Here is a 211,433-nt window from a genome sequence, read left to right as displayed (position 1 = left end):
GGCTCTGAGAGCTCAAGCAACACTGCCTTCCTGTCACCCTTAGAAGACAGTAGCACCATGATGCCAGGTTAGTGTTAGTATTTATTTTAAAAATACACAAAATACAAATTTTTTACATCAAAGGGTGATAACCTCACTTATACATTGTTCCATACTTACCTGGTTTGGTTTGCTTCCTTACGCAAACATTAATAGATGGACTTCATTCTGACTTTTTGCTAGGGTTCATGTAAGCAGCTGAGACTGACTGCTACATAAAGTTGTCTTAAAAGGGAAGTTGGCCACAGACACCCAGCAGTGCAACAATTCGATTTGGTTTAATGAAATGGGCAGAAGTCTTAGCAGATAGGTAATCGAAGACTAAATATTGGCTTCTAGGCATTTTAATTACTTAAAACCTTAAGGTTTTCTTCATCCTGTAAACAAATGTGACTTAGTCCCTTGTTGGCATTAAATCTGAAAAGTAAAATATTAAACCATGATTTTCATCAGCCTGCCTGTAGTCAGGATGCACTCTCTTTATTATGAGAATGAAACCAAATAATAACCAAAATACATCAGGAATTTCAAACTATACTGTAATGAAGGTCCCGGCTGCCCTCTCTCCTAGGAGCGATCTCGGTTCAGTGCCCCTGCCCCCGGCCGCGGATGCCCCCCGCTGTCCGCCAGACAGCACAAGGCTCCGGCCGTGACACGGTCGGGTCCTCTTGCTCCGTGTCTTCCGAAGCCGGGAGACCGCTGCCGCCTCTGCTGGCTCTGCCGGCCTGCCCTGGGCTGGGGTTCACCGGGTCAGCGGTTTGGGACTATTGTCAAGACTGTACTGTCCCTTTAAGGTACCACATGCCGCCACAGCTCACACAGCAGTCCTGGGAAGGGAGACAGAGAGGGGTGTTAAGGGCGGACCTGAGCAGGAAAGGTGGCGACTCTGTCCCATACAGAACCCACAGGTCCGTCCACGACGCACGGATGGAACACAAACGGGACGTCCAGAGCTGCCTCCTCACAGCGCTGCGCGAGCAGCATTTGGGCCTCAGGGCCGCGGCCTCTCAGGGGGCCCAGAAAGTAGGGAAGCATACATAAACGTGCTTGGCAAGCACACGCTTAAAAACAAAAAACGGTCCCTAAGCAGACCCAGAACGAAGGTGCCTCAGCAGTCGCTCTAGCTTACGGCCCGGACGGCTGAGGTCAGCACGACGGGACGAAACGGGGAGCAGCTCTCCAGGCGGGGGGCTGCAGGGCGGTGCGCGTGCCGGCTGCTCCCGGGTCTAACGGGGAGACCAGTCAGGACTCACAGGCCCCGTTATCTGCGCGAAGGTGGCGTCCACACCGCCCTCAGCTCACTGCTTTGCCCGCACCCTCCAGCAGCAGGAGCAGAGGCCCCCCTGGCTGGGGAAGAGGCCGGATGTACGAAGCACCCGAGGCCGGGAGGAGCCAGCCCTGGGCGCCCCAGCCAGGGGCTGACGGCGCGGAGCACGGATACCTTTAGCACTTTATCCACCTCCTGCTTGCTCAGGTCCTCTCCGCACTCCTGGGTCAGCCGAGACTGGATCATGTTCCGGCGGACCCGGTAATTTTTGGAAAAGATTTCAAGCAAAACCTGTCGGTGCTTTAGTAGCAAAAATAAGTTAGTGCGGAAAACAGTCACCTAAAAGAGAATCCTCTCCAAACAAGAAAGGCAAAGCTATGGCCCTAACCGCACACCGCAGTCCGTGTATGCCCAGGACTTCTGTTTAAAGATGAACACACCTGACCCACCGGTCATCCCGTGACCCCCAGGACGAGGAAGAAAAGCCAGGGAAGTGCCCGCAGAGGGCAAGCAGTTTGGACTTGGTGTTTCCTGATAACTAAGCAGGGAGAGACCCCAACTAAGTCAGCTGTGTGAAGACCGGGCAGGAAAGCTCTGTCGCGTGTATTTTAAAAAATAAGCCTTTCTTTGAATCTGATTAGGAGAAAAAAATGGTCAAATTCTTTGAATTTCTGACTCTGCGAGAACTAGAAAACTCCGAGGCCTCTCCTGGCAAAGAGCACAGAGGCTGGCTCAAAGAGCCCCTGCACTGCCGTAGTGTGAGGGCCCCTGCTGAGGCCATAGGGGGATGCTCCCCGCTTGCTCCCCACACCTTAAGGATAGAACCTGGAAAAGGGCAGACGTGTGTTTGAGCAGTTTAATCTTCATCCGTAAACTTGAGGCAAGTTCATGATTTAAGGACAATTTCTGGACCTCAGGGTCCATGAGTATAACCAAATAGACACTGCTGCTGGTTTGACTCCTACTGTGCTCACTGGACCCTCGGGACCCTAACTGCTGGGGTGACAGGAGGCAAAATGGACCACTTTCTACCTTATAAACCAGCACCTGAGCTCTAATAAATCCTTCTGATTCTCACTGCCAGAGGCCACCTGACAAACCTGGACGGTCACTGGTTCATGAGCCCAGCTGGATGGCCGAATCCTCAGGAAAGATCTGTAGACATGTTGGGGTGCCGGGGTGGCTCAGTCGGTTAAGTACCTGCCTTCTGCCGGCATCCTGGGATCAAGTCCCACATCGGGCTCCCTGTTCCGTGGGGAGTCTGCTTCTCCCTCTGTCTACCGCTCCCCTGCTTGTGCTCTCTCAAATAAAATCTCTTTAAAAATCTGAACAGGTAGGGGCGCCTGGGTGGCTCAGTGGGTTAAGCCTCTGCCTAATTATGATCTCTGTCAAATAAATAAATAAAATCTTTAGAAAAATCTGAACAGGTAAATACCTAGCTCCTACAGAACTGAACTAAATCTCTGGCGTCAGTGCTAAGAGCCTACATGTATTTTTAAAAAGAGGATTCCAGGGACGCCTTGGTGGATCAGTGGGCTAAAGCCTCTGCCTTTGGCTCAGGTCATGATCCCAGGGTCCTGGGATCGAGCCTCGCATCGAGCTCTCTGCTCAGCGGGAGCCTGCTTCCCCCCCCATCCCCCGCCTGCCTCTCTGCCTACTTGTGATCTCTGTCTGTCAAATAAATTAAAAAAAAAAAAAAAAGATTCTAATGCAGATTCTAATTCGACTGGCAATCGGGAACCACTCGTTTCAACTCAAAGGACAGGCAGGTCCAGCCTGTCTTAACAACACACAAGAGACACAGAGCCAAAATGTGTAAAATGGGCAGGGGCCAGAAAATCTTAAGTGTACATTCTGTGATCTGGGTCTCCCTAGAGGCCTCCTGCCCCCAATCCCTGCTCTTGGGGAGAAAGCCCAGAAGTCACCTTACCTGGTCGCTCATGTCTCCAGACTCCCAGAGGGCGAACACCTTCTGCTCGTCGGGGGACGCAGCAGTCTGGGGGGGAAACTAACCAAGGCCCAGGTGTGAGCTGTTCGTCCTTATCGGCTGGTGCAGCCGCCCTGCCCCTCCCCCTCCCATTCTGCGTCGGCCCCGTCCAGGGAACGAGCCCACGTGAGACCAGGGGTTCCAATTCCGGCTCTTGCCACTCACTAGGGCTGCAGTAGGATGGTGCAGGAACCCCCAGATTCAATGGACAAGGAGGGGAATCTGGTTTCTGCTTCACAATGCCTGGCATTAGCTCACCTCCAGCATCCAGTATCGGGGGCCTACCCTAAACATAAGCCCTGAGACGTGTCCTGAGCAGCACTCCCGCCCCCACCCACCCTAGGAGTATCCTAGAGATTCCTTCCAGCCCCTTCCCTCAAGGGCGATGGTGGTACAGGTGAGAGGCCCTGCCCGACTCGCAAGCAAACCACACCACTTGGGTCAGCAGGGTCCGAAGGCAGACCAAGGAAAGGGGGGCCTGGCTCGGGCACGTGGTAGCGTGGTTTCCAGCCCTGACCCCACGACACAAGCAACAGTGGTCGCTCCTACCGCATAAAGCCCCAGAGGGACCGAACTGCACAACGTCATTCGATCATCAGAAACCAGAGAGGCGGAGCAAGGTGTTGCAGCCTCCCCCTCTCCAGGGGAGAATCCAGCTCAGCGCTGACTTCGTGTCCGCTCACACATCTAACACGCGGCAGGACCGTGAGTCGACTCACTCTCCCTGGACCTCAGCACCCCGAGGCTGGACACATCGGAGGGCTTTTCCTCCTCGGAGGGGACCATCCTCTAGGGTCCCCACATCAGGATCATGGGGAGGGAGGTCAACGTGAGCAGCAGAGAGAGGCCACGGTCTCCTGGGGACACCAGTCCCACCAAGAGGAAGGAGCAGGGCAGGGGTACCTAAGAGCAGCCTACCTCATGTCCCTCTCCCATAGGACCCCAGACCCCAAGTGGCTTAGCTAACCCTGGGCAGGCGCCCTTCCCCTGCCTGGCCAAGCTCCAACAAAGGGATCCTGGAGCTAACTAGACCCATTTGCTGGGTGGGCAAGGGTGGCTCCAAATAGGACAGGGCCCCCATACCCTGGTACCTTCCCTAGGAAACTGCACCAACAAGGCTCCCGCCACGAGGGCAAGATGTCCCGGGACAGCCTAGGCAGCATGGGGTCCAGGGCCTCTCGTCCTAGTCTGTGAGTCTCACACAAGGATGGCCTTCGCCTCAGATCACCGGAGGCTACAGGTTGCTTCTGACCTTGAACTGCAAACGTCCATGTTCCCTTAACCGGCAGCCACAGTCCCACAGCAGACCTGCCTGCTGCCAGGTCTGAGCAGAGCCTGGGGGACAGAATGACCAGCACCACATCCTGAAGCCACAGCCTGGCCCTCTCCACCCTCGGCTAAAGGAAATGGTCTGCGACACGCCGTCCGCGCCTGCGCTTCTCCCACTGCAAGGCCGGTGCCCACAGCGGGCGAGAAGCCCGGGCTGTGGCTGGCTCACGCTGCCGCCTCAGGCCCGGCGGCAGAAACACGGAGCACACCGGCCTGCCGGAGCCCGGGCGGCACGAGCCGTGGGCTCGGGTCAAAGGGTCTGAGCATCAGTTAAAGCAGGAAAGATTTCAGCCCGGCTGCCGCTACACTCGGCTTCCAGCTCCGGCACCTCCTGGGTATACGACCTTCACACAATCTCATTTCGCGTCTCTGAAAATCAGTTTCTACACCTTCAAATTGCAAAGATCAAATGACAGGAGTGAACTCATCCTGAAAAATGGGAGGGCGGACATGGACCCCCATGGACCAAGGCCCTCCTGTAGGCCAAGCAAGGGGTTAGCGCCTTCGGACACCGCAGTGGACCCTCACCCAAGGCCCAGGGTACCAAAGCCCACATGTGCCCACATCAGAGGCGGGTGCAGAGCCTAAGGGGCGCAAGCTCCCACGAAGCCAACCCGTGAGAACCAATTCAGACCAAGGCCAACGCTCCTCCCGAGTTCCCAGGCAGCCTCCAAACAACTGGTTCCCCCAAAGCAAGCGGGGCGCAGGCTGCTCCAGAGGGTGCCCCACTTGCCTTCCTGCGGGGAAAGGTGCCGCGTGCCCGGAGCCCTCCCGAGGGGCAGAGGGCGGCCGGGCGCGTCCGCCCACCCGGAGGCGCCGCGCTCTACTTACAGGCACCAGTATCTGCTTGCAGCCGGCGGCCAGCACCGTGTCCTGCAGCATGCGGTCCGAGATGCCGCTGAACAGCGTGTGGCCAGGCGGCAGGCTGGCCAAATGCAGGTTGAAGAGGCGCTTGAGTTCACTCAGCGTGAGCACGAACTGTCTCTGGAAGGTGGCCTCCACGAAGGCCCTCAGTTCCTGGGCCACCGGGGCGCTGGCGCAGCCCGGCGGCGGGTGCCCGTTGAAGCTGTCCCCGCCCGCCGCCCGCCCGCTCGGCAGCCCGTTGGCCAGCCTGTTGTGGAGGCTGCCACCGAGAGAGGTGAGAGAGGTGTCCATGGGCTCCTGGTCTTCCTCTGCCTCTCGATCTTCCTCGTCCTCGCCCTCCTCACTCACGGGCTCCTCCTTGATGCGCACGCCGGGCAGGCCCGCGGGCGCCCGCAGCTGCTCCTTCCTCCGCTGCAGCTCCCGCTCCAGCAGGGCGTGCTTCTGCTGGGCCTTGCTTTTGGCCACTTGGACCCGCTGGTCCCCGGACAGCAGCGCAGCAGGTCCTGTGGGGGGACGCAGTGCTGCTGTGGGGGCTCCGGGACAGCGCAGAGAAGGGCCCTTCGCCCAGCCCGACGGGGCTGGAGCAGGTGCCGTGCTCCCGCCTTCCGCCCCCGCCTGAGCCCGGAGGGATGGAGCGCCCACCGCCGTGAGGAAAGAAACCAGCGGGAAAACCAGAATCCCACGCGGGGAGGTTCGAACCGGGACGGGCGACTGCCGAGTCCCTCCCTGCCAGCTCCTCCTGTCCCATCGCCGCCTTCTGCTGACCCAGGAAGGCCTGCACCCCAGCACAGCCCCCGAGGACAGAAGCCCTCTGTCCCCGAGGCCAAGCCCCAAGCTGAGGTCTGTGGGGACGGGGAGGACGGCACCGAAGGACCCCCAGGGGGAAGAGCCACACACCCCTCTGCGGCCCGCGCCCGGACAAGCCCCTGCAGAGCAGGCCTCCCGCAGCCAGGGCTGGCTTAGGGGCCCCGTGCCCACCTGATTGTCCATCTGACTTCTTTGGCAAGCTTTCCTTCACAAGATTATACACTTTTTCTAATCTGAAAAGAAAAATAAACTCTCTTAACTTTACACCGCGACCCCAGGCACCTGCCCCGCTATAGCAAGCCCCGCCGTCGAGGCAGGGACATCCTGGTGGCTGCAGATGCTGGCGCGCGGAGCCCTGCCGGCCCTCCCGACAGTGCACAGGCCCCACGGCCCCTGGGAGCCTCCGGGCTGGGGCGGGCGGCGGTGCCCCTCCCGGCTCCTCAGAACGGACAGGCCGGCTCTGATCGGGAGGGTGGCTGTGCCAGGCCGCTGCTGGGGGGCTCTGGGATCGAGGGCAGCGTCCGTCCGGAGTGGAGGAAGGGGCATGCAGGGCCCCGGAGTGCCTTCCCCGGCCCACACTTGGCCTGGGCGGCCAGGCTGCTGTGGACTGCCCAGCAAGCCCTTACTTGGCCTGGATGCCCGTCCACAGCATGTGCTGCCGCTGGACCACATCTGGATGTTTCCTGATGAACTCCCCGTCGTAAGGCAGTAGGAACTCCCAGCCTTTGTTGATCCTCACCACGGCCATGTGCTCCAGGAAGTCCTTCACGTCCTCCGTGCAGAGCTGCGGGACACAACGAAGGTGGGGCCTGCAGGCCAGGAGCCGCCGGAGCCCGCCCCCTGCGGCCGCGGGGCCAGGCCTCCGACCGAGAGCACTTACCTTAGTCACTGCTGCCACCTCCTTCCTCACCACCCACCGGCTCTGCGTGAACTTCCACATCTGAGAGAGAAAAAGCAGCCTGTTTCCAGGAGGCAGAGACAGATGGCTCCGAAGACCATCCCCCAGAGCCCTGTAGCTGTCCTGAGGGAAGACCGTCCCCGACAAGAAGTCAGACTGGAGCAGCCTCCGCCCAGGCCCGACTCTGACGGCGTCCGCGCGCAGGGCCACGGGCTGGCAGGCAGTGGCAACCGGCACGCGGGCTCCGGTGGGTGAGCCCAGGAGTGGATATCCGCTGCACCTGGGCGCCGAGACAAAAAGTGCAGGGGCACCTAGCCTCTAACCGTCCGGAGAAGCTGGGACATCGAGTCAGGCAAAGAGAAAACACAGCCACTCTCTCGGACAGCTTAGGGGCTGCCCTACCCACATCACAGTCACCGCGGACAGCTTAGGAGACGGATTTCCCCAAACTCGGAGCACAAAGCTGAGGTCAAGGGAGGCAGTGCAGATCTCAGCTGCTGGGGTCCAAGCCCCTGAGAGGAATGCCTGGGCCAGAACTTACCAGATGAGGGCAGGGCAACGGAGTGGGGAATGAGCTGGCTCAGGAGTTGCCAAGACCCACGGCAGTAAGGGGGGAAACACATACAAGAGAAGCAGGCCTGCCCGGGACCGTGGGGGATGCTGGCACTGTCGGGCCCACCTAAAGTCGGTGCCACTCAGGGGTTTGGGCCCCGCGGTACTCAACTGCCCAATTATTCATAATGAGCTAAAAATCTGGTTTGTACCAGAATTTTGAGTTGTAAACAATTAATTCAAGTGAATTTTTTTTTTTTTTTTTAAAGATTTTACTTATTTGACAGAGAAAAAAAAGCACAAGAAAGGGGAGTGGCAGGCAGAGGGAGAGGGAGAAGCAGGTTCCCACCCAGCAGGTGGAGCCTGATGTGGGGCTCGATCCCAGGTCATGGCCTGAGCCTAAGGCAGATGCTTAACCCACTGAGCCACCCAGGTGCCCTCAAGTGAACAGTTAAAAAAACCTGCTCAGGCCAAAAGAAATATGTTCCTTAGCCAGAGTCCACCTAAGGGCCTCTGGTTTGTAATCCCCAGGCCAAAGGAACTCTAACGCTCATGTGAAGCCCAAGACTCCAGGATTCCGAATCAAAGGAGAAAGAACCATCCAGAGCCACCCCCTGCCCTCGCCCTGGCCACAGAGACCTGCCCTTCCCCTGTTGCCCAAACTGAGGTCCTGACAGCCCTGCCCTGCCCGTGGAGCCCCTGCCACAATCCCGGATGACCGGAGGCCAGAGAGCCTGGGCACTTACAACAAAGTCGCGACCGCGGCAGAGCACCTCAGCAGGCACACCACTGTGAGGGCTGGAGGAGTCCTTGGGGTACAGGATGTCGCTGCCAATGAGAGCAGAAGCGGGGGGTCAGTCCCATTCCTCAGCCCCTCTGCCGCCTGCCGCCCCCCACCCCCTGCTCCAAGCACTGGCCCAGCCCCTGCCTCTCCAACATGGGCTGGGACAGCTGCCCCCGGGGCTGCCCTTTCAACCGTGGAGCCTGGCTCTGGGAACACATGTAGAAAAGAAAGAGTTCTTCCTCCCGCCCTTCCCGACCTTCCGTGCACACACTGGCCCAGCCCAGGCCCAGGGCAATCAGAGAGGGCAAGGGCTCAGAAACAGGCCTGGCACTGTGGGAGGAGAGCGAGCCCCACGCGCAAGGCAGGTGTGAGGCCTAGGGAGACTGACTGGGAAGCAGGACACAAGGTCTTCACCACGTGCCCAAAAGGACAGGCAGGCGGTGTGAGTGGGAGCAAGCCGGGTCAGTGGCCGGACCTGGAGGGACCCTGAGGCACGAGTGGGGCTGAAGCCTCCGGAGCGAATGGGACCGGGAGTGCAGCTCGGAGACCTTGAGGGCCCAAGGGCAAACGACCAGGTTGCTGAGGCTTACAGGTATAGCCTTGACCGAGTTCAACCACAGGCCCTGTCATACACCCCACCCCACCCCCAACCACGCGGTGCCCGAGGAGCCCCCGCTCTCCGGCGCCGCTCCTGCGGGGGCTCTCTCCTCCCTGGCAACCGGCTAATAGTCTTCCTTCCAGGTCGAGCTGTGTCCGCTCCCTTCCGAGGAACACGCTACGGGGACAGGAACCGCCACTGCCGCACGGACGGAAGGGAGGCCTAGGAAGGGACTGAACGGGCGGCGGATGTGGTGCGCACCCCGGGTCTCTGCACTCGGGGAGCTCCTCTGAAACGGTGCCCCTGTCCGCCCCACACATCTGAGGACGGGGACAGCGCGTGAATGACAGCAGAGCACGGGGCGCAGAGCACACCATGGAGACAGATTTAGTGAACGATGCGTGAATTCTGCATCTCCTCAAGGAACCCACAGCAGGACCAACAAGCAAGCAGCACCACCCCCAGGCCGCAGCGTGGCAGTGAGGGCTCGTGGCAGGACCTGACAGACAGGTCGCAGGGACAGACCCCAGGCTGAAAGGGCAGAAGCACCAGGGCCACACGCAGTGCTGGGCAAAGAGCTCAAACCCCATCTCGGTGGCTGCCTTGCTGCCAGAGGTTTGGCCAGTCTCTGCATCTCAGGGTCAGTGTCGTCGGGAGTGATGGGATGCCCCCCCCGGCTCTCGCTCATTCGTAGCATAAATATACCCAGGTGGTCCCATTTAACAAGTGACGCACCACCCAAAGGCCTTCCACAACGGACACTTAACGTGGCTGGAGAGGACAGCCGCGACCTCCGGACAGACCCTGGCCCTGTTTCCCAGTGCAAGGGCGCCACCAGGTGGCAGCAACGTGAATAGCCTTTGCAAGCACTTGGCCAACTAACCGAAATGATGGACTTTCCGCAATGAGGTACTCGAGAATTTTGAAAAATTCCTATTTTGACAGATTGTTCACCTTACACACTTTCTAAAAAGTGAGGCTTTATTAGCGTATTTTATGTTACACTATTTTAAATTAACATAATATAGATACATGTATATTCAGCCACACTTAGAAGCCGGGGTCTGAGACGTGCCAGGCATTACACTGAGTGCCAGGGACAGGAGGGAGGGTCCACACAGAAGTCCCTCCCCACCTCGCAAGTGACAGTCTGGTGGAGGGATCACAGGAGAGAAACTCCTGAAAGATATCAAGCCACATGCTCCGAACCCCACAGCACGTGGGAAAGGAAACTCGCGCTCAGACGCATCTTAATGAACTGTGGAAAGCCACAAGAGCAAATCTCAAAAAGAGCCAGAGGGGACCAAGGGTAAAGAGAGGAGACTCGTCACTATAAACAACGAGAATGAGAATGCAGGGAATTAAGTCAGCGTGTGGAAGGAAAACAATCAACCTCGAATTCTACACTCAGGAAAAATAACCTTTAACAACAAAGGAATAGACGTCTCTGACCATACGAAACCCAAGGGAGCTCCTCCCCTGCAGACCTTCGTTAAAGGAAACAGCCTAGCGGTTTTTGGCAGAAGGAAATTATCCCAGATAGAAACTCGGGCACAGAGGCTCATGATGAGCAAAATAAACAGAATGTGAGCAGATCTGAAGAATATTGACTGGATAGGATACTGTTCTGTGGGTTGTAAGATACAATTAAAAACTATATAAATACAATGGCATGTGAGTTGGGAGGAAGAGAATTAACATCCTAAGGTCTCTGAATTGTCCTGGGTGAATCCAACACGATCAGTTATGAATGCACCACTGCACCCTGAAATCTACAGGGTGCTCCCTACAGGAACCCAGAAAGGATAATTTCCAAATTGGCAGGGAGAAATGGAATAATAAAACAAGAATCCAGTAGCATGTAAGAATGGATATAAAATGCAGGACAAACAAGACAGCACTAAGGTAGACTTAAACCCAAAACATCAGTCATCATGTTGAATTTCAATGGGTCAGATACTCCCACACAGAGAACTTACCTCTTCACAACCCAGTTTCCTTGGACTAACATCGCCACCTTCTGGATGCCACGCAGAACAGCCACAGAGTCGATGGAGGGGCCGAGGAGGCTCATCAAGTTGGCAAAAGGCATGACCTTCACTGAGGACGCAGGAGACATGAGACAAGGGAAGAGAGCCTGGGCACGCCCCCCACCCCCAAGTCTATGCAGCCTCAGGCTCCCATAGCCCCCCCCCAGCGTGGGACAAACGCTGGTGACACAGATAATAAGCGCTGACTCCACTGGCTGCTCCTGCAGGCACCCCGCGCTCACAGAATCCTGGAGCGAACATTACAGGATGCCCGGCTGGCTAGTTGGTATAGTAGACCAACGGGTAGAGTAGACTCTAGATCTCAGGGTCATGAGTTCAAGCCCGACATTAAGTGTCAAGCCTACTCCGGGTGGGGGGAAAAAAAAAAGGTAAAATCATTACTACTGGGGCCCAGAGAGGGCCTGGAGTAGGCCCCATGTCCTCTGCAGCAAGACCAGTGGCCTGGCACCCTGGCGGCCGCAGGGGGAGCTGGGCTCTCCCTTCTGCTCAGGCTCCTGAAGATCCTAAAAGTGGTAGCTCCGGAGGGGAGCCCAGGCCCGGGACTCAGCTCTGAGACTCAGGGCTCATGTCTGCCCTACAGGTTCCGGCTTTCCGAGTCCTCTGAGAAAGGAGACCATCCCCGCTGTGTGCAGGGGCGCCACCAAGTCATGCGAGCAAATGTATGGAGCTCATGTTCACATCCAAGACTCGGTGTAAGCCGTTAAGCTACAGGTCAGCCCTCTGGAGCTCTCCTAGTTCCTTAGACGCAGCGGGGTCAGCCACCTGCCCAGGCTCACCCAGCAGGGGAGTGCTAGGTGGGGGGGAGAGCAGGAGCCCGAGCCCAGCTGAGGGAGCCGCCGCACTGCTGCGGTGCGATCCTTCCGGACGAGGCCCCAGCTGTAAAGCAGGAGCCTCTGGCCTTGCCTCTCAGTCCTCAGTCCGTCCCACACTCCGTTCCTCCAGGAGGTGGTAGGCCTAGGGCCCCCTGGGACACGCGGGTGTCCACCCACCATTCTTCATCAGGATCTTGATCTGGTCAGCCAGGGGCAAGGTGCGCAGCTGGGCCATGGACAGGACGTTGCTGGGGGCCACGGGTTTGTCTCTGTTGAAAACAGAGACGGTGGGTTAGAGGAGGGGGTGGGAGGGGAGGTTTGGGGCGGGGAGGGGAGGTTTGGGGCGGGGAGGGGAGGTTTGGGGCGGGGAGGGGAGGGGAGGTTTGGGGGCGGGGAGGGGAGGTTTGGGGCGGGGAGGGGAGGTTTGGGGCGGGGAGGGGAGGTTTGGGGCGGGGAGGGTGGCGGCCAGCCCGGCTCGACTCACTTCTCCTCCTCCGGGCTGGGGGGCATCAGCATCATGAGGTATTCGCTGCAGGAGAGAGGGTAAGTCAGCAGCTCCGGGCTCTGTCCCTGTCCCACCCCCGCCCGCAAATCCAGGCTGCACCTAGGCTGAAGCCTCCCCAGGGGAGGGCTGGGGGCTGAGACCATGCCCACCCTCCCCTAGCGTCCCCCAAACCTGCGGAGAGCGGACGACCATCTCTCCCCACCCCCACCCCCCACTGGCCCTCTCCAGAGGAGGACGGGCCCCTCCCATGTCCATCTCCCTTGCTTCAGAAGGGACCACGTCCCCAGGAAGGCCCCACACCAAAGGGACCCTACTGGGGCCAGTGGTAGGCTCAGGAGCCCACAGGACTAAGCACCCTGGCCCGGCTGGTCCCACCTGGGTGACTTGACGAGCTCTGTGTTCTCGACCCCGCTGGAACCCTGGCACAGCAGGTACTGGCGCTCGTGCTCAGAGCGGCTGTCCTGTTGGGGAAGCAGCAGGGGGGGAGGACCCTCGGCCACCACCCTGGGGCCTGCGCCACCCCCCCCGAGCCCCTCTGCCATCCCGTTTTCACCCCTGCATCACCCTCCACTCCAGCTGCCCACTGCCCTGCCCCAAGGCCCGCCACACAACCACATCTAACCACCAGCGCATGGCATCCAAGCCTCTGTGAGGTGCCCTTCACCGCTTCCAGCCCCAACACCCATGTCCCGGGTGCCCTGCCTGGGACACAGGGCCAGTAACCACCAACAGTAAGAGGATCAGCTAACAGTCACTCAGCACCTACTACGGGCCTGGCTCTGGTCTAATGGCTGCAAATGTACATCAAATTCTCTCATTAGGTAATTTGCATAAAGTCACACACCAGGAAAAAGCAGAATTTCTGGAGGTCTGACTCTAAGGCTCTGTCCAAATGGACCTCTTTCAGGAAAGTTCCAGAGAAATCAGGAGTTGCTCCTCCCCCAGAAAGAAGTTGGGGAGCCTTATGGCATCTTTGACTTCGATTCAATCACTTCCCTTACTCCAATACAGTTTCAAGGTCTGGGTTTTAAGCACATGAGATGAAAACCAAGCATCGTCAAAGCGCCCAGCGGTGAAGCTGGCCCGCGACAGCCGGCCGGTTCTCCGTCGAGGGCCCACATTCAGGACCCACGATGCATGAGACCTGCGGCCAGCAAGAAGCTCACAGGAGGAGAGCCTGCGGATGCCCACGCTGCTGCCCCAGGAAACGGTGGGCTCCTTTCTCGGTCTCCTGCTCCCCGGGGGACACACGCGAAGTAGACCGGCTGGAACAAAGGACAAACTGTCCCCAGGACTTCACCCTCTCTCCTCGGGCTCCCCACCACCAAGTGGCTCTCACTTATTCTGAAACCAGTTCCAGGTGAGACTGGGCTCCTCTCCCAGGATCCTGGCCCAGGGCCAGCGTCAGCCGCCGGCCGGGACGCCAGCTCACCCTCAGGCCGTAGTAGTGCAGATGCACCCACGGCTCCTCAGCGTGCTTCTTCTGCAGGAACTCGTAGGACTGCACGCGGCGCTGGCGGGCCTGCTCCGACTCCGGACGGGAGAACCGCACCTGGGGGGGTGGTCGTGGCCTCAGGCCTGGACCCATCCTGGGCTGCCAGGCCCGCGCACGCCAGACTGGAGCGCCCAGCACCACTCCCACCTCCCCTGGTTTCCCGACACACATCTCTTAAATTCAGCTCCAACCGTGTCCCTCTGTCCCTGACTTGCCGACGCAGGCCAGGGAGCAGCTTTCTCTTGCTTCTGCCTGCCCGGCACCCAATCCATTTCCACTCCCACTGGTAAGAGCCGCCCCCACTTTGCTTGGGAAATGCCCAGTTCCCCCTCAGCTCAGGGGAGCAAGTATCCCTCCCCCAGCCCCCACCCCCACACACGTTCCCAGCCACAGGAGTGGGCACGTGACTCAGACCTGGACAATCCGAGCACCAAATCCTCTTAGCCACAGGGGCTGGTTCAGGGTTGGCCAAGCCAATGAGTCCAGTCTGGGACTTTAGTTAGAAGTAATGAGAAAGAAGTTTCTTTTCCCCTGGGGTCTTGGAAGCTGGGAGGATGAGAGCCTGGAGCTGGGACAACTCTGTACCACTGGGGACAGACACCCTGCCTGAGAAAGAGGCCAAAAGAGGAAGGCAGAACCTGGAGATGGGAGGGAGAAACCAGGTCTCGATGACAGAGTCTGAGCACCTGAATCCAGCCATACCTGAAGCTACCCCCTCAACTTTTCAGGAACAAGGGCCAGTACATTCCATTTGGGGCTCATGCCAGGTAGATCCGGGCTTCTGATGCTTAGTGTCCCGACCCAACAGGGCCCTCACACCTCTCTTATCAAGGGGACCCATGCAGGGGCGTTGGAGGATTACAGAACCCTGGGATTCTTTTTTTTTTTTTTTTTTTAAAGTAGGCTCCATGCCGAACATGGGCCTTGAACTCATGACCCGGAGATCAAGAGTTGCATAATCTACTGCCTGAGCCGGCCAGGCGGCACAGAATCCTGGGATTCTACATGGGTCCTTTGAAGTTCATGGGCCTAAGAATGACTTGTTTGACGAGTCAGGCTCCTCGCCAACTGAGTCCCCAAGAAGGGAAGGAGGGTGATCATTCAACAGGCCACTGAGAGAACAGGGTGAGCACCCACCACCACACACGGTCATATCGGTATCGCCCCATCTTCAAGGATGCGCAAAGGCTCACAACTTAAGCCGTGTCTGAATGCCGCCCATGTCACTATTTATGCCTTCTTCCTTAAACACTCATTTTACCCTTTCTGTGCTTACACAGAGGGAACGCTACAGGCCATTAATGGAAGGTCAATATTCTTCTCGCAGTGTATGAAATACAGGAATAAATATTAAAATAGGAATGTTGCATCTGTGCACCACTGAAAAGACAGAATTACATGGTTAAGTAACATGGGATTCTGGCTCCGCTGGGACACAGGCTTCATGGCGCAGACGGGGGGGGGGGGGTCCCCTGGACTCCCTAGGCCCCGGTTTCCTCCTCCCACCCAATTCCAGTTCCAGCCACGCCCCAGGGTCCCTGCTCTCCAGAAGGCCCGGGCAGCTATCCTGTACTCGGCTGGGGCAGGTCTGGGGCGGGTGGAGACAGGTTAGCCCCCAGGCTGCCCAGCAGGAAGGCCCGGAAGGATGGGCCCCTGTTTGGGTGCCGGTTTCGCCCCCGGAGCCCGGGTTCCGCAGAGCCCCCCCCCACACCCTATGCGGCCTCCAGACAGCTGAGCTACCGAGCCGGCGCCGCGGCCCCCTCCAGCGGCACCCCCTCTCCTCGGGGCCAGAGTTCACTCACCGTGATCTGCTTCACGTCTTCTTCCGCCTCATCCTGCGAAGAGTCTCCTGCTGCAAGAGAAAGCGGGCGCTGCTTGCAGCCTCTGGTGTTGCCCCCAATTCCCCAGGCTTCAGGCAGGGGTATCTGGGAATTCTTCTAGACAGAGGTCAGTGGACAAGTCAGCGCTTTTCAGCTGGCAGCAATTTTGCCCACCAGGGGCCACTGGGGAATGCAGGAAGACGCCTGGTTGTCCAGCGGCGCGGGAGGCTGCTCCGGCATCCCGTGGGGGGAGTGGGGACGCTGCGAAGCATCCTGGAATCCGGCCCCCTGCAGTTTTTCCCACAGCCAACCCATCCCAAGATGCAGCCAGAATGAAGGCTAGGGGTCCAGGGCTCACCCTCATTGGCCGCCTCCCTCTCCCGGTGCTTGGCGTCCGCCTTATCCAGGTAGGAGAAGCTTGGCCGCAGCTGCAGAATGCCATGGAGAGGCGTCAGGTGCAGCTCACCTGGCAGAGGAAGAAGACCTTGGACTTGACTCTGGGAGCTGGGGCCAAACCACCCAGCTGGGCTCACAGCAGTCACAAAGGGCGCTGTGCTCCCCCAAAGGCCTCTGCCCACCTGCCCCCTCTGCTCTAGCCCCCAGTCCCAGGGCCTTGGGACCACCAGGCCTGCGGCCCTTCCCAACCCCACCTGGCCCAGTAGGCACACAGTTGCAGCAGAGCACGAACAGACTCTTCTGCTCCAAAACAGTTCGTTTTTGGGTTTTTTTTACGATTTTATTTATTTGACAGAGAGATCACAAGTAGGCAGAGAGGCAGGCAGAGGGGGGGGGGAACAGGCTCCCCGCTGAGCAGAGATCCTGAAGCGGGGCTCGATCCCAGGACCCTGGGATCATGACCTGAGCTGAAGGCAGGCCCACTGAGCCACCCAGGCCACCCTCCAAGCCAGTTCTTTAAGCCGGCCTGCACTCCCTCCACCATGAGCATCAAAGGCCCTTATGACCCTGGTCACCACCCCTTCCCCCCGCAGTGGCTTGCTCTGGCACACGGCAATTTTTCCACTCTGAACATGGCCTGCTCTTCCCCACCAGGCCACTCAAGGACATCCTCAACGCCCCCCGTCCTCTCCCCGCAGACTGCCTCTCGTCCTCATCCTCCAGCGTGGCTTGTCAAAACCCCATCCAGGAGCGCCTGGGGGGCTCAGTGGGTTAAAGCCTCTGCCTTCGGCTCGGGTCATGATCCCAGGGTCCTGGGATCGAGCCCCGCATCAGGCTCTCTGCTCAGCGGGGAGTCTGCTTCCTCGTTTCTCTCTGCCTGCCTCTCTGCGTACTTGTGATTTCTGTCTGCCAAATAAATGAATAAAATCTTAAAAAAAAACAAAAACAAAAACAACCATCCAACCTGCTCAGAAGTCTGCTAGCACAAATGTGGCTCCCTACAGCCTGGCCAGCTAGGGGAGCATCTACACGGTCCTAGACGCAGCCAGGACTTTTCCTTGTGAATGAGACCCAAGCACTGGCAGGCAGCGCGAAGACCATCAATTTCTCTCAAGTCAATGTGGGCTTGAAAGAGAAGAAATGACACACTAAGGCTCAAGTAAGGGGCTCTCTGGACTCCAGAGGGAGCGGCATGCTCACAGTCAGGAGTACAGAAGCAAATGGTCCTACAAATACCATCTGATTTCACTCGTATGTGGAATTTAAGAAACAAAAGAACGGGGGGGGGGGGCAGGGGGGAAGAAGTGCGCGCGCACGCACATACACACACACACACACACACACACACACAGAACAGATTTGGGGCTCCTGGCTGGCTCAGTTGGTAGAACACGAGACTCTCAATCTCTAAGTTACGAGTTTGAGCCCAAGCTGGGTGGGCATGGAGCCTACTTAAAAAACAAAACAAAAACACAGAAACACAGAACCCACAGACTGGTCACTCAGCAAACACACTGATGGCAACCACAGGGAAGATGGTGGGGGGAACGGGGGAATGAGGTGACAGGGACTCAGGGTACACTTGTCGTGAGGACCAGAGTCGGGTACAGAATCACCGAACCACTCTACTGCACACCTGACACTAACAGAACACAGTTCGTTAATAGAATTTACAAAATTAAAATGGAATCTTCTTACTACCCTACATGCGAGAATAATTTTCAGAAATGTTAAAAATTTTGGTATAGGGGCACCTGGGTGGCTCAGTGGTTTGGGCTGCTGCCTTCAGCTCGGGTCTTGATCTCAGGGTCTGGGATCAAGCCCCGCATCAGGCTCCCTGCTCCGCAGGAAGCCTGCTTCCCTCTCTCTCTCTCTCTGCCTGCCTCTCTGCCTACTTGTGATCTCTGTCAGTCAAATAAATAAATAAAATCTTTAAAAAAAAAAAAAATTTTTTTTGGTATAAAATACTATAAATACCAGAAAAAACTTTAGGGGCGCCTGGACAGCTCAGTGGTTAAGCGTCTGCCTCGGGCTCAGGTCATGATCCCAGGGTCCTGGGACGGAGCCCCGCATGCGGCTCCCTGCTCAGCGGGGAGTCCGCGTCTCTCTCTGCCCCTCCTCCTGCTTGTGTTCACTTGCTCTCTCTCAAATAAAATTTAAAAAAAAATTTTTTTTTTTTAGGAGAACCTTTGTATGAACCTAGGATGGGAGAAAGAATCCTAAAAAAACAACACAAGAGACTCAGAAGAAAAAGGACAGGACAGGTCCATCTGGCTACACGGCACAAGTGCTGGAGACGGACGCGGGTGACAACCGCACAGCGACGCAGATGCCCTCAATGTTACTGAACTGCGCACCGAACACTGGTTACAATGGGGGTGCCTGGGTGGTGCAGTCAGTCAGACGCCCGACCAGGTTTCGGTTCGGGTCATGATCTCAGGGTCGTGAGATCAGGCCCCGCACTCGGCCCCCGCGCTCGGCAGAGTCAGTTTACGAGTCTCTTCTTCCTCGGCCTACTCCCCGCCCCTACCCCCTAACCCCAGAAGCACGTTTTGTCTACATCTTTCCCAAAAATGGTTAAAATGGTAAATTTCATGTTATGTACACTTTACCATAATAAAAACGAATAAAAAGAAGCGAACAGCCCAGGTGCAACGCTTGAGACCTGGGTTCAAAAAAGAAGGCTCCAGTTATTTGGTGCCACTTTGAGCCCAATCTAGTTGTTTCCTTAGTGCTCAAATTAGTTTCACTTACTGCTTTCTGATTTCTAAATACTTACTTTTCAGTGGCTCTACTGAGCTACGATTCACATGCCATACAGAACTCCCCATTTAAAGCACACTGGTCAGGGTATTTTACTGTATCCCTGGAGTTGTACATCCAGCACCACAATCAATTTAAGAACATTTTCAGAGGAACCTGCGTCGCTCAGTCCGTTCAGCGTCCAACTCCTGATTTCAGCTAAGGTCATGATCGCAGAGGAGGGAGACTGTGAAGCCTGCTTGGGAGCCTCCCCCACTCCCCACGGAGAACATCTTCATCTCCCCAGAAAGAAACCCCAAACCATCCTCAGTCACTCCCCATCCCACACTGCCCTCAGCCACAGGCAACTACTACCTGCTTTCTGTCTCTCCATCTGCCTCCCCGGGACACCTCCTGACCTGGGCGCCTATGGCGCGCGGCCTCCCGCGAGCGGCTGCTCTCACTGCGCATCACGTTCCCAGGCTCACGCGCACCGGGGGACGGTCAGCACCTCACTCCTGACGCAGCCAAACACATGCACGGCCTAGTGCACCTCGCCATCCAGGCGTCCGCTCGCAGACTTAGGGACTGTCCCTACCTTGTCACTACTATGAATGATGCTGCTACGAACATCCGCGTACAAGTTTTGTGTGGGTGGACGTTTCGCTTCTCTTGGGTAGAGGCTGTCTAAGAGTAAAATTGCTCATGCAGAAATATCTTGTATTTTTTTCCTTTTTGAGAGGGACGGAGAGACAGCGTGAGTGAGTGAGTAAGGGGAGGGGCAGAGGGGGAGAGAGAACCCCAAGCAGACGCCCTGTTGAGCGTGGAGCCTGGCGCGGGGCTCCAGTCTAGCACCCTGAGATCACAACCTGAGCAGAAATCAAGAGTCGGAGGCTCCACCAGAAGCCCCGCAAGTACCTTGTGTTTAAAACAAAATTCTCGAACCGGTCTCAAAAGTCATGCTGTATGTCTGTGTCCCAGGAGGACAGTGACCTTGGAAGCACTGGCTCTATTGGGTCAGGCAGCATCAAGAGCCAGAAGTCCTTAGAGGTGGCCTCTTCCAGCCCCTGACAGTGTCATTTCTATAATCTGCCTGGCCCCTATGGGCATCCAGCATTCGGGGAGCAGCAGGCTGGGTCCCCCCACCCCCTATCCCGCTTCCCTCCCAGATAGCGGCCTCCCAGAGCCATGGCAGCCTGGCTGCCCAGCGCGGGTACCTTGCCTGTAGAGTGCGGCAGCGTATCGGGCTGTGTTACTGGTGCTCTGGGAGGAGCAGAACGTCTGCTTGTCCATCAGCTTCCTGGGAGCACAGGGAGGACAGACTTCAGGGGGAGGAAGCTCCAGGCCCAGGGCATGGCAGGCACAGCCTCCTCCACCCCAGACACCTCCTGAATTCAACGTCCAGGGACAGAGATCAAGGCCCCAAGTTAGCATGTGTGAGCCTCAGGAGGGAGGCTGGGGAAGAGAAAACCCAAAGCCTGGTTTGTGGTCCAAGGACAGGACAAGCCCCCACTCCCATCACGGGGCCTCTCGGGAGGAAAAACATTTGCCAAAAAGCCAGGAGGCTGGGCGCAAGGGACTCACGAGGAGTAAGTGCTGCTCTCGTCTGCACAGGCGCCGTCCACGTTGAGCGCAATCTGCTCCCCTTTGCTGCGGCAATAGTTGGGGTTCAGGGTGTCGATGGCCATCTCAAGCTCTACCTGCAGGCATCAAGCACCCCCAGCAGCTAGGAGGAACTCAAGGACACACCCAACCCGGCCACAGCCATGTCCCGACCCCAGTCCCTGCCAATCCCAGCCCTGCCCAGGCGCAGGCCAGGCACGCATGCCTCCTAAAGGACCCCAGGGTTCAGTCTGCATCAAAGGTCACAAAGCCTAATTCCAACAGAAAGGCCACAGAGCCTTTATTTGGGGGGCGGAGGGGTGCGGTCACAGTGTTCCCTCTGTCCTCCCATTCTACCCTCCAAAATCTAAATTAGGGACCAACATTTAAAGCTCAAGAGATTTTTCTCATAAAAATTCTCATTTCCAACTTCTCTTGAAAAGTCAGTGCAAGTGGCAACGGGGCGCCGGTGCTGCAGCCACCCTGGACAAGACACGTGTCCAGAGCTCCCGGCCTGTCACCCCATCCCTTCGAGGCACTTCGAGCTTACCAGAGCTGCCCCATGGCAGCCCGTGCCTTACCCCTGTGAACACGAGCCCCCGTTCCCAGTCTCTAACTCACACCCGGCCGTGCTCTCCCCCGGCCTCTCTGGAGCTGCCTACCCCCTTTCTTTCTGGGAACTTTCCTTCCTCAGCTTTCCAGGCTCAAGTGACTGTTCTCTTCCCAACCCTCCAAGTGCTCTTTCTCTGGGCTTCTAGTCCCCAGAGGGCCTGCCTCCTGCCTCACCGGCACCAGCCCCCACCGGTGTCCCCCTCCCTCGGCCCCCTCCGTCAGAGGGCAGACCCACCTTCTGCTGCTTGGGCTTGATCTTGGCTGAAAGGTGTGGAATGTCATCGTAGGTCATCGAGGCCGGACGCACAGGGTACTGGGGAGGGGAAAGGAGCCGTCAGTCCACCCTGCCCAGGCTGGCCTCGCCTAGCCCAGAGCTGGGCTCCCAAGCTCCAGCCCAGAGTCGACACCAAGCAGAGACCTCCTGGTCTCCACCCGTGTCCCCTTCATATCGGCTCAATCCAGCTTCCTTCCAAAAGGCAATTTTCGAAGGCCTCTGACCTCCAAGGAACAGCCCTAAGCGTCAGGAACCCAAACAGGCCCCTCTCTGGTAATCCACAGAGCGCTGCCGGGCAGGCAAGAGTGAGGAGGCGGCAGGGGACATCCCGCCAAGGGCAGGGGACACGAGGCCACGGGCAGCACAGACGGAAGACCCGAGCAGTGCCGTGCTGCCGGCGGAGGACGGGGTGTGAAGACGTTGGTCCGCTCTCTCGCCGCCGCCTTGTACACTTTTCCATAACAAAAAGCTGCCGCTGACCCACTCAGCCCCATCTGGGCCCCCATGTCACCATGCCAAAAGCCGTTTTTATGTCACACTTAAATATACTGCTCTGGTCACTTGTTTGTTCTGAGCATGCTGGGCACATCTTCCCACAACAGCCCTCCCAGAGGCACCTTCCCTTTGTCTGGCGCCGGACGGACACCAGTGGACGGATGAGTCACGGTTTGGACCCGCCCTCGAGAAGCTGTGCCCAGCGGAGCCCGTACCCCAACACGCTCTGGAAGGAGCCTGCTGGAGGCGTGGCAGCGCATCCAGTGAACCCTCTGTGTGGGGGCCCTTTGGCTCTGCTACGTTCCAGCCCAAGGCAAAGGTGACTTCCTAAAAGCTTGCTCAGACAGCAACTCCTTGCTTCCTGGGCCAAGCTTATAGCAGCAGCAGGAAGAACAGTCTGGAGCCCCACTGGTCTGGCCTGAGCCCTCGCGGCTCTGCCACCTCCTGATCTCAGGCTGGGATGGGGCCGGGAAAGGGCAGGTGCTGGAATCAGGCCTGGGTTCTGGTCCCAACTCTGCCTCTTGCAATGTACGGGCCGGGGCCAGCTCCTCACCACCGCCAGCGTGAACGTCCTCACCTCACTGGGCTGCTGGGGGCGGGGACACTGCCACACGGTCTGGGCCACCGCGAACACACACGGGGTCAGCTCCCCGCCAGCTCCCCGCCATTTGCAGGCAGCCAAGGACTCCAGTTCGGAAGGCCTGAAGGACAGGCTCCCAGCCCCAGAGCCTGTAAAGGGAGACCCTGGGGCAGGGACAGGGGCCAGCCGGGCCTCTCTTCCCGGCTCGCATTTTGAGCAGCCCCACTGCTGCCCCGTCCTGGGCGGCGTGTGCAGCGGCTGGCCCCCTGCGCCTCACCTTCTCATACGCAACATGGAAACCAAACACTTCAAACCATAACCTTCCTGTTGAAAATGCAAACAGTCTGCCTGCTCCTTTAAAGAAGAAACAATGTTTCCTTCGGATCTAGCAATTCCACTCCTAGGGATGTGCCCAACACCACCACCTGTCCACAGGGAAAACTTGCGAGAGATGCTCACCGCAGCACTGTTCGTAACAGCCCAGCCGGAACCGACCCAGCCAGCCACCAGGGTGTGGGTAAACTCATCGTCCGCAAAAAGGAGCGCGGTACTGACACGTGCTAGAACATGAGTGAGCCTTTGAGACCATGCCACTAAGTAAGAGAAGCCACCTATGCCACGATTCCGTGTACATGAAATGTCCAGGACGGGCCGATCACAGCGCGAGAGAACAGGTTAACAGCTGCCGCGGGATGCAGGCAGGAATGAGGGACACGGGACAGAACTGTCCTAAAACAGACTGTAGAGCTGAGCTCTGGGCTGGGCTGGGCTCCGAGCACTTTGCACGGATTCATCCAACCTGCACGGTGACACCTCCGCGTGGGTAGTGTAACTGCCACCATTTTGCAAATGAGCAAACAGACACAGAGAGCTTAAGGACGTTGCCCGGGGCTCACAGCTAAGTCACGATGGCACTGGGCCTCAACGCGCCTGCCGCTCTCCAGAGCCTGAACCACGACACTGTTCTGCCTCACGGCAGCCTTGGATTCCCCGTCTTCGGTATCAGAGACTACTGACCTGCCTGCCCACAGAAGCCAAAAGAACACCCCCCCCTACCCCCGCCACCCACTCCACATTCTGGTGTCCGGAACCCTAAGCAAAGCTGAGGTTTCCCGGTACCCCCCACTCCCCACGCCCATGCCCTAGGAGGCCCCTTCACCCTCTGGTCTCACCATTACCTGAAACAGATAGAGCTTCTCTGCCAGACTTTTGGCCAAGTACACATCGATCTGGGAAAAAGGGAAGAATATTTCAACAGGAGACAGACAGGTGCCTGGCCAGAGTGGCCCTGCCCCTGCTCCCTGGATGTTAGGGTTCATGGTTCCTAGAGGCAGTGTGGGGGAGAAGGCTCAGCCACCACTAGAAACAGAGGGAACCGAGGCTCCAGCCTCCCGCTCTGCAGCTAGTGTTCCTGGCCCCGCTAGGTCTGCTGCAACCCAATAAAAATGGGCTTTCCGGGATGCCTGGGTGGCTCAGTTGGTTGGGCGACTGCCTTCGGCTCAGGTCATGATCCTGGATTCCCGGGATCGAGTCCCGCATCGGGCTCCCAGCTCCATGGGGAGTCTGCTTCTCTCTCTGACCTTCTCCTCGCTCATGCTCTCACTGTCTCTCTCTCAAATAAATAAATAAAATATTAAAAAAAAAAAAATGGGCTTTCCACGGGGGCTGCTCAGATCACGATGCATCCTAGAGCCAGAGCAAATGCTTTTCTGATGAGGCCGGGGCAGGGGAGAGCTTACGCACTTGCTGCACTTCCTCCCCGTGTCCTCCGCCACCTCCCCTGGACTGACCTGTCACCCACCTCAAGGTGGTCTGTAAGCCCATCTGAGAACGACCCGGCCCAACTCCTCCTCCTCGGCACCAACCGGCCTGCGCCGCCGTGCGGCACTTTGCCTCCTGGCTTCCTGGCTCTTCGCGCTAACCATGTTCTCTCCCACCACGGCTCTTCGCGCTAACCATGTTCTCTCCCACCGCCAGGCCTTAAGGAGGAGTGAAGGGCATCAGCGCAGGCGAAGCCTGTGTGAAGGGCATTCTAGGTGGAGGGAGCAGCATGTGCAAAGGCCCAGAGGCTCTAGGATGTGTCTGGATCTGGGCTGACTCTGGAACCTACCTCCCCACCATCTGCATCTTGGGTCTCCTTCTTTGTCAGATCCCAAGTTTCCCGAGGGCAGGACACTGCCTTGCTCACGGCTGTCATAGCCCCCAGCACATAGTGGATCCAGCAAACAACTGCTGAATGACTTCTGGGTAGGCCCAGGAAGAAGGGGGAGTTGTTGAGCCCATTCATTCATTCAACAAATCATCACTGGGTATCTACTGAGTGGCAGGCACTGAACTTGGCTTTGTGGACACCGTGGTCAAAGAAGAAAATCCCTCCCTCGTGAAGCTTACATTCTAGGGAAAGGAGATTCTGTCTAGGGGACAGGGAGTGCTGTGACCAAGCACAGGGTGTAGCCAAGGGGGGCCGGGGAGGGCCAGGGAGGGTGTTCACGAGGCGGGTTGGGGGCCAGGGGTGGGATCAGGGAATCCTCTTTGACAAGGAAATGCTGGATCAGAGAATGGGAGGAAGCGAAAGTCTCAGCGAGGCAGTTATCTGGAGGAAGAGGGTTCCAGACAGAGGGAACAGACTGAGTTAGGGATCCCTAGAATACCAGCTGATGCCCGGCCAGCGCGATGGAAGAGCCCCAGCCCCGCTTCCTGCAGCGCTGCACCCGGGCACTGCTCCCTGGTAGCCCCGGCAGAGCGCGGGCAACAGCAGTTACCTCCTGTACGACTGGGTCATCCTCTTCATTGGCCATACTAGGGGGGACCAGCCGCACGATCCTCGGACTCGATCTGCAAGGGAGAGTAAGAGGCCTGAGTCAGTCAGCCATCCCGCCAACACCCCTGGGTGTCTCTGCTGCCACAGGCCTGCTCTGAGAGGGAGGAGCCGGAGACAAACAGGCACTGATCTCCTTTCTACAGCCTTCCTGGAATCAACAAGAGACGGCCCATTCTATACCCCAGTGGCCAGAACCGAACAGGAAGGTGAAACCACCAAGGCAGCACCTGGCGGCTACACCCGCGGGAAAGAATAAATGACCAGCTTTAAGGTTTCTTTGACCACTCACAGGAAAGAGGTCACTATCAGGCAGCAGATGGAGGCTGGCTGGTCCACAGCTGTGGTACAAGCACTGGAGCACTAACCGTGGGCCACGGGGAACCAGTAGGGGAGTCTGGCGTCCAGCAGGAAGAGCAGGCAGTCCCAAGGTTTTCCAGGGGGCTCGGTCTCTGGTATTTGACTTTCGAGCAGACTTCAAGCCCAACCCCCACGAGAGGATTCTGTTTGGTGTGTGTGACACAAAATGACCTTCTTCACAGACTTTAACGTATTCAACACACCAACCCTGCAAGGTGGCCCGACTGTCCCCATTTTCTAAGGGGGCACTGGACCTCGGGGATGCCGTGCACACGCGAGCCAGAGCCGCAGGGCACGCAGACGACGCACTGGGCTTCAAAGCCAGGCCAGCCAGGCTATCTGACTTCGGGTAACAGCCAGCAGTCGGGGAGCTCCAAGGGATGGGAAGGGCCTTCTGCCGGGAAGGAGGAGGGGGCACCTGGGCTGGACCCTGAAGGAGAGAAGGATCTGGACAAGCCACGACACCAGACGGTAAGGGATCCCAGGGGACTGGCCACACATCAAGCACCTGCAGCGGAGAAGGCTGCAGGTCTCCCCAGCAGAGGGAAGTCATTCCACGGGACTGACTCTTCCTAGTCCCAAAGGGACGGGCTGGTTACTCAGATACCTTCAGAAGCCCAGCAGCCCCCAGGGCCCTAGTTCTGGGTTAGAACATCATGATTTTTGTTTTATCTACTTAACATCTGAGTTATTCAATATTTAAAAGGTGCAATACCTTCACCACAGGTGGGGTTCAAGGTCCTCTAAGCCCTCCGCCTGAGCTGTATGACCCGAAATCCGTTCATGCGTTCCAGATCCACGTTCCCAACTCAGGCTGCTCAGTCCCAATGCCAGCCTCATCCCCGAGCCCCTGCTCCCCTCACCGCACACAACTCCTGTCAGGCCCACCCTGAAGGCAGTCTGGGGTCCGGCCACCCCACGGCAGCCTCCCCCGTCCAGCCAGCTCCGCTGCCGGCCTGCATGACAGCGACGCCCTAAATGATCTCCCTGCCCCACTTGCAACCTTACGATCTTCACCCAACCCCACAGCCAGCACCAGTGATGGCTCTGAAAACCCCATCAGCGCTCGCCACGCCTCTGCCTTCAAGGGCCTCCCGTCTGGTCCCCCTCAGGACAGACGCTGGAGTCCTTCTGGCCGACGCGCGGCTGCCTGCGCCCCTTCACCTCTCAGACCTCACCTCCCACAGCCCCGCCCTTCCTCGCCCCCCACCTCGGGCCTTGGTCACCACTGTACCCCCAGAGCCTCCCGGCTCCTGCCCTCACCTCTTCCAGGTTTTTGGCCACACCTCGCCTCCTCACGGAGACCCACCCCGTCTAACCTACCCCAAATGGCAACACCCGCCGACAGTGCCCTTCCCTGCTCTGGTTTCCCCCAAAGCACGGATCACCACAGGACAGTTAACACCTCCGTTACTATTTTGTCCCCAGCCCCACTGCCACTAAACTGTAAGTGACACGGAGACTGAGATGCTGGTCTGTTCTGTCCCTTGCCATTCCCCGGAGCCCGCAGCAGACACTGCACACAGACCTGCTGTCTGAAGAAAGGAACCACAGAACGGCTATTTAACAGGGAGCTACCAGAGACTTTTGAGTGGAGGAAGATGTGGAGGACGCAAGACGGCAAACCCGAGGGAAGCCGACTGCCCCAGCAGTTACAGCCTGACGACAGGAGGAGGATCAGAAGGCCTAGACGGACAGTCCGAGGTGTGCGCTCCTGCCAGAAAGAGGCGCACGGATGGCAGAGCCCCAGGCCCTTCCCCATCCGCACTGGCTGCCAAGGGTCACAGGTGCACAGGGAGCGCAGCCTCTCTGCAGGGCTCTCTCTGCAGGCTGGGGGTCTTCCACGTGAGTCCGGGAACAGCTCATATGTACAAAGACGTGTGGCCTGGGAGGTTCCCCAGACGCAATCATTCCTGAGAAACTGGCTCTCTCAGCTGTTACTGGGCTCTGCTGACCTCTCGCCCAGCCACCGAGGAACTCGAGGAGGAAGAGGTACCTGGAGTTGGGGCTCCTCCTCCACGGTGCAGACTAGGGTGATGGAGGGCTCTCACTTCCCCTCATCCTCCCGACCAACATCATCCAACTCCGAGGCTTCCCAAGTTCTCCGCCCAAGACCTACAGCCAGAAATCCACGGCACGCCGGAGCAGCAAGATGGCGAGGAGTAAGAGACCGAAATGCCATCAGGTCCCAGGAGCTGAGCCAGATAGTTACCAAACCATTCTGAACACCTACAAAGGCAACAGGAGATAGAAGAGCAGCAACTGTAGGAAAAGAAAATCAACCACTTTCCGGAAGGTGGGACTTGTGGGAACGGGAGTCCCAAGCGATGAGAAGGCAGACCGCGGGGGAGGGGCGGCTCCCCGAGGCGGCGGCAGCCAGTCAGGACTTGTGGCATCACGTCGCTCCAGAGGCTAAGCGGGGCATGGAGCCCTCCCGGGGACAGTGTGGTCTCAGGACCCACAGGGTCACAGACCAACCGGGGTGTCTGGCTTTGGCAGAGCTGCCAGCTGTCGGAGCGGGGAAGCCAGACGCAGAGACGGGGCCGAGGAGTGCGCTCTGGGCTTGGGGTTACCGGAAACTGTGATCCAAGGCACAGCCGGACCACGGCTCTTCAAGCAGGGACCCCACAAGCGGCAGGTGCGGGGAGACTCCCTTCTTCCTCCTCTGGGAGGAGCGGGGCAGGAGCACCGTGCAGGAATCTGCTGGATTTGGAGACTCCAAACAGGGCCGGGCGCCAGAGACAGAAACGCGGGGTCACAGGCCAAGCGAGCCCGGAGCACGGTGGGAGCCCAGGGAGAGGGGAGGGGCTGACCCCCCTTCTCTGAGGGCGCCCTGAGGAGCGGGGCCCGGAGTTCTAGGCAACCCGGGGCAGAGACTGGGAGGCCGCCGTCTTCACTCCCTACCTCGGAGCTCTACGGACAGCGGACAGCGGTCGGGAACCACTGCTCCCAAGAGCGAAGGCGCGCAGATTACACCGCCTGGCCCGGGCAAGGGCCGAACAACACCGCCTCGGGCAAAGACATCAGAGAATCACTGCAACAGGGCCCTCCCCGAGAAGATCGGCGAGAACGGCCAGCCAAGGGGCGCCTGGGTGGCTCAGTGGGTTAAGCCTCTGCCTTTTGGCTCAGGTCATGATCTCAGGGTCCTGGGACTGAGCCCTGCACTGGGCTCTATGCCCGGTGGGAAGCCTGCTCCCCACCACCCCCCCCCAACCTGCCTCTCTGCCTACTTGTATCTCTGTCAAATAAATAAATAAAATCTTAAAAAAAAAAAAAAACTTTAAAAATTAAAAAAAATTTTTTTTCTCATTATATTTTTAAAAATTTTTCCACTTCCCTATTTTAATATATATATATTTTTTTTTTTTTTAAAGATTTTATTTATTTGACAGGCAGAGATCACAAGTAGGCAGAGAGGCAGGCAGAGAGAGAGAGAGAGAGGAGGAAGCAGGCTCCCTGCTGAGCAGAGAGCCCGATGCGGGACTCGATCCCAGGACCCTGAGATCATGACCTGAGCCGAAGGCAGCGGCTTAACCCACTGAGCCACCCAGGCGCCCCCCCTATTTTAATATATTTTAAACTATTTTATCTTATCAATACCTTTTAAAAATATTTTTAAATTCTCATTATTATAGTCATATTTTATACTGTAATTGTATTTAACCCTTTTTTTAAAAGATTTTATTTATTCATTTGACAGACAGAGATCACAAGTAGGCAGAGAGGCAGGCAGAGAGAGAGAGAGAGGGGGAAGCAGGCTCCCTGCTGAGCAGAGAGCCCCATGCGAGGCTCGATTCCATGACCTCGGGATCATGACCTGAGCAGAAGGCAGAGACTTTAACCCACTGAGCCACCCAAGCGCCCCTTTAACCTCATTTTTAATATACATATAAAGTTTTTTTTTCTTTAAATTTTGGGATACAATTTCTTCTAATAGATCAAAATATACCCTAAATCTAGCACATGGCTTTGTTCTAATCTCCGGCCTGATCACACTGGTTCCTTTTCTTTTCTCTTTTTTCAACCAACATATTACCTTACCAATTCCTTTTTTAGAATCTTTTTAAATTTTCATCTTTACAGTCATATTCCACCCCTTCATCATGTTTACCCTTATTTTTGTAATATATAAGTTTTTCTCTAAAATTTTGGGAGGTAGTTTCTTCTAACAGACCAAAAAAAATCCAGAATCAAGCGTGTGGCTTTGTTTGACTCACCAGTCTAATATCTATAGATTTTTCCCCCCCTCCATTCTCCCCCCAGCCTCGGGTCTCCTCTGATTTGGTTAGTGTATATTTTTCTGGGGTCGTTGCTACCCTTTTAGTATTTCGTTCTCTCATTCATCTGTTCTTACCTGGATAAAATGACAAGGCGGAAAAACTCACCACAAAAGAAAGAATGAGAGGCAGTACCGACGGCTAAGGATCTAACCAATACGGACATTAGTAATACGTCAGAACTAGAGTTCAGAATGAGGATTATCAAGGTGCTAGCTGGGCTCAAAAAAGACACGGAAGATATTAGAGAATCCCTCTCTGAAGAAATAAAATCCCTTTCTGGAGAAAGAAAAGAACTAAAATCTAACCAAGTTGAAATTTTAAAAAAGCTATTAATGAGATGCAATAAAAAATGGAGCCTCTTACTGCTAGGATAAATGAGGCAGAAGAGAGAATTAGTGATATGGAAGACCAAATCATGGAGAATAAAGAAGCTGAGTAAAAGAGAGACAAACAACTAGTGGACCACGAGGGGAGAATTCGAGAGATAAGTGATACCATAAGACAAAACAGTATTAGAGTAATTGGGATCCCAGAAGAAGAAGGGGGGGGGGGCAGAAGGTATACTGGAGCAAATTATAGCAGAGAATTTCCCTGAAGGAAAAAAGCATCAAAATCCAGGAAACACAGAGAAACCCCGCAAAATCAGTAAGAACAGGTCCACAATCTGTCATCAAATAGTAAAACTCACAAGTCTCAGTGACAAAGAGAAAATCCTGAAAGCAGCTCAGGACAAGAGGACTGAACATACAATGGTAGAAATATTAGATTGACAGCAGACTTATCCACAGAGACCTGGTAGGCCAGAAAGTACTGGCATGATATATTCAGAGCACTAAACTAGAAACATATGCAGCCAAGAATACTACATCCAGCTAGGCTGTCACTGAAAATAGGAGGAGAGATAAAAAGCATCCAGGACAAACAAAATCTAAAAGAATTTGCAAACACCAAACTAGCACTACTGGAAATACTGAAAGGGGTTCTCTAAGCAAAGAAGTAACAGACCAGAAAGGAACAGATACAATATACAGTAACAATCACCTTACAGGCAATACAATAGCACTAAATTTGTACCTTTCAATAGTTACCCTGAATGTAAAAGGGCTAAATGCCCCAATCAAAAGACACAAGGTATCAGAATGGGGGGGGGGGGGACAAACAGACAAACAAAAAAACACACAGACCCATCAATATGCTGTCTACAAAAAACTCATTTTAGACCCAAAGACACCTCCAGATTTAAAGTGAGGGGGTGGAAAACAATTTACCATGCTAATGGACATCAAAAGAAAGCTGGGGTGGCAATCCTTATATTAGATAAATTAGATTTTAAGCCAAAAACTATAATAAGAGATGAGGAAGGACACTATATCATACTTAAAGCGTCTGCCCAACAAAAAGATCTAACCATTTTAAATATCTATGTCCCTAACACGGGAGCAGCCAATTATATAAACAAATTAATAACAAAATCAAAGAACCACATTGACAGTAATACAATAATAATAGCGGATTTTAACACTCCCTCTTACTGAAATGGACACATCATCTAAGCAAAAGATCAACAAGGAAATAAAGGCTTTACATGACACACTGGACCAGACGGACATCACAGATATATTTAGAACATTCCATCCCAAAACAGAATACACATTCTTCTCTAACATGGAACATTCTCCAGAATAGATCACATCCTGGGTCACAAATCAGCTCTCAACCAGTACCAAAAGACTGGGATCATTCCCTGAATATTTTCAGACCACAATGCTCTGAGCTAGAACTCAATCACAAGAGGAAATCTGGAAAGAACTTAATACATGCAGGCTGAAGAGCATCCTGCTAAGGAATGAATGGTCCACCAGGATATTAAAAGAATTTTAAAAATTCATGGAAACAAAGGAAAATGAAAACACAACTGTTCAAAATCTTTGGGACACAGTAAAGGTGGTCCTGAGAGGAAAGTGTATACCAATACAAGCCTTTTTCAAGAAACAAGAAAGATCTCAAGTACACAACCTAACCCCAAACCTAAAGGAGTTGGAGAAAGAATAGCAATGAACGCCTAAACCAAGCAGGAGAAGAGAAATAATAAAGATCAGAGCAGAAAGCAATGAAATAGAAACCAAAAGAACAGTAGAAAAGAGCAACGAAACTAGGAGCTGGTTCTCTGAAAGGATTAGTAAGATTGATAAACCCCTGGCCAGACTTATCAAAAAGAAAAGAGAAGGGGCGCCTGGGTGGCTCAGTGGGTTAAAGCCTCGGTCTTCGGCTCAGGTCATGATCCCAGGGTCCTGGGATTGAGCCCCACATTGGGCTCTCTGCTCGGCAGGGAGCCTGCTTCCCTTCCTCTCTCTGCCTGCCTCTCTGCCTCCTTGTGATCGATCTCTCTCTCTCTGTCAAATAAATAAAGAAAGAAAATCTTAAAAAAAAAAAAAAAAAAAAAAAGAAAGAAAGAAAAGAAAAGAGGAAGGACCCAAATTATAAAATCATGAATGAAAGAGAAGAATTCACAACCAACACCAAAGAAATACAAACAATTACAAAAACATATTATGAGCAACTATACACCAGCAAATTTGACAATCTGGAAGAAATGGATGCATTCCTAGAGACTATAAACTACCACGAAGAAATGGATGCATTCCTAGAGACTATAAACTACCACAACTGAACCAGGAAGAAATAGAAAACCTGAACAGACCCATAACCAGTAAGGAGATTGAAACAGTCTTTAAAAACCTCCCCAAAAACAAGAGCCCAGGGCCAGATGGCCTCCCAGGGGAATTCTACCAAATGTTTACAGAATTAATATCTGTTCTCCTGAAACTGTTCCAAAAAACAGAAATGGAAGGAAAATTTCCAAACTCATTGTATGAGGCATTACCTTGATCCCAAAACCAGACAAAGACCCCATCAAAAAGAATTACAGACCAATATCCTTGATGGACACAGATGCAAAAATTCTCACCAAAATATTAGCCAATAGGATCCAACAGTACATTAAAAGGATTATTCGCCATGACCAAGTGGGATTTATTCCTGGGCCGCAAGGTTGGTTCAACATCCACAAATCCATGTGATAGAACACATTAATAAAAGAAAGAACAAGAACCATATGATATCACAACGGACACTGAAAAAGCATTTGACAAAGTACAGCATTCTTCTTGATCAAAAGTCTTCACAGTGTAGACACAGAAGGTTCATACCTCACTATCATTAAAGCCATCTATGAAAAACCCACATCGAATATCATTGTCAATGGGGATAAACTGAGAGCTCTTCCCCTAAGGTCAGGAACACAGCAGGGATGTCCACTAACACTGCTATGTCAACATAGCACTAGAAGTCCTAGCCTCAGCAATCAGACAACGAAAACAAATAAAAGGCATCCAAATCGGCAAAGAAATCAAACTCTCACTCTTTGCAGACGATATGATACTTTATGTGGAAAACCCGAAAGACTCCACTCCAAAACTGCAAGAACTCATATAGGAATTCAATAAAGTGTCAGGATATAAAAATCATTGCACAGAAATCAGTTGCATTTCTGTACACCAACAGCAAGACAGAAGAGAAAAAAAAGGGAGTCGATCTCATTTGCAATTGCACCCAAAACCGTAAGATACCTAGGAATAAACCTAACCAAAGAGGCAAAGAAACTGTACTCAGAAAACTATAAAGTACTCATGAAAGAAATTGAGGAAGACACAAAGAAATGGAAAAATGTTCCATGCTCACGGATTGGAAGAACAACTATTGTGAAAATGTCTATGCTACAGCGAGATCCCTATCAAAATACCATCCATTTTCTTCAAAGAAATGGAACAAATAATCCTAAAATATATATGGAATGAGAAAAGACTGAATAGTCAGAGGAATTTTGAAAAAGAAAGCCAAAGTTGGCGGCATCACAACTCCAGATCTCAAGCTCTATTACAAAGCTGTCATCATCAAGACAGCATGGTACTGGCACAAAAACAGACACACAGACCAATGGAACAAAATAGAGAGCCCAGAAAATGGACCCTCAACTCTATGGTTAACTAATCTTCAACAAAACAGGAAAAAATGTCCAATGGAAAAAAGAGAGCCTCTTTAACAAATGGTGTTGGGAAAACTGGACAGCCACGTGCAGAAGAATGAAACTGGACTATTTCCTTACACTACACACAAAAATAGACTCAAAATGGATGAAAGACCTCAATGTAAGACAAGAATCCATCAAAATCCTTGAGAAGAACACAGGCAGCAACCTCTCTGACTTCAGCCCCTGCAACTTCTTCCTAGAAACATCACCAAAGGCAAGGGAAACAAGGGCGAAAATGAACTATTGGGACTTCATCAAGATCAAAAGCTTTAAAAAAATAATAAAATAAAAATAAATTTTAAAAAATCAAAAGCTTTTGCACAGCAAAGGAAACAGTCAATAAAACCAAAAGACAACTGACAGAATGTGAGAAGATATTTGCAAATGACATATCAGATAAAGGTCTAGTATCCAAAATCTATAAAGAACTTATCAAACTCAACACCCAAAGAACAAATAATCCAATCAAGAATTGGGCAGAAGGGGCGCCTGGGTGGCTCAGTGGGTTAAAGCCTTTGCCTTCAGCTCAGGTCATGGTCCTGGGATGGTTCTGGGATCGAGCCCCACATTGGGCTCTCTGCTGGGCAGGGAGCCTGCTTCCTCCTCTCTCTCTGCCTGCTTCTCTGCCTACTTGTGATCTCTGTCTGTCAAATAAATAAATAAAATCTTAAAAAAAAAAAAAAAAAGAATTGGGCAGAGGACATGAACAGACATTTCTGCAAAAAAAACATCCAGATGGCCAACAGACACATGAAAAAGTGCTCAACATCACTCAGCATCAGGGAAATACAAATCAAAATCACAATGAGATACCACCTCACACCAGTCAGAATGGCTAAAATTAACACATGAGGAAATGACAGATGCTGGCGAGGATGCGGAGAAAGAGGAACCCTCCTACGCTGTTGGTGGGAAGGCAAGCTGGTGCAGCCACTCTGGAAAACAGCATGGAGGTTCCTCAAAAAGTTGAAAATAGAATTACCCTATGACCCAGCAATGGCACTACTGGGTATTTACCCGAAAGATACAAATGTAGCGATCTGAAGGGGCACGCACCCCAATGTTTATAGCAGCAATGTCCACAATAGTCAAGCTGTGGAAAGAACCTAGATGTCCATCAACAGATGAATGGACAAAGAAGATGTGATATATATATATATATATATATAAACATACACACACAATTGAATACTATGCAGCCATCAAAAGAAATGAAATCTGGCCATTTGCAATGACATGGATGAAACTAAAGGGTATTATGTAATCGAAGTAAGTCAATCTGAGAAAGACAATTATCATATGATCTCTCTGATATGAGGAATTTGAAAGCAGGGCAGGGGGTCCTAAGGGGGAAGGGAAAAATGAAACAAGATGGGATCAGGAGGGAGACAAACCATAAGAGACTCTTAATCTCACAAAACAGAGGGTCGCTGGGGGGTGAGGGGAGAGGGTGGCTGGGTGATGGACACTGGGAAGGGTATGTGCTATGGTGAGTGCTGTGAAACGTTGAGCCTAGCGATTCACAGACATGTACCCCTGGGACAAATAATACATTATATGTTAATTAAAAAATAAAGAGAAAAAAAAACCCACCGCAGATCAGCGACCCTGAACATGCACGCAATTACAAAACTAAATCAAGGTTTCACATAAGCGTAAGTGCCCCTGTTGGATGTGATGCAGGTTTCACATAAGCGTAAGTGCCCCTGTTGGATGTGATGCAGTGAGATTCTTTGAAATTAAACATGCTGGTTACAATCCTCCAAAGTGGTTTCACATCCCACTAATAAAAAAAAAAAACTTAAGTAATCTCTATGCCGAACGTGGGGCCTGAACTCAACACCCCGCCGTGCTCTACAACTGAGCCAGCCGGCACCACTCACGAATCAATCTTGACCCGTGACTGACAAGCGCCGCTCCAACAAGCCTCCCCGAGGTTCTCTCGGCTACCTCCAGTCCGCCCCGAAACAGCCACAGCTGTCCTTGCAAACGAGTAAATCACATCATTCTCCCGCTCAAAACCCTTCACCTGCCACATAGAATAAAATCTAAAGTCCATTCCATGGCCTCAAGGCCTTATGTGATCTTGCCCCTGCCTTTCCCTCACCATCCACAAGGCCAGGTGGCCATCTGCCGGGCCTCCAAAAGTTGAGTCCCCCCCACAGTCTGTCTCAGGACCTTTGCATGACAACTGCTTTTCCCAGGTCTTTTCAAAGCGGGCTGCTTTTCGGTAGATATTCCCCTGCCAGCCCCTCCTAGAGGCAAGTTCCCTGGCGCCCACCGGAAAGAGCCCTCCCAACCAGCTCAGAGTCAGGACCACCCCTCCCTGTTTCCTTTCCTTCACGGTTCTCACCGTCTGGAACTATCTAGTCTGTCTGCCTTTGTGCTGCCTGCCTCCTGCACTGGAATGGAAGCTCCACGGGGCCTGGCAGTTACCTCAACCATAAAGTAGAGATCATTATACTCACTTCATCAAGTTGTTATAAGGATTATTATCTCTTTTCAAAATCCATGCTGTTCTCCCAATACCTAGAACAGTGCCTGGCATGAAGTGGACGCTCAATACAGTACAAAGAACAAATAAATGCACGCGTGAAATCAGGCGGTTACAGACCGTTCACCAGCCGCATCCAGACACTGGCGGACTCATGGTTTGGGTCTCACAGACATTTGCAGACAGACAGGGGCTGTGGCCCAGGCAGAAGCAGACCTTCCAGCCGCAAGCCAAGCTTCTCCAACTGAAGCGACCACCTGTGACCAACCTGGGTGTCCTGTGGCCATCATGGTACTCTGGGGGCAGTGGCTGTGCCCTTCAGCACTCGAAATTTCCCCCAGGAGGGAGCTGCCAACTAAGGGAAAGGAGACAAGGACCCCAGGTGGAGGGAAGGAGGGGTTCCCAGCTAAGGAAATACCCCAGTGCCACCCCTGGGGGCATCCCGGTGCACCTGGGAATGGAACCGGTCAGACAATCGGAAATGCGGAGGCATCTCCAAGGTCTCTCTAGCTACTGGAGGGAGAAGACCAAGTACGATGCAGTTAAGAGGAAAGGACCCGGGCGCCTGGGTGGCTCAGTGGGTTAAGCTGCTGCCTTCGGCTCAGGTCATGATCTCAGGGTCCTGGGATCAAGTCCCACATCGGGCTCTCTGCTCAGCAGGGAGCCTGCTTCCTCCTCTCTCTCTGCCTGCCTCTCTGCCTACTTGTGATCTCTGTCTGTCAAATAAATAAATAAAATCTTTAAAAAAAAAAAAAAAAAAAAAGAGGAAAGGACCCCAAGGACAAACCGTCTCAAGGCCTGGATTCTAAATGCCCGTGTGTCTCTCTGGCAAGACATCTCCCCGCTCTGGGTCACCTCAGCTTCCACCTGTGTGAATGCATTAACCCTTAACCAGCATCAGCCCCTTCTCCGAGGACTTCACACATGTTCTCATCCTCTCAACGGTCCTCTACGTCAAGACTCATCCTTGCCAGTTAAGAAACCAGGGAACTCGGATCCAGAGAGTAGGGAATTCTGCCCAGGGTCGCTGTGCCGGAGAACCGCAGAGCCAGAGCGGAAGCCCAGGTCCGGCTGATGTCAACCACCCGGATTCTTAACCACGAGGCTGCACCCCTCGTCCAGGAAAGGCACTATGGGATAGTGGGGAAGAGCCTGGCTGCTCAGCACCAGACGCCACCGGTTCAAATCCCACCTCCGCTACTTCCGATCCGGGGCCGGCTGCGAACGGTCTGGACGGGGCCAAGTCTCCAAGTCTCGCTCTTTTCATCCCTTTCAAAGGGGGGATAAGAAAAGGACTCAACCTCCCCAGGGGCTGCGGTGAGGCTTAACGAAGGGTCATAAATGGAACCTGCGGAGAGCTTTGTTATTACTTGGCAACATGTTTGTTTTTTGGTTTTGGGGTTTTTTGGGGTTTTTTCCCCCCCCCAGGTCGGAGAGCACACCGCGGCCACAAATCAAACCCCGCAGAGCCGGGGCTGCTGGCGTCTCCCCCGAGTCGGCCGGCCCACCGCAACCCGACCAAGGCCGCGGGATTTTCCTGATCCCCGTTTCACAGGGGACGAAACGCTGGCGATGGAGACGACCTCCTCGTCGCCCTCCGACTCTAAAGCGGCGCAGAACCCGACCCACGACCTTGCTCGCGTACGGGCCGCCCGGCCGTGCGTCCCGGCCGACTCGTCCCCCGAGCCCACGGTCGCGGCCGTCCCCGCGGCGCCACGCTGGCTGTCCGCGAACGCTGCATGGCGGCCCGAAGACGTGAAGGAGACGCGTCGGGCCCGGCCCGGCCCGGCCCGGCCGCGCGGAGGCTGCTCGGGCTCAGGGCGAGCAGGGGGGCCGGGGCACGCTTGGGTAGCGCCCGCCCTGTCCGGCGGGGACGGGCCGCCAGCGCCGGGCCACCCTGTCCAATGGGTCCCGCCTCCCTCGCAGGCGGTCGGGCCCCCTCTCACGCCCACCGCCCGGCCATCGCCACGAGCCGCCGCGCGGGCGGGACACCGGCCGCCTTCGGACAGGCGCTCCCGCAGGAGGCCGGCCGGGGCCGGGCGGAGCACCGCGGCGGGACCCTGAGTCAGCGCCGGCAGCCTCGGCCGCGACATCCCCGACTGCCGGGCCGGGCCGGGCCGAGGTCGGAGCCTGCGGCCGGCCCGGGGCCACGGTAGCGGGCTGCCCGTCCCTCCCGCCGCCCGAGGCCCGGGAGGCTCCCCAGACCCCGAGCTCCACGCGGCGCGGGCCTCCCGGCCTACTCGGCAGCCCGGCCCAGGCCCACCTCGCGAGTGCGGCCCCGCTCCAGAGCCGGCGTGCGCTGCCTTCTGGCCACTCACCTCTCCGCGGGGGCCGCGCGCGGGCGGCGGCAACGGCCCAGGGACCCGCGGGCTGCAGAGGCGGCGGCGGCCCGGCTCTTCTCTTAGGCGGCGGCCATGTTGCTGGCGGAGAAACTCCAGCGGACACGTGGGGGGAGCGGGGCCGGGCCTCACGCTTCCTTTTACCCACAATGCCCCGCCCCGACGCGCACAGGCCCGCCTCCTCGCCGCTCCATTCATGCCGGCCGCGGGCCGGGTCGGGCAGCAGGGGGCGCTGACGATCCGGCAAAAGAACAGCAAAACGGACACTCCCCCGCCCAGGCGGCGAGGACAAAAGTGAGACATCCTGGCAGCGGTGGGATTCGAACCCACGCCCCCGAAGAGACTGGAGCCTTAATCCAGCGCCTTAGACCGCTCGGCCACGCTACCCAGCTGGTAAAATGCTCTTCCAGGAAGCTACTTAATACTTTACTGAGCAAATTTCACGGACGTTTCTAGTCCTTTGCCTGATTTTGATGGACTTAATTTTGAATGTGTCATGTATTTTAAAAGAAATCATTTGCTCCAATAATTGCACCCAGATTCGTTTCAAATAGATTTTAGAGCGAAAAGCAGCTTAAGAATCTGTGTTCTGGGTCGGCTGTTTAACCCGGAGATCTCAGAAGGAGCCACGTATCTCCGTGGAAATGACGGATTCCAGCAGTGATTCTCCCTAGGGGCTACGAAAACCAAATCGGGGGAGCTGGTGTAAGCAGTTTACTCTGAAACGCTATGAGTTTTAATGTTTAGTTACTCAAAAAGTAAGTGAATTATTGCAAAATATTTACACTTTGCAGATAAGTTACAATGCTCTTTTATCTTTGACCCTAAGTCCCAGCCACAGAGGTAACCAACTTAGTAACTATCTTTCTGGATTTTCTGCTGTGAATGTATGTGGATTTTTTGGGATATATTCATATGCATACATAGATACCCATAGAGAATTGATGTTTCGTTTTTATTGTGTATGGGTTTTTACATAAATATTATCATACGATTACTCTTAATCTGCAACTGTTTTTTCACCCAAATATACTTTTAAAATATCTATCCATGTTAATGGAAATAGATATTTAAAAATATAGAAAAAGTACAAAGAAAAAATAATCACCCACATTCTCACCGCCTAATATTGTGGCATTTCACTTCCAGTTCTTTTCCTACGTACATACTTTTCATTAAAAGTTATTCAGGAAACAATATAAATATGCTGTCCTTTTAAAAATCCATTTGAAAATATACTAGAGCATTAAACATTTTTTTTTAAATAAAAATATACTAGACCTTTACAAATTAAAAATAAATCCTCCTTCCCAAACATCCTCCCTTGGCTATGACTATTATTATGACTTGATGTGTATTCAATCCATTTTTTATCCCTTCATATCTATATATATTTATATCTATAGATACAGATATTTGTGTATTTATACATATATTCTCATGAACAATATATAGAATGGTTTTCTGTATTTTTTCCATTTTTGTAAATATTATTGTGCCAAGATCATTCTGAAACATATTCCTCTACTCCAACATTATGAGTTCTATTACCAATGCATAGAGATTTTATTCCACGATGTGAATATGGACCTTTTAGTTGTTTATATTATTGTTATATTCAAGTTTCTGGTTAATATCTAACTAGCACACACCCTAACATCTGGGCATTCCATATCTCTCCTTATCTTCAATTCCTCCTCAACTGAGTTTTTCCCCATCTACTTTTAACATAAGTATTGATAGGCAACGATTTCATTGCATCAGGAGAGTTTGTTGCTTTTAAAGGAATTTTTAAAGAAATACAGTAGCAGCCATCTATTGAGGACACACACTAGCCATTGTGGGGGATTCAGAGCTAAATGAGGAATAGTTCTTAAGATCAAAAGAGGCATTCATCTAGTCGCAGTGTTTTAGTACTAGGAGGGACTTTGTGAGTTGTGTGCCGAGTTTTCCAAAAGGAAATATCCTCATGGTAAAGGCTAATTGCTGGAAGATCTGCCTAATCTCACTCTTCTAAGAATTGCCTGCACTGCCCAGAGAGCGGATCCCTGGCAGTCCCCTCAGTGCTGTGCCCCCATCCCTGCCCATGGTGTGCATGGGCAGGGGTGTCTGTGGTAGATACAGCACTCGGGTCAGACCAATCAGAGCCTCTTTTGAGATTCTGAACTGAGACATGGTGGTTTCCCGATTTGTTAATTTTAATGTGTTCAGTGTTAGAGTGTCAAGGGTTAGGGTCTAAGACTGACAGGAGCATGGGAGAAAGGGAGATTTGGGATGGCCATATTCTGGGAAATAGATTGGAGAAGTAGAGAAGGCCCGTGCGTGGGGGGAGAAGAGAATGATACAAGCAGAAGAACAGAGTCACAGAGAAATCCTGAAGGTTTTCCGGCTCCCACCTCAAGACCCTTCCTAGGACCCAGTGGGATTCACATTTGCGGAGATATCCTTTTATCATTACAATAAATGCCCCTCATCGGCTCAAGCTAGTGCTACCTTGTAGCTGGCCATCATAAGAAATAAACTCCGCTTGTATGGTAGGGGCTCAGATGAAGCTAGAGGTATTTCTGACAGAAGATTCTGGAGCAATTCAGGTCTGTCCCTACTAATATTATACTGAACGGGGTACTTAACAGGCATCCTGCACAGATGCAGGCTGATTCTGAAAGGCAGAGCCCCAGGCCTCCCTTGGGGAGTTTCTTGTAGGGTCGAAGCGCCCTTACACAGCTCTCTGTGACAATCAGATGCAAACCTAAAAAGCAGGAGAAGCAGAATGTTGTATCAGAACTCCCGGACCTGCATCCCAGCAGCTTTAAACCGGGGAGACGGAAGGAAGGGCTGAAATCCTCACCATCCCTTGGTGGCCCTGCTTCTCTGCCCCCGGTTAATGGGGCAGGTGGAAAGAGGAAACGCCACAGAGCAAACACTGTTCATTTGTCCCCCCCCCCCCCAACCTGGGGACTTTCAGGTGAAGGCTGGCACCCTCCATATCACAAGCCCTCAGCGTATGGGGACTCAGTCCTGGATGCTCTCCCTTCTTCACTCTCTTGCTTCCATCAAAGGAAGATTATCTGAAACCTGGGCAGAGACCAAACCTTTCTGCACGAAATCTCTTTTTGGGAAGACATGAACATTCCTGATAAAATGCTTAAGCTTCTTCTTAAGAAATATAATGGCACTGAGATTTGTACTTCGAAGCTAATTTTCTACTCACCCTGTTGATGGTTATCTGTCAATCTTTTTAATCATTCTTGTCCTATAGAGGGTCTACCAGGATAAAGGTAAAAAAGTGGTCACCTTGGGGCGCCTGGGTGGCTCAGTGGGTTAAAGCCTCTGCCTTCGGCTCAGGGTCCTGGGATGGAGCCCTGCATCGGGCTCTCTGCTCAGCAAGGAGCCAGCTCCTCTCTCTCTGCCTGCCTCTCCCCCTACTTGTGATCTCTCACTGTCAAATAAATAAATAAAATCTTAAAAAAAAAAAAAAAATAAAGTGGTCACCTTGTGCTGGGTTTGGCTGGGTGGGTGGAGTCGTATTGCCTAGAAAGGCTCAAGGGAGCTTTCTGGGTGCTGAAAATGTTCAGAAGTTCATCAAGTTGTACACTAAAGATTGTGTGCTTTACTCGATAGAGGAGGAAAAGTATTAAAAAGCGATTTTTTTTTTTTTCCTAATGTGAATCTTTGAATTAGCCTCCCAGGGGATCCACACTGGCAGCCAGATTGCAACACAATTTTGACATAGGCTTGCAACAAAACCATCCAAAAAATTTAACACTCTCTTCTAAACTTCAGAGCCTCTTCCTCTTCCTCCCCAAAGGGAATACTCTGTCTGGGTGAGAACCTGTTGTTTTGCCCTTTCCCCGTCTTCTGGTTCCAATACTCATTTTTCCTTTGGGAAATACTCACTGCGGGGTGTAAAAGGAACCGTCAATCAAAAGCGCTCAGGGGGCGGGCACAAGACCCAATTAGGCCAATCAGAGGCTTTAGCCTGGGAATTGGGCTCTGAATCTGGCCCTCCATAACCCTCAGTAAGGCGGGAAACCGAACTTCCAGCCCCTCTGTCACCTTCTGCTTCCTGGATCTACACAGTTGGCCTCGTACCTCTCTTTCTGAGGCCTGATTCTTTCCCTTTTACCTGCCATACTCTAAGTTGCTTCCTTCCCCCCAAGTTGCTTCTTTGCTAAAAGTTAACCAGCACTGAGTTACCTACAGCCAAGGCAACCCTATGATCACTGTGGGCTTCCCAAAAAGGAACTTTGCTCTTGCAGGACACAGGCTTCAGTTGCATGCAGAGCGTACACCCTCAGCTCGGTGCTCAGAGCACTTTTCTTTCTTTCTTTTCTGGAACAAATGCTTAATTGGAAGAAAAACTAGGGCACCAGGGTGAACTAGGGCTCTCCCTGGCAAACTGGGACATGCGGTCACCCTACACCTTGGTCACTCAAAGATCCATCTAAGTTGACTGCCCTGAGTGGGATGTCCTATGTTGAGTCACACATCCAGCTGTGAGGCCCGTTGCTGGTGGGGGCCCCCCTCAATTCCTCTGCTTCTCAGCTTTGTAAACAAGCACCTGGTGTCCCGGGAAGGTGCTGGTGGCCCATGAGAGTAATATGGGAGCCTCAGTTGTCACCATTTATGTCGGAACATTGACCACACCTGATCTTAGAACCTTCCAACTTTCCTTCTTGACTAATGAAAACGTTCTTCGCAAATGGTTTTGCCATAGGAGCACAGTAAGCCTCCTCTTTCTCATCTGTGAAAAGGTCACGATAATACGCATGTTTGTTGCAAGGTTACAGATAACTGTATGCGCCCAGCCCAGTGACTGACATACTGTATCTCGTCACTCAGAATTGTGTTTCATATTTTAATATCTCTACAATTGACCTGTATCCTGTGATCAATGGCAAGTGGTTTATTTTCAGTATTTTTTGTTTTGTTTTTTTTACTTACTTGCTTCATAAAATAATGGTACATCTTAAAATCGATGCTTAGATTCGATAAAACATAGTAGATGCTTGATACATTAGTTATTATCATGAATTTTTAACTTACCAGACTTAATATTCTTAACTATTGTTAAAATTGTTAAATATTATAGTATTGTTAACTGTAACTATATTGTGACTATCTTAAATTCTTACTTTAAAAAAAAAAGATTACTTACTTATTTATTTGAGACTGAGCAGGGAGCCCTTGAGCCATCCCAAGACCCTGGGATCATGACCTGAGCTAAAGGCAGATGCTTAACTGACTGAGCCACCCAGGCACCCCTAAATTCTTACTTTGATAATTTTATCAAAGTTGTAATATGTGTATCAATTCTGTAAGGCTTGTTACCAAATCAGCAGTATGCCTGCCCCATCCGCCCCATGAGACCATTTTCAGCTCTCAGATGATTCTTTTTTTTTTTTAATTTTTTAATTAACATATACTGTATTATTAGCCCCAGGGGTACAGGTCTGTGAATCGCCAGGTTTGCACACTTCACAGCACTCACCAGAGCACATACCCTCCCCAATGTCCATAACCCAACCACCCTCTCCCTACGGCCCCCTTCCCCGCAACCCTCAGTTTGTTTTGTGAGATTAAGAGTCTCTTATGGTTTGTCTCAGATGATTCTTCTGATATTTATCACCAAATGTCTAAATAACACGCTTACATTGCTTTAGTTTTTTGGGGTTTTTTTTTTTGGTTCTTTTGTTTGTTTGTTTTAGATATTCCTGACTGGCTTCCTACTAAGGAAGGTAAGAAGTGAGCTGTCACCATGCTTACTTCCACCATGGGAAACACGCCCTACCCCAGTCCTCCAAATATTCATACTGTTATTTTATTTCTGTGGAAATTAGTAAATAGCACTCACTAAGTTCTAGCTTAGTTATACACTCAACTATTATTTTGCCTTTTGTGGAAAATGTTCATAGTTAACAACTGCCTGAGGGAAAAAATATGTCTCATTTCCAAAATGTGTACCTAACTCAACTTCGAACTGTCCCTCCTTGCCACACAGACATGAAATATTTATTGCTTCAGTTTCTTGAAGACATTTCTTCCATAGCCCCTTATCAAGCCATAAACTGTTTTTCTTTTTCTTTCTTTTTTTTTTTTTTTTTTTTTAAGATTTTATTTATTTATTTGACAGAGAGAGATCACAAGTAGGCAGAGAAGCGGGCAGGCTCCCTGCTGAGCAGAGTCCCTGGATGTAGGGTTTGATTCCAGGATGATCCCAGGACCCCGGGTTCACAACCGGAGCCGAAGGCAGAGACCTCAACACACTGGGCCACCCAGGTGCCCCTCTTTGTACTTTTGTATTCTACCCTTGCACTTGATTAATAATTTGGGCATATGAGTGTATGTTAAGAGCATTTCCCCCAGAATTTAGAAGGCATCATCTTCCAACTTCCACTGTTTCTGTTGAGATGATATCTGAGGTCATTCTGATTCTTGATCCTTTGTATGAAACTGGTTCTTTCCCTCTGGAAGCTTCCAGGATCCTTTGTCCTCAGTGTTCTGAAATTTCATGAAGATGAATCTTGGGGGGCGCCTGGGTGGCTCAGTGGTTTGAGCCGCTGCCTTCGGCTCAGGTCATGATCTCAGGGTCCTGGGATCGAGTCCCGCATCGGGCTCTCTGCTCGGCGGGGAGCCTGCTTCCTCCTCTCTCTCTCTGCCTGCCTCTCTGCCTACTTGTGATCTCTGTCTGTCAAATGAATAAATAAAATCTTAAAAAAAAAAAAAAAAAAGATGAATCTTGGCATAGGTCTTATTTTTATACAGTGTGTTAGGTAGTCATAGGCCTCGTTATTCTGGAAAACATATGTTCTTCAGTTCTGAGAAATATTTTTGAAAAAAATTTTAAAAAGATTCTCTCTATCGGGGCGCCTGGGTGGCTGGGTGGGTTGAAGCCTCTGCCTTTGGCTCGGGTCGTGATCCCGGGGTCCTGGGATGGAGCCCCACATCAGGCCCTCTGCTCCGTGGAGAGCCTGCTTCCTCCTCTCTCTCTGCCTGCCTCTCTGCCTGCTTGTGATCTCTGTCTGTCAAATAAATACATAAAAATTTAAAAAATCTTCAAAAAAATTAAAAAAAAAAAAAAAGAAGATTCTCTAACCGCTCTATTGTGTCAAACTCCTGAATTAGGCTCTTAGACTTAAAATTTTTTTTCTTTTGTTATAGTTAAGACTATTACACTTGTTTTTTTCCCCCAGTAGATACTACTTAATATAAGAGCTCCAGGGACGCCTGGGTGGCTCAGTCGGTTAAGCCGCTGCCTTCAGCTCAGGTCATGATCCCAGCGTCTTGGAATCAAGTCCCGCATCAGGCTACCTGCTCAGGAGGGAGCCTGGTTCTCTCTCTGCCTCTGCCTGCTTGTGCGTACTTACTTTCTCTCTCTGATAAATAAATAAGATCCTTAAAAAAAAATTAAGAGCTCTAACTCTCTAGAATTTGGTTTGTAATTGGGAAAACTGAAAATGTGCTTTAAGTCAGAAAGAAGAAGTGTGTAGGAAAAAAACAAGTGGATGTTTCAAACGGCTCATGAAAGGAAAAAACCAGACCCAGTCCTAACCAGACTTAGGAGTTTCTTTTGGCAACCTGAAATACTTGTACGTATGTCAAGGTAGAAGGAAAGAAACTAAACCTTTCTGGAACCCTCCTCACTGTATTACAGTGAAAGTTATTTGCTTGCTGCTAAATGATTTGTATACTGGTAGGACTGTATTCACTTCTTTAAATTTTAATCAACACATGGCAAATATAATTTAGTAAAAATGACAACTGTATCTACATGCAAGTTTAATTTCTATTAAAAGCCTGTTTGAAAATCTTACCTATGAAAATACAATCTTAGAACTCTGGCCCCAAATTTTAAATGGCCAAGTGAAAGATCATTAAAAAAAAAGCCACACATGGGGGCGCCTGGGTGGCTCTGCGGGTTAAGCCTCTGCCTTCAGCCCAGGTCATGATCTTAGGGTCCTGAGATTGAGCTCCATGTCAGGCTCTCCACTCAGCGGGGAGGCTGCTTCCCCCCCCCTCTCTGCCTGCTGGTCTACTTGTGATCCCTTTCTCAATGTAGAATAAATAAATAAAATCTTAAAAAAACAAAAAACCCACACAGGGTTGGGGTTGTGGGCTGGCTGGCTCAGCTGGAAGAGCACGTGACTGCTGGTTTTGGGACTGTAAATTCAAGCCATGTGTTGAGTAAAGAGGTTACTTAATGATAAAATCCTAAAACAAACCAACCCTCCCCAATAAAACTACACAAAAATAACCTTGGGCTGTTCTTAGCTGATTTCTCCACAAAGCAAAAGTGGTAACATTTTAAGTGCTTTATTGTAAACAATGTACTGCTCAGTTAGCCTGTTCCTCTGACTTCTAGAATTTTCTCTCACATTTTTTATCTTTTGGGGGTTTTTTGGTTGACTACGTGGGAAACAAAGGCAGAAGGAAGTGTAGATAAAATTAAATGCCCTTATAACCTGTAGCCCACGGACAAGGTCAGAGTATAACCTCTTAGACGCTCCCAACTGTCTTAATGCTCGTGTCTTGCTAGAGAGAGAAACTACCTTGGGTTGACAATAGCAAGACCTCGAAACCCTCTGAGTTTCTTTACAGATGAAAATCCTTTTGTAACTTCCCTTATCTTGACTCCCCTCAACCCCAAAGTCTATAATCAGTTGCTCCTTACAATCTGTGGGCGGCAGTAGCTCTGTCCCTGGGCTTTAATAAAATCACCTTTTTTTTTTTTGCACCAAAGACGTCTCTAGAACCCTTTCTTGGCCTTTGGCTCCAGACCCCAACAGCATTATTTAAAAAAAAAAATCACAGATATTGTTGTTCCCCTTCCTGGGAGATTTCCTTCCATTATTTTCCAACCCTTTAATTAGGTTACTGTAAGAATTTCTGTAGAATATACTCAATTTACAAGTGCTCTTTTGTTGCAAGAATTTTTTTTACAAGTATTTTCTGCACTGTTGGTATTGTGTGTGTGTGTGTGTATTTAAGATTTCATTTTATTAAAAAAAAAAGATTTCATTTTATTTATTTGAGAGAAAGAGCAGGAGCAGAGGAAGAGGGAGCAGCAGACCCCACACTGAGGAGGGAGCCTGAGGCTCAGGACCTGAGCCAAAGGCAGACACCCAATCGACTAAGCGTGAATTTTGCGTGAATTTATAGAATTGCATCTGTTCTTTTTGTGGATGCAAAAAAAATTTTTTTTATTTTTAAGTAATTTTTACCCCCCACACGGAGCTCGTAATCACAACCTGGAGATGAAGAGTCACTAGCTCCTCCCACTGAGCCAGCCAGGTGCCCCTCAGTATCTTTTTTTTTTCTTTTTTTTAAGATTTTGTTTTAGAGAGACAGCATGAGCGCGGGAGGTGCGGGGCAGGAGAGGGGGCAGAGAGAGAGGAGAGAACCTCAAGCGGACTCCACACTCAGCTCGGAGTCTGATGTGGGGCTCGATCCCACAACCCTGCGATCATGACCTGAGCTGAAACCAAGTCAGACGCTTAACCAAATACGCCGCCCCGGCGTCCCGCACCTGCAGTATCTTAGCTAAGACAATTAACCAGATTTTTTGTTTCTTAAGGTAACCGTCCTGCATTTTGTTTCCTCCAAGATGGTTTCTTCTGGTGTCTCCCCCCCACCCTTCTGTTGTCCTTACCTAGGGATCTTTGGCTGACTCTTCAAGTTTTAAGAATGGGGCTCTAAAAGGTGTGGGAATTCCTGTCGGTGTGAGTGGGGTTTGGGGTCTGAGGTCCTTCCGCTGAGGGGCTACCTCCAGCTAGGTTCATTAGGAGGGAAGACCTTTTTAACTGGTCATTGCAGACTCCCTAGGGGTCTCTCCAGTTGCCTGCGCTCTGCCAGCAGAGTCCAAGGCAGGCTGCCAATGCCCAGCAGCAGAGGGGGGAGAGGCGGCTGGTGAAGCCTTTACACCCAATATGGTAACTTCCCCCTTAACCTCTTTTCTGTAAAGCAGCCAGACTCTCTGTCTGCTCTGCCTGGCCTCCCAGGGTTCTGCAGGGTGATGGACAGGAAGCCAGCGGCCTACAAGCAAAGGTGAGCTGGTCTGCTCCCTTGTCTTTCAACTGACCCTATATTTTTAGCCCCGTTTCACTTCCCCTTCCCCAGGTTCCTGGTACTAATGCCTCACCCTTTGGGGTCAGCAGAGTTCTCAGCGCTAATCCAACTATAATCCCTCCGCTTTCCAGCCGCATGGGCTTCTGCCATTAAGAAAATCTCTTTCCCTGTCACTTTAATGGGGCCTCAGGAGCCAATGGACCTAAGCGTGTGACTTCAATGCACTATGCTTAAGTTCAAATTACTTTAAGTTAAAAAAGCATTAGTTTGAAAACCAAATGAACATACCAGTGACCAAGATTTTCTTAAATTCTGGATCACAGAGCATCTCTAATGTGCATTATCTTCTTTGAGGTGGATGACAACTCTGAAATATAAAGGATTATCCTTTCTGTCTTATGGATGGGAAAAACGGGGGAAAAAAAGAGAGGTTCACACACTTTAAAGCAAAAGGACCACATAGGGCCAAATCTAGACAAAATTAAAAAAAAATTAGAATTTATTAGAAATATTAAAAATCAGGAGAACCTGCATTCACACATCCGATCTCAACAGCTCTTGAAAGACTGGGAAATGGGGCAACATGGTGCCCACACCCTTCCCGTGGTGACAATCACTTGGGGCTGAATCCCAGCTAATCCTTTCAGATACGGCCTGTCTCCCCACCTCCCCCCAACTCCACAGCTACTTCATCTAGTCCACCACACGGTCCCTGGTTACTAGGAGACATTTGAATTCGAAAGGGAAAACAAAGAAACCACTTTATTTGAAAAGACCATATGGAACTGAATACATATGCAAAAATAAATTCGAAACACAGGCCACTCCCCTGGGCCCCACCCAGGGTCCACCTTGACTAGGTTAAATGGTTACCTTGAGAGTAGAAATAGGAGTAACAGGCACAAATCCATGCAGAGAAAATGCATATTTTGTCTCCTTTCCCCCCCGCACAAGCTGCATATGCCTTTGTAAACATGTGTCCATTTGTAAAGCAAGTCCAGTACCACAGACACATGTGCTGGGACAAAAGGAAGTTATTAAGATAGCACGGAGGGTGCTTTACCTGGCTTGGTTCCCCAAGTTTGCATTTGATGAGGAATCCCCACAGTGCCTCAGGGGAAGGCAGAGGGGGGCAGTTTTCAGATGTCCAGGGGTTTGAGATTTTTTTTCCCCTCTTACATCCATAAAGTCTGCTTTAAAAACAAAACAAAACAAAAAAACCCCAAAAAACCCTACAGCAAACCTGAAAGGGGCATTATACTCTAATCTAATTTTAAATTTTATTCCCAGGATCCTCTAAGTAACAGCAGCTTTCAAATCCTAGCTGTAGCTAGCTGCTAACCAGCAGGGTCACTGCGAGAATTTATCTTTCAAAACCTTGGTTTCTCCATCTGTGATGGAAGATACAGGACATATCCCAGACTTTGCTGATCTCCTGAACCTGCTTCCTGCCCTTAAAGATGGTCTCTGATGTCTTCCCAGTTGGGCTGGAAAGTCCTGGGGTTGGCTTTTGTTTCTGCATGCCCAGATCTGTGGGGATGGGAGGGGAATGCCCTCACCAGCTTTAGCAGGCACCAAACTAGGTTTTGAAGGTGGGATAAGCTCTTCTCCTGGCTCAGATCAATCTGGGCATCACGCAGATCACTGGACTCTCACTGGTCTTCAATAAGCATTGCTAAGCTCTCTATCCAGGCCATCCCAGCCTCCTGGAAGAGAAGCTGGCTGAGTTAAGGGCGTGGAGGTGCGTGGGTTGGAACTGGAGGAATGACACTGTAACCCAATGGGGATAACACATCATTAACTGGGAGGAAGACACAGAGCCACGGATCAGGTGCTGTGACTAGGGCTGGCTCTCCGTTTGCTCACACATTTATCTCCAAGGGCTTCCTCTGCCAAGGCACTGTGTTTTTGAGCACTGGGAGCTGAAAAACTGGTATTGCTTTTGACTTCCGGGCGTACTGCAGTAACCCCCTAGTCAAGGCTTAGAGCCGAGTGGGCAAACCACTGCCTAGGCAGGCTGTTTTGGTAAGAAAAGTTTTACTGGAACATCAGCCAAGCTCTTTCATTTACATGCTGTTCCTGGGTGTTTCTTCACTACGATAGCAGGGTTGAGTAGTTACCACAGAGACCCCAGGACCTACAAAGCCAATGATTATTTACTACCTGGCCCTTTACAGAAGGTAAGAAGTTAGGTCACAATCAAGCCGTTTCTCACTTACATTTACGTATGCAATTTAACTAACTGTATGCACTGGTTTAAAACACACAAACGAAAAACCTAACGTAAGCCACCCCCTTGATGGGCTGCAAATGAAAAAGAGGTGATCAGTCCCCACTTGGAAAGAAAGCTGGTTGTGGTGAATCCATACACAAAAATGAGGGAAACTGTAATTTACAGATGTTCTAAAGGATTTTTTTCAAGGGTAATTCTGAGCCTGCTTGATTTTTTTTTTCCCCTAGTGCACACTCTGAACTTTGGAACCAAAGGTTCAAATGCTGGCACAGGTTCGCGACTCCACAGCACTTAACAGTAATGTGTTGAAAGAGCTGTTTTAATGGACAGATAAGAAGGGTTTGTAGGTCACGTTCTGCTTTTGTTTTGTTTTGTTTTCATTTTTAAGCACAGAAAGAGAGGCCGCTTCAGCACTTGGGCTTGATCAAAGCAGTGTGTTCGCTTTGCCTTGACACACCCGCTGAAATCATACTAATATTAAATCTTACTCCTTTTCAAGGGAAAGCTCATTAAATACAGAGCCACATCCTGGCCCTGGGGAAACTACTGGAACTAATGAGTGTTTATAGTTCTTGCCCTCTCATCCTCCAACATTTTAGACAAATCTCAAGGGGTTGCTGCTGAAGATGATCCTGCTGCAATCTGCAAGAAAATCAGCGCAGCTTCAAGCAGAAAATGGCAAGGACAGGGGCTGGGGACAGAGCCTACATAAGAATGTCAGAATGTCAGGTGCTAAGGAACCACAGAGGAGCACTGTACAGAGATCCTTGGGTTAAACACTGTGGATGCTGCCACTGAGATGTGAAGTTACATATGTCTGCTTGGAGGAAAGGCTCCAATTCCAAACAGCTGTCCTCACACGTTCAAGATCTGAGGTGCACCCACTCCTACACTAGCTGGAGAAGTTAGAGGTAGTAAATGTGTGCATTCAAAAAAAAAAAATCAAACCTGCTTTATAAAGCCCACTGTAAAATGCATGCGGAAAATGGAATTTGGCTGTATTCCAGAAAATCAGTTGCATTTGGGAAGAAAATTAAATGAGATTAGTGAACGGTCCGTGTGGAGGCCTTTGCCAAGCGCGGAAGGGGGCCTGGGTACTGTGCAATCGCACATCCGCAGAAGGATGGCATGCGCGCTCCCAAGTGCTCTGAGAGGTAGGGCGCCGCACTAAGTCATGAAAATCCACACCCCATGGAAAGCTACGGTGCAGCTCTGCCTTCCCCATCACAGCTCAGGAAACAAGTTCTGTGGGCCTGATATTTCATTTCAGTTCAGCTTGAAAACACCAGCGAGCAAAGCCCAAAGTCCTATTTTTAACCCATGGCAGAAAAGCACTTTCTTATAGCTCATGAAAAAAAATAAAAAATAAAAAATAAAAATAAAAAATGGGAGTGGGGGCTTTTTCAATCCCCGCTCCCCAAGATGCTGCCCTAAGGGGCAGCTGTAGTGTCTTCGCTAATGGCAAAGACATTTTCAAGAGTCAGACAATGAAATACAAAAGTTGATGTACAACACACTCAAACTACTTGCCCCTCCCCTCCAAACACCCCCTCAGCAAGGCAGTAAGTCTTTTTTCCCTCCTGTCTCCGCGCTTCTGCTGGCGGCCGGCCGGCCGGGATCTTCCAGGCAAGCTACTCCTCCATCTGCGCCCAGGCCTCCTCCGCCTTCTGGTAGTACTGGTTGGCCAGCCGGCCCTTCATGGCTTCCATCGCGGCCTCGGCTGCCTGCGTGTACAAGTCGCCTGAAGAAGAGCAAAGTGGGGCACAGAGCGGTGAACCGCCTGCTGTTTCCGCCAGGTCCCCCCAGCCCCACCCCCCACCCCCTGGGAACTACCATCCTCAATTACCCCTCATCCCTTTAGAGCTCGCAGACCCTGCCTGGCCAATCAGAGCACCCTTCCGATTCCCACCAGGCCTTACGGACTTCCGCATAGCCAATCAGACATCCAGACTTAAGCACAGCCAATTAGAATAAGCCATCTCCATGCGCTCAGTGATTGGTACAGAGGTGGGTGGGTGGGGTTCCATTTGAGCCAATGAGCACCAGGCTGGGGATTCTGACAAGACTAATTGGGAGGAATGCATGGAAGGGGGAGAAATAAAGTAGAAGCAGCAAAGATTATGAACAGCCTCGTGTCAGGTCTGGAGAGGTTTTACTTCCAAGAAAATTTGTGCAACACGTATAAAAACACTTGGTTTTCTGAATTTAGAAATTTCACATAAGGATTATAGAATTGCATTATAGATCATAGAATTGCATTATAATAATTGCATTATTATTATTTGCTTAGGTTTTTTTTTTTTAACTTTTAAACTTTTAAATTTAGGCTCGTCCTATGGAATCAGGAGGTCAGTATGTTTATTATGTAACAGAAAAAAATATATATATATAACGTGCAGATCAACAGATGTGTGGATAAACAAAACACGCTGTATCTGTATGCTGGGATATCATTTGGTAATTAGAAGGAATGACGTACAGATGCATGCTACAATATGGGTGAACCCTGAAAACATGATGCTGAGTTAAGCCAGATACAAAAGACCACGTACGGTATGATCCCATTTATATGAAACATTTAGGTAAATTCATACCGACAGGCAATAAGCTGGTGGCTGCCAGGGATGGGGGTAGCAGGGAAATGGGGAATCACCACTAACAGGTGACAGAAATGTTCTGAAATTAGATAATGGTGATGGCTGTACCACATGACGAATATACTGAAAGCCACTGAACCATACACTTAAAAATGATGTATTTTATGTAATAAAAGTGTCCGTTCAATTTTTAAAACTGCAGAAATACCAAACTCCTAATATGTAACCATTAAAACAAAAGCGTTCATCTGCCTACCAGCTCCATAGAGCGGTAGGAATCTCACTCCTCTCCAATGAAAGAAGAGACTCAGTCTTGTGTCTCGCTGTAATTCCCACTGAGGCAGGAATTACATCCCTCCCGGCCCAGCTCGATCTCCCCCACCCCCACCCCACCAGGGGCAGCCCAGTCAGGCCCTACCTGATCTCTGTGGGTCCTTCTCGAGCCCGCAGCCGCCAGTGAACAGCATCTCCGCCTCCCTGGCCAGCAGCGTGTACCGAGGCTCATCCTGCATCCCGTCATACTCACCGCCCTCGTCACAGTCCGTCATCTCCAGGGCAGTGCTGTACCAGTGCAGAGCCTCTGGCCAGTCCTGGCACCTTCCAGGACATGGAAAGGAAAAGTTAGATGTTACCATGGTAACAGGCAAGAGGGAGGAGGTCCATCAGCAGGAGGGACACGTCAGGGATCCCAGCGGGGCCACCACCTATGACTCATGACCCCCAGTGCCCAATGCTACCACATCTAAGGGCTGTCATTCATACTGCAGATTGACATATTAAGACAGCAGTCAAGTAGCTTTCCCTAGCAAGGCTGGTGTATTCCACAGTTTTCCAACAGATGTGTTGAGGGGGGTTGTTTTTCTAGTTTGTACAAAGTCACACTCTGGGCTAGCATTAGCAGTGGCTGGGACACCAGCCAATCCGCCCTATGACTCAAGCAGGAGAAGAGGTGGGTGGGGGACCTTTTGCCAAGGCCTCTGCCGGTGCTGGCCAGCTCTGGCTCTCCTCCAGCACAATCTGGGGCTCTCCCCCAGAATAGCGGGCTTCTCTCTCTGCTTCTGCCCCTCTACCCACAACTCTTTCTCCCACTATAGCACAAGAACGGCCAAGCCACCAAGGGCAGACCTGTTCCACCCACATCTGAACAACACAAAATACTGAGCAAACAGGGCCGCGGGCTCTTTTCTTGGAGTGTACTAACTATGTGAGTAACTATTTATAGCACATGAGGAAAGAGCAAAGAAAGATGCAGATAAGAAAGTCTGTGGGTCTCATGAAATGTTCCAGGAGCCACAGCGCCAGTGCCTTGCTGGCCTCTCCTCTGAGGCCTTACCTCATACCTCACCAGGGGCCACCCCTGTCTTCACTCCCACTAACCTTCCTCCACGCTAGACTGGCTGGGCCCCCTTCTCTTCCCTGAACATGCGAGACCCCATCTGCCCCTTGGCCTTTGCACCTGCTGCTCCCTCCGCTTGGAGCGTTCATTCTCTGCCTTTCCACACCTGACTCCCCATCCCCCCAACCTCGGTTCCTATGTCACCTCTTTGGAAGCATCATCCCCAAACACCTCATTTCCTACAACCACCCCAATCTGCAATTCTCCTGTTTATTTCTTCACTCGTTTATCATGGTTTCTGCTGGCTAGAACATAAGCTCCAAGAAGACTGGAACTTTGTTTTGTCCACTGTTGCATTCTCGGGGCCTGGCAAATAGCTCAGCCTCCCTCAAGGAGGCCGAAGGAATAAACACAACCACGTGGCTGGCTGGGATGGGGTTCAGGAGAGAACACCGATTCCATCTTATTTCACAGAAAGGGCAAATCATCTGAAAATGATCGGTGACATACCTGACAAACTATGGCTTTAGCAGTGGACTGGAAGCCACCATACTACGTGATCTCACTCTTTTCAGCTTTGCCCCTCCCTGGTCTAGAAGGGCAAAGCAGAACAGCCCCAAATGCATTACATGGGAAAGAGGAGAAAGGAACTAATCTCTGCCCAACCCCCACCCCACCCCACTCTACCCCGAGTGGTCAGGGTGCCCCCCCTGCCTCAGGACTTCCAAGGACTTTTCCTTCCCGTCTTAAGTGGTAACTTCTGAGAAGGCTTGAAACCACAGAAAAGCAAATTTGGGCCTACATGGGGCCCTGCCTTACCCAGAGCTGGCCCTTAATTAACGCTCCCTGAATGGAAGAGGCTGGAACTGCTTGGAATGAGGAAGAAGAATAAGAAAATGACTATAGCAGAAGCTATAAAAGAAAATCGTGATAGATTCAACTATACGAATATTAAAAACCAGTTGCCCCAAACCCAGTAATGATGGCCAACAAGTAGAAATGTGGCCCCCCTCCCCCCACAGGGATGGCAACCAGCCCTGAAAAACATTTTTCTTTTCTTTTTTTTTAAAGAGAAGCAGATGCCTAAGAATTGATAGCTTTAACATTAAAAAATTCTTAACAGGGGAGCCTGGGGGGCTCATCCATTAAGCCTCTGCCTTGGGCTCAGGTCATGATCTCTGGGTCCTGGGATCGAGCCCCGCATCGGGCTCCCTGCTTAAGTGGAGAGTCTGTTTCTCTCTCTCCCTCTCCCTCTTCTGCTCCCCCTGCTTGTGTGCACACTCTCTCTCAAATAAATAAATAAATAAAATCTAAAAAAAAAGTTCTTAACAAATCAAGAACAAAACAAAACACTATCATCTTGAATAAAATGTAAACAAAAGGCATGAGGAGAAAACACACAGAGGAAAGCCTTCCTAAGGACCTCAGAGACCAATCTGCAATGCCCACCTCCAGCCCCTCCCACCTGTGCCAGCCTCCCCCCCTGCACTCCGTGGGCACCATACATGCTGGCATTGGACCTGACGTAACCACAGCATGTCTTTTTTGTTCACTTCCTCTTCGTGCCAGTGGAGCTCTGAGTCCACTGAGATGCCGGCTGTGCTAGCTAGGTGACCACAGGCAAGTCCCTTCCCTCTCAGACCTAGCTGAGTCACCCACACCACGGGGCTCAGAAGACCCGCTCTGAGTCCCAGAGAGCTGCTGGTTCACTCACTCAACTACTAAGCCAGGCCCCATGATAAGCAATAGGAGAGGCAGGGGACACGATTCTTACTCTCAATGAGATAAAATCACAGACATGAAGCTACGGTCCAAGTAAAAAGGGGCATTATTGTCACACAGTAGCTATCTGGTCAGTTTTGGGGCTGTGGGATCCACAGAACAGGAAGGATGCTACGTATCAAGACATTTTAGACACTGAGAGCTGCATATGACACGGCTACCGTCCGTGGGCAGGGAGGGGAGATGAGACCTTGACCCAAAGAGAGGGGAGGTTCCAGACTGCTCCAACCCTGTAGGAGCAGACAATGGACATGCCTGCCCTGCTCCCGTCCAGAAAGCCATGGACTCCCAAGGACAGCAGGGGTGGCTGTGACCCAGTGGGAGCCACAGGGCTGGGAAATGGGTCCCTTGACCAGTTCAATCCCTTCAAATGATCTCCACTGTTGGAACCTCAGGGACTTCCCACTGGCTAAGCCAAGGAGATGAGGTGAAGCTGGGCTACCCTTTCTTCCTCCCACTGCAGAAACCAGTCCCGACCCCTGAGCCCGAGGGCACAACTGGAAAAGTGCTGGCACCCCCAGGGTTGTAGCCTCCTGGGGACTCAGAGCCACTCTGGAAACTCGCACTAGGCCTGAATCACCCACAGCCAGAGCTTCCTTCCTTTCCTCTCTCGCTCCGAAGTGAAAAACAAAAATAAAAGTAGAGAGACGCCTGGGTAGTTTGATCTGTTAAGCGACTACTCTTGGTTTCAGCTCAGGTCATGATCGCAGGGCTTGTGGGGTCAAGCCCTGCACTGGGCACCACGCTCAGCAGCGAGTCTGAGAGTCTCTTTCCCTCTCCCTCGGCACCCCATCCCCACTCTCTTTCTCAAAAAAATAATAAAGAGTAAATAAAAATAAATAAAAGTATTCTTTAAAAAAATAAAAAATAATAAATAAAAATAAAAGTTAGAAAGAGGAAACTATAACCACCCTTAATCCTATCATCTAGGGCAACTATTCTGGTGCAAAAAGCAAATCCTTTCTTCGCACAATGGCTAAGAGGTCTGTCATTTACCTCCTGCTATGGGCCACGCACATTGGGAATTACAGGCATCTCTCAATTAATCCTCCCACAACCACCTGGGATACAGGATCTTTAATTATTCCCATTTCATACCAGGAAGAGGCTAAGATCAAGGAGGAGAAATGACTTACCCCCAGCAAGAGACTGGGAATGGGGGAGCCAAGCCCAGAACCCGGGTCTGTGCTGATACTGAGGGGAAGCCCCCACCTGCAGCCCAAGATCCCACCAGCACTACCTGAGCGAAAGCCACAGTACCTGTCTGGGCTGAGGTTCTGGCCCGTGTCAAAAGCCCGAGCCACCAGGATCATGGACTGTCTGTCGCCAGCTTCGGCCGCCTTCAGTAAGTATTCGAATCCTTTGGTTTTATTCTCTTCTGTATCCTGTTAATACAAACCAAAGAGGGGAAGAGAGACAGCAAGAGAGAGCATGAGAGGGGAGAAGTCAGAGAGAGAAGCAGACTCCCCGTGGAGCTGGGAGCCCGATGCGGGACTCGATCCAGGGACCCTGGGACCATGACCTGAGCTGAAGGCAGTTGCCTAACCAACTGAGCCACCCAGATGCCCTATGTATTTATTTTTTAACTTTAAAAGTTTTTAACGGCTTTATGGAGATGTAATTCTCATACTGTACAATTCATCCATTTAAACCCACAATTCAGTGGGTTTTAATATATTCACAGAATGTGCAACTATCACCATTATCAATTTCAGAATATTTTCATCAGTCCAAGAAGAAACCAAAACAAAACACCTCCACCATCACCTCTCAAATGCCCCATCTCACCCAGGCCTAAGTAACCACTAGCACACTTTCTGTCTCTAGAAAGTTCTCTATTCTGGATACTTTGTATAAATGCAATCACGCATTACCTGGTCTACTGTGCTTCGCTTCTTTAACTTAGCATAAAGCTTTTAATGTATCAGTGGTTTGTTCTTTTTACGGCCAAATGTTAACAGTCCACTGTATGGATAGACCACATTTTATTCATCAATTGGTGGGTGTCTGGTTTGTTTAAACCTTTTGGCTACTGTGAAGAAGTACTGTGACTATGAACATCTGTTACAAGTTTCACGCAGATGTGTGTCTTTATTCTTTTGGGAAGATACTTCGGAGGGGAACTGCTGGGTCACATGGAACTCTAAGCCTAGACTTTGGCGGCGCTGTCCAACTGCTTCCCAGTGTGGCTGCCTCATGTTCCAGTCCCACCAACTGCCTATTCCCACCTGCTTCCCTGCTGCTCCCCCAAGATGCTTTTTTTTTCTAAAAAAGATTTTTTTTTTAGATTTTATTGACTTGACAGACAGAGATCACAAGGAGGCAGAGAGGCAGGCAGAGAGAGAGGAAGAAGCAGGCTCCCCGCTGAGCAGAGATCCCGATGCGGGGCTCGATCGCAGGACCCTGGGATCATGACCTGAGCTGAAGGCAGAGGCTTTAACCCACTGAGCCACCCAGGCGCCCCTCTCCCCCAAGATGCTTTTAAAGGCCAAGTCAAGGTCACAGTACTGTTCAAAAGCTGCTCTGTGGCTTCTCACCTCACTTTTGAGACAAATCCCAAACCCTCATATCAGCTCATGAGGCCCTTCTCAACCTTGGGGCTTCAAGACCACCACCCACTGTCCCCATATGCAGCCTCCTCTACCATACTTTGGCCAGCACGTGGCTGACCAGCTAAAGGCTACGTTTCTTTGCCTCCCCTGTAGCCAGAACCTGTGTCCTAACACAAGACGTCTATGCGGCAGCCGTTCTGTCACATGCTCTGTCTTATTTTTTCCCCCAGTGTATTCGAACAATGCTCGGCACAGGAAGTGCTCAATAAAGGATAGTTATTTTTAATTCTTTGGAAAGATTTTATTTGTTAACTAAGGTTTGTACTACATCCTTCCCCACCTGCAAAGTTTGCTCCATGAGAGCAGGAACCTAGGACAGGGCCAAGTGTAGGAGACTCAAAAAGCAAGTATGGAATAAATGAATGTGTCAGCAAGAACACAACAATAAAAAGGTTCCAAAGAAGGGGGGCACTGGATAAAGTGGGTGATGGGCTTTCGAGAACACACAGCAGCTTCTCAGGGCTCAGGCCTGTCGTTTTACTTGCTAAGCCATAAGTCTGCTGGGACACAGTTCACTCCCTGCCTGCCTTCCCAGTCCTAACCGCAAAGCTCTGTCCAACCCCACTTCTGCTAGGGGAAGTGCCAGCATCTGCTCACCAGAGACAGGCCGTGGGGATGCCTATCGGTGGGGAAACTGAAACGGCTTCTCAATCCTTCTACAAGGTTACCAGCGCGTGGTGTGTTTCAACAGCCTGAGGTCACGGGAGACGTTCCCCCAGTCCTAGCTGCTCACCACTCATTCTGGGCTTTGAGATCACTTTATTTGGGCCTCAGATCTTTCTGAGTGTCTTCTCTGTGCCAGGCTTGGAGACAGACGCTGGGAATACAGGCCAAAGGCAGCTGTATCCTAGAACCAGCTCTGTGCTCTTATGACAGCCGACTGGAATTATCAGGAACTCTCTTCCTTGAAAGATTTTATTTATGTACTTATTTATTTTAGAAAAGGGAGAGCTCAGGACGGGCAGCAGGAGAAGGAGGGAATCTTAAGCAGGCTCCACACCTAGTACAGAGCCAACAGCGGGGCTCCATCTCCCAAGCCGGAGATCGTGACCTGAGGTGAAATCAACGCTTAACCCCTTACTCAGATGCATAACCAACTGAGCCACCCAGGCACAGCTTAAAGATTTTATTTCCAAGTAATCTCTACACCCAACATGGGGCTCAAACTCAAAACCCCAAGATCAAGTGTCACACACTCCACTGACTGAGCCAGGCGCCCCTCCACAGATCAGAGTCTGATAGTTCTTTTTGATAAAAAGAAAGAGATGGAGAAAATATAGATAATGCAGATAAAACTTAAAAGCATGTCCCATCTGTAATCATGACATGGGGACTATTTAAAATAGTATTTAAGGGGCACCTGGGTGGCTCAGTGGGTTAAGCCTCTGCCTTCGGCTCAGGTCATGATCTCAGGATTCTAGGATCGAGCCCCGCATCGGGCTCTCTGCTCAGCGGGGAGCCTGCCTCTCCCTCTCTCTGCCTGCCTCTGCCTACTTGTGATCTCTCTGTCAAATAAATAGATAAAATCTTAAAAACAAGAACAACAAAATAAATTAATTAAAATAAAATAAAATAGTATTTAAATGATTCATTTTATTTAAACTATTAGTATTCGAACCATCAGTATTTAAAACTCTGATCTGATTCAGCAAAGAAGTTGCTCACGTCTGACTGTCCTGTCTGTCACTTCTGCTCCCCCTGCCTGGGGGACTCCCACTCAGCTTTTAGGTCTAACTCAGAGGTCACCTTATTCATCTGTTCTGCAAGTGTACTCGGAGTACGTACCGTGTGTCAGGCTCTGTTCTCACTGCTGGGGACACAGCTAGTAACCTGCTACCAGGAAGCCTCCACTGACCCCGCGACACCCACTCGGGGGCCCTTCTCCACCTGCTTCCCCACAATATCCTCTGCTTCTCCCTTCACACAGGGTCCTAACTGCCTAGAAACTGTCACCTTGGCCCTGTTCTCCAGGGGCAGAGCCCAATCTCACCAGCTCCAGCTAACCGGCTTTGCCTGACCCAAACTGGGGCTCAGGAAGTTTCTGGGGCATGCACAGACCCGCAGGGTGGGGAGGATGATGACCGAGCACCCCCCCCCCCCCCCCCCCCCAAGGCTGGGTCCCTGCCACCCCCACCTTCAGAGAGACATCAGCCAGGATGTGGTGGGGCAGCTGGCAGCACATGAGCCCCAGACCCACAATGGCCTCCAGCTCGCCCAGCTCGGCCGCGTGCTCCAGGTGGAAGACGGCTGACTCGCGGTCCCACGCCTCGTCCTCGCAGAAGCGCCCGCCCTCATGGTAGCGCGCCATGGCCAGATGCACCTGCCGCACAGACTTGGGTGTTGGCCCGGCTGCCTGGGCCGCTGCACGCCCGGGGCCGCCCAGCCAGCCCGCAGGAGGAAGGGATCAGCGGGGCAGAAGCACGGGCTGGGCTCCGGGTCAGTGGCAAGAGGGCTCCGAGACGGGCATCGCTGGTACCTTCCCCAGAATAGACTTCCCGATTTTCTTCTCCAGGTCCAGACCATTAAGCCTCTGCACTTCCAGGGCCACGGCGGAAGGCCTCGGCAGGTGGAGGCGGGAGGGGTTAAGGAGATTCCACTTGTCCACGCAGACCTGCAGGAGGGAACAGGGCCGGAGGTTCACAGGTCAGGGAATGCGAGGCGGGGACGCAGGGGCCATCCCCAGCCGTCGGCCGCTCCTACTGCACGAGCCTGGCTGGCAAGAGGCCTTAAGGTATCAAATTTTCTTGGACAAACACGGCTCCATTTCTAATCCCTCAAATCCTGCCAATTTATGGGCGTCGAGGGAGTATCACAGCACAAAGGCCAGCAGACACACTGCAGCCGTTCAAAGCGTCTCCCCTTCATCTATCAAGCAGGGTTTGGTTGGGGAGGTTGGACCCTAAGCTGCCCCGCTGGCCTGTGACCGATACAACACACCAGAAAAGTCTGACTTCAGACCCTGCCACAAATCCACTCCGCTTGCCTCTGTGCACTCACACGAAGCTCTGGGGAACGGGTTTGGAAACACATCGTGCCCCCAGCTAGACACTCTCTTCCGAAGGTCTGCACAGGACAGAGCCAGGCAGCGGCCTGTCCGTGTGCAATGAACACCCTGCAGGGCACACGGCGCCCCCACGACAAAGAAGGGCCTGCCCCGATCGTCCACAGCACCACGGTTGAACCCCCTCCTCAGGTTGAAGCGGAGACCTTGTCCAGGCGGTAAATACCGCGTGGTGTAAGCGACCTGTGTAGAGACACTTGCTGGCTAACCCGGGGGGGAAGCTGCTTAAGATCTCAGTTTTCTCATATGTAAAACGGGGATGAATTAACGTCAGCCTGTCTCTCTGGGTGGTTGCAAGAAGTAAATTAACTAATGCTATGACGTCACACGGGCATAACTTTGACGTGTGAGCTGTGGCCCTTATAAACCACCCTCCAGGACGGGCTGGTCTACTCCTCTATTCCTCTCCACAGATGCCCCGGTGGCCCGCCCAGGTCAGGGGATCAAAAAGCATACGCCAAGGCGACTGGTTTCTTTGCAAAATCTTCCTTCAGCTGGTGTGTGAGGCGCCTGGGCAGGGAAGAGTGACAGGACTGGGGAAAGAGAGGCTGCAAAAGGCAAGCCCGCAGCCACGGCCAGGACGCCTCGGGGCGCATTACCCGTCCGGAGCTGCCCAGGCTGTCTTCGTCCGACTCGTACCTCCGGTTACCGTTTGAGTGGCCCTGAGGGAAGAGGAGGGGAGAGTGAGCCACAGAGCAGCTCCCCCTCCCAAGAACCGGCCCCTGCCTCACCTCCAGGGGAAACCTCGTAGGGGACAGCCCCGCCCTCCCCATCCAGGGGACTCTCCTCCCAGGAACCCTCCTCTTAAGGGACAGGACTGTCCCCTAGGGAGGGCAGCTGGAACTCATGTGCGCCAAGCAGAGAGGATGCTGGGTAACAAGCAGGACTCTTGTGCCTGTGTGCCCACAGCCTTGCCCTCACCCTCTCTGTGCGCACAGATGGAAATGACTCAACGGCACAGGACTGTGGCAGACGAGCACGAAGACAACCTCCTTCCTCTTACCCAAGCCCCCCTGACAGTCTCACTTGCAGTAAGAAAACTGAGACCAAAGGGTTCCCGGCAAGCCTAGTGTGAAGGCTTAGGCTCCACGCTGGCACAAGGCAAAACCTCTACATGAAAGACACTGCCACAGTCACCCCTCCCCAGGATGCTGCGGGGTGGCCCTCGGAACCTGTCCTCTGCCGGAGAGACAGAGGAATACCGTGTGGGAAGCTGGGGAGCCTACTCAGCACCATCCCGGCCCAGCAACCAGAGGTTCCAGCTCTGCCGTAAGAGCAGTCCAACATTTCTCAACCCTAATTCCCTTCCTTGTCCCCTTACTAAACTTTCTGGTCCACATGACCCTGTTTTATCTTCTGCCCTGCATTTATTTGGATCTGAAATGATCTCGTGTATCCGTGTATGTTCTCAAGACCACTCACGTCCCCATCCCCCACTCTTCCATTCTCCTGGACAGTGGGGCACTAGAACGCTCCGGTCTCGTTTCTCTGGGGGATCCTTACATGTTCGCGGGGCTCTGGGTCATCCAGTTCACCCCTCTTCTCACTGGGGTAGCCACTGTCTCCACTGTTTTCAGAGTCCTATGGAGAGAAGATGATTCTAGGGTCTCAGTGGTCCTCTGAGTGGTGGTGGCTTCTGCACATCCCAGCCATTTGCTCTTTCTCCCTTGTTCTATCACCTCAGTTAACACTCTCCTCCTTCTGCCCTCGCTGGGTGGGTGACAAGGGAGCAGCAGAGAGCTTGGGCTCTGGGGCCAGACCGTCTGGGCGCAAGTCTGAGCTTTGTGACCCACCAGCTTGGCACGGGGCACCTGTTTCCTTAGCCATGGGATTCATGGGGCACCTACATCGAAGGATGGGGATGAAGTGAGGGGCCACCCACCGAGGATGTGGCACAGCAAGTGCTAACAGCAGCTCACCCATTTCACAGGCAGAAAAACAAAGGCTGGAGAATGCAAGAGGAGCCACGGACACAAATGTAGCGCTGAGAACAATATTTACTACAGTGAAGTCCTCTACCCAAACCGGGACATGTTTTTTATTCTTCTAGATATTTCAGAATCTATAAAACTTCAGTCATTTGTCTACTGGCGTCGCATTCCGGCCATATCCGCAAGTCACCTGCATCCCTCTCCCACTCATACTTTCAAGTCTCCTCCTTTGTTCTACTAAGAAGTATTTAAAACATGCCACTAAGAACAGAGAATACTAAAATGAGCTCCCGTGCACCCATCGCCTGGCTTTGTCAGCTCCTAACATGAGGCCTTAGTTACTTCAGATCTTTTATTCTTTTTTTTTAAATTTTTTTGCTAAAGATTTATTTATTTGACAAAGACACAGCGAGAAAGGGAACACAAGCAGGGGCAGAGGGAGAGGGAGGAGCAGGCCTCCTGCTGAGCAGGGAGCTGGATGCGGGGCTTGATCCCAGGGTACTAAGATCATGACCTGAGCCGAAGGCAGATGCTTAATGACTGAGCCATGCAGGTGCCTTGGATCTTTTATTTTTAAATGAAATTAAAACATTACTGCTGGGATGCCTGGCTGGCTCAGTGGATAAAGCCTCTGCCTACGGCTCAGGTCATGATCTCGGAGTCCTGGGATCGAGCCCTGCACCAGGCTCTTTGCTCAGTGGGGATCCTGCTTCCCCCTCTCTCTCTGCCTGCCTCTCTGCCTACTTGTGATCTCTGTCAAATAAATAAATAAAATCTTAAAAATAAATAAATAAATAAGATCTTTATAAATAAATAAATAAATAAATAAATAAATAAAATAAAAGAAGTTTGGTGTCACCGGCATAAATGGGTCCCTCTCCTCAGCCTCTGGTCTGGCCACGAATCCCGGCGCCCGGAGGAGCTGCATATCCTGACGACGCCCTGCCCTTGTTTCTAGAAGCACGGACTTCTCTACCTCCCCTCAAGGCTTTTATTCTGTGTGAACTAAAAGGCTACTCTGGTTTCTTTTTTAAAATCTCAATTTTTAAAACTGAGATATAATTTACAGCATGTGATGGAAGTGTTGGTGGTGCTGAGTGCAAGCCTGCTTTTGAAAACGGAGGGCAGGCCGTACCCAGGGGCTCCGGGGAGCCGGCTCCTCCCGACCTAGGGGCCCTCCTCCCACCCTTTGGACTCAGTCCCTCCTTGAGCAACACAGAGCTCACAGCTGGGTTCTGGGACCCCGGGCAAGGCAGCCAGCCTTCCCGAACCTGTTTCCTCCTCTGAGAGATGCAGGGGATACTACCCACTCCAAGAAGGAGAAAAGCAGCCCAGGACAGCGGCAGGACAGAGGGTGGGTTCGAGGCCAGAGGCCTGGATTTGAACCGTGGTTCCATCACTGAGTGACTGGGACCAAGTGGTTGAACCTTCCTGTGCCTCAGGGTCCTCATCTCTCAATCAGGGATCAATCACGACAGCATTGCCCTGGTAGCTGCCAAGATCAGGGACAAGAAGCAGGGGGCGGGGCGCCTGGGTGGCTCAGTGGGTTAAAGCCTCTGCCTTCGGCTCAGGTAGCCCCACGTTGGGCTCCAGGTGCCTAAGGGACAGATGGGAGACAGGTTTCTCACCTTACTAATCTTTTGTACCTTTTCAACCATGAGAATGAATGAGTTATTCTGAACGTCTAAAATTTGTTCTAAGTCTAGAATGAAATCTACTACAAAAGAAACAGAAAGGGGTGACTGGGTGGCTCAGTTGGTTAAGCGTCTGCCTTTGGCTCAGGTCACGATTCCAGAGTCCTGGGATCAAGCCCCACATTGGGCTCTTTGCTTAAACAGGGCACCTGCTTCCCCCTCTCCCACTCCCTCTGCTTGTGCTCTCTCTCCATCAAATAAATAAATAAAATCTTTAAAAAAAAGGGGGGGGGGATAAAAAATGGTTCTACCTCATGGGTTGCTGGGGCTTAAAGGAGAGGATCTATCAAGCTCTTAGAACAGGGTCTGCCCAGAGTGATGATTCCATCATGTTGGCTACTCTTACTTTTTTCTTCCCCCAAAATCTCTGAAAAGCAGTCAAGAGTGAACCTGAACCTTTGGAGCAATCCCAGAGCGGAGCTTAAAGGGCACCTGAGGTCTGTGCAAGGGTGACGTCTCTGCAAAGTCGATTTTTAAAATTCCTATGAGTTTTGAACACCGTAACACAGGTTCGCGTGAATGCAAATGGGATGCCTTCAGCTTCCTACGTCGGATGAGCCCGAGGCTGCCGGAAACCTGTCCTGTTTATCCAGCCTGAGAGCATCGCATCAGACTGTGCTGTAAGTTACTCGTCTGAAATGCAGGACCGTTCCCTCTCCCAGGACAGCTGTCCGCACGCACGTGGCCAGACCAACCCAAGGCTGAGCTCGCTTGCCATTTACCAGAAGGTTGCACTGTTGCTAACTGCGATTCCCTTTTCTCTAACCATCTCCGAAAACTGTGGTGGAGCCAGCTTGTCTCAGAGGACATAGCCGCCCCGGCCAGGAGGCTGGGAGTGATCTGCATTCCTCTGTGCCCACAGGCAGTGCCTGGGGCCGACCTAGGCTGACCGCCTCTGGATCGGAGGATTCAGCCTTGGTCCTGACTGGCAGGAAGTCCATTCCCCCCAGGCCTGCTCCCTTGGGCCTTCTCCAACCTACCCGGTGGTTGTCCAGATGGTCGTGGTCTCGGGGTGCCATGTTGTCAAGGTCACTGAACACAGGCCAGTCTGGGCAAGAGAGAAAACAGATCATATGAGGGCTCTACCAGCAGAACTGCTTAAAGACCAACTACAGCCTAGAACAGAAAGCACCTGCCACTAGGCCTTTTTTCATTTTAAAATTTTGTAAGAAGATACAAAAATGGGAAAAGAATGTTGTCAGCACCTAGAGGCTACAGTTCTTCCTCAAGAACTTATGCAGAGTTGGGGTGCCTGGACGGCTCAGTCCGTTAAGTGACTGACTCGGGTTTCAAATCAGGTTGTGATCCCAGGGTCATGAGATCAAGTTCCTCATCGGGCTCCACATTTAGCACCGTCTACTTGGGACTCTCCCTCTGCCCCTCCCCCTGCTCTCTCAAAGAAAGAACTTACTCAAAGTCTGCCACTTGCTAGCTGTGGGGTCCTGAGCAGGCAGCTTAACCCCTGTGCCTCCTCAAAGTTGTAATGCAAATACCGTTGTGCAATGTGCTTAGAGCACATGAACCTGGGCCACGGCGGGCCTTTGAGGAGCAGGTATGAAAGCACAACAGCCATGTGTGTATTTGGGGCCCCAGGAGTAGCTGCAGGTCGGGGAAGCTTCATAAGGCTGAAAAACCAACCACATCCTTCCCAGTCATTCCCAGTTTCTCTCTCCCATCCTGAGCTTCCACAGCCATATCCAGCTTGCCTCCTTTTTTTATGTGGTTGTTAAGAATGGTTTTTCTATTTTAAAGTGGTTCTAAAAATTTAAAAGAATAGTATCTTGAGATATGTGAAAATTACACGAAATAGAAAATTCAGTGTCTTCATTGAAACAAGGCCCTACCTAGTCATTTGAGTACCATGGCCATGTTCACACTGCTAATGCAAAAACCATTATGTCCCACAAAGTCCAGAAGATTGACTCTCTGGTCTTTTAAGAAGTCTGTCAACTCCTGCCTCAAAATGGGGCACCTAGATGGCTCAGTGGGTTAAGGCTTTGCCTTCAGCTCAGGTCATGATCTCAGGGTCCTGGGATCGAGCCCCGCATCGGGCTCTCGGCTCAGCAGGGAGACTACTTCCTCCTCTCTCTGTGCCTGCCTCTCTGTCTGCTTGTGATCTCTGTCAAATAAATAAAATCTTAGAACAAACAAACAAACAAACAAACACAAAACTCCTGCCTCAAGCTATACCTAAGGTCTTCTAGTGGACATGTCTAAAAGGCTTCTTTGACACTAAAATCTCGCTCTTCTGCTCCTCCATGGCCTCCCCCAGCTGCACAAATGGCCACACCACCCTTGATGTTCTTCAGATCAAAACCCTCCTGCAGACCCTACATCCACATTGTCAACAACCACTGTCACTTCAACTTCGGGAACAAGGATTCCATTTTCCTTCTCTGACCTATTCATATGATGTTCACCGATTTCTGAATATTGGAATTTTGCAGATGCCTGCAAAAACCCTATTGATTGTGACAGTATTCTTTTAGGATACTACTAATCTTTGTCCGTACCTTATTTAGAACTTCTGTACTGTGTATGTATGTATGTATGTATGCATGCATGTATTTATTTTTTAAAGATTTTATTTATTTATTTGACAGAGATCACAAGTAGGCAGAGAGGCAGGCAGAGAGAGAGAGAGGAGGAAGCAGGCTCCCCGCAGAGCAGAGAGCCTGATGTGGGGCTCGATCCCAGGACCTTGGGATCATGACCCGAGCCGAAGGCAGAGGCTTTAACCCACTGAGCCACCCAGGCGCCCCATACTATATGTATTTATTTATAAGTGAGCTTGGTATGTAGGTTTTTTTTGTTTGTGTTTTTGCTGTTTTGTTAAATTTTGGTATAAAGGTTTTGCTAGTTTCATAAAAGACGCTGAAAAATGTTCCCTTGTTTTCTAAAATTAGAGTTGTTTCTATACCATCTACACTTGTGTCTTGAAAACGTATTCAGTGAACTCACTCATAAAACCACGTGGGCCAGGACCCTTTTTGGTTAGCATATCTGATTTCCTAACATAAGTGAAAGCCAGTTTAGCAATGTCCTTTCTGGTGCCTGTCCCCTCCAAGCACGATGACCAGGGATCAAAGTATCACTCACGGAGCTGGTCCAGTTTCTGGCTGTGTGGTGTGGCTGAAGACGGGGAAGAAGGGAGAGAGTCAAAAGTCACGTCACTCATGTTCTCATCTCCAGAGTTCTCTGAAAGGCGAAGGAGCAGTGGGGGGCGACTCCCAGAGAGGGTCCTTACTCGGGGGCTCCCACACTTTTCCTCTGTCCCCCTCAAGATGGTCTTCGCCGATTGCTGGAGAATTAACAGGGACACCCGTGTCACACAGGAGCCCTTTGGCGAGTGAAGGGCTCTTCCAGTTGTGTGTTGTCTGTTTGAACCCTGAAGCCCTTTTATTCAACAGCTCCCATATACACCTGTTTAGGGACTGGCAGGAAATCTAAAACAATCAATGGGGGGTTAAACCAAAGGGCTCTAAAAACGGGCATCTGGTACAGGAGTGCAAAGCCAGCCAGCATTCCCATTGTGCTGACCATACTCCACAGCCCTGAACTGGGGAACATGTGCCACCATATATCCAGAATCCCAAGCTGGTCTTTGCTGACAGTCGCTCATATCTGATCAAGGTAATGGCAGAGGGGGTGGGTACATCCTGGACCCAGCAAGGTGCCCGAAGATCCAGGTCCAAGTCTAGTCCAGCCATCTGTCAACATGCCACACAAATACACATACCACACACCTTTCTCACTCTTTCTACACACTTGTTCTCCTCACTCTGGTCAGAAGAGGTCCAATCACGTAGACCCCAGTTACTGTGTTAGTGGGGACACTTGGAAGGGCTTTGTGCACTGATCTAGGAGGATGAGGGGCACAGATGAGGCTGAGTTCCTTCTGGCCCTGAAACTCTTCAAGTAAGTAAGCATCACAGGGCCTGGGCTGCCATCACGGAGAAGCAGGGCTTACTGGCCTGGCAGTGGAAGGGCCCGGTCCCTCCGAGCAGGTTCCCATGGGGCACCCACCAGCAGCTTGGTGTTCTGGTTCACGGCGTCCGTCTCTCTTGGCGAGAGGTCAAAGGGCGCGAGGCCCATGCTCTTGCAAATCCGGTTGCAGGCATGAGAATAGAAGAAGAGCGCCATGCCCCGGACACCTACAGACAGAGCAGGGAAGTCTGGAGCACGGCCTTGCTGTGTGACAGGGGAAGGGCAGTGCCGGGCACCTTAACTGTGACAAGGGCAGGCGTGGGACACGCTGAAGTGGCGGGTGGGAGGCGTCCCAAGCTTCCATCCCCACCATCTTGGAAAAGCCAATGAAGCTATGAAGAGCTGGGAGATTTGTAGGGGGCAGAGGGAGTGTGATCTCCATGGAAACAAGCTGGCTTTCCCCACCTACCTAGGTTACCATCTCCAAAGTCAGTGCCCTTCTCGGTGTGGATCTGCGGGTCCGTGTAGAGGTCGCCCACACCCTGGATGTCTACCACAATCAGCTGATGCCCAGAACGCTCAAACGTGAAGTGGCTGAAGGCCTGGGGGGCCGGGTACAGAAGAGCAAGGTGACTGACTGCAACAGACCAGGGTGTGGTCTGCATGGATGCAGGTCAGCCACCGCTCCATGAGGCTTGAGGACCCTCTGGGCTGAGACCACACACCCACAGGGACCCTCCCCATCCAGGGGCCTCACCTGTGGTGTCAGGCGCATGTTGTCATCGCGGACAAAGCCCGAGTTGGAGTTGTATTTGATGTACTTGCCCTCGATATAGTGCTCCAGGTGGAAGAGAGGCTTGCCGGGTCTGTCCCTCAGCTCCACCACGCACATCTGCATGATGTCCACCTGGTGGGAGGGGGAGCAGGTCAGGCAGGATCCAGCAGCACTCACCTCTGACAGCCGATTGGAGCAGAGGGCTCGGCGGAAGCTAGCCTGCCCGGGCTCCCATCCTGGCTCCCTCAGTTATCAGCTCTCCGCAGCTCCGGCTGCCAGCCATCCCCAGGATCCCCTTTCCTTTTGAGAATAAAAACCCCTGTGATGGTCTAACTGCGTCTCCACAGAGTCCCTATGTTGTTGACCTCCTGGCCCTCAAAAGTGACGGGATTAGGTGGGGTCTTTGGGAGGACCTAGGTCCTGAGGGAGGAGCCCTCATGAATGGGATTGGGGCCCGGATAAGGGACCAGGCAGAGCTCCTTCGCCACTTCCGCCACATGAGGACACAGCAAGGGGACACCATCGAGGAACCAGGAGAGAGACCTCACCAGAACGTGATCATGCCTTGCTTTTGGACTTCTCAGCCTCCTAAGCATAAATTTCTGTTGTTTGTAAGCTGCCCCGTCCGTGGTACTTTGTTAGAGCAGCCCCGAGGGGTTCTAGACAACTCCCATGGGAGTGCTAAGAGGATACACAGCCATCCAGTAGGAAGGCACTGTGCAGCTTCCCTGGTGGCTAGGTGCAGCCACGTGGCCAAGCCTGGCCAAGGACGGAACTCCAACAGCGAGGACAGAACTCCAACAGCCCCCACCTCTGGCCGCCCCAAGGCTGTAGAGCGCACACCTGCCAGTGGGGCCAACCTAGCCACATGGTCCATGGCCACACCCCAGAGGAAGGCAGGGCAGGAAGACAGAAGGAACTGGGTGCTTCTGGAGGACTCAAGACGGCTGGCACCAGCCCACCCTGAACCCCACCCAACCCCTGACCAAAGCAGAACTGTCAGATGAGAGAGAAAGAAACCATGTTGTGTTGGCACACATTGATAGGTCTGTGCGTGAAGCTCGGCCCACACGGCTTACACTAATATCGTGCATGTGGACTAACTGTGCCTCAGTTTCCTCGCCTGTGGGATGAGGATCTCACACTTAGGGTGAGGATGAAACCTGATGGTACAGGAGTCTATCAACATGTGCTAACGTGAGTATTACTTGTGGATACGACTCTAGAGAGCCGTATACATCCAACCATAAAGGATGGCTCTCTCCCTGCTATGGGGAGTTAAGACATTCCTTGCTGAATTTTTTTTTTAACCAAACACTTGGCATCGGTACGCAGAAGGACATGTGTTAAGTCCTGTGAATGGTTTGTAAAGTGGGGTTGGAAAAACGTGAGACCGTACCCATGGCACCCCAGCCCCCTCAACGACACCCACAGCGGAAGGACCCAGGTCTGGGTTTCCCAAGGAAGCAACCATCCAAGGAACTGTGTGGCTGGGTCACTAGACAGGCCGATGACAGCTGCAGAGGTCGACGCGGCCCCAAGCAGAGAACTGCCCCAAACGTGGCCTCAGTTCCAAGAAACAGCCTAAGGGGAAGGAGCAGCTGGTTCTCGGAGGTTCTCACCCCAAATACTGACTCTATTCTTACGAGGAAGTCTATGGTGAGGCCACGTACTGGCCAGCAGGCAGTTAACGAGGGGTAGCCGGCTCCCCCCTCAAAAAGCTCTGCTCCTTTCCCTTCCTCAATTCCAACCAACCACATTATTTACTGAGCACCTGGGCACTGTGAGACAGAGTGAACAAGGCACGAATCCCCTGCCCCTGGGGGAGAAACGCAATATTAACCTCAGGGACAAGACTCTTCCGGAGAGTGCCAACTGCTCCAAGCAAGAGGAACGAGAACAGACAGAATGAACTGACAGGACAGCACGGGAAAGGATACTTCATTTAGGATGGCCTGGGGCGGCCTTGCTGAGCAGGTGACATATGAGCTGAGACCTGAACTGTGAGAAGGAACTCACCATGCAGGGATGGAGCTGGGGTTGGGGAGGGCAAGAAGCGACGACAGGCGTGGCACAGCCAGAGCAAAGGTCCTGAGGCAGGAACAAGCTTAGGGAGGAAGAGAAAGGCGGCCAGGATGGCATGTAGCAAATTACTGAGGTGGTCACAGACCCCACGGGTGGGGACTGTGGCTTCTTGGGTCTACTCCGAAGGCACTTAATCAAGAGTCATGCAAACAGGAGGCGCTCAATGAATTCTGCTGACTTCTTGTAAGTGTGGCTCCCCCAAGGGGCCCAGGAGACAGTAGTATGTTATCTCGCAGGTGCTCAAACAGTGGGAAAGCTGAGCTATGAATCTGGGCAGGGCAGAGACACAGAGTGCTGTTTCTCCAATGCCCACAGGTGCTGTTTCTCCAATGCCCACAGGTGCTGTTTCTCCAATGCCCACAGGTGCTGTTTCTCCAATGCCCACAGGTGCTGTTTCTCCAATGCCCACAGGTGCTGTTTCTCCAATGCCCACAGGTGCTGTTTCTCCAATGCCCACAGGTGCTGTTTCTCCAATGCCCACAGGTGCTGTTTCTCCAATGCCCACAGGTGCTGTTTCTCCACAGGCAACAGGAAACTCTGCTTTGCCCAGGTTCGCTAAACAACCTGGGGGCTCATCTGCAGAAGCCAAGTGGACAGGGGCCTGAAACACCTGGCTTTGAGTCCTGGCTCCTTCCTGCCTGTTGGGGCAGGTCACTTAACCCCTTTGGGCCTGGGGCTCCCCCAGGGGCAGACACACTACCCCTTCTCCTCTCCTTCTGCTTTTTCTTGGGAGCCACCCATCTCAGTCTGCACAGTCTGGGGGAAGGACCCACACTGCTGCCTCTAAGGGGGAGCATATGGCCCAGGCCTGCCCGATCTGCATATCCCCTCCCCTGGCTATTGTGACTAGCTCAGCAACAGGCACCTGACCTAAGCGGAGGCAATGAAACCCAGTTCTGAGACTTCCACTGGAACTTCTGGGAAAACAGGTATTGTCCTGGCACCAAGGTTTCTGAGAAGACAGGAAGTGAGCCCGCAGCTGCTCATGGCCCACAGAAGAACACCAAGGCTGGACATGGGGGTGCGGGGGAGATTCTCAACAACCTGCCTGGTCCTGGATCCAGCCTTACCTGCAGCCAGCCCTCTTTCTGTTACATGAGGTAGTAAATTCCCTTTTAGCATGAAGCCCTTTTGAGGTTGCTAATATCTGCAAAAAAAAAGTCCTAATAGATCCCATCCGTAAATGGGATCAAAACATCCTAACCTCAAACAACCTGAGTTCTCTGTTTTTAGTTATAAATGACTGCATATAGTGAATCGTGCTCAACAGATGATGGCTCTTATTGGCTTCTGTTAAGACCGTGAAGGGAACCATGACTGGCACCACGGTTAACTTTGTCTCCAGTCTCATCCCTGGCCGCCTTGTGTGGGAAGGTGGAGGTGGCCGGGAGGGGCGCCACAGACCTGTTTGGGGGGCTTGTGCCGATTATACTCCTCTCCCCAGAGCTTGGCCTCCATCTGTAGACGCACGTCCTCAAAGTACACGTCCCTGTCCACAGACTCGATGTAGCGCTTTGCCACGTAGTTCGAGGCCCCCTTCCACTGCTGAGTGTGCAGGAAGTTGGAGAGCTTCTTCCTGGGGGCAGGGGAGAGGGGGAGACAGCAGAGGGTCTGCCTGGGCTCTTGGGTCCACCAGGAACCCAGCCTGACCCCCTGCATCCTTCAAAGGGCTGGGAAGAGGCTGAACCGACACTGTTAAAGGTCTCTTAACCCACCTCTTGTGGCCTCCACACATCAGAGTGGAATTTAGTGGGATACTCCAAGTTCTCCCTGAGTGCCCCCCGCCCCCCAGAGGGGGCTCCCTCCACAGCAGGGCAAACGCGTGGTCCGGCGGACACCAGAGAGAGAGACACTCAGCCTACAAGCAGAGGCTGCTGTCTCGGTTTCCCGGCCAGAAATGTTGCAAGGCCCCCACTCTTAAGAGCATGAAGTCCAGGCAGGTCCCCCGAGAGCCAGGCCGAGTCACTTACGTTCTGAAGCACTCCCGCATCGCTCCACGGCCGAAGGGCTGAAAGAGACCACGCGAGCCTTATCAGGCTCCATGTCCCACCAGAACGAGTCCTGAGTCAGGAAGAGATTCTCCCCTCGGACATCACCCACCACATGGGTACCTGGACCTCATCTTAATCCTAAAATTCCTGAGCCCTCCCTCCGTTACCCTGGCGCTAAAGCCTGACCAAACCTCTAGCCTGGAGGTTTCGGGGGATGACAAGGCCACCTGCTCCCCAAAACCCTGGCTGAGGGGGAGGGGAAGAACACTCACGGGGTGAAGATGTTATGGAGGTAACCTAGCATGTCAAAGAATGTTTTTGTAGCCCTGCTTTTCTGTTCCCTAGAACAGAAAAAGGGTGGAGGGGAGCCTGGGTGGCTCAGTCAGTTAAGCATCCAACTCTTGATTTCAGCTCAGGTCATGGTCTCAGGGTTGTGGGATCGAGCCTCACGTCCGGCTCTGCACTCAGCAGAGTCTGCTTGTCCCTCTCCCACTGTGCCTCCACCCCCCTCTCTCTCCAATAAATAAGATCTTAAAGAGAAAAGAAAAAGAGAAGAAAAGTAGTGGAAACAGCCTAAATGTCCATCAAGAGTATAACGGATAAATAATCAGGTCTACTCATTCGGAACACCATATAGCAACCAGAGTGAGTATACCCTGTTGTTCTGTTCTATTATTCTGTATTGTTCTATAAATGATGGGTCTAGCAAAAACAAGTATGAACTCATCACAGACAAAATGCTGAGCAGAAGAAGCCATACTCAAAAGCATACATACAGGGAGCCTATGTGGCTTAGTGGGGTAAGACCTCTGCCTTCGGCTCAGGTCATGATCCCAGGGTCCTGGGATCGAGCCCCACATCGGGCTCTCTGCTCAGCGGGGAGCCTGCTTCCTCCTCTCTCTCTCTGCCTGCCTCTCTGCCTACTTGTGATCTGTTTCAAATAATAAATAAAATCTTAAAAAAATATAAAAATAAAAAGGCCAGTATAGGTAAGCCTACAGAGACAGGGGTAGACTAGCAGTTGTCTAGAGCTGGGGGAGACGAGGCTGGCTGCCGGTGGGTAAGTACAGAGTTTCTTCCGCAGATAATGAAACGTTCTGGAATTGGTTGTGGTGATGGAGGCACATCTCTGTGACTACACCAAACCCATATACTTTAAACGGCTACGCTGCATAGTGTGTGAATTATATCTCAATAAAAGTTATAAAAAGTTATTAAAAAAACTTATAAAAATAAAATAAATACACAGTAATAGAAAGAATGCCCCAAAGTTAGTCATGTGAGTGTGAAAGGGAGGGAGCAGGGACCGAAGTCTGCTGAGGAGGAATCCGCCCTCAGCCCTGCCCACACGGCCGCGGAAGGCTCACCTGAGACGCCATCTTGATCAGAACCTCATCTTCTAGCCACTCGCCGGTGACAGCATTGTACCTGCAGAGAGAAGCCAGCCCCGGGTACAGCGTCTATACCATGGTCCTCTCACCCACTGGATAAAAGCAAAAGACTATTCTGGCTTCTCGCTGCCCTTGGGACTGAGAACGCCCTATCCGCAGGCCCAGCCGACCGCCCGGGGTGGGTCTGTGGACAGTCTCTGTCCCCTCCCAAGCCCCCCACACTGGCCGGCCCCCACACTGGTGTTGCCCAACACTTGTGCTGTGTGTGGGTCTGCTCCCCCATCTGGCCCCCCGCCTTGGACCCCACAAAGCCAGGCCTGTGTCTGTCTTCTTCACTGCAGGGCCCGGTGCTTGTGGAAGCTTAATACACCCAAGTCGGATGAACAACTGAATAAATCAATATCCTTATTTTAACCAGTCTACACAAAAAATGGCATGTCCCAGGACAGGAGGCGGCAGTGCCCGCTCTCTTGCTGGGCACCTGTGTGAGGCCCAGGACGGGTAGCTGGGCTTGTGTCCTAGGGCAGGAACGGGTAGGGGAGGTCCTGTCCCTGAGTCCAGCTGAGGAAGGGGCTGCTGGAGGACACCCAAGGCAGAATAAGACAGGGAAGGTTCCAGAACATTACCATCTCTTCTTTCTCAGGAATCTCCACAGAGTAAATCTGGTTCAGCCAGGCCTGGCTGAGCCTCAAACACATTTGCCTGGTCGAGAGAGCGCCTCAGCTCACTAAATCCCTAAATTCTAAAACCTCCCCCAGGGCTGAGGTGTTCTTAGCGCTAGCAGAGGCCTCCCTGGCCCACCCCTCGGCGGGACGGACTCCAGACCACTCCCAGCTCCGTGAGAACAGGCTTCTCAGAGCCTGGAACCTCTACAGGGAAAGACAAGCAGAGGCCTGGCAGGGAACCTCTCCCAGGCCGGGGGCAGGGATGGGGGCCAGAGCCGCAAGTTGCCTCCAATCAACCCATGTCCTGTGTTCAATAAATAATGGCAATGATGACGATTATTATCACTACCTAGAGACGAAGGTAAAGGAAAAGTCTACCCTCACTTCCAAACAAGACTGAAGGCTGAGAGGCAGCCGGAAGTTGAGGGACGAGGGAGATATGGGGTATCAGACGGATCTCATTTGTCCTTCAGAACCACTGACCCCATACAGGTCAGAGTTGCTCCAAGTTCACTGAGCAGGGTGTTTAAACAGATCTCTTCAATTAACCTTCGCAGCGGCTCTGTTAGATTGGCACCATGATGGCGCCCGCTTTCCAGGTGGGGAAACTGCAGCTCAGAGAGGTGAGTCACTTGCCCGAGGGCCCAGGATGCAGACCCCGGTCAGTTGCAACCACAGCCTTGCTCCGAGCCAGCCTGGGTACCATCCATGTGAACAGGAAATCTGTCCCAACAAAGGGGCAGCCAGCACCACCAGAAACCAACAAGGAAGTGTTCCAGTTTAGAAATTTTCTGGAGATTCTAGCCATCGAAGCCTGAGCTCCCTCTGCCAGCAGCCGCTTCAGCTGGGAAATAGTCTGGCTCGGTCCCTGCACCCACAGAGCTCCAGGACACACAGAGCCAGCTCAGCATTGGGGATCTGCTTTTCCAGGGGACTCCCTGGGTTGCCTAGTGACCAACCAGTCACCATGCTGGCCTTACAGTTGGGGAGGAACAGAGTCCACACCCTCCCCTGCTGGAGCCCCCACAATTCTGACCTCAGCTGCCAGCACAGTCCCCAGAGCCTGCTAGGAGGTGGGTTTCCGGTGCTGGGGAGGGGGTGCATGCCAGGCTCTGAGCCATCTCCTCACAGGCAGGAGCAGGGACGTGTCGTAGAAAGATTTAGAAATTTACACTGTTTTGGCCTGCCAGGCATCTGATCCCTCTCCTTTCAGTCCCAATTTCCGTTAGGGGACCACCATCCTCCACTCTCAGAATATGCAGACTGGGCAGAACCGATCCCCAGCACCTTCTGGCTTGCAGTATAAGATCCAGACGTCGCCAATGAGAAAAAGCTCCCTGGCACATGACTGCATCAGAGAGGGGCATATAACCAAAGCCAGACCAATGACATTCTATTATGGAACTTCTCTTTAAAACTACTGGAGAAAGAAAAGATCCTCTTCTATTGGATGAAATGAAATGTGGGGGCTCTTGGGGGCATTTATGCCACTGATACAAGAGAATCTATCTGAGGTCAAAGGTCAAAGTGTCCTCGAGCATCTGGAACCAGCCATACCTGAAGTCCACATGTGTGAGCCAAACATTCCCTTCTATGCTGAACACTGTGAACTAGGTTTCTGTCACTTGCATTTGAAACAGAGTTCTAATGGAAAGACCCTGAGCTGAGAGTCAGAAGGTTAGCTTATTGGGGCACCCGGGTGGCTCAGCTTCTGCCTTCGGCTCAGGTCATGATCTTAGGATCCTGGGATCGAGCCCCGCATCGGCTCTCTGCTCAGCAGGGAGCCTGCTTCCCTTCCTTTCTTTCTGCCTGCCTCTCTGCCTACTTGTCATCTCTGTCTGTCATAAATAAATAAAATCTTAAAAAAAAAAAAAAAAAAGAAGAAGAAGAAGGTTAGCTTATTAACTACCCAGGTAACCCTGGGCAAACCTCTATCTCCCTGGGGCAATTATGGGACCTCAGGGTGTTGGCTTAGAGGACTCTCAAGCCTGGAGGGCTCTACAGAGGTCACAGGACGGCGGGTGGACTCCAGGACATGTCCAAGAGCCCTCTAATATTATGCACAAAATCAGACATACGTGTGCAGCTTTCTGGGATGACCCTCATCAGATTCTCAAGAGTGGCCCCAAATACTTGCCACGGTTCCTACTTCAGGCTTTTTTTAACGAATACACACACACAGAGGGCTTCAAATAGTGCCTGTCCCACAGATTCAACACGTAGGAGCTACTGTCATCACAGTTACCCTTGGTGGTAGCATTTTGCTATTTTCTTTCTTCCTGAAACCCCCTCACATAACTCCTCTCCCTTTCCTAATAGGAAATCTAGACGGTCACAGCTCCATCTGTGCATCTTCCTGGGGCCAAGGCATCAAAGAGCTCACGTGCTATCTACACGCATTCACTCTCCCTTCAGTGGCAACCAGGGGCCACGTGGAGAGACCGTGGAACCACGAGATGGGAGTAGCGGGGTCCCCGAGCGGCCCCCCATGGTCGCTGGGCTCTCAGCCAACTTCACTCGAGTGAAAAACGTAGCACCCCCTCACTGAGCTGGTGGAGTTATTTGTTACTGCAGCATGGCTTGGGCCTGCCTGACCACCTCGTCCATTAGAGGACCAACCACACCAAGGAGTCAAGGAGGTAACTTGCAGAAATGCTCATGGGCGGATGCTATTATTATTCCCTTCTCCTTGGCCTCCAAAGGTACTTAGGCCTCAGTGATTCTGAGCAGAGGCAGGACCCAGACCCCCAAGGACGCCTCAAGACCTGGGGCCATACAGCAGCCCTGGACAAGCTGCCGACCTGTGACGCGTGGCACATTCCGTGGCAATATCCTCCAGGTGGAACTCGGCCCAGGGGTCGGGCATGTGTTTGGCCTTCTCGATTGCATGCTTCCAAGCTTCCTGCAAAAGGCAGAGAGAAATGTTAGAGCAGGGGCTGTGGGGCAAGGCTGCCCCGGCCTCCTCCTCCCCCGTGATTTCCCAGCGCTGTTCCCAGCAGACTCCGTAAGTGAGAGAGAAATAATACTCCCATCAGTGATCCTTTCAGGAATCGAGCTCCCAACAGACCCCGGGCAGAAGAGACATATCTGAACTATGAAACCAAAGAAACATGATGCACGTAGGGAAGCACATTTTAAAGATTTATTTATTTTGCGGAGAGAGAGAGAGAGAGAGAGAGCACGAGTGCATGTGCAAGTTGGGGGTTAGGACGTGGGCGGGGAGGAAATCTCGAGCAGACTCCCGCCCCTCAGTGGGGAGCCCGAATCCGGGCTCCATCCCAGGAACCTGAGATCATGACCCAAGCTGAAATCAAGAGTTGGACACGTAACGGACTGAGCCACCTGGGCGCCCCCAGACTGGAAAACACTTTAATGACCTTTCATAACCGGTGCTGGCCAGGATATGGGGAAACGGGTGCCCTCGCATACGGTCAGTGGGTCTAAACTGCCTCCGAAGGCAACCTGGCAATACACTGAGATCAACAATGTGAATTCCTGTATTCTGACCCAGCAGTTCTACATCTAGAAACGTGTCCTAGAGAAATATATGAGTAAACATACACGTACAAAACTGAATTCAACCCAATGCCCACCTGTGGGGACTGATTAAATACACTTTGATTATACCCACTGGAAATGCTACAGAGCCCTTTCAAACAACTGTGCTTACTCTGGGTGGGAACTCTGGACCCTATCAGAGCCAACGTCACCTTTTTGGAAATACTGTATAAATCACTTTCATCGCCCTAAATGAAAATTGTAGACAACGCCATCTTCCTAAACTCAGAGTATCTCTAACCACGCCAAAGATATGTTGCCTTTACATTAACAGAGCCCTAAGTTCTGGGCTCAGATAATTAGGAACAGATTCCCATGAGACATTCCAAGGTCCTGGGGTCACAGGAATATTCCTTGTGCAGGACTGCCTTGCCCATTTCAGGCTTTTAGCATCCATGCCCTCCACCTTCTCAATGCCTTAGTGCCCTGCACCATTGTGGGAACCCAAAATAGCCCCCTAAATTTTTAAAACCTTTGAGAACCAGGGTTTCTGGGTATTCACTGGGAAAGATGAACAAGGTACATTATGGAGACAAGGCTGATTCTCAACAATATCACCTCCCAACCCCGTTTCTTGTTTTAAAAAGCTCATTTTAGGGACACCTGGGTGGCTCAGTTGGTTGGACGACTGCCTTCGGCTCAGGTCATGATCCCAGAGTCCCGGGATGGAGTCCCGCATCGGGCTCCCAGCTCCATGGGGAGTCTGCTTCTCCCTCTGACCTTCTCCTTGCTCATGCTCTCTCTCACTGTCTCTCTCTCAAATAAATAAATAAAATCTTAAAAAAAAAAAAAAAGCTCATTTTATTGCTTTTATAATCCCCAAGGTAGAACCCTTCCCTGGCCCCTCCCTATACTCCAGCACCCACCCTGGGTCACCATCTCTTCCTGCTCCTTCCCCTGCAGGAGCAGTGAGGTCAAAACTCCTTTCCTGGCCAGAGCCTGAGCCACGATGGGGCGGGGGCTGAACACTGGGGGTGGCAGACCCACAGCAGTTCCCGACCTCCTCACCTGCCATTGGGATCCCTCAGCGATCAGGACTAGCCCTGTGGGAGCTCAGCTTCCCACGGGCTCAGGCCCAGACAGGACAGCAACCCAAGCGTGCGGCCGGCCTGAGCCTCGGCCTCCCGGTTGGGATCCTGCCCATGAGCAGAGAAGGCAGAGCGACCGAGCTTTCCGAGAAACACGCGCACACGCAGGTTTCATGAGGGCTTGGGATTCCAATCTCCGCAAAGTCCAAAAACAAAGCCCAGAATTTCTTTCTTCCAATTTGAAAGCAAATTCATGCTTAATGAAAACACTCAGAAAAGAGAGAAGACAAAATTCAAACCCACCACGCGTCATCGACCCAGAGCAATGACTGCCCAATGCTTTGGGCTTGTTCTTTTGCAGATCCTTCTAGTACATCTTTCGTACAACTGGAATCACACTGTAAATACAGTTTACAGGGCGCCTGGGTGGTTCAGTGGGTTAAAGCCTCTGCCTTCGGCTCCGGTCGGGATCCCAGGGTCTTGGGATTGAGCCCTGTATCGGACTCTCTGCTTGGTGGAGAGCCTGCTTCCTCCTCTCTCTCTGCCTGCCTCTCTGCCTACTTGTGATCTCTCTCTGTCAAATAAATAAATTAATTTTTTTTTTTTAAGATTTTATTTATTTATTTGACAGAGATCACAAGTAGGCAGAGTCAGGCAGAGAGAGAGGAGGAAGCAGGCTCCCTGCTGAGCTGAGAGCCCAATGCGGGACTTGATCCCAGGATCCTGGGATCATGACCTGAGCCGAAGGCAGAGGCCTTAACCCACTGAGCCACCCAGGCGTCCCAAATAAATTAATTTAAAAAAAAAAATAGTTTACAGCCTTTCAGGAGAGTGGGCCCATGGGGATTGGTACTTTATATACAGGGATCTTACTTTCCTGCTTCCAAATGTATGATCTGTTTACTGTAAAAAAACCACACACACTACAGAATGCAAAGTAGAAAGTGAAAGTACTTTGTGACCCAGTGCTCTGAAAACCACAGCTGATGGCCGACGTAGATTCTAAGTTTGTTCCTCTGCATTTGCTAACACACAGGAATATAGCATCAGACCAGAGCCCATGTCATACATATAGGCAGGCTGGGCCGACCCCACTTTCCTTCTGCAGTTGTGAGACACACAATTATATAAATGTACCTTCAGGCATTTCTCTAACCTCGGCTGATGGATACTGGGATTCTCTCCAATAATCCCCAGCGCAGGCGGCCCTAAAGTGAACACCGTCCTATGTAAAATCCTTAACGCCAACTGTGCAAAATCCTGGTAGGACATTTCTCTCGGAAGTGTAATTGCTGGGTCACATTTAAAATGGACAAATTGGGAGTTCTCCTCCAAAAAATTTCTCCTAAATGACACTCCAAGAGGCAGAGAACATATCATTTAAATATTTTAGTTTTTTTTTAAAGATTTCTTGGAGAGCGAGCGAGAGCGAGCCAGCTCACATGCACAAGTCGGGGGAGGGGTAGTGGGTGAGAATCTTCCAGCAGACTCTCCGCTGAGCGCAGTCCCCACAGGGGGCTGGATCCCACGACCCAGGAGATCACGACCTGAGCCAAAGCCAAGAGTCCGACGCTCAACCGGCTGAGCCACTCAGGCACCCCCATCCTTACTTTTTTTTTTTTTAAAGATTTTATTTATTTAAAATAAATAGGCAGAGAGGCAGGCAGAGAGAGATGGGGGAAGCAGGCTCCCTGCTGAGCAAAGAGACTGATGCGGGGCTCGATCCCAGGACCCTGAGATCATGACCTGAGCCGAAGGCAGCGGCTTAACCCACTGAACCACCCAGGCGCCCCCCCTTACATATTTTAAACACAAACATGACATCATGGACTTGCAAGTTAGCTGGAATAGCTAAGTCACTACTGATATCACCGCTCCCCTGTGGTTCTCCGCTGTTAGACTTTGAGCTTGTCACTGATTTTTCCCTGTTATAAATAACCGCGCCGCAGACATGTTTAGAACTAAAACAGCTCCTGAATCTCTGCACTTAAAAAAAAAAAAAGATACCACTCTCTCTTTTCCTATTCTAGCTACTGTGAACGGCAGCGGGTCTGATCCCAGCCTGTCAAGGAAGTTGCAGTGTGCTGAGCCTGAGGGTCCGTCCATCCGTCTGTCCGTCCATCCGTCCTGGTGCTCTATGCCCTGCCTGGGACACGTGGCTCTCCCCCGTCCCACTGTACTCTCTCAACCAGTGACTCAAACGCTCCCCAACTCTCCCCATTCAGTGAGGAAATCACCTCCTGGCTGGAGGCTATGGCTCCAAATGAAAAAAAAAAAAAAAATTTCAGAATTTGAGGGCGTGTTATTCCATAGGATCAAAATTACTTTCTGCCAAACCCAGAAAAGAATCGTGGCACGCCTTGTTGGCACGGGCGGGTTTAATGCCACCAGCGTTTCTTTGAAGGAACATAAAAAGTCCTGGACGAAGATTTGTTCCCTCGACTCTGGTTCCCACCCTGCGCTGACTAATTGTGCGATCCTCCATTTCCTTGTTTACAAAGAACAACGAAGAACATTTTGACTAATAGTGGCCAAATGTTTTTCCTGCTCCCCCCACCTGGACTAGACACGTTTCTCCCCCAAAGAAAGAGCAGCTCGCTGACATTTACAATGCTCTTTACAGTTAACAGCGCCAAAAGAAGCTGTGGAGCACCGGTGTGCTATTTTACCCGTCGGGTTAAGAAAAACAGGTGTTTATGGAGGCTGGAGAAGTGGGTCCTCTCAGACCCCGAGAGTGGGAGAAGCAAGTACTGTCACCTGACAGCCATCCGGTAGGGCTTTCACTGCCTCGTGACCCAGCCACCCAGGTCACCTACCCAGATGTGCACAGGTGAGCAGCCAAGGATGGGCCTGCACTTATGATGCTAGAGAACTCTCGGGCATTGCTGAAAACCTGCGTGTGCCCAGGGAGAAGATTCTACACTCTTGGTATAGTAGAACAGAGTCATTAAAAAGATCAAGGTGGGGCGCCTGGGTGGCTCAGTGGCTTAAGCCTCTGCCTTCAGCTCAGGTCATGATCCCAGGGTCCTGGGATCAAGGCCCGCATCGGGCTCTCTGCTCCTCGGAGAGCCTGCTTCCTCCTATCTCTCTGCCTGCCTCTCTGCCTACTTGTGATCTCTCTCTCGGTCAAATAAATAAATAAAATCTTTAAAAAAAAAAAAAAATCAAGGTGTATCGCTTCTCGGCCTTTTGGCTAAAATCAAGGTGTGGGGTGCCTGGGTGGCTTTGGCCCTTCCCCAACTCATGTGCATTCCCTTTCCTTCTCTCTCAAATAAATATATAACATCTTTAAAAAAAAAAAGATCAAGGTGAGGTGTGTTCAAGACACCGGATGGCTAAGAGTGCCTGGGTGGCTCAGTGGGTTAAAGCCTCTGCCTTCAGCTCTGGTCATGATCTCAGGGTCCTGGGATCGAGCCCTGCATAGGGCTCTCTGCTCAGCAGGGAGCCTGCTCCCTGCCCCCAGCTTCTCTCTGCCTACTTGTAATCTCTGTCAAATAAATAAATAAAATCTTCAAGGGGAAAAAAAAAAAAAAACCAACACCCAGGTGGCTCAGTCAGTTAAGCATCTGACTCTTGGTATCGGCCCAGGTCTCCATGTCAGGGCTGTGAGTTCAAGCCCCACACTGGGCTCCACGCTGGCCGTGGAGCTTACTTTAAAGAAAAAAAAAAAATCAACATGTGGGGCCATCTGGCTGGCTCATTCAGAAAAGCATGTGATTCTTGATCTTGGGGGTCATGAATTCTAGCCCTACGTTGGGTGTACAGATTATTTAAAAAGAAAAAAAAAAGGGTCAAGGTGTTGAATGAGCAATCTCCAAGACTAACTGTTTAGGGGGAAAAAAGGCAAGTTGCTGAATAATGGAAACAGTATAACACCATTAACTGGTGGAGGAAACCCACAAACCAGCACTACGCATTTCTAAGAATGAGCGTGTCTGTACATATACACATACGTGTATCTTTATGTATGAGGACAGGAAAGAGGTCTGAAAGTGCCTTATACCAAATGAATCTAAAATGGTCTTCTCTGGGAATAGGAGGAGGATCGGGGATGGTCAAGGAGACTTCAGCTTTATCTACATTGTGCGCCTGTTTTCACTACGAGAACATTAACACTCTGAATATGGAATAGGAAAGGCATGCTTAAGTCAAAGTTAACAAAGATCACCGGGTTAGGGGATTCTCAAGGCCCTGCTAGCTCTCATGTTCTCTAGTTCTAAAGATCTGGAAAAAAAGAAAAAATAGAAGTGCAGGGCACCTGGGAGCTTTAGAGCCTCTGCCTTCAGCTCATGTCATGATCCCAGGGTCCTGGGATCGAGTCCCGCATCGGGCTCTCCGCTCGGCAGGGAGCCTGCTTCCTCCTCTCTCTCTCCCTGCCTCTCTGCCTACTTGTGATCTCTGTCTGCCAAATAAATAAATAAATAAAGTATTTAAAAAATAAATAAGTAAAATAAGAATATATAAAATAAAATAAGGGTGCCTGGGTGGCTCAGTTCATTAAGTGCCTTTGGCTCAGGTCATCATCTCCGGGTCCTGGGATCGAGGCCCTCGGGCTCTGCGCTCATCAGACAGTCTGCTTCTCCCTCGCCCCCTGCCCCGCTCATGCTCTCTCTAATAAATAAATGAAATCTTTTTCAAAAACTAAGACAAACTAAAATAAAGATCCAAACTCAGTTGTTGGTGCACACTATCTTGCTCAGAATGGGGGGGCCCCGGGGGGGGGGCGGTTCCTAAAAAGGAAAATATAACCTTGCCTGGAGAGTGGAAAAATCTTTGGTTCCTCAAAGAAGAGTACAGAATAAAAATAAATACAAGGGCGCCTGGGTGGCTCAGTTAAGCAACTGCCTTCGGCTCAGGGCATGATCCTGGAGTCCTGGGATTGAGTCCCACATCGGGCTCCTTGCTCGGCGGGGAGTCTGCTTCTCCTGCTGACCTCTCAACTCTCAAATAAATAAATAAAATCTTTAAATACATAAATACCTAATATATAATAATAGTAACAACCAATTTCCTGGAATACGCCAGCATGAGGCCGGATACGCAGGTAACATGTTTGCAGTTTCTCCGGCACATGGGATGTTACTGCTGACTTGGCGCTGCTCTTACATCACTGTTCTTACGACCACTGACACAGCAATCCTCTGATCTTACGTGAGGAAGCATCCAGAGGCTGCCTAAGTCCTCCCCGAGATATCAAGTTACTCTCGCAGTGGATGTCATACAATGTTTTTCCTACAATCCTTCCCATAGACTCTAAGAAACTCGAGCTCTAGGTCAGCCTGCCTCGCCCCTGCTGGCTACCCCCAGGGATGCAGAAAAGCAGCGGGAAGAAGGGGGGAAGCGAGCTTCTTGCTTGGTTGTTCACTGCGGAGGGAGCCACAGGGCTGTGTGGCTGCCCCGGTCCGGACCGCACGCCTACAGAGGCTTCATGCAACCTCCAGGGAACACGGTACTGACTACGGCAGCAAAAACCCTGGAAGCTGCCCGCAAGAGGAAATGCCTACCCCAACGGTGCTGCGTCCATACGATGGGCTGCCAGGGAGACGTTAAGACAAAAAGAGGAACCAGATCCACATCTACTAATATGGAAAGATATGCACCATCTCTCGTGTGCCAAGAAAAACTGGTCACTGAAGAGCATATATACGTGATCTTATTATTGTAATAAAAATCCCTACTTAGTCAAGTCTCTATTTATAGTAAAATACAGAAAAGACCGAAATACACACTAGGACCTCCGTAGCAATTATATCTACACTCTCACTGCTTTCTGCCAGGAACAGAGAGGACTTCTATAAGCAACCAAACAAGTGACTGCCAAAGAAATAAAGCCAAAAGTTGTAAAGAAATCTTTGTCAAAGGGAGTAGTTGCTGCTGGTGTCCCCGCAGTGGGATTCAGAGCCAGGGCGAGAGAGGAAAGGCTGGGAAGGACGAAAATCATAAAAGCTGGGGCGCCGGGGTGGCTCCGTTGGTTAAGCGTTGGCCTGTGGCTCAGGTCACGGTCCTGCGGTCCTGGGATGGAGCCTTGTGTTGGGCTCCCTGCTCCGCGGGGAGTCTGCTTCTCCTTCTCCCTCTGCCCTTCTGCCCCTGTGTGTGTGTGTTCTCCTCTCTCAAATAAATAAATCAAATCTTAAAAAAGAAAAAAAAAAAAAACCGGCAAAGCAGTAACATTCCCTGGGGCGGTATAACACTCGTGCCTCCTAGAAGCCCCTCCCCAGGCAGAAGCCCAGACTGCATCACAGCGACTGCACTGAAGCGCAGGCCAGCAGGCAGGACAGCTCCCCAGTCCACCGAGAAGGTGCCTGAGGCTCGGAGAGCAAGGAAGAAACCTGCCTATAGACCTGCGGCGACCCGGAGCCGGCAGACCCCGAACTCAGACCAAGCCCGTCAAGCCCCAGTTCCCCACTCTTTTGCAAAAAGGGAGTTGGAGAACCAAACTGAGTATGACCATGTGACCCAAATGCCGATCAACAGGGGACCTGGGCAGCTCAGCGGGCTGAACGTGTTCAGCTCAGGTCATGATCCCAGGGTCCCGGAATCGACCCCTGGGTTGGGCTCCCTGCTCAGTGGGGAAACTGTTTCTCCCTCTGCCTCTGCTGCTCCCCCTGCTTGCGCTAATAAATAAATAGAAACTTTAAAAAAAAATGGTATCTCCATGCGCCGGGATAGTATTCATCAATGAAAAACAAGCATGGACACAGGGTTCTCCACGGAGGAACCTCAACAATGTTGCACCAAGAAGCCAGACACAAAAGACCCCATGTTATGTAATCCAATTTCTTTTTTTTTTTTTTTTTTTTAAAGATTTATTTATTTATTTATTTGACAGAGAGAAATCACAAGTAGGCAGAGAGGCAGGCAGAGAGAGAGAGAGGAGGAAGCAGGCTCCCTGCTGAGCAGAGAGCCCGATGCGGGACTCGATCCCAGGACCCTGAGATCATGACCTGAGCCGAAGGCAGCGGCTTAACCACTGAGCCACCCAGGCGCCCTGTAATCCAATTTCTATGAAATGTCCAGCACAGGCAAATCCACAGATACTGAAAGTAGATTAGTGGCTGCCAGAGGCTGGGTGGACTGGGGATCCTGGGTATGGCTAAGGGGTGTGCGGTTTCTTTTTAGGGCTAAGAAGATGGGCTAAAATTGATACTGGTGGGGCGCCTGGGCGGCTCAGAGGGTTAAAAGCCTCTGCCTTTGGCTCAGGTCATGATCCCAGGGTCCTGGGATCAAGCCCCGCCTCAGGATCTCTGCTCCACAGGGAGCCTGCTTCCTCCTCTCTCTCTCTGCCTGCCTCTCTGCCTAGTTGTGATCTCTGTCTGTCAAATAAATAAATAAAATCTTTTAAAAATAAATAAAATAAAATTGATACTGGGGTTGTGCATGCAGAATCGTATAAATGTATTTCAAGCTGCTGCACTGGACATCCCCAACGGGTAAACTCTATGTTATATGAATTCTATTGCAATAAAGCTGCTAAAAAAATTGGACAAAGTTAAAGAAGGGGCCCCTCGTACCCCCAGGACATTTCCACAAAGGATCTGAGCACCTGCACAGACATCGGAGAGAGGGGTCCCAGCAGTCGGGCTTGCGTCTCCACAGCCCCCTCCTGTTTTTCAGACACAGGTCACCCGGTGACCTCCTGCCACTGCCAGAGTCCCCCTTCATCTGCCCAGCAGGCCCTCCGCTTGCTGGAGGTCCAGAGCTTTCTGGACTGCTAGATGCCTAAGCTTCTCTGTCTGGTTGTGCACTCCCAAAGCACTGGGCAGAGCCCCAAAATGTTCATCACCTCTGGGTATGCACAGAGCTTCCTGCGGTCACCGGGCAGGGACAGAAGCCCAGTCCTGCCAGGGTGGGGCTTCCTGGGGCTCGGGGTGGGCAGGGACATCTCTCTTCCCTCTAAGTCACTGGATGCTATCATTTCCATCTCCTTCTGGGGTAACTGCTGTCCTCTGCCCCAGCTGTTGGAGCCACCCTTGGTGGGCTGAAAACAGAACTGGAATCACCAAAGTCTTCCGACAGGGGTGTGGGGAGCCAGCGTGCTCACACCGCGTGAGCGGCAGACACCGGTGCGACCTCTTAGAGGTCTGGGGCTTTAACGTGGCAGGTGCGCCCGTGCACAGGCACAAGGCCATATGGACAGAGAGATGTTTTTGGAAGAGCCGTTTGCGGTCGCCAAAGACTGGAAATGACCTTGCTACCCACCCATGAGGGACTGGCTCAACTCATGGGGCTTCCAGACACGATATTCAGCCTTCAGAAACAACAAATTAGCTGCCACATGCTGCGGTCACGAAGACCATCGAGCGATTCAGATCCCAGAGCCTCAGGCTGGCCATCTCTGCCCTTCCTCCCAAGACTTCTGTACAGATCAAATACGAGTCAAGTGTGGAGAGCCGTGACTGCCCTTCGCACGGACTGCCCTTCGCAGGCGGTGGTTACGTAAGGGCCAGCTGATGTCAGCTCATCTGTGCCCGTAAGGGAAGACAGCAAGATTGCAGAACAGGTTTGCAGACACCTAACATTCCCATAAAAAAGAAAAGGGGAGGGTCATACACCTGTGCGTGCTTATACAGGCCGGGAACGCCTCTGGAAGGACATTCCCCAGGGAACAGGGCTGGGGGGGCGGGGCGGGGCTCACTTATCACTCTGCCTTGGATACGGTTTGAATTTTATTTTTTTAACCTTAGATATATATTTATTTATGTATTAGGAAATGTACTTTTTTTTAAAGATTTTATTTATTCATTTGACAGACAGAGATCACAAGTAAGCAGAGCAGCAGGCAGAGAGAGAGGGGGAAGCAGGCTCCCCGCTGAGCAGAGAGCCCGAGGCAGGGCTGGATCCCAGGACCCTGAGATCATGACCTGAGCCTAAGGCAGAGGCTTTAACCCACTGAGCCACCCAGGGACCACTGTACGTGTATTTTAAAGTTTGCTTAGATATACACATAAGGAGAAGTGTCCTCCCAAGAAGAGGGCTGGCTCCAGAAATCCATGGACATCATGTGACAGAATACAATTCACTCTAAAAATAAAAGAGACGAGGGGCCCCTGGGCAGCTCAGTTGGTTAAGCATCTGACTCTTGATTTTGGCTCAGATCACAACCTCAGGGTCCAGAGATTAAGCCCTGTGTCAGGCTCTACACTCCGTGTGGAATGTGCTTGGGATTCTCTCCCTCTCCCTCTGCCCCCACAAATAAATTTTAAAAAGGGAAATAAAAGAGGTAAAAAATAAATAAATAGGTAGATAAAGGTATGTAGTAGGTAGGTAGGTCGGTAAAAGAGATAGAATATGGAATGATCCCCAAGATACTCCCAGGCCAGGAAAACAATTTTTAAAAATAAAATTTCCCCCTTTATTTCTTTTTTAAAGATTTTATTTATTTATTTGAGAGTGAGAGAGAGCACAAACCGGGGGGAGGGGTGGCAGGAGAAGCAGGCTCCCCTCTGAGCAGAGAGCCCGCCAGGGGGCTCGATCCCAGGACCCTGAGATCATGACCTGAGCCGAAGGCAGATGTTGAACAGACTGAGCCACCTGGGTGTCCCAAATTTCCTACTTTATTGAAAAATTTAAAATATATGCGTGCTCATTTTAGACAGTGGAGAAACAACAGAACAGGGGAAAGAAAACGCGATCTCTCCAGATCCTACCCATTTTGGAGCACTGATATTCTCCCTTCCAGGCTTTTGTTGCGTGTACAAGTGTGCATGTGTGAGTGTGTATTACAAAGCCGGAACTATACTCTATATTCTTTTTTTCTTTTTAAGATGTCATTTATTTTTTTGACAGAGATCACAAGCAGGCAGAGAGGCAGGCAGAGAAAGAGGAGGAAGCAGGCTCCCTGCTGAGCAGAGAGCCCGATGCGGGGCTCGATTCCAGGTCCCTGGGATCATGACCTGAGCCTAAGGCAGAGGCTTAACCCACTGAGCCACCCAGGTGCCCCTAGACTCTATATTCTATCTGAGTTTAACTCCAGAGCAGAAGCACTTTTCCAAGTCACAGCAAATTCTATAAACATCCTTGCTGGGCTGCCTGATGTTCTATCAAGAGGGCGGCCCCCAGAACAACCCCACCACCATCCTCCGGGGAGCCAGTTGGAAGGCCGTGGCCTTGACAGTGACAGAATTGGACCGTTCACACCACACGCCGGGTCCTTGCCAGGGTGACGCCTCTCTGGAGGCCATTTTGGTTGAACAACCCCGGTTGCCATGTCAACAGTAAACAGAAAACACGTCCCCTTCGGGGACGGCCAGGCGGAGTGAGGTTTGGAAAACGGAGCTGCTGTCGCCCCTCCAAAGCTGCCTCGGGCAACAGGAATCCCACGGAACGGGCTTTCCGTTACCTGGGACGGTGGACAGCCAAGAGGCACGACTGGTCCGTAACTGGTCATTTGACCCAGTGCAGGGAAGGGCAAGTGCAGTCAGATCGTGCCCAGCCTTGCAGGCAGCGGCTGACAGACGCACGCAGAGGTCCGCTCGGAGCCCCAGAGAATGCTCAAGAGATAGCCAGGGCAGGGTGTCTGAAAACCACATCCCGAGGGAGCCAGAACAATCGCTTTAACAGACCAGACTGAGACATTAGTTTAAAGAGCTTCCAGGCAGAGGCGTGAAAAGGGAAACCTGTTCCAGGAACAGGGAGAGGTGTGGGGTGAGCAGAGCCCGAGGGGCCCCTGGGGACCATGCCCGCGCCCATCCTTGGTGAGGATTTTTTTTTTTTTTTAAGATTTTATTTATTTATGTGACAGAGAGAGAGCACAAGTAGGCAGAGAGGCAGGCAGAGAGAGAGAGAGAGAGAGAGAGGAGGAAGCAGGCTCTCCGCTCAGCAGAGAGCCCGATGCGGGACTCGATCCCAGGACCCTGAGATCACGACCCGAGCCAAAGGCAGCGGCTTAACCCCCTGAGCCACCCAGGCACCCCTGTATATATCTTTTTGATAAATGTGGGACTGTATTATATTTCAACTTGCCTTCTTAATTAACAGTATATAAAAAGAAAAATAGCTACCATTTTTAAAATTCTAATTATGTCCATACTGTCCTTACGGCTTTTCATGGATCTTCCCACCAAACTGTCAAGTCGAATCACATAGAAACATCATCTCTGGGATGTCTGGGTGGCTCAGTTGGTAAAGCGTCTACCCTTGGCTTGGGTCATGTTCCTGGGCTCCTGGGGATGGAGCCCCACGTCAGGCTCTTTGTTCAGCCGGGAGCCTGCTTCTCCCTGGCTCTCTGCCTGCAGTTCCCCCTGCTCGTGCTCGCTCTCCCTCCCTGTCAAATAAATGAATAAAATATAAAAAGAAAAGAAACATCATCTCTGTTTTAATGTAAATACAGTGTTCTCTTAGGACCATGGTTTAAAATTTAAATAAGGCCCTCTTGGGGCGCCTGGGAGGCTCAGTGGGTTAAGCCTCTGCCTTCGGCTCAGGTCATGATCTCAGGGTCCTGGGATCGAGTCCCGCATCGGGCTCTCTGCTCAGCAGGGAGCCTGCTTCCTGCGTCCCCACCCCCGCCTGCCTCTTTGCCTACTTGTGATCTCTCTCTATCAAATAAATAAATAAAATCTTTAAAAAAAAAAAAAAGGAAATGACTGGGTCAGAGAGAGAACACTTGGTTCTCTCCCAAACCTTGTCTGCAGCTGGGATGGAGAGGGTCCAATCTGTCTTTGCATGTGGCCCCAACTGTAATGTGGGGTGCTGGGGCTGGTGGGGGTCCATTTGCCTGATGTGTACACTGAGGCAGAGGAGAATAAAGAACAGGTAAAGAGAGACAGAGAGGGACCCCTGGGTGGCTCGGTCATTAAGCGTCTGCCTTCGGCTCAGGTCAGGATCCTAGGGTCCTGGGATCAAGCCCCACATCGGGCTCCCTGCTCAGCGGGAAGCTTGCTTTTCCCTCTCCCTCTGCTGCTCACCTGCTTGTGTTCTCTCTCTCGCAGGGTCTCTCTGTGTCAAATAAATACAATAAAATCCTTTAAAAAAAGAGAGAGAGAGAGAGACAGCTCTGCTAACTTCCAGTTCCTAGACCCATCCCCTGAGAGGCCAGACATTGTTTCTTCCCCTGGCTCCCAAGAAATAAATACCTTCTTCCCTTGAGCTGGTGTGAGCTGGCTTCTGTTTCCTGAGCCCTGAGCCCCAGCCCCCGCTGGCACCCGGATTCCCTCACACCAGGTACGGGATGCCTCAGCATCTGGGTCTCCTCCAGCTCCCCGCCCAGAGTGAACACAAGCACGCCAGGCTGTCCCCCGGCCCTTCCCACGCGGCCCTCCACGGGGCTGGGCGTGCGGCTCAGGGGCTGGCTGAGGACAGGAAAGCAAGACAAGCCGCCACCTAATCCCGCAGTGGCCCCCTACAACTTCAGAGGGGACCCACAGGGCTGTGTCCAGAGCTGCCTGCCCCAGAGAGACTTAATCTAGAACTCTGGCCCTGACAAAAGAAAATAACCAACTGTCCAAGAACTATAATTATTAATTTCCTAAAAACAGATTAATTCTGAAGTTACAGAAGAGTGACTCCAATTCCCAATCCCAAAGCAGTACCGTACATCTTGCTTTCAGTACTAACAGATACCTTCTGTGGGCGGGCCTCAAATTAATAAGGGGAGAACATTATTCCATTTAAGTTTTTTTCAAGGCACCTGGCTGGCTCAGCTGGAAGAACACATGACTCTTGATCATGGGGTTATGAGTTCGAGCCCCCCGTTGGGGACAGAGATGAGTGCTTCTCCCTCTGGCCCCCCCCTTCTCATGCTCTCTCTCTTTCTCTAACAAATAAATAAAATCTTTTTTAAAAAAATATAATCTTTACAATTTGCAATGGTCTCCCGTATTTCCTAGTCTATTCTGCTCTGCTGCATTTTTTTTAAAAAGCTGGTTAAGGTTTTCACAACCCAGTAGTGGGTCTTCACAGCTATTTCGAAAACACCTGCTCAAAAGTAATGCAACTTGTTTTAAGCCAAGGAAATCCTCCCAGGGTGACACACATATCCCCTGACGCAGAATTTAGAGTGGTGCCCAGGCTTTGGAAACACAGGGAAGACCCCAAACAGCTCCCCCGATCCCTCGTGGCAGGTGGGTAGGGGTCCACTCACCTTAAAATGGAAGGAGCTTGCGGGGGACCCGCTGGAGCCGTACTGTTCACACTTCGTTAGGTTGCTGGAGTAGTTATTAACCTTGAAATTGCCATTCTGGTGAGACCTGGGGTCATCGGTGATGGGGCAGATGAAGTAACCTTCCTCATCATCGCTGTCGGCCTCAGAGTCCCCGTCATGACCAGCCCGGGGGGTCTGGCCGGCGTCAACACCTTCCAGGCGGAAAATGAGGTCTTCGTCTGCCATGTTCCCGGGAGGCCCGTGTTACCCAAGGGGCGGGCAGCAGAGCCAGAGTCGCAGGGCAAACACAGCGGTGTGGGTCCTACAAGGGAAGCGAGACAATGGGTGCCGGGGCCCAGCGAGTGAGAGCTCGCGGTGCATCTCACCCTGGGTGCCCCCGGCGGCATAGAGAACTGGCACCCTCGGAGGGAAAAGTACAGCACCCTTTGGGGAGGCACACTTGGCAGGCGGCATGTAGCACATTTTAAATGTACAAACCCGTCGACCGAGTAATTCCACTTTGGAGAACCCAGTGTCTGAAATGAGGCAGGGAAAATAAATGCTTCTTAAGCAACGGGAGTGATCTTTTTTAGAAGGTAAAGTAGATCAGATCGTTCCTTGGCTTAACACCCTCCGGCAGCTTCTCTCCAGTGGCTTTTAAGACTACAAGGCCGGCTTTAGTCGGGTCCCTGCCCCACTTCTCCTCTGGCCTTGGCACCTCTCCAGGCCCAATGGCTTGCTCTCTGTTTGGTGAATACGGGCAGCCCATTTCCACCCCAGGGCCTTTGTACTTGCTAACCCCTGTGCCTGGAACAATCTTCCCCATCTTCCAATAGTGGGTTCCCTTTCAGTAGTTGGATCCTGACTCAAGAGAAACCTGGAGAAATCTCCATTCAAAGGACTCCTCTCAAACGCACCTGCACTACCCCCTAACACATCTCTCTCTGCTTTATTCGTTACGGGGAGGTTTTCCCAAGCTGAAACCTGCTTTCCTCTCTTACTGTCTGTATCCCCAGCGCCTTGAAGAGCGCGTGGCAAAGACTGGGGCTCTATACACATCCCGAGAATGGTTGAGTGACCCAAAGAATGTCCTCTTTAGCGTGATCAATAACAGGAAAAAAAACAAAAAAAAAGCTAACAGCCCACGATGTCTGTCAGTAGAGGTTTGTTAAATTAAGTACGACTTTCTATACCGTAGACTGTCACGTGACTATTACAGAAAAAGGGGAAGCTCCAGATATATAAAGACATGCAAAAAGAGTCAAGAACAAGTTCAGCAAGATTGTCGAATACAAAATTCAACAGTATTTCTGTGCACTAGCAATGAAAAATCCAAAGAAGAAATTAAGAAAATAAGTCCAGCTATAAAGAACATCAAAAAGAATAAAATATTTGGGAATAAATTTAATAAAAGAAGTGCATGACTTGTACACTGAAATAACACACTGAAAGAAATTAAAAATCTAAAAAAAAAAAAGGGAAGAGGGACACCTGGGTGGCTCAATGGGTTAAGCCTCTGCCTTGTGCTCAGGTCATAATCCCAGGGTCCTGGGATCTAGCTCCAAATCAGCAGAGAGCTCTGCCTACTTGTGATCTCTGTCAAATAAATAAATAAAATCTTTAAAAAAAAAAAAAAAGGGAAGATATTCTGCATTCATAGATCAGAGGACTTATTTTATTTTATTTTTTTAGGACTTTATTTATTTATTTGACAGAGAGGGAATACAAGCAGGGGGAGTGCGGGAGGGAGAAGAGGGCTTCCCGCTGAGCGGGGAGCCTGATGTGGGGCTCGATCCCAGGACCCTGGGATTATGACCTGAGCAGAAGGCAGACACTTAACGACTGAGCCAGCCAGGCGCCCCCAGAGGATTTAATATTGCTAAGATGGCTATACTCGCCTAAAATCATCTATAGATTCAAGCCAATCGCTATCAAATTCCTACTGTCTTCTTTGAAGTAATTAACAAGCGTGTGCTACAGTTCATACGGAAACACAAGGGACCGAAAATAGCCAAAACGGTCTTGAAAAAAGAGGAACAAAGTTGAAGGAGTCACACTTCCTGAATTCAAATCTTGCTATGAAGCTGCAGTCATCAAGACTGTTGGTATCGGTATTGGGACAGACACAGATCAATGGAATAGATTTGAGGGCCCAGAAATGAACCCCGATATTTACAACCACTGATTATGACAACGGCACCAAGACCATTCAATAGGGGAAAGAATACTCTTTTCAACCAATGATGCCGCGACGAGTGAATATACACGTGGCCAAAGAATGAAACTGAACGCATTCCTTACACTAGTCACAAAAATAACTAAAAATGGATCAAAGACTTACATATAAAAGCTAAAACATCATCTGACTCTTTGAAAACAATACAGGAGAAAATCTTTGTGAGATGGGACAGGTAAAGCTTTCTTAGCTATGACACGTAAAGTACAAGCAACGAAGGAACAGATAAATGAGGCACCATCAGAACTAAACACTCGTGTTTCAAAGGACGCCAACTAGAGTGGGGAGATCACCCTCAGAATGGGAACAAAGTTTTGCAAAATCATAAAGCTGGTAAGGGACTCTATAAAGAATCTAGACAACTTGGGGCACCTGAGAGGCTCAGTGGGTTAAAGCCTCTGCCTTCAGCTCAGGTCATGATCTCAGGGTCCTGGATCAAGCCCTGCATCGGGTTCTCTGCTCGCCAGGGAGCCTGCTTCTCCCACTCTCTCTCCCTGCCTCTCTGCCTGCTTGTGATCTCTTTCACTGTCAAATAAATAAGTAAAATTAAAAAAAAAAAAAAAGAATGTAGACAACAATAAGATGACAAATAAAAAATGGGCAAAGGGCTTGAACAGACTTGAATAGATCTTTCTCTAAAGAAGACATAATCAATGTCATTAGTCATTAGAGAAAGACTAGTCAAAGTCACACCCACTACGATGGATATAATAATTAAAAAAAGAAAAACAGAAAATAGTAAATGTTGACAAGGGTACGGAAAAACTAAAAGCCCCATCCACTGTTGCTAGTAATGTAAAATGGTACAACCACTTTGGAAAACAGTCTGGCAGGTCCTCAAAAATTTAACCACAGAATTACCATATGAACTAGCAATTCCACTGGGTACACACCCAGAGAAAGGAAAACCACTACATTTTTTTCCTTTTTATTTATTTATTTTTTAAAGATTTTATTTATTTATTTGACAGAGATCACGAGGAGGCAGAGAGAGAGGGGAGGGGTAAGCAGGCTCCCTGCTGAGCAGAGAGCCCGATGTGGGACTCGATCCCAGGACCCTGGGATCATGACCTGAGCTGAAGGCAGAGGCTTTAACCCAGAAAACCACCACATTAAAACTTATACACATCCGTTCATGGAAGTATTATTTGTAACAGCCAACCAGAGAAACCACCTTAATGTTCGGGGACTAATGAATGAATAAATAAAATGTATCCACACAAGGGAATGCTGTGAAGCCTCAGAAAGGAGTAAAGAACCCAACACTTGGGTGAACCTTGAACGCATCAAGGAAAAGGAAAGATCTAACCACAAAAGAACACATACTGAATGACTCCATTTATATGAAATGTCCAGAGAAGGCAGATCTGCACAGACCGAAGCTATGTGAGCCGTTGCCTAAGGACAGGGAAGGGGAGACTTGAGGGGAGGAATGGGGAACAACTTCTAATGGGCTTCTTTGGAATTGGACACAAAATGCTCTTAAACTGTGTGCGGGTTGTGTGACTGCCGATATACGAAAAACCATCGGACTGTACACATTTTAAAAGATTTTATTTATTAAAAAAAAAAGATTGTATTTATTTGAGAGACAGCAAGAGTGAGAGAGATCACAGAGGGAGGGGAGGGGGGTGACTCCCCGATGAGCAGAGAGGCGGACGCGGGGCTCCATCCCAGGACCCCGAGATGACGCTTCGCCGACTGAGCCACCCAGGCCCCCCAAACTGTACACTTTAAATGGATGCACTCACTGTAAGGTTTGTGAATCATATTTCAATAAAGCTTAGGTTTAAAAAAAAAGGTAATCCAAAAAAGTGTCAAATTTTTTTTTTTTTTAAGATTTTATTTTTAAGGGGTATCTGGGTGGCTCAGTCCCTTAAGTGTCTGCTTTTGGCTCAGGTCATGATCCCAGGGTCCTGGGATCGAGCTCCACATCAGGCTCTCGACTCAGCGGGGAGCCTGCTTCCCCCTCCCCCTCTCCCTCTGTTTGTGCACATGCACACGCTCTCTCTCTGTGTGTGCCAAATAAATAAATAAAATCTTTAAAAAAAATTGTTTTTATTTTTAAGTAATCTCCACTCCCAACGTGGGGCTCAAATGTACAGCCCTGAAATCAAGAGTCACGTGCTCTGCTGAGCCAGCTAAACACCCCGAAAGCCTGTGAAATTTCTAAAGCAAGTTGCAGAACAGCCGGTGTATCACAGGGATCCCACTCATGTTAAAAGAAAAAGGACATCTGTAGAGGAATTAAAGCTTCCCTGAGGGACTCCCCCCAGGAACTCCAGCAGCACCGGGATGGGCAGTAGCCACGGGAGCAGGCCGCCGAGGGGGAGGAGGGAACCTTGAAGAACTTGGCGCACTTCTGTACTGTTGTCACTTTCTACGAAGTTGGACCGCTTGCAACGTAAAATAACAAGTGAAAACAATTTTAAAACTTTTTTAGATCAAGGCCATGATTCATATATTTTTTTTAATTTTATTTATTTGACAAGAGAGCGAGAGCACAAGCAGGGCAGCAGCAGAGGGGGAGGGAGAAACAGACTCCCCCTACCAAGCAGGGAGCCCCCTACGGGGCCCGATCCCAGGACCCTGAGATCATGACCTGAGCCGAAGGCAGAGGTTTAACCCACGGAGCCACCCAGGAGCCCCTCAAATAAATAAAATCTTTTTAAAAAGTCTTTTTAAAAAATCTTTTTAAAAAAGGATTTTGCTTATTTACTTGAGGGGGAGAGAGCACAGGCAGGGGGAGCAGAAAAGGCAGAGGGAGAAGCAGGCTTCTGCGCTGAGCAGGGAGCCCCATGGCGGGGCTCGATCCCAGGACCCTGGGATCACGACCTGAGCCGAAGGCCGACGCTTAACCATCTGAGCCACCCACCGCCCCGATTCTATTATTCCTAACGGCTCTTTCCACCCGCAGGCAGCCTTCCAGACTGGAGGCTCTGGCTCTTTCTTAATAGTTACCATAGCGGGAAGGAAGAAATCCGTTTCTATCCTAACTCGATCCACCCAAAATGGAAATTAGAATCTCAGAAAACCGTACTTAACGTCTTACCGCGTACAATGCACTCTGCTATTTTCTATTCGACTTATTTTTGTTTTGCTTTAATCTTTCTTTTCATTCTTTTTCCTTAATGCACCACCCGCAGTGATTTCTTGGACATCGCTGCTCTGGGCGTCCACTGCAAAGCTGGTTTCTTACCCTGTGGGCGAGACACGGTCACGGCGGGAGCCAATGGCTCAGCCACCCGGCCCAGCGTGTTACCAAACAGTGCCCTGGGCCCACTTCTTCCCTTTCCTTTTGCTCTACCCTGGTCAGCCCTTGGCCGGAACCTCTGCTGACCAAGGCAGTGTGGTGCCTGGAGCTTCCAGAAGGAGCCAGCCAGGTCACTGGCCTCTGGGGACTGGGCCGGTGCCGGGCCAGAGCTGAGACAGGGGTGGGACAGGAGAGGCGAGGCGGAGGCAGGAGGCAGAACCACAGCTTCGGCCTGCAGATCTCCAAGCAGTGTAGCCCAGTGGTGAGGAGCCTGTACTCAGGTACAAATCCAAGCTCATGACCTTGACTATATCGATAGAGTCATCTCACCAAATACCCCTCCTCCCCATGCGAGGAAGTGGCTTCACAGCCGGTTCGCAGGACCCCAACCCCTGGCCATGTCCCAGCACAGACCTGACTTTCTCCGTGACCCTGGGAAACAAAAGGAGCTTCAGACCAGCAGCTGTGACCCTGCCTGGCACCGCGCCTTGGACTCGGCAGGCACGTGATGCAGATTCCAGAACCCAGCAGAGCAGGAGCTGTTTGATGGTTTTTCCGTTGTCATAAATTTGCTCTCGAGGCAGCTGTGGCTGTGCCTGCTAACTGTCCCCCAACAGCTGTTCTCTCCTTCTTAGTAACAACCACTGGGTTTTGGCTAAGCACATGGCCACTCCCAATAAGATCTACATTTCCCAGATTCCTTTGCAGTTAGGCGTGACTACATGACCAAGTTCTGGCCAAGGGGATATAAACAGAAAGCCTGTTTTCAACTTTAGGGAAGAGTTTTTAAAGGGAGGGGATGTGCCCTTCTGGACTCTTCCTCGTTCCTGCTGGCTGGAACGGAGGTGTGATGGCTGGAACTCAAGCAGCTATTTTTAACCAGGAAAAGGAAACCATATGCAGTGGATGGGCAGAGCCATGAGACAGAGGGAGCCTGGGGCAGCATAATCTTACATCATGGGGGCTCACAATCTTCAGACTCTGCTATCCAAAATTCTATGGTCGACTGAAATTTTCTTCTTTCCCCTACTACTTGCTAATTCAGTCTGGTCCAGTAACCCCATCTCTCCCACAAAAGTCCCATCACATCTCTAAATGAGTCAGTACCTGGACAAGTCAGTACCTGGACAGGAGCAGCCTGGGAAAACTTTGGCCTCAATCCAGAGCCCACATGTGCCCAGGAAGACTGCGCCCTGGAGGATGTTAAATTCCGCTAAGGCAAGGAGCCCTCACAGGGCCATATAAATCAGGACCCTGATGCCTATTCCGACACCAGCCTGGGCCCTGGCCTCCCAGGAATCTTCATTGGACCTGGGCTTCCCTCTGCCCACAGGCACCTGTTCCTGTTAGCGAGGAGCCCAGGAGCAGGACCCCAGCTCCCAAGCCATCAGGGTTCTCTAGAACATTTCCTCTGTCCTCACTCAGGCCTCTCGATCTTTCCCTCCCAGTCCCTGACACGCTTTGGGAAAATATTTGTATAGAGAAGCAACTGAGCGGAGTTCTGAGTCAGACCCGAGTTCAAGCCCCAGCTCCGCCACTTCCTAGCTGTGTGACATGACCTCTCCAGCCGCAGCTTCCTGCTGCCGGGATGCGGTGTTTTACCCACCCCGTTGGCCGGACAGCGCTAACACAGAGCCAGCACCAAGACACGGAACTGTTATCATCATCATAAATAACAGGGGCTGAGCCTTGGGTCCCAGCCACGCTGGTAACCTGGATACCTGGTCAGCAGCCAAGCCAGGCATCTTCAGGGGTTCTCAGGGGACAGGCTATTTCAGGCTCTGGCCAGGGAACCACTGTTCCTACTGGGTCTCACTACAAAAGGTTCCTCTGGCAGGGCCTGGGACAGAAAACAATGTTTGCAATGTCCAGGTCGAGGCCTGTGGGCCCAGCCGCGCTGACCGCCGGGCCTCCCTGGGCCTCCCCGCTGGCTGCCTCGCTGGCTGGAGAAACGCACTACATTCCCCAGTCTGCCACTTCCCGGAGCAGCACCCCCGAGCCGACACGGTCCCTGTCGGGCAGCCCCGTGTGCACACCACCATATGCCCAGCCCAGCAGAACCCAACCTCATCCTCAGCTGCACTGCGGTGAAAGGGGTGACCTGCAGGCCATCTTGTGTCACACGCCTGCTTCTGCTCCGGGACGTGCCTCTCCCCCCACTCCCAGGTTCTGTGGTTGGGGTCGTCTAGGTGTTACCCCAGGCAGATATGACCACATCCCTAAACAACATGGTTTCTCTGTTATTTCTTTTATCGATCTGGGTGCTCATCCGTTGATTTCCTGGCGTGACACATGAGACTTGAGCCTCCCCTGACCTTCCCAGTTCCCTCCGTACTGGCGGGGCTTCTCCTGGGTGCCTCGGATCCCATGCCGAGAGCGCTCGCTGTCTTACTGCATCAAGCAGAAGGAGCTATGGTTTCCCACAGTGGGGTGTGAGTTCAACTCTCCATGAGAAAGGAGGAAAGATGTGGCTTTTGTAAGCGACTGATCAGAAAGCAGACCGTGCTTTTGCCCCTACTGACCTCAAAGATGAGTAATTCTTGCGGCAATAAGACAGAGAGATAACATATAGGGACAGTTTCCCTCAAGTACTCTGCATGGACTCTCCTCCAGCAATGATGGGAGCTGCTGGGCAGAGAAGCAACAGCCCGTCTGTGATGGGGCACCTTGGGGGAGGAGAAGGGAGCAGGGCCAGGCTGCCCTGGGCTGCACTGGGCTTGTTCGAAACACTATCTTGGCCCCTAGCCTGAGTCCTCGGTTTCCTTCAAACCAGAAAGAAAAGCCTGTCTTGAAGAGAGATCTGCACTCCCGTGCTCACCACGGCGATATTTACAATAGTCAAGGTACAAAAACAACCTAAGAGCTGGATGAATGGAGAACAGAAATCTGGTGTATATACACAAAGGAATGTCATTCATTCTGTCTTTTGCACAAAACAGGCAATTCTGTTATCTGCAAAAAACATCAATGAACCTGGAGGACATTATGTTCGGTGAAATAAGCCAGACAGAGAGAGACAAACAGTTCATGATCTCGCTTATACGTGGAATTGAAAAAACCCCAAAGTCCTAAAAACAGCAGAATGGTGGCAGCCAGGGTCTGGAAGGCAGAGGAAACATGAAGATATTGGTCAAAGGGTACAAAGTTTCAGTTGTGCTAGATGAGCAAGTCCTGGGGATGTAATGGACTATAGCTATTTTTTTTTTAAGATTTATTTACTTGACAGAGATCACAAGTAGGCAGAGCAGCAGGCAGAGAGAGAGAGAGAGAGGAGGAAGCAGGCTCCCCGCTGAGCAGAGAGCCCGATGCGGGGCTGGATCCCAGGACCCTGAGATCATGACGAGCCAAAGGCGGAGGCTTTAACCCACTGAGCCACCCAGGCGCCCCTGGACTATAGTTATTAACACTCTATTGTATACCTGAAACTCACGAAGAGAAGAGATCTTTTTAAATATCTCTACATCCAACATGGGACTCAAACTCAAGACCCCAAGATAGAGAGTCCCGTGCTGTTCCAACGGAGCCAGTCAGACGCCCCGAGAATACATCCTTTTTTCCTTTAGAAGATTTTATTTATTTATTTGAGAGAGAGAGAGAGAGGCGGCGCAGAGGGAGAGGAAGGGAGAGAACCCTAAGCAGGCTCCGCGCCCAGTGCCGCATGCGGGGCCCTATCTCGCGTGCCTGAGATCACGAGCGGAGCCAAAATCAAGAGTCAGAAGCTTAACTAATGAGCTACCCAGGCGCCCCCCAGCCCCCCCAGAACAGACATTAATTGTACTCACACACACACCAGAAGCGGTAGCCCGGAGAGGTGACAGATATGTTAATTAGGCTGACTGTGGTAATCATGTCACAATGCATATGTATATCAAATAATCACATGATATACCTTAAATAGGTACAATTTTTATTTGTCAGTTATACCCCCAATAAAACTGGTGAAAAAAAAATGAACAAAAATCAAAGCCCCATCTAGTGGCTAAGGGCCTGCGCTCTGCAGCCACAGGGCCCACTGTGAATCGCTGGCCTCCTCGTGAGGATCCAAGGCCCTGTTTTTTTGTTTTTTTTAAGATTTTATTTATTTACTTGAGAGAAAGAGAGAGAGTATGAGAGGGGGAGGGTTAGAGAGAGAAGCAGACTTCCCAATGAGCAGCGAGCCCGAGGTGGGGCTCGATCCCAGGACCCCGAGATCATGACCCAAGCTGAAGGCAGTCACTTAATCGACTGAGCCACCCAGGCGCCCTCCAAGGCCCCATTCTAAGGGGAAGCCCTGTCATCTGGACTCTGTGTCCCCCCCACAGTGGCTGGCACTGAGCAGGGCTCCACAGCACTGAACAGTACCTCTCCAGGCTGGGTTTTATTTATTTACTGGGGGTGCGGATACTAACAAATGGGCTGCCTCAGAGGTTACTATGTCGAGCCCGTGTCAGGTTCTTATAAATGTCTGTACCCCTGGCCTGTGGTAAGATGCCCATGAAGAAACATTGACTTAGGGCTGCCTGGGTGGCTCAGTCAGTTGGACATCTGACTCCTGGTATTGGCTCAGGTCATGGTCTCGGGGGTGGTGGGATCTAGCCCTGGCCCCCCCAACCCCAGGCTCCCCATCAGCAGGGAGTCTACCTGGGCATCTTCTCCCTCTGCCCCTCCCCCCACATGCATGTGCACCCTCTCTCAATCATTTTTCTTTAAGATTGCATTTATTTATTTGAGAGAGAGGGACAGACAGCACAAGCAGGGGGAGTGGCAGGGGGAGAGGGAGAAGCAGGGTCTCGGCTGAGCAGGGAGCCCAATGTAGGGCTCGATCCCAGGACCCCGGGATCACGACCTGAGCCAAAGGCAGTCGCTTAACCAACTGAGCCATGCTGGTACTCCTCAAATAAATTTTTTTAAAAAGAAACATTTACTTAAACTATTGCAGAAATAAGAGAGTTTAGGTTGGGATGTCAGAATAAAAGGACTGATTTACAGATGTCCACGCCCAACCGCCCCTTCCCTGAACCTTACCTCCACCGGCCCGGCCCCAGAACCAATCACCATCCACCAGCAAACTCACCTCCCAGCCCTGCACCCTGCAGGACGCCCTTCTTCCTGAAATGCCTCTCCTGCCTTGGGTCCCTTCAAAATCCAGCTCAAATTTCTACTCCCTTCAGAAAAGTCTCCCCTGGGTGGCATCCTCGCCTGTGAAAGAGAGGACAGCTAACACCACCCAGCCCAGGAGATGTCTAAGGAGACAGGGAGATCGGGCATGTAGTGCCTGACAGAGCGCTAGCACTCAAAACACCAGCTGCTACTATGGCCGGACCACCCCCGTGTCCCACTCCCTAAGTCACCTCCGTCCACTCAGAGCCCAAAGAGTCTACATCGTGGGCAGAACAGTGGCTTCCAAAAGCTGTCCTCATCCTAATCCCCAGGACCTGTGAGTGACACTCCCCTCCATGACAAAAGTGACTCTGCAGGTGTGATTAAGTTAAGGATCTTGAGATGGGGAGAGTCTCCTGGAAAATCCAATGAGCCCTATATAAGCACAAAGACCCTTATAAAAAGGGGGCAGGAGGGTCAGAGCCAATGAAATGAGATCATGGAGGCAGGGGTCCCAGAGAAAGATGTGAAGATACCCCATGGCGCGCCTTGGAGACAGAGCCAGAGGCAACAAGCCAAGGAAGGCGGGCAGCCCCTAGAAGCTGGAAATGGCAGAGAGACCGGTTTCCTCTGGAGTCTCCAGAAGGAACTCAGCTCTGCTGATACCTTGACTTTTGAACTTCTGATCTCCAGAACTCTAAGATAAGAAATTTATGTTGCTGCCAGCCACCAAGTTTGTGGTAATTGATTTAGTAGCACTAGGAAACAAAGGTAGTCTACAGCAGTCTAGAATAATGTTGCCAGCCCGTCAGGGGACACCTGGCAAATGTCTGGAGACATTTCGAGTTGTCACCTGGCGTCTAGTGAGTGGAGAGCAGGAGATGCTGCTAACCATCCTAGCGTGCACAGAAAAGGCCCCACAACACGGAATCCATCATTCAGTTCAGCAAAGGGACCCTGGTTCAGCATGATCCTGGAGCATGGCCTTCCCTGATCCACTCTCCCTCCCGACCTCTTTAAAAGCAAGTCTCCATGCATACCATTTCTGGTATTTCTCTTGAATTGCGGGCATCAGCTTGCTTCCCTAGGAGAATAGCAACCCCCAGCCCCACCCAAGGAGGTTAAGTCAATATTTGCTCTGCCAAAAGTCCCATAAAAACGTCGTCACACTCCACTGTGCTGTGCTTTGCGCCTACAAAATTGTCACGGAGTAAAGACAGTTTTTACTGTTTTTAAAAAATCAGAAAAATGCAAAGCACAAAATACTTAAATCATAGCTTCCATTCACAAAACGCACAAGGGAGCCTGAATTTTCATCTTGAGTCATTTGCTGGGCACCCTTCTCACGTAGGTACGCAGGACACTCTGTACTCCTGGCAGGTCAGACCAGGGATACAGCCCGTCTCACTTTTCAGGGGAACTCTGTGTTTAGACAGCCTCTCCGCAGCCAGACCGTGTGGGCGTCTGCAACAAAAGGGGCCGTGTCTTACTCCTCTCCAGCTCCCAGCCAAGAGCACAATGTCTGGCACACACCGGGTTCTCCATAAACGCACACTGCATGAATAACGAGAGAAAAGTTGGCAGTTTCTACGGATATCATGGGCACCCGTGGAGGGGAGGGACTACCAGTTAAAATGACAAGGCATCTGCGGGTTAGCTAGCCTGAGCCACAGCTGAGATCCTGAGCGGGAAAGCGTGGATCGTGGGGAGGCCCTCAAAAAGACTTCAGGACTAGGATCTGGCCCAACAGACTTTTGGGGCAGACAGATCTGGCTTTAAGTCCTGCCTCTGCCACTATTAGCAGAGTGACACTGGGCAAATTACAGAACCCCAGTCTCCTGGGTAAAATGCAATCATCCAACAAAGTGAAGCAGAGCGAGCAAAGTGGACAAGAGGTAGGAGAGGTGGCCAAGGGCCAGAAAAAGCTACTGTAACAGAGACAGCTGTGTTTATGCTCCCCTGCCCTGCCATGGACTACATTTCCCAGGATCCTGTGCACCTAGGTGGGGCCATGTGACTGCACTGGGGCCAATGGAATGTAGGCATAAGGAACTGAGGCTATCTATACCAGGCAGTCCACTTTCCACACCCTGGTCAACTCTCCCTCCACTGCACTCCTGCCCTTAGACACAGAGCACAGAACCGATCCACAGCGATCCACAGCGTTTCAGTGCCACTTGCAAAGCACTTATACCGTAACTCCTCTCAGCTCCCTGGAGGACACAAAGCCTGGCCTGCCCTCCCTACCCAACCCAATCTTCTCATCCTTCAGGCCTCAGGTTAGATGCCACCTCCACCAGGAAGCCTCCCCTGAATGCCAGGAGGGAGGCACTATTAGCTTCATCCTACAGACAAGAAAACTGAAGCTAAGTGACTTGCCCCAAATCATGTGGCTAGAAAGTGGGGGAATTGGGTGTGAAGCCAATGTAGGCGGAATCCAATTAGCTGTCACTTGCTAAACCGGTCGTGGGACCACTATCAGCAGGGGCCTCACCTGCGATTGTTAGATGTGCAAATTCACCGGCCTTACTCTGAATTAAACTCTGGAGGTGGGCCCAGCAATCTGTGTTTAAAAAGGCTCATCAGGTGGTCCTCATGTGCCATGAAGATAAAAAGCCAATGGTCTAGACATTCTCTGCAACTGAGCCCCCCTGTGGAGTCCTAGGTCTAGAAAATGTCATAGCTGAAGAACTGAACACTGTCCACCTTCTGACTTTTTTAGCCATTTGAAATGCTTCTCTGGATATCCCCAAACCTGGGACTTTGGGGACCCAGAGACTGTCATCTCCTTTTATTATTCGCGTTCGTGACTCGCAGCTTCCTTTGTTTGAAGCCTTCTTGTTTCTGCCCATCAGCCTTGGGTACAAAGGTTTAATCCAGCAATGTTTAAAAATTCAGTCACAGGACACCTGGGTGGCTCAGGCGGTTAAGCATCTGCCTTCGGCTCAGGTCATGAACCCAGGGTCCTAGGATCCAGCTCTGCAGGGCTCCCTGCTCAGTAGGGAGCCTGCTTCTCCCTCTCCCTCCCCTGGCTTGTGCTCTCTCTATCCCAAATAAATAAATAAAATCTTTAAAAAAAAAGTCAAGTCATTTTCATCCCATCATGGGCACCATAATCACCTTTTAGAACATTCTGAGTTTCTCAGTTTACTAAGGTAATAATCTGCAGCTTCTGGGTCAGCGGAACGGACTTCAACACAAAAACTTGTATTTTTTATCTGGCCAGACAGCTGGTATTACTTTGGATGTAGTTCTGACCATCAACTTCTGCTTCAGTTTTAAGAAGAACTGGACCAGAAAGAGTGCCCTCCTAGGGAAGGAGCTTGAACAAAACCAAGTTTCTGCTGCTGACCCTGAGCTTTCTTCCACACTCTTCTCAGTGTCCCGGCAACTGGCCACCAACCCTGCCAAGAACCGTAAGGGAGCCTGGGAAATTCACCCAGGCGATACCCCAGGAAGAGGAAAACAGGAGTATTGGTGACTAATCGCCATCTCTGTCACATAATACATTTAAAACAATTTAAAATAAAATCAGGGTTATATCCCTATCAATCAAAAAGCAGTGTTCTGTCACCAAAAGCACAAAAGAGAGAAACTGCAGATCTCAGAATGTACACTATTAATCCTATGTCATCTGAGACCATTTCAAGTGACCTTCAGGCCCCCCACTTCCTGTCTCCCCCAACCCCTGCAGAGGATGAGAACTTGGGACCCCCGCGATGTGGTCTGGGAATGTAGGTGAATTTCGGGGGTGAGGTCTGGAGCCCACGACCAAGAAAGAATTCTTGAGACTTCTTTGGTGCAAAGTGGTGGTTTATGAAAGCACGGGGACCAGGACCAGGGGGTAAGGAAGAGCTGCTGCCCCGGGGTTGTGAGGGGGTCTCTGATTACATACTCTGGAGTTGGGGGAGGTGAGGAAAAAGGGAGTTCCCCAAAGGACTTCCTTATGCGAAAGAAGACTCACAGGATAGCCAAGGCCTTGTCATTGTTAAGTTAAGGTTGTTTTTCCCTTTAGCAAGGCATTAACATGAAGATAGTTGGGAGGTTCCTGGAAGAATGTCACACGTGTCCCACCCAGGAGTAGGGAGGTGGGGGTTGCAGGGTGTCAGCTTCTACTTGGTCTTCAGCCAGCCTCCTGCTCCCTCGTACCTGCACACTCCCCTCTTGGAGGGGAGAACTCAAAGAAGGGGGAATGGCAGTCCCAACTGTGTTACACCTGGATTTACACCATCCAGAAGCTTTATCGTATTTGTTAAGCTAATACACGAACAAACATGAATGTGTGCATAACCCTACCTCCTTCCACTGGCATCCGTCCAGATCAGCTCAAACATCATCACCTCCTCCAGGAAGCCTCCCAAGCGCCTCCCCCCTCCACACACACAGACAGACACAGCCCGCAACGCCAGCTCCCGTCTTCTTGCTCTCCAAGGCCACACCTGGGGCACCCTGCATGTTAGTCATCTGTTAGACACCCCTGGCCTCGGTTTCCTCCTCTGTAAAATCAGAGAGCTGGACTATGTCACTCAACTTCCGGGCTGAAATGATGGCCCCAAGGCAGGCAGCACCCAGGGCCGAGGACCCAGAAGTCAGGCTCCCCAGAGCGTCCCCACAGCAGACGTAGCGGCCCATCTGTCATACTAGGGACGCAGCTGGGTTGACTCCCCGCAAGCCTCCGCCTGGGCACAGGCAGTCCTAGGCCGGGACTTACCCGGGAGGCCTCCACCTCCGCGCCGCCACTCGCCTATCAATGCCCGGCGCTCGGCGCACAGGTCCGCGGAGCCTGCCAACACCCAAACTCCCTCCCGCAGCCAGCAATGCAGCAAGGGCGCGTCTACACTGTCCTCGAGGTTCCAGGAATTCAGGCTTTTCGTTCAGGGGCCAGGGGAGGGGATGTGGCGAGCGGCCCCGCAGGGACAGGAAGGCGGCGCTGCCCGCAGGCCGTGCGGGGTCGGGGGCGCCCCGGGCGGAGGCCCCCAAGCCGCCCCTCCCCGCCGACGGTGCGCCCAGCGCTCGGCCAGCGGACCCCTCCGTTAATCCGCATGGCGCCCCCCACTTCTTTTACAGAAGCAACCACTGAGCCCCCAAGAGTTGAAACCGGAGAAGCAGCGCCCCCCCTCCCGCCGGCACTTACCCCCCTCGGGCGGACAGGCCCTGCAGCCGCTGCCCACGGCCGCGAAGACCCAGAGGAGCTGGCAGAGGCTCGCGGCCCGGTGCTCCAGGGTGCAGGGCGGGCGGACCCCCCGCGAGGGCCGGGGAGCAGCGAGCGGCGCGCCACGGACGGCGCCCTGGGGAGGCGAGCCGGGGCTGCGCGGGGCGGTCGGGTCGAACTGGGGGCGCGGGGGCCGCCGGCACGACCCCGGGGACGCCAAGGGCCGCGTGCCTAGGGCGGAGGCGCAGGCGGCAGTGCGGGGAGCTGGAGCAGCAGCACCGCGGGGCGTCCGGCGTGGGACCCGGGCTGGAGCGCGGCTGGGGCTGGGGCACGAGCCTTCGGGCAGGGGCGGGGCTCCGTCCGGCGGGCGCTCGGCGCCGCCCCCTGGTGGCCGTCCGCGCTCCTGCAGCCGCCGGGAGGGTCTCCCTGCTCCGGCGCAGAAGCGCGCTGGGTCCGCGCGTCCCCACCTAAGGCGAGGGGGGCGGGCTCGGCACCCAGCCGCGAAGGGGGCGCCCTCCCGGCGGGCAATCCGCGGAGTCCTTCCCAAAATCAGCAGAAACCCAGCTCATCCAGTCTCCATGGCTCATCGTAAATATACTTTTTAATCGGAAATTGCTTTTTTCTTCTTCTTCTTCTAATTTCTGCTTGGCGGACACTGAGGCACGTATAACAACTGCAATTATTTGTGTCATTATTTGCAATCCCCTCTAGACGTTCCTCACCGCTCTAGCACGTTGCCGTATTCCGAAGTCCCTGCACGGGGCTCGGCACAGGCCAAATGCTTAAGAATGATCCGTCCAGTGGATGGATGAATACGGAAAGGTATAAAGAAGAAAAGGATACAAAACTAACGGAAACTACTGTGAACGTGTTGATACTATATACTTCCAGATACTTTTCTACTGAAGTTTTAGAAATTCCACAACTCTTACTTAAGTATAAAAATAAGTGGCATTTATTGAGTGATTTATCTCATCCTATCTTCGTACCAACCCTGTGAAGTAGGTTGCATTTTATTTCTATTTCACAGGTCATAAAACTGAGGGTCTTAGAGGTAGATTTGCCCCAAAGATTGACTATCTTTCTTTTTAATTTTTTTAAGTGTAAGTAATCTCTACACCCAACATAGGGCTTGGACACAAGACCCCAAGTCAAGAGTTGCAGGCGCCTTCTACTGAGCCAGCCAGGTGTCCCTGCCCAGATTTCTGCAGGGCCTCCTCTTGGCGAAGGGTATCTATTTAGGAGCTGGAGGGCACACTGAGTCTTTGCCCAGGTGAAGCCCAGCAAACAGAGTCCCCTGGGAGAGCAAAGGTGCTACGGCCTCTGTGGGGAGCAGGTTCAAGTTTATGCAGCTTGGGGAGGGGGAGGACATACAGGTGACATCTCATAAGGGCAGGGGGTCTGGAAAAAATGAAATGGTCTTGAAACCCATCAGTCGGTAGCCTCTGTGCTACAAGTTTTGGAAAATACAAAAGCTAACAGGTATTTTGGTTGGAAGTGTTGGCTCCTTTAGTCATCTTGGGAAAACTCCTCTGGCTTTTGACAAGACAAAACTGCACCTGAAATTCTGACTGTGGGAAAGTTGGGCAGGAACAGACTCCGAGCTGATCTGTCCAACTTCAGGCCAGACCAAAAAACAAACAAACAACAAAACACACACAAACACACAACACTGTATTACTGAACCACTGATAGCTCTGTGGCCTTGGGCAAATTATTTAACTCATCTGAGCCTCTGTAATTTTTGTTCCCCCTCTTTGCATGAGGATCTTGATTAGCCTTTAGGAAACCAGCCCACCCCATTCTTAGTGGGGGAGCAAAGCCCTCACCACTGCGCTGGGGCCAAGAGTGGACACAGGACAAGACTTGGTCAATCAGCATATACCATCCCTTTAGCCCAATGAGATCCTAATCTGCATCTTTTCTAGCAAGCATAAAAAAAGAGAATCCCTCTTTTTCTCTCTTTTTCAGAGAGTTTTTGAGCTGGTAGGATTTAAGTCTAGGGTTTCTGAAAATTCATTCTTTTTTTTTTTTTATTTTTTTTATTTTTTTATTTGACAGAGAGATCACAAGTAGGCAGAGAGGCAGGCAGAGAGAGAGAGAGGAGGAAGCAGGCTCCCCGCTGAGCAGAGAGCCCGATGCGGGGCTCCATCCCAGGACCCTGAGATCATGACCCGAGCCAAAGGCAGAGGCTTAACCCACTGAGCCACCCAAGCACCCCTGAACATTCATTCTTATGGCAAATATGTATTAAGCTCTTATTGCATGCCAAGCATTGTGCTATGCAGCTCTAATGGGGTAAGAAATGGAAGAACAGAAATTTCTCACATGGTCATTATGCCACGACTTAAACCGCCGGGCGTGCCAAGAGTGAGAAGCGTAGCAGGCAATGAGCGATGACATGGGCAACCTGCTCAGGAAGCCTCTTCTGAAGAAATGACATCTGAGTGGAGCCTGGAAGGAAAAGTTGGCATCACTTCTGGGAGCTGTAGGAAGACAGGTGCCCTGGGTGGCCTCAGCAAGGAAATGTGGATCAGATCATTCTCGGATTTTGCCTGGTCCTGAATCTCCTATAACCATCACACAGAGGTATTCAGACTTTATGTTGAAGAATTTGGGTAATCAAAAAAGGATAGGAAGGAAAACATTACCCCATACCAGTGATGTCACAGCATGCAAGAGGAAAAAGAAACCATTCGCAGGGATCGGTCACCGGCACACTCCAGCTCCAAGCCTTGCTCCCCTGTCCTAAAACCTGCCCTTCCGTCTCTCACGTGGACAAACATCTCTTCAAGCTTCCCCCTCTCCCTCCACCGCAGCCGATGGCTCAGGTCATGATCTCAGGGTCCTGGGATCGAGCCCTGCACTGGGCTCTCTGCTCAGCGGGGAGCCTGCTTCTCCCCTCTCTGCCTGCCTCTCTGCCTGCTTGTGATCTCTCTGTCAAATAAAAAAATAAAATATAAAAAAAAAAAAAAGAAGAATCACACGCTCTACTGACTGAGCCAACCAGGAGCCCCTACTGTTACCAATTTCCACAGACAAAAAGCACCTTCCTTTACTAAAGCTTTGACAGGAGTTTAACTGGGTGGAGAGATTAAAAGTGATTTCGTTTTCTTATCTGTGCTTCTTCTTTGCCCCAGTTTCAACAAAGAACACATACTACTTTTGCAAAAGTTACTTTAAATGTCACGTCAAAACCCGAGCTCTTAACAAAGTGAAACAGGCCAGTTGCTTTGGTTTCTGGGGCCTCCCCACCTTGCCTGGCTGGGGCTGGCTTTGCACAGAAGCTGCCCTTTCCCAAACAGCACCCTTGAAGACGTCAGTCACCAGAGAAGCCGGGTCAGCATGCCCGCTGGGGGCCAGACAGGCCTGGAGAGAAATGCTTGGTGGAGCAGATGAGCTCATGGCCTTCCTTCCACTGGATTTTTGGCATGAGGGTTCTGGGCGGCTCTGCAAGCGGCTCTCCTTCTCCCGGAAGATCTGCTCTTTGCCTGAGCAGGCCGAGTGGGTGTACGATTAATGTTCACTTGAATTCAGGTATCAGAGAGAGAGAGAGAGAGAATTGGGGTGGGGGAAGGTTGCCCCCAGCACATGCTGTATAGGAGAATGCCCAACTATAGGAGAATGCTGAGTCATTAGGAGGGATTCTTAAATAAGGCTCTGCTTCCTGCTTGTGGCTCCTTTGGGATCCTCCAAAAGAACAGACCCCAGTTTGGCCACCTCCAGACTAAAATTCTGTGAGATCTGGTGTTGGGCAGCTCTAGCCAGAAGCGTTTGTCTCTGTGTTTATCTGGGGCCACACAGCAACTTGGAGTGGCCTTAACCAAGCACACAAAACCACCAGTACGAAGAGGGGTTTTGTGGCCAATACTGTTCTAGGTCCTGGGGATACGGCTTCCAGTGAACAAGACAGTATCTGGAGATGACATTCTAGCAGACATCCCGGTCTGGTCCTGGGAGAGGGCACCTTCTGAAGGCAGGCGTAGGGAGATGCACGTGGATAATACCACCAAGTGGTCTGGAGCACCGAGCCAAGAACTCCGGTGGTGAGCACAGCGAGGTACATGGAGGAGGGCCTAGGTCCCTGGGAGTCACCACCACCACATTCACATACGTACATTTACAAACCTAGCATGGCCCTTGCTGAGTGGCTCAGTGGGTTAAACATCCACCTTTTGCTCAGGTCACGATCCCAGGGTCCCAGGATCGAATCCCACACCCCTGCTCAGTGGGGGGTCCTGCTTCTCCCTCTCCCTTTGCTGCTCCTCGTCTCTTTCTCAGTCAAATAAATACCAGAAGTCTTTAAGTGCATGACATACATGACCACGTTCAATCTTCTGCTTCACTCCGGTGTAGCCAAGTGCCCAGAAGAGTGCCTGACCCGCTGCAGGGGCTCAAGGAATATCTGCGAATGAATGAGTTCGATTCTCACGGAAATCCTGGGTATCACTAGCTCCCCATTACAGGGATGAAGAACAGGTCTGGGGAGAAGTAGTTTTCCTAAGGTCACACTGCTAGTCAGGGCTCAGGCTGTGTGACTGACAAGCCCATGGGCTGCTTTATCCACCGTACTGGATTCCAATGACTGCTCTCACAATTTTCCACAAATTTAGTGGATTAAAACAACACAGCCCTCTTATAGCTCGGGAAGTCAGAAGTCACTTGTGTTCCTTTTCGTAAGCTCTAGGGGAAAAGGTGTGTCCTTACCTTTTATAACTTCTAGGGCATTCCCTGGCTTGTGGCAGTATCACGGGGACCTCTCTTTCTGTCTTCAAATCTTCTCGGATTCCTGCGTCTCTCCTCTAAGGACGCTTTTGATTACACTGGGTCCACCTGGATAATCCGGAATCATCCCCCCTTCTGAAAATCCTTTATTACACTGACAAAGTCCCTTTTGTCACATAAAGTAACATACAGGTTCTGGGGACTTGGATGTGGACATCTTGGGGGGCGGCGGCATTTCAGCTTACCACATCCACCTGTGTATCTCTACTGTACTCTATCTTTGTTATCTTCCTTAAACCTTTAGCAAGGAAATGGATACGTCGAAGAGCACCTAAAGTTAGAAAAAAAGTGCATTAGAAGGATCTGAGACTCCTGAAGGAACAGGAAAGGGACTCGAACTTGAGGGTATCAAAAGAGACTTGAATCTTATCTATATATAGTATTCAGTGTATTTTTAATTAAAGAATCTTTGAAGCAAATGTGCAAAATGTTAATTAATTTTGGGTGATGGGAGATAGAAATATGCTATGGACTTAAGTATTATGGACTTAATCTTTGAAGCACATATACAAAATGTTAATTAATTTTGGGTGATGGGAGATAGAAATATGCTATGGACTTATGTATCGCTCTGTATTTATTGCATTAAAAGCAGAAAACACTGAAACAGCTTGCACAGAAGAAGGGGAATCTTGGGTCTGGGGTCTCGGGAGGGTTTGGGGAGGGGAATCTTGGGGCCTGGGGCAGCTCAGACCACTTAGCCTCTCTGCACTTCAGTTTCTCCAGATCCCTTTGAGGAAGCCCAACCGCCTAATTAATCCGCAAAAACCTTCGCTGACGTTGTTAACCACATTCACCTGGACGGTGACTCTTACCTCGCGGTGGCAAGGACCAAACCACGGGGGCACGCGGGGCGTGCAGAGCGGAACTGGAGTAGCCCGCAGGCCGGGGACCTAACCGGGATCTGCGCGGGGCAAGGCTCCCCGCACGGCGCGGCAGCGCCCCCACGTGGCCGTAGACCGCAGACGACGTACCCGGCAAATCCAAGGCGCCCACACGTGGGAACTGCAGATTCGTGTGTAACATCTGGGGACTCTTCTTTCCTTTTTAGGGCGGCGTTCCGACCGTAGATTTTGCTGCCGATCCAAAAAGGACGGTGGTTCCAAGGCACGGAAATGAGCCAGCGATCAAGACGCCTTTAATAACGCGCAGGAAACGCGAGGCTGGTATTGGGCATGCGCAAATCCGAGAGGGCGGGGCTATGGAGCGTGAGGCGCCACGTCATTAAACTAATATAGTTTCCACGGAAGCTTCCGTAACGGGCGGTAGCGTGGCCGAGTGGTCTAAGGCGCTGGATTTAGGCTCCAGTCATTTCGATGGCGTGGGTTCGAATCCCACCGCTGCCACACCCCGGATGGTCTCACTTTTCTTTTCCCCAACTATTTGTCATCCTCTCCCAATGCAAGTTCCATTTTTGCTCTTAAAAAAAAAAAAAAAAAAAAGGAATGGAGAGCAAACGCAGCCCAGGCCCTCACCTGCCCTAGCCCAGTGCACAAACCTAGCGATATCGATACCTAAAAAAAAAAACAGAAGTGTCTCATTTCCAAGGGAAAAGCATCTGAGATCATTTTAATAGTTTCCAGCAGGCTACCTACAACTTTTAATTATGACTTGGGTTAGGTCATAATTGGGAGGGATTCCTTCCCAATAGGGAAGGTTCCTTTCCAGCCCGCTCTGTGTCCTACGGGGAGCTCCAGCTGATCCCACAAATATCTGTTGGTAGAACGGGTGTCAAGCGACCCAATGGAAAGGTTGCGGCATCAGAGGGCCGGCCCCCCGTGGGGCTATCAACCTCGGAGTCCCAGCTTCATGGATCCATCTCATAGTTGGTCTTCAGGTTTGGCTTAGGGGCCTCTCATTTATTTATTTATTCAATAACTATGTATGAAAGGTCTCCTGTGTGCCAGAAACCGAGAGCATCCTGAGGCTACAGATCACACAAGGCAGGCAAGTCTGCTCACCTCGGTTTTACAGCTGCGGTAAATTCAGATTACACCTGTGAGGAGTGTTCTAAAGTGCGTGCTAACCTGTCTCAGGGTCAACCGAGGAGGTGCCATTTCGCTGGGACTCGAAATTGAGGGGTTAGGTATGTGAAGGTGGAGAGGGGAGTCCCAGGAAGAGGAGACAGCAGGTGGCAGATCCTCGCGGCAGACGAGAGCTGGGCGAGTTTGAGATGCTTCAAAGACAATTCAGGGCAGCTGAGCAGAGAGCAGGCAGATGGGCCAAGGGCAAGAGATGAGGTTGACCCCTTACCCACGAAGGCCCCATTAATGCTTTGAACCTCATCCTGAGGGCAGTGGAAAACCACCAAAAGGTTTTAAATGGGAGGGTGGCATGTACCAATTTGGGGTTCAGAAAGTTCCCTCTGGCAGCAGGAACAGGAGGGTCCATTCAAAGTCTACTGCAGCCGTCTTGGAGAAAGAAGAGTGACTTGTACCATGCTTGTGACCGTGGGTAGGACTGAAAGGGTGGGTCGGACAGATATTTTGGAAGTGATCTGACAGAACTCCCTGATGAGGATGTGAAGAACATGTCAAAAGTGATGACCAGGTTTGGGACTTGAGCCCCTGGCTGGTGGCACTGGTGGTGCCTTTCCTGTCCCTAGGAGGCAACACAGGATGAAGAGGAGTTCGTGGAGAAGACGATTTCAATTTGATTCACACTGAGTTTGAGATGTGGGACATGGGCTTGAGTAGGAGGTTGGGCACAGAACTCTGGAGGTCCAGAGAACATTCTGGACAAATGATACAGATTTGGGAGGTGGTGGAGACTGAGGCCATGGGAATGGATGGACTTGCTCAGGAAGAGTGCACAGGGGGAGTGGAGGGGCCAAGACAGAGTCCTGAGGAACGGAGGGCAGTGGGAGAGAGGGGACTGAGGAAGCATGGCCAGAGACAGGTGGAAAACAGGTGTGGTGTCCATATAGACCAAGGCGAGTATTGCAAAGAGGGGGTAGAGGGAATGTTGAACACTAAGAGGCTTGGCAAGATAAAGACTGAAAAATATGCATTGGACTTATGATTTACAGACAAGGTCAATGATGACCCTGATTAAAGTCATTTTGAGGGATGCCTGGGTGGCTCATGTCGGTAAGCGTCGGACTCTCCGTTTTGGCTCAGGTCATGATCTCAGGATTGTTGGTTCAGAGACAGGAAATGGGGAATCAAGGGAGAATATTTTTAAGATGAAAGAGACTATGAGGATATTTTTAAAATTTATTTGTTAGTGATCTCTGCACTCAACATGGGGCTTAAACCCACAGCCCTGAGATCAAGGGTTGCACATTCCTCCCGCTGAACCAGCCAGGCACGCTGAGATTGGAGGACATTTTAGACACCCAGCCTTGGGTTTACAACAGGAATTAGCTTCAGCACTCACAGTGGGAAACTTATGAATTCACCCTGATGATCCATTCGGATTGGAAAACCACAACAGCAACTCTGTTTTCTGCATTCATGTTGCTTCTACTCAGTATTTCCAAATAAATCAGGACCTCCTTCTCTCAGAACGTGAGGTACAGAGGACTCAGAGGAACCTGAGTTACCTGGACAGCCTCTAAAATCCTCATGGGGACTCAGTTGTCCGTTGGGTGGAGGGACAGCCTCCTTTCCCACTGGGTCAAGACACACGAAAGGAGCGAAGCTTTCTCAGCAGAGTGACCCACAACTGCCCCCAGGCCCCGACCATAGATATCCTGAGCCTCTGGAGCCTGGGAAAGAAAGGACTTAGAGAAAGCCAGAAAACAAAGAAATTGATCTTCCTTTTGTTTTTCCGGTGGTAGCTGTGTTTTGGCAGAAGATAAAAGGTATAGAAGATTATTTGAACAGGGAAAGCCTGTGCTCCCAGCCCTGAGAACAGATTCCTCAGGATTGATAGAGAGGAAGGTCAGAAAGAAGATGGTGAGTTTAGAGGCATGTGCATTACCGAGAAGAAAGGGAGCCCAAGGGCTGCCGGCCCTAACGGTAGATGCCAGAGCTTGAAGGAAGCCCTGACATGGGGGGGGGGGGCAGAAGAACAGACATCACTGTGTGTGGTGTTTCATGAGCCTTGGCCAGCTCCCCCATAGGACTCCAGCTGCAGAGGAGGAACCCCCACCTCGTCCAATTCAAAGTTAGATATAACCCCAAGTTCCTTATCTACACAATGGGAACAATAAACCCAACTGTAGGGATGGCCAGAAGAACTAAATAAAAGCAGATAGATGGCATTAAAACTTCAAGCATTAAAACTCTCAAGCATTAAATGGACATAAAGGATTATTACTGAGCTTTAAAAAAATCGCAGGCATGTGTTCGGTTCAGTCGAGCAAAGAGGAGCATATGGTTCTTAGCTGCTTCCCAAACTTTCTTAACTGTTCTGCAGAGAGGGATACACTGGGGGTGGCCACGTTGGCTCTAACACATTCCCTCCCCTCCACCACAGGTGTTCTTTGGCTTGTGATGGTTTTCTTCTCTGCTGTAATGTGCAGGTGCCCATTATGATACATACATAGATATATTTATACACAGATATCCTGGTACTCATAATTAATATCAAGGCAATGGGGAGGGGTGTTTCTGTGGAGAGCAAGGCTTGATGAAATTTTGTGGGTTAAAACATTAAAGATTATGGTGATCACCACTGCCCCCTTATTAATAGAAGATTATGAAATATGAATATGTAGTATGAAATATATAATATGAAATTACAAAATAGGACAAAAATAAGTTCTAACTCTTCCCATTATAATTATATTGGTACTTTTCCAAAAGGTCCAGTCCTTTAAAAAGCTATTTTTTAGAGATATCATTTACACAAAATATTAATTTCACATGAACCACACAATGTTGTGAAATGACCAAGTTTGGTTAACAGCCATCAAGACATAGTTACAATTTTTTCTTGTAAAGAAGATCTATTCTCCTAGCAACTTTCACATACATAATACAGTATTATTAACGATACTCACCTTTACATCACCGCGGCTTATTTATTTTATAACTGGAAGTTTATACCTTTTGACAGCCTTTAAAAATTTTGTTTTGGTTTAGATCCTGGCTGGTACAGAAGAAGCCTGTGCTTAATAAGCTAAGTCAGCCCCAGGCTAGTAAGCCGGAAATCCAAAAGGGCTATGGGCTAGGCAGAAGTCTGGGTCTCAGGGGTCCCTCCAACCCTGACTATCAACACAGAGGGAGAGAATGCATGTCTGAGTGAACCCAAAACATTAAGGTAGCAGCAGATCAAAAGCAACTCTCCTGGAATGAGTCTCTTCAAGACGATCTCAGGACAAGCACAGAGGAGCCTGAACGGCGAGGAGGGTCCGGTGACCCTAGACAGGCAGCATCAGACTGGGAAAACTGCAAAGGCTAAGGCTAGCCAGGCCTGCACTTGGCTGAAGGAGACTCTGGCCAGGCCCCAGGAACTCACCTTAGGAGGCGTGCCCGGAGAGGGGCGGGGGAGTCGGAGAGGAGGAGGGCGGGGCTGTTGCCGAATTACAGCGAGGACAGTGGAGGGACAAGATCCAGAGGGCGGGGCAGGGCCAGTCCGAAAGAGAAACGAAGCGGAGGGCGCCATCATACCGGTAGGGCCAGAAAGAGGGCGAAACCAGAGCAGGGGAGAATTCGGGGCAGGGAAGGGTGGGCGAAGGCCCGGAAGACGGATGAGGCTGTGCGGCGACCTGCTCAGTAACCCCGCCAGGCCCAGACCCAGAAGGTGGGGCCAGGCGGACCCAGAGGCGGTGCAGAGGCGGGTCCAAGAGCGGACATCAGGACAGGGGCGGGGTCAAGACGCAGGGGGCGGGGAGTGTGGGCGTGGCAAGTACATGAGGGCGGACCCAGAGGCGGTGCAGAGGCAGGTCCAAGAGCGGACATCAGGACAGGGGCGGAGTCAAGACGCAGGGGGCGGGGAGTGTGGGCGTGGCAAGGACATGAGGGCGGACCCAGAGGCGGGTCCAAGAGCGGACATCAGGACAGGGGCGGGGTCAAGATGCAGGGGGCGGGATCAAGCTCGGAGGGCGGGGATGTGGGCGGGGCAAGGACATGAGGGCGAGTCCAGAGGCGGAGCAGAGGCGTGCCCAAGGCGGAGTCAAGACCCAGGGGGCGGATCCAAGCCTAGAGGGTGGGGATATGGGCGGGGAAATGGGCGGAGAAAATCCGGAGGCGGGGCCAAGCCCGGAGGATGGAGCGGAGGCAGTAGCCGGCTCCCGCCAAGGGACGAAGATCAGACGAAGGACCGCTGCGGGCCGAGCAGGTGCAGCGCCAGGGCGAGCAGCCCGAGCAGCAGCAGCAGCCCGAGCAGCAGCCGTAGGAGCGTCCGCGCCGTACAGCCGCAGGGCCGCTGGCTCGTGGACCGCACATACTGTTCCACGACGTCCGTGAAGCGGAATTTGTCTGGCGCGTAGCCAAGCTGGGCGCGGGCCTTGGCGATCTGGAAGGTGTGCGTCACGGCCACGCTGCGCACCTGCGGGGAGAGGCGGGGCGGCCGAGGGCCGAGGCTATGCGGGTGGGACGCGCTCTCCACCGTGTTTTACCGAAAAGGAAGAGAGGGCCGAGGTTTCCCTTTGGTCGCACAGCAGTTCCAAAGAACCCGTGGGCGGGATCTTGCTCCCGCGGTGCACGGGGAGGTTTCCTCTGTCCCTCCCATCTGCATTTTCCTCGAGGGCGTCGCCTCCAGGAGGCCTTTTCTGCAACTCCCCCAGCCTAACTGAACTTCTCAGTCCCCCAAAAGGGAAGGCCCCACCCCCGCAGTGTCCCTTCCCCAGCCTAGCAAGGCTCTGGGACTCAGCAGGCACTTGCACATTTTGGGTATGCTCTAGGAGAAGATGACCGCCCTCTCTGTGGCCTGGGTGCTGCTCTCTGAAAAAACCACCCCAGGCAACGCTCTAGGCCTCTCTGGCCACAGTCCTAGGGCGCAGCCTTCTTTCTCCCATCCTGGTTAAGCTTCCCTAAAAGAGGAATTCAATTATACATAAACGATTACTCTCCAGGGTCTGGGCTGCCGTTTCTTCCCCTCTGCTGGGGCCCGGGCTTCAAGGGCAGTACTGATAGCTATCTATAACTGAATAGGCACTGTGCTTGGCCTTATCTTATTTAATCCCCTGATTTAAACTACCACCGTTTCCTCTTTACTTTTTTTTTTCTCTTTACATATTTGAAAATTAAAAACAGAGAGATTAATCGACTTGCCCAGACTCACACAGGTAACTCAGATTTCAGCCCATGCTCTTCCCTGCTATGCTTGGACTGGGAGGATGCCCTCCCGCCTCATTTCTTCCTCTCTTGTTCCTCAGCTGGACCCTGGGAAGGGGTCGGAGAGAGCCGCTCAATCCTCCCATGACACAGAAACAGCCCCCCGCCAAGCTGCTAGTCTTGGGACACTTGTAGAGGAGAGGGCAATCTTGTCCCTTTTTGCCCCAAGTAGTAAGTTCAGGACCTTGGGGGATACAGCTGGGAGCTAGACCAGCAGGGTCCTGGACACAATGCCCTCAGGCTTAGATGTCACCTTCCTTTGGGAAGTCTTAACTTACTCAGAACTGGCTGAGGTGCCCCTTCTGTGTGCTCTGAAGTTCCTCATGGTTTCCTCCAATACAGCCCTTATCACAGTTGCCCGATTGACAAGCTTTCCTCCCCTTTGGACTGTGAGCTCCTTGAGGTAAGGGCTATGTTTTGCCTTCGCTACTCAGCACAATGCCTGGCACACTGTGGGCGCTCAAAAAATGTTCAACGAATCAGATTCTGCAACTGGAGGGCTGGTTAGTAAACCACAGATTGACCAGCAGAGGGCGCCAGAGCCACAGTGCCCAGAAACCTCCTTCGCTAAAGAGGGATCCCTTACCCCTTGGTTGTACAGGGAAACCTGTTGAGTGAAACCAGAGCGAGGGGAGCTAAGTCCCACCCAACCATAATTCAGTAGCACTTCGGCAGCTAAATCTACATGATTTTGATTCCTGAGTCATTTCACAAGTTGATGGTTAAGCTTGAAAGCATTTAGGTCTGGTATGGGTTCAAATGTCAGCTCTGCTACATAAACAAATACTCATGGGCAGGTCAGCCCTGTGTGTCTCATTTCCTCTGGAAATGGAGATAACTACATAATCTACAATGCAGTAGTGAAAATTAAATGAGATAAGGCACAATGCCTGGCGTATCCATCACTCAGTAGATGGCTGCTATGGTCACTCTCTTTTCCTCTGCTAGTCTGGATGGCCCAAAGGAGAAAGCACATGGAAGTCAGACGGCTCTGAGCTTGAGTATGAAGCCAATGCCAGAACCGTGTGACCCTGGACAAGTCACTAACTCCTTCAGTGCTCAGTTTTTCATAAAACACGATCATAATCTCTTACCTTTCCTAATTTAGCAGGACATCAGAGAGAATCAGATGAGAACGTGAACTCAGAGGATTTTGCAAGTAACGCCAAACACTATTTACAATGTACATTAAAACACCCTCTTTTAGGGGTGCCTGGGTGGTTCAGTCCGTTAAGATTCCACTCTTGACTTTGGCTCAGGTCATGACCTCAGGTCATGGTCTCAGGGGTCATGATCCCAGGGTCATGAGGTCGAGCCCAGAGCAGGGCTCCGCACTCAGAGCTGAGTCTGAGAGTTTCTCTCCCTTTCCCTCTGCTCCTCCCCCCACTTGCACATGCTCTCTCTAGATAGATAAATAAAATCTTTTAAAAAAAAATCCTTGGGGCACCTGGGTGGCTCAGTGGGTTAAAGCCTCTGCCTTCGGCTCAGGTCATGATTCCAGGGTCCTGGGATGGAGCCCTGCATCGGGCTCTCTGCTCAGCGGGGAGCCTGCTTCCCCCTCTCTCTGCCTGCCTCTCTGCCTCCTTTGATCTCTGTCAAATAAATAAATAAAATCTTGGTTTCAATCACTTAAAAAATAGATTAATTAAATAAAATTTTTAAAAATCCTCTTTTAGGGAAGCCTGGGTGGCTCCGTCAGTCAAGCATCTGCCTTTGTCTCAGGTCATGTTCCCAGGGCCTAGGATCAACTCCCGCATTTGGCTCCCTGCTCAGCGGGGAGTCTGCTTCTCCCTCTGACACTCCCCCTTCTTCTGCTCTCTCTATCTCTCTCAAATAAATACATAAAATCTTGGGGCGCCTGGGTGGCTCAGTGGGTTAAGCCGCTGCTTTCGGCTCAGGTCATGATCTCAGAGTCCTGGGATCGAGTCCCGCATCAGGCTCTCAGCAGGGAGCCTGCTTCCCTCTCTCTCTCTCTCTGCCTGCCTCTCTATCTACTTGTGATTTCTCTCTGTCAAATAAATAAATAAAATCTTTAAAAAAAAAAAAAAAAAGAAAGAATGAAGTGACAGGGATGAGGGACCGGAGCGCGCCACATCTCAGACCCGGAGAGCACTCAGCCTCAGCAAAAGCGCAGAGGTTGGGATGATTCCAAAGAAGCTGGTGCTAGATTTGGGCCCACCTGGAAGGTTCTGAGACCTCAGACAGCCATCCAGTTATGGCGTCAAAGGGGCAGGGGTGGGGCCGGTGGGGGTGTGGACCAGGAGCTCCCCCAGCAGCGGCCCCCTTACCTCGCTCCGGGTAAGCAGCGGCGGGACGCTACAGATGGGCCTCAGGGCCAGGTGCAAATACTCCATCGCTGCAGCTGTGCGGGGAGAGAGGGGCCAATGACCAGGGCGCCTCCCTCTCTGGAAGCTCCCAGAAGGCCCTCAGGGGCAAAGCAGTTGGGGGCATTATTTGCTTTGCTCCGGGGAGTTGGGGGGAATCTCATCACTTTGCCAAATTCTCCTGTCCTTGGATTCCTTTAAATCGGCAGCTCTCAGCACATGCTGGGGTGCCTTGTTTGGCTGTGAAACGTGTCTCGAGTAAGTTGTTATTAACATTAAAGGACTGACATTTGAAAATAAATCAGAGCCGATTCAGTTAGCTCAGATCATGCCTCTTCCTCTCACTTCTATTGCGGTGCGGTCTCTTGCGGAGGAGAGAGAAGTCGGAGAATGGTTCTCCATCATGGGAACCACCGGACCACTTAAAAAAAATGCTCACCCCCGCCTTCCTCTTGGTGATGCTGATGTAGCTGGTCTTGAGCTGAGGCATTTTGATATTTTATAAGCTCCCCAGTGACTCGGATGTACAGCCAAAGCTACGAACTTGGGGGCGATAGCTCGCTGGGAAGTGGAAATGCATATTTCCATTTACATCCTGTAAAACTACTAGAACCCCTGGCTGAACTCTTCCCACGTGGGGGTCAAAGAGCATCCATCACTGTGACCACGCTGGGCATGGGACGTCACCCCGCATGTGGGGCCTGGTGGGCAAAAATGTCAGCAGATCCCTGCCTTAAATGGCAAGCATCCCAGTGCATTTAAAATACAACTGATGGGGCACCTGGGTGGTTTAGTGGGTTAAAGCCTCTGCCTTAGGCTCAAGTCATGATCTCAGGGTCCTGGGATCGAGCCCCAAACGGGAAGCCTGCTTCCCCCCACCTCTCTCTCTCTCTCTCTGCCTACCTCTCTGCCTACTTATGATCTGTGTCAAATGAATAAATAAAAATATTAAAAAAAAAAAACATACAACTGATCTATCACTAAGGTCTTCCAGGAAGGCAGTTGCTTGTGATTTGAGGGTCACTGTCCCCTGGGCTGACAACTCCGTGCCTGACTCTGCATTTCTTTTTTTTTTTTTAAAGATTTTATTTATTTGACAGAGAGAAATCACAAGTAGATGGAGAGGCAGGCAGAGAGAGAGAGAGGGAAGCAGGCTCCCTGCTGAGCAGAGCCCGATGTGGGACTCGATCCCAGGACCCTGAGATCATGACCTGAGCCAAAGGCAGAGGCTCAACCCATTGAGCCACCCAGGCGCCCCATGACTCTGCATTTCAGCTGGAAGGAGGCGGTGACGGGGCGGTCGGGGGGTCGGGGGAGAGTAGAGACTGACCTGAAGAGTGAGGAAGCAGCTCCCCTCACCCCAAAGGCAGCCTTGACTTTGGGGTGACCTTGGGGTACAAGGTGGCCCCAGGGGACTGGCTGATGCTTCCCGCCACAGGCCCCAGAGCCAGGTGTGGACTCCGCCAAGCACAGGTGTGAATCCTGCCTGTCCCACTTTCTCGCTGTGGCCCAATCACACCCACCCTGCAGGGAGCACAGGGTTTATACCCAGCCAGGACGAGGGGGAGGAGGCTGCCGGGCCAGGGCAGGTGCAGCTCGGAAGACCCCGAGAGTGATGGTCTCCTGAGATCCTGAGTCCTCAGGGCCTCACAGCTCCGCCTACTCCTGGCCTGGGCCTGAAATGAGGCGGTGCCCATGCACCCGGCACACGGAGGAATTTTATTACATATTTTCCTCTCCTTACCTGCGAGGTAAACCCAGGAGGTAGGCACCTGGATCCAGGGCTCGCTGTATCCCAGCTTCTCAAACTGCAAGGAAACATGGCCTGAGATGACAACAGGTCTTCCGTGGGCCAGTGTGAAAATGTCACATGTTCCCTTTACCCTGGGGCGAGCGGAAGTAACGTCTGACGTCTTGCCTGCTCACCCAAGGGGGAAAACACCCTGCGGCCAGCCCCAACCCTGTGCCAGACTTGAATGGAAAACTTTGATCTAGAAAAGTCAAGTAGGGCTTGAATGCATGGGTCGGTTGTTTTTGTTTTTGTTTTGTTTTGAAAGATTATATTTATGTGACAGACAGAGATCACAAGTAGGCAGAGAGGCAGGCAGAGAGAGAGAGAGGAAGCAGGCTCCCTGCTGAGCAGAGAGCCTGATGTGGGGCTCGATCCCAGGACTCCGAGATCATGACCTGAGCCGAAGGCAGAGGCTTTAACCCACTGAGCCACCCAGGCACCCCTGTTTTCGTCTTTCTCACATAGCACATCGCCTCCCCAATGCCCACCCCCGCCACCCCATCCCTCCCACCCCCTCCACTCCAGCAACCCTCAGTTTGTTTCCCGAGATTAAGAGTCTCTTACGGTTCGTCTCCCTCTCTGCTTTCGTCTTGTTTCATTTTTCCCTCCTTTCCCCTACGATCCTCTGTCTTGTTTCTCAAATTCCTCATATCAGTGAGATCCTATGAAATTGTCTTTCTCTGACTGACTTATTTCGCTTAGCATAATACCCTCTAGTTCCATCCACATCATTGCAAATGGCAAGAGTTTGGATTTTTGATGGCTGCATAGTATTCCATTGTAGATATACACTACATCTTCCTTATCCATTCGACTGTTGAGGACATCTGGGCTCTTTCCCTAGCTTGGTTACTGTGGACATTGCTGCTATAAACATTGGGCTGCACGTGCCCCTTTGGACCACTACATTTGTAATTTTGGGTAAATACGCACAGGTCAGGAGCACCTGAGTGGTTCAGTCATTAAGTGGCTGCCTTCAGCTCAGGTCATGATCCCCGGGTCCTGGGATCGAGCCCCACATCGGGCTCCCCGCTCAGCAGGAGGCCTGCTTCTCCCTCTCCCACTTGCCCTGCTTGTGTTCCCAGTCTTGCTGTGTCTCTGTCATATCAATAAATAAAGTCTTTAAAAAATATACGCATAGGTCAGTTTTTAATCTGGGATCATTCACATCATTTAGTGACTACTGACGTCTGCTTACAGCCAGAGGCACTTATCCAGGGAAGCCACTTTGGAAATCAGTCTGACGGTTTCTCAAGTGGTTTAACAAAAGAACAGTCTGGCAGCTCCTCCAAAGGTTCAGCAGAGAGCTACCACCAGGCCCAGCAATCCCACTCTTGGGTGCACACCCAAGGGAAATGAATACGTACATACACAAAATACATATACATTAACATAACAGCACCATTAGTCATAGTAGCCCCAAAGTAGAAAAATCCCAATTTCTATCAACTGATGAAAGGATTAACAAGATGTGGTATATCCCTAGAAGGGAATGTTTTCTGGCAACGGAACAGAATGAATACTGATGCAATGCAGGCTACACATGGACGGACTTGGAGAGCACAATGCCAAAGAACAGAAGCCCAATACGTTGTATCACATGGTTCCATTTATAGGACTTGTCCAAAGAGGCAAGTCTACAGAAACAGAGAGTCGGCCAGGGGTTGTGTGGGGGTAGGGGCGAGGGATGGGGTAAAGGCATAATTTGGGGGGGGGTCCTTTTTTGGAGGGTGAGGAACTGTTCTAAAATTGATTATGGTGATGGTTGTACAGCTCTGAATATATTAAAAACCATAGAATTATGTGCTTTAAATAGGTGAACCGTACAGTATGTGAATAATATCTCAACAAAGCTCATTGATCTCGTTATGCCTGAATGTCTCAAGGACAGATCCTCCAGCCCGGGGCTGCTGGTCGACCCTTTCCAGGAAGCGCTGGCCCCAAGACGGGGTCTGTAGGGTACTGGATGAGGAGGCCAGGGTTCTCTGAGGGCCCACAGCATAGGAAGCCCCAGGGCCAGCACCTCCCTCTGTGGCTCAGTCTACCTTCTACTTACCCCTTGTGGAGCTCCGTCGGACAGTATGGGGGTCACACAAGCAAACGTGCACAGGGCAAGTCCCCATAAATCAGGAGTCAGGCTGGGAGGGACTCTGGCAAATCAGGGGAGAACAAGGTCCCCTAAAGGGGCAGCTACACCCAGCTCAGCCAGTTCCAGTGTTGCCCAGTGGACACTATCAGCCAGAGCTGGTTTTTAATGTGAAAGCTTCTGATTTTCGGGACAGAGGAAAAGACTCCATGACAAGGAGAGAAGACATGCAGAATGCCTGACTTCTCACTCGGGGTGGGGGCGGGCGGATGCCTGGGCACCTACCAGTGGGGCCATCCACTCAAAGAGGTTGACGCTCTCCCCATCGTTGATGTAATATGCCTGGCCGCTCTGAGGGGACACACAGGGAGGGGAACAGTCAGGCACCTGCCCCCCAGCCTGACGCCACCCTTCCAGATGGCTCAGCAGCTGCCCCGATCTCCCCAATTCCCCTGAGCAGCCACTGAGAAGTCATGGCCCTTTCCCAGCCCCGGGGACAGACCTGAGCAATTCCCTTTGAATTCGGGGGTGGTCACCCTGACTAGGTGTGGGACCTCCATAGAGTCACTCTTAACTTCTCTGTACCTCAGTTCCTTCATCTGAGAAATGGGAAGAAAACAACAGGATCTCCCTCTTGGGCTGTTGGGAAGATTACATGGGATGTCGTATATAAGATTCTTAGCATTTGGGGGCGCCTGGGTGGCTCAGTGGGTTGGGCCGCTGCCTTCGGCTCGGGTCATGATCTCAGGGTGCTGGGATCGAGTCCCGAATCGGGCTCTCTGCTCAGCGGGGAGCCTGCTTCCCTCTGTCTCTCTCTGCCTGCCTCTCCATCTACTTGTGATTTCTCTCCGTCAAATAAATAAATAAATAAAATCTTTAAAAAAAAAAAAAAAGATTCTTAGCATTCGGTGACCATGACTTCAGGACCAACACCTGTGTCACAGGGTCACTGCAAGGGGCTCTCTGTAAAGACCCTCTCACCCCAAGCTTCCCTGAGCCTACGGTCCTATGGACCACCTTGAGTTGGGGAGAAATGGGTGTGAGCCAGGAGTCCCCTGGGGGGCATGGGGTGCCCTGCCCGCAGCCGACTGGGTGGGGGAGGGGAAGGAGACTCACAGCCACGTAGCCCTTGGCCGCAGTGAGGGCCTCGGCTGCCAGCACGTGGGCCTGCACCAGATTGCGCACGTGCACCCAGTTCATCCGCGTCCTGCGGTTCCCGAACCGGAACATGAATAGCCTCTTCTTGATGTGGCTCTGGAGGGAGTGATAAACACAGACTCAGGCCTGGAGTGGCTTGGAGTACTATTTATATGATGATAACTCCCGAATTTCCAGCTCCAGGCAGAACCCTCTGGCCCAAACCCATGTCCTGACATCGCCACGTGGTGGTCACTTGTCCGTGTCCTGGAACAAGCGCCTGTTCGAGTCCACCCCCACCCCCGCCCCCACCTCACTGGACAGCGCTGGCGGCTTGGGCTGAAACCCTGGAGCCTCCATCGGTCTTCCCTTCTCTGCACCCCTCGTCCAACCCATCTGCAAATCTCACTGGCTCCGCGATTCCACTCTGACCAGAACCCGCCTGCTTCCCACCGCCCGGGCTGCTGCCCCCTCCTCTCCCTGGAGACCGAAGCAGCCTCCGAACCTGTCCTCACTTCCACCCACGGTCCCCACGCTTGCTCTCCACACAGCCAGGGGGATCTTCCCGAACCTTCAATCCCTTGTCTCCCCGCTCAGAACCTTCTGCTCGCCCACCCTGCCAAAAGAAGTCTTGACAACGGCCGGAGAGGCCCTTCTGATCTGGCCCAGCTACCTCTGTCTGCTACGAACTCCCCTGCCCACTGAGCTCCAGCCCTGCAGGAAGCCCCCAGGGTGTGCGCCAGGCTCCCGTCTCAGGGCTTTGCACTGGGAAGGCTCTCCCTCCCACCTGGCATGATGCACCTGCCGCCTGCCCAAGGAGGCTCCCCGGCTGCCCGGTGCCCATACCCTGCCCCCACTTTCCGATTTCTTTCCATCGCACCTCACACCTTCAAACACTCTTCAGTGTTTATCCTGTTTACTCCCCATCTCCCGTGAGAACAGAAGCCCCTCCAGGGCAGGGATGGTCTGTTTTGCTCACTGATCTGTGTGGCAAAGCCCAGAGCAGCGACCTTTCTCATTCCCGGGTTTGTACCCAAGCTGCCTACTTGTTTGAACTACATTTCCTCTCCCACCGCATTTCCTTGGTTCACTCTCTCTTCCCTTTCCCCACAGCACAGGCACCATCCTGGACCTCCCGTCGGCTCGCTCTGCTGTGCTCTTGTATTCTCGTTCTTTCCTCCGCACAGGCCCGGCCGCACTGGCTCCCTGACTGTGGCGTCTGTTTCCCTGACCAGGCCGGGAGCGATCGGAGGAAAAGGCCCACAGTCCCTCGTAGCTGTACGGCCGGCACCTGACTCTGGAGGGAGGCCTTCTAGAGGAAGACCTTGTGCTGACAGCATGGGCTGACCTCTCAGGCCCCCGGGGAGCCCACAGGCTCCCTCTGCCTCTCCGGGATCGTAGCTCTGGGACTCCCCGACCTATGCCTAACCCAGGCAGGTGCACATGGAGACCTTTGTTCCTGGTGGGTCCGGAAGGGTAGGGACATCTCCCAGAACTAAGTCCCAGGCTCGCGATGTTGCTCCACAGAGAGACTGTGGGCTGCAAGGGCCCCGATCCATTCCCACAGCAGCCAGGCTCGTCCTGAGCCTCAGGCCCAGAGCCAGGCTGACATACCGCCACTCGGGGCAGGTGCCTCTGCTCTTCGGGCCCATAGATCCCTGGGGGCCGGAGCACACACGTCCGCAGAGTGCCTCCTCCTAGGATACAGGGAGGGGAGGTCAGGGGCCTGGGGAGGGGTGGTCCAGCAGGGAGACACAAAAATGCTGTCCAGACCTCCTGGTCCTTGCCTGGTTAGCAGGAAACACAGACCCTTGGGGCTTCCTTATTCAATTAATTATTCTCAGTCATCTGTTAGTCATTTAACAAACAACATTCAGAGGATGCCCAACCTCTACCCCTAGCACTGGGTCCTGGGAATCCAAGGATAACCAAGACGAGAATCCAAGGATAACCAGGAAATGGTCCCTGCCCTCACGATGCTCACAGGCCAGTAACAGAGGTAAGACCTGGGTGTGCGGATGTACACGGCCCACGAGAGTTCACCCAGCACTCGACAGACGTCATCTCATTTACTCCCTTCAGGGTCAACTGTGCCCATTTTACAGTGCACTCCGTCTTCCCTTGGGGGCCCCTCTCTCTCTGCACAAGGTCTTAGGGGGCTGTCAGTCTGGATGCACTAGAAGTGTCACCGTGAGGTGGTGGCCATGGGACCCAAGCTGAGCCAAGGATGTATTCACACCCAAGAACGTGACTCAGCATCACCGACACCGGGGTCTGAAATCCTACGAGTGGGTTCATCCTGAAGAGACTGGTCGCCACCTCCTGCTGCCCAGTCCCTGGGGCTGCCCCGACCCTATCCTTTCCGAGCCCTGGTGGTCATTTTTTCTGGAAGTATATTTCCCAAAAACGATCCCACATCCATCTACTACAAGTTCCTTTTCCCAGCAACTCAGCCAGGGCCAGTGTCATTGGTCAGAACCAAACACCCTGACTGCCTCCCCGCCAACATCCCCACTTTACAATGAGGCCAATACAGTGGGTTGAGGGGCGGCCCCCGAAAAAGATAGGTCCATGTCCCGGAATCTGCGGATATGACCGTATTTGGACACACGTGTCTTTGCAGATATAATGAAGGATCTCAAAATGAGATCATTTTGGATTATCCGGTGAGCCCCAAATCCAACATCTTTGTAAGAGACTCACAGAGAAGACACATGTGGACCCTAAGAATGCGGGGGGCCACTGCTGAGACCAGTGCTGCTGAGACCGGCAGAGTCTCCCCTAGAGCCTTTGGAGGGAGAGCAGCCCAGCTTGATCTCAGACACCTGGCTGTGAACTGAGAACCACGAGAGAAGACATTTCAGTTTTAAGCCACCACGTTTGCCGACAATTGTCCTATTTGCCCTGAGCTGAGATCGGCAATCCTGGGGCTCCGCGTCAGAGACCGGGGCCCTCCACGCTGAGTTAGAGGCAGAATCTCAGGGACCTGCTTGTGTTCGCAGGGACTGGAAATCACCCAGGGTGACCATGGCTGGACTCCTGGAAGGCAGGTATCAGGTGAGCTTTTCAGTAAACAGTCTGCGGCTAATTTTAAACTCTGGGTCCCCTGGGCATGACAGGGGGAGGTCTGGTTGCAGCGGACACTGGCCGGCGGGGCGCTGGGCAGCGACCTCAAGGAGGGGTGGAGCCCAGGGTATCCGTGACTCCTGAGCACGGAAAGCTGGGGATGCTCATATAAATAATTCTTGGCCAAAGGATTAAGTGTCTGGTTTGCAGGCTGCTGGTCCAGGGAAGGCCCCAGGCAGAGAAGAGAATTCAACCACATAGCGCCAAACCCCTGGGAAAACCCAGCTGGACGAGTGTTTGCACTGGGGTCAGGGGTCAAGGCCTGACAGGTCCAGGGTGCCAGGGCAGGATGGGGAAGATTTTAGGGAAAAGAACCCATGCTTGATGGCTTCCTGAGCTGTGGCAACAGTGAAGCAGGATGGTTCAGCTCCAGGCTCTGGTGTTAGATTAGACCCTCCTGGTATGGGGGGGCGGTGGGGGGTTCAAATCCCACCTCTGCCACCTAACAGCTCCAGGACCTTCGGGACATCTGTTCATCCCGCAGCCCCGGCCTCCCCTTTATAAATCCACAGATCATCATTGCAAACATCCGCCGCTCTTCAAATCTACCTGGCTCCTGAGTTTTTATACTTTAGATAGTAAGAGAAACCACGTTTCCGGATTCTTTTTCATTTCTGGGTTTTGTTAAGCGAATAGTGATAATCTGGACAGCAAGGAATTTTTCTGGATCAGTCTGGCTCCTGAGTTGGGAAAGCAGGGACCCCTCAGGTTCTTAGTTCACGCAGAGGATGTGAAGCGTTACTGAGAACTCTGCACATAAAATGAGCATGTATATATACGCATGCTTAGCGAAATAAGTCAATCGGAGAAAGACAACTATCATATGATCTCCCTGATAGGAGGAAGTGGTGATGCAACATGGGGGCTTAAGGGGGTAGGAGAAGAATAAATGAAACAAGATGGGATTGGGAGGGAGACAAACCATAAGTGACTCTTAATCTCACAAAACAAACTGAGGGTTGCTGGGGGGGAGCAGGGTGGGGTTATGGACATTGGGGAGGGTATGTGCTACGGTGAGTGCTGTGAAGTGTGTAAACCTGGCGATTCATAGACCTGTACCCCTGGGGATAAAAATATATGTTTATAAAAAATAAAAAAAATTTTAAAAATGAGCATGTAGGGGCACCTGGGTGGCTCAGTGGGTTAAGCCTCTGCCTTCGGCTCAGGTCATGATCTCAGGGTCCTGGGATCGAGCCCCGCATCGGGCTCTCTGCTCAGCAGGGAGCCTGCTTCCTCCTCTCTCTCTGCCTGCCTCTCTGCCTACTTGTGATCTCTGTCTGTTAAATAAATAAATAAAATCTTTAAAAAAAAAAATGAGCATGTAAAACAGGGCCAGGAAGTGCTCGGCAAATGCAAGCTGTCCATATTCCTTTTTTTTTTTTTTTTTGCCTTTTTAAACAGTGCCTGTTATTATTTTATTCTCATACGAGCTCTTCCAGGTGGATTCTATTATCAACCCCGTTTTGTTACAGATGAAGAGCCCGAGGCGTGGAAAAAAGTATATTGCCCAAGATCACATTACAAAGGTAGGAGGTGGTGGGGCCTGGATTTGAACTCACCTCGGCCTGAGCCAGGGTGTGGGAACAGTCACTGTGTCATACTGACACTTCTCTGTGTTCTTTTTTTGCTTTTAAGATTTTTTAAAGCGTGCCGAGGTGGGGGGGACAGAGAGAAAAGATTTTTTTAAAGATTTTTAAGATTTTTTAAAGCGTGCCATAGGGGCGGGGCAGAGAGAGAGAGAGAATCCTGACACAGACTCCGCACTGAGCGGGGAGCCCAACGCAGGGCTCAGGCCCAGGACCCTGAGATCGGGACCTGAGCCAAAGTCAAGAGTCCGCTGCCTGAGCTGCCCAGAGGCCCACCTATCCCCCTTCTAGCACTGCTTCTCTGTGACCACAGGAGGGCGCCGCAGCCGTATCATCCAGTAATTTATTGACCTTGGAGCCTTAGAGCCCTCGCTTGCATGGGCCTTCTGCCTTGCTCTGCCTCATCCCATATTCAGGATTCTGCACTCTGTTAACCTACAGAACATACTTAAACTGGATCCTCTCCTACGTGGCAGAATAAAGACCCACTTCTATCTGGCCTTTTCCCTCACTCAAGACGGTGAGTAACACGAGGGCAGAGACTGGACCGGACTTTCTCGGGACTTGGGCACACGGCAAGTGCTCAGCATCTGTGGAGTGATGAGTGACGAAGGTGCTGGGAGCTGTCCTTTCCAAGAAAAGTGAGCCTCAGAGACACAGAAGCTAAAAGCCAGACGCCCCCCCCCCCCCATGCACTCTGGTACTCACCTGGGAGAGGTGTTCCGTTGGCCATGAGGGTCAACTGGTCGGCGATGGCTTTGGTTCGTGAGTAGTGGTCCATGTGCTGCCGGGGGACAGGGACAAGAGAGCCACCGGGGCAGGGTTCGGCGCCCCTGCTGGCACCGGGCCAGCCCCTCTGCTTCAGACCACCCAGGGGTGGGATTCTGGGGCCTCCCCCTGGGAAATGGCCAAGTCCTGAGCCCCAGGGCCGTTCCTTTCCCCTGGGGTAGGAGCCACAGGAGCAGAGTGTGGAGCAGTAACAACAAGCAGGGTCCCTCCACTCGGGGAGGCTCCTGCCGGCCCCCAGGGCCTGCTCTGGGATGCGGGCGGATGCTGCGCGTGGCCTGAACAGACTTCTCCCGTGTAGTTCTGTAGCGCTCGTGGCTTTCCCCATAACATCCCACTTCCTGCTCACCGCACCCCGCCCTGGGGCAGAGTGGTCAGGCCCAGCTAAAGAAACAGAGGCTCAGAGGAAGGTGACTTGGGCAGAGTCCCACAGGTCGAATGTGGCTGGGCTGGCTGGAGGCCAGGTCTGTGTGATTTCAAAACCCCTGCTGCTGGCGTGACCCACGGAAACAGGAGATGGGTTGTGCTACTCAGTTTTGGGGACCCCTTCTTCCTGGGACTCACCCTGAGTTGTGAGGTTGACCCGTTTTCCACCCATCCCGACCCTGTGGCCTGGTGGTGGTGGGGGGGTGTCCCAGGCCCTGTGGCCCTGCCCTCCTCTCCTGGAAGGTAGGTACCTTCTCCAGTGGGAAATATGGCACAGAGTCCTCATCACCCTGTTCTATGGGCTTCCCGCCGAAAACGACGTTGACGGTGCTGGTGTAGATGAGCCTTGGGACCCGCCGACGGACACAAACTGCAATGACAGGGCACAGGGCAACACACACACACACACACACACACACACAAAGCCCATGTGAGTGGGAGTTTTCTGAGGAGCTGGGACCCTGTCTTGGACACACATCCTGGCCCTGGGGTCAGCCCAGAATCCAGAGGCGCTCAGGAGGGAAGGGGTGTGGGACACATCACTGCTCTGTGGGGCCCCAGGGGCCAGGCTGGCTCACTCCTTCCTTCTCTGGGTGGCCGTAGCCCCCGAGCTACCTTTCTGGGGACAAGTCCGAAGAAAGTCTCACTCGAAGGGGACACACACAAAAAAGACACTCTAGAATCAGAGAGAAAAACAGGACAAGGCAAGACATGTCCAGAGGCCGCAGGTTTGGGTCTTGTATTTTGGGGCTTCATTGACTTTTCTAAACCCAAATCCCTGAAATGCAAACCCTGTGCTGCTTGTGTCCCCAGACATGCTGTGGCCATGCTGACCCACCCCAAATGGAGGCCTGGGCAGGTCCACAGTACAGTGAAGATGTGCTGCCCACAGGCCCTCCGCTGGCGTGGGCAAGGGGGGGGAAGGAGGGTTCCCCCTCTGTCCCCCTGCCCTGTCCCCAGAGCTGGGCCTGTGGCAGGAAAGGGGACAGAGCAGGAAACACACAGCAGGTCACACGGAGCTCTGAGTGCCTACCACTGATCACCAGTTTGGTGCCTCCAACATTTATAGACTCAATCTGCTCTTTTTGCAGCTAAAAGACAAGAGGGAGGTAGGAGAGTCGTGGTGCCGCTCAGGCCTGGTCGTGGAAGGCGGTAAGGCTGGGCTTCGGGTGGGACCCGGCGGGGATGCAGACTGTCCGGTCTGGGCTCAGGAGCAGGGGTCTGAGAGGCCCGCAGGCAGGGCAGGAGCCCTGGGCCCGCCATCCGCCCCCCTCCCCGGGGAGGCCAGCACACAGCTTCATCTCCCACCTGGCCCTCCGCTCCCCAGCCTGCAAAGAGAGGGCAGACCCCCTTGGGCGGTCAGTAGGAGTGAATACACCCACGGGAGGACCTGGGACCCTGGGGCGGTGTGTGACACAGAAAAGGGACCCAAAATGTGTGGGGTCATTTCCTCACTCTGGAAGTCTGGATTTCCTTGGCTGTTGGACAGGGGTGACACGGTCCCTGCTCTAGCGAGGTCGGGGTGCAGAGTGAAAATAAAAACACCCTGTCTACACAGAGAAAGCTGCTTGTGTTCCCCGGGATAGGGCGAAGCCTTTACACCTCGCTTAATTCTCACAATGATCAGGAGGTGGGTTCTGTCTCAATTTTTATTTTTTATTTTATTTTATTTTTTTTTTTTTAAAGATTTTATTTATTTATCTGACAGAGAGAAATCACAAGTAGACGGAGAGGCAGGCAGAGAGAGAGAGAGGGAAGCAGGCTCCCTGCCGAGCAGAGAGCCCGATGCGGGACTCGATCCCAGGACCCTGAGATCATGACCTGAGCCGAAGGCAGCGGCTTAACCCACTGAGCCACCCAGGCGCCCCTGTCTCAATTTTTAGACTATGAGTTTTTTTATTTAATAAGTAATAGAATCACAAAGTTAAAAATAGTTCAAATGGGGGCATCTGGGTGGCTCTGTCGGTTAGGGGGTTGACTCTTGGTTTCAGCTCAGGTCATGATCTCAGGGTGTTGGGGTGGGGCCCGGGGTTGGGCTCTGTGCCTCGCACATAATTTGCTTGAGATTCTCTCTCTCTCTCTCTGCTCCTCTCCCTCTGCCCTCCTTCTCTCTCAATAAATAACCAACTAAAAAAAATTAAATTAAATAAATAGAATATTTTTTTAAAAACCCTCAAACAGTGAAAAAGGTGTACAGAAAAAAGGAAATTTCCTTCCCACTCCTGATTCCCAGCCTGCCCCCAACCCCCTAGCAGAGGCAACCGCTGTCACAGTCCGGGTATTTCTAGAGAAATCTATACTTACGAATATCAGCACACACATACAAATGAGCGTGTAAATATTTATCCTAGTTTCTTCCTTTTTTTAAAAATACGAACAGGAGGGTACCAAACACTGTTTTTGTGCCATGGAAATTATTCTGTTATCAGCACATTCTGATAGAACTTCAGTGTGTGGATACCTTAGAAGTTATTTAAATAGTCCTTACCGGACTGGCTTCTCCGTTCCATCCTGTGTTTTGTTATTATGAACAAAGCGGCCAGTGTAGGCGTAGTGTGATTTCGGAGCCTGAGGGTATCTCTGTGTGTTCGGACAGGCCCCCTCACACTGAGGAGGTTCTGACGGGAAAGCCAGTCCAGACGTGGACACAGAGGCTCAGAGAGGTTAGGTTAACTCGCCCTAGGTCCCACAGCTGGAAAGTGACAGAACTAGCATTTGGCCCCATGGCTGCAAAATGTGGGCAGGGTTTCGTGTAAGTCCTTCCTGGATCAGGTGTCCCCCATCCAAGTACTAACCAGGCCCCACCCTGCTTAGCTTCCGGGATCGGCCGAGATCGGGTGCGCTCAGGGTGGTTTGGCTGTAGACTTTTCTGGTTTAGGTGAAGGGTGATAACGAACACGCGGCATGGTGGCAGATGGGGTCAGGGGGCATGTACGTGGGAAGAACCAGGATCTGAAGCTTGATCTGTCTAACTCCAGCTGCTGTATGCTCACCTTCTCAGCACCGGACATTCCATAGGACGCCACGTGGAAGACACAGTCCACCCCTTCGAAGGCACGGTACAGGGCTTCTTCATCGCGGACATCCGCCTGAAACAGAGCAGGAAGACACGGGGACCGGAGGTTTGGGTCCAAGGCAGAGATACCAACTGTGCATCTTGCCAGGTCCTAGCCCTGGTCCTCTGACCCCACCCTGGCCAAGCTCCTGTAGGAGAGGCTGTGGGGGCAGGAGGTACTAGATGATTCTACAGAGTGTCACTGGCTTCAGCGTCACTGGCCCCATGTATCAAGCTAAGTCGCAGGGGCTGTGCTGGCTGTTTTAAGTGCGCTGTCTCACTGACTCCCCATTGACCTTCGTGAAGCCTTCCTTCCCTGGATGAGGACACGGAAGCTCCAAGATGTGGAGCCTTGTGGCCATGGTCGCCCGGCTGCAACAGTCCCACTCCAAGAGCCTGTGCTTTTCACTGGCCGCACATCAGACGTTGTCCCCACACCTCCACCATGAGCTGGGCCCCCACCCGTTCCCCGAGATGCTTATCACTGCACCTGGATGAACTCGGTCCCCGGAGACAGCTCCCACTGCGGTCTGCGGAGGTCGAGCAGTAGGACAGAACTGCCACTCTTGGCCAGGCTGGAACCCAGGCTAAAGCCCAGGTAGCCTCCTCCTCCGGTCACCAGAACCTTCTGCCGTGGGGCCTGCATGTGTGTGGCCTGAGTCTTTAGCTGCGGGGCTGATGTGGTGGCTGTCTCTGGCTCACTGGGTTTGGGCCCAGTTCCAGACCCCCTTCTGGGCCGAGGCTCTACCCCTGGTCCAGGTAATGGTGCAGCTCCTGCCCTAGGTACCGGCCCAGGGATTGACCCAGCTCCTGCCCCAGGCCCCAGACCCGGCCCAGGTCCTGATGTAGTACCAGGCCCTGGCCCAGGTCTGGACCCAGCACCAAGCTCTGGTCCAGTTTCCAGAACCACACCATGTCCTGGCCCATGTCCAGACCCAGCACCAAGCCCTGGTCCAGGTTCTAGAGTCACACCGGGCCCTGGTCCAGTTTTCAGAACCACACCAGGCCCTGGCCCGTGTCTGGACCCAGCACCAAGCCCTGGTCCAGGTTCTGGAGACACACCAGGCCCTGGCCCAGTTTCCAGAACCACACCAGGCCCTGGCCCATGTCCAGACACAGCACCAAGCCCTGGTGCAGGTTCTAGAGTCACACCAGGCCTCGGCCCAGGTCCTGACATAGCACCAGGCCCCAGAACAGTAGCAGGCTCTGCTCTAGATCCTGAAGCAGTACCTGGCCCGGGCCCAGGCCCTGACTCTGACCCTAGGCCTGAGACTCCTCCCCAGGCCTGGCAGACAGGGCAGCCCTTCTCACCCTGGCCTGCAGCTCTGCAGGCCTCCGGGGAGGAGGCTGCTGGGTTGGCCTTCATCCTCTCCTAAGCCGTGCAGACCGAGGGATCTGTCCACCTGCAGAGAAAAACAAAAGAAAGGATATTCTTGAGTTGTCTAAAGTCATGTGGAGTAGCAGGCTAAGGGGAACTCCTGGTGGGGCTCAGAGACACTCTGACTTTCCAGGGAAACTGCCCCTTTCAGAATTTTGAGAACTTTCAAGGTGCTGCTGCCTCCCTTAGAAAGAGTCAGAGACAAAGGCAGTCAGGCCTTGGGCTTTACAGCTGGGGAAACTGAGGTCCAAAGTCACAGTTCATGGCTGGAGTTTACACCAAGCCTTCCTGATTTCTCTACCAGTTCCCTCAAATCCCAGTTCCTGTGTAGCACCAGAGGAAGACAAATCCAATCAGGCCCAGGGGAACCTCACCAGACTGGGGGGTGACTGCTTTGTGACTGGGAAGATGGGGACGGAGGGCTTCCTGGAGAAAGAGGGGGAAGGCAGAGGAGGGAGAGAAGGAGAAATATAGAGGGAAGAGATGAGGAGGAGGAATCCACATGGGATCCAAAAGGGCCCTGTGCTCAGAAACTGGCGTGCCATTCCAAGTGTCGCGCGGCCTCTCCCCTGAAAGCTGCTGCCTCCGATTCTCCCGGGCCTGCCCGCTGTGCAGGGGGCTGGCACTACAGGTCTGTCCAAGCCCTCTGCTGGCTTCAGGGTCAGGTGTGTGAATCCTGAGGTCCGGCACCAAGGGTCCTGCTGTCCTCACTCCAGACTCCAAATGAGCCGGGCTGGCAGTCACTGTCCCCACCACCGTCTCACCCCCACCCCATGCCCACCCCCACTCCACCTGAGGACAGGGTGGGCACCAGGGGCCAGATAATCATCACTGCCAGTAACCATGGCAGCAACGGTGTCCGGGGGGCCAGCCATTGGCCCGGCCCTGTGGACAGAGACAGGTGTCTCTGGCCTGCATGATGCCGACTGGGTGTAGAAAAGAACCGAGTGACTGAGTGATAAGCCCCATCGTTGTTGCTGGTGGTGTCGTGGGGCCGGGACCCTGACAGCTATAGGGACTCTTATCATTTAGTCTTCGTTGTCACTGCCCTGCTCTTCAAAGTTGCCGGGGAGGGACCCGGTCCCACCCTGCACGAACGCTGGCGAACGCTGACAACTTACGGGTTTAACAGTGGGGAGACACACCAGTATTTGGCTGCCACCAGCCCCTGGACTGACTTCTGATGAGTGCAGCTGGGACCCATGTATCTGGAGATTTCCATATTCAGTTTTTTTAGCCCATAATTTGCTACCCACTTGAGAACAAAGGAAAGAACTATTACCTTGGGTAATAGAGGCTTAAATGAATGATGGTCTGATTCATCTACTAAAACCCTGTGTTTGAAATCTGTCTCGTGCTTAAAATGGGAGGTTCTTAGGTCCTCACCGGGCATCCGTGGCTTGTGCCCTTAGGCAAAAGCCTTAAAACCTCACTGCACCTCGATGTCCACAGCTGTAACATGGACCCAAACAATCCTGGCTGCTCCCTCCGCCTCACGGGGTGGTCGCGAAAGCCCAGATGCCAGAGCCCTTGGCGAACCACCGGCACGCCTGCTCCTGGAGGGCCTCGTTCACTGCCGCACCGGGAGCAGTGCCGGCGCCCGCAGGTCGAAGCCGCTGCTGACTGCTAAGAGCTCTTCTGCACCTGGGACCCCCGGGCTGACCCCAGCCGCGACGGCACTGTATTCTCCTGGTAGTCCTGGGCACTGGAGGCTACTGTTCCCATCACCCAGAGCTGGAAACTGGGGCTCAGAGAACATTCACGAACTTTGATGGCATCTCAATAAATGGGTCGGCCTGGATCCAGGTCACTGGGGACCCAAAGTGGGGTTTGGTGAAAGGAACTGGGGAAGGGGCGTCAGGGACCTACCCTGTCCATACTGCCTCGTGGGGACGGGCCGGAGAGGGTGCTCTGCACTCAGAGAGCAGCCCGGCCCCGCAGCTCCCGGCGTGTCCTCTGCGGACGCCCCGCCCGCCGCGCCCCCTGCCTCCGCGGCTCCCGCAGCCCCCGCGGCACTCACCCGGCCAGGCTCCCGCGGCGCTGCGTGCTCGCGGCGCTGCGCCCACCGTCTCCGCGCCGAGCCCGCGCGCAGCGGGGCGGCCGCCTCCCGGGGCGGAGCCGGGCGGGGCGGGGCGGGGCGGGGCTGGGATCCGGGACCGCCCCGTGCCCGCCCCGTGCCCGCCCCGCGCCGCCCCGCCCCGCCTCCAGCTCGCGGCGCGTGAACAGGTGCGTTGTGCGGCACGGCGGCCGCAGGCTCTCACGGAGGGGAAACTGAGGCTGGTCAAACAGAGAGGGGGTGCAGGGGGCCTAGCTGCTGGTGGGGAGAGGACGCAAAGCCCCTGCAGGCCAGGCCTATCCTGCCGCACAGGGGTCCTAGAACCCCAAGAAACAATGTTTCTTTCCCCCTTCCCCTCTGTTTACAACACAGTAGTTATGTTGAATTGTGTACCTGCCCCACCCCCACCAAATTAACGTGTTGAAATCCTACCCCCACCCCCTCCCCGTACCTCAGAGTGTGACCTTGGAAACAGGCACTGCAGATGGGATTAAAAACAGGGTCATAAACAGATCGCCGGATATCCGCTGAGTGCCTCTTAATAAAGTCCTGTGATCTGCAGGAAAAAAAAAAAGGTCATAGAGAGCAGGGCCTAGTCCAATAGGACATGTCCTCGTGGAAGCTGGAAATGCGGGCACAGACGTGCACACAGGGAGCGCATCACACGACGATCGGAGTGACGCTGCCACAAGGCAAGGAAGCCCGAGAAGCCAGGAGGGAGGCCTGTCACAGACCCAACCGAGGGCCTTCGGAGGGCGCGGGGGCCTGGCCGGACCTTGACTTCAGCCTCTTCAACTGGAGACGGTCCGTTCCTGGTGTTTCATGCCAGTCGGTGTGTGGTACTTTGCCATGACAACATCAGCAAAGCAAGACAAACCCCAGAGGCCATTTTCCCTGTGTCTGTAGAGGTGACACGGAAGGGCGGCACCCGAGGCAGTGACCAGACTGAGATCCACTGAGGCAGGGGCTGTGGTCACTGCTGCCTCCCTGGGCCCAGCAAGGAGACCCGCCAAAGCTGTGACTTGACAAGCCTCAGTGAACCATGCTTGGCTTCATTTGTTTTAAATAACTGATGAATTTATACTTCCTTCTTGAAGATCTAGAACATTTCCTGCACCCCAGATGTCCCCCCTATGCCTCTGACGGCAGGCTAACTACTATTCTGACTTCTATTGCCGAGAGTTTTGCCTGTTCTTGAACAGGATGTAAATGGAATTGCACACTGTGTACTCTTCTTTTGCCAGCCTGACATTGTTCATAAGATTGAGGCATCTTGTTGAATGAAAAAGACAAATATCCTAAATATTTCACATTTTTTAAATTGTGGTGTAGAAATGTACACCCGTACAGATATATCACAATGTATTTGTCCGTTCTACCAGTGATGGACATCGAGGTTGTTTCCAATTTGGGGTTTTTATGAAAAAATATGAAAAATGTTTGGTTCTTATGAATAGTCTCCTAGAAATCTTTTTTATTTTTATTTATTTTTAAAGATTTTGTTTATTTATTTGACAGAGACAGAGAGATCACAAGTAGGCAGAGAGGCAGGCAGAGAGAGAGGGGGAAGCAGGCTCCCCACCAAGCAGAGAGGCCGATGCCAGGCTTGATCTCAGGACCCGGAGATCATGACCCCAGCCGAAGGCAGAGGCCTAACTGACTGAGCCACCCAGACACCCCTGCATAGGAATCTTTTTTTTTTTTCCCTCATAGGAATCTTTTTTTTTTTAAGATTTTATTTATTTATTTGACAGACAGAGATCATAAGTAGGCAGAGAGGCAAGCAGAGAGAGAGAGAGGAGGAAGCAGGCTCCCTGCCGAGCAGAGAGCCCGATGTGGGGCTCGATCCCAGGACCCTGGGATCATGACCTGAGCTGAAGGCAGAGGCTTTAACCCACTGAGCCACCCAGGTGTCCCTCATAGGAATCTTTTAATAAAATTTTATATCACCAAAAATGTATAAACACACACACACATAGACGAACCAATCATCACTTCAGCTTAAGACTCATTTGGGTTATCATTTAATTAAATTCAAGCCATTTTTTTCGTCTCAGGAGTGACCCCAGACCACATAATACATGATATATTCGCTTCATATGTACACAGCAGGGCTGGGCCCAGCAGACGCAGCCTGGTTTTCACCTGCTTGAGCAGAGCTCTCTCTCTCTCTCTCTCTCTCTCTGCACTTGGCTCCAGAGCAGACCTGCAATCCAGTTCGGTTGAACAGGTAAGGGGGCAGGTGGGAAGCCCCACTTGTTTCTTTTCCCAAGATGGGCTGAGGCTGAATCTGCACCTCCCCTCACCATGGACCAGGGTGGTTGGAAGCACAGAGTGAGGGGTTCACGCTCTGGCTGGTTTCTAGAGCTGAGCTTCCACAACCAAGCAGGATGCTCACAGTTTACTCCATCAGCCCCGTGGCAGGTCCTGGGGACCTAGAGATGGTTATAGGCAGAGGCTTTAACCCACTTTAACCCACCAGCCTCATCCTGGAAGCACACAGTCAAGAAAAGTGGGCAGGGAAGCAAGGAAGCATGCCACGGAGTGCTGGGTGTAATAAGTGGTCAGTGTCATGGCTATGAAAAGGGTTGTCTGGCCAGGACACAATGGAAGGAAGGCAGGAGGGTCCCAGCTCTTGGTGGGTCTCAGGGGCCTCTTCACAGTGGAGCTGATGCCATTGGAGCTGTATCTTCACTGATGAGCAGGAGTCACCGGGCAGAGGGTGGGGAGAGGGTGTTCCAGGCAGGGCGTGATGCAGAGCTTCCCAGGGAGTGACAGTTCTGTGGCTGGAGTGTAGGGGGTGTTGGGGACAGGGCAGGAAAATTAGGGTGGACCCAGGATGACAGAGCTTTCCTTCCCTCAGCTTCCCGGGAGCCCTGGAGCCTGGGATCCTGTTTCCTAGGCACGAACACTGGGTTACAGCTTTCCCAGGGCCAATGTATGCTCGGTGAGTGAGTATTTGTAGGCTGGTGTTTCTGTATAGAGGAATCATTTCTAGTCCCCTTCCCCCATAGCCATTACTATGAAACAGGACATGCTGTGTGGCCCTTGGAGGATATGCAAGACGGAGAGGCGATCATCTCCTCTTACCTGAGAACACTTGTCTAAAGAGGAGTAACATTTGGTTCTTTGTTGTTTTTCTTCTGGAGTTGGGACCTAGTGGACAGGAGAGGAAGCAAGATGGCCTTCTTGATGCCCAGATTTCTGGGCCTGGTGGGGAGAAGCAGGGCAGGAGCTCTTGGAGGAAGGCTCCCATAACCAAGGGGCATCTGGTCTCGAGGAGGCCCCCGGGGTCTGGGTGGCCCAGAGCCACAAGGCAGATGGGAGGGGCTGCTTGAAGGGTATACCTGAAGGACTGGGCCTTCCAGAGGAATCTTCTGGCCTTGGTGATCTCCTGGGCCAATCTCCTTAAATCATCTCCTTCAAACGGTGGCAACACGGGATCCTTGGAAAGGGGAAATGAACGTGAAGTTAGATCCATTAAATGACTGGATGCAACCTGAAATCTCAGTGGAAAAACTTTAGAGTTAATCAAATGTGGCCTTCTACCCAATGCAGGAAATCCAGAGGCTTTGGTTTACATACCTCCAGGGACAAAGAGCTCACCACCTGCCAAGGCAGTCATTCTGCAGATGGGACACTTCGAGATAAGGTGTGTGAGGGTCTGTGCAGGGAATGGGTGGGCAGTGGTAACCCGAGATGCTCACTGAACGTCACTGAAGTCAGCCCCTCTCTTCCCAGCAGAAGTGGGACCTGCTCCTTACGTCACCATTACTTGGTAAAATCTGTTCTTCCCTTTCCCTATTCCTTCTAGTAAAACCAAGCTTTGCAGGCATGCTTTTTTCATTACGTCAACCAATGGAATTCTAGAGACTAGGGTTAAAGACACAAATTCTCACAATCAGCAAGAGAACGTAAGGAGGAGAGGAAGCCGCGTTCTGCCCTTGGCGGCGAGAGCAAAATGATCCCATTCTGTATCCAGAAACTATTAAAAGACTCTGATTTGTCGAGGCATTAATCTGAAGACCTTCCCAATACTGTCCATTCGTTTTCCTGTGTTGTAAGGACATGGGTGAATATTTACTACTTTGACTTGTTCTGTTTTCCGAACTATTTGTAATGTTTGTCCCTAGAAGAGGTACTTGAATAAAGGAGTCACGCAAAGCACTGACTTCAAAAATTTTGTCACGTCCTGGGAGATGTACTTTAACCACCAAAAAGAAATCTGGAGTTCTGGTTGTCTTACTTGATAATTTGTGGCCCTGAAAATGTTATAACTGACAGCACCATGTTCCTAAAAGGTAGAAACATGTGCATAACTTTTTGCTCAGAAGAGAATGATGGGTAGTCTCCTCTTATCACACATGCGTGATGGAAACCGTGACTTTACTAGATTTACTACTTCGATCATTTGAGGATCTGTTTCAGTGACCTGAACACCGGGAGACAGAAATACGGAGGACTCAAAGCACAGAGGTTAACAGTGTGGGTGTCTGGGCTCTGGCTTTACCATTTGCCACGTCCTTAGGTGTGTTCCGACTCCTTGTGAGCCCATTTATTCATCTGTTGAATGGGTATAGTATTGTTTGAGAGGATTGAAAGGGGTAGCCTCTCTAAAGCAATGACTGTGCACAAAGTAAATGCTCAGTGAACGTGAACTGTTCTGTTATTTTTTTAAAGATTTAATTAATTTATTTTATTTTTTAAAGATTTTATTTATTTGACAGAGAGAGACACAGCAAGAGAGGAACACAAGCAATGGGAGAGGGAGAGAGAGAAGCAGGCTCCGGGAGCCCGATACGGGGCTCAATCAAGGGATCCCGGGATCATGATCTGAGCCAGAATAGAGATTCAGCCCAACTGACTGAGCCACTCAGGCACCCCAGAACTGCTCTGTTATTAAACAAACCTCCACGCCCTGCTTCTTTCCACCCTGAGGAGAGCCAGCCTAGAGGCAGAACCCCTTCGAGCCAGTAGTTCCTGGTCTCACAAGAGAAGTGGAGATCTTTCCAGTTAAGGGACGTGGGGGAAAGAAACCCACCTCTGTGGACATTATATTGAGACATTTGAACAGACTCGGCTTCGTGGCTCCGCAAACCTACCCTTTCGTCCACGAAACCCTTGGTCAATAGGCCGTGGATTCTGAGGAGTGTGTCCTCGTCAACGGGGCAGTGGTAGCGGCCCCCAGTGAGGGCGGCCAGGTTTCTCAGGAAGTCAGCTGCTGTCCTAGTCGGGAGAACAGAGGGGCTGGGACCAAGCTGGCGAAAGCCAGGCAAATTCCCTGTGGTGCCTCCAGACTGTGGGGAGCTCAAGTCTGGGGTCAGCCTCGGGCCTGGACGCTCTGCCCTTGAGAACAGTCAGCATCACAGGTCCAGCCCCTGTCAGTTTTTGGGCAGCGGCAGTGGCCGCAGGAAGTGGACTGACTGCTGTCAACAGTGAGCATGGAAACACACAGCAGGCACACGGTCCTTAATCTAGCTGGTGCCTGCTCCTACGGGTTAGGCCTGGTGGGGACACGGGTGTGACCTTCATGGAGCACGTGGTTTAGACAGAGCTCAAACACGCACCCAAGTCAACACAGTTTTGCCAGTGACATTAAAGTCTTTTTCCAAAGAAGCAGAATCTCTCTGGTCTAACCCATGTTCCTCTACAGTGATGGTTTATAAAAACAACCATCACGATGCTACTTTGAGCTCTTTGCCCCTCAGCATTCACTAGGGGGCTCCTGAGAAAGATCAGGATGGAGAAGACCGGGCGTGCCCGTGGGAATTGGTGCGTGTCCGCTTCCAGGCTGGAGGGAGTCAGGAGATGGGTTCTCGGATGCGGACAGAGGGCTTTACTCTGGGGTAGCACCTGCCAGGGCCCTTCTCCTTTCTCACTTACGGGTTGGGTGAGGAGAGATCAGGGTCTAAGGGGAGGCCCTGGATGGGGCAAGTTGCTCCGACCTTGGCCCTCACACACGCAGCCCTGTGTTCCCGAGAGGAACACAGCTCGGACCTGGCTCCTTCCTGCCTACCTGCCTGAGCGGTTCAGGGAAATGGTGTGGATTTTCACATCTCTTTGCTCCTTGAGTCTTTGGACTTCGCTTAGAATAAGGCTGCAGCTTGTATCTGGCTTCCCGTCAGTCAGGAGGTACAATCCTTCCACATCAGGAAAACTGAAAGCTTTCTGAAAGAGTGCGCACAAACAGATGGTCTGGCTCAGGGACAGGTGCTCACCGGGAAGGGCCCAAACCAGCTGCCTGCTGCGTGTCTGATTGGATCCCACTGCCTTGTCCGTGAAGAGCGAGAGCACATCCCTCCCCACCCCAATGTTTCAGACCAAGGGGCTGTCAAGGTTTAGGAGAAAGAGCACAGCCCACTTCCTGGCTGGTTAACCCCAGCGAGTCCCTTAACCTCTCTGAGCCTCTGTGTCTTCATCTATAGAATGAGAACAAGAATCCCTTTCTTCTTCTTCCTTGGCTGTTCCGAAGAGGAAACAAGGTAACACTTATTCGATCTCAAACTGCTCTTTGTAATTTGAAAGCCTCAGGCTGTATCCGTATAGGGCGTGAGGGTATTTCTGGTCGGCTGCTGGGTTGGGCTCCGTGGGAGGACTTGCCAGTAACGCTTGCAGGATGGAGGTGCCGCCCTGAGCGCCCAGGCGGGTCACCCACTGCATGGCCTCGTGGCATGCCGCGTCGGTGGTCTCCACGAGAGTGTCCCGCCACAGTCGCAGGTCCTCCGCAAAGCTGAGCAGGTTGAAGCTGGGGAGGCGGGGAGGGGGGGTGCAGAGAGGCGGTGAAAGGGAGTTGCTAGAAGATGGCTGGCTGAAGGAACCCCGAGGACAGCGTCAGGCCCCCCTTCTCCCTCTGCCTCTGCCTGCCATTCTGTCTGCCTGTGCTCACTCTCTCTCCCTCCCTCTCTCTGATAAATACATAAAATCTTAAAAAAAAAAAAAAATCAAGTTCAGCTGAAATCCACAATTCAAGGCCGCCTGGTGGTTCCTTGGCTCTGCTTGCAATGGTCCCCGGGCTCGAGATGGATTTCTAACAGCTGCTTTACCTCTGCAACAGGGTGTGGTGTTCTTTACTGCTCAAACAAGCTAAGCCTCCAGGACTCGTTTAGGGTGAAGAGGGAAGCCCCCACGAACTCCCCCCCTACCCCCGCTCGCGCCCCTGCTTCTCACCTGTCACAGTGCTTCCGCAGCTGCTCCCAAATCAGCAGGATCAGCTCCGTCTTCACCTGCTGCAGGGCAGGGCCCACAGACCCCGACGTGTCCACCAGGATGCACACTCGGCTCTCCAATACGGCACCAAACAGTCGGCGGCTCCCTGCTCCGAGATGGGGCAGAGGCAGGGAAGGGGTGAGGGGTCGCCCCCTCTCCGCCTCCCCGGGGTGGTTTTTCTCATAGCAGCTGTCAAATACCAAGTCTGCCAAATAGGCCTGTTGCCTGACTGATCACCGATCAGATGTCAGCCCACTGGGAGATGGCCTTGGTGGTGGTGCTGGGGGGGGCTGTCAGTTGTCCAGGGCAGAGCTCGGCAGTGGTGTGGGCTTTGGGAGGTCAAGGTTTTAGCTCTGGCTTTGCCTGTGAGCTGTGATCACTTGCACAAGTGGTTATAATTGCTCTGGCCTTGGGGTGCCTGGGAGGCTCAGTTGGTTGAGCGTCTGCCTTCAGCTTGGGTCATGATCTCAGGGTGCTGGGAGCGAGCCCCACGTTGGGCTCCCTGCTCAGCTGGAGTCTGCTTCTGCCTCTCCCTCCGCTCCTCCCTCCTGCCCATGCTCTCTCTCTCTCTCTCAAATAAAAAATCTTTAAAAAAAAAATTGCTCTGGCCTTGAGTTTCCTCATTACTACCATTAAGCGATGGAACAAAGTAGTGTCATTTGGAGCTAGAAAAGATGTTACAGAGCGTGGAGTCCCTTAGCAGGTCAACGGCAATCAGCAGAGCCTGGCGCTGTGCCCTCATGGAGCTCAGAGTGAGGCAAGGAAGACACATGTGAGATCCACAGTTACGGCTTCGGACAGTGTCCGGAGCACATCCTGGGGAGGATCTGAATTCCGTGGGTGAGCTACCCCTGCAGCTGGAGTGGTAGCGAGCGGAGGAAAGAGGCGGAGGTGTGGAGGGAGCAGCCTGGGAAAGCCTGAGCCGGAGACGGGGAGGAGAGCACGGCGCGCCCCAGGACCGAGAGAAAGCCCATGCAGGCAATCAGGACCACTGGGATAGAAAGACTCGCGGGGAGAGGGACAAGAAGTGAAGCTGGTGACATGGTGGAAGGACTTGGGATTCATCCCAAGGGGAAAGACAGGACCAGTGGCTGGCCAGGGGTCACACAGACCAGTGGTGAGGGCTGACACTCATACCCACATCCTCTGACCCACACTTCAGTCAGGCAGCTGCTAGCCCTACCCTCCTGGCCCTAGGGCGAAATAAGGAAGGTCACCCAGGGGAAAGCCAGAGGGACAGCTGACAATGCATGCTGTCTTCTCCGGTCACACGTCAGGGACCTCATTGGAGGCAGCAGTGGAAACAATGGAAAAACTGCCACAGAAAAGATGGCTCTCCAGGAAAAGGTGGACAGAGCTGGCTGGACCCCAGCCCAGGAATCTGCCTCGACTCCTCTGGGCTGTTCTCTGGCAACCCTCATGTCAGCATGAGGACAAGAGGGAGCCATCCGGAGGCATGGGAGACATTCCGTGAGCATGGCCGGCCAGCCAGCCATCCGAGGGACCTCCAACCACATCCCCCCCTGGAGGAGCTGGACGGTGGAAACACAGAGCCAGTCCTCAAGCCCTGTGGTTTCTGCCTCCACAATCTCTCTGATTCTGCCTCTGTCATCCATCTCCGTCATCCCCAGTTCTTCCAGCGGGTCCCAGTCTTCCGCCTTCCTTCAGCTGTCCTGCTGTGAGCTTAGCTGATTCCACTCCACCCCCTCCACAGTTCCGCAGCAGGATCACTGCCCATGTTGACTTGATCACTTTCCCCTGACTCACAACGTTCAGTGGCTTCCAACTGCTCTTAGGACAAAAGACTAAGTCTGGGCATGGCCTCGTCGATCTGGGATGGTCTCACCCTAACTTTCCCTCACTCTCAGCTACACAGGCTTCCTTTTTTTTTTTTTTTTTTTTTTTTTTTTAATTTATTTAGAGAGAGTGTATGTGTAAGCAGGGAGAGGGGCAAAGGGAAAGGGAGACATTGATTCTCAAGCCGACTCCTCACTGAGCATGGAGCCCAATGTGAGGCTCGATCTCACCACCCTGAGATCATGACCTGAGCCGAAATCAAGAGTCTGATGCTTAACCAATGGAGCCACTAGGCGTCCCTCACATTGGCTTCCTTTTAGTCTTTGTGTTCAGCATCGCCTCACTGACTGCCTCCCTAGCACCCCAGACATGCCTATCTTTCCTCTCTTTGCCCAGTTAACATCTACTCATTCTTCAGATCTTGGCTGAAATATCACCGCCTCAGGAAAGCCCTCCATGATTTTCCCGTCCAGGCCTGTCGCCCCCTTAAAGGCTCACCCTGCACCACGCCCATCTCCTCTCTATGCGTCACTCTTGTGACGTTAGACTTATTTGTGAGACTCTTTGGTCAACGTCAGCCTCCTAAACCGTATGCTCCACAAGCTCAGGGGCTGTGTTGGGTGTCGCCTTCCACCATCTCCCCAGGGCCTGACGGGAGAGCAGCCATATTGGTTGAATATTGAAGGAATGAGTGACTACGTGAACTAGCCCTGGGTTTTGAAGTGGAAGTGTTGGTGGCGTTTGAAGTATGAGGTGGCATTGGGGTGCGCACCTGTGTGTGAGGCGGGGACTCCGTTCACGGCACGGAAGGCGGAAGGAGCAGCAGCCTCACCAGCCTTCACACCCTTGCCAGCAGTGAACATGCATTGGGATTGGAGAGAGGCACGCGACCCCTTTGTCCCATGTCAGCCTCTGACCTGACAACTCCACCTGGAGCTGGCAGCCCCCTCCAGGGCTTTGGGAAGTGCAGTCATCACCCCACTCCACTGCACATGGTCTGTTTTACCAAGTTCTACTGCAGAGGACTGGACCCAATGAATTTGCACAGGATCCTGAGGGCCTCTCCCTAGCGACCTCTATAAAAGGCTTCCTCTTTTCCTTCTGCCTGTTGTCCCAGGAACCATCCAGGCCCCAAAGCCTCCACGCCCCCCTGTCCAGCTCGAGCTCTCTACCTGGCCTCTCGGACTTGATGCTTCTGGCCATCTCTCGATCCCCAGCCCACCCTTCTCCAGGATGGGAGCCTGGCTCTTCTGGGCCAGCCCGCCTGTTTGCCTGCCCTGAAGGGGCCTTGGTGCTCTTTGTAAAGAACAAGGGGACTCTTCTCTGTCGGGACCCTCTCCCATGACTACATTCACTGACCCCTGTGGGGTCCAGTCAATACTGAATTGAGCCTCTTGAGGGTGAGCACTTCAGTCCCATCCAGGAAGGCAAGGGGTGAGGCATGTGGCCTTGCGGGATGAGCCTGGACAGGCCTGCGTTCTCTCTGGTGCCCTCTGACCCACGCTCCTCCCTGACATCCGGCAGCTTGCCTGACCTCGGAACCCAGAAATCATGTGGTGCCAGGATGACCCTCCTGGCCTCACCCCTGACCTGACAGTCTGTGCGCCTGGCCTGGGAAGGGCGGGCCCGGGTCCCTGGGGTTGACCTTCTGCTTCCCCTCACGGCGCTCCCACCCTCCAGGACGGCAGGCAGGCTCACCGGACAGCAGCCACTGCAGCCTCTGGACGTAGCGCCTCATCACCTTCTCTAGGCCCGTGATGTACGCTTCCATTTCCCTGGGCGTCCAGTGGATGTGTCTCACTATCCCCTGGAGGAAGGCAAGCCAAGGCAGATGGCCCTCCGTCAGCTACGTCCTCAGATCCCCATCACCGCCGTCAACGGTTCAGTCAGTTGTGGTTAATCATTTCTAAAACATCTATTAGGCATTATATATTCACTTACAGGCTTTTTTCTTTGATCACGCTACCAGATTTATCATTCTAAAAGGAGAAGGGGGGTTGGGATGATGGTTTTGTGCCAAATATGGTCACTGTGATAATAAAAAAACATAACATCTCTAAATTTTAAATTAGAAAACCCTTAATGGGGGTGCCTGGGTGGCTCAGTGGGTTAAGCCGCTGCCTTCGGCTCAGGTCATGATCTCGGGGTCCTGGGATCGAGTCCCGCATCGGGCTCTCTGCTCAGCAGGGGAGCCTGCTTCCTTCTCTCTCTCTCTCTCTGCCTGCCTCTCAGTGTACTTGTAATTTCTCTCTGTCAAATAAATAAATAAAATCTTTGAAAAAAAAAAAGAAAACCCTTAATGGTAGGACAAGAAGCCCATAAATGTGAAACTGAAAGATGACCACAGACAGAGAAGGGGACTGACAGTTTGATAAAACTCCCATAAAATCTTTCTGGTGAATAATTTTGAACTTGGTGGCTACTTCTGGCTTTCTAGCTTCCCCTAATGTTGATAATGTCATATCAAATGGCAAGGGTAGAAATAGAAAATGGGGTCTTCTAAAGAAAGAACCTAGGATTTGTTTTTCATTTGTACTAAACTTCCTTGTTCCAGTGCCAAAACAAAGGGAAAAAAAAAAAAAAAAAAAAAACCGACCTCCAAACTACAAACTAGAGAACACCGTCCCCTCACCCCTGGGGTGGAGACGGGGAGGGAAGCCCCCAGTCCCTCCCAGTCTGATAGAACCATCAGCAGAACTGGGGTACAGACGTCTGTGAGCTCGTCAGCTGCTGTGCTATGCTCCGCTGCTGTTTCTAATTCCCAGGCTATGGAGCGTGTCTAGCTCTGGGGGGTGGGGTCGGGCCCTCCCCGGGTTGACTCTTCCTCCAACGGGATCTGCATTTTCCATTTGCCGAGAGCCATCGCGCTTTGTGGATAGAAGCAGGAAGAGAGGCCGTGGCCCGGACATGCACATGGAGTTCCCCCCAACACACTGGCCCATTTGTGGCTGGTCACAGGCAGGGGGTGGGAGAAAGGGGACGAGCACCAAAACCCACAACTCACGTTGATTTCTATGCTGGGCAGGATGCTGCAGTATTTGGCTGCCACCAGCCCCTGGACTGACTTCTGATGAGTGCAGCTGGGACCCATGTATCTGGAGATTTCCATATTCAGTTTTTTTAGCCCATAATTTGCTACCCACTTGAGAACAAAGGAAAGAACTATTATCTTGGGTAATAGAGGCTTAAATGAATGATGGTCTGATTCATCTACTAAAACCCTGTGTCTGAAATCTGTCTCGTGCTTAAAATGGGAGGTTCTTAGGTCCTCACCAGGCATCCGTGGCTTGTGGATTCCTTCCCTGCACTGGGGAGAGAGGCACAGGAAATACAGGGAATGGGGAACGCAATTTACTGAGCATCTGCTACTTCTAAGTCTGGTGGACGTTCCTGGTTCCCCAGGATCTATTTCAAGCCTCTCCCACAAAATTCCAGTGGAAAGCCATAATTGGCCTGAAGTTCAGACTCTAAACCAATGAGGATAACCTGAGTCTCTTTGTCTCCATGAGAGATACAAGCATGGGCAGGATCACCGCCATCAAGCATGGCTCTGGCATTGGCCCCGTCAGAACCAAGCTCAGACATTTAAAGAAAGGCTGTGGGGAGAAAGACGGTCTACCTTCAGGATAGGAACAAGAAGGGGGATTTCTGTTGCTTGCAACCAAAAGACGGACGCCCCTAAGTGATCTACACAAAATATACTTCGATAGTCATCAATTCTATCAGAAAGGAACAACTGTCTTCATTTTTACAAATGAGGACACAGAGATGGAGGGTAGCTAAATGACTTGCCCAAGGTCCTCCAGCTAGGAAGTGGCAGGCTCAGGTTTCAAACGTGGGTCCACATAACTCTTTCCCCACCCGCCACATGACGCAGTCATTGGAAGCACATTTGCCCCCACTTCTAAGGACGTCCATCTTCCTAGAAGTGGAAGGTTGGTGGGAGGAATTATCGCCTGAGGGACACGTGCTGGTGCTGAGGACCTCGTACCTCTTGGCTTGAGCAAACTGTATCCTTCCTGGGCAACTGGATGGATGTGCTGACCCTTCGTATGCCCCTTCCTTGAGGGTACTTCTTGTATACGAAGCCTAGGAGAAACGGGGGGGGTTATCCTGTATGCTGCCCCTCCCCCCACTCCCCTCCTCCTCCTCTTCCCACTTTGGCTTCCCTTTGCTTATTAATTTCTCTGTCCATCAAGTCAGCTGGAACATTCCTTAGGGGCAATTTGCTGAAGGGTAGAAGGGAGACTGTCGGGGGAAGCAGACGGTAGCCTCCCCTCTCCACACCTCCGTGAATCGTTACTAGAATTTGTACCATTTCGCAGTAATCAATGGTGGAGCCGTGGGGACCTGCGGACACTCATCTCCGCTCCCTTCTCAATTTCCCCATCAGCCTCAGAGTGCAGGACATGTCCTCTGATGGATGGGGGGTCGGTAGTGACAAGAATGTGCATGCCCCCTTCCCCCGGGCTGGGAGACCTGAGTGGCTTGAGGGTAGGCACTGCTGCCCATGTCCTGGGACAGCTGGAGAGGGTCTCCCTCCCACGGGGCCTGCTGACCCTACAGTTCCTACAGGGCGACGGAGCTGTTCAGACGTCTGTGTAGTCTCCAACTCACCCACGTTATTCCCCGATTCTGTATAAAAAAGGGAGAGAGAGGTCTCTGCTTCCCTCCGCGCGGTCTTCCTCCTCTGTTTTGCAGGACCTTCTCTCACAGGCCGGGCTGCAGCTAGGGGACAAGAGGCCTGTCGGCTGGAGCAGTCTCGTGGGGTCACGTGGCGACGCTGTCCAGCTTTGTCTTAGAGACCTGTCGATTCCAGCTCTGCTGCGCCCTCGAAACTGGGCGCCAAGATGGCTTTGAGGTCCTGTGGGACGACCCCAAGCCTTCTGGCCTCCCCGGGAGCAGCCGTAGCTGGAGTGGCCATTTACCCAGCACCGATGTATCCCAGGCGGGGTGCTAAGAGCTTTCTGGACGCCTGTCTCATTTTAGCCTCCCAGCGCCCCAGGTTACAGACGAGGTAAGAGGGGCTCAGAGTCCACCAGGGCAGAGCCAAGATTCTACCCAGGTCTTGCTGACTCCACCGCTCTGCTCGGGACCATTCGGCCAGGTCTCTGACCTTGGAAATAAGATACATGACCTTGGTGCTATGAGCTGAATACTTTAGGAAACATACTGATGCCGGTCACGACCAGCCGGCCCTGGTCATTATCCACAGCCCCTCTGGGCCTACATGTCTTTATCAGTAAAACAGGAAACGGAGAGATGAGCTGTCCCACGGGAGGAACTGTTGTAAGCTTTCGATGGGACAATCTTAGCCGAAGGGCTGGCCCGTGGTCAAGACTCAGGATCATCCATCACTTCAGTGACTCCTAACTCATTCCTCCTCCACCAGGTCTGCCGCCCCTCCCCCCACCAACCAGGAGCTCAGGGGCCACAGGGCCTCACCTGGTGGGACGCCTGCTCTGCCGCTGGGGGGCTGCCAAGTCAGAGTGTGCAGGGGGGAGCTCTTCTCTCTGTCAGGGTCATCTTTAAGGCTCTAGAAAACAGGTGATCTTTCCCGTCAGTGGCCTGGTCTCCGTGACAGGCCCAGACCGTGTGTAGCTTACTCCCATGGGGCTGCGTGTCCAGGAGGCTCTGTCCACACAGGCACTGTCCTCATTCAAAGAACTCACCAGGTTCCAGGAGCCAGCCCAGAGACCTTGCCTTCCCCGGACTTCCCAAATTCTGGGATGAAACCCCAGTCTCAACCGGGGAAGGGAGGGGCCGCTGGGAGCAGAATCTCGAACATGTTGGTCCTATCTCCTGCGGCACATGTACAGGAGGACTGCGGGTTTCGAGATTAAAAAAAAAAAAAAAGTATAGGGGCGCCTGGGTGGCTCAGAGGGTTAAAGCCTCTGCCTTCAGCTCAGGTCATGAACCCAGGGTCCTGGGATTGAGCCCCGCATCAGGCTCTCAGCTCAGCAGGGAGCCTGCTTCCTCCCCCCTCTCTCTCTGCCTGCCTCTCTGCCTACTTGTGATCTCTCTCTGTCTCTGTCAAATAAATAAAATCTTACAAAAAAAAAAATCATTGCTTTAAAAAAAAAAGTGTATGCATGTGCGGGGGGTGTGTGTATGTGTATTCATGCGTATGTGTGTGTGCACGTGTATGTGTTTAATAACAGCGAGGGAGGCATGCTAGGATGGCCGTGGGATTTGCCAGAATTATCTTCAGGTACCTGCCCTTCTTCCCGCTGGACCAGGATTTCGGGGCCTCCAGCATAATAAATAACCACTCAGGTAAGTTCTGTGGCCTATTGGGCAAGCCCGTTCTAAGGGGAGGAGTTCTTCCTCCCTGGGCACAAGGGAAAAGTGATGATGGTTGAACAAAATCACCCGGGGCCCTGGACCAGCTCACATGGCTGGGCGAGCTGTTGTGGAAAAGGCCTGGTTGCTGCCCCCCTAAGGGAGCCCCCAGTCCTGTATCCAGGCGGCTTTTTGGAGGCCTTGGTATGGCCTGAGCCTCTTCCTGCTGAACCAGCTCAGGAGGCAGCCCCCAAGACTCTCGGGTTTCATCCCAGAATTTGCCTCAGGGCTGGCTCCTGGGACCTGGAAGAGTTCTTTGAATGAGACGGGCGGTAAGCTACACGGGATCCGGACGGATTCCCTCTTCCTGCAGACGCACTGTGTTCACAAGGGCCTGTGGGTCAGTGACGTGCTGAAGGGCTCCGGATATCTGCCTGTCGGCTTCCAAGCACTGGAGTCGGGGTCCTCTGAGGTCCCTCTGATTTCTGCAGTGCGGTGGACATTTTACGCAGGACAGATGTGACAGGCTGTCATGGGAATAAGGCCGGAGCCAGCATGGGCCCACCTTCAGGGTCCTACGAGGCCCTGCCAAGCCTTAGGCAGCAGGAGCCCACTACATAGCCTTTGCCCCCGAAACCTCCTTCTGGATAAGCCCTCCTGCCTTACAGCCGTCAGATGTCTCCGTGAGTGCCAATTCCACGGAGTCCCGACTACCGGCCAGGGGGCAAAGCTGAGACAGCCAGGCAGAGTCAAAGGTGGATGGCAAAGAGGCCAGAGATGCCCCCAGGGCCGAGAAGCAGGTCCCCCAGAGGAGCTCCTCCCCCATAAGGTCAGGGCTGGAGGTACTCTGGGGACACTCACCCCCGAACACCCTGCCTCCACCCCTGCTGGGCTTGGGGTTTGGGGGCCAAAATTACAAAATTTCAAAATCTAGGAAAGACCAGGAGACAAGGTGGCAACAAAGTCCTCTGTGTGTAATTAGGGAGGGGAGTCAAACCATTCTGGCCACTGAGGCAGCGGCGGGTTTGGAGGAAAAGACTTTCTTGGGCTGACTTCTTTGCTTGAATAACTTCGGCTTTTCCTTCAGGAGAACTGCGCTTTCCAGTTCTTTTCCAGACTGTTTCTTCAGGGAAGACACCAGTAAGGCACACTGCACGGGGAGATTGGGAGGGTTAGCAGCACCCCGCCATGGTGTGCCTCCAAGCAGGTGACACCCCTCCATACACACACACACCCCCCCCCCACGCACACATACACACACAGCAGGAGAGACTGGGTCCACTGGGGCCTCTGGACTCCTCTTTCTTTCTTTCTTTTTTAAAGGTTTATTTATTTATTTGACAGACAGAGATCACAAGTAGGCAGAGAGGCAGGCAGAGCGGGGTGGGGGGTGGTGGTAAAGCAGGCTCCCCACCGAACGGGGAACCCAACGCGGGGCTCGATCCCAGGACTCCGGGATCATGACCTGAGCCGAAGGCAGAGGCTTTAACCCACTGAGCCACGCAGGCGCCCCTCAACTCCTTTCTATCCCTAGAATGTCTCCTGAGGCTGTGAGCACTAGGGATCAATCCTGTTAATAATAAGCCCATGTATTACTGGGACGCCTCAAGCACTGAGCTAGTGAATTCCCGGGGCTCTCAAACCCTCTTGCCAACAAGGCATGCCAACCCTGCTTTTAGGGCAAGGGCTATGTTAGCCCCGTTTTACAGATGAGGAACTCAAAGCTCCAAGAGTTTAAGGGATGTGCCCAAGGCCACACTACTCATATGTAGAGGACCTTCCATTCAAACCCAGGTGTGTCTGGTTCCAAGACAGCTTTCCCTACTCAGACCCAGAGCCCGCCACCTACGCCCATCGGCTCCCCACATACCCTGGAGCCGATGTTGGCAGAATAACGTTTAACACTTGGTGTCTTTTGCCAACATGTTTCTCTACTGCCTGAAAGCGGCCCCAGGGACACTCCAAGCAAATGAAGTTTGTATGTTGAATGGAAATCACGTCCTAGGAAGGGTGGGTTGAACCGTTACTGCCCACTAACACTTTATAAATGTTTGTCGGATGAAGGAACAGACTCAGGTGCACTTGAGAAGGGTAAAAAAAAAAGCCCCAAAGGAGTGTCCCTCCAGGGAGGGCAGCTGGGGCATGGCTGGGGAGCCACAGAGGAGCCACGGAGGCCGTGGAGGGAGTGAACCCGAAGCTACGGCCCTGCCCTCCCAGGGGCTCACGCTGTGGCAGGGGGACGTCGCCCTGCAGTTGGCGGCAATGAAAATGCCGAGTCAGGCCGAGTCTCCTTCACGGGCTCTTCCTCCCTCTCCACCTTGACCGTGACCCCCTTCATGCTATGGGTCTACCACCATGGCTTGAACTGCTCCACAACCACCTCCAGCCCCTAACGTTTCCCCGTGTCTTAAGGACCCCCACTGGTCAGCTCCCAAGCCCCATAGACTCCCCTTTGTCCCAGGACCACCCTGCCACATCGCGACAGGATCCTCTCCTGTTATCTCTCTCTCGGTCCATGGCAGCTCTGTCTACCAGGTCACCCAGCAAGGAGCTGGGAGCTACTCCAGAATTCTTCCTCCTTCCTCTTCCTCTTCCTTCCCATGCTTTCCATCGCCATAAATTTGGTCAATGCTCCCTTAAATGCTCTCATGTCCCTCTCCTCATGCCTGTTCTCACGGCTCCTGACACAACCTGGCTCCTTTCTACCCCTCTCATCTCGACAGCATTCTCTGAGGAAGTAACATTTTCGTGAGTCTTCAGTGATAAAGAACCACCTACGGGCGACCTTCGAGGGGACGGCAGGCACAGACGCCCCAAGTTGAGGAATGAGTTTTGGAATGAGCTCCCACATTCAAGGACCTCCAAGGAGGCAAGGATGCTAGCACACAGACCTTAACCATGGACTTGTAGGAAACTCCCATGTTTCACCCAAAGCCTTGGGTGTCAGTGGATCGAGACATGGGGAGGGAAGCAGATAGGGGATGAGTCGTGTCCCCCAGAAAAATGCATGGTAGTCCAAAACCCCTGTACACGTGAACGTGACCTTCCTTGGAAACGGGGTCTTTGTAAATGTAATGAAGATGTAAGTTAATGAGGTTATACTGGAGAAGGGTGTGCCCTTAATCCAAAAGGACTGGGATCCCTGCAGGAGAAGAGATGCAGACACACACAGGGGAGGGGAGCCCATTGAAGGTGGAGGCAGAGGGGGCGCCTGGGTGGCTCAGTGGGTTAAGCCTCTGCCTTCGGCTCAGGTCATGATCTCAGGGTCCTGGGATCCAGCCCTACACTGGGCTCTCTGCTTAGCAGGGGGCCTGCTTCCCCCCACCCCCTGCCTACCTCTCTGCCTACTCGTGATCTCTCTCTCTCTCCGTCAAACAAAGAAAGGTGGAGGCGGAACTGGGAGCTGTGTTGCCACCGCTAAGGTATGCCAAGGACTGCTGGTGACAAGGACTCTGTCCTTGACTAAACTTTAGTTGGTCTCCTCTGAGCACTCTTCTTGACTCAGCCTTGACTTGGGCCTACTAAACCAAGTTTTAGCAAAGAATCCCGTTAAGCCTGTTTGGCAAGAATCCCCCTACCCTTAATATCTAATTAAGCTCCTCTTAGTAAATTTCTGTCCACTGACCCTTTTGCTATATTGGCTATAAATCCTTAGCTATCTTGGCTGTATTCAGAGCTGAGTTCCCTCTCTCTCCTCTACTGTAGTGGTCTCAGATAAAGTCTTCCTTCCTATTTTTAACAAGCATTCAGTGCAATTTTTTTTAATTAAAAATTATTTTTTATAAACATATAATGTATTTTTATCCCCAGGGGTATAGGTCTGTGAATCGCCAGGTTTGCACACTTCACAGCACTCACCATAGCACACACCCTCCCCAATGTCCATAACCCAACCACCCTCCCTCCCCCCAGCAACCCTCAGTTTGTTTTGTGAGATTAAGAGTCACTTCTGGTTTGTCTCCCTCCCGATCCCATCTTGTTTCATTTATTATTTTCTTACCCCCCAAACCCAGTGCAATTTTTTAAAACACCAGCCAGCACCAAAACACCAGTCAGCACCGAAACACCAGCCAGCACCAGAAGCTTGAAAGGGGTAAGGAGGGATTCTCCCCAGAGCCCTCAGAGGGAGCACGGCCTCTCTGACACCTCGAGTTTAGACTTCTGGCATCCGAAACTGAGAGGACAGATCTCTCTTGCTTTAAGCTGCCTCGTTTGTGGTCCTTTATACGGCAGCCCCAAGACACTACTAGAGAAGGGCAGTCATTTGCTCCACATCTAAGGCCTACCTTCTGGGAGTAGTTGAAAGCCTTTTCCTTCTCAGACATGATGGCGTTGATGTCATCGCTTTCGAAAATACCTAGACACAAAGCACACCGTGAGCCTGGAGAAGGCGTGTAGATCCCAGCAAGCATCCACGTCTGTACACAGCAGGGTTGTGTGGAGGTGACCTGAGCTGATCAGCCCTACCCCACGCCATCCGGTGGTGGAGGCGACGGGCAGGTATAGCGCCGCTCCCAGCAGGGGCGCTGGCCCAGCCAACCTCTCACCCAGAGGAAGGATGAATTCAGAGCAATGGTCCTGCTAGTCCAGTGAATAAAAATACCCACCTTTCTGTTATTTGAAGTATCTAGTGTCTGTAGGGAATACTGCCTTCTTATTTGAGAGGGACTGGACTGCAATGACTAAGAAGACAGCTTCTGAGGTTGACCTGCCTGTGTTCAACTCCTGGTTCCACCTCTTACTACCTGTGTGTTTTGGGCTCTTTGTCTCAGCTTTCTCATCTGTAAAATGGGGATAATAGTAACCCACTTCATAGGGTTATCGCGAGGCACGAATAACAATATATGTAACACGCTTGGAACCATGTCTGGCATGTGATAACTGTTGTAGACAGTGTGCTGTTGTTAGTAATAGTCACCAACGATAACTTGAATGTGTATGTCTAGCACTTGCCACGGGGAGAGCGGGGTAACAGGGGCCGCAGAGTTCCGGCCCTAGCTACGCCACTAATTTTATAAGCACCGGTAACTCATGTCCCTGGGAGTCATTTCTTCATTTGTAAATCAGAGAGGGTGGAATGTACTAGTGCGTCCTGAACCTCAGTCTCTGTTGTATCCCAACAACGTAGGGGAACTTCACCATTTCCCCTTACCTGCATAGCACCTAAACCATTATCTCCTTTATATGTATTTTACCAAGTTACTTAAAATCATATGTATTATTGGCGTATGTGAGTTTCATGATACAACATAAACGACTGGACTTTTGCATATACTGTGAAATGATCACGATAATGTCTATCTAACATTTTTTAAGACTTTTTTTTAAGATTTTTAATTTATTTATTCGATAGAGATCACAAGTAGGCAGAGAGGCAGGCAGAGAGAGAGAGGAGGAAGCAGGCTTCCCACCACGCAGAGAGCCCGACGCGGGGCTCGATCCCAGGACCCTGGGATCATGACCTGAGCTGAAGTTAGAGGCTTAACCCACTGAGTCACCCAGGCGCCCCTCTACCTAACACATTTAAAAGTATATTTAAAAAAAGAAAACTTAAGGGGGACTGGGTGGCTCAGTGGACTAAGCATCTGATTTTTTTTTTTTTTTTTAAGATTTTATTTATTTGGGGCGCCTGGGTGGCTCAGTGGGTTAAAGCCGCTGCTTTCGGCTCAGGTCATGATCCCAGGGTCCTGGGATCGAGCCCCGCATCGGGCTCTCTGCTCTACAGGGAGCCTGCTTCCTCTCCTCCTCTCTCTCTCTGCCTGCCTCTCTGCCTACTTGTGATCTCTGTCTGTCAAATAAATAAATAAAATCTTTAAAAAAAAAAAAATAAAAAAAAAATAAAAAAAAAAAAGATTTTATTTATTTATTTAAGAGAGAGAGGCAGTGAGAGAGAGCATGAGAGAGGAGAAGGTCAGAAGGAGAAGCAGACACCCGTGGAGCTGGGAGCCCGATGCGGGACTCAATCCCAGGACGCCGGGATCATGACCTGAGCTGAAGGCAGTCGCCCAACCAACTGAGCCACCCAGGCATCCCAAGTTAGCACTTTTTAATGAAATGTTAAAATAATCAAATAACTACTTAGGGAAGAAAAAAAAAAAAACCAACAACCTTTTTCTCTATCCTCCTAGATTTCTCCAACTGGGCAAATAAAACTGACAAAGACAGATTAACAAGGGAAAAACAGAATATATTAACCTGGGCAGCATGCACACAGGCAGGAGAAACTCAGCAATTCAGAAGGTATGATTGGAAGTTGGGGCCTATGTGGTGTCTTAGCCAAGGACAGCTTGGGGCACCAGGGTGGCTCAGCTGGTTAGGCATCTGCGTTCAGCTCAGGGTCCTGAGCTGAATTCAGCTCGAGTCCTGCATCAGGCTCCCTGCTCAGTGGGGAGTCTGCTTTTCCCTCTACCCTTCCTCCCTTATCGTGATCTCTCTCTCTCTCAAATAAATAAAATCTTTAAAAAACAACAACAACAAGGGGCACCTGAGTGGCTCAGTGGGTTAAGCCTCTGCCTTCAGCTCAGGTCATGATCCCGGGGTCCTGGGATCGAGTCCCGCATCGGGCTCTCTGCTCAGGGGGAAGCCTGCTTCCTCCTCTCTCTCTGCCTGCCTCTCTGCCTACTTGTGATCTCTGCCAAATAAATAAATAAAATCTTTAAATAAACAAGTAAATAAATAAAATAATTTAAAGTAGGTTTACTTTTTTTTTTACTTTAAAAAATCATGGTAAAATATTCTTAACATAAAATGGACCATATGAACCCCCCCTTTTTTTTGAAGATTTATTTATTTATTTTAGAGAGAGAGAGAGAGAGAGAGAGAGCACGAGCAGGAGGGGCAGAGGGGGCGGGAGAGAGAATCTCACGCTGATCCCGTGCTAAGCGTGGAGCCCAAGGCGGGGCTTGATCTCACAACCCTGAGATCAGGACTTGAGCAGGAACCTAGAGTGAGATGTTTAACCGACGGTGCGACCCAGGCGGCCCCCATTTGAACCATGTTTGAAGTGTGCAATTCAGTGCCATTAAGTACGGTCACATCATGGTGTGGCCCTCACCACCACCCGTCTCCAGAATGGGAACTCTGGAGATTTCCGAGTGGGGTTTTTCCCGTGCCCCTCGTCTGGAACACATCTACCCTCGCGCACCTGTGTCTCCAAACCAGTGGAAGCGTCCCGCAGTAGCCTGGGTGACCTCCCGGTAGGCGGCGGCTGTGTCAGTGCGGCTGGCATAGTGGGCCGGGGGCGTGAGGTCCATCTGAGGCTCGCCCACGTAGAAGAGACACACGTTCAGCTGGAGGTCGCAGCCCCCACAGGCCTCAGCCATGTAGGCGCTGAGCAGGGGCTGTGGGGGGAAGAGAGGGCAGGAGGGACCCCGTGGCTGAGGGCTCCTGAGGGGCCGCTCTCAGGTCGGAGGAGCCTAATCCTCTTTCCTCGGGTCCCGTGGGCTGCTCTAATATGTGGTGCCGAGGAAAGAAAGGTATCTGGGGTTGGACAATTAATAGGGCATGGCTGGGGAGCGGACCCGAGAGCCTTCCAGAAGCATGGACATCTCCCAGGAGCTTGCGAGGAAGGCAGACTCTCAGGTCCCAGGCCAGGCCTTCCAAACAGGATCTGCGTCTTAACAACAACCCCAGGTAGCCCTTCTGCACATTGACGTCTAGTTTGGAGAATCGGGCTGGAGAAATCTATTGCTAGGCATCCACCGAGGGGAAGATTCGGGGTCACAAAGGATGCCCAGGACAAGGCCTCCTCACCATGTCCTGGTCAGGGATGCCCCCCGTGAAGAGGTAGATGCCCTGGGACTGGTATTTGTCTTTGTCCTTGAAGTCCACTTCCACAGCCTTCCGCAGGGCGCTGAGGACATTCCGGCTTCCCTGACACCGCAGGCTCAGTGCCCACCTGGGAGGCAAGGCGGGCCAGCTGAGGGGGGCCAGCTGAGGAGGCCAGCTGAGCGGGGCCAGCCCGAGGCCCCAGGGGGGAGGGTGGGGATTCTGCCAGAGAGAGGGACAGAGCCAATAGCACCACAGAGGCTGTCCTCAGACACAGCAGGAGCAGTCTCAGTCAGTCACCTACCGCCAGGCACTTTGTAGGTTTTCGTGGCTCACGGCAACCATCTCAGGCCTCCAGCTTTCAATGGTACTTCCAAATCTTGGGAGGGAAGGAAAAAGGACATGCTCTTAAGGGAGAGATTTATCCATGCTACGCCCCAGGTTTTTGGGGTTCCCAACTGTTAGGGGGACAAAATTCTGATTACACCCCGAAATGTTAGGGGTGTCACTGGCCTGGGCCAGCCACAAGACTTCCTTGCGAGCCATGATGTGTCACAGCACATTTGCAGTGCGAACAGAGCTGGGGGTCTCAAGACTCAGGGCCAGGAATAGCTCCAGCCAGATTTCTGACTTCCCCACCCCTCAAAGGAGGGAGTCATTGGCCCATTTTAAATTCCCCTAGAACTGATTCAGCTGCACAACTCAGTTTTTTTTTTTTTTTTACTCTGTCTGTACTATAGTTTTTTGTTTGTTTTTTAAGACTTTACATATTTATTGGAGAGCGAGCATGCACACGAGCCAGGGAAGGCAAAGAGAACAGGGAGAGGGAGAATCAGATCTCTGCTGAGCAGGGAGCCCGACGTGGGGCTCGATCCCAGGACCCTGGGATCACGACCTGAGCTAAAGTCAGATGCTTAACTGACTGAGCCACCTAGGCGCCCCTATAGTTCTTAATTAATTAAAAAACAAAAACAAAAACAAAAAAACCCGCATCATCTCACTTCCCTATGAGATAGAATTTAAATCCTTGAAAAGAGGACTGATCCTCTTTACCAAAGAAAGGGTGTTCCCTCTCTGGCTCAAGATGAATTCGCCCACCTGGCCTTCTGAGACTCTGCCCACAGATACCTCCTGCCCCACTGTCTCTGCACATGTTAAAGTCTGTCCATTCTTTTTTTTTTTTTTTTTTTAAGATTTTATTTATTTATTTGACAGAGAGAGATCACAAGTAGGCAAAGAGGCAGGCAGAGAGAGAGGAGGAAGCAGGCTCCCCGCTGAGCAGAGAGCCCAATGCGGGGCTCGATCCCAGGACCCTGAGATCATGACCTGAGCCCAAGGCAGAGGCTTTAACCCACTGAGTCACCCAGGTGCCCAAGTCTGTCCATTCTGAAAAATAACTTCCTCTTTCTCCCAGGGTCTTTCTCCCAGGGTCCACTCCATTAGCCACTTTTCTTTCCCGTGTCTGGACCAGCTCCCTGGAAAACAATGTCCCACCACCTCCTCAGCTTCTCCTTCCTCCGAAACCCACGTCAGTCAAGCACCTGGTAGGTTGTCTGGCAAATATTAACAATGACCTCCTTCCCCCTCTCATGAAAATATCTACTGTAGTTGGATAATAAATCCACTACTACAGTTTGATAAAAATTGTAACAACATCTGGAGGGTAAAAATTCCTCCAATTTTATTCCCCAGAAAAAGTTCTGTTAACTTTATATTCTTTTGATTATTAAAAAAAAAAAAAAATAGAAAGTATAGGGGCACCTGGGCCGTTGGTAGAGCATCACATTATCACCAGCACTGGGCAGTGTTGTTATTTTGAAATTTTTAAATATTCGGTTGCCAAACTGAATTGCAAAAAAAAAAAAAAAAAAGAGAAATTATATGTCATTGTTTTGTTAGCAGTGAACTCTACTGCTCAATTTAGTGGATTCCTTTGTCCGTGCCTTCTGCTTCGCTTCTGCAGGACCAGACTCTGCTCCTCTCTGAGCTGTGGCGTCTTGAACCATCCTCCCCTGGCTTTCCTCCCCATCTCTGGCTGCTCCGCTCTCCTGTTCCTTTGGTGTTTCCCCTCCTCTGCCCGCCCTCCAGACATCAGAGCCTGGCCGGTTCTGCCTTCGGATGTCTTCTCCTCCCTTCCCATCTCCACAGGTACGCTTCACGCCGTTCTCAACCACACAGCCGGAATGTCGGTGGCCCCCAAACTTGTATTTCCTGACAGGAATCCCTCACTGGGCTCCCTACAGCACTAGGAACTCTGTGCTCAGTGGGTCCGCTGGAGAGTCTCTCTCCCTCTCCTTTCAATCCTTCCTCACTCATACTCTCTCTCAAATAAATAAATAAAAACTTTTTAAAAAAATTTATTTATTTATTAGAGAGAGCGAGTGCACAGCACACAGCACAGTCTGGGAAGAGAGACAGAGGGAGAGAGAGAGAGGAAGAAGCAAGCCCCCAGCTGAGCAGGGAGCCCGACGTGGAGCTTGATCCCAGGACCCTGGGATCATGACCTGAGCTGAAGGTAGACACTCAACCGACTGAGCTACAGATAAATAAATAAATCTTTTTTATAGTTGCCCCAAATAAATAAATATTATAAGTGGATTCCTTTTCTTTCTTCCCTAATTTTGGAAAAGGCACGCCATTAGAATACACAAAATTATATATATTTAAATTATAGGCAACTATATATAAGTTATATATAACTATATATATACAAGATTTAAGTATATGATATATAATTATATATAATTTAAATATATAGCTACATATCTTGTATTTTCCCACAAAATTTATTTAAAATCTGGTAAAAAAAAGAACTAAGAAAACCATAGGTGTGTTGCACAGGTATCAGTAATACATTTTATATAAAATTCTAGCAAACAAAATTCAGCAATCATAATTCCATGGCTGACAGATTATTACTGGCTAAATATCACCAAGATCTGAGGTGATAATACAAGAGGGTTGTGATCACCAATGCCGCACAGAAATCATGAAGATATGGATTAGATACATTATAATACATTCTTATTATAGATATGTGTGGGTATATATACATACGCACACACATATATACATTATTTAATTAAGATTTTATTTTTAAGTAATATCTACATCCAGTGTGGGACTTGAACTCACAACCCCTAGATCCAGAGTGGCATGTTCCCCTGACTGAGCCACCCAGGTGCCCCTGTTAGATATGATTTTTAAAATATATATTCTATATGCAACGTTTTTATTTTAAACATATGTACCAAATTATTTATATGTAAAATACATACTTTTATATGTAAAAATATATACTTTAAATACATATAACTTCTATGTATTTTATAGTAACACATAACTTAAATATATCTAGTTATATATATAAATCCATATAATTGCATTTGGAATTGGAATCTTTTTTTTTTTAAAGATTTTATTTATTTAACAGACAGAAATCACAAGTAGGCAGAGAGGTGGGGAGTGGGGGCGAAGCAGCCTCCCCGCTGAGCAGAGAGCCCGATGCGGGGCTCAATCCCAGGACCCTGGGATCATGACCTGAGCCAAAGGCAGAGGCTTAACCCGCTGAGCCACCCAGGGGCCCCAGGAATTGGAACCTTAAATGCTCGACATACTGCAACTTGCTAGTCCTGAACTGGGACCTAATACTGGGGCATACCCAGGGGCCCTTCTTTCGCTCTTTTCTGTTCATCAGCTCAGAATCCAAATGGGGCAATGGGCTAAGTTACTTTATCTTGGCTAATCGAGCAGCGTGTTTGGAGGCCACTTACCACCTTCGCCCCAGTGGGACTGTCCTGCAGCCATTTAATTATTCAATACCCCCAAACAAGATGACTTGAGTCAGATAAACTGATGGCCGTCCTGGAAGGCTGGGTGCTGGTGCGATGTCATCTAGCTACCTGCCAGGAGCCTCCGCACATGCGACCCCTGCCCCCTGCCCCCCTCCCCCCGGGAGCTAGGAGCTTACGCGATGATGTTGAAGCAGTCCTTGTTGGACAACTGCTCCTCCAGCAGAAGCCGCAGGGAGTGCTGGATATGAATAATGTACATGGAATTGGTCACAGAGATATCCAGCAGTATAACCACCCTAAAAAGAAACACAAGCTTTACGAGGAGAACCGAATCTCTCAGATAATGTTTGTTTTGTTCCATTTTACTATTTAAAGTTTTTCCAGGGGAGTTTTCCCATGCCCGACTCAACAGCTGGCCAAAATCTTCTCTGTGGTGTGAGGTCAACGGGAGTGGGTTTACAACGGTAGACGAAGGGGGTCGTGGAAGCTTCTCTCCCCAGGGGCTCCTAGTGTGGAGTAAAGTCGCGGGCGGAGATGGTTTATGGGCCAGGGGGCTGCCTAGAATGATTTTCACACACATCCCCTGTTTTAAAGCACCAGCATTCACTGTTATCATAGGCTGGGGGCTCAGGAGGGGAAACAGAGACTAGGTAAGGAAATGAGATGGGGAATTTGGTGTATCTGGGCCTCTGGGGAAAGAAATGTATCTTTTTGTTGCTTCTCTCTCTTTTAAGATCCCCAGTCCCATCTGGCCTTCTTTCGGACTTCAGATCAATTCCCAGCTCCACCGTCCACTCTCATTTTGAGACAGCAGGTATGGTTCCATTTACTAAATTTTTTTTTTTAGCGTATGTGCTGCCAAAGTGAGCACGAGACAGCAATTATCAATGGCAGAAGAAAATCCACTGGATGTAGAGTCAGAAGATCTTGGTTCAGGTCCTACTGCCTGCGTGACTTAGGCAAGTCTGATCCTTGGCCTGTTCAACTATGAACTATTCATAATGAGGCTCCCCACAGGGTTGCTTTGAGAATTAAATGGTAGAATAGTATGGTGCTTTGTATGTGGTAATGCATCCAGTAAGGTATGGAATGGTTAGGATGCTATGAACGGCTCCAGGTCTTTCTCCCTGCTCAGGATCCAGCCCCTCCCCTCACAACAGCACCCTGATTTCCCTTTGAAAAACTCCTCTGCCCCTGTCAGTCCTTTTGATTTGGGTGGAACAGACCCACACCAAGCTTGAAGGGTGGGCATTTGACATTAGGCAGTGAGAACATCCTACCTTCCAGACCACAGAGAATAGCTCCTGGACGGGTCCTGTCCCAAGCCCTGGGAGAGCTAACCTGGTAGAAGGTAAGTGCGGAGCTCAGGTGGCTATCCTGCTATGAGGAAGGGAAAACCTGCCTGACAACAGAGCCAACAGTGAAGGAGGCAGAGCTGAGAGATGGAGATACATTCTTGATACGCATGAACCCCTGGATGGAGCCGTGCCTGAAGACAGCAATCAAATCTACCTGAGAATTTTCAGTTACCTTCAACCAGACCTCCCTGTTTTGTTTAAGCCAATTGGCATTTAGTTTCGGTTGCTTTTTAACTGAAAGAATCCCGAGTAACACAATGATGACAGTATTGATATTGATGATGGTAGTGGTGACTTTCCTCAAGGGTTCTGCTGAGTGATCGTTGATCCTTAATCTAAGGGATGGTTTCTGATGCTACTAAGAGGGAATTCATGAGTTGGATAAGTGCTTATGTCACACATGAGACTCACAAAGGACAAGAACACAAGAACACTACTTGAGAGAAGGTACCTTTTTTCGCAGACGGTGCCCCAGATTCTTCGGCTGGCCAGGGAGAGCCACTCGATCCGTCTCTCGTATGTCCGAAGAGCTCTGCTGAGCTGTTTCTGCAACAGAAACATGGGCCACACAGAGTGAGCAATGGACCAAGGAGGATGGCCGGTTAAGGGGTCTGTGGGGGAAGGTTGGCTTCTGAGGTTGGGGCCATGGGTATCCAGGCAGTATAAACATTCCACTGAATCCTGGGTGAATCTGTCACAAGACCAGGAAGACAATAGTCCACATATTTCATTGCCTGGAATGGGAGAGGAAGTAGATCTTGCCCCCAAAAGATTAGAGACTTCTGTTTGTTTGACAGGCCCCTGCCTGGGGAGCAGGTGGAGGAAGTTCTAGAGGCACCAGGAGGCAGAGCACAGTCTGTTTATAGGAGGGAGTTTGGTCAATGGCTTGCTGTCTCCACATTCCATGGCGCCTTCCACCTGTGCCCTCTTCCCAAACCCCATACACTGACCAACTGGACCCATTACTAACCTGGTACTCATGGAGGAAGGGTGGGTCCACGTGAACATTCTTCACTGTCCCATCATGCCATTCAAACTGTACCATTGCTTTCTGCACTCAGGTGTGGCCAGGATGGGCAACAGGTGAACAGAGCACATACAGGGAAGGATTACACATTTAACTGGGGCACTGGGCTCTCCAAACCAGATGTTTGAGAGGGAAATGGGCCTCGAGCACATCTGGGGTCAGGTTATGCCTCCCTGGTCACGGCTACAGAAGGCCTTGAGGACCGTGGTCCCAGAATGCACCATTCCTCACAGCAAGCCAGGCTGCCTTCTGGGGAGGGTCTTCCAAACATCAGAGCCTTGATACAAGATACAGTTGGTTTTGGAGTAGCAGCGTCGGGAGACCTTCAAACATACTGGGCATGGATTCTTGGGTTTGAGAACCCGGATAAACCTTCATGGACACTTGGAAAATCGAATTTTTCATCTTCCACTAAGTCATCACATCCACCTACTGTGATGACTTAGTGAAGATGAAAAATTCGAGTCAGGAGGTGGTGACTTGCTCCCTTATCCCTGATTGCTCCCTCTGGCCCCATCTTCCAGAGTTCAGTTTCAATCTTTGCAAAACAGCCGTTAGAGAAGATGTGATGAGAGTTCTAGAAAGTTCTAGAAAGTTCTGGAAAGCGTGCCTCCCACTCCAAGCCCTCAGACCCAGGCTCCTCGTGCTCTGACTTATGACTCTCCTTTCCTGAATATTTAAGAAGGGAAAGGTCACAGAGGAGCCCCCTGCAGAAGACCAGAAAGAACTCTGAATTTGAGTTACCTCATGGATAGTTGAAGAGACTGTTTTCTGGAGAATGGGCACAAATTCCTCCACAGGAGAGAATGCATTGGGTGCCAGAACCTGATAAAGGCTTAGCTTTTTGGCTGTAAAAATAAACAGTGGGGGTTTGAGATACAGCTCTTAAAGCCCCAGAGGGGTTATGCCTTTTCATCAGTCACCTGAGTAAGTGGTTCTGCCCTCTTTGGGGACTTACCTTTTAGGCCATTGATCTTTAGCCATTCTGCAGAAGTCTTGTCCAAGTTTGGGAACTCAATTGTGAGGGGACCCTCATGCTTTGGGGGTTTAGGCAAGAGACCTGTGAGTGGCCCTTTTGCAATCTCTGTGGAAATCTAAATTAAATTTAAAAGCCCATATTACAAAATCGTATTTTAGAGTTGAGAAGTCCTGAGTCTCCCCAGCCCACCCAGTTCCCTTAAATGGAACATCTGAAAACATGATGCCGTAAATTAAAGGCAATTCTGCTGTTCCCTCCCCATCCCCTTTCCTGGAGGTTGCTGGAATTTCCAGGGTAAGGAGATGTCCCCAGCAACTTGCTTCCTCTTTGATTTGTCCGTCCTCGGCCCCTTCCCCGCCCTTACCATCAAGATCAGCACTTTGGGCTCTGAGATGGTGGTGGCCTCTCCATGAACTCCTAACACAAGGCTTCGAAGTAAAAAGTAACTCCTACACCAGGTCATTTCAGGAGCCCTGGTCTAGCCCGGCCTTCCCTCACCCACATTTACGAACTGAAAGCCTGAGTTTTCGAGATGTTAAATCGTAACTCACGTTTAAAGAAGACACAGAACAGCAATTCCCAAATTTTAGGCATTTGAGTAGCTCCTTCATGAATTTTTCTAAATCTGAGTACCACTGTACTATTACTTAGAATTTTAAAAAATATTTTATTTTATTTATTTATTTTTTAAATATTTTATTTACTTATTTGACAGAGAGAGATCACAAGCAGACAGAGAGGCAGGCAGAGGGAGAGGAGGAAGCAGGCTCCCCGCTGAGCAGAGAGCCCGATGCGGGGCTCGATCCCAGAACTCTGAGATCATGATCTGAGGCGAAGGCAACGGCTTAACCCACTGAGCCACCCAGGCGCCCCTTATTTTTGCTTTTAATGATTTTATTTATTTGAGAGAGAGCAAGAGAGAAAGAATGGGGGGAGCAGCAGAGGGGGAGGGAGAAGCAGACTCTGTGCTGAGCAGGAAACTCAATGCAGGGCCCGATCCCATGACCCTGAGATCATGATATGAACCGAAATCCAGAACCAGACGCTCAACTGACTGAGCTACCCAAAAGTAAAGATTTTACTTTTTTTTTTTTTTTTTAAGATTTTATTTATTTATTTGACACAGAGAGAGAGATCACAAGTAGGCAGAGACAGGCAAAGAGAGGAGGAAGCAGGCTCCCTGCTGAGCAGAGAGCCTGATGTGGGGCCTCGATCCCAAGGCCCTGAGATCATGACCTGAGCTGAAGGCAGAGGCTTAATCTGCTGAGCCACCCAGGCGTCCCAAAGATTTTACTTTTAAGTATTCTCTACACCTAACATGGAGCTTGAACTAAAAAATCCAAGATCTAGAGTTGCATGCTCCACTGACTGAGCCAGCCAGGCACACCTAGAATTTTTAAAAAAATAAATCAAGAGGGTATGTGCTACAGTTGAGTGCTGTGAAGTGTGTAAACCTGGTGATTCAGAGACCTGTACCCCTGGGGCTAATAATACATTATATGTTTATTAAAAAATAAATAAATAAAAATTTAAAAAATTAAAACAAAATAAATAAAATATGGGGGCGCCTGTGTGGCTCAGTGGGTTAAAGCCTCTGCCTTCAGCTCAGGTCATGATCTCAGGGTCCTGGAATCGGCCTGAATCCGGCTCTCTGCTCAGCGGGAGCCTCTTTCCTCCTCTCTCTCTGCCTGCTTCTCTGCCTACTTTTGATCTCTGTCTGTCCAATAAATAAATTTTAAAAATAGACCAAATGTGCAACAGTAAAGGTTAATTGTTCATTTAATTTTAAAAACTGACTTTCTTTTTTGTACTCAAATAATTTTAGAAAGATGTATTACTACCATATGAGCTAGTTTTAACTACACAGCCTTTGGCTCAGGTCATGATCCCAGGGTCCTGGGATTGAGCCCCGCATCAGGCTCTCTGCTCTGCGGGGAGCCTGCTTCCTCCTCTCTCTCTGCCTGCCTCTCTGCCTACTTGTGATCTCTGTCAGATAAAAAAAAAAAAAAAAATTAATCCATGTACCACTTTGTAACTGTCATGCAAACCATGACTGATACACGCATTGCATTGTGGGAAACTCCTGGCTGAGGTTTTGACATCAGATCGACCCCAGGTTCAATTCAAACTTCATCTGTCTCTGTCTCTGGGATCTGAGGCAAACTATTTAGTCCTCTGACTTCAGATTCCACATCCGTAAAAGAGGGGTCACAATATATCTACAGCAGACTGTTGCTGTTATGCGAAAATAAGGTATTTAAAGAAATAGGCATTGTGCCTCTTAGAATGAGCCCTCAGTAAACGAGTGAGCAATTCATTATCTTTTTAAAATATAAACAAATGAAGCCCTGGGTGGCAAAGACCATCTTCAAGATGGCCCACTCTGTGCGGCTGAGGTGTTCATCCTTCTCGAAATTGAGGGGTAGGGAGGGGACAGTGGAAGGTAGGCAGGGTGGGACGAGCCTGCTGGCCTTTCTCTGAAATACACTTTTCAGTCAGAAAATCCATCAGGATCCTTTGGCACAGTGGAAGGCCCACCCAGCTCAGAGCTGTGGGGCTCAGCAGAGGGCACGGCCTTGCCTTCTCTGTCAGCGCACGGCGGCCTCAGCAGCCACGCTCTCAGAGAGACGGGTGAGAAACGAGGATCCCGTGAGGCCAGCTCCGGAGTCTTCGCCTACACCACCCACCTCCTTCATCATGCTGGTTAGTTCCTCACAGGGGGTCGAATGGCGCAAGGCTTGGATGTGGCCCAGGAGGCTCTGGGCTTTCTGGATTTCTGCCAGCAGCCGGTCCGTGTCCCAGCTAGTGTAGACCTGGAGGTAGGAGGAGCAATCAGCCATGAGAGGTCACTTGGCTTCTAGCAGGAAAGGGCAAGCAGCCGTGTCACTTCCTAAAGCCGAGTGGTGGACTGGTTACACCCAACTTTATAAACTAGGGTCTGTGTGCTGGATAGAGCTGCCAACTTGGTGTGTTCTATTTCTACAGTATTTCCCTGCAGTGTTATTAAATAACTGAAGGGTTTTCTAACCTTAAAGATACAGAGGGGCACCTGGGTGGCTCAGTGGGTTAAGCCGCTGCCTTCGGCTCAGGTCATGATCTCAGGGTCCTGGGATGGAGTCCCACATCAGGCTCTCTGCTTGGCAGGGAACCTGCTTCCTTCTCTCTCTCTCTCCACCTGCCTCTCTGCCTACTTGTGATCTCGCTCTGTCAAATAAATGAATAAAATCTTAAAAAAAAAAATAAAAGGACAGCTACAAGCCGTGAGGATGGGGAGAACCAGAACACTTGCCCGTGGCTAGTGGGAAACAGACTGGCGGTTCCTCAAAGAATTAGACACAGAATTACCACATAACCCAGCAGTTCCCCTTGTAGGTAGATAACCCCAAAGTAATTGCAAACGAGAACTCAGATACTTGTATACTAATGTTCCTAGCAGTTCACGACCACCAAAGAGTGGAGATAACCCGAGTGTCCATCAGCGGAAGAATGGACACACAGATGGTTGTAGATCTAGAAAATAAATCAGCCATAAAAAGAATGAAGCTCGGGCGCCTGGGTGGCTCAGTGGGTTAAGCCACTGCCTTCGGCTCAGGTCATGATCTCAGGGTCCTGGGATCGAGTCCCGCATCGGGCTCTCTGCTCAGCAGGGAGCCTGCTTCCTCCTCTCTCCTCTGCCTGCCTCTCTGCCTGCCTCTCTGCCTGTAATCTCTCTCTGTCAAATAAATAAAATCTTTAAAAAAAAAAAAAAGAATGAAGCTCTGAGACCGGCCACAACATAGATGACCCTGTAAACATGATACTGACGTAAAGATGACAGATACAAAATGTGTATGATTCCATTTATACAAAATACCCAGAATAGGCAAATCCACCGAGACAGGAAGCAGGCTGGTGGTTTCCAGAGGTGTGGGGGAGGGGACAAGAGGAGTCATGGGTTAATGAGTACAGAATTTTCTTTTGGGGGGATGAACATGTTTTGAAACTGGATAAAAGTGGTGGTTGCACAACACTATGAATGGACTAAGCGCTGCTAATTGTTCCCTTTAAAGTGGGTAACTTTATGTTCTATGACTTTCACCTCCATTTAAAAAAAATGTAAAGAAGTCACACAGACACACAGATCCAGATCTCTGGCTCTTGGACTAGTGAAGACCTAGTAGAATCGGAGTCACACTCCTCCAGAGCAACGAAGGGGTTGGGCTGAGGCTGAGCAGAGGCATCTCTCTAGATGGGGTAAGCGCTACCTCATCCTCCACAGCCTCCCCCTGGCCCAAATCAGCTTAAGTTTTTCACTATCCTTCTACTGTTTTCTGGGTTTTCGTTTATATTAAAATTGGACAATGAACTTTGTTGTACCACAACTTTATCAAGAAAAAGAAATACAGAAGCCAAGAGGGCCACAGGCTTTTAGATAAAAGATTTCTCTTTTTGGATGGTTTATTTATTTGAGAGAGGGAGAGCGAGAGCATGCGTGAGCAGGGGGAGGGGCAGAGGGAGAGGGAGAGGGTAGGCAGACTGCTTACCAGCAAGGAGCCCAATACCAGGCTCCTCCCATGACCCTGAGGTCATGACCTGAGCCGACACCAAGAATCAGACTCTTAACAGACTGAGCCCATCCAGGCACCCCTAAAAGATTTCTTAAATCAGCCAGTTGCATTCATTTACCGTACCTTCCTAGCCCCTGTGATCTGTGGCCTCAACAGAGTCTGGGAAATGGTGTAACCAGAAGGGAAGTAACCGAGGAAAAAGTTGTCTAGACCTTGGCTCCTGGTGTGAAATGCTAGACTTTGTGACACTTGAAATGCAGACATTCATTGGCTTAAGGCTATTCATGGTTACAGGCAAGACACATCCTGCGAGCTTTGGAATCTCAGTCGGCCAGTGGCTCCACACACACATTTGCTGACCGCTACCTCCATCATGGACACAGGGTGTGTGATGCTGAATCGAAGGTTCATTCAGAACTGACTGCGGCGGGTCCTCTGCAGTAGCAGGGATGTGTCTTGGAGGAAGACCAGAGGCAACTGTTTCAGACTCAGCTTTGGTGGGAGCAGAGGTGGGGGGCAGAGCCCATGTTGACGACAGCTCGATAGAGATTCAGGATTCTACCACCGAGGTTTTAAAAGGACTCTAGGCTCACTGGTGTGCAATCCACTCATCATGCACACCCAGGAAAGGATCTCCTGTGACTTCATGCTGTCCCTGTTCTTCCCCTATTCATCTTCACCTGATTATACTTGTGCAAACCCATTGAATATGGCAGCGAGGAGGGGAAGCAAGTCCATAGTGTGGTCTGTCCTGGCCCAGGTCCTCCAGGCACAGCCTGGGAGGCAGGCAGGCAGGGAGGAGAGGGGCCGCGTGTTGGCAGAAGGACTTACCTCTGTTTCTGGGCTGTAGCAGTGGTAGTAGCCCCCAAGAGCTTCTGCAAGGTTCTTTAGGACAGCCTGTGGGGATGGTGACAGGGTCAGCATCCTCACTGGGACAATGCCAGTAGTCCCATAAGCTTCTCCTTGACTGAACCTCCCAACTGTCCCAAGGAAGAAGCAGGTACAAGGCGAGTCATGTTCTGGTCCACAGCTTGGTGGTGGTGGGCAATCCATGCATGGACCCTCCAAGATGGCCCAGCTAGATCCCTATGGCCAGTCCAAGGGAAATGTTGGGGAATCCCCAGTACTTACAAGGGGGACTTGATTGTTACATTTGTAGGTGATGATGTGGGTGATGAGGCCCCTTCCCAAGGTGGACTGTTGGATGTAGTTAGACAGAACTTCAGAAGGCTGATCTGGGCTGGGGAGAAGACAGAAGGGGAAAAGGGGGTAGCCCAGGTCAGATCACTTTGAGGACATTCCAGAGAAAATGGGAATATCTACCAAATCTAACTGACCACCTGTGTGTCTCAGGTCACTTGTGGCAGATGCGAGGTGGAGTGGACTGCAGGCCTGGTCTGACCTGGGTGCCCTGCCCAACACCTGTGGATGGACGACTTGTGAACAAACTCTTTCTCTCAAGCCTGTGTGTAGAGCCCTGCGCCATGGTCTGTGGTTCTCCAGCCTCCTTCATGTGGTCTGTTACCCACGTAGGTAATGAAACCTACCAGCTTCTCATAATGGTCACCAGAGAATTCAGCTCCTTCAGGGTGAAGATCTTCCTCAGGGCTTGTAGCAAATTGCTGCCTCCCTCAGGCCGTAGCTTCTTCACCCAGAGTTTCAGTTCCTGGAGGCTGAGGAGAAAAATACCCAACCACAGTGCTCTTCTGAGGTGCCAGGCCCAGGGCAAACATGAGCTCATTTCAGACTAACAATAATTCTTTTTTTAAGGTTTATTCTATTTATTTGAGAAAGAGAGAGAGAGAGAGAGCATGAGCAGGGGGAGAGGGAGAAGCAGACTCCCCACTGAGCAGGGAACCCATGCGGGGCTCCATCCCAGGACCCTGAGATCATGACCTGAGCCAAAGGCAGATGCTCAACCAACTGAGCCACCCAGGTGCCCCAGACTAACAGTAATTCTTGAGGGGAACCCCTTTCTTCCAATTTTATAGATGAGCAAACGGAGTTCGGACTTGCCCAAGGTGATACTGTAAGCAAATGGCCAACTCCAGGATTTCAAACCAGGCTGGACTCTAACGACCCTGCTATTAGAGGTCCTGGGCTAAGCTCCTTCTCTGCACCCCAAGCCATCAAACACTCCCCCAAATGTTGAGTTAACCCCCCTGACCCCAAGAGGGCTCCTGGAGGAGGCACCTTGGCTGTGTGTCTGCCTCTCACATGGGCTGGGATACACCCTAGAGCCAAGACGGAAAGCGACTTCACGCAGCGCTTCCTTGATGAAATACCTCCCACGCTACCGTGAAAGAGCTCTGCTCTTTCCATTTTTCTTTCCTTCTGACAGAAAAAAATAAAATTAAAGATAAAATAAAAATCAAATTAAAAAAAAAAAAATCTCAGCTTGTTGCCAGTAAGTCTGTCTTTCATTACTACAAGCTCTCAGGCTCCCTTCCACACAAAGGGAGAGCAGATCCCAGGCTGACCGTCGTCTCCAGGCTGATAGGTTTCAAGTTGGAATTTGATATTATTGTTTTATTTGCTTTCATTGTATTTATTGTGATGGCTGCAATCTAACTACAGCAAGTGATATGGACTTCTTGTTCTGGTTCTGATCGTATCCTTCAATTATACATGTAGAGTTTATTTTTTTTTTTTTTAAAGATTTTCTTTATTTGCCAGAGAGCGTGTGCACAAGCAGAGAGAAGCAGAGAGAAGCGCTCCCCACTGAGCAAGGAGCCTGATGCAGGACTCAATACCAGGACCCTAGGATCATGACCCGAGCTGAAGGCAGCAGCTTAACCCACTGAGCCACTCAGGCATCCCTAGAGTTGATGTTTTAAAACAGTACAGGTGGGGCGGGGCGCCTGGGTGGGTTAAGCCTCTGCTTTCGGCTCAGGTCATGATCTCAGGGTCCTGGGACCGAGCCCCACATCGGGCTCTCTGCTCAGTGGGGAGCCTGCTTCCTCCTCTCTCTCTGCCTGCCTCTCTGCCTACTTGTGATCTCTGTCTGTCAAATAAATAAATAAAATCTTAAAAAAAAAAAAAGTACAGATGGGGGTTCCTGGGTGGCTCAGTCGGTTGAGCGCCTCTTTTTTTTTTAATGTTTTTTTTTTTTTTTAAGATTTTCTTTCTTTATTTGACAGACAGAGATCACAAGTAGGCAGAGAGAGAGGGGGGAAGCAGGATCCCTGCTGAGCAGAGAGCCCAACGTGGGGCTCAATCCCAAGACCCTGAGATCATGTCCTGAGCCGAAGGCAGAGGCTTTAACCCACGGAGCCACCCTGGCACCCCGAGCGACTGACTCTTGATTTCAGCTCAGGTCATGGTCTCGGATTCCTGGGATCGAGCCCCAGTTCAGGCTCCATGCTCAGCAGGGAGTCTGTCTGCTTGAGGACTCTCTCCCTCCCTCTGCCTACCCCCTACCACTCATGCTCACTCTCTGTCTCTAAAATAAATAAATAAATCTTAAAAAAAAAAAAAAAACCCACAAAATAGTACACGTGGCAGAGATATGACCCAAATGACAAATGGCCTCTAGGAATGACTGAAATGAGAAGCTCTTGCCTGTGACCTCATGGTGACTCCTAGGTCTGACATCCTGGAGATTGGGGTCTACCAGGAACAGAAACCACAGAAAAAAAAAAAAAAACAAAAAACGCTTTCCTCATCAAGGACCTGCCACCTGCCAGATCCTTATACCTCACCTCCTGTCCACAGGAGCTGAGTGATGGTTAGGTATCCATGGCCTCACTCGGGTAAGGAGAGTTCAAGGATGGGTCAAGGCCACCCAGTAACTGTCAGAGCAGGACACAGAGCCAGTGCTGTTGGAGCTGGGCCCTTCTCTAGCCAGAAGGGCTCCTCCTTACAGCCAGTGCCGAGCCAGGGGACCTCTATCCCAGAAATGCATATAGGGTTTTTTCCTAGGAATCTACTCTGGGCTTTGGTAGCCAATCTGGGCTCTGCCCCTCTGGGCAAGCACCCTAACCTGAGTCCCAGTTTTTTTATAATCAAAATGGGGAAAAGAATCCTATTACATGTGCTGGCATAAGAATTAAATAAGATAGCCCATGAAAAGTGCTTAGCGTGGCACCGAACACCTGGTGAGTGGTTAAGGATATTTTCTTCATGGAAAAGAAATTTTTAGTTACTGGAATAAGTAGAAATTGTTACACATCTTCTCTCTGTCCCCCCATAACCCCACAAACTAGAGACATCCAAATAAAGGACTAGTTAAATCATAGTACATGTATACAGTGGAATACTATACAGCCATTAACAAGGAATGAGGGAGATCTGTGTGGACTGAGGGGAAGACATTCAAATCAAGGGCAAAGGGCAAGAGAGTGTAATGCGTGTCTGTTTCTGTCTCAGTAAAAGAGGATAAACATACCGACACACGTACATGACACACTGCAGAAGTAGGGAGAAGAAACAAGTATTGGGAGGTGAGAGAGAGACTCTCTTTCTTTGCACTTTCATACTGTGTGGATTTTTAAAGATGCATTATTTTCAAAATAACATAACGCTCTTCGCTAGTTGGCTAGAGAAAAATGGCGCCTTGCGGTTTTCTTGTGTTTTCATTTTGAGGGTGGCTCGCAAGGGCGGCCACTTTGCTCAAGGTTACGGATCCCCATGTTTCCACTCTGTGAGCTGTCTCCTTGTACTCACACCCCTGATGGGGTCTCAGGTCTGTACTGTATTCATTCAAGAAACACACCATCGTGGAGGGACGACAAAGAACAAGCGGACACCCTGGCCAAGGCCAGGAGGTCACTCACGTGGAGGAGCTCACTTCCGCCGGTTCTGGCCAGAGGGTGCTGGCGGTGGAGCCGAAGGACAGGACATAGAGCTTCTCCTTGTGGCTCAGCTGCTCCTCAACGAGGCTCTGGCAGACAAAAGGACATATTGGTTCCCGGAGCCTCGGGCCACGTGGAGCCTGGCTTCACTCCTCACATTGGGGCTGGCTCCTGGGGACCAGGGTATCAGCCATGCTGGGACGGGGCTGCTTCGTGGCCCCAAGCCAACACTTGCTTCCTGCCCACTGAGTCTCATGGGAGTGTGCCCTGGTGGCCCATCCCATACAGGGAGCCTTTAGCCTGGCAGACCGCCCTCAGAGATCGTGCCTCCCTCCGTCCCAGTGACTGGGGACTGATGTCTTCTGGACCAGCTCCTCCAGGGCTGCCACACACTTGGGTCATTGACTAGGAGTAGGGATGAGCCTCTTGGCTACTCTCTCAGCCTGTGCTGCTGCTGGACCCTTCCCAGTGGCATCCAGGGAGGAGGTTGGGGGTCGGGGTTTCTCTCCACAGCACAGGAGGTGGGGATGCCACAGTGGGCACAACGCCAGCCTATGCGATGCATTTGAGCTGCAGCCGATGACTAACCAACGTGACACAGCTCCTCCTCTTCTTCCTGGCTAGGTAGAACTTCATCCGTCCGTCACCAACACAGACCTTGCCCTGGCTAATATGAGACCAAGCCCACCTGGGGGGATCTCTAGAAACTCAGCCCTGAGGACTTGTCATGAAGCCCCGTTACCTGACATCTGCTGAGACCAGGAGCGGGGGGACAAGTCTGGATGACTCGCCCATGTTGAGCCCTATGAACAGCCTAAATGCTTGCATCCAGAGCTCTAGGGGTTCCCATAAGAAAAGAGCCACCCCTACATCAGTGCACACAGGTTACAGGGGTTTTCCTTTCTGAGTACTTAATTTGCACAAACTCCTTCCATCCTGTGACAGCCCTGGCAGGCGGCCACTGTTGTCACCTGCATTTTACAAATGAGGTAACTGAGGCACAGAGAGATTCGGCAGCAGGGTCTCAGCCCAGAAGTGGCAGAGGTGGCCAGTCATCTGCCTCCAGAGTTCTCGGTTTCTTTGTTGTGGACACGCCAAGGAAAACAAAACGGGCCCTGGGTCCAGAAAAGGCCAGGAGGCCAGTGCCAGGCTGTGCTGGAAACAGTCCACTTTCCGGGAGCTGGGGGCTCTTGCGGCAAAGTCTAGTTAGTAGGGACTGTTGTGGTGAGAATACTAGAAGCTCACACAGGAACTGAAAATGAACTTGACATATTTCCTTAACGGTAGGTGCTAATTAAGTGTGAACCATGCTTTGCAAAACACCCATTTTGCAGTTGCTAGAAACAAAGCCATTCCACAACGCTCACAAAGGGGAGGGTGTGTGTATGTGGGGTGGGGGTGGGGGGGTGTTCCAGGTACTTCTCTGCCTGAGAAACTTACCAGGAAGTCATTTTGGAACTCCTCTTTCTGAGAGCCACTGCTGACGGCTGACGCATCAATGACAATGCCCACTCTGGCTCCCTTGATGAGGCCAAATACCTAAAACCAAAGAGGGCCGTGGGAGTAACCAGCACAGCCCTGCGTTCCCTTAAACTCTCTCACCGGGCAGTTCCGTGTGATGTGGAAGTTGGGACACACCCCTGACCTCAAAAATCAGCAGGAGGCAGGCCCATTTTACAGAGGGAAAAGCAAAACCCGATGTCCTGACTTCAGTTCTGGGCATTACCTGCTCCTAAAAACCTATTCTTTTCTTTTTTCTTAAAGATTTTATTTATTTATTAGACAGACAGGGATCACACATAGGCAGAAAGGCAGGTGGGTGGGGCGGGGAGTCGGGGGAAGCAGGCTCCCTGCCGAGCAGAGAGCCCGATGTGGGGCTCAAACCCAGGACCCTGGGATCACGACCTGAGCCGAAGGCAGAGGCTTTAACCCACTGAGCCACCCAGGCGCCCCACTAAAACCTATTCTTTACGAGGTTTTTTTACATTTATATGTTTATATTTACAGTCCACCCCTATAAAGTAAGCCACGTCCATTAAAGAAAATTCAGAGACGACAGGAAAGCATCCTTCATAAGACCTAAAGTCCACTGTCTAATGACATCAGGATTTTATTCCATTTCCTCCGTCTCCTTATTTGTTTTCCACCCACTCTACCATCCCAAGGCAGATGTGCCAAGCTTGCCGGCTGCCTTGGTATTTCTGTGAGTTTCTAATTCTGTGCCTAACAGCGAGCCCGCTGTCCCGGCCGACGCAGTCCCCCTCTGCCAAGGAACGTTCATCCTCCTGCAGCTGTGTCGCGAACTGGGGTTTGCAGCGACGGATGGTTCTCCGGGGGCTGTGGGATCCATCTGATGCTTTTTGCCTTAAATCCCACTTTACTACATGCCAAATTTTCCTGCTCAATTCATTTCCTTATGCTCCCAGAGGGGTATTTTATCTCTCTCACACCTCAACATTCCCTGTCTAGGCTTCCCCCACAGGCGAGCTTGGCTCCAATTTCACTAAGAGAAACAAGCCAGAGTTTTGTTTTTTAGATCTGTTGAGGCAGAATCTATTAACCTGCCTGCCTCTTTGCCCACACACTTGGCCTTTCCCCTCTGTTAGCAATGTATCTATAGCAACTACCAAAGCTCTAAGGCCAACCCTTTGACTCCCATTAAGGGCTCTTGTCTTGCCCAACAGGGACTTTGCTACTGTAATCATCTCTTCTCCTGGACCACCAGATCCTTCCTTATCTACTGTGCTGTTTCCATCACCACACAAATTACAAAATACTATTGCCCATCTGAAAAAGGAAATAAACCTTTCAGGACCCCACCCCTCCCTCCTGCTCCCCGACCTCATTTCTCTGCTTCCCGTAAGGTTCTCACCTCCCCACTCCCCAGAAGCTACATTTATCAAGGGGATCAATGACCTCTTGCCAAACCCAATGGTCAAATGTAAGTTCTCCACGGGCACTAATTCTGAGTAGTATAGGACACCCTTTGGCTGGGTCCAGGATGTAACAAGTTGAAGCTCTTAATGAGGACACGTGTCTTTCAGGACATCACGTTTTCCTGGTTTCTCCCCCACTTGCTGGCCAGTTCTTCTTGCCCTCCCCCACCCCCTCCCCAGGTCGGCTTCGTGGGTGGAACGTCCTGGGAACTTGTTAGACGCAAAATCTCAAGTCCCACCCCAGATCTGCCCAATTCGAGTCTGCATTTGAACAAAATTCCTCTCCCTACCGCCCCTACCACCGAAAGGGATTTGGCTGCCATCGATGTTTGAGAAGTACAGGGCTAGGGCTCCCTCTTCCTTTTCCTTCCTTATCTATACCAGGATTTGTCAACCCCTCATCTACTGACATAGGGACCTGGGCGATCCTCTGTTGTGGGGAGCCGACCAGTACGTGGTGGGATGTTCGGCAGTTTCCCTGGCAATCTCCCCTCTCGGTCTCAACAATCAGACATTTCTGTGGATGTTGCCAAATGTCCCCTAGTGGGCAAAATCGCAACCCCCACCCCAATGAAGAACCCCTGTTCTGCATTCATTCCCTAAATGATCTCATGTGTCTCGAGGATTTGAATACTATTTGCACACTGACGTGCAGTGTCCATGGGCAGGCAGGGCTCTCGGCAGCTCCAAACATACGGATTCAATGTCTGACTCCTTGTCTCTGCCCAGATGGCTGTAAACCTCTCAGACTTCATATGGTGAAACCCAGACATCCTATTTTCCTCCTCCCGCCTGGCCGTCTTGTGCGTGGCATTCAACAGACCCAGGCACTTTGGCGGCAAACCCATGCAACCCATCAGCTGTGCTACGGGCTCCACCTTCGAGACACACCCTGAGTCCCCCCTCTCTCATCCCACGCATCCTGGCTTTTGAGCCTAAGTCACCACCGTCCGTACCTGGCCTTTGTTCTCGATAGTCAATTTATGAAGCAGCCACAATGATCTTTTTGGAAAAGCCTCACCTATGGAATGAGATCCGAACTCTGCAAGGCCATTCCTGATTCTAGCCTTGTCTCCCCCTCCTTCGCTGGATGGCTCACTCTGTGTTTGCTACACTGGCCTGCTTGCGGCTTCTAGAACATGCCAAGCTTGATCCTCTCTCAGAGCCTTGGCATTTGCTGTTCTTCTGCCTGGAATGTTCTCTCCTAGATCTCTACTTGGGAGTGCCCTCATTTCATTTCGTTCAGGTGTCTTTCACAGATGTCTCCTTCTTGACCATTCTAAATAGCCCTCCTTCCGGTGCGCCTGGTGTGGGGTGGGACTCAGTCAGTGAAGTGTCTGCCTTTGGCCAGGGTCATGATCTGCAGGTCCCGGGGATCGAATTCCGTGGAGGCTGCTTCTCCCTCTCTCTTTCCCCTGCTAATGCTCCTTCTCACACCCTCTCGCAAATAAATAAATAAAATCGTAGGGGCACCTGGGTGGCTCAGTGGGTTAAGTCGGTGCCTTCAGCTCAGGTCATGATCTCAGGGTGCTGGGATCGAGTCCTGCATCAGGCTCTCTGCTCAGCAGGGAGCCTGCTTCCTCCTCTCTCTCTCTGCCTGACTCTCTGCCTACTGTGATTTCTCTCTCTGTCAAATAAATAAATAAAATCTTTAAAAAAAAATCGTAAAAATTAAAAAAAATACAAAAAACCTCCATCTATCCTACTCTCTATTCTCTTACCCTGCTTTATTTTTCTTTACAGCTATCACTAACTTGACCTGACATAGGATTTGCTAATTACTCATTGTCTGTCCCCCGCTGGGCTATAATCTCCACGAAGGTGGGACCTTCCTATTGGTCGTGTTTCTAGTCCTCAATCCGGGACTGGGACCTGATGTGTAGTAGTTGTCCAATCAGTATCTGTTGAATTCATGACCCAAACGAACGCTGAGGACTCCTAGGACATTTCCAATCCTCAGGGGCCAAAAGGAGTTCAAATCCGGGACCAGTTCTATTCCTTTTAAAATGTACAGAAACTGCCTTTAGAGCTTTTATAATTGAAAACATTCATTCTCTTAAGCTTAGTCATTGGAACTCTAGACATTTATCCTGTAAAGTAACTGGGTGAGTTCATAGGAGGGAATTGGAGCCCGGCAATGCCAGATACTCCCATTTTTCAAGAGAGAGCTAAAAACAGACATAAACATGAAACACCAGAATTTTAAATCTTGGCAACTAACTCGAGAAATATTTTAAACTACGAGGGCCAAGAAAAACATGGCTGTGGGCCAGATTTGCCAGCATGCCTCTCGTTTATAAGCCCTGCTTTTCTCCTCCATAAATACGGAAACAGACACCCAGAGAAGTGAGGCCACTTGCTGACGGGGCCTTGCTGACAGTAGTTGGGAAGCGGGCCCAGGATGATCTGTCCATCACCCCGGGCTACATCAGCACCCACGGGACCCACGAGTTGGTTTAAGAGTGATTTCTTCTTTGGGATCTAGTCTGGGCTGGTTTCATGTCTCCTCTGTGGCTTCATCAGAAAAGGGTACAGTGGGGCATGTGAATGGCTCCATCAGTTCAGCATCTGACTCGCGGTTTCCGCTCAGGCCATGATCTCAGGGTCCTGAGATCCACCGCCACCCTCTTTCCGGCCCCACACTCATGGGGGAGTGTGCTGGAGATTCTCTCTCCCTCTCCCTCTGCCCCTCCCGCTCAGGTGCCCCCCCCTCTAAAATAAATAAATACATCTTTTAAAAAAGAAAGAAAGAAAAAGAATAAAACCAACCCAGAGGAAAGCAGAGCCCAGAGACCAAGAGATGACATCATCTGAGCCCATGGATACAGCTGTGTTTGGGATTTAGGTCTAGAAGTTCCTTTTTTTTTTTTAGCTTAAGCCCGCTGGAGTTGGGAGGTCCGTCATTTGCAACTGAAAGAACAGTGACAGGAATGAGTAAAACGGGTTGGAGAATGATATCCTGGGTCTTACCTTCCTGCTGTTTTCTGCGAGCCACTGGATTCTCTGCTGATAGAGTTCCACCGCCCTGTGAAAACACCAGAACCGCTCATCAGCCGAGGTCAGCTTCATCCCCGAGCCACAGTCACTGACATGCATGGGAGGAAGGTGTGGAGGGACTTGGGGGTAACGTCTTGCTCTTCTCAAACCCGTGTCTCCTTAGGTGAGCCTTCCGAGTCACCTGGAGACGATCATAAATGTCCGTGGGGGAAGTTCAGCACCAGGTTCTCAGGGGACTGAGTAACCAAAAAAAAAACCCCCCTCCGTTTCCAAACTGTGGTTGCGGGAACGTGTTTAACTTGCCTTATTGCAAACCATCCCAGCGACCGGATGGAGGCAGCATGGAACAGGTGCTCAAGTTCAGGACTCATCACTTGAATTCAATGGACTTGCCCTCACTGAGGGCAGGGGGGATTTGGGAGCCTATACAAAAGGGCAAGCAAGACCTTTGGACATGAAATCAGGGGGCAGTGGGTGGTGGGTCGAGTTTTAAGGTATACATGAGTATGAATAGAGCTGAGAGTATGAGCTTCATATTGGGGCGTGCTGGTCTTTGAGACCCAGCTCTCCCATTTATTAGCTGTGTGACCTTTGACAGGTGTGGTAACCTCTCTGAACTTCTTTTTTTTTTCTTTTTTCTTTTTTTAAATTTTATTTATTTGACAGAGAGAGATCACAGCAGACAGAGAGAGAGAGAGGGAAGCAGGCGCCCCGCCAAGCAGAGAGCCCGATGCGGGACTCGATCCCAGGACCCTGAGATCATGACCTGAGCCGAAGGCAGCGGCTTAACCCACTGAGCCCCACCTCTCTGAACTTCTAACATAAAGATAATACCAGGGCTTCTCTGGCCCAAGTCAGTTTGCCAAAAGGCAGTTTGCTGAAATCCAGTTCCCTGAAAATCAATTTGAATTAACGGAATGGACTTGAACATTCCTTAACATGCTTGATTCATAATTAAAACCAATCAACCAAAACATAGCAAAATTCTTTAAGAATCTGTTTAAACCTTCAATCCCAATAAAAATTGCTATAAAAGTTACAGTTAAGGGGTGCCTGGGTAGCTCAGTCGGTTAAGCATCTGCCTTAACCGGCTTAGGTCATGATCCCGGGTTCCTGGGATGGAGGCCCGCATCGGGCTCCCTGCTCAGCGGGGAATCTGCTCCCTCTCACTCTCCCTCTGTGCTCTCTCTCTCAGATAAATAAATAACATCTTTAAAAAGAAGTTACAGTTAAAATGTTTGATAAATCTGGCAAATTGGTCAGTTATCCATTGAACTTTGGATATTCAGCTGGAGAGTGATATTATATTTCCAGTTTCTGTGGGGATTAAACAAGATAATGCATTCAGGCCTTAGTAGAATTCCTGACACATTAATAAATGACAGGTATGGGGCGCCTGGGTGGCTCAGTGGGTTAAGCCGCTGCCTTCGGCTCAGGTCATGATCTCAGGGTCCTGGGATCAAGCCCCACATCGGGCTCTCTGCTTGGTGGGGAGCCTGCTTCCTCCTCTCTCTCTGCCTGCCTCTCTGCCTACTTGTGATCTCTCTCTGTCAAATAAATTAATAAAAATCTTTAAAATAAAAAAAATGACAGGTATTATTATTAGAGCCTTTTAAGAAACCTCAGGCAAACAGTGATCCTGGGTCAGAGATTGCTACATCGGGGATGGAATGTGTATATAGGCTCAGAAAATCTGGTTTGGGAGTAGGCAGCCTGCATATTTTTCACAAACATTTGCAAAATCTGTCATTGAAAGTGGTCACTTAATTATTACACCTCAGATGAAGGTATGAGGTTGTATGTGCTCACCCAAAGGGCCCACGGATTTTAAAAGGCTGAGAAAAACCGGTTATGGTCCAATGTCTTCATTTGAGGCAAGAGGCCATTAGGACCAGAGGTGGGAGGGACCTGCCCCAAAACCCAGAGATCGTTGTCGGAAAAAAGTTATTTTTTAAAAGATTTTATTATTTATTTATTTTAGAGTGAGAGAAAGAGAGCTGGGGGTGGGGCACAGAGAGAGAGAGAGAGAGAGAGAGAGAGAATCTCAAGCAGACTCCATGGACGTGGGGCTTGATCTCGTGACCTTGAGATGTGACCTTGATCTCGTGTGGCCTTGAGATCACAACCAGAGCCGAAATCAAGAGTTGGTTGCTTACGGCCTGAGTCCCCCCATGGGCCCCTGCACAAAGTTACTTTCAGGCTGCTGAAATGAGGAAATTCTCGAGTTCGCATACTTACTCAGAAAGCTTGGATTCGAACTTGCGGATGATCTGGGTAGAGAAGTGCACTTTCCTCGTGATATTGCTGCCCTCCTCCCTGGAGAAGCAAAGTCTTAAGAAGGGGGTCTCTGGGGCCTGGGAGCAGGGGGTTGCCAGGTTTGGGGGTGAAGGGAATGGCGCCAGACTCACAGCACGGCGGTGCCCTGGCTAAGCAGGTCAGCCAAGGTGAGCCTCTCAAACTGTAAACTGCGCGTCGAAAGCCAGTCTTCCGAGTCCTCCCCAGCTGAGGGTTGGGTCTCGTCTCCCTGCAGCCTCTATGAGACAGAGCCAGAGTCAAACACAAAAGTGCGGAAAGAGAGGGCAAGGCCGAGGACGCCCTCGGTCCCTTCCACACAGACGCCCGTGGACTGTCAACTCCAACAGGTCCTTCCTGAACACAGTGTGTTCGAGAACTCACCTGGCTGAGGGAACTGGGGATGGGGAGGCCTGCGTCCTGGGCCAACTGCTCTGGAAATACCCATTCTCATCCCTCACCTCAGCTCCAGTGTGCGGCTGGACAATTCAAGGGTCACTCACATCCTGCCTTATAGGAGACTGAATATATGGTGGCCAGACCACAGTGGACAATAGGACTCCAACCCATGGCCTTGATAGCAACCAGTCCGTGAAATCAAACCACAACTTTAGCAACTGGCCCAGCATAGGCCCAGACTTGGACAAGGACTGCCAGTTTTCCTATTTTTTATCCCACATCCACCTCAGAACGCACCAGAGAAGGCTAAATATGCCCTCAAAACCCATCCAGGAGACACCTGGCTTCTGGTTAGCTCCCCTCCAGACTCCTCCTGCCAACACCGCCCTTCTGGGCACACCTGAAGCTTTCCCCCTTCTTCTTCTTCTTCTTTTTCTTTTTTAAAAGATTTTATTTATTTACTTATTTGTCAGAGAGAGAGAGAGAGAGAAAGAGCACGCACAAGCAGACAGAGGCAGAGAGAGAGAAGCAGGCTCCCTGCTGAGCAAGGAGCCCGATGTGGGACTCGATCCCAGAACCCTGGGATCCCGACCTGAGCCAAAGACAGTGGCTTAACTGACTGAGCCCCCCAGGCGCCCCATGCCACCTTCTCACTGTAAAGCTTTCCTGATCCCTGCCTTTGAGTCTCTGCTGAACACAAGTGGAGGTGGCTGACTCCCTGCGGGTGCAAACATGCAATAAATTGCCTCTGTTCTCATCTGGGTGCTCTTTATTTCCAGCCTTCCATTTTCTGTCTCTTGCTATGAGTTCTGCCTTGCTATCGGTCTGGTGGGTCCTCGACAAACATTTGTTGGCGGATGGAGGCGGGAATGGGTTCATCCTGTCTAGTCCAGAGACCAGAAATAGAAGCAGCAGGTAAAATAGTTTAAATATAGGATTTCCTCGCCATCACAGGAGTCTGGCCAGCCAAAGGACTGTGCCCTCCCCCCTTGCTTTTACCAAGTGACACCTGTGTCACTTACACAGTACCAAGCTCCAAATTTGGGTGGTGGACTTGGTGGTGGACCTGAAGTCATTCATGGCCAGCATTCAACATGGGGGTTGCTTTCTGGGAGCCAGAAGGTAAAGAAAGCTGACTGGAGGCTCTGAGCCCACTTGGCCTTGGTCACCTCTCCTGGAGGCTGGCATTTCTTCCTCCACACAGGGGGTGTTTCTGAGCCCTTGTACGAAGCAGGTGCCGTCATTGGTGCTCTGTCTACATTGTGAACAAGATAGAAATGTTTTTGCCTTCTTGGACCTTACATTCTGGCGTGGAGAGAGAGAGAGCAGAGAATACATGAAACCAGTGTGTATAATTTCAGAAGGGAACGGGTCCAGGAAGGACATGGAGCAGGGAAATGTGACAGAGAGGGAGGAGGGTGGAGACGGGAGGTCACTTCCTCAGGCTGGAGGGAAGCCGTGATTTCGCTGTGGGACGAGATCTAGAGGTGAAGAAGAAGCCGGCCCTGTGCATCACTAGAGAATGCGCCTTCCAGGCAGAGGCGTGGAGCAGGGAAGGGGTCACCGTGTTTGTAGAGCAGGAAGGTGGCCACGGAGGTTGGAGTGTGGGGTGTGACATGACAAGGGGCTAGGAAGGTGTACCAGGCCTGGTTTGGAGGGGCCTTCCAGCACAATCCCTGTGCGATGTACCTATAATGTATATGTTGCCAGAACTGGTCGTGACTCCCTCTGGGTGTGGTAGGGCATCATGAGGGAGGCCAGCTGATGAGAATTGCCCCCTCAGCACCATCTGATGGCTGGGGAATGGGCCCGTCCACCGTTTAATCTCTCAGGACCCCCTTCTCTATTAGAGATGGCTGCGCCATTCCCGGGCGCCTGCTTGAACCCAGGTGGGGGCTCCTTGGGCTTGTATCTATCAGGGCTTTCATGGTAGTGGAGCGGTGGACAAGGAGTTGAAAACTCTGCCGGTAGCTGATTGTGTTCCACTAGGCGGGGTAGAGGACACAGGAAGAAGAAAGTTCCAGAGAAGAGCAGGAGAGAAGAAAGGAACACCGTAGGTGGGGCTCTCCACCTGCTCTGTGATGCTGGGCCGGTCAGTGGGGCTCTTTTTTCATCTGTAGAACGGGCATGTGAAGCTACAGCAAAACAGAGCCTTGAGTGTACCTGCGCCAACAGATCCCAGCACTGATCTGCATCTCCCCCTCAGTGAACATGAAATGCTGCTATTACAGTCCAGCCAGATACGACTGTATGCCCTCGGTTCTGTGCGTGAGGCCTGCTCACTGCCCTCTTCCAAGAGGAGATAGCAAGCCCTAAAGAAGTGGGAACAATACTGACAGCAAACACGTAAACAGAATCTGTTATGTGTCAAGCACTGTCCGCGTATTAACTCATTTAGTTCTGCAAAGTCGGTTCCGTCATTACCCTGAGGGAAACTGAGGCACAGAGGAAACTGAGGCACAGAGAATTTAAGTCATTTCCCCAAAGTCACGCAGCTGGTAAGCGGTATGGCTGGGACTCAAACCCAAGCTACGTAGCTCATGTGAGCACCAAACTATGACTATCTTCACGAAGGACTGAGGGGGAACTGGCTAAAAAGATACCTTTCTCATAGAATCTTATGCTAATTAATTCCTGCCCTTAAACAGCACCTCCTAAAATTCATGGTCCCCATCTCCCGCTTAGGGAAACGGTGCTTTATATCATATGAACACTAGAGGTCACTCTCGTCATCTTTCAGGACTTCGACTCCCCGGTTGATGATTCCGTGCACTGTAGACGGATAATTCACCTTTCTTCCATTTTACTTGTATTTGCAATGATCCATCGTGTTTCAGTACGACGGATAGACAGTGTACATTTTGACTGTAGGGCACACTGGTTACGTACTAAAGTAGGTGCGTTACAGAGAGAGGAGGAAGATATTAGTGTCAGAACAATCCTTTCTTTCCCACTGCTATTCGTTTCTGAGGTAAAGGAAGTTCCACTTGTGACGGGGAAGGGTATGAGTGGTCCTTGTCCGCCTGGGAACTCACCTGCTTGGTATGAAATTACATGAAGACTCCAATGATCAACGACCGAAGTCACTGACACAATCCCCCAGACTCTCAAGACTATTGACGTTCCCTCATTTTCTTTTAATTAATTTAAGCAATTTAATTAAAATTACTTTCCTAAAGTATTTCCCAAAATACCTTCCAAGTATTAGCGCGAATACTTGAGGAAAGTCCAACAGGACCATCTTCCTGATTGATTGCCGGCATTAAAACTGGATTGTTTTTGACAGACTGTCATCTCAAAGACATCATCTTTAAACTCTCACGTAGATTAGGTAGGTGATTTTAGGCCAGACCTGCACCTAACTCCTTCTGATGGCAGTAGTTTCTACTATTCATAGTGAATTCTGTGGTCTAGACCACTCACCCACTGTCCGGTTCACGGACACATTGAAAGGCAGCCTAAAACCACAGTTCTGGTTATTCGTCGAAGTTAATTCTCTTGCCGCAATGCTCTTGCTCGGACAGCACTTCCTGAAACTGATTTTTGGGAATCCTAAAAGAAAGACAAATCTCAGAAAGGGGGATTTTAGAATTACATTCCCAAGTCTTCAGGCTTTGATAACACAGTCTTCATATACTCCTGAATATTTACTGATATGGCCAAGAAGGCTATAAGGTTTCTATAAACAGGATAGAGATTCCTATCATTTCGAAAGGCAAAGGATTAAAGATGAATGCTTACCTAATAGTTTTCTATCCCGAGATCCTACATGAAGAAAGAAACACCCAGAGTGGGGTGCCTGGGTGGCTCAGACCCTTAAGTGTCTGACTTTGGCTCGGGTCATGATTTCAGGGTCCCGGGACAGAGTCCTGTGCCAGGATCCCTGTTCAATGGGAAGTCTGCTTCTCAATCTGCTCTTCCCCGCTGTCCCCTCTCTCTCTCTCTCACACACACACTCTCTCATAAATAAATTTTTAAAAAAGAAAGAAAAAGAAACACCCCAAGTTTAACACATTCCACATTCCCTGACTATGATTGGTAAGCACTGTGACTCAGTTAAAGCACTATATTGTATTTACCAGTAAGTCCTGTGTCTGGTTAACATGTGTAACCAGTAGTCCATTGTCGGGATTTTGGCCACGTCCACAAAGGTCCTTCTGGACTGGTCGCTTCTTTGGATCTTTGTCATTGCTTCTCCTCAGGCTACAAAACACACAGTGAGCGACTGATCAGTGTCCCAGCACTAGACATTGCTTCCACATTTCTAGGGTCTCCCGAGCCATTTATTTATTTATTTGACAGAGAGAGGGACACAGTGGGAAAGGGAACACAAGCAGGGGGAGTAAGAGAAGGAGAAGCAGACCTCGCTGCTGAGCAGGAAGCTGGATGCAGGGCTCGATCCCAGGACCCAGGGATTATGACCTGAGCCCAAGGCAGCCGCTTAAGGACTGGGCCACCCAGGCACCCCTCCAGAGCCATTTGTATCTCTGTATGGTAGCTGGGAAGGGTTCCCGTAGAGTCCTGATAAAAGGTGAACTCCAGGTTCTTAAGACATTTTATTCTATCATTCTGGTAGTGAGAGAACAGAAGTCCTCGGGCATGAGCTGATGCCACAACCATTTATCCAGTCTTGCTTCGAGGCAGGTATTTCCCCCCTCAATGACCTGCAACAAAATGTTGGTGTTGTCTTCATCTGAAAAATCAGAGAGGATGCTTACCAGTGATCTTCCAGAAACGTATTATCTTGACCATGGAAGACAGGACTAATATGTGTAGCCATTTTAAAAAACCCCAAAGCTTATTTCCTAGGGAGAAAAGGAACACCAGAGAAGAGAAAGATAAATGCAGCACAGAGACAACAGCTTTGGGGGGTATCTACAGTCAACTCAACTCTTCTGTCATTCATTCATTCATTCATTCATTCATTCACTAATGCTTATCAATTCTGCCAGGTGGTGAGGATATGATGGGGAACAAGGGAACAGAGGCTTCTCAACTTTAGCATTTTGGACATTTTGGACAGGGTCAGTCTTGGTTGGGAGGCTGTCCTGTGCATTGTGGGATCCCCGGCCTCCGCCCGCTAGATGCCAGCGGCTTTCCTGTCTCCCAAGTCATAACAACCAAAAATGTCTCTGGACATGGCCTAAAGTCTCCTGGGGGCCACAGTGGCCCCCCAACTGAGAATCACTGAGGTAGAGCTCACAGTCTAGAAGGGGAAGATGGATGTTAAAAAGTTAAATTTATTATCTACAGAAATTGTGGCAAGTGCTAAGAAGGACTTGAACAGGATGACATGCTGCAGAGTAATCAGGAAAGGGATCTGTTCTGCATAGCTAAGGTGGTCAGCTGCAGGCTTGACCTTGAGCTTTGACCTTCATGAAGGACAGAAAGGAGGTGGCTGTGTAAAGAGTATGGTGGTGGTGGGGGGGGCACCTGGGTGTCTCAGTGGGTTAAGCCTCTGCCTTCAGCTCGGGTCATGATCTCAGGGTCCTGGGATCAAGTCCCGCATCCGGCTCTCTGCTCCTCAGGGGGCCTGCTTCCTTCTCTCTCTCTCTGCCTGCTTGTGATCTCTGTCAAATAAATAAAATCTTAAAAAAAAAAAAAAAAAGTATGGTGAGGGTTGGGGCTGGTCAGAGAGGGCAAGGAGAGATCATAAGGATTTTAAGAAGGGGGAGAAGAGGGAAAAATACTGAAAGGAGGTTGAGTTCTTTTCGTTGTGAATGACATCTGCCCTCAAAGGGGCTCTACCCCGCAGCCTAGTCCTCACAGCTTAGAGTCAGCGGTGGACAGGAGCAAGATGGCTCCATGAGATCCTCTCCGGGAATTCGGAATTAAGAGCTATGGGGCCACAGAGTACACTCAGAGGTGGGGAAAAGCTTGTCTTCAGATAAAGGGGAGTGAGTGATCCTTCCCTGCCTTGGGTCCCTGGAGCCATTCTCTCTGACCTTCTTGTCTCTCTGCTGGATCCTTCTGGTCTCCTTTCCAGGCTTATTCTCCTCTAACAAGCATTTTAATTTGGCTCTCTTCAAGGCTAAATTATGCATCTCTACCCTTCTCTATCTTCTTTTCCTAGACAGTCTTATCCTTCCCTGTCCCTGGCCTCAACTGTCATCATGTGCACACATTGGTGACCCCCAATGGCGTATCAAAAATCCAGACCCCCCCCCACTCTGATGGCAGACCATATTCATCAACACTGGATATTTCCATCTGGAGTACCTCAAACTCAGTATATCCAAGACTGAATTCATATTCCCTACAGACCTACCCTCTTTTCAGTGTTTTCTAGCTTAGAAGAAATAGGCAGTTTCTATCTACTTGTATGAGTCAGAAACCTAGGAATTATTCCCAATACGTTATTCCCGTATCTAATCCATCACCTAACCTTGTTAATGTTCCCACTCTCCAACCTGTCCACATATCTGTCTCCAGTGACCTCCTCTGTCCAGGGCACACTCATCTCTGCCGTAGACAAATGCAGTGGACCCGAACTCCCCCACATCCCCCAAATTCCTTCAGACCCTCCAAATCTAGTCTGTTCTCACTGAAGCCAGGGTGATCTTTTAAAAATACAAACCCAATGTCACACCTCCTCTTCTCCCTCCTGCTTCAAACTATTCAAAGGCTTCCTTTCATTTCTAGGATGAAGACTAAGATTCCTATGATGGCATTTGAGGTCTTGCACGATGTGGGTGCTGCCCACCCACCCCTTCAGCTTTCCCTCTTTTCCCCTGCTCCCCCATTCTGTGTTCCATGACCCCTCCCTTCAATTCCTGGAATGGTCAACATTTCCTTTAACCACAGGACCTTTTCACATGCTTTCTTTGCTCTGGAACATCCCCTCTCCCTCTCCCAACATATTCTTGATAATTCAGCCTAATTGTCATTTTCTCTGGGGACTCTTCTTCACCCTCTCACCGTATTTCAGGTTCCTTTAGTGTTATGTAAACTCTCACAGAACTTGAGGATACTTCAGGATACTTTTAACTTAGAATGATACATTCTTTAGTGTGATTTTTAAAAATTGTTGTCTTTCTCCCATTAGACCATAAGTTACAAGAGAGCAGGAAATGGCAGGCGATACACACTTGGGGGATGGCAGTTGAGAAACTGCCTTGGTTCTTGAATATCTAAATGCTGACCCCAGGCACTTGTGAGAACTGCCTTTACTTTCTGCTCTTGGGTGCCATGAAAAACCCTGTTCCTTATAACTCCCCATCTTTCTGCTTAAGCTAGCTCATTTCGGTTTCTGTTACTTGCAACCACAAAAATATTGGCTAAGGCACAGCAAGTGAGAAACTCAGGAGTTGCAGCTTGAAAAATAAGTGTGTACGTTCTTATGAAATCATTAAATAAAATAGTCGAATGATGGTACAGCAACTTGCTTTTCTCTCTGGGGTCTTTAATCTTTTACTCAGAGGATGCTTTGTTTTTTGGGCAGCACCAAGATAATGTAGCAATGTTGTTAATGTTAGAAAAAAATGTTTAAAAAACAACTGGCTTTCCCTCAGGAAACTTGGCTGAGAGACCAGTGGCAGAGACTGTTGAAATAGAAATGCCTGGTGAGCACTGGACGCCCCACAGTGTCCCAGTTCTCTTTTTTTGGTGAGTGATTAACAATCTAATGAATTCAGACGCCTGCAGGACGGGGTTCCAGGGTGACTGGTGTGGCTGATGGAGGAGGAGGGTGCGGTCGGCATCAAACTCATGACACAATATGGTGTTCTAGAAAGCAACAGACCTTGGGTTTCTTCTTCTGCAGAATGGAATGGGGTTCCTGGTAACTGCCCTGCCTGCTTCAACACAGTGGTCAAAAGACCAAAAGCCAACACTGAGAACGGCAAAGAGCTTTGTAAATACAGAGTACTATAGAAATGCAGAATAGCGTTAGAACAATGTGCTGCTTCTTCAAGGGCTTCAGCATAGGGCTTGTAAGCCATCACTTATCCCGTGGACATTTTTAGGGTGTTTGCTGGGTCCCAGAAAAAGCTGGTACTGGGGAGGCAGAGAGGAAGTGAACACAGCCCTTACCCTCCGGTCTTTGCTCAAATGAAACCTCACTAGAGAGGGCTTCATTGATTATCCCATCTCAAACAGTAGCCACTCGTCTGTTTTCTCCAGAACGTGTTTTGTTTTAACATCTGAAGTCCTACGTTGTTTACTTATTACCTTTCTCTTCCACCTGTCAACCCACTAAGAGATCCATGATGGCAGGGACTTAGTTCTGATCTCTGCTAGAAGTCTTTTGTATACTCAGTGCCCAGAACATAGTAGCTGCTCAAAAAACGTTTGGTGAATAAGTGCACTCAGGGCAGGTCTAGGGTTTCGACAAAGGTGGGCCACGCTGCCCTGGGGGATGGGGCTCAGCTGGGAAAGAGAATATGTAGGCTGGCCCCTAAGAGATGGCATCACGGGCAAAGGGAGAGACGTAGTAGCCCTGGTTAGTGGATTAGAGAAAACCTCCAGCTAACTTCCTGGTTTGTTACTAGCTGGGTTCTCCTAAACATCTGGGACAAAACCCCCTCCACCCCCCAGGGTTTGTATTTTGAATGGCCAGACAATCTAAGTCTTGCCTCATCCGGTCCATTTTACGTTCTGCTGCCGGGATGATTTTTCCGAGACGCAGGGTTGTCCACCTGTTTAGAACCTACTGGGGCTCCTCACTGCCGGCGAACCTTCCTTGCAACGTTTACTCTTCTTTTAGGACCTGTTCCTTGCTGACTCCTCCCCCTTACCGCCAACCCTTCTATGGGCCCTGGCAACCTCTACTTCCATGCACCTTACTGTTTCATACCCTTCTTTGTTGAAGTTGGACCCACCTCTACAAACACCCTGAGCCCTACAAAACCCCAGCAAATCCTTCCTGAGCCCCATTTTCTGCCCTCCAACCCCCAGGAAGGAAATCATTTTGTCCTATTGCTGCCCTGGGGGGCCTCATACCACGATGTCATGGTCCTTCTCCCCAGCCGTCCCACTACTTCTTTGTCTGTGGTTGCACCCCTTACACGCAGCCCAGCGCCTGGCCTGTAGGGAGCAGAGGCCCATGGGCCCAGGCTCCCTAAACCTCTTTCCAGGGCTCAGCGTCTGGGTGTGCCCCACCCCATCTTACCATCCTGCCGCCCCTGTGAAACTCACCCTCACCTGCATTTCTCCATTTATTTCTCCATCTTTGGAAGAGGGGACCCTGGTGATCCCGGGACTCTGCTTTTCCCGGTTCCCACCTCCTCTATGCTCCTCCAAGCAACTCAGCGGTGGAGCTCGCCCTGCCAGGAAGTGTTAGCTGGTCTCCAAGGTAACAGACCGCACCACTGCCGCCTGAAGCAGGGACAGGGGAAAACTCCCTCACCCCAGGGAAGACATTACCACTTCCTTGTTAACAGCTTTTCCCCAGGCACTTTGCTTTTCTCCACCCCTACAGAAGCTTGGAAGCAGGATTTGGACTTCTATTTCTAGACTCTCTGGGTCAGCAGAAAATGATGGTTTAGACCAGTAGAGAGTCCTGGTATGTGCTGCCTTCCCATGGTGGGAACTGAAGACAGGTAGCAGAGAACCTGTGCCGTGCCAGGCGGGAAAGCTGGTAACTGTAAACTTTTTCTCAGATTCCCTGGGGCCCCCCCAAACACACACCCTGAGAGAGGTTTGGGATTCCCTCACCTCCAACCAGGTCCAGGCCCACCCAAACCTGGCCAATACAGCAGCGGCCTCAGGGACCTCTTGGCCTCAGAAGAGATCATCTACTGCTGTGGTTCCCAAACCAAGGTGCCCATCGGAATCATCTGGGTTGTTTGCTAGGGAAACATCCATAACATTCCCATTTTGGGAGACAGATACAGAACTGTGGTGGAGTGTGGGAACATGAATCGTTAACAATGGTCCCAGGTGATTATGATGTAACCAGCCCCTCGCCCATAGCTGGGGGACCTTCTTCAATGCCTTCTTTTATGGAAGTCAAGAGATGAAGTGATGTACCCCATGTCAACTAGCTTGCGAGAGGCTAAGGGATCTAGTTTATCTAGGTAATTTCTCAAATGACTGTCTTCACTTTCCGAACTTATAATTTGATCGTTGTTAACATGTGCTCCTTGCAGTAATCATCACATGGAGAACCTCTTACCATGTTGACACTAGCAGTGGCTCCTAAAGGCCAGATCAGAAATAACAAAACCCCTCCCACTAGAAACTGCTTACCTACCACCCGTCACGGGGCAGTAGTCATGGGTGGAGGGTAGTGTGGTGTGTGGGAGGGCGTTTCATTAAAACCAACAAGGCAGGAGAGGAGGCAGATCAGAGAGAGGTAAGGAAGTCAGAAAAGGGGTAAGTTACAAGAGGCTGAGAGCGACCAACCAACAGCTACTCTGTGAACAAGGGGTCAGAGTCCTTGTGCCCACCGTACTGGAAGTCCTCTGTGGAAGCGGCTGACTAGCTTTGAGACACCATTTTGGAAGACAGGAAGGCCCAAGATGGGTAGTTTTATACTTGTACAGTTTCCTTGGCTCCTGGATACATAGGTCTCAGCATTTTACAAGAAGTAAAACCCAACATTGAAAAGTCATTGTGATTGCTTTTTTCTACGTAAGCTTACACGACACACGTATTCTGGAGGTAGTTGTGTCGGAGGGATAAAGTGGAGTAAGATTTTCAGCCTGTATGACCAGGCAAGAGGAAAGCTGTGTGTGGGTACCTTCTTTCTGAGCTCTCCTCAGATGGTTTGTAGCTCATTTGGGCCCCATGTAGGGAATTAGAGCACAGTAGGAATTTGGGTTTCTTACCTTAGTTTCTTGGAAACTGGTCAGGGTGAATCCACCTCTGGTCTTTATTTAGGAGCTGTAGCCTGGTCTCATTGCCCAAGATATACTGAGTGTTGATTTCCTAATTCTCCCGTTAATTCTATTTCTGCTCCACACACTTTGAAGTTCCAAATTATGGAATACACACTTAGATTTGTTGTATCTTTCTCCTTAAACGACCATATGCTATGGTCTGAATGTGTGTCCCCACCCCCTACCCCTCACCCCCTGAAAATTCATATGTTGGAAACTTAGCCCCTAGAGTGATGGCATTAGAAAGTGGGGCCTCTAGGAGGCACATAGGTCATGAGGGAGAGCCCTCAAGAACGGGATTAGTACTCTCATAAAAGAGGACAGAGCCCCTAGCTCCTTCTGCCCTCTGAGAATACAAGAAGTCTGCAACTCAGAAGAGGACCCTTACCGGACCACGCTGGCACCCTGATCTTGGATTTCCAGCCTCCAGAACTGTGAGAAATAAATTTTTTAAAAGCGATGTTGCAATGAACACTGTTTTACATCTTTGTGCACTGTGAGATTTTTATTTCTGTAAGATAAAGACACAAAAAGTAAAATGTATGAATCTAGGGGCTTGATTTTCAAAAGTATAGGCCCTAAAAACAAAATTTCAAAACTATAGACCCTAAAAACAAAGTTTTTTCTTCAGGTCACAGCAAGTTCCTAAGTACCTTGTTAGTTTTTTTCAAATTTGGGGAGAAAATGAATTCCAAAGCTCTTTTAACTTGTTGATAGATACTGTAGTGTTGTGCCATATTTAGTTTATAATCCTCTTGCGCTGGAATAAGCAGATTAAGGGTGACTGATGATTTTTGTCTTCAGCATTTAAAACTCCTGGGTTTCTTTCTTTTTTTTTTTTTTTGTAACTGAGATATGACACATAACATTAGATTAGTTTCATGTGTATACTGTAATTCAATAGATGTATATATTGCAAAAATGATACTATAGTAACTCTAGTTAACACCTAATTAGCCTTGTGTTTCAGAAGCCACCTTATACTGTGGTATTTTGTGATAGCAGCAGCTCAAACAGACTAAGACATTATTGTTGTGCAACTTTTTTTTTTTTTTAGATATTAACTTGTATTTTGCTTTCTTTATTTTCCCCCTTTCAAGCCAGTAGCAGGTGCTTTTTGTTGGGTTAAGAAGTAGCCTGAAGTTGGGGCACCTGGGTGGCTCAGTGGGTTAAGCCATTGCTTTCAGCTCAGGTCATGATCTCAGGGTCCTGGGATCAAGTCCCACATTGGGCTCTCTGCTCAGCAGGGAGCCTGTTTCCCTTCCTCTCTCTCTGCCTGCCTCTCCGCTTACTTGTGATCTCTCTCTGTCAAATAAATAAATAAAATCTAAAAAAAAAAAAAAAAAAGGAGTAGCCTGAAGTCTACATTTCTTTCTTTTTCATAAAATCCCACGCTAACTGAGAGATTAAAATGACGTGCCAAAGCACGGGAGGTGAAGGATGTGTTTAATGTCAAGAGAAGCGTGAGTGTATCAAGATTCTTTCAGGTTAAAGAGACAAACCCAACTCAAACTGGCTTAAGGAAAAGAGGGAATTTATCTGCTCAAACAACAGAAAAATCAAAGGATTTTCTGGTTTCGGACATGGCTTGATCCAAAAGCTAATACGATGTTAATAGAAATCTGTCTCCCTTTTCCAGCTCCTTTCTTCTGTGATGGCCTTATTCTTTATTTTTTTATTTTTTTAAATTTTTTATAAACATGTATTTTTATCCCCAGGGGTACAGGTCTATGAATCACCAGGTTTACACGCTTCACAGTACTCACCATAGCACATACCCTCCCCAATGTCCATAACCCCACCCCCTTTCTCCCAACCCCCCCCTCCAGCAACCCTCAGTTTGTTTTGTGAGATTAAGAGTCACTTATGGTTTGTCTCCCCCCCAATCCCATCTTGTTTCATTGATTCTTCTCCTACCCCCTTAAGCCCCCATGTTGCATGTGATGACCTTATTCTTAAGCAGGCTCTTCATGAGTGCTTGGCAGACTTGGACACCAGCAGCACTCAGCACCCCCCCGCCCTCCAACTCAGCAACCCTAAAAGAAGAGCACCTCTTTTCCAAGGAGCTCCAGGAAAGGCCCGGGCTTGGCTTGGTCATGTGACCCACTCATTTCTGAAACAGTCACTGTGGCTCTGATTGGCCAGACCTGGCTTCTGTGTCTGGTCTTGCAGTCAGAGGATGCAATCAGCCCCTTGAAAAAAAGCTGGATTGTTTCGGTTTGAACCAAAGAAGGGGACACAGGTACTGGGCAAATATGCATCTGAGGAAAGCCAAAAGGGAAGAAGAGACGAGACAGAGGTCAAGAAATCAGGTATCTGAAAATCAGAAGGGGTAGGGGCTGGCTCAGTGTTTGGTGGCAGCACTTTGAGATGGTAAGACCTAAGAGGAAATGTGTCCTTAGTCCAGGGAGAAAGTCTTCCCCGCTCACCAAACTTCACCATGCCCCGAACGTGGGATGGACACAGAACTCCTGCACCATTCGGCCTTGAATATTAGAACTCTCAGCAGTAGCAAGTGTGGACAGATGACAAATGACTGGAGGGGGCTAATATTTGAACCATGGTCCTCTGCACAATCCTAGGGTAACCCAATCACCAGTAGATTTCCTATTAACAGGGAAGAAGGGATCTATTTAATTGGTTTTTAAAGTGCTACAGAGGGGACAAGATCTAGCCTGTTTGGGGACACTTCCCTGGGTGCTCAATTCCCAAAAGTGTCCTAGTAAAATAAAAGGGTGACATCATTTAGTTCACCTATCAGTGAAGTTACCACTTAGCAGGATTGCAGAAAGCTTGACAGTGAGAGGGGAATGATAGAAGACTGAACACAAACAGCTTAACTTACATACTTTTCTCCCCAACAAATTATATAGTATTTATAGGTTGTTTCTAAGCAGGACTACCTTTTATGGTTGCTTGCATTCCACATGCAGAAGAAGCAAATCATAGATTCAGCTGCTCATGTCTGAGCCAAGAAATCATGCAACTGGGACAAGCTATTTTTATTTCCTTCACACTAGCCAGGACAGAAGTGGTTCTCGATTTTGAAGTCAGAGAACCTAGGTTTGAAACCCAGATTCAACATTATTAGTTACTGCGCCTTGGGTAAATCATTCCCCTTTTGATGCATGGTTTTCTGGTCTACAAAATACCACTTCCACTTCACCTCAGGAGGAGGGTTAAAATGGCATATGGAAATACACAGAACCTGAATTTAATATTAGTTTCCTTCTCCAAACTCGTATTGAGTGTCACTATTTTTTTTTAAAGATTTTATTTATTTATTTGACAGACAGAGATCACAAGTAGGCAGAGAGGCAGGCAGAGAGAGGGGAGGAAGCAGGCTCTCCGCTGAGCAGAGAGCCTTACCCGGGGCTCGATCCCAGCACCCTGAGATCATGACCTGAGCTGAAGGCAGAGGCTTAACCCACTGAGCCACCCAGGCGCCCCGAGTGCCACTATTTCTTAATCACAATATTTAAAAATACATGTACTGATTTTCATGGGGTACTTGATATACTTCAGTTAAAATGTCATGTTATCATGGTATATGGGAAGCTCCTGTTATCTAAGGCCCAAGTTCAAGCAGCATTATTTGTAATAGCAAAGAACTCGGAGACTACCTAAATGAAATCAACAAGGGAGGAGGACACACACACACATACTATACAGCCACTAAAAATGCAGATTTATATTTAGTGACACAGAAAGATACCCATCATAAGTAAAAAAGAAAGTGGTGGGAGGCATGTATAATATGATCTTTTGTTAAAACTGAACAGGACATAGCCATCATACACACACACACACACACACACCCCAAGCATCTATCTATCTATATATATAGGACAGAGAGAGAGTATATGCATCTATATATATATAGTAAAAACAGCAAAATATCTGCAAGAAACCTTATAAACTGTTAATAGTGGTAATTTCTGAAAGGTAGATGGGGGAGACTTTTAATTTCCTATACTCATTATTTTTTAACTTTACAGACATGTTACCGTAAAAAAAACAAAAACAAAAAAATCCCTTTGCCCCAGTTTAGGGTTATGGTAACTTCCTTCTCCATAACAGCACTTGGGACAAGAAAAGTTACTGATGACCCCAAAACAGCAAAAATGAGGTAAAGTGGGGGTGACACCCAGTAGGAGTCCACTACTCACTAACAACATCAGTAAGATATGAGGTACTTAAAAGCTTTCTTAGATACGTGGATTATTTTTCCTCTAGAGCAATTTATTATGCATAATGGAAAGGATTTTCTTTGATTGGTTTTTCTTTTTTTTTTTTTTTTTTTAAAGATTTTATTTATTTGACAGAGAGAGATCACAAGTAGGCAGAGAGGCAGGCAGAGAGAGAGAGAGAGGAGGAAGCAGGCTCCCTGCTGAGCAGAGAGCCCGATGCGGGACTCGATCCCAGGACCCTGAGATCATGACCTGAGCCGAAGGCAGCGGTTTAACCCACTGAGCCACCCAGGCGCCCTCTTTGATTGGTTTTTCAACTGCATTTGCATTTTGCCACAGAGAACAAAGCAATATAAAAGAATGAGTTGTTTTTTAAATTTATTTAAGAAAATATGTCAATTGTCTAAGACAACCAAATTAAATATTTAAACAAGAAAAGAGTGCCAGAGTGAGGACTCAGCATTTATTTTACTGACTGGCTCTGACAGATAATAGGGATTGATTTAATAGTGACCAAATACAGTGGCAGGATTTACTAAAGGGCCATAACATGGCCGGTTGGGGATAACTACATCTAAAATGAGATCAAATCCTTGAATCCATTCCTTTTAGCAGAAATAATTAAAACCACCTTGGCAGAACCGAGTCTTTGCAAAACGTACCAAATATATGGCTTCAAGATAGCTGAGAACCTGAAAGCTTGAAGAAGCCTCCAGAGAGTTCTCTCAGGATCGACAGGGTGCTTGCATCATCCTGGTCCTCTTTGGGTTGGTATCGACAGTGGAGCACTAGGAACTTGGTAGGAAAGGGTCTTCAGTCCACAAAGGGTCTTGAGTAGTAAAGGTCCTAGTCTTGAATCCTAAGGAGGTCAATGACACTGGCATATTATACAGTCAAATACCTACCAATAAAATAATCACATTGACTTGAAAGGGCTGATCTAGGAAAGCCTCTGCTTTCAGAAAGATTGTCACTGAAACAGTCCTGGCACATAGATGGCTAGGTCTCTCAAATACAGTTTCACAGTTTTCCTTCATAACCCAGGCCAAATTTAATTATGATAATTCAATTCACATGTAAAGCAATGTGCCAGGTCTCTAAGGGAAATGAGAAAGCCACATTACTCACATTCAAGAGTTTATAATCTAGTGATAGGGAGATGTTTATTAGTAAGAACAGCAGCAACTAATGTTGAATGCTTACTATGAGCCAGGCACTTTCCATGCTTTCTCATTTAAACCAACAAGAACCCTATGACACAGGTACTGTTAACCCCGCTCTATAGGTAAAAAAAAAAACCAAGGCTCACAGAGGCTAAGAGATTTATCAAGGGTCACACAGCTAGTATTTTGGAACATAGATTTGAATCCAGGCAGTCTACTCACCTCAAATAAGTTCTATTAGAGGTAGGAGCCAAAGAGAAAGCACCCAAAAATGAGCTATGTTTCAAATATGAGCAGGACTAGGGACAACTGCGAGGAGGAGGAGGTAGTGCAGTCACAGCCAAGACAAAGAGCAGGTGTAGTGCAAGAATGGAGACGAGCTAGTTTGGCTGTGTAAGGTGAAGAGATACAATGGTAGAAAGACGGAAGAGACGGACTGAAGCCAGATCAGGAAGCAAGGCTGAAGAAGTCTGCACTTCATTCTGTAGAGTGGGAATGACAGGAACTCAAAGAAATGATATGCTTTCTTTTGGGTAATTTTAAGGTAATTTTGGTAGAAATTAGTGGGATGGGACAGATGGAGATTAGCGGAAGTTAGACTGGTTCAGATTCTATAGAACACAAACAGCTAGCTGTCCTAGGTCAACTGTCCGAGGACTTTTTTGTCACAGACATTTCTTCCTGTGTGGGGTGCCTGCTTTGCTATTGTGTGACTTTGGGGAAGACGGTCTGCTCTTCTGAGGCCTTGATTTCTTCATCTGGAAAATGGAAACACTGGATGCGCTCTTTTGTATTTCATCCAGCTCTAAAATCTTGAGTCTCATGAAAAATCTCCTCTTGAAATTTAATCTTGGGTCGTCCGTCTGTGTGTGGAACTGAGGCTGAATTGTAGAAAACTTGAATATGCTTGAAAATACCATCCCATTGTTTTCTCCTCCTGGGAAAAGAACCAAAACTCTAAAAAAATAATACAGCATTATGTTTTCTGTCTTTGATACCATTTATAAATACCTACTTTTATTTTGTTGCTGGGTAACTGGGACCCAGAAGAGTTGACTTTGCATGAGAGGAGTCTTCTAGTCTTGGTGTTTTTCCTATAATCTCCTCATACAGTAGTTAGAACAGAGTTAGTGGAAGACTAAGTCAAATGAGGTGTCTATGGACTCATGTTATTGTGGTTTTCTTGGCCCCAATGTGGGGCTTGAACTCATGACCTCGAGATCAAGAATTGTATGCTCCACCAACTGAGCCAGCCAGGTACCCTCACGTTGTTTTTAAAGCTAGTCTGTTTTTTTGTAAGGTATTACCAAAGAGAAGGAAAAGTGTTTTCTCCCACTCTCTTACAGGTTGTGTACGTCTACCATTACAATTTCCAACTGACCTCTTCAGTAATGTTCATAGATTTCTTCAAATACTTCTCATCTGTGTTATACACCAGGGTAGATTTGGATAGTGTGAAGATAGGTGATCAGCTCATCCCTTTTGCCTGGAACTTTCCCAGTTAGAACACCAAAAGTCTCATTTCCCAGGAAACCCCTCAGCCTCAGGCAAATGGGGGTAACTGGCACCCTAAGAAAATAAGATGCCTTTATGATCCAGAACTCAAGAACATCCAAATCCTACTTTGCCTTTATCTTCCAACTCCCCAAGAGGTTCCTGGAAGGGCCGTTATAAAGAAGAAACAGCAGCAAAGGGCAAATGTAGTGCTTTATATTCGGCTGGGCTAATCCTGAGACCGCTCGAGAAAGCTACAGTAAGGCTGTGACGGAGCACATGTATGACTCTAAAGACTTGAGCCCTCTGTCCTCTCCTTCAACCCAAATTTTAAAATTTTGGAAGCCAAATCCTTTGGCCTGCAGTGAAGTAGAAACAGAAGACTGAAGCAAAGACGAACGGTCCTAGGTTGATGTGCGAGGGAGAAAGGTGAGACGGCTGGCTTTGAGGGCCTTGGCTCAGTTCATAAAATCATGACGCAGAAGAGAGAGCCACATATGTGTGGGCTCTTAGTGCTGATTGACTCTTCTTACTGGTAAACATGCCCTAATCCATATTCTGGAATATTACCAGCATCTCTTCCCGAGGAGGGAGCTGGGGGTGGGAGTGGGAAGAAGAGGAAGATCTCCCCCTGCCAAGGCTAACAGAGTAAGACCAAGGGGCAGAGCAGTATCACTGCGTGAATATGTAAAACCTCTGTAAGAAATCAACTTCTGAAATGAATTTTTAAAATCAAAGCTTATTTCAAAGCAATAGGAGCCTTTTTAGTTTCTTTAGTAGACAATTTATTTTGATAAACTTGCTCAATAACAAAAATACAAGTGAAGAAAATTATGTTCATTTTATACAGTTTGTATTAACAATTTGTTTTGAAACTATTAAGTGAAAAATGTTATAACCAATTAGAAAACAATTCTTAATAAAATTTGGGGTAATATACAGACCTTGATCACAAACTCTAAAATCTTTTGAGGTGATACAACTAGGAAGTCCTGTGTAGGGAATCCAACCTACACAGGCCATGTTTTTCCTTCATATATTTTTATCCTTCAAAAATTAGTTCTGAAAGACAGCTTACTGTTTTGAACTGTGAATGTAAATTTAATTTTTAAAAGAAGATCAAAGTGGGTTGATAAAACAGTTACTACAATCGGAGTAACTTGTGGCTAGTAGTCTTTTAATAAAGACAAAATAAATGCAACATGTTCTTCCCATGAAGCCCACGATGCAAAATAATAGCTAAAAGTATATCTAAAGTTAGTTTCCAATACTTTTTCAGGGCCTTTTCTCTAAATCAATAGACTGTATGTCACCAGGACTATTATTTTACTTAAGATATTAAACAGTGAATTCACAGAACATCAAGCAGGGATATCAAAGCTTTAGGCAAAAGGGTAAAAATCAATGAAGTGTTTTGGTCATTTAGAACATTTAAAAAAAAAAAAAGAGCCATCCTTCAAAAACAAAACAAATGGAAGAGAAAATAGGATAAGAAGACGAGTCAGAAAAATTACATACACACATTAACAACATAGAACATGGATTACCTTTGGAAAGAATCATACTGAAATGTTTGCTTTTAACGAACTGAAGATTTTTCATGTTTACAGATGTTTAGGCATGTTCAATAGGAGCTTCCAAAAATTCCAAACTAATTTAAGTCTTGTGCAAATAAAACCTATAAATAGTTTTCAGCAGATTTTACAGTGATGTTCTTAGGTATGAGAAGAATGCACACACTCTAAAAACAATGTAACAGACAAAAGTTTGACAAATGATTGCACCATAAAACAGTGTTTTATATACAGTTTACAAGATATGATTTCCTGCTATAAATTAATACTGTACTATATAGTACTTATTATAGTGACCTTTTTAAAAGCAACTGCTGACAGTTGTCTATCTTTCCACTTACAGGATTTATAGAATTTTATATGAATGAATCCATTTCACTGTTTGGTCTGGAAGAGTACAGATTTGACTTCAGATACTACTTGATGGGATGGTCTCAATCCTGGGTAGCGTGCTGACTGGTTAGAGGGAGTGTTCCTCTATCAGCCCTTTATGCACTGGACCTCCAAGACATGATGAAATTAAAGACAACTTGATGGTTTGGGTAATAGATACAAATAAAACCTTAAATTTTGTCATCTTATATGCAATACCACTGTAAGTGAAAGTAGTAAACAGTGGGGAAATTCTTAGCAGCTGAGAAACTTTCTCTCCCCATGCTCATGATCCAGTTAAAAATATTTTGAGAAACTATTTACAATAAAATTCATCTTTTGGAAGAGAAAAGCTCTTGGTCATATCATAAATTAAGCTGAGCCATACTTTGCTAACACTTTATCTCAGTGGTATAATGGTGACAACCACAACCTTCCTTCAAAGTGATCCATTCGATTGAGGACCAATCAAATCACAATGGGAACTGCAATCCCAAATGTCCATGGAACACAGAATCCAGTGGTATTCTCAGAATTAACGAGACATCATAATACTTGGGAAAAATAGTCTCCTTCAGTCATTTCCCAAAGGTTTCTTTGACCCTGGGAAGGAAAAGTGTGACCTTCCCCCAGAACACTCAAGGAATGCACCACAGTGGTGGTTCACCTCCTACCCTGACTCCTGAGTGAGCTGAAACACTGGGGTTTTCTTTCACAATAAAATACTGTTGAATTAACAGTAAGATATATGAACATCAAACAAGCCAGTGTGAAACACAGCAGGCTCCTCCATCTTATACTCTGAATATCTGAGGAGGCAGCCCCATTTATGAAGTAACCCTTTTATAATTTATAATTGAGCTTTCAAAACAACAGTGCATTCGTTTCTGTTTGTGTGAAGCATGGACTACATGGGACTCAAGCTCTACTAATAGGGACATTTGGGTTGCTGTTTCACTAGAAAGGAGAAAAACTTAGCTCCATTGCCAAAAAAGAGCCTCCTGCCCCACATTTCAAACAGGAGATGATCTATAGTGTTCATCTGGAAAAAGAACTAAGCACTGATATGAAAGCATGGAAATGTGGAGAAGAGAAATACCGTATTTTAAAACTATTTGTGGATTCGGGGTTTAGCTGCAATGCTGCTTCTAGGAGAAAATGTAAAGCTGTGGGTTTAGTACAGCCCTTTAAAGTAAATGCAAAAATGTTAGCTTTTAAGCAAACAAAGGCATATAGCATATAAAGAAAATACTGTATTGCTCAGGTTTTTTGGTAAAGGAGATATATTAATAATGCTTACATGAAAAGAACATACATTTAGTTTTTATAGCAGAGTGCAGTTAGTGTGGTAGACAGCCAAAGTATTATAAATTGATCTTACTAGTGAATTTTGTGTTTATGTAAAGTTGTGTGCTTGAACATAGAAAATGCATTACTGATGTAACAGACAGAGCTGGTAGAAAA

The 211,433-nt window shown here is 50.7% G+C and overlaps 4 protein-coding genes and 2 non-coding genes across 17 annotated transcripts; 1 reads left to right on the top strand and 5 right to left on the bottom strand.

The window, feature by feature from the left end:
• Nucleotides 1-500: 500 nt before the first annotated feature.
• Nucleotides 501-39,016, bottom strand: POLR3E (RNA polymerase III subunit E). Of its 4 annotated transcripts, none has more exons than XM_045072665.1 (21): nt 38,870-39,016; nt 25,272-25,344; nt 23,688-23,738; nt 21,396-21,473; nt 20,531-20,646; nt 20,164-20,246; nt 16,167-16,274; nt 15,791-15,840; nt 13,926-14,045; nt 12,869-12,954; nt 12,473-12,517; nt 12,166-12,257; nt 11,105-11,225; nt 8,490-8,571; nt 7,174-7,233; nt 6,920-7,077; nt 6,465-6,526; nt 5,454-5,989; nt 3,237-3,314; nt 1,481-1,606; nt 501-866 (listed from the first exon to the last, which is right to left on the bottom strand). In XM_045072665.1, the coding sequence occupies exons 2-21, from the start codon at nt 25,305-25,307 to the stop codon at nt 810-812; spliced, it is 2,145 nt and encodes a 714-aa protein (XP_044928600.1). In that variant the 5' UTR covers nt 25,308-25,344; nt 38,870-39,016; the 3' UTR covers nt 501-809. The 4 variants fall into 4 exon arrangements, with proteins under 4 accessions (XP_044928600.1, XP_044928602.1, XP_044928601.1 ...); XM_045072667.1 differs by having other exon boundaries at nt 15,791-15,837; XM_045072666.1 differs by lacking the exon at nt 38,870-39,016 and adding an exon at nt 27,684-27,916.
• Nucleotides 39,017-39,195: 179 nt separating this feature from the next.
• Nucleotides 39,196-39,277, bottom strand: TRNAL-AAG. The gene has a single exon. It is a non-coding gene; the product is annotated as a tRNA-Leu (tRNA).
• Nucleotides 39,278-49,690: 10,413 nt separating this feature from the next.
• Nucleotides 49,691-110,768, bottom strand: EEF2K (eukaryotic elongation factor 2 kinase). Of its 3 annotated transcripts, XM_004780033.3 has the most exons (19): nt 100,603-100,835; nt 99,988-100,135; nt 94,700-95,021; nt 79,837-79,937; nt 76,347-76,407; nt 74,959-74,996; nt 74,393-74,564; nt 70,886-71,035; nt 70,598-70,730; nt 70,228-70,355; nt 69,301-69,502; nt 67,182-67,249; nt 64,080-64,157; nt 63,176-63,238; nt 61,992-62,126; nt 61,650-61,835; nt 58,164-58,288; nt 54,204-54,382; nt 49,691-52,929 (listed from the first exon to the last, which is right to left on the bottom strand). In XM_004780033.3, the coding sequence occupies exons 3-19, from the start codon at nt 94,943-94,945 to the stop codon at nt 52,820-52,822; spliced, it is 2,175 nt and encodes a 724-aa protein (XP_004780090.1). In that variant the 5' UTR covers nt 94,946-95,021; nt 99,988-100,135; nt 100,603-100,835; the 3' UTR covers nt 49,691-52,819. The 3 variants fall into 3 exon arrangements, with proteins under 3 accessions (XP_004780090.1, XP_004780088.1, XP_004780091.1); XM_004780031.3 differs by lacking the exons at nt 99,988-100,135; nt 100,603-100,835 and adding an exon at nt 110,402-110,768; XM_004780034.3 differs by lacking the exon at nt 99,988-100,135.
• A 2,811-nt stretch (nt 110,769-113,579) lies between these two features.
• On the bottom strand, nt 113,580-141,239 carry SDR42E2 (short chain dehydrogenase/reductase family 42E, member 2). Its single transcript, XM_045072707.1, has 12 exons — nt 139,239-141,239; nt 138,687-138,782; nt 136,727-136,784; nt 135,945-136,063; nt 135,190-135,265; nt 131,384-131,466; nt 129,749-129,886; nt 128,918-128,983; nt 126,499-126,562; nt 124,719-124,792; nt 116,179-121,642; nt 113,580-115,475 (listed from the first exon to the last, which is right to left on the bottom strand). The coding sequence occupies exons 1-11, from the start codon at nt 140,112-140,114 to the stop codon at nt 121,403-121,405; spliced, it is 1,890 nt and encodes a 629-aa protein (XP_044928642.1). The 5' UTR covers nt 140,115-141,239; the 3' UTR covers nt 113,580-115,475; nt 116,179-121,402.
• Nucleotides 116,469-116,550, top strand: TRNAL-UAG. The gene has a single exon. It is a non-coding gene; the product is annotated as a tRNA-Leu (tRNA).
• A 1,070-nt stretch (nt 141,240-142,309) lies between the features above and the next one.
• VWA3A (von Willebrand factor A domain containing 3A) lies at nt 142,310-199,654 on the bottom strand. 7 transcript variants are annotated; one of them, XR_001177447.2, is made up of 35 exons: nt 199,498-199,652; nt 195,075-195,161; nt 194,436-194,559; nt 190,074-190,198; nt 189,904-189,981; nt 187,639-187,693; nt 183,173-183,271; nt 181,715-181,821; nt 178,487-178,612; nt 178,071-178,179; nt 177,771-177,836; nt 175,080-175,205; nt 172,372-172,507; nt 172,158-172,261; nt 171,357-171,437; nt 170,838-170,932; nt 169,205-169,324; nt 165,539-165,613; nt 165,220-165,364; nt 164,612-164,807; nt 161,754-161,824; nt 158,465-158,617; nt 156,631-156,721; nt 155,803-155,913; nt 155,177-155,274; nt 154,190-154,327; nt 152,884-152,992; nt 149,350-149,494; nt 148,783-148,927; nt 148,199-148,350; nt 147,285-147,408; nt 145,530-145,627; nt 145,273-145,338; nt 142,634-142,738; nt 142,310-142,403 (listed from the first exon to the last, which is right to left on the bottom strand). XR_001177447.2 is itself a non-coding variant. In XM_013049731.2 (34 exons), the coding sequence occupies exons 2-33, from the start codon at nt 195,134-195,136 to the stop codon at nt 145,287-145,289; spliced, it is 3,516 nt and encodes a 1,171-aa protein (XP_012905185.1). In that variant the 5' UTR covers nt 195,137-195,161; nt 199,498-199,652; the 3' UTR covers nt 144,184-144,968; nt 145,273-145,286. The 7 variants fall into 7 exon arrangements, 6 of the variants coding, with proteins under 6 accessions (XP_012905185.1, XP_044928641.1, XP_012905186.1 ...); XM_013049731.2 differs by lacking the exons at nt 142,310-142,403; nt 142,634-142,738 and adding an exon at nt 144,184-144,968; XM_045072706.1 differs by lacking the exons at nt 142,310-142,403; nt 142,634-142,738 and adding an exon at nt 144,184-144,617.
• Between the last annotated feature and the right edge of the window lie 11,779 nt (nt 199,655-211,433).

This window comes from Mustela putorius, unplaced genomic scaffold (assembly GCF_011764305.1).
Source record: "Mustela putorius furo isolate JIRA1106 unplaced genomic scaffold, ASM1176430v1.1 tig00004041_pilon_pilon_pilon, whole genome shotgun sequence".
Lineage (NCBI taxonomy): Eukaryota > Metazoa > Chordata > Mammalia > Carnivora > Mustelidae > Mustela > Mustela putorius.
This window is presented reverse-complemented; position numbering and strand designations above follow the sequence as displayed.

What these genes read in the sequence shown, in the direction of transcription:
- POLR3E (XM_045072665.1), bottom strand. Translation starts at nt 25,307, where the DNA reads ATGGCCAATGAAGAGGATGACCCAGTCGTACAGGAG. An exon ending in GAGAGCAGCACTTACTCCTC is followed by an intron (nt 20,247 to 20,530) that starts GTGAGTCCCTTG and finishes CTGTGCTCCCAG; the next exon opens with GAAGCTGATGGACAAGCAGA. An exon ending in CAAGATCCTGATGAAGAATG is followed by an intron (nt 11,226 to 12,165) that starts GTGGGTGGACAC and finishes CTGCGTCCTCAG; the next exon opens with TGAAGGTCATGCCTTTTGCC.
- EEF2K (XM_004780031.3), bottom strand. Translation starts at nt 94,945, where the DNA reads ATGGCAGACGAAGACCTCATTTTCCGCCTGGAAGGTGTTGACGCCGGC. An exon ending in GAATGTGCCACGCGTCACAG is followed by an intron (nt 76,408 to 79,836) that starts GTCGGCAGCTTG and finishes TTCTCTCTGCAG; the next exon opens with GTACAATGCTGTCACCGGCG. An exon ending in ACCAGAACACCAAGCTGCTG is followed by an intron (nt 69,503 to 70,227) that starts GTGGGTGCCCCA and finishes TTAATTCTCCAG; the next exon opens with CAATCGGCGAAGACCATCTT.
- SDR42E2 (XM_045072707.1), bottom strand. Translation starts at nt 140,114, where the DNA reads ATGAAGGCCAACCCAGCAGCCTCCTCCCCGGAGGCCTGCAGAGCTGCA. An exon ending in CGGGGACCGAGTTCATCCAG is followed by an intron (nt 138,783 to 139,238) that starts GTGCAGTGATAA and finishes GCTCTGTTTCAG; the next exon opens with GCGGATGTCCGCGATGAAGA. An exon ending in CGGCCAAGGGCTACGTGGCT is followed by an intron (nt 128,984 to 129,748) that starts GTGAGTCTCCTT and finishes GTGTCCCCTCAG; the next exon opens with AGCGGCCAGGCATATTACAT.
- VWA3A (XM_013049731.2), bottom strand. Translation starts at nt 195,136, where the DNA reads ATGGCTACACATATTAGTCCTGTCTTCCATGGTCAAGATAATACGTTT. An exon ending in GTGACCATTATGAGAAGCTG is followed by an intron (nt 178,180 to 178,486) that starts GTAGGTTTCATT and finishes TCTTCTCCCCAG; the next exon opens with CCCAGATCAGCCTTCTGAAG. An exon ending in AAAGATCAATGGCCTAAAAG is followed by an intron (nt 172,262 to 172,371) that starts GTAAGTCCCCAA and finishes TTATTTTTACAG; the next exon opens with CCAAAAAGCTAAGCCTTTAT.